The following is a 210,615-nucleotide window of genomic DNA, read 5'->3' on the forward strand; positions in this document are numbered from 1 at the left end:
TCTTTTAAAGACCAGCAGTGTCACCTGTGGTAGTCGGGTTTCAGAGAGCTTCTAGACTAAGACAGGCTAGGAAGAAAGGCTTGATAATCTATTTCTGAAAATCAGCAATGGATCACAACAGAATATCGTCAGATAAAGTGCTGGAAGATGAGTACCCTAGGTTGGAAAAAAAATACACAGTGACTTCAACAATGGACTCACGCACATCAACCATCCTGAAGATGGACAGGTCTGCAAGGTTTACACAGGGTCACCATGAGTCAGAATTTACTCAAGGACTGCAACTCACAACATGCTAGCTTAGGCATCTTGGACAGGGATGGACCAGGAATCACGTTGGAGTTGGTGAAGAGGTCAGGCAGTCACATAAACTGAACACTTCTCGGGGTGAAGACATTAAGAGGCAAAGAGAGATTGCCAAACAGGTTTGGGAGGCACAGTCCTTGCCCTCAGCTTTAGTGTTTTAATTACAAGAAACCCAGACCACACACCTAAAGGTGCCATATAAATACAAAGCAACCACTGAATCAGTGCATATTAGATGGCTAAATAAGCACAAAAGGGGAACTGGAAAAGAGGCCAGATGGAAGATTGTGGGACCTTCTTCGGCCATGAGAGGCACTCGGTTTTCTACAAGCGACAGAGGGTCTAGGCAAGGGCGCTGCACCCAGCGTGGCTGCCTGAGCTGCAACATCTAAGAACCTAGCTTCAGGCCCCGGTTTCTCCACTCCTTCGGAGCAGTGGAGCCAGTGACTCAGGGGAGGTCCCTCCCAGCACGCGGTGTTCTGGGCTGTGAGTGACTCACTGCCTCGCTCCCTCCCTCATGGGTGACCCCGGGCCAATCCCTTAATGAGTCTACAACTCACCCTTCTCTTCTGGTCCGGACAATTGCCTGGTGGAGGTTTTAGCTCCCCGGGGGCAGGGCTCCTTCTGCAACCCTCTAGGTTCCTCGAGAGAAGCTTTCCTAGGGTCTGGAGGCGCAAAACACCCTTGGGCAGACCCAGGATCCCAGGCCCTACCCGTGCAAGGAGGTGGAGGGTTTATCGCCCCTGCCGGCACATTCTTTTAATTTCAAAGCCATCCAACAGCATTTCATCTCGACTACAGTTTCGCAAGCATTGATGTCTTGGAGGATGTTTTTTTCTTTTTGGATAACTCCTTGTAAAAACTTGCTTGTTAAAAAAAAAAAAAAGGCAACCAGAGTTGTCCCCAAAGTCTACATACAAAGCAGAGAACAGAGGCACTGGGAAGAGACCGAGCGGGGGCTGAGGAACTGGCCTTCGGTTCTTGGGGGATCTGGGCGGCTGGATGCACCGGCTCCGCGGGGCAGGAGGAAAGCGCGAGAGCTTGTGGGGCTAGAGCTCCGTTCGCGGGACCATCCGACAGCGGGCGGGAGGAGCAGGGAGAGACCTTGGCTCCCCTGCAGAGCCCGCCGGCCTGATGCTCGGGGGCGCGAGGGCATTGAGGGATGAGGGGTCACTCGCCTGGGTCACGGGTCCCCCGCCCAGCGTGTCGGCGCCCCCTACCTCTTGGAGCACCCCGTCGCACCAGGCGAGTCCGCGTGTCCCACCAGGGGCAGGAGGCGGCGCCCGCGGTCCTCCCCACACTCGGCCACCAGGGTTCCCGGCCCCAACGCGGCCAGGCAGGTGAACCCAGGCGGGCGCATCCTCCTTCTCGCCGGGGACCCTACCCCAGCCTGGAGCGCCACCACGGCCCCCTCGCAGCCTGCGCCGCCGCGCTACCAGCCCCGGGAAGTCACTGTGCGCAGCCCTGACTCCAGAAGGGTGGATCCGGCTGAGCCCAAAGCCACATTCCTAGGGGAGGGGTCCCCCCAGGGTCGCGGATCACGTTACTGGCCAAGGGCCGCAGTCAGCGGGAGAGAGAACTAACGGCGGTGGGGAGTTGTATTTAGCGTTATTACTTTTTTTTTTTTTTTAACGCGCTTGGAAGCTGGTTGACTCGGGGACACGGCGTCCGCGCAGGTCCCGGAGTCTGGCGGCCCCCGAGCGATTTGCCAGGACAGAGGCACCTTTCTGCCTGCGAATGCGGGCGGCCACGAGCCGGCTGGGCTGCAGGGGCTAGCGGGTTCCCGATGTGTCCCTCCCCCCCGGGAGCCCTGGAGCCTCGAGTGCCCGGGAGCGGAGACGCTTCGCCGCAGGAGCGCGCGCCGGGCACCAAGTACAAGGAGCACTAACAGACACACAAATGCGCATAAATAAATCAATGAGCAGCTCTCGGCTGCCAGTGGCAGGGAAACCTCGGGCTGATTAAATGCAGACTTGGGGCGTTTGCCAAGGCAGGAGGGCGGCGCGGCAAAAGGCACCATCGTGGAGGCGAGGGGTGGGGGGAAGGGAGGCCAGGGACAGAAAAAAAAGAAAAAGGAAAATCCAAAGCCACCTTTTAGCAAAGGGGGCAAGTTTTAAATGCAAACCTCCCGGACGGGGGGGAGGGGCCGGGCTGCTGGCGGAGGGTCCAGCCCGACACCGGGGGCAACTTTCCGGCGCGGGAGGTGCGGCCGGAGGGGGCGGCGCCGGCGGCGGGAGGCGGGAGTCGGGGGCTGGGGTGGGGAGTCACTTTAAAGGCTCTTTCTTACCCATAATGCTTTGTGGGGACGTTGACAAGTGGATCCAAGATGGCGTAGAAAGTAATGACAGGTAAGTCCTGACTTCCCCCTTCTCTGCTGCCGGGACCGCTCCGCCAGCTGCCGGGGCCCTCCAGGGGGAGCCTGACCCTCCTCCTACCCCCCCAGGCCCCTAGAGGGGCGTCCCGGGGGCGGGCTGGGGGCTGGGGCGGCCCGCGGCGGGGCCTGGGGAGTGGGGCTCTTCGAGGCGAGGCCCGGACGCAGGGGCTGTTTACAGCTCCTTCCCCTCCTCTGTCCCCTTTCCCTCCGCGGGGGGCCGTGGCGTCCTCGGCCCGGCCCCGAGAGGGGGCCTTGCAAACCCGGCCCGGGAGCCTGCGGGAGGTTTTCCCAGCCCGGGGCACTCCGGGAGGGGGAGTCGAGCCTTCTTGCACGCTCTCCTCCTCCGGGTCCCGGCTGGGGGTGGGGAGCGTGCGGGCCTCCCAAGCCCCGCTCGATTCCCCCTTCAGGGCTTGGAGTTCCAGGGGCGTGGGGTGGGGCGTGGCGGGGGCTGGGGCGGGGTGGGTGTCCGGAAAAGTGGGTCAGGGGCGCGCCCCTTCCCTCCCCCGCTGAGGGTTGTTTGCCCGAGATTGACTTTCTTACCCCTTTCCCCCGCCCCTTCCTCGGAAATTCTCATTGGCCCACAAGCGCATCCACGAAAATAAAAAGACTATTCCTTTCTGAAAATTTCTTTTAAGAGTCGCCTTTTCAAGGCCTGAGAGACTGCAGTCCTGTCTAGGGAATTTTGATTCCTCTCCCCCCAAATCATTTGCTCCTTCTGCACCGTCCCTGTGGCTGAGTATGCTTAAGGCAGGCCTGGAAGCCAGGATCTTCTGATTCTTCTTGGATTGGGAGCCTCAGGTTTCGTTTGGAACTCAAAAATTGTCCTTCCTTCCCCTTCATAACTTACACTTTTCAAGCAAATCATTAATGTAATAAAAAGTACAACTCTTCCTGGATCGGGGACGGGAGGAGGGGTAATTGTCCTGGCCAATTTGTTCCTAACGTTGCCCTCTCTTGAGCTCATATTCACGAGGTTTCTCCTGTATTTTTTTAAAGTAAGGTCCATCAGTGCCGAGATGACTTTTCTGGTAATGTTTCTGATTTTAACAACATTTTATGATCTATCTCACTGAAAGGAAAATGTTTTTTTATTTTTAAGTAGAAGAAACAACCTCGTTTGCAAAGCTGCATACTGTATCATTTTGGTAACTTTTCCATTTGAAATTTAGATGCCCTTTCACTTCAGGCTGATAATATGGTACGGATAATGTCTTTAACTGGTGGTGTATAGACAAATTTTACTTTTTTATTTGCCTCAGGAATTGGATGAAGTAATTGATCACTAATGAACTACAGTGCTGGTGAGATGTGTAAGGTGAGGCTGCAGTTAAAACATTATCTATTTTCCGTCTTTATGTTAATCATCTCAAAAGGGTAAAGCTGAAACTTTAAATTCAATTTGATGGACCATCTTTATTTTCCAAAAATATCACTTAGTCAAGTGGGTGTATAGAGAGGGCCAGGTTTAGAAGGGAAAAATGTGTCCAGTGTGTACCAAACTTTTCAGGGGCTCCAACAAATTCAAACCTAGTGGAACTTATCCAGAGCCAACTGTTGTGTGCAGCTATCCTTGATCAGTATCTTCAACAGGGGTAATTATAGCTTGCCTATTTAAATTTCCTTGTGTAACTGTAATGGGGTGTCTTAAGTTTATCTGTGTTTTGGTTTCCATAGCTTACTTCAAATTGAGTATTAGTAATTGTGGTTGTGGGTTTTGTGCATCCATAGCTTGTGGGACTCTTGTAAAGTACACTCTATTGGAAAGAATTAGTTTATGCAAATCAGTCACTCCTACTTTTATTTATTGAAAAGTGGAATAGTACCTGTCTCTCTTACACTTTATTTTGACATAAAAACAATAGTGTGGAGTTCTGTTTAGCTTCTTAGGGAGAAGGCTGATTTGCCATTATTTTCTGGCCACACTTTGCGTTTGAATATTTGGAGAAACTGAAGGTGATGCTTTTATTTAAAATAACTTGTAATGCTTTGGATTAAAGGACATTATTAATCTAGTGCTAGTGAACAGCGTTCTGTGCTGGGTGGGAAAAGAGAGAGAGAGGGAGAAGTTTGCTAATTTTATATTTTTCCAAACAGCCTTTTCTTTACTTCAAAAAATATTTTTATTATGGCTTATTTAGAAAAATGTAAGTAATCATGGTAGACTGATAACTGCAGGTCTTTTTTTTTCCTCTTTAACACATCTGGGCGGCCCCTGGATTTTGAAATCACGTCACAAACTTTTCCTATCTATTAAAACACCTGTTTAGGAAGAATAAACTGTGTTTATTATTATTTTTTAGATTTAGGCATATAATTGACATTTTGTCTTAAAAAAAGCTTGGGAGAGGAAGATGAACATAAACCAAGATACTTTTTAAAGTGCACACGCCACATTTGCTCATGTTGGACACTCAGCATTGCCTGTGTGTATTATATATAATTTTTATTTGTATTTTTGACAGGGAAAACATCGATTTTTTTTTATCTGTATTTTTTTTTTTCCATTTTGCAGATAGAGGCATATTCATGCCTTATGCCACCCAATTTCAACCTTTTATTTTAGTTTTAGAAACTTACAGATCACTTTGTGATAAGCAGCCAATGATCTGCTGTTTGGTTGTGGAGGTGTTCATTTGCAGCCTAAAACCTAACATTTCTAAGTCGCTAATCTTGTGCGTTTGGCCTGAAACGTGCCAATGCATTTTCCATAATTTTCACACAAGTAAACCATGTGAAGTGTTAGTATCCACTTTAAAGTGAAGTTAGTAGTTGGCCACCAAACAACTTGGTACACAAAGTATTCTGTAATAGGAAATAGCATAGTACTGAAGGTTGTGGTGAAGTTGATGTCTGAGTCTTTGAGCTGAATAAAGACATAGCTTTTTTAGTCTGTCCTTTTGGCTGGGAAGCTAGGACACTATTTTTAGGTAAGGCCTTGGTTTTTGGGAGTCAGTAAGGACATGTCTATGGGCTGGTAAACTTAATTTTTGCAATTGTGTAACAAGAAGTTTCATTTTCTAATGCCGTAAATATTCAACCTGTGTTGTTTGGAAGTCTGTCAACATTTATGGACAGTCCACTGTTTCACTGGAGAGGGGAAGAATTCCAGAAAAACAGGAGAAATCATCCATATTTGCAAAGGGCTTTGTTTGTAAAAATATATAGCACATTCATGAAAGGCTAAGTATTTCAGAGGGACCTACAAGTAAGTAGACCAGATCTTATAAATGCATTTTGTTCTCTGATTAAGAAGTAGACTTGGCATTAATATTAAATGCAGATTAGTCTGTAATTGTCAGACTACTTAAAAGATCCAAATATGGGCCCAGCACAAGAAATAAGGTCCTTTGCCTATTGTTTCTAGAAGGTTTTAGGCAAAGTTTATCAGCAGTAGTTATCCAAAAGAGGGAGAGAAACTACTTAAAAAAATTATAAGTGTATCCCTATGATGGTTTGCTTTATAAACTTAGATAAATGTGCATGCAAATGTAATTTGATTTCTAAGTAATATTTTGAAGTATTTTCTAGAAGAGGAGTATGGTATTTGTGGAGAGTGTAACCACACCAGCTTACAGTTCATTTAAAGTGATGGGTGTAGTCAGGATTACTTCTGTAGTCTTGGCTGGAAGAAGCATAAAACATGATGGTCTATCACTTCTAGGATGGCTAGGGTGATGCTTCTGAGAATAATTTAATAGAGTTAGTATTCCTTTTTAAAAAAGAATATTATAGCTGTAACATGAAGAATATGTGTATATATACACATATGTATATATATTCCTGTCAGTTGTCTAATATGTATATATGTATATATACACACGTACGTATATATACTCCTATCAGTTGTCTAATATATATGTATGTGTGTATATATACACACACACGTATATATACTCCTGTCAGTTGTCTAATATATATATGTATGTATGTGTATACACATACATACGTATGTATACTCCTATCAGTTGTCTAAAACTGATTGAAAGATTTTCAGGATAATACCAGACAGTCCTATTGACTTGTTTATTCTTGTAAATTGTATTGGATCAGTTTCTCCAAAAAAGAATAGGAAGTTGTCTGGTAAAGGCAGAGTTTATACATTCATCTTGCCTTAGAACAAAAAAAGAACCCAATTTATCATCAGGTTCATCAAAGAATACACGGCGTATTTTTTGATGGGACCATTTTGAAGTGTGAGTGTTTACAGTTTTTTTAATGTCCCTGTCATGTTTTAGGTGTCCTTGGGACCTCTGAATTTGCTGTTTTACCATGGAAATTCCCCTTGTGGTGTAAATATTCCTAAAGGCGAGCTTTCTGTCACTAGGCAATATGTGTAATACAGTTTTTTTTTTAAAAACTTACTTATTTTTATTCAAAACTGATGTGTGCTTATGATAACCAATTTGAGCAGTACCTGAGTGTGTAAATTTAAAAACAAAAAAAAGCCTCCATTCTCTTTCTTTTATCTCTAGTCCTGCTTCCTGAGCTGACCACACTTAAGAGTTGGGTACTCTTTAGTGTTGGAAGCTCTCTCTTCCCAGGATATAGTGAGAATAGTGAAAGATAAGAGTGGGAGGTCAGGGAAGACATGGTAATTGAGGCAGAGTGTAGATGTTGTGCAGGGGCCTATTCTGCTTTTATTTCCTGTGATGTTAACAATGTTGCTAATCTCAAACTACCCTCGGTTTAAGATAACTGTAATTGAACTGTTAGTGAAATCCTTACACAGTTCCATCATCAGGTTGGCAAAGTTTTGATTTGTTAAGAAACTGTTCGTGAACTAAATTCATATAATCTTAGGGCTAGGAGATAATGATGGTAATGAGTTACCGTCTGTTGAATTTTGTAATAAGCTGCATAGTATATTTATTGAAAACTTTTTTTTTGTAAGTTACTATCTCCTTTTATTCTCGTAAGAAGTCACAGGGTAATTGTTGTTATTTCTACTTTTCAGAGGAGGAAAATTAGGCTTAAATGTGAATCAACTCCAGAATTAGTTTGCATCAACTCCAGAATTAGATGGCAGTGCATGTGGAATTTAGTATGTGATAAAATTGGCAGTATTAAGTGAAAAAAGCGAAGTGCAAAAAAAAAAAAAAAAAAAGTATCAGCACATATCCATTTGTGTGTGTATTATTATATGGAGAGGATAACATTTTGAATATTAAAAAACAAAAACATGAAACAACTAATCTAGCATCATAAGGCCAAGAAGTAGTGGAGCTAGCATTCTATCTGAAAAGCCTGTGCTCTTTCCATTGTAATGTCTCTGCTGTTTCTATCTAGTCTGTTTTATTTTCCAGATGAGGAAACAGACCTGGTGAAGTTAAATGACTTGCCCAAGGTCACACAGCTAAGTAGTAGCAATATTAAGCCAAATTCTTATCTCTGGGCTCTTAGTCCAGTGTTGGTTATGCTACACTTTATTGAAATACTGTGGCCCACGGGACCACATGCTGTGAAAATTGGATACAAATGCTTCAGAGCTGATACATCAGCACATTTTCTACTATGTATTTTAAAACTTCCTTCTCTCTCTTTCAGAAATTATAAAGAGCTCTGATGGGCTATTTGGGTGATACCCAGTGCAGTGAACTGCAGGTGAGTAAGGTTTAGGAGAGAAAATCAGAACTTTGCAATACCTGAGAAAAAGCAATCTAATCCAGACAAGAGTGTCTGGCCAGAGGAGGATGATGTGGGGCAGGGTGGGGTGAGGTAGGATGGTATTGAAACAGTGCTTAACCTGAAGGTACGGGTCCTAACTGAACTGACTACTTCCGGGACAGACTGGATAATGAACAGACCCTGATGAGACTGCCTGCTGCTTTGTCAGACGAGTTGTTTGAAGAGAATTGAGGGTCCGGTTAATCTTCCACTTCTGTTCAGGATGAGCACAGGGGCTCAAGCAGTCTGCATCTCTTAGGAACCTGAGAGGTCCTTCAGTTTTTTGGTCGACATTCTTGAGTAGTAATCACCCCATGCTCTGATGAATTTGGTTAAGTATTGAATTGTTTGTTTTCGCTGTTACCTGCTGTGGACGTATTGTCATTCATTTTATGTATCTGCACTTTTAAGGATCTAAATACTGAGAACATTTCAACAGAAACAAAAGGTTGAATTTTTTATCTAATGGTTATACTACCTCCATCATATACTTTCGTAATTATCTTTTGCTGAAACAGCCTGCTAACTAAAGAAAACTAAAGTTTGGACTTGGGCTTTTGTTCACAGTAATAAATCTTGGACCATTATAGTATTTTGGTCTTTCGTTATTAAACTTAGAAAATGGTAATAATACAGAAAAATAAGAATTGGAAAACTGTGACATTTAAGATTGTCCTTTTGGGGTGTTAGTACTCCGTTGGTTTTTGGTTTGTTTTCCATGCTAGTGTTTTGTTAGACACCTCCAGGTCCAGAAAGCTTCAGCTCTTGATAAAATGATTTGCCATCCTGCATTTGGACTCTGGCTTTATAAGATTTGCGAGAACAATGCTAACTACTTTTTACTCATCTGCTTTCAGCTAGAGTTTTTAGTTTTCTGTTCTTGGATTAAAAAAAATAAATAAATAAAACTATAATTTTTTTCCCCTATAATTTAAAGAAAGAAATTCCCTTTTTTTTGCTTTTAACTATACCCAGGTCTCTTGGCCCCTATTCCGTTGATTTGCCCAGGTGTCCATATTGCCTTTTAACTGTGATACAGCCCATTCTAGAGTCAGCAAGTTGGCTTTGAGATCCCCAGAGACATTTAATGTGGCAATACTATATATATTTTCAGGGTTTTCAGTTAAACTTGAACTCGGCTACTTGCTGATTGTTAAAAGTAATTTATGGTTGTAGGAGGTTCTTTGTTTCTTAAGTGTATGTATGTTTTGCATGATTCCTCTCCCACAGGTTCTTGGGGATGATCTGAAGACCAATTGAGGTGGTTTGTTGGTCCCTGGCAAGGTGGGGTTTGGGGTAGTCATAGGTCGTTGTTGGAGAGCATGAGAGCTCTCAGTCAAGGACAAAGTGAACAGTAGAAGGGACAGGTAGCCCTCTTCTTGAAAATGTATTGAGTTTGTGCCCTGGGACCCCTGTTTACTAAGTATGGCAGAACTTTCCTTCTTTAAATTATAAAGTCATTTAAGGATTAATATTAAGTAAATTGTTAAATGTTAGGGTTACTACCCTAAAACAGTTGATTTTCTTTTTGCCATTTCATTTAAAAAAAAAAAAAGCGTATATCTATTTTAAGTATGGTTCATTATAATTTGATTATTTTTCTGTTTATTATATCATGGAAGAGTTCCATGTTATAGCTTTCACAGTGTTAATTTGTATGTTTACATTTTGAAAGATTATAAAATATTTCATGAAGTCATGCTCCTATAATTTGCCTGAATCTTTTTGCGTTAGGTGTTTATGTTGTTGCTGGTTTTCATTTAACACTTTAATCCACATCATTGTAGGTATTATTATTTATACCTGTACGTGTGTGTGTATACATATATATATATATATATATATATATATATATATATAGTGCTTTAGGTGGAAAGTTTTCAGAGCAAATTAGTTTCTCATTGAACAGTTAATGCACAAATTGTTTTGTGACATTGGTTGCCAACCCCGCGACTCTCCCCTTTCTACCCCAGGTCCCTCGTTTCCATTTGTCCAGTGTTCCTTCCTGCCTTCTTGTCTTTGCGTTTGGGCTGGCGCGCCCATTTAGTCTCATATACATGATTGAACTATGAAGCATGTTCCTCACCTTTGTTATTGTTTGCCTTATAGACATGTCTGATCTTTCGCTAAAGGGGAACCTTGGGAGTGACTTCAGTACTGAGTTAAAAAGGTATCCAGGAGCCATACTCTCGGGTTTTTCCAGTCTCTGTTAGACCAGTAAGTCTGGTCATTATTTTTGTGAATTTGAATCTTGTTCTGCATTTTTCTCCCACTCTGTCCGGGAGCCTTCATTGTGTTCCCTTTCAGAGCAGTCAGTGGTGGTAGCTGGGCCTCATCTAATTGTTCTGGGCTCAGTCTGTTTTGCGTACCGTAGCTGTATAGCTGGTTCCGAGGTCAGGTTGTGCGAGGCCTCCTGCTTTGTTCTTCTTCAGTAGTACTTTACTTATCGGAGCTGCTTCCCTTTCCATATAAAGTTAATAATTAGTTTTTCCTTCTCGTTAAAGGGTGCCATTGGTATTTGGATCAGAATTGTGTTGTATTTGTAGATTGCTTTGGGTAGAACTGACATTTTCACAACGGATAGGTAAATATCCATAAGTGTGGTACGTTTTTCCGTTTATGTAGGTCTCTTTTGGTTTCTTGCAGTAGTGCTTTGTAGGTATTTTTGTATAGACTGTTTACATCCTTGGTTAGATTTATTCCAAGAATTTAATTTTTTTTTAGGGGCTATTATAAATGACATTGCTTTCCTGATTTCCTTTTCGTAGTTCTCTTTATTGGTGTATAGGAATCCAGCTGGTTTTTGTATGTTTATCTTGTATTCTGCTACTTTGCTGAATCTTTCTGTTAGTTCTAGTAGTTTTCTTGTGGAGTCTTTTGGGTTCTCTGTATATGTTATCATCTGTGAATAGGGATAGTTTTACTTCTTCCTTAATGATTCGGGTGCCCCTTATTTCTCTTTCTTGCCTTATTACTCTAGCTAGAACTTCCAGCACAATGTTAAATAGGGGTGGTGATAAAGGGCACCCTTTTTTTGTTCCTGTTCTTAGGGGGAAATGTTTTCAGCCTTTCTCTGTTGCGAATGATGTTGGCTGTTGGTTTTGTTTAGGTGCCCTTTATTATGTCGAGGAATTTTCCTTCTATTCCTGTTTTATTGAGAGTTTTAATTAGGGATGGTATTGGATTTTATTAAATCCCTTTTCCACTTTGACTAAGATGATCATGTGATTCTTTTCTTTTGTTTTATCTATGTGGTATATTATGTTGATTGATTTTTTAATGTTGAACCATCCTTGCATACCTGGTAAGAATCCCACTTGGTCGAGGTTTATTATTTTTTGGTGTTATGCTGAATTCTGTTGGCTAGAATTTTTTTGAGAATTTTTGCATCTATATTCATGTAATTTTCTTTTTTTTGTAGTGTCTTTGGCTGATTTTGCTGTCAGGGTTATGCTGGACTTACAGAGTACCCCTTCCTTTTCTATGTTCTGAAAAAGTTTGAGTAGTTCTGGTGTAGTTCTTCTCTGAATGTTTGGTAGACTTCTCCGGTGAAGCCACCTGGGCCAGGATATTTTTTTTTGTTGGGAGTTTTTTTTATTACCTTTTCAGTCTCGTCTTTTGTTATGGGTCTGTTTAGATTTTCTACATCAGTTTGTGTTAGTTTAAGGTAGGTGGTGTGTTTTTAGAAATTTGTCCGTTTTTTCTAGGTTTTCAAATTTGTTGGGAGTACAGTTTTTCATAGTACTCTGCTATGATCCTTTTGTTTCAGTTGGGTCTGTTGTAATGTCCCGCACTTCATTTCATATTTGGATTATTTGCTTCATCTGTTTTTCTTTTGTCAGTTTGGCCAATGGTGTTATATTTTTTCTGAGTAATTACATCTCTACAGGTTTATGACTGGCATTATTATGTTAAAGGGTATGAATATTTTGATGACTCTTGGTGCATGTATTGTCATATTGTTTTTCAAGGATGTTGTACCAGTTTGTACTACTAACAGAGATGTATGGATGTACCTACTTCACCATAAGCTGGGCAGAAGTGCATTGTTTTTCTTAAAAGTTTTTGCTAATTTAAGAGTGTACTTAGTGCACTTGCATTTCTTTGTTTATAATGTTGAATTTTGCCAGTTGAGTTTCTTCATGGTGAATTGTTTACTCATAATTCTTTATTGTCTTATGCAATAAAATGGTGGATGTGGGCTTTGGATGATAAGGCACGTATAACCAGATAGTAAACATGTGATAATTCAAAGGAAAACTAGAACATATTCAGTGAATATGTTCATAGAGAGTCTGGTCTAGATGGTAAGTGATCTTAGGGGGTGGTGGTGGTTGTTAGGTACCATTGAGTTGATGGCAACTCTAAGATTCAATTGAACAAATATTTATTGGGTATCCACTGTGTGCCCTATCTATGTTGGTTACTCTTGAGTTCTTAGTTTATTGTCATGGTGTGCACTGGGTTGAAAGGGGAGGCTGCTTAAGACTATCTGAAACTTGACTAGTTGGAGGTTCTGGCCACCACAGGCTCTTTGTGGTTGCGTGGAGACGTGTGGTCATCACCTTCTAGAGCATCTTTAACTCATTCATGGCAAACCAGTGTGCTGTGGTACACTCTTTGGGAAGCTCTGTTACGAACAGGGCTTTGAACCGGTTTGAACTGATCCAGTCATGGCCGACAAAGCGAAACCAGAAGAGACACGAATTTTTTAAATTTGGGTGATCCAGACCGATAACCAGAATGGGAAAAATTGCAGGTTGAAGCCCTTGGAAAACGCATAGTGAGCCCTTTCAGGAGCCTGATGCATAAGATTGGATTATGGGCAGAACTGTGGAGAGCGACACATATTCAGAGCGGTATGGTCAGCTATCATCTTTGAGCTAGGTACTGTTGTTTCCGCCTCTGCACAAAATCCGGAGGGCAGGACATTCAGTTGCTATGCAGTGTGTTTGCTGCCCTTGTTTTCTAATAGAGAGATTAAGTTTTTAGCCGGGCTTCAACCTGTAATTTTTCCCATTCCAGTTCACCCAAATTTTGAAAAATAGAGTCTGCTCCGTTTTCGCTTCCTTGGCCATGACTGAACTGGGAGGATCCGGTTTGAAGCCCTGATAGTGAGGAATACAAAGATGAATAAAACATTGTTCCTTTTGCAAGGAACGAATGTAGTAGGGAGAATACCAAAAAACCAAATCTACTGCCTTCGAGTCGATCTCGATTCTTAGCGACCGTATAGGACAGAGTAGAAGTGCCCCATAGGGTTTCCAAGGCTATAAATCTTTATGGAAGCAGACTGCCACGTCTTTCTCCCGTGGAGTAGCTGGTGGTTTTGCACTGCCGACCTTTTGGTTAGCAGCCAAGTGCTTAACCACTGTGCCAGTAAGGAGAATAGGGGCACCCAAAAATGAAAGGACTGATAGGAACTTGATAGGTGCTATAAAGGCGTTCATACACAGTGTTTGGGGGTTAAATGGAGGGTGTGATACTGTCCCCTTGGGGATGCCAGGGACTGTTTCAACCAAAGAGGTGGCATTCAAGTTGCACTATGAGGATGAGAAGGGATGGAAAGAAAAAGATGTTTTAGAGGGAGGGATAGCTTGAGCAAAGTTTTTTTTTTTTTTCTTTGTGGCGGGAAGAATGGGACATCAGGTAGGGAAATGAGGGGAAAGAACAGGTCTTAGGGATTTAGGATAGAGAAAAGATGAATTTGGTTTTGACTGAGTAGAGTTTAAGAAACTCGTAGAAAGTTTAAATTAAAATTTTAATCCTGGAAGGAACTTTAGAATTTTATTTGGGCCAACAGATGAGGAAGTTCAAGACCCAGAGGAGTTAGAGGAATCAATGAGGTCCCCCAGTCAGTTAAAGCAGAGCTAAGACTGAAGCTTCGCTTTAGTCTATTCCAAAGAAAGATGACTCGTTCCTAAGAAAGGTGGCCCACCAGAATGCGGAAATTATTGAACAATATCATTAATATCACACACAAGTAAAATTTTGTGAAGATCATTCAAAAACAGTTGCAGCAGTACATCGACAGGGAACTGCTGGAAATCCGAGCTGGATTCAGAAGAGGACGTGGAACCAGGGATATCATTGCTGATGTCAGATGAATCCTGGCTGGAAGCAGAGAATACCAGGAAGATGTTTCCCTGTGTTTTATTGACTATGCAAAGGCATTGGATTGTGTGGATCATGACAGATTATGGATAACATTGTGAAGAATGGGAATTCCAGGACACTTAATTGTGCTCCTGCGGAAGCTGTACATAGACCAAGGGAGAGTTGTTCATACAGAACAAGGGGATACTGTATGGCTTAAAATCAGAAAGGTGTTTGTCAGGGGTGTATTCTTTCACCATACTTAGTCTGTATGCTGAGCAAATAATCTGAGAAGCTAAACTGTATGAAGGAGAACATGACATCAGGATTGGTGGAAGATTCATTGGCTACATGCAGATGATACAACCTTGCTTGCTGAAAGCGAAGAAGACTTGAAGCACTTCCTGATGAAGATCAAAGACTACAACCTTCAGTATGGATTACGCCTCAACATAAAGAAAACAGAAATCCATACAACTGGACCGATAAGCTACGTCACGATAAACAGAGAAAAGATTGAAGTTGTCAGGGACTTCATTTTATTTGGATCCACAATCAGCACCCATGGAAACAGCCATCAAGAAACCAAACAATGTATTGCATTGGGCAAATCTGCTGCAAAAGACTTCTTTAAAGTGTTTAAAAAACAAAGATGTCACTTTGAGGACTAAGGTGTGTCTAACCCAAGCCATGGTATTTTTCATTTGTCTTATATGCATGCAAAAGCTGGAAGGAAGGTGAGGAAGAATTGATGCATTTGAATTACGGTGTTGGCGAAGAATACTGAATATACCATGGACTGCCAGAAGAACAAACAAATCTGTTTTGGAAGAAGTACAGCCAGAGTGCTCCTTGAAAGGGAGGATTGCGAAACTTTATCTCACATACTTTGGACATGTTATCAAAAGGGACCGTTGTCTGAAGAGGGACATCATCCTTGGTAAGGTAGAGGGTCAGCAGAGAAGAGGAAGACCTTTGACGAAGTGGATTGACACAGTGACTGCATCAATGGGCTCAAATTTAGCAGTGATTGTGAGGATGGCACAGGTCTGGGCAGTGTTTCATTCTGTTGTACATAGGGTGGCACTGAGTTGTGATCGACTTGACAGCACGTAACAACGACAGCAAGATTGAAGCTTCCTGATTTTCTGTCTAGCGCCCCCTTCCCTGCCTCACACTGAGAAGTGGCAAAGGTTCTCAGCTGTGGTACTTCTCTCACACCCAGTTAGCTGTGCTCAGCAAGAGATGGAAGTGGCATAGTTTGTGTTGGGGAGCAAGAGATTTTATTTTTTAAATGAGAACGATCTTTTTTTTCTTTTAATAATTTTTATTGTGCTGTAAGTGAAAGTTTACAAATCAAGTCAGTCTCTCACACAAAAACCCATATACATCTTGCTACACACTCCCAGTTACTCTCCCCCAATGAGACAGCCCACTCTCTCCCTTCACTCTCTCTTTTCGTGTCCATTTCGCCAGCTTCTAACCCCCTCCACCCTCTCATCTCCCCTCCAGGCAGGAGATGCCAACATAGTTTCAAGTGTCCACCTGATCCAAGAAGCTCACTCCTCACCAGCATCCCATGTCTGAAGAGTTGGCTTCGGGAATGGTTCCTGTCCTGGGCCAACAGAAGGTCTGGGGGCCATGAGCACCGGGGTCTTTCTAGTCTCAGTCAGACCATTAAGTCTGGTCCTATGAGAATTTGGGGTCTGCATCCCACTGCTCTCCTGCCTCCTCAGGGGTTATCTGTTGTGTTCCCTGTCAAGGGTGTCATCAGTTGTAGCTGGGCACTATCTAGTTCTTCTGGTCTCAGGATGATGTAGTCGCTGGTTCATGTGGCCCTTTCTGTCTCTTGGGCTCGTAATCGCCTTGTGTCCTTTGTGTTCTTCATTCTCCTTTGATCCAGGTGGGTTGAGACCAATTGATGCATCTTAGATGACTGCTTGCTAGCGAAATGAGAACGATTTTTTGTGGAAACTTGCAAACATACAGATGTGAAAAGAAGAGTATAATCAATCCCCATGTTCCCATTATCCAACTTCAGCAGTTATCAACTATTACCCAATGTTGTTTTGTCTACCCTCCTCCCCCCCAGTTATTTTGAAGCAAATGGGATAATGTCTTTTGGTAACCTTAAACACTAATGAAGATTAAAGACCACGGCCTTCAGTATGGATTACACCTCAACATAAAGAAAACAAAAATCCTCACAGCTGAACCAATAAGCAAGATCATGATAAACGGAGAAAAGATTGAAGTTGTCAAGAATTTCATTTTACTTGGATCCACAATCAACAGCCATGGAAGCAGCAGTCAAGAAATCAAAAGACGCATTGCATTGGGCAAATCTGCTGCAAAGGACCTCTTTAAAGTGTTCTAAAGCAAAGATGTCACTTTGAAGACTAAAGTTCACCTGACCCAAGCCATGGTATTTTCAGTCGCATCATATGCACGTGAAAGCTGGACAATGGATAAGGAAGACCGAAGAAGAATTGATGTCTTTGAATTGTGGTGTTGGTGAAGAATGTTGAATATACCATGGACTGCGAAAAGAACAAACAAATCTGTCTTGGAAGAAGTACAGCCAAAGTGCTCCTTAGAAGCAAAGATGGCAAGACTGCTTCTTACATACCTCGGACACGTTGTCAGGAGGGATCTGTCCTTGGAGAGGGACATCATGCTTGGTAAAGTAGAAGGTCAGTGAAAAAGAGGAAGACCCTTGACGAAATGGATTGACACAGTGGCTGCAGCAGTGGGCTCAAGCATAACATCTGTTGTGAGGACCGGGCTGTGTTTTGTTCTGCTGTGCATAGAGTTACTAGGAGTGGGAACTGACTCCACAGCACCTAACAGCAACAACAAACTTCGTGTATTTGTAGGTAAGGAGAGTTGAGTTGGTTAGTGTGTCCGTTCCTAGCTTTCCAGGTGGGGTCTAGAGTAAAGAGAAGTAACATTAACTTCCAGAATTCTTGTGCTACCTCAGACTTTGTGTATTTGGACAAATCACTTTAGTCTTCTGAGACTTAGTTTGTCTGTAAGATGGAGTTAATACTATCAGCTTCTCTGAATCACATGAGATAGAGTATGTAAAAACCTATGAACTCTAAACTTTACAGCCTAAACTTATACAAATTTTAGCTATAGCATAAAGGTAGTGTTACCCTTTGAACTTACGTGTTGCTGGCTTGAAGTTTATATTACTCAACGAAATTTGTCATACAGCAAGTACTTGTTATGCCAGGCAGCTGGGGTTTCAGCAAAAACAAAACCAGCAAACCCCCAGCTTACATGGAGTGTCTAGATGCTGGTCTAGATCTAAAGGTTAACAGTAGTTAATACTTCTGTAGCGATTACTGTGGGCCAGGCACTGTTCTAGTGCTTTCCGTGTTTACTTACCTACCAGTTGCCATAGAGTGGGCCCGGACCCATGGCATTTACATGTATGTCAGAGTAGAACTGTGCTATATAGGGTTTTCAGTGGCTGAATTTTTGGAAGTAGATGACCAGGCCTTTCTTTTCAGGTGCCTCTGGGTAAACTGGAATCTCCAACCTTTCTGTTAGCAGCTGAGCGCTTTAACTGTTTGTACTACATAGGGACTTCTTTATGTATTTAAACTCACTTAATCCTTGCATCAATCTTTTGTGATTGGTACTGTCGTTATCCCCATTTTATTGATAAGGAGATGGAAGCACAGGGAGTTTACCTAAATGCCTCAGGTCGCACTGTCAGGATTCAAACTCAGGCAGATCTGGCTTCAAGCCTATACTCTTAACTACTAATTTAGAATATTTAAATTGATGCAAATTAAAAAATTTAGGCCCAAATTGAAATTATTCCTGAAAAAAGTAAGGCTTCTCTTGAAAAAACAAATCAGAACAAAAACAAATGAAAAAAATGCCTATAGCCCTTGTGTGGTTGGAGGCATATTAGTACTCTTTAATGGAAAAATATTTTCCCTCCTAACTTTTTATAGGCTTTACCAACTTTCATGGCTTCCTTAGAGACAAATGGCCCCTTGAAGGACGGAAGTCATCTTTCTGCTGGCACCTGAACAGAAATTCTTGAATGCATCCCTCTTGTTTATAGTTTGCTCCCCCCTACTTTCCTTATTAGTTCCACCCTGAGAGCCCGAAGTCCTCCTTTGTGGGCAGGGCATGTTGGGAAATGGGTAATGAGCATGTCTTTAAGATTGTGTCTGGATCAGGACATGGGTCTTCCTATTTATAAGGGGGTTATTATCACTTGTATACCTGTTTAAAATTTTTTTTAACAGAATAATAGAATTCTAGACTAGAAATGATTTTCAAGATTCTAATTCAATTAGCAGTAAGCAGTAAAGAGTACTCTTCTATGCCTCAGCATTTCCACTTCTTTCTCCACTAGAGAAAGGCAGTTTGGGCAGATGTGTCTATACTGGATTCTGCATTTGTTGTTGTTAGGTGCTGTTGAGTTGCTTCTGACTCGTAGTGACCCCATGTATAACAGAATGAAACACTGCCCGGTCCTGCACCATCCTCACAATCGTTGTTATCATTGTCAGTCCATCTCGTTGAGGGTCTTCCTCTTTTTTTTCCCTGATCGTCTACTTTACCCAGCATGATGTCCCTCTCCAGGCATTGGTCCCTCCTGATAACATGTACGAAGTACTTGAGACGGTCTCACCATCCTTGCTTCTGAGGAGCATTCTGGCTATACTTCTACCCAGACAGATTTGTTTATTCTTCACCAGCACCATAATTCACGTGCATCAGTTCTTCTTCGGTAGCTTTCACATGCATATGTGGTGATTTTAAATACCGTGGCCTGGGTCAGGCCTACCTGAGTCCTGAAAGTGACATCTTTGCTTTTTAACACTTGAAAGAGGTCTTTTGCAGCAGATTTGCCCAAAGCAATATGTCATTTGATTTCTTGACTGTTCCTTCCGTGCGTTTTGATTATGGATCCAAGTGAAATGAAAATGGGTTTAGGCTTAGCTAAATCTGCTCTAGTGTATGCGGAGTGCGACTTTATAAGGAATCTGCTTTTCCATTCTGCCGGTGGCCCTATTTCTTACACTTCTTTATAGTCTCCAACTGTGTCTTCCCCTAGGTTATTTAATCCTCTTTCCAGATGTTTTTAAGGGATAAGGTAATTTTGAGAAAACTAGATAAATTAGAAATTAATGAGCCCAAGGTCTGTATAGGCTGCCCAATTGATTAAAAAGACTACATATGATAAAGGCTGTATCAGTTTGAAGGAAATTAAAATATTACTCCTGAATATTAGCTGCAATTTCTTATCATGTGAAATAAACTACCTTGTTTCTGTCACTTTTTTTTTAATTTGTAAAAAGTAAATCAAGCAGTACATAAAACTAGAATATATTTTATACTTAAGAGAAAATTGTAGCTTTTGTGTATTAGTTTGACATTTGAACTAATTTTTAAGTTAAAGAAAACCATTAATTTAACTTATGTGAATTTTCAAGCCTGTAGCAAAGTTTAAAGAATAGTATAATCAATATTGAGGTGTTGACATCTTGCCACAGTTTGTGTTCGCTTTCTCTCTTTTTTTCTGTCTATATTGAAAGTTAAGTGACAGACATCTTGAATGGCACTTCATCCCTTCTTCAACATGTATTTCCTAAGAATGAAGACATTTTCTTCTATAAACATAATCCAGTTTTCACACCTAAAAAAAGTTAAGTCAATAATATCATCAACTACCAAGTCTGTATACAAATTTTCCCAGTTGTCCCCCCAATTTTTTTTTATTCCTTTGAATTATTATGTCTTTTTTGCATCTTTTTAGTCTAGACTAGTCCCCCCTCCCCTTTTTGTTTTTCCTGTCAGTGAAACAGGTTGCCTGCTGAAAAATTAGAAAATATAGATGAATTAACAAAAATCATTATAATCCCACTACCCTGAGATATACACTTTTCATTTTAATAAACTTTTTTTGGGGGGAATAATTTGCAATTTTACAGAAAAGTTGCAAATGTAGGTCAGAGTTCTCATATACTCCTCACCCAGTTGCCCCTGTCATTAACATCTTACTTTGCCATGGTATCCTGCTAAATCTTAGAAACTAACATTGGTCCATTGTAATTAAGCTCCAGACTTTTTTAGAATTCTCCAGTTTTTTCACTAATGTCCTTTTTCTGTTCTAGGATAGAACAGAAAAAGGGACGTTAGAACCAGGATCTCTTCAAGATCCCACATTGAATTTAGTTTTGATGCCCCTTAGCATCCTTCGGTCTGTGACAGTTACTCAGGCTTTCTTTGCTTTTCGTGACCTAGACAGTTTTGAGGTGAGCTGGTCAGTGTCCCTAAGTTTGGGTTTTTTTGATGCTTTCTTCATGATTTGACTGGCATTAAAGGCTTTTTTTTTCCCTTTGGGGGAAGGAGATATCTACTTTTAATATCTTATTTCATATCCTTCCTGATTTGGTATGCAAAATATTTAATACATATAGATGTATATTTTACAAAAACCGGATTATAAACTATTATTTTATAGTCTCCTTTTTGATTAAAAATGGCATTATATTCTATTATTTTGTAACTAGCTTTTGTCACTTTATATCTTTCCAGTAACTCACCTTCTTAATACTACGTAGGGAAGTGTTCCATGTTCTGAACATCTGACTTGAAAATGTAGTTTTAGAACATAATCTGTTGGTAAATTGAAGACAGCCTTTTTTTTTTTTTAAGTGTGGTGGTGGTACCCTTTTTTTAGACTTAGGTAGTTCTTTTATATTGATCTATTTAAAAAGCTCAACTGTTTGGATTATGATGTGATTATATGTGTACACAGATAATCTGGGAGGGAAAATGAAGAAATACAAAGAAGAGAAAATACTTTATAACAATAAAACTTCCTTGGCAAGCATCTTTTAGTCTAAGCTGCTGGCTTCTTAAGTATGAGTTTTTCGTTTTTTAGTATCTTTATTGATTAGTAAACATGTTAAATGAGACTCAGACTCTTCAAAAAATAATTTGGAGTTATTGAGGCTAAGAAGGCTATCTCCAGAATTGCTGGGAATTCAAACAATGATTCAGGAAAAGAGGAAGCAATAGATGGAAAAAAAATCTTAATTTGAGCTGGTGATAAAAAAATTTTAAAATTTAGTTTTTTTTTTTTTAATAATAATTTGTCACTAAATAGATGGTAGAAGGTCCATCAGGAGGTTTCTTTTATGCATTTAAAACATTTTACTTTGCTATATTGAATTTTTTTTATATTGAATTTAAGAGAATTTACCTCTATATGAAAGAGAGTATTAAATAGAGTATACTTATTAGTTTCTAGTTTCCTTCTCAATATGGGCTTAGTCTCTCTTTTAATCTTAGTTTCTAGTTTCCTTCTCAATATGGGCTTATTCTCTCTTTTAATATAATGCTTCTTGTATACTCAGTGATTTTATAAAACGTTTTTGCTTTGCAGCCTGTGTACCCCATAGAACCATCATAGACTCCAGCTTTGGATAAAAGCAGATACATTTAAAGATAATACAAAATTTCTGTTTATGAATTGGCCTTTTAATGGGGGGTGAATTTAATATGGAATGCTTGGCATTTAGATTATTTTAGAATATCTCTTTAGGAAATTCAATTATTTATTGACTGGTTTTAATGAATTGAGTGGCTATCATGGAGATATAAATGTTGTAAAACATGACTTCTGTTTTTTTGGATAGTTGTGTTGAGAAGATAAGGCATTTTACATGATATACATAATCCACAATAATCGATTATGAAGAAGTCAAATGATTCTGTAGGAAGTAAAGTTGGTTTTGGGGGAAGAGAGCATTTTAGAGAAAGAAGTAGGCCTTGAAGCGTTCATTAAAAGCTGGGTAGGGTTTAGGTCCAGAGAGAAGAGAGGGCAGAGGGAATGGCAGTTTCAGAGACTCAGAGGCCTGACTGCATGCTTGGGGCTTATATGGGGGAGTGGTGAGGAAGTTAGGTTGTAGCTGCATTGTGGGTGGCCTGAATATCTGGCTAATGAGCGTGGTCATTATCTTATAGGCATTCAGGAACCATTGCCCTGTCTCTAGGGTAATGGTTCTTAACTTTTTTCCTACCTGAGGAAGCATGACACGTTTTCATTAGTCATATTGTTTTTAGAATCATAATTGAGTTTCTACAGGGAAGATAATAATGTATTAGGCAGATTAAAGGTAAATTACTGACTTTTGAAAAAGTTTCTATCTCCATTTTTTCTAGTAGTTCTCTTGTTTAAATTTTTGTTTTGCTAGTTATGTAAAGAAATTTATGTATTTTATTATATCTGACTCTAAGTTTTCCTGTGGTTTTATTGTTTATATAATCTAGTAATTGAAGATACCTTAGGGTTGAATCAAGAACCAATTATGGATTTTAGTAAATAATAAAGAGGCAAGTTGTCAAAGTAGATAGTGGTGATGCTTAGTACAATTCACCAGTCTTGTAAAACCTTTACAGATGCAGTCTGGTTCATTCTACCTAACTCAATTATGAGGTAAATAATTTTTTTTATTCTAATAAAGACAAGTATATATGACACTGATGCAGAAATAATCTTGACTTTAGATTGAAGAAATTTTCCTTACTAATATTGTGATCCTGCTATTTGATCACAGTTTATTTCTGTTCTACCTAGCCTGTCTCCAGTCAAACGATTTAGGTTTTTTCAAATAAGAGAGGATCATGACTACTTTAACAAGAGAAGTTAACATGACTGATTTTTAAATAAAGGTACATTTCATGACTTGATTTCAAGGTGGTCTGGTGGTTATTCTCATACTGTCACAGAAGGAGGTTCACAGTGGGAAGAGAATGATGCTTATAAACCACCCCTTCTTATCTCTGTTACTGAAACTATCTTAGCCCAGACAAGTCTGCCTACCGCCTCTGTGGTACACTATTGATTTCATTTTTCTGCCGGTATTTGCTTTTGGTCCTGGACCAACTATATAGCCATGAAGGAATTCTTCAAAAGTATCCTTGATTCTGTGCCAAGTAAACTTGATTGTTCTGTTTGTAGATGTTCTTTTTGGCCCTCTGTTCTTTCCTCTAAAACCTACATATGCAGGAGGGGATATGAGTGAGTTTTTCATTTACTATCAATTTATTCTTTCGTATCTGTTTCTTTTCAGTTTTAAAAAACCATGTCCATTGTGATACTGAGACTTGTATTTTAAAAAATCTAGAAATGTTTATATTTAAATGATCATTTAGTAAAATGGACTCTTTTTTGGTATACAGTTCAGTTAATTTAACATATGTACAGGATAATCAGGATACAGAACGCTTCCGTCACCCCAAAAACTCCCTTGTGCTATCTTTCTGTAGTCCCCCATACCCCACCGTAACCCCTGGCAAGCACCGATCTGTTCGTCGTTCCTATCGTTTTGTCTTTCGAAAATGTTATATAAATGGAATTGTACAGTATATAAACCTTTGAGACTGGGTTCTTTCATTGTAGTTAATGATCTTAGTTTCTAGTTTTCTTCTCCATAGGGTTAGTCTTCAGTTTTTTTGGTAAAGTCCAATTTCTTGATTTTTTTTCTTTTTTTGGATTGTGCTAAGATGGATATATTTTAAAACAGGTTCTTATTCTGTAAAAATGGTGAAAAGTTACTTAGTGACGGGAACAGTCTCACAAAGTTCCCTTCCGTGGAAGAGTGCAAGTATTTTCGTTTTATGGGACACATAGGACTTTTGCTTACCCAAAGGGGATGATTGATTTAGGTTTGTGTGATTTTTCAGGTATACTTTTATAATGTAGAACTATATAGGAGATTAGTCTTTAAGCCTGTTTCAGAGTTAAAATGCTGATATTTTACAGTCATATTCGCTGCTTTTCTGAGTGCCTGAATAGGAGTTTCTGCTCCACTAGAACAGCATTAGAACCTTGATTGCTTGTGGGTTCAGAATCGGTGTAGTGGAAAAAGCACGAGCTGTATCAGACGGGCTGGATTTGAATCTTGCCTCTGACGTTTATTTACCGTGAAACTGGGTAACTCGGTAACTTGTCTGTGCCTCGGTTTCCTTGTCTGTAAACCGGGAATGATGATAATTATTGTGAGGGTTATTGTGAGGGTTAGATTAGATTACATGTAGTTTTTGACAGCATCTGGCACGTAGTAAGCATTCAGTAAATGGTTCTTGTTTTGGTGGTGGTTATTATTATTACTGTTCTTACTGAAGTAGCTTTATGATCAAATTCTTTAGCTAATTGTCTTGAGATTATCTTTTCAAGAGGCAGAATAACCAGATAATCCCATGAAGCCATTTCTTTCCCACGACTACTACTTTTTTTCTCTTTATATGTACTAGTAATTGGTAACTATATGACCATTATTATTATTAAGTGTGTACACATTGTTTTATGAGACACTTTACCTGTGTCAGCTCATTTGGCTTTTCACATCCTGTGAGGAACTAATAAGACATACTATCAGTTAGGACTCTCTTGGCTCCATGTGCCTGAAATATCAACCTAAACTGGCTTAAGCTAGGAATAAATTCCTTGTTTCACCTAACTGCAATGTCTAGGTACAGCTAGCTGAATTCAGGGTTCAAGTAAGTCATCAGGACTCAGTTTCTCCTCTTGGAGCAGCTCTGCCTTTTGTTATTGAGACTTCAGTTGTAGGCACTGTGCGTGTTAGAAAAATGACCGCAGCAGCATTTTCAACCCCTGTAGCCTCAAAGATTTTAGATTTGGCAGGAAAGAGCTGTGTGTATCTTTCCCAGAACTTCAGCATTCTCCCAATATCTCATTGGTTCTTATGGTAGTCACATGCCCTACCCTGAGCCAATCCCTGTGTTGGTGGTTCTGAGGCTCTGATTGGCCAGTTTTAGTCACATGACGCCTAGGGAGCTCCAGTGGCCTCAGCTCCTGAGGAACCACATGGGTTGGGAATGGGGAAAGGTGAATTCTCAACGGAAAGGAATGAACACTGAGCAGCAAAAGATCTAATGTTAGTCCCTGTTTATATAAAGTCAGCAACAGGTCAGAGTTGTTAATGGATTTGGATTAGAATATTGGTTTCTGATTCCAGCTTGCTTGCCTAGAAAATCATACCTTCCAAGTAGATGTTCCTCACAGGGGTAGAAATTTGTAGAAACTTACAGTGCGTTATGTTCTTTTGGTGAGAGTTTGGGTAGTTTTTTTACAGGAAGAGAAAGAATCCAGGCAGATGGGGTGGACCCCTCAGCAGTGGGTGAATGTGGTGCCCTTTCTTCCACTGCTGTGATTAAAGTGACTCAGCTCTGTGACTTCCATTCCCTGGGCCTCTGTTCCGGGGAGAGACTCTCAGAGACCCGGCTTGGTCAGTGTCTGCCCTTGGATCAGGCAGTCATGGCCAGGGGCAGGGTCATATACTGTAGCACTGTAGCTATCCTAGAGAGCCACCTCTGAATGTGTCTGTGTGTCCTAGAGAGCCACCCATTGAGGTGCGTCTGGGAGCGGTCTTCATACAGGAGCAGTAGAGTCAGGTCTCTCACTCTATGTCTTCTATAGTCTTCCTTTGTAGACTGACCTGAGACGTTTCTCATTTTGACTTTGACCAGAGTTGTCACGTTATCCCTGAGAACGCACTGTAGCTTCTTCGGAAGGAGTGAGTGTATCAGGTCATACCGTTTTCTGACAAAGCAGAGAGAACAGCTGAGCAGAGCCCTGCCTTCTACCGAGATTAATTCTGCAGGTTCAGGTCATCCTCAGAAAGAAACTAAACCGTGGTGGAAACGTTACTGTTCACTTCTGAGGTAGGCACCTGAGAGTAATATATAAGGGACATTAACTCTGTAAGTTACGTCATGTTCCCCAAAGCTCCTGAAATGAGTAGTTCTTCCCCCATTTCTACTTATATATTAATGTTGTTCAGCTCTCCCTGGCTCATATGTTTGGTGACAAATGTTGACATTAGTCTTTGTGGTCTTCCCTTGTAGCCACTCTTGGGGCTTAGCTAGTTTTTATGGATTACATACAAATGTACTTATTTCTGCAACGGCTATTCTTGCATTATGATTACCAGTTTATCAAAATGGTGAAAATAATTTTTGTGTCAATCGGATAAAACTGTCGTTACGTACACTGATATTTTACGTAAGTACCATATCTTCCTTTTATACAAATTTACATAAAGTAACAATACTTACCACTTATTGAGCACTTACTATTTTCTAGGTATTCTTTTAAGCACTTTAAACCAAAACCAAACCCACTGCCGTGGATTGATTCCAACTCATAGCGACCCTATAGGACCGAGTAGAATTGCCTCATGGGGTTTCCAAGGAGCAGCTGGTGGATTCGAACTGCCAACCTTTTTTTTTGTTGTTGTTGTTAGCAGCTGAACTCTTAACCACTGTGCCACTGTACTGTAAGGATTACTGTAATTCTTACAGTAATCATAGGAAGTAGGTATTAGTTGTCTTCTTACTGTTTTAGAGGTGAGCAAGTTGAACCACTTGAGCTTATGTCACTTGCCCCAGGCCATGCAGCTGGTGAGTGTGGGGGCTGGGGAGTTTTGAACACAGGTCTTCTGGCTCTAGAACCCATGCTCTTGGTCACTGTTGCATTCTCTCACAAGGAACGATTTTAGCTTGTGCATTATTACTTTTGCTTTTCTTTCTACTTCTTTTTGTAATATTTTATTTTTCTGTGTGCAGACTGGGAATTGTGTAGGGAAGATTCACCATTTCTAAGGCCTTTGGTATCCATGGATTCATCCATCTACTGGGGCTGCTATCCAGAGGCTTATTTATATAAGTAGCTTTGAACTAGGAGTGATTTTGCCCCCTAGGGAACATTTGGCAATGTCTGGAGACATTTTTGGTTGTCATAGTCATGGTCAGGGTTGTTGCTAAACAGCTTACAATGCACAAGACAGCCTCCTGGATTACCTTGCCCAAAACATCCGTAGTGCCCAGGTTGAGAAACTGGACTGTTAAATAAATCAGTAATTGTCTTGTAACACCATTCGTGTGTCTAATGGGCAAAGCCACTGTGGCAATACAGAAGTCATGAGCTTCGATTTTTGTTTTATAACTGATTTCACTCGTATTAATACATGTGCATATAAGGAGCTTAAGTGTCATTCATAATTTAAATATTTAAATTCCCTTAAACCAAAACTCAGAATTATGGCCTATTGAAGGAAAACTGAGGAAGTTTAAAAGGAGGTCATGTAAATATTGAGGATGAAAAAAACCCATTGCTGTTGAGTTGATTCTGACTCGTAGCAATCCAATTGGACAGAGTAGAACTGCCCCATAGCGTTTCGAAGGCTGTAATCCTTATAGAAGCAGACTGCCACATCTTTTCCCTGTGGAGCAGCTGGTAGGTTTGAACTGCTGACCTTTCCGTTAGCAACTGAGCGCTTAAGCACTGCACCACCAGGGCTCCTTAACTTTCATGACCTGTGGTGTATATAGGTATCACATACTTTTTTGACCTTTATTGGGAAGCTCCTCTCCAATAGACAGTACATGCTGCATGCAGGTGGAGACCTGCACAACAGTTTGAAATGGAAAAAAATGGGCATGTGCCGCAAATTACTGTTTTCTTTACAGGGTATTGTATGAGGTGGTGCTGAATCTGTATTTTTTGGTATGAAAAGTATAGATATTGATAAAAAAAATTTGGGGGGATGCATATCGTACTGGTCTCTGAGGAGAGTAGAATTAGTGGGACACATATATCCCTCTGGACTCTGAGGATAGAATTGGTGGGATGAGGCAAGAAAAAATCCACAGTACCTACCAAAAACTCAAACATACTCAGTGATTCAGTGTGCATTCCATTAGTGAAAACACATAGTATTAACAAAAAATTCAAAGCAGAAAATAATTGGGTCTTGAAAGGTTTAAAGTATCTGTTGGGTTATCTTGTGAATAACAGAATTACATTTCATTTTGAATGTTAAAAGTGTTAATTTGTCAAATGTGAACATTTAAAGTATACTGTAATTTTTAAGACCCTGTTTTGTTTTTAATTAAAAATTTCAAACAGAAGAAGTACACAGAATAACTATATTGTACCCAATGTATATTCCCCCTGTATTTTAAGAAATGCTCACAGATACTGTTAAAGTCCTTTTTGAACTTCACCTTTTCTCATTCCTTAGATAGTTCTACATTTTTTGATGTACCAAGAATCCAAAAATTGAAGGGGCTTAGACTTCTAGGATCCCTGGTGGTACAATGGTTAAGTGCTTGGCTGCTAACTGAAAGCTTGGCGGTTCAAATCCACCAGTGGCTCTGCAGGAGAAAAGACCTGACAGCCTGCTCCTGTAAAGATTACAGCTTAGGAAACCCAATGGCACAGCTCTACTGTGTCATATTAGGGTTGCTATGAGTCAAAAATCTACTCGATAGCACACAACACAGACCTCTTTTTTTTTTTTTAATTGTGTTTTAAGTGAAATTTTACAAATCAAGTCAGTCTCTCATACAAAAATTTCTATACACCTTGCTATATACTCCTAGTTGCTCTCCCCCTAATGAGACAGCATACTTGACAGCATACTTCTCCTCTCCACCCTGCATTCCCTGAGTTCATTCAGCCAGCTCCTGTCCCCCTTTGCCTTCTCATCCCGCCTCCAGACAGGAGCTGCCCACGTAGTCTCATGTGTCTATTTGAGCCAAGAAACTCACTCCTCACCAGTAATATTTTCTGTCTTGTAGTCCAGTCCAATCCCTGTCTGAGGAGTTTGCTTTGGAAATGGTTTCAGTTTGGGGCCAACAGAAGGTCCGGGGACCATGACCTCTGGGGTCCTTCTAGTTTCAGTCAGACCATTAACTCTGGTCTTTTTATAAGAATTTGAGGTCTGCATCCCACTGCTCTCCTGCTCCCTCAGGGGTTCTCTGTTGTGTTCCCTGTCAGGGCGGTCATCGGTTATAGCCAGGCACCATCTAGTTCTTCTGGTCTCAGGCTGATGTGGTCTCTGGTTTATGTGGCCCTTTCTGTCTTTTGGGTTCATAATTACATTGTGTCTTTGGTGTTCTTCATTTTACTTTGCTCCAGGTGGGTTGAGACCAATAGATGCGTCTTAGATGGCCGCTTGCTAGCATTTAAGACCCCAGATACCACTCACCAAAGTGGGATGCAGAATGTTTTCTTAATATGTTTTGTTATGCCAGTTGACCTAGATGTCCCCTGAAACGATGACCCCCAGACCCCTACCCCTGCTACTCTGGCCTTCAAAGCGTTCAGTTGTATCCAGGGAACATTTTGCTTTTGCTTTAGTCCAATTGTGCTGATCTCTCCTGTATTGTGTGTTGCCTTTCTCTTCACCTAACATAGTTCTTGTCTACTATCTAATTAGTGAATACCCCTTTCCTTCTCTCCGTCCCCACCCTCATAACCATCAAAGAATATTTTCTTCTGTGTTTAAACTATTTCTTGGGTTCTTACAATAGTGCCACAGACCTCTTCTTAATGTCTGTCACCTTTCCTCACTCAGTACTGCTATTTTTTTTTTTTTTTTTTTGCCTACCAATAACTTTTCCCCCTCATGTTTTACTGGAGCATATACACCGTATTTTTATGCAGATAATGTGTACCTTCTGTGTTTGTTTGCCAGCCGTGCCCTCCCCCCACAAGGCATCCTTGCAAGTGTGCTGTGCTAATTTTTCCTCACAGCAACATAAAAAAGAATGGTATAGTGTCACCTATGAAAAGACCTTGCAGTAATCTACAAGCATGTAAGAAACGCATCCTACAAGCTTGACAGAGGTGGAGGCAGTCAGCAGGAGTGGTCCTCTGAAGCACTGTTGTCACGGCCAAGTCAAAGGCTTTTAGGTCTTCTCTGCCGAGGTTTTCTGGCCCTGCTATATGGGTGCTTATGACTAGAGAGAAGGTGTGCTTGAATTCTCACTGTCTCTTATTTGGACTATTTTAGTGTCTCTTATTAATGGTTCTACTTCTAGTTTCTTTCCCTTCTAATACCTCACAGGATTTGTGTTTGATAAGGGCCTTCTTTATTTAAAAACTTTCCATTGTGCTTCATTGCCATAGAATAAAGCCCTTGCTTCTTGTTGCAGCATTTGAGGTCATTCATAGCTCTTCTTACTCCTCTGACAGCTCCAAGCTTAAGGCATGTATTCCTCTAATTTTGCTTGAGCTCTTCTCTCTGAAAAGCTCATATTCACCCTCTCTCTCATCTCTGCATAGTGAACTCCTGTTCACCTTTCAAGGCGAGCTTGTGCGTTGAGGCAGATGGAATAAGTCTTTCTTGTAAGCGTTCACTTGCAGTTTGCCTCTTTTGCCAGAATCTGAGTTTCTTGAAAACAGTGTTGACATGCTCCATCTTTGAATTCAGAGCCTGGCCCTCAGGAAATGTTTGCTGAATTGAATTGATAGGCAGTTCAAATGATCATTTTGGCCAGTTCTTTAGTGGGTAGGGGAAAATCATACATAGTATAGATTTTGGTTCTCTGTACTCACAGTCACAGAATTGCAAGATACTAGGGAAACTGAAATTTGGAGGTTTGGATATGAAATATCTGCATCTTCTGGTTAAAAAAATCAACATTCACAATTTGTTCTCTTTGCAGTATCCAAAGTCATGTCTCATTTATAAATTTGTCTCATTTAGAAATCTGATGTATTATTGGTATGATCCTGGCTTATAGTTGGCACTTTGCTTGAATCTTAGTAAATTCTTCATAATATATAAAAATAGAGATTTCGTAGCATCAATACATGTGGTTTAGCTGTGACCTTGATCAAAAGGCTACTTGAGGGAACTACTTAAATAGATAATTAAGCCAGCTGAGATAGGAATGGGGCTAGAGTTTCTAATTAATAAGTTTTTGCAATCTTCTCTTTTTCATTCTCCCTGTCTTTAGGATTTTTGTCCCTGAGTCATGGAAGACAGAAGAGCCGAGAAGTCATGTGAACAAGCGTGTGAATCACTTAAAAGGCAGGACTATGAGATGGCCCTCAAGCACTGCACAGAGGCCCTCATTTCTCTAGGCCAGTACTCCATGGCAGACTTCGCAGGACCGTGTCCAATGGAGATAGAACGCATCAAAATTGAGAGCCTTCTGTATAGAATTGCCTCATTTTTGCAACTGGTGAGTAAACACTGTGGATTAGCCAGTGATGATCCATGTACAATGGCCTTTTTCATTGAGTGGGGACTATTGCTGGCACTCTGTATATAGATCAGCTAATTCTGGGCTGAGGAGATGAGTGAAGTGGCTGGTGGTAGCTAAGTGTCTTTGATGGCAAGCAACTGTGTTTTTACAGTTTGAAAATTGTTCTAGCAATTTAGCATTTTGGGTTCACTCATTCAGCAAATATTTATTGAGTTTATATTATGTGTTCGGTATTTGGTGTATATTGCTGAAAAAGAAATATCCCTTCACGATGCTTTTTCTTTCAGGGGGACAGGCAATAAACAGTAGACTACAAATAAGTAAATAATATAGATTGTTAGAACGTAGTAACTGCATAAAAAGGTAGAACAGAGTAAAGGAGAGTGGAAGTACCAAGGTTAGGGACAGGGTTGCAGTTTTAAATAGGGTGGTCAAGGTAGGTTGCATTGAGGAGGTGATGTGAAGGAGGTGAGGGAGTGAGAGCCCTGTGGAAATCTGGAGGAAGAGCATTACTGGCAGAGGGAAGAGGGAAGAGTTAGTGCAAAGACCCTGAAACAAGAGCACATTTGTCATTGTTAAGGAATGGTGAGGAGACTGTTGTGGCTAGAGTAGAGTACGTGAAGGGGAGAGTCGTAGGGGATGAAGTTGGAGAGGTAACAGGGCTAGATCTTGTGGGACCTTGAGGTCATTGTAAAGGCTTTGGCTTTTACTCTGTATAAGATGGGGAATTATTGTGGGGCTTTGAGCAGAGGAGTGATGTGACCTGATTTAATGGGAATATTTTGGTTTTTGTGTGGAGAATATACTCTAAAGGGATGCAAGGAGACTAGTTTGGAAGCTATTGGAATAATCCAGGCCAGAGATGACAGTGGTACAGACCAAAACGGTAGCAGTGGAGTAGTGAGAAGTGGCTACGTTCTAGTTACAATCTGAAGGAAGAGCCAGTGAAATTTCAGGATGGATTGAATGTAAGGAGTGAGAGATAGAGAAGAGTCACAGATGACTCACTTTAAGGTGTTTTGTTTGAGCAGTTGAAAGAACGGATGTTTCTTTGAGTGAGATGAGAAGGCAGTGGATGGTGAGCACATTTTGTGGGGAAAGATAGGCGTTCAGCTTTTGACACACTGAGTTTGAGATGTTGTTTAGATATCCAAGTGGAGATGTTGAGTAAGCAGTTGGATGTACAAGTCTGGAGTTTGGGAGAGAGAACTGGGCTAAAGATACTAATTTTAGAGTCTTTGGCATATAGAGGATATATAAAGTCTTGAGTCTGGTTAAAATCACTTAAGGGAAACAGTGTAGAAATGAGAAGAGGCAGGGACCAAGGACTTAGTGGCACTGTAGTGTTAAGAGGTTGGGGAGAAGAAGAAGAGCCAGCAAGGCAGCCTTATGAGCAATCTGTGAGGTAGAAGGAAAACTAAGAGTGAGGTATCCTAGAAGCCAAGTATTGATACGAGGGAATGTTCGACAGTGTCAAATGCTGCGAATAGATAAGAATTGAGAATTGACTGAGACACAATTATGTCTCTAAGTGGGTACATGTAGATAGAGACTGTGTATCCATCTGGACACAGTGGCAGTCGTTGGTGACCCCAATGAGAGCAGTGAAATGGTAGGTGAGTCTGATTACAGAGGGTTAAGAGAGAATCAGAGGGAATGAACTGAAGACATGAGCATAGACAGCTTGAGGAATATATACTTTTAAGGAATTTTGCCACAAAGAGGTGCAAAGAAATGGAATGGTAGCTGGTGGGAGGCAGAAAGTCAAGAGAAGGATTTTTTTTTTTGGAGATAGGAGAAATAACAGCATATTATGTTCATATAGGAATGATCTAATAGGAAGAAAAAAAATTAATGATGCAAAATGGAAGAGACTTGCTGGAGAAATGTTCTTGAGTAGGTGGCAGAGCAGGGTCTGCTCAAGGGATAGGATTGGTTTTAAAGAGGTAGGTAGTTTGGTAATGGGGAAAGCAGAGAATGTATGCGTGGATGCTGGGGCATCTCAGCTGGTGGTGAGAATATGGAAGTTCTCTTCTGATAACTTCAGTTTTCTCAATAAAATCATCAACTGAGAGTGAGAATGGGAGAGGAGGTCTTGGTGGTTTGAAGTTGGAGAAATAGGAGTGTGAGTGAATGGACTAGGGAAGTACTAAACTACGATTGCAGTTGTGTGCTCTTGAGTAGTGGAGTACTGTGGAATCCTCAGAGAGCACCTTGAGTCAGTTTTGCTGTCAGTATTCAGTTTGCAACATTAATGATTAAACTTTGAAACAAAGCTGAGCTTCTTTTTGATAAAATCTGTGTTAAAAGTAGCCCTTGAACTACTTAATTTTATCTTGTATCTCTTATTTTGCAGAAAAACTATGGGCAAGCTGATGAAGATTGTAGGCATGGTATGTTTAAAATCGGGACTCTTTTCTGAATGGAAGATTTCGAATTGTTTAATTGAGCAGCGTTTGAGATTTGATTTTTTTTTTTTTTCATTTGCTAACTTCAAAAATAACTATAATACTAAAAAAACAAAAACAAAAACAAAAACCTCACCTTATTGTGGTGACTAGTGACTTATTTGGATGATAACTTTTCTGCTGTGATTGCTGTACTTGTGGATATTGTTTCTTTAAGAGGGTTGTCATTGTGTCGCTTTCCTGAGAGCACTGATAGTGTCCTTTTTTAAGTTTGTGAGTCTTTTCAGTCAATTAGAGTCGAATTTTAAATGCATATTGATTAAAATGTTAAGCTTGGATAAATTGAAAGGATGAGCCTATCCCTCCTAAAATTTTTTTTTTCCCTCTTTGTTGGAAGATTTTCCTTAGAGTAAAGAGACTGGCTGGAATGCTCTTTAGTGCTTTTTTCCTCTTTTCTTTCGGGGGTGGGGAGGGGGGGCAGGTCGTAGGGGGCAAGAAATTGAGATTAATAAGATTCTTGCTCTTTAAGTACTCACAGAATAGGAATCCTTTTCTTCACGATTGCCGCTGGTCACTAGAATGAATCTAGCAGAGAGTGGGAGAAGCGTTCACTGTACATTCTCACATACTCTTGGTGGAATTTTTTGTACAGCTCAGTGATTTGGATAATGTTTCATTTATCCAGAATTTTTGGGAGATGAGGTATTTAACATAATTTTTTTTTCCTACTAAGGCATACCCCTAATTCAGAACTTTTAAATGTATTAACTGTTTTTGCTCTAAATCTTCCAAAAAAATATTACACACTCCTGTGGCATATTGGCCATAATTTAACCATTCATTAAAGATTCAATGGCCTCTTTGTGAACCTTGCTTCATAGAATTGTATGCTCTGGGAGTTACTTAGAATTTGAGAGATATCTAGTAAAACCTCTTACTTAAAAAATAAATCCCTGCTATCTATGGACATTTAAAAATCACCAATAAGCCAAATAGTACAGAGAAATACAAAGGAAATAGTTTCCCCTTCTTCTCCTATCTGAAGTAATCATCATTATTAGTCTGCTGTATCTTCCACCTTTCTGTATAGTGATAAATGCAAACACTTATAAAGAGTTTTTTCTTTAAAAAAAACTACTAAAGGCTTGCTTTCTCACCTACCAGTGTATCATGGATATATTTTTAAGTCCCTACACTAGCTCCACTTGCTGCTTAATATTCCATTTCTCATTTATTCAAACACTCCCATATGAATAAGCATTCAGGTGGTTCTGGTTTTCTAGTTTCTCATTATAAATCATCTTGCAATAAACATATATTCTGTCTCGCTGCTGCCTTTTTTTATGTAGGATAATCTTAAAAATTGGATTTCTGGGTTAAGGAATATGTGTACTTATAATTTTAATAGACACTGTCATATTAGTTTCCAAATGCATACACCCCCTGTGATATATGAGAATTTCCATTCCCTGTAATTTCACTGACACTGGAACCTGTCAGTCTTGATATTTTGCCAGTCTCATGTGTGAGAAGTGATCTCTTTTAATTTTCACTTTCCTGAATACTAGCAAGGTTGATCTATTCTTCTCATTTTTGAGACAGAGAAGCAAAAGTCCTGGAAGGTTAATTAAATGACTTATGAAACGTCACAGAAAAGCCAGTGTGGTTGGTGAAGGAACATATGGAAATAGGTTCCATTTTTCTGTTAATTGTTCTGCTTAGCATTTTAAAATTAGGCCCTATTTTACACTATTGAATTACCAAAATAAAAGTTTAATCAATGCCAATAAAGTTGTAAAGAAATGAGTACAGGCTTGTGTTGTTCGTGGAGTATAAACTGGAATGCAGCTTGGTAATATGTTTATACCTTTTGACCCACTAATCTCACTTCTGGGACATTATCCCAAGTAAATAACCCCCAAAAAGGAAATCTTATATGGCATGCAGAATGGTGTTCATTGCAGTGCTCTCTGTAAAAGCGAAAAATTAGTTAGCTTGTAATAAGGGAGGACTTCGTTAATTACATTCTGTGCCTGCTTTTTTCCCATTTAAGTGATAAGTAGGAACACAGAGAATGCTTATTTTTAAATAAATACAAAAGCAGTGTATACAAAATTGTTCATTTGAAATAGACACTTGGAAATATTGGCCAAGTTTATATGAGTATGCTGGTGGTTGTAGCATTAGAGTTCTGTTATGTAATTAAAAAAGTTTTCTTTGGTAATGTTATCTTTGTGGTAAGATAAAACACAATGGCTAGGCAGTCCATTAGTAATAAAAGCACGATGAGAATTATTATACTGTTAATTGTTGTACTGCTTTGTAACGCCAAAATGCTTCCAGGAATGGCCATGGATAGCCCGTCTGAATGGCCAGACCTCTGAGTTCTCATATTTGCATTTCCTGTGCAGCATAGTCTTGATGTCTGTTCCCTTACTAGCAGCTCACATTCCTTGCAGCACATAACATGCCTCATTGCAGCTACTGCTCTTCTCCCCCTGCTGCTTCTGACCTGCTGTGGGTTAGGAAATCACATAGACAATCTTAGTCATGGAATTAAAAAAAAAAAAAAAAATTATTATGGAAAATGTAAAACAGAGAAAAGTTAGAGGGAGTAGTATAATAAACATTAATATACTCAAACCTTAGATTGCATAATTGTTAACATTTTGCTGTATTTACTTCATCTATTTTTTTTTGAAATCCCTAAAAATAATTACAAACATCATGACATTTACCCCTGACTACTTCAGTACACATCTCTGAAAATAAGTATATTACTGCATAACCACAATATTCTTATTAACCTAATAAAATTGAAAGTAATTCCCTAACATCATCTAAAACCCAGTCAATAATACGATTTGCCTGGTTGTCCCCCAGAATGTTTTTTATGAGTGATTTCTGGCTGATTTCTTCAAACCAGGAACTAATCAAGGAATTATAAAATTTTAAAGTTGGAATTCTGCTGCAATATGAGTAAATAGACTCTGGGTGAGGACTCAGGGGCATCTTGAAAATAAAGTACATAGGCTTTTTAGTTCCTGGATTTTCATTCCCAGTTTAGGGCTGTGGTTTGGATAGTGAGGGTTACCAGGCCAGTGACCACCAGATAAGTGAGGTGTTCAAGTTGGTTTTCATTATCTGAATATAGTCGTATTTGCATAACGGAAACCTTTCATGAAATAATGAGTCTTTTTCTGCCTTTGAAATATTTCTTGGATAAGAAACTTACATTTTTTTTTATATTAACTTAAATATTGCAAAATGGAATGAGATAAATGGAGAAAAATGAAATCAAAAGAAAAGAAGCTTATCAACTCAGAGTGTTGTGCTGCATGTAATATGTAGGTCAGTAGGTCAAATGGGATCATTAAACATGACTGAAAAATTTTCTTAAGGCTACAAGAATTTTAAACCCTAATATGGTTTGCTTAAGAAGTCATTGTTACAAACAAAGACCTTTAAAAGGCCATCTGTTGACATTTATTGTAATGATACTTAACCTGTGAAGTAAATGATTCAGTAATCAAATAGGCTGATTGTGTTAAAGGCAAATTGGTAGGAGATGGATTTAACCTTCTACATTCTCTCACAGGGGATAAGTGATATCTTTGGCTACCTTCCTTCTCAAAAGAGTGTTGACTAACATTAAAAACCTTTTTTTTAAAAAATATTTTGGTTAACGGGTAACTATTTGGAATTATCTTTGGGTCAGGCTATTTGAAAGATGTTTTATTTTATCACGTCGTAGTATTATTCCAGTTTCACAGATGAGGAAACAGGCTTTGTGAGATTAAATAATTTGTTTAAGGGCGCAGAGCCAGTCTGGGGTAGAACTGGGGTTTTGAAGTGAGATCTTTTCTGATCTGAAAGGCCACGCTTCTTCTCATTAAACTATTGCCTGGATGTTCTTTAGGTTTTTGTAGGCATTATTCCATTTGGCAAAAAAAAAAGAAAAGCAATATTTTGTAATTCTAGAAATGGGGAAACGGGGGCTCAGGATCACTTAGATAATATTAGTGGAGTGGGGACAAGAATGTGGGTCTTTAACAGTCTTTTTAAATGGGAATATATTCCAATATCATTAAAAAAATTCGTTATTCTTTATATTTAGTTACCTTAACTTTTAAATGAAGGTCTTAGATTTAAGTTGATAGGAATAAAAAGTTAAATTATTTCAGGACAGACTATAAATCAGAGAAGTGAATGTTGATACAATATTCCAGTTAAGTTTGAAGACTGTTATTCTCTAAATATGTACACTATCTTTTTTGCATGAATAGATGCTTAAATAAGCAGTAGTCTTTGAACTTGTGTGAACTCAGTTGCAAGAGTCTCATCATGGTTTTATGACTGATCATCTGCTCTAGGCATTTGCTGATTTATGCAGGGTTTCAACTGCTGTCAGGAGCGATGGAGTTCACCAGTTACATGTTGTTTTTGACTCATGGAATAAGTATTTCGTAGCTTTAATTTCATATTAACTGAAATTATATTTACACATAAAAGATTTAAAATGAGTAGTAGCTTGCCTTGTAAAATTCCAGGAAATAACTATGCCAAAGAGGGAACTGAAATTAAGGATTATTGTGGACACCTGGAAACAGAACACTACCCTTAGAGGAAGGAAAATAGAAAAGTAGCAAAGAGAGTAAGCAAATTAACATTGTACTTTAGATGAAGGTTTACAGAACAAACTAGCTTAGTATACATATTGTCTTGTGACATTGGTTACCAACCCCACGACATGTCAGCACTCTCCTTTCTCAACCTTGGATTCCGTATGACCAGCTTTCCTGTCCCTTTCTGCCTTCCAGTGCTTGCCCCTGGGCTGGTATGCCCGTTTAAGTCTTGTTTTGTTTTATGGGCCTGTCTAATCTTTGGCTAAAGGGTGAACCTCAGGAGTGACTTCATTACTGAGCTAAAAGGGTGTCCAGGGGCCATAGTTTGGGGGTTTTTCCAGTCTATGTCAGGCCAGTAAGTCCGGTCTTTTTTTGTGAGTTAGAATTTTGTTCTGTGTTTTTATCCAGCTCTGTTTGGGACCTTCTATTGTGATCCCTATTAGAAGAGTCAGTAGTGGTAGCCAGACACCATCTAGTTGTACTGGACTCAGTCTGGTGGAGGCCATGGTAGTTGTGGTCCATTAGTCCTTTGGGTAACCTTTCTCTTGTGTCTTTAGTTTTCTTCATTCTCCCATGCTTCCGAAGGGGCAAGACCAGTGGAGTATCTTAAACGGCCGCTCACAAGCTTTTAAGACCCCAGACACCACTCACCAAAGTAGAATGTAGAACATTTTCTTTATAAACTATGTTATGCCAGTTGAGCTAGATGTTGCCCCAAACCATGGTCCCCACAGCTCTCAGCCCAGTAATTCGGCCCTCTGGGAGTTTGTATGTGTCTATGGAGCTTACATGACCTTGCCTTGTATAAACTGTATGGCTTCCCCAGTATTCTGTACTATCTTACCCTTCACCAGAGTTGTGAAGTGCTATCCAGTGGGTTCTGACTGAAACACTGTCCTGTCCTGTGCCATCCTCACAATTGTTGCTGTCCTTGAGCCTGTTGTTGTAGCCACTGTGTCAGTACATCTCGTTGAGGGTGTTCCTCTTTTTCCCTGACCCTCTTCTTTACCAAGCATGGTGTCCTCCAGGGACTGATCCCTCCTGATAACATGTCCAAAGTATGTGAGATGTAGCCTTGCCTTCCTTTTTAAGGAACATTCTGGTTGTACTTCTTTCAAGACAGATTTGTTTGTTCTTTTGTCAGTCCATGGTATATTCAATATTCTTCGCCAACACCACAATTCAAAGGGGTCAATTCTTCTTCGGTCATTCGGCTTTCACATGCATATGAAGGGACTGAAAATACCATGGCTTGGGTCAGGCGAACCTTAGTTCTCAAGGTGACGTCTTTGCTTTTCAACACTTTAAAGAGGTCTTTTGCGGTAGATTTTTCCAATGCAATGAGACTTTTGATTTCTTGACTGCTGCTTCCGTAGGTGTTGATTGTGGATCCAAGTAAAATGAAATCCTTGACAATTTCAATCTTTTCTCTCTTTATCTTGATGTTGCTTATTGGTCCAGTTGTGAGGATCTTTGTTTTCTTTATGTTGAAGTGTAATCTGTACTGAAGGCTGTGGTCTTTGATCTTCATCTGTAAGTGCTTCAAGCCCTAATCACTTGCAGCAAGCAAGGTTGTGTCATCTGCATAATGCAGGTTGTTTATGAGTCTTCCTCCAATCCTGATGCCTGTTCTTCTTCATATAGTCCAACTTCTCAGTATTTGCTCAGCATACGGATTGAATAGGTATGGTGAAAGGATACAACCCTGACGCACACCTTTCCTGACTTTAAACCATGCAGTATCCCCTTGTTCTGTTTGAATGACTGACTCATTGGTCCATGTAAAGGTTCTTCATGAGAACAATTAAGTGTTCTGGAATTCCCATTCCTCTCAATGTTATCCATAATTTATTATGATCCACACAGTCAAATGCCTTAGCATAGTCCATAAAACACAGGTAAACATCTTTGTGGCATTCTCTACTTTCATCTAGGATCCATCTCACATCAGCAGTGGTATCCCTGGTTCCATGTCCTCTTCTGAATCTGGCTTGAATTTCTGGAAGTTTCTTGTCGATACACTGCTGCAGCCGCTTTTGAATGATCGTCAGCAAAATTTGTTTGCATGTGATATTAATGGTATTGTTCGATAATTTCCTCATTCTGTTGGATCATTTTTCTTGGGAATAGGCATACATATGGATCTCTCCCAGTTGGTTGGCTAGGTAGCTGTCTTCCAAATCTGTTGGCATAGATGAATGAGCACATCCAGCACTGTGTCCATTTGTTGAAACTTCATTGGTATTCCGTCAGTTCTTGGAGCCATGTTTTTCGCCAGTGCCTTCAGTGCAGCTTGGACTTCGTCCTTCACTACATTTGGCTCCTGATCATATGCTATTTCCTGAAATGATTGAACATTGACCAGCTCTTTTTGGTATAGTGACTCTGTGTATTTCTTCCATCTTCTTTTGATGCTTCCTGCATAATTTAATATTTTCTCTGTAGAATCCTTCAGTATTGCAACTCAAGGCTTGAATTTTTTCTTCAGTTCTTGGCTTAAGAAATGCTAAGAATGTTCTTCCCTTTTGGTTTTCTATCTCCAAATCTTTGCACATGTCATCGTACTTTGTCTCCTCAAGCTACCCTTTGAAATCTTCTGTTCAGCTCTTTTACTTCATTATTTTTCCTTTTGTTTTAACTACTTGACGTTCAAGAGCAAGTTTCAGAATCTCTTCTGCCATCTACTTAGGTCTTTTCTTTCTTCATGTATGATGTACTTGATGTCACCAGTTACCATTTATCTATTGTGTACTTAGTGTTTTTCCATCCCCACCCACCCCTCCCTCATAACCATCAAAGGACAACAAAACAAGTAAGGATGTACCTTAGCAGAGAATTTGAAAAAAAATCTTGCTTTTTTCCACAATCAGGATTTCCCTTGAGTGTTTACAACAGAGATGGTGAGGTGATGACTTTTGAAATTGATTAAAAAAACACAGTTATAAGATAAAAAATTTGAACAGATATAACTTAAAAACAGTTAAATGGCCCTTCTAGAGAAAAAGCTTCTTAACCTTTTTATTGAACCAGTTAACAGAGGTTAACTCTGCTATGGCTATACAGCAAATACATCTTTGAAATTAGGATTCTTTCTAAAGGGGAAGTTAAAGGTACCACAAGCAGTAGACTTTCTCTCTTACACAGCCCCTGTCTCTCTCACACAAATATTACATTTTACTTTTACAAGTATTTTAACAGCACCTTAAGTAAAAAGTTTCTTCAGCCATGTAAATGAAATAAAAATCTTTTGTGATGTTATGATGTAGGGAATTGGGTTTCAGGTTTGTTTTCATGCTTGTGTTGTCAGCTTTTTACTGTGTATAATTATGTTTGCATAATAATGAAGTTGAGAGACTAAAAAAGTTAGTGTTAACATTTCAACTAGGACACTGAAAATAAACTATGAAAAATGACGTATGTTTCTGCAGTGTGAGAATATATAGAAGGAAGAATCCAGGAATCTTTTATAGTGAACCGGAGTTGAAGGAAAGGCTACATCCAGAAGTAAACAATAGAATTTTAACTTTAAAGCTCTTTGCAAACCCAAGGAGATTGTAAAAGAGATCAGGAAGATTCTTGTGACCAGATTAAGGACCGGATATTGAAAGGAGCAAGGTATCAGAGATTAAAAAAAAATAAGTATATTATAATTCTTAAAGCTAGAGTTGAAATACTCAAGAGGCCTAGGAGCATTGAATCCTGTTAGGGCTTTTCATTTCCCTATGCATTTCATAAAGGAAACATTTTATCTGCAAAAGACTTTGGTAGGAAAGGTGTAAAATGCCAAAAAGTTGCAGCCCACATGTCCAAAAGCATTTATTACTTACAATTGGAAGAAAAGAGGAAAATAGGAAAAAAAACAAAATTAAAAAAAAAAAATCGTTTTGGCAAAAGGGACACTGGTGAGTGATTTGCTACTGTGTTCTTACTCTTGTTTATGTTATATACTCTTTGATACTTATAACAAATAGACATTTAACCTTTTGACAAAAACTTGATTTAGGCCTTCCACGTATATATGTGTGTGTGTTATGTGTATGTTGTTGTTAGGTGCCGTCGAGTCGGTTCCGACTCATAGCGACCCTATGCACAACAGAACGAAACACGGCCGGGTCCTGCGCCATCCCTACAGTCATTGTTATGCTTGAGCCCATTGTTGCAGCCACTGTGTCAGTCCACCTTGTTGAGGGTCTCCCTCTTTTCCGCTGATGCTGTACTTTGCCAAGCATGATATCCTTCTCCAGAGACTGATCCCCCCTGACAACATGTCCAAAGTATATAAGATGCAGTCTCGCCATCTTTGCTTCTAAGGAGCATTCTGGTTGTACTTCTTCCAAGACAGATTTGTTCATTCTTCTGGCGGTCCATGGTATATTCAATATTCTTTGCGAACACCACAATTCAAAGGCATCAATTCTCCGGTCTTCCTTATTCATTGTCCAGCTTTCACATGCATATGATGCGATTGAAAATACCATGGCTTGGGTCAGGTGTACCTTAGTCTTCAAGGTGACGTCTTTGCTCTTCAACACTTTGAAGAGGTCCTTTGCAGCAGATTTGCCCAATGCAATGCATCTCTTGATTTCTTGACTGCTGATTCTGTGGCTGTTGATTGTGGATCCAAGTAAAATGAAACCCTTGACAACTTCAATCTTTTCTCCGTTTATCATGATGTTGCCTGTTGGTCCAGTTGTGAGGATTTTTGTTTTCTTTATGTTGAGGTGCATATGTATCTATATTTCTATATATCTGTATTACAGGCGGGGTTTTTTTTCCCAAAAATTAAATGGCACATTTGGGAAGGGAATTTATTTTCATTTTTGATTCAGTTATTTGGTGTGTTATGCATTGCAAAGGCTTTAAAGGTTTTTATTTTTTAAGTCTTTTTATTGTGCTTTAGGTGAAAGTTTACAGCCCAAATTCATTTCTCATTAAAAAATTTATACACAAATTGTTTTGTGACATTGGTTGCAAGTTTTTAAAGGTTTTGGCATAGAAGATCTTTTATATGCTTCTAATATTTGGAAAAGAGATAGTCAAGGAATTCACATAGTTTAAATATTGAGAAATTAATATCCAAGTAATGTACTTGTTTGATAATAAGCTGGAAAAGGTGGGTAGGGGTAGAAATTGTAACATACAAATGAGTAGAGAACTCTACATTCATTTTCAGCTCTTAGCATAAATCTTTAAATCTTAACGCATTGTTACTTTTATTAGTATAAAGAAGTATTACTGTTTTAGCAAGTGGCCATCTAATATGCATCAATTGGTCCGAAACCACCTGGAAGAAAGGAGAATGAAGAACAGCAAAGACATGGGAAATATGAGCCCAAGAGACAGAAAGGGCTACATAAACCAAAGACTCTATCAGCCTGAGACTGGAAGAATTAGATGGTGCCTGGCTACCACCAATGACTGCCCTGACAGGGAATAATACAACAGAGAGTTCCTGATGGAGCGAGAGAAAAGTGGGGTGCAGAACTGAAATTCTAGTAAAAAAACCAGATATAATGGTCTGGCTGAGACTGGAGGGACCTGAGAAGATATGGTCCCCAGACTCTGTTAGCCCAGAACTAAAACCATTCCTGAAGCCAACTCTGGACAGACAAAGATTAGACTGGACTATAAAATGATACTGGTGAAGAGTGTGCTTCTTGGCTGAAGTCGATACAGGAGACCGAATGGGCAGCTCCTGCCCAGAGGTGAGATGAGGAGGCAGAAGGGGACAGGAGCTGGTTGAATGGACATGGGAAATACAGAGTGGAGAGGAGGTATGTGCTGTCACATTGTAGGGAGAGCAACTAGGGTCACATAACAGTGGGTGTATAAATTTTTGTATGAGAAACTGACTTGAATTGTAAACTTTCACTTAAAGCACAGTTAAAAAGAAAAAAGTATTACTGTTTATGAAGCTGCCGTTAGCTTAAAAAATAACCCAATCATTTAAGTATTTTCTGTATGCTGTACCAGCAGGTTATAACATTAACTTAATCCATTTAGAAAGTTAATTATCTTTTATTGGCGTAAATTTTTTTTTCTGTGAAATTATTTATAAACATCTTTCTCTGTTGCCCCTTTCAGCCCTTATGCTCATATGGAATCAACCAAAATATTTGCCAAATCTGAATCAAATTAATGATAAAAAATTAAATTTTGTTTGCACATTGCACCTTAGAAATATTTGTATTACTTTGTAATATAATTCTTAAATACGATTTGGCAGATGAGTTTATAATCTAATGTTTTAATCGTAATACTCTAATAAAAAGCTAGTAAAATCAGTATGAATTATAACACGAAGGAATTTTCATCTCGTTAGTTTTTTTGCTATGTGAAGAATAATTGTTACATCAGATTTTGGGGATAGTAACGTGGGGTCACTGTGTGTCTGAATCATCTCGATGGCACCCAGAAACAAGAGCCTTTTTGCACTATGTAAATGCTAGTGGGGATTCTTCTGTCACTAATAAAATGGTTATTGAAATGTAAGAAAAAATTAATATAATCACACACTCAGTGTCCTTAGAGTACGATTACATCCAAGTGATGAATGCTCTCCCTTTATTGGTGACTAAAGGATTTAATTTTTATAATAATTAAAAAAATCTTTTGTAGTATTTTTGGAAAAATATTTTGATTTGCCCTAGGCTAAACTTCCATAAGAGACTTTAGGAATAGCTATTATTATTTTTATAAGGATCTGGTAAAAGAAATACCTGATACAGTCGTGTTATTGAAGAACTACTGAACAGTACTAAACATTTAGTGTTCTTTAAGCTTGTTTCAAGGAAACCCTGGTGGCATAGTGGTTAAATGCTATGGCTGCAAACCAAAGGGTCGGCAGTTCAAATCCGCCAGGCGCTTCTTGGAAAGTCTGTGGGGCAGATCTAGTCTGTCCTATAGGGTCACTATGAGTCGGAATCAACTTGATGGCACTGGGTTTGGTTTTGTTGGTTTTCAAGCTTGTTTCAAGATTACCTTTCTTGTTGCAAGGAGAATAAGTAAGGAGAATTATATTTTAATTATTAATCTTCTCTTCTTTTGATAGCTCCAGGCCATCAAACCCTATACCATATATCCTAACAAAGTCTATTTTTGTTGAAAGAGTTGAATGAATACTCCTTTAATAACACTCAGTTTCTGATTCAAAATGCTCCAAGTAAGACATTTAAGTTTTGAGTGTTAGAAAGTATTACACAAATTAAAGAATGAATGAGGATAGAGACTTGATTGAATGCAACAACACAGCTAAAGTTTGTAGACTTTCACCTTTGTAACTCCTAGTGGACAGAAAGCAGCAATTCAGTTGGAAAAAGTTGTATGCTCACAGTAGAATTTCACAGATACTTAGTGGGAAGAGAATTTATCTGCAAGGAACTGTAACTCTTTTTTATAATTGCTCAAGATTAGATTATATTTTTAATGTCATCTTTTTTGGCAAGTTTAATTATTACACCTGAGACAAGTTTAATAATACCCTAGACCATGCTTTGTTTTCTTTTGTGCTTTTTCTAAAGACTAAAGAGAATAAGGGACCAGATTGGCAGCATTGCAATTTAATTTTGTTATATGGGACAATAGCAGGAGAGCTTTTCATCTATAAATGTTGACTGTTTTTTTTTTTTTGCCATAGTTCTTCATGTGGGATCCTCCAAGACATAAACTGAATTGCATTTAAAGGCAACATTTGGAAGAAAGTACATCAGTACTCCTTCTTGTCTAAAAGAGAGAAAGAAAAGGGAAACATAATTTTGACAAATATTGAGACATTCAAACACCAGTGAAATGGAAAAACCTGCAAAATAAAATTCAGCAAATACCTTATACAAAAACAAAGATCTGTGAAAGGTGTTTGTAAAATATTTTGTGATTTAATACTCTTTAAGCCTGCCATAATCATCTGAGGTTGATTTATTCTTAAGAGTTTTTTCATTCCCCTGAACATTTTCAGCTTGTGACAGCTAGTTTCTTAATATCCCAGTTACTGAAAAGGAACTAGGATAGATAGTTCCTTAGCAGTTCTCAGTACTTCTTTATAATTTTTAGAGGAGGAAGGTGACATCTAGGGAACGCTTATTTATGCAGAAAACTGTGCAAGATACTTTATATAATTAACACAATTAATCTTTACCACAACCTGATGAGGTAGCTACTGTCACCTCCATTTTCCAGGAAAGGAAACAGGCTTAGCAAATGTAAGTGATCTAGACCTTAGTAAGAACTGTCATTTTTCTTCAAAACATTTCACTTGTGTTACCTTGTTTGAACCTTACAGCAAATTTATACATGTTTCTATTTTACAGATGACCAAACTGAGGGCCAGAGAGATAAATAACTTACCAAGGGCATACTTGAATAGTTTTAGGAATCATAAAATCTGAGGGAGATGTGGGCTTACTGTGGAATTATATAAGATGCTCAAGATATTCTTAATGATACTTTATTGGAATTATTCACTTATTAGAACTATCCAATGACAATTGAATAGATGAGTGATCTGTAACATTAATGGAATGAGACAAGAGGTTGGCCCCAACTAAAAGTAATGGAATAAAACCTTCTTAAATACAGAGAGTCCACAACTTTCAATTTAGTAATCTGATTCAATAAAGGATATATAAATGAAGAAGAAGAATTGATACCTTTGAATTATGGTGTTGGTGAAGAATATTGAATATACCATGGACTGCCAGAAGAACGAACAAATCTGTCTCGGAAGAACTATAGCCAGAGTGCTCTTTGGAAGCAAGGATGGTGAGACTTTGTCTCATGTACTTTGCACATGTTATCAGGAGGGGCCAGTCCCTGGAGAAGGACATCATGCTTGGTAAGGTAGTGGGTCAGCAAAAAAAAGGAAGACACTTGACGAGATGGATTGACAAGGTGGCTGCAACAGTGGACGCAAACACAGCAATGATTGTGAGGATGGTGCAGGGCTGGGCAGTGTTTTCTGTTGTGCATAGGGTTGCTGACTTGACGGCAGTTAACAACAATGAAGATGTTTATTGCAATGTTATTTTTAATAGTTAAAAATCAGAATTAGTCTGGAACAAGGAATGGTTAAATAAAGTAGATGTATCCACTTGATGAGATATTATATAGCCAATAACATGACAGATACAAACACTCTAATAACATGGAAAATATGGTATGTGCGGAGCAAAGGAAAGCAGAATACAAACTGTTACGTTTATATCAGTTACAATCATGTAAAAATTAAGTGTCATGGATTGAATTGTGTTCCCCAAAAATGTGTGTATCAGTTTGGCTGGGCCATGATTCCTGGTATTTTGTGATTGTCCACCATTTTGTCATCTGATGTTATTTTCCTATGTGTTGTAAATCCAGCCTCTATGATGTTATGATGTCCTATAGGGTCGAAGGCACTGGGTTATGATGTTAATGAAGGGGGATGGGTGGCAGTTGTGTTGATGAGGCAGCACTCAGTCCACAGGATTGGATTGTGCCTTGAGCCCATTTCTTTTGGGATATAAAAGAGAGAAGCGAGCAGAGAGATATGGAGACCTCATACCACCAACAGCAGTGCCGGGAGCAGACTGCGTCCTTTGGACCTGGGGTTCCTGTGCAGTGAAGCTCCCAGATGAGGGGAAGATTGAGGACAAGGACTTTCCTCCAGAGCTCACAGGGAGAAAGCCTTCCCCTGGAGCTGATGCCTTGAATTTGGACTTCTAGCCTACTTTACTGTGAGGAAATAAATTTCTCTTTTTTAAAGTTATCTACTTGTGGTATTTCTGTTATAGCAATGCTAAATAACTAAGACATTAAGTATTGATAAAAATTGGAAGAGAACATGAATAAGTGAAAAGTTTAGTTGAATGGTGAGCTTATGGTGAACTTTTATGTAGGATTTTATTAATGTTGCTATAATATTTGTGTGATTAAAAAAAATTGAACAACATAATGAGAGAGTATATTCATTACAACAAGATGATATAAACAGACCCAGTGGACTTTAAATATGCAAAATGTTATAATGATGCTTAAAAGAAACGTCTCCTTGGAAATAATTAGGAAAAAAATGCAATTTCCAAAATGTTTTCTTTCAGCAATTTGTTTTCTTGCAAAGGAAGTTAAAGTGTGTATAAACTAATAACAGAATCTTGGACTTACTAGTAACGAGAAGGATACAGATTGCTGTCCTAGTTGAACCATTAGCAGTAGCTGTGAGAAATTGTCTCAAATGATATGACATAAACATTAGTATATTCTGTATCGGTAGAAACGTGCTCCCTGTGGTTGTATTAAATTAAATCTGCAAATACTTGCAAACAATTTGATTAGCAATTTTCTGTGGTCATTGAACAATTGGATTCTTAATCTTACAGGTTTTGGTAAAGGCCAGTTCTTAATCGTTTAGGAATATCTAATGATGAGATTTGCAGTTTATTCTTATACATCTTAATGGCACAGGGCCTCACGTGTCACTGTCAGAAATGTAGGAACTTCATTCAGCTGGTGTCTCTGCAGTTTAAAAGCACTCATTTACCCAGAAATCGTAGCTTAAAGAGAGCTTTAAGATGAACTCTTTTCCCTGTGATTGTGGTGTGATCCTCCCAGGCTGTAGTGGCTTAGCTATGGTGATTGCCCCATGTTATTTCTTGGCCGGTGCCTGTCTTGAGCAGAACTGAAACACCATTGCTTTCCTCTAGGACTTGTGTTCTTTTAGCGTATAAGAAGCCTACTTGTGATAATGTGCTAATATTATAATTAAAAAAAACATGTATTGAAGATCATGTGGTTAATGGTGGCTGTTCTTTCCCGACAGTGTTGGGAGAAGGATTGGTGAAGGGAGACGGTGCCTTTCGGGCAGTGCTTTGCTGCATGCAGCTGAAAGGAAAGCTCCAGCCTGTGTCCAGCATTCTTGCCAAGTCACTGACAGGAGAGTCCCTGGTACATTGATGAGTTCTATTTTGCATGCCTGAAAATGGATTCATAATGGACTCCTTAGACATACTGTGGGAAAAGATAGTGTGCGTTTTTCCTCTTAGCTCCTCCTGTTAGAAATCAAAGTACTTGAGTGTCTTGAGATACTCATTTCTCATTAACAAACAGATATTTAACCACTGGATTCTTGTAGTTTGTGGGAATTACAGGGACTTTAAAAAAATCTGAAGGTATTTCACATAATTCAATGATCTTTAAAGATATAATTTAATAGAGCTTGAAAATATTTTCAGCTTTACTCATATGGATATGATCTTACAGGATTCTGAAATTCAGCCATTTATTTCATATAATGTTTTAAATATATTTAAACTAAGAATTACTTTTGTTTCTGAAGATGATATTCCCATAAGTTAACATTCATGACCAGTCTGATGGAATTACTTATCTACATAGTTCTATCCAAATTTGGGATAATTTTTTAAGTACAGCATTTAATTTTCTAGAGGTTTTTTTTTTTTTTGAGATAATTGAAAGAATACTTTTTGGAATTTTAGAGTTGGTAATTTACAGAAGCTGGTAGAAAATAGATATTACAACCTTTTTCACCAGTTGGTAACTGTCATTAAGTTTGCCGATATTTTTTGGGAATCATCATGAAAAACAGTGAAGGCAAGGAAGTAATGTGTCTATAGACTTTGCTATACAGCATTAACTGCCTGTTATTCTGAATTGATCTAAATTGTGAAAATGTAGATCTAACTTGTGTTTTTACTGCAGATAAACATTTGGTCAAAAATGTGGAAATTAGTAAAATACCTGTTATATTTGCTGAGTATAATATGTTGATTCATCTCAAAGGGTAATTTAGTCATCTTCTAAGGGATTATTGTGTAGAGAATTGTTTGATTGGTTTAGTAATGTCTTGATTTCACTAACTTACAAACGAATTTAAAAGCTAAAATGTATTATTAATACAGTATAGTAAAATTAGATACTTAGTTCTAGATAGATGGTAAAGACTATATCTTTTCTTTGTTAAGATAATTCTATCCTTAAGGACTTTTCTATAACTAGTAAGCATATTACAATTTTATCTGTTGGGTTTTTAAATTTAAAACTAATAAGAATTGCTTTTAAATCTCAAGTGAAATATGAATTTCAAAAAAATAAATATTTTGTATATTTTCCTTCAAAACTTTATTAATGAACATCTTTAAAGTGCTATACTCCTTTTTTGTGAGTCTCTCTGCGTCATGGTTAACTATTTGAATTCATCATTTTGCAAATATAAACCCATCAGTCTTAGGGAAAAAAGGTTACAAAAAGTTTTAGGTTTTTTTTTTCTCTTCACTTATCCTGTCTTGTTCTACAGTGATATCAGTTGTGATTATTTGTTGAATTAATTTTCAACTCTTATGTAAGGTGAATGAGTGTTTTTACTTATCAGAAAAGGTACACTGTATAGTTTGTCCTGTTAATCTTTAACTTTTTTTTATACATGAGTAGATTTATTATCACTGTTAATGATAGTAGGGGTGGTAGTAGAGATAGCATTGTTTTTTACAAACTTCAGAAACAGCTGAGGAATTGAGGTAAGTCTCCAGTAGTAAACTAATATACTGATGGGTTTTTCTCTTTTTTTATTCATCCATTCAGAATGGGATGGTAACAAAAGATTTAACAAGACTAAAAACACTTCTCACAGAAACAGAGGTAAGACTATTTCAGTGCATCTGTTTGGAAAGAGTTTACCTCAATCTGCCTAGTAAGCGTTCTCTATTAAAATTTGGAAAATCATTGTGGCACCAACCAAGAAGGCATGGCTATGGCGGGGGAGGGTAGTGAGAACTTCCTGACCTTTTCCTGAACGCAGGTTGGTCCCATCCTGGGAACTTTGCTCTTCTCATGTCTCCTCTACATCTCAGGTTTTCTGCCCCTAATTTTTTTTTTTTTTTAAATAATATTTCATTGTGTTTAAGGTAAACAGCAAAGTTCCACAGCAAATTAGGTTCCCATTTAACAGTTTCTACACAAATTATTCAGTGATATTGGTTACGTTTTTTCACAGTGAGTCATCATTCTCATTCACTCCATTCTGGTTGTACCATTTCTAGTACTGTAGTTTCCCTGCCCCCTTACCTTTTCGTCTCTTTGCTTTAGAGTAATTTTTGACCATTTGGTCTCATGCAGATGATTTTTTAAAGGAGCTTGCTACTCACACTGTTCCTAATTCTTGTTAGTTATCTCTGGCCAACAAATGGATGGTTGGGAAACTTTGGTTATTAACTACTTGTGGCTATTAGAAAATTGCTGTCATTAGATATGAGCTACTCCACAAGCCTTCTATATTTTTTAAATTAACTAAAGAAAGTTTGATTGAGGGCAGTTTTTAGGAGTTGGAAATCATGTGCTCCAGTGCCGCACTTGGGCACATGGAAGGCAGGGACAACAGAAGCCTATAAAGGCCCATAGATTTGTAAGTCTGAAGTTTCTATACCTCATACAGGCTTATACACATATTTTTGTTTAGATGTCCTATTTTGAAAATACCCTTTTGTCGGCTTTTATTACAAATGGGTGCCCGTGTAAAGTAGTTGATTGATTAATTGGTTTATTTATTTAAGAATTGAGCACGTACTATGTGCTCAATTCTGAGCTACAGCACTGAATGAGACACCCTTGGTCCTTGTCCTCTGGGAACTTAGAATCTTGAGGAGGAGTCAGACAACAAATAAACAACTAAAGGCATAATTCAAATTGAGGTAAGCGTTAGGAAGGTCAAAAGCTTTCTGCGATAGAAAAATAACTTTGAATTGGGTGGTCAGGACCGGGACAGCTAAGCCAAGAGCTGAGAGTTGAGAAGGTGTGTCCTTCGGAGAGGGAGGAGAGAGAGCACTGCAGGCGGCGAGGGGCAGGCGGTGAGGCTGTAAACGGGGGCGCAGACCTGACCTCCCGTCAAGTGCATTCTCATTCCAAATCTAATACCTCACAGCCCGCACCAGCAGACAAGTGAGCGAAGGAGACGGCCGCTGTGGATTACTACACAAGCTGGACAAAGCCACTTTGTTTTGCTACTATGAGTTTTTTTTTTTTTTTTAAAGTATGGGTATTGTGATTTACTGAGGACCAGTAAGCTCTATTTAACTTCAAAGCTATTTCCTTTCTTACATATACGTAGTCTTTAATTTCAAAGGAGTGAAGGAAGATAATTATGAATGTTTTTAGACAATTTTTTATGGAATATAAAATAAAATGACCTTTCATTTTATTGAGATTTTGGCTTTGTTCTTCTCTTTTATTGCATTAGTTGAATTATTACCTTTACATCTGATCGTCACAAACATTTCAAAAATCTTGTTTTTTATATTTCTAGCGTTGCAGTGGTTGCAACAATGGGCTCAATCATAGCAACGATTGTGAGGATGGTGCAGGACCGGGCATTGTTTCATTCTGTTGTGTGTAGAGTCGCTATGAGTCAGAACCCACATAACATCACCTAACAACAACAAGGGCAGAAATATCACTTGATTCTTATTTTGTGACTATGCTTTTGGAAGAAGTGACTTAAGTTTTGTTAGTGATTTCCTTTTTCTGTAACCAGAATAGGTTTCTTTTTTGTTAGTGAACTAGTATTATTAAAAAAAAAAAATCCATCTAGAAAAAGCTAACAAACAATACCACTTCTGTTTATTATTGTATGTGACACATTTAAAAATAGTAACAATTTGTTAAAGATTGAGCTGAGCTAGCATTTAACTTGTGAACTTTACTGGATTAGGATAAAGACATGGAAGAAAAGGCTGATTAATAAAATCATTATCATTTGGTAAAATATAAAGTATCTTAATAAATAGATTTGACTGTGAATTTATGAGAATTCTAACAGTGTGATGTTTGGCCACTTTCCCTGATGGCGTCAGTAAAATGGAAGAACATAAGCTAATTGATACTGCCTTCAGTTCAGAACTAAACAGAAAAAACTCAAACATGCAAACAAAAAAAATCACCTTGCAACCTAAAAACCACAGTAGCCAAATAGTCAGCCTAGACACAGATTTCCCTTCTGAGGAGGGTGTGCTGTAGCCAGATGCCCACCAGCCTGAGAACTGCAGTGTCAGCACGGACACTCAGCACATTTGCTGATGGGCTCGCATGCTGCCCTTGCAAAACATAAATGTGTTTTTCTCTTCCAGCAATTACAAATGTTTGAGGCTTTATTTTCTGAACCAAACGTTTTATTCCCATTTTTTTCCCTTGAAGACTGGTTAAATTTATTTCCCGAAGTTTTTAAGAAGAGATACTTTAAGCTTTTCATACTTGAAGTGAATTTTTAGCTTTCGTATTTATGTAAATGTAATCATATTTTAAGGGCTAGTGTGGGACTATGACACTTAGACTTTGCTTTAGAATTTAAAGAGATATTTTAACGAATCTCTTTAGCGAGGTATAGAATCCTTGTAACATGAACAGTTACTCCTGATATGTTAGCTTATATATTCTTATATTCAGTACCTCATTTTACGAAAAGAATGGGTTATGTTTTAGCAATTTACTGGTAGGTAGTTTGAGGGAGAATCAGAAGGTTTTCCTGTAGAAACAATGTTACAGAGATTTAGTTCGAGCTGAACGATGTATAGTTCGTTTCAGTTATACCCCAATAGCATTTATATTATATTTGGTTCAACATTTCCTGAGCTCCTGTGCTATGCAAGGTTCTGTGGGTTTTGGAAAGATGAGACTGATGTCAGTGAAAAGCAGTCTGGTGGGACAGTCAGACATGCATGTAGCTAATGCTGACCGTAGCGCAGCCTGTAGCCAGTAAGTGCTGTAATGGAAGTACAAGTAGGGGAAGGAAGGATTAACACTCTGGGGGTGGGACAGGGAACCAGGGAAGCAGGAGTGTGGGAACTGAGTTTTAAAGGATGGGGCCAGCTAATCAAACACCCGGAGGTGACTTGGTACCAAGCCGGCTGGTTCAGGGTTAGATAAGACACATGGTAATAAGGACCAAACCAGAACTGTGGCAGTGGGAGTAGAGAGTAGGAGACAGACAGGAGAGAAGAGGGAAGAGTTAAAGATGACTTAGAAAATTTTAGCCTGGCTATCTTTGGGGAAGATAAATCCATTAATTTGAGATAAAGATCAGTGGAGGAGAACCAGGTCTGGGGTAAAGTTGATCCCTTCTGTTTTAGGCATACTGTGTTTGAAGTAAAAAAAAACTTGGGGGATATTCATGCATTCAGTAAACATTTTCTGAGCACCTTTTACGTGCTAGATACTCTGCTTTGTGGGAGAATGCATAAAGGAAGTTACAGGCTGTTGTTAACAATAGCCCTGCATCCTAAGAATAACCCAGCATTTAAAGTGCTATAGCCAGCACTCAGCTGAAATGGGGGGCTGGGTATGGAGCTTAGGGCAAAGTTAAAGCTGAAGGGGCAGACCAAGGATTCGTCTGTAATGAGGGAGTTGAGAAAACCAGGAAGTTAGACTGAGTGGATCCCCAGCAGTGGGCCCCATTGTGGGCAAAGCATTAATTCCAGAGTGAGGGGGACTTGGTAGGAAGTGCTCCCAGGCCCTGAAACGCTGGTGCCCCATTCTCTGCATGAGAAAAGGCACCTCTCTAGTCAGTCATTCTCTAGGTGTTCTGAAGAGGAAAGAGAAATGAATAAATGGGTGGAAGGTGCTACCTTTATAGGGTTCAGGACTGGGGACTATAGATGCCTTTTCTCTTACCAGGTGATTTTTATGTAGGGGATCTCTTTCAGTTTTTTATCGAGGGGTACACAAGTTTCTGTTTTCCATATTTAACTATAGTATAACATAAACCCAAGAGCAAAAAAAAAAAAAAATCATTTGCAACAAATTTATGTTCATTAAAATTTTCTAAGTATGCATACGCCACAGTTTTTTTTTTTTTATGTTGAAAATGTCCAAGTTAAATTCAGCATCAGCAACAGTAGTTCTGATTTTAAAAATGTGTTTCATTTGAAAAATTGCAGACAGCAACGAGTAACGTCCTCTCTGGATATCACGTGGAAGACTTAGAAGAGGGTACGTACAAACTCTGTGTAACTTTTTGTAGCTGTGATTTCAGGCTCTGCTTTTTAACTGGTTACTACTGGGAGGAAATGTACAGAGTTAGAGAAGATATAAATGGAGATAGGAGAGAATATTAAAAAAATAGTTTTAAGAAATAAGGTGTAGATGAAAACAATTTTCGTATTGGCCCTTTTTCAGAGAATAAAGGAGTAATGGAGGTAGTAGGCACTTAGACGTCATCTACTTCATCTTGCCTCCATGTAAGACTACATTTAAACTCTGTCCTCAGCAATCTGTAGAGGAAGAATACTTTCTCATCTCTTTTATCCCGGGCTAGTACAACTTTTTGAAGTTCCGGTCTGTAAGCTGAGTTGTTCCTGTTACAGTTAAAGTTCATAATCTTCCCTTCTCTTGCTGGGGGAAAGGAAGAGAGACCAACATTCATTGAATGCTTGCTAAATGCCGTAGTGGCTTTCACGTAAATGTGCCTGGTTTCTTAGACCTGTTCTCCATCTTATTATAAGTGATGAAGCTGACACTTGCTAAGGTCCAGTAATTTGCCCAGAGTCACACAGCAAATAAAAGATGAAGAGTAAAGCTGAATATTTTTTTTCTTTTTCCACAGTGACTTGTGAGAAAATAGGAAATGACTGTGAGGTTTCTGAAAACTTGTCCTTGCTCAGCCTTTATAGCACTAGGCTTTTTTCTCTCTTAGCCCATATTTATTTTCCCGGGCTTATTTGGAAACTCTTATACAAACAAATCAAAGCCTATAGTATTCAGAAGTAAACAAACATCATTTTTTAGCTCTAGTCTCAGATTTCAACTTTTTGAAGTTTATTTAACAGTTATCAAAAAGGAGTACTTTTTACAATAAACTTGTGTCAGACAAATCATAAGGAACATGGATGATAACGTGGGATTTCTTCTTATTTGGTATTGGAATTCATTATACAAGGTTTTCTTCCAGGATACAATAATTTTTTTATTCCTTAAGGGGTTCCTAGTAGAGACACATACAATGCTTAAGAAATGACAGGCATGCTGACATTACCCCTTCAGTTGTCAGGGAAGAGACTGCTGTGGAAGTATGTCCACCAGTTGCTGGGATAGAGTCAGGGTTATGACCTTCATTTAACTGCTGGGTAACTGCTTCTTCAGTGATTTCTAAGTTTCAAATATTTAATTGATTTAACTTGATTGTTAGATGACTTTTTTTGGTAGGGGCAAGTATGTCATGTCCTTTTTTTATATCATCTGGAATGATGTGTGTGGAGGCATTATACTATTTCTTACACATTAAAATATCCAAATCACTAGCAAGCCTCAAATGATAAGACTATATCCTGATTACTCTCTAGGATCTTGTAATGGTTGGCATTTCCGCCCACCACCTAGGGGAATCACAAGCAGCGAGGAATATACTTTGTGTAAAAGGTAACGTGAATTTTTTTCTTAAACCAATGACATGTCTTTGTTCAAAGGATAGATAATTTTCCTTTACTTTCTGAAAAGTAGTTAATTCAAATTCACTATGGAACCTTGGTGGTACAGTGGTAAAAGTGATTGACTGCTAGCCAAAAGGTCAGTGGTTCAAAACTACCAGCGGCATCTAGGGAGAAAGATGTGGCAGTCTGTTTCTGTAGAGATTTATAGCCTTGGAAACCTTGTGGGGTCACTATGATTGGAATCGACTCGATGGCGGTGGATTTGGTTTTTTTAATATGTGAAGGAAGGAAAAATAAACTGTAAGATGAGTAAAATAGTTTATTTTCAGTTTAAAACAGAAGCCATCTGGTCATTATCATTAAATAATAAAAGTCAAAAGTCAAAACCGTATTAATGAGCTTTCTTATAATTAACAAACAACAGTGGCCTAGATGGAGGTTATTAAGACTTTGTTTAGAAGTCTTTTATAATACCAATTTTTTTATTATGGCTGAACTTAATTGCTGGTCTCTAGTTTATGTGAAATTTACCTAGGTTATGGTGATCAAAATTGAAATTACCTTATACATAAAACGTTGTTGTTGTTGTTGTCAGGTGCTGTCAAGTCACTTCCAACTCATAGCGACCCTATAGGACAGAGTAGAACTGCCTCATAGAGTTTTCAAGGAGCGCCTGGTGTATTTGAGCTGCCGACCTTTTGGGTAGCAGCTGTGCTCATGACCACCACGCTGCCAGGCTTCGTACATAAAATAATGTTAAATTATTTTAGTATGTTTTCTGAAAAAAAGAAAATAATATTATCTTCATGTGATCCTGATGGAAAATTCATGAATAATTTATGTCTGAATGGCTAACTTTTAAAATGTAATAATTATGTATTAATGTGGAAAGAATTAGCAAGGTCACATTGAAAAAGATGAGCTTTTCAGTTCTTTTTATAAGAAACAGTAACTAGTGGGGTTTCTGATATATGTTGTTATTACTCTAGTTACATTTGATAGTTAAGGAAACTTGATATGTAGTTTTGATGACTGAAAAGTCAAGATGTTCAATTTGATTTTGTAGGAGAAACGAGGAAACTGGTAAAATTTGAAAATCCTGGTAAAAAAAAATTATTTTCTTTTTTCCTATCTTGTTGGAGAGGTAGAACACAATCCTGTGATAAGGAAATACGAGAAAATTTACTGTCCATGTTAGAATATAAAACCTTTAATTTTTTGGGAAGTAATTTAAAGCAATGCAATAGAAGGACAAATATTTGGCTTGTTAAGATGTACATAAGAGAAACGTAAAAACTTGACTTTGAATGTTTTCTGAAGTACAAGAGAACTTAATAAAGAGTGTAATTTAACTTCAAGACTTTGTGAATCATCAGGAAAAGCTTTAAAAACACTCATGTTTTCAAGTATGGTGACTCATTTGATAATTTATGTTGTGCTGTGGTTCATTTTGTATTTCTTGCTATCCATATTTTTTCCAATTGAAAAGTTGTCTTTAATATAACATCTCTCATTTTAGTTTTGCAATTTAGAGTTTAATTTTATCTTTCGGGATCTTTCACAATTTATTGTTTTCATTGATTTTAAAAACTTTTGTCCCCTAGTTATAAGGGTATTAAATTTTTTAAATTATTGATTAAAATCCTTTATTTTTATCTGTTTTTGACCACCAAGTTGAACACATTTCCTGAGCTTTGAGAAATAATTAGCTCTGTATCCTATAAAATGAAAATTTATGAATTTATTCATCAAACAGTTGACTAATAAACCATGGCTTTGTAATATAAAACTTTTACTCTAAATTTATTTAAAATTTAAAACATTTAATATAGTCCAGTATTTTCAATGAAATATAGGTAATAGTAATATAGAAAGGGATGAAAGCATTAAGTTTGAAGATTTAAAGTAGAAATGTTAAAAAAATGACAATTGAATGATATAGTAAATTTTTTTTTCAGAATAAAATTTCCAGTATATAGAAAATTTTCTGTAGGTTATATCATTTTGGGAAGTAGAGTATACCTGTGTTTGAGCAGCTAAGCCACTTGATGTCAGTGTTGCTTTAGAAAAATTCTGTTCTAAGAGGAATAGTCTAATAACCCAAACCAAACCCAACCCACTGCTGTTGAGTTGATTCTGACTCATAGCGATCCTATAGGACAGAGTAGAACTGCCCACATAGAGTTTCCAAGGAGTACCTGGTGGATTTGAACTGCTGACCTTTTGGTTAGCAGCCGTAGCTCTTAACCACTATGACACCAGGGTTTCCAGTTGTCTAATAGATTGGTTATATCACAAAGGAAGATGAGTAGTTTTTCAACGCCAGTTTTGGGGGAGGGTCATGAATATGTTATGCTTTAGGATCCTGTTATTCCAGTGAAAGAAATCAGTGGGTATGGGGGAGTGTTGTTCTTGACTAACTATTGTAAATGTTCTCTAAACCACTTCTCCCTCCTTTGTACATTAAAAAAAAAAAAAAAAAATTTTTTTTTTTTTGGGTACATTACAGTGTAATAAATAGGACTTTTCAGGAGATGATGTTTTGCTTTTGTTATGGAAGAATCAGAGGGAAAATGCTGGAAGTTTATCTTTTAAATGGTTCAGCAAAGCCCATGATAAAACAGTCTTTCCTATTCTACTTAGATTTTTAGAGCAAGGAATCTGTAGGTATGGTGCCCAGTGTACTTCAGCACATTCCCAGGAAGAACTAGCAGAATGGCAGAAAAGATATGCTTCACGGTTGATAAAATTGAAACAACAAAATGAGAATAAACAGCTCTCAGGCAGTTACATGGAAACCTTGATAGAAAAGTGGATGAATTCATTATCTCCAGAGAAAGTGGTGAGGAAAATAAACTATATTTTGTTTGTTTTGAACAATGAACTTGCTTGAATCTTGACTTTATTATGTGCTCTGTTTTGGTTGCTTTTCTTATCCTGTGTAGGAAGAACTTGATTCTTGGTAAAATGGTGTTTTTAATAGCTAATGTAGACCCATTTGTTAAAATAAAGAGCAGAACTAAACCATTTGCTTGGAGGTTTGCAGTTATTGAATTAACTTCTCTTCATTCAGAGTGTTTTGACTCATTTGGGGAGGGGGTTACTTATTTTTTAATGTTTCTTGTTTTAGATTTATTTTTTTCTTATAAAAATAGCTGAAAATGAGTGTATAAAATACATTGTCAAACATGTCCATCACATCTTTAGTGTTGACATCTGTTTATCATGCTGATAGTTTTTGTTTGCGCTTTTCGCAGTAAAAACTTCACACTGATCACTCTCTGTTTTCAGCTCAGTGAGTGTATAGAAGGAGTAAAGGTAGAACATAATCCGGATCTGTCGGTCACTGTCAACACCAAAAAGTCGCATCAGACGTGGACCTTTGCTCTCACTTGTAAGGTACGAATTTGGTGCCAATTAAATTATGGTAAATGTTGTTCAATTTTCTGTAAACTTTTTTGGACCTTTAAAGCTCTGTGTTAAAAGAGCATTGGTAATGTTTTAATCTAAGTACATTTTATGTACTTATTCTGCTAAAGTGCATTTCTGCTTTCGGATCATTAAAAGGACAGTTTTTTTTTAGACTTTGACATAAGATCTTTGTAGCTGTTTAGGATACTTATTTATTTATTAATGAGTTTTTTGTCACATTGTTTTCCAGACTTGGAGCATAGGATGGGGTTCATGGCCTATAACTAAAAATTGAATTGTTTAATCTGGCAGTTCTAAGATGCTTACATAATGACATCTTGTTTTTATATTTGATGAAATCATAAATTCTATAATAATGGATTTTTAGTACAAGAGACATTTTCTGCAGTGTTTGCCATCTTAAATTATAATGTTCCAATTTAAGAAGGAAACTAAGTCAAAAATTTCTGTGAACACGTGCACTGGATGTTTTGTGTACCTTTTAACGGCATTTCTTCCACTGTACCGTTGTATCTCGGGATGAAAATCTGGGAACTGTTAGCTTCAGCCTTGAACCCAACCCAGTGCCTTCTGAGGTAACTGCCCTATGAAGACTTCCTGAGGCTAGATAAAACTTTTTTAGGCTAAGGCATGGAAAGTTAGAGGTCTGTAGTCATTCAGGATGATAGTTTTTGCCACAAGAAAAGATGACCATGTCCCAGAAAGCAAGGAGGCTAGTAATGTGTTATAAATATATCACTATAACAACTGGTTTTTCTTAACCATTCTGATTTTTTAAAAAATGATTTATGCATACAACTTGTATTTTTAACATTATTTTAGAGGCATGGGTAAAATAAAAGTCCCTCATGGAAATATTTTCGTTAAAGAGCCCAATTACAATTGGATTTTCACCCCCTTTGTACTCAATGAGTTATTTTAACTTCCTTGTAGCCTGCAAGAATGCTGTATCGTGTAGCATTGCTTTATGATGCTCATCGTCCTCATTTTAGTATCATTGCAATATCTGCCGGAGATAGTACTACCCAGGTATCACAAGAAGTCCCAGAAAACTGTCAAGAATGGATAGGAGGAAAGATGACCCAAAATGGATTAGATCATTACGTGTATAAAGTCGGGATAGCATTTAACACAGAAATATTTGGAACTTTTCGCCAAACCATAGTTTTCGACTTTGGATTGGAACCAGTACTCATGCAAAGAGTAATGATTGATGCAGCTTCTACAGAAGGTAAGATTTAGAATTTTTTCCCCTGATACGATGTATTAAGAGGCACTTTAATAGCAACCTAATGTTAAAAGATATGTATCGGCCCCTAAGCAGTCCAAGAATAGGGAGGGAATGAAAAAAAGGAAAAAATCCCAAGTTAATTGACTCATTTACTATGTAATAACCTTAGAATGGTTCACATCATCATACAGTCATTAGGCAGAGCTTGCTTTGAGGTTTCCCAGACGTGCATGAGTAGATGATCGGGTCTGCTGTGATCTACCAACTTCATTTTCAAAGTATGATGATTTTAACACAGTAACACCTTTCATTGTTAGTTTGGGTAGAATATCATTTTAATGGTAATTATAACTACAACGACAATGTCTGTTTCCAGGTCCTGTTACTTTTCATATTAACTTTGCTGATATAAGAACATTAGCTCTGAATGAAAAGTCCTGTATAAAAGCCTTTATAAGTCAGTTTTGTACATTCGCCAGTGTAAAGGAAACCAGGGTGCCTTATTAGGACCTGCTCTGTGCTCTTGGAAAGAGGTATCTCAGTGCGACATGTAAGCATCTGTAAAAGTTGATGAATTACTTTGTACATTGTCATATTGACTACACCCAAAATTTATGCCAAGACCCAACAGGATGAGGAAATGGCTTGTTAGCCTGCATTTCTTTGGCTCTTAGTTAGATTTATAGGCGTTTTATTTTATTTAACACTTATATATTTAACAAACACTTTGTGTAGCAGAGCTGTATGAACTAGCTGTTGTATTGACTATAAGTAACCATAGTGTGGAAGTCATTTTCATTATGCACCAGTACCCCGTTAAAAGAACCCAGGAGTTGTTTTTTTCCTGAGCAAATGCTATTATTATTGTACATAGCGAGTAGGTGGAACTGCTTCTCTCTGTCTCTTTACTTAAGCTGCTAGTAAGGTTAAAACAACATTTGTGCTCAAATTTAACAGTTAAGTAATGCCTTCTTGTATGTGTGTTGATATCTATCACCCAGACTACATTTTATCCTTATTTTCTACTTCCTTCAATTGCTTTTATCTGTTCTTTTTCTGTCGTATGTATTTGTCACCATCTCAGTACTATTTGGAATGAGAATAAATTAATTTCCATAGCCAAAAAGGATAGTTGCAAAATAAAAATAAAATATTTGGCTTGGGTCTACTAGTGTAGGAGCTGGCAGATATTTTCTGCAGAGGGCCCTAAAGTAAATATTTTAGGCTTTACAGTGCAGATAGCCTCTTTTGCATCAGCCCAGCTCTGTATTGTAATGTGAAAGCAGCCATAGTAATATGTAAACAAGTGGGTGTTACTGTGTTCCAATAAAACTTTATTTACGGAAACAGGCAATGGACTGGATTTGGCTGTCTAGTTTGGCTGTCCCTATACTAGTCAGTTGTTTTTAGGGACTAGAACTTAAGAACTAATAGGAATCACTTTTTTGAAAAAATACGGTGGTTTAAAACATAGAGACCACGATGCATCCCCTGCTTTCAAATATAAAGTGTGAAAGGATGTTCTTGGCTTATATGTGGGTTGTGTTTTCAAAGGCTGCTTTTGAATTGGTGGTTTGTAACCCATGACTCATTTTTGCATAGAAATAAGTTTGCAGATGTTGTTAAGAATCCAGACTAATTAATAAAAGCCTATTAATATAAAATGTAAATGTTTTATGAAATAAAAAGGAAAAAATAGTACTATTAAAATACAGATTATATGAAGGAATGTAGGGATGAAAAGGTCTTTAGGGCAGTTCCATGGGTTTGAGAAGATTGAGGGTACTTTGACAACTTTTGCCTGAGATATGTATGTGTGAGATATGTATTGGAGAAGTAGAGCGGTGGAATCCTGATTTTTTGATTATTACCTTTGTGACCTTGGGCAAAGTACTTCACATCTGTGAGCTTCATGTGGGAGCATCTGCAAAATGGGGATGGTAATGTCTGTCTTAGAGAATTATTGTGAGAACTAGAAATAAGCCTCTGCACAGCACCAGGCGCACTATAGGCATCTAATAGATGGTAGCTATTATTTTTAAAATTAGCTATGGTTAGGAAAATTTCTGGCTTACAAACAGAATGAAAAGTAGGAAAAGAGAGGGAGGGTTTTTTTGGTTTGGTTTCCTTTCCCACAATTAGTGGGCAAGGATTGGAAAGCAGATTAAAGTGATTTTTACAAGTGAATGAGGTTAAAGTGAATATATAAGAATGAGGAAGATTTCCCCAAAATCAATGAATTTAATTGATTTTGGGAAAGGGAGGATGGTGGTGTACGCCTGATCTTGAGAAGGAAGGGAAGAGGTAAGGAGGTTAAGAGATATCAGCTACTTCCTTGAACAGACTAGGAACGTTCTTCGATAGTTTTCAATCATCATTTTCCTAAGGAAAAGGGAAGTGGGGTACTGGTAGGAAAGTTCCACGATCTGTATATATGTACCAGACACAATTCAATTAATACTTGTTTAGTACTTAACTGTGTTGATCCTACGTTAGGTCCATAGAGGAGTCAAGTGTGAGAAATACATAGTTACTGTATTCAAGCCAAGTACACATATGACTTACAGCAGAGTATAAGGTAAGCCTTATGAACAGTACAAAGGAAACGATCTGGCCATACAAGGGAGGGAGATACTAAGTTCAGTTATGTTGTTATTGTTAGGTGCTGTCAAGTCAATTTGACTCATAACGACCGCATGTGACTGATAGAGTAGAGCTGCTCCACTGGGTTTTTTAGGCTGTAATCTTTACAGGAGCAGATCGCCAGGTCTTTGTCACGTAGTGCAGCTGGGTGGGTTTGAACTGCCACCTTTTCAGTTAGCAGCTGAGTGCTTAACTTCTGTACCAGTAAAAATTCAGTTATAAAAAAAGAAAAAAAATTTTAGTTCAGTTATGAAAAAAAAAAAAGAAAAAAAAATTTTTTTTTTAATCATTAAATAGTAAAGATAACATTCCAGTTAAGTTTAACAGAGGAAAAAGATTTCAACATAATGGACCAGTGGGATGGTAGTGGTGGGAGGAAGAGAGATTGGAGTTTGCTCTGTGTATTTCTATAATGGACAAATTGTTGACTAGGACAACTGGGGCATGTAAGAGGAGCAGTAATTATTGTTGGAGCAACATAGAAGGTGACTGGTAGAGGGCACAGTGGGGGTGAATGTTGAGACTCTTTGGAGGAAGGGCAGAAAGCCAGAGTGAAGCTTTTGTACCCATTTTGGTATTGTGGAGTTGATGGTTTGGAGCAACCCTGAAAGTTTTTGAACTGCTTACAGAGCTGGCTCAAAATGTTTTAGGAAGATTAGCCTGGCTGTAATGAATGGGATGAACTGAGGTGGGAAAAGAGTTAGTTGTGTGTTGAAATAGCTCAGGCTGCAGATAATGAGGATTGTAACTCGGGTGCTCGCAGGTGGGTTAAAAAATGGAGATGTATACTTGAGATTAAGGTTATGGCAACAATAGATCTCGGCAACAGAACACAATGTTGAGGCTGAAAGAGCAGGTGTCCAAGATGACTGATGTTTTAAGAGTTTCATTTCTGGTATTTCTTCTAATATATCAGTTTGAAAATATAATAAATTTTATATCTCATTCAGATATGGTAGAGGGGATTAATGAAGACAAGGATATCCTCTCATGTGGAACCAATACTGTATCCCTTTTTTAGTGACCTCTTTGCAGTTCGATATCCTTGCCTATTTGCCGTAAGATAAAGTTTATCTTTAAGTAGTTATGGAAAAAAAATAGAAAGAAGTACACATTTTCTTGAATTAATTTGGAAACATTAAAATAATTTCACACAGTGAAATTTGTTTTTCAATTAGAAGAAGAAAAATAAATATTACAGGAGAACAATATATAATGTACAAAATATATTTTCTGATATGAGATTTTGAACAGTATAAAAAGAAGAACTTAAGTCTTGGTTTAGGCAACCTAGGTGACATTTGGCTGATTTTTTTGGTTATTGCTGAAATTAACTGACCTGTTGTGCTAATTTTTAATTCTATCTTTGGTATTTTCCCTACCCCATTGCTGTTGAGTCAATTCTGACTCATAGCGAGCCTATAGGACAAAGTAGAACTGCCCCATAGGGTTTCTAAGGAGTGACTGGTGGATTCGAACCGTCTACCTTTTGGTTAGCAGCCGTAGCTCTTAACTACTGTGCCACCAGGGCTCCTGATAGTTTCCCTACTCTTTCAAAATTGATGTTGTTGAATGTCTTACTGTTTGTTGTCTTAAAATTTTTATTGTATGACTACACTTGTTTCAGTATTATAAAGTGTGTCTAGAATCTAAACAGAATTCTGGAGAAGTAAAGGCAAGATATAAACAGTCCTGCTTCTATTACTTCTATCTTTGTGTTAGTGTTTTTTATTACTACAGTAAGCTTCTTGTCAGCAAGAAAATTTGAGGACAAAAGATTTGTTTATGTGAAATCACACTTTTATGAAACATTCTGCAACAATAAAAACGTAAAAAATCAGTGTCCTTTTTTTTTGTTTTAATCTTTTTATGGAATACTTGTGTGGACAACATTCAGAGACACTGAGCAAAATAACTACTTTGTTTAACTGGTGACAATGTAACAGCCTGGTTAATTTGACCTCCAACCTCAGCCAACCCATTATTTGGTCTTCCTTGGCCAGAAATCAGGAGAAAAATGTTGTTCCAGGTACAAGTTGGCCAAATGCAGTTGGAAATTGAATTAGGTCTGGGCTCTATCACATTTCTATGCAATTTTGATACTATTATAAATTATATCAGAATATAATTTGGTTTCTGCACTCAAAGAAGTTTAGTGATGCTGTAAAACTGAATTTGAATGGGAAATACCCTTATCAGTTCTTCCAAGCAAAGTTTCTAAGCAAGTTTTTGTCCTTAAATTAATGCTGGTAACATACTTCTACAGTTGCAAGGTTGGACCATGCTGGACCATCTATTGGCTCAGTGTTTCCTAACCTGTGTTCTACAATAATAAATAGATGTTCCATATACAAATAATTTTGGAAATACTGCATGCTGTATTTCCCTCCCGGAGATTCATAGTGAATCTTAGTAATTAAAGGCTCTTGGTGTATGCCAAACTGTCATGTTCATGGAACCTTAGTTAGTTACGTAGTGTGTTACTTACCTTGAAACTTAAAATCAACTTACAGAGCAGATGATTATCTTACTCAAATTCATTTTTAAGTATTAAACTTTAAAAAGTCTATTTACTTTAATTAATTCAAATTTGAAGTGAGGAAAAAAAAAACTGAGTTTTTTTTCCTCACGATGTCGAAAGCATCCAGACCTTTTCTAATTGTAGGCCATGAATGAATTAATTTTTTTCTAGTTGTCCTATGGCGTTTCTGCAAACTGTTTGGGAAATATGCATAACCTTAACTTTGCTTTTTTCAGTCTTTTTCACTTGTTGGTGAGATTTAGGTTAAAAAAAAGACACTATATGTACTAAACATTTTTTTGGATTGACGATGTGCCTTTCAAAAATATGTGCCATCTACAAAGCAAAGCAGCTAGTGAGTTTTTCCACTTGCTTAGAAAACAAACTGCATTGTACAGCTTATAGCACAACTTGGATTAATGGAAAAGTTTTGCTTGGCAAAGGTTGGACAATTGATTTGGAATTCTGCTTTGAATATTAGGAAGCTGGGTGTTGAAAATTAATTTTTTAAATCTGAAAACTTGATTTTATACATTTTTCCAGTTTGAGTCTAGCAGAGTGTTAATATTAACCTTAAAGCTTTCTATGATTTAAAAATGATTCGAAACTCCAACTGTTGTTGGTAAACTAAGAACAGATTAGATATCTATTTTTACTATATTGGTTATTCCGTGATCATAAAGTAATAGAAGGATAGATTTTAGAAACAGTGTTTTCTGTAAACAGTAAATGTAACTGAGTAGAAGCATGTAAAAACTTTGAGGTCCTCATTCTGCTGTTACTCTGCTGTTTTAACCTTTTTTAGCCTATTTGAAGAACTGCTAAATTGGGACAGAAAACACAAGTAAATGAAGAGATGTTTATCTTGCTTCTGTTAGCAGTTCTGATGAAAGAAAGGATATTGAAGGTGATAGCTAAAGTGGTAGTTTGGGATTACTTTTGGATTTCATTTATTGTTAGTATAGGCAATCAAGACTTGTAAAGGTTTAGACCAAAATATTTTTCAAGGAAAAGTATAGCATCAGATTTTGAAATTAGAAGGCATTTCATCTTATTCCCTTTAAGTCCTAGATAAATATAGATGTTTTTTAAGAAATTCATATGTCACACACATTTATTGCATGCCTCTTATGTGCCATCTTTTGTGCTAGGCATGTAAATTTACGATTTTTTTCCCCCTTACTGTCTTTGTATCAACTATTCCTGTTAAAGATATTTTCCAAGTCCGCTGCACTACATACTTCAGGACAAAACAAACTGACCCTTTGGATTCTTTATTAGAATAGTAACTGTGTGTCTGAAATGAGAGCACTGCTCTTCTCAGAAATCAGAAGGACAAGAAAAGCTGGGAAATGTATCTTGTATCAGACTCGTCATTCCAACCTTGAATATTGTTTTTGACAATGGTAGCCCTTCCCTTGTGTTACCTTCAAAAGATTAACTACATTGTGGTTATCTTGAACTTTTTCTTATGAATCTCTTAAAATCTATTTATAATTCCTGCATCTCAGGGTAACAAGTTCCATAGGTTTAAAATTTCTGTCGAGTTTGCTTGGAGTTTGAGTATTAAAGGAGCTGGTAAATAAGTCAGTGTTAAACTCTCCCTAAACGGTTTTATGAATCCCTAAACTATTTTACGGTTATGGATCCCAACTTGCTTGTTTTTCATCTTTCCAGAGTGTTTTCATTTTAGCCTAATCTAGGTTGAAGAAAAGTACGTACCAAGGATGAGATGGCTCAGGCTGCCCTGAGCAGTGCACATGTCTAGTTTAGATGTTAGCAGGTGTGCAGATTCCACAGGTGCAGGTGAAGTGAGTCCTGGCAGTAGTCATGTCCATTGTTCCTTGGGGGTTCTACCTTCACCTTCTCCTTCCTCTTATTTAAAAGGGAACTCTCAAGACCTAACTACCTTTAAGCATTGTAAGTTACCCAAATCCAAACGAAACGCACTGCCATCGAGCTGATTCCGACTCCTAGTGACCCTACAGGACACAGCAGAACTGCCCCATAAGGTTTCCGAGGAGTAGCTGATGGACTCAAACTGCTGACCCTTTGGTTAGCAGCTGAATTCTTCACCACTGTGCCACCAGGGCTCCACTATAAGTTGGATGGGTAATTAAACAGATTTACTAAATTTCTTCTAACAGGTGAGAGGATTGGAGGCAGAAGTTTGACTAATTCTGATGAAGTAGGGAAAGAGAATGGTTTTTGCAAAAGTTATCCTCAGTTGTCGCTGGCCACAGTTTATTTTTGACACCTGATTTAATGACTTAGATCAGTGTGTAGACTTTGATCCTGGTGCAGCTGTACTTTTTTTCCCAAGATTCTTCTTTCTGCTCCTCCAGCTCTCCCCTCCCTTGCCTTGGGCTTATAGGTATTAAAAAAAAAAAAAAAAAAAGAATAAAATTTAACGTTGCTTGATAATTGCTTTGAAATTGTTGTGCTACCCTTTGAGATCATAGAAGACACTTTTAAGAGTTCCATAAAATCAGGGTTGAAATCACACATCTGTATAGATAAATTGCAAAAAACAATTGCTATTGTTCATGCCACTTTTCCCAAAAAGCCCGAATACTTGTTGCCCAGAACAGAAAGATTTTCTGTATAATTCTGTCTAGATATTAAATAGGTAGTACAAAAAGCTTTTTCAAAGGAAAGGTGTACAATTTTAGGTTTGTTGGAGCCCTGGTGGCTTTATGGTTAAGAACTCGGCTGCTAACCAAAAGGTTGACAGTTTTGAATCCACCAGGTGCTCCTTGGAAAGCTTGTGGGGCAGTTCTACTCTGTCTTATGGGGTCACTATGAGTCAGAATAGACTCAACAGCAATGGATTTGTTTTTTTTTAATTGTCCCAGCTACTTAAACGTCAGTTAGGAGTAGGTGTAATCTGAATTAATCTTATTTAAAATAAAATGATGAAATATAATTTCCCTATTTTTTTTTATGCCTGACTGCCCCCCAAATAGTAGTTAGAAGTCCTTTTGTTACATATTAGATACATTGTACAATATTACGTAGAGTTTAATTTTTATTTATTCCTTAAGGGCTGTGTTAATTGGTTCCAAAGCTGGTAGCCATTGTTTCTCTTTTTGACTTTTGAATTAAGGAAGAAAACTATATACATCCTTGCTATTTTGATAATAATTAGCATCTAATCTTTATTGGTGGTATAATCTGTTTTAGAAGGGTTGACATTTGTATAATTTAAATATTTTTATAACTGTGAGCTAATGAATGAGCAGGCAGGACCCAATTTTAGAGTGACTTAGGGAGAAAATGTGGTTAGTTTACTTTAGAAACTTCTTCTTGTGAAGCTATTACAAAAATAGACCATCTTCACCACAATTAGAGTACTTGAAAAGTGCAGGTCATCTTTACATCTTGATGATTATAGTTGTATTTGTGTTGTTATTTGAAGAATAAGAAAACTGACTTTTCAAGGAGCAAAGGCTAGAAATTAGGGTCTTTACATTTTTTATTATTTTTATTAAGATGTTCTGATAGGCTGTTTGCTAATACCAAGAGATTTCTTTGAGTGGATAACTATATTTATGTACTTTTAATGGAAATATAACATTTTAAATGTAGAAATCTCTCACTAAGCAAGACGTAATTATGCATCATGTTCTCATTTCATATTAGTACAAAGTAACTTGTCTTTGTACTTTGGAGACTAATTGATCTTTGGCTAAACCTTTAAAAAATTTCTTCCTAAAATTTTAACTTGAGTTGTCAAACCATCTTCCCGTTTGATATTATATTAAACCAGGATCTTGGTTAATGAATCAAACAACTTTTTTTTCCTGGAGTCCAGTTCTGTTTTTATAGGTGGATCTGTGTTCCACCCAAAGGAAAAGTAATATGCACTGTAGACAGAGGGAACCTGTCCAGTGCTCATAATTTATGGTGCAGTGGGTTTAACATTTTTTTCAGAGATGTCAGAACTTGAACTGTCATTCATTTTGACATTGTGCCCTAATTTCACTGAGGCCACACTGGATTTTTCTGAAGTTGCATTTGAGTGGTACATTGCATCACATTCCCATGTGGAATTTGCAGTGACTTACATGAATATTTTCTGAAAGATTCTTGTTTGTAGGAAGTTGACTTTCACATAGTTTCACTGTGCTTTTACCACACACACACATGCACGCACGCACGCACACACATACATAAAGATTTAGCCTTCCATATTTTTTAATCATCATCAGTTTTTATAGTGGGGCAAGTTAAGTATTAGTAATAGGAGGAGAAAAGTGATTAATGTTGTCGTTGTTGTGAGGTGCCATTGAGTTGGTTCCAACTCAGTAATTCTCTGTACAGCAGAATGAAACACTGCGTGGTTCTGTGCCATCCTCACAATTGTTGCTGTGTTTGAGTCCATTGTTGCAGTCACTTTGTCAATCCATCTTATTGAGGGTCTTCTCTTTTGCTGACCCTCTGCTTTACCAAATATGATGTCCTTCTCCAGGGTCTGGCTCCTCCTGATAACATGTCCAAAGTACTTGAGATGAAGGCCCACTACCCTGACTTCAAAGGAGTATTCTTCCAAGACAGATTTGTTTGTTCTTCTAGCAGCCCATGGTGTATTCAGTATTCTTCACCAACACCATAATTCAAAGACATCAGCTCTTCTTCAATCTTCCTTACTCATTGTCCAGCTTTCACATGCATTTGAAGTGATGGAAAATACCGTGGCTTGGATCAGGTGCACCTTAGTCCTCAAGGTGACATCTTTGCTTTTTAACACTTTAAAGTGGTCCTTTGCAGCAGACTTGCTCATCGTTTGATTTTTTTTTTTTTATTATACTTTAGATAAAGGTTTAGAGAACAAACTAGTTTCTCTAAACAGTTAGTATACATATTGTTTTATGACATTGGTTAACAGCCTCACAGCATGTCAGCACTCTCCCTTCTCAACCTTGGGTTCCCTATTACCAGCTTTTCTGTCCCCTCCTACCTTCTAGTCCTTGCCTCTGGGCTGGTGTGCCCCTTTAGACTTGTTTTGTTTTATGGGCCTCGACCAAGTCTTTGGCTGAAGGGTGAACCTCAGGAGTGACTTCATTACTGAGCTGAAAGGGTGTCCAGGATCCATACTTTCAGGGTTTCTGCAGTCTCTGTCAGGACAGCAAGTCTGGTCTTTTTTTTTGAGTTTGAATTTTATGCTAAATTTTTCTCCAGCTCTGTCCGGGACCCTCTGTCGTGATCCCTATCAGAGCAGTCTGGTAGTAGCCGGGCACGATCCTGTTGTACTGGACTTGGTCTCGTGGAGGCTATGGTAGATGTGGTCCATTAGTCCCTTTGAACTAATCTTACCTTTGTATCTTTAGTTTTCTTCATTGTCCATTGCTGCTGAAGGGGTGAAACCAGCAAAGTATCCTAGATGGCCACTCATAGGCTTTTAAGACCCCAGATGCTACTCACCAAAGTAGAATGTGGAACATTTTCTTTATAAACTATGTTATGGCAATTGAGCTGGATGTTCCCCAAGACCATGGTCCCCACAGCCCTCAGCCCAGCAATTCGGTCCCTCAGGGAGCTTGGATGTGCCGTTGGAGCTTCCATGACCCATTGATTTCTTGACTGCTGCTTCCATGGGCGTGGATTGTGGATCTAAGTAAAATGAAATCCTTGACAACTTCAATCTTTTCTCCATTTATCATGATGTTGCTTATTGGTTCAGAGGATTTTTGTTTTCTTTATGTTGAGGTGTGATCCATACTGAAGGCTGTAGACTTTGATCTTCATTATTAAGTATTTCAGATCTTCTTCACTTTTAGCAAGCAAGGTTGTGTCAATTGCATACCACTGGTTCTTAATGAGTCTTCCTCCAATCCTGATGCTGCGTTCTTCTTCGTATAGTCTGGCTTCTCAGATTGTTTGCTCAGCATACTGATTTAATAAGCATGGTGAAAGGGTACAGCTCCGACTCACACCTTTTCTGATTTTAAACTACTCAGTATCCGCTTGTTCTGTTTGAAAGACTGCCTCTTGGTCTGTGTACAGGTTCCTCATGAACACAATTAAGTGTTCTGGAATTCTCATTCTTCGCAATTTGTTATGATCCACATAGTCAGATGTCTTTGCTTAGTCAATAAAACACAGGCAAACATCTTTCTGGTATTCTCAGCTTTCAGCAAAGATCCATCTGACATCAGCAGTGATATCCCTCATTCTTTGTCCTCCCTATTTATAGTGGTCAAGTTAAGTATTAGTAATAGGAAGAGAAAAGTGGTTAATACCTGATAGAATTTGTTTAATGAGGAATTTATTCTGTTTTGTTTCTGCAGATCAGATTTCTCTTGACTGAAGTGTTAACTTCAAAAAAATGTTAATCTGTATTTTTAAAATGTAACTATTTCTGGTATGTCCTAGCCTAATGTAAAAAAAAGATCGCTATTATGTTATTTTGTTGAAACTAGATTAAAAAAATATTTCTGATATAAGAGAAAATAGTTTGTTGAATGAGTTTTTGTGTTGTTTGGTTTTTAACTCTAGCATATACAATTCTCTTGCTAAAATGTGTAATGTATTATTTGAGAATTTTAATGTTGTGCTCCTTTATAAGTATGTTTTTGTTTCCATTTAGATCTTGAATACCTGATGCATGCAAGACAACAGCTAGTAACCACAGCTAAGCGTTGGGATTCTTCTTCTAAGACTATTATAGATTTTGAGCCTAATGAAACTACTGATTTGGAGAAGAGCCTTCTTATCAGATACCAAATTCCTCTCTCTGCTGACCAGCTATTTACCCAGTCTGTTTTAGACAAATCATTGACCAAGAGCAACTATCAGTCACGGTTGCATGACCTTCTTTATATTGAGGAGATAGCCCAGTATAAAGAAGTCAGCAAGTAAGTTACTTTAGACACATTTCTTAGTTTTTATTATTTTAATCTCTCTTTTGGATGGTATTTTTAATTTTTGAAATGGAGGTATGCCTAAGTGAAGACAGAGAGCGAAATGGTTGTTATTCAATAGCTGTATTCTATCTTTAAATAAAACCAGAGCTTCTCAAGGGAAGAATGGTGTGCTGCTTATGTTGGTACCCCTAGTGTTTCATACACAGTTTTTTCCACAAGCCCTTGCTAAGCATCTACTAGTGACAAGCTCTTTGCCATGTGGTGGGATTTTAAATATGTGGTCTGTGCTTTTAAGGAGCCTTCAGTCAGTGGTATTCATAGCAAGCACTCAATAAATAGTTGTTGAATAAATGTGTAAAAATTGATAGAGACCACATATTTTGACCAGTAATTTTAAGACTGAAACAACGTAGATCTTTGGGAAAATTGTTTGATAACAATGAAATAATTTTATAGTAGTTTATAAATGATTTAACGTATTTTACATTCTATCCATATGCCATAGGTTAAGACCAAGTGCTTGAATCAGAAGCTTATTTGAATCATTATAGGGAAAATAATCTTAGAAATGAAAGCTTGAGTGTGGCACACTGTTAGTGAAATAGTTGTTATATTTGGTAATAGCATTCTACTTTTTAGATAAAACAGGAATGAACCTTAAAAATTGAACTACGGTTATGAAACAGGAACACATTTTTATAAATTTTTTTTTTTTTTCAGTACAGCATAAGCAACATATTTTTCTTTAAGCTGCCTCATGAGTACCTTATCTTTCATAGATTTTTACTGAAGAACTCCTGATGGGATATATTCAGGAAAGGAAAAATTAGTGAAAACTTAAAGATAACCTTGTGTTACTCTGTTTATAGATTAAATGTGATCTAACTTTTGGAAAGTATCTAATTTTAAAGCAAATAGTTAAAAATTTACAAAGTCAAATAGATTGTACTTTTCATTTGTAAGACTTTAAATCATGGCCCATTGATGATCTCTTAAAAAGCTTTTCCGATTGTGTCTGTAGAGAGTTCTACTGAAATCATCAGATACTAAATCAGCACAGTGCCTTGTATCATGTCCACTGTTCGCATTAGTAACGTACATACGTGTACGTCATTTACATTATAGACTTCCCTTTTCCTTGGTGAAATCACAAATGTTGGAATGAAAATAGCATTTCAAAGCTTAGCAGAATCTTGGTAACTATTTTTGAGTACCATATTAGAAATTTAGAAAAAAAACATAATTTTAATATTTTATTAAAGTTTAAAAATCATTCCATACATATCACCTTAAAACTGTATATTATAACTAAAGACCAAAAAAGCTTATAGATTAATTAATTAAAAAAAGAATCTTTTTTAAAAACGGTAATTGGAGTGAAAGAAAGAAGAGACCCTACAACATTTTGGAGGTCAGATTTTGATCAAGAAACTCAGTGGGTCAAAGTTGACTCTAAGAATATCTTATAAGGGGTGCAAAAGCCAATGTAAGAGGGGCTTGAAAATGTCAACATTATAAAATGAACATCGGTGGCAAACTAAGCTTGCGTAATATTTCTGGAGGGCTGTTTGGTGGTTTATATTACGTGAGGGCCTTTAGAAAGTTTGAGCCTTTTAGTGTAATAATTCTGCTTATGGGGATTTATCCTGAAGAAGTAATCACAGATGAAGATAAAGATGTCCGTGAACAAATGTCTTTCACAGAGTAGTAAAAAATAAGTCACAATTGTAGCCATATGATCAAATATTATATACCTATTAAAATTATGTCCTTGAAGAATTTTTAATAAAGTGAAAATACTTGTGATACAATATTAAGGGGAAAATAGGCTGATTATAAAACCTCACCACTGCCATTCTATTTTTGTATGTATGTTATGTACGTGCATATGCTTACATACTTATGTATATATTTGCATATAAATATTGGAAGGAATTAAAGTATTCTGGTTGGTGGAATTACAGGTGATTTTTATGTTCTAATATATAGTTTTCTCTACTTTTGAAATGTTCTACAATGACCACGCATTACTAGTATAATAAGAAAAAGCAAACAAAGAACTATAAAGGAAACTGGTACATCATCAGTGGCAGCACTTGATAACCGTGATGTAAAAGTGCCCTTAGCTATGAAAAGAAGAGATTGTGGTAAGACAGAATGTAGACAGTGTGGTAAGACAGTGATAAGATAGTGTGTAGTCTTTTTATAGGCACATCTGAGCTTTCTCTGTGGTTTTAATCTTTTGAAAATTAGATTATAGTTTTGACTCAAGTTAGGGATATTTACAAATTGAATATAAATAAGTAGGATCACTTTTGATATTATATATGCTCAATACACTAGAGTTTTGAAGGATTTGAAAAGATAGAAATGAGAATTTAATGCTACATGTCTAATGTGTGACAAAAAGATACGTATTACGCTGGAAGAAGCCTGGAAGATTTCCAGCGATACTCTCTCCCAGAGGTAACCCTGGATATGAAGGCTGGTAAATTACACTTCTGAATTTGGCAGGCTTGTAGAATTTAGTGATGTATACTAAAGAACTGATACGCATACAAAGAAGCAAAATTCTGCTAATAATTAGTATCGAGTTCTCAGGACATCTGTAAGCATGTCTATGTAGCAGACACAATTTGTAAAGATTTTCAGAAATTTTTGACGTTTCATACATCATTGAAAAATGGTTATTCTGTTTTTTCTCCTTCACCCTTTAACTTTAACATTTATATGTTTTTTAATGTTACCTTCAATTTAATTTGCATTTGATTGTTAATGTTTCAAGCACAAACCGTGTAATTAAGATATAGTTTAAAAAAAGGATTTTGGAGAAGTCTGTGTGCAGCTACTAAACTGTGCTCTAGTGCTGAGAGCAGCAAACTTGCTCTGTAAAGGGCCAGATAACAAATATTTCAGGCTTTGTGGTCCACACACAATCTCTGTCTCATCATATCTTCTTTGCTTTCGTTTGTTTGTTTTAAACCATTTCTAGTCAAGGACTGTATGAAAACAGGCTGAAGGCTGGAAGTGGCGCCCAGGCTATGCTCTAGTTTGTCTGATTGGGTCATTTTGGTTGTCTTTTGAATCAATACTAGTCATCAAAGCAAACCTCTGTCACCATTAGCATTGTGAAGGATATTTTGTTGTAGATTGAGACCCAATTTAAAGACAGAAAACGATGATAAGACTCAATGGACTTTAAGTGATTTGGATGTGTATTGGCAGTAATAAGTGTTATTTATGCACTAAAATATGCCTGTTTGTGACATAATAGTCAGGCCTAATACATGATTGACAGGATGTTTCCCAAGGTCAGGAGACTATATCAGTCATTTGTGAACTTCTTAAATTGAAGCAGAATGTTACTCATCATGAAAATAGCATGAAGGGAATTCATACTGGTTTCTTACATTTTGATTAAGATGGATTGGACTGTACCTTTTATACAGTCATCTTTGCAATCCTTCCTTGAAAATAGATTATGTGAAGGCTCTCAAGGTTAGACAAAATATATTTTGGTTTGAGGCTAGATTTACTAATCAAGTGTATGTGTGTATTTATTTTTTAAAGGAGGAGATGATTTTTCAGAACACTCCAGAAATTAAAATTTCTCTTATGTTAAATTTTAGTGTGAGATGTCTGCAGATGGTAAAGACAATATTGCATTTCACTCAAACTTCAGAATATGCTTCCAGGAAAATGCTTCTTTCTGGGCTTTCTTTTACTTCTCTTCAGGCACATTTTGATGTGCATTCAATAACAGTTCTCCCTTGAAGCGAAATCTGTTTGATTCTAAGATACGCATTTTCCAAAGAAATTGACTTTGGCTGCAGCTATTTTGTTCATTAAACAGTGCAGGGGCATACCTAATCCTTGAGCTTGGCCTCTCAGTAGCCAGCCTCGGGCGTGGCAGGTTTAGTGTGGAGACGCGCATTTCATCTTCAGGACCGGAAGGTGCTGATGGGCTGTACTTTGTTTGGGTTGTTCTGCCTCAGTAAACCCAGGGATTGTCTTATTACCTTGGTTGGTTTCATGTTGCTTGAATAGTCAGAAATCACATTGGCATTCACTATCTATCTTTGAGAATTTTTTTTAAAGTTACGCTCAAGATAGGTAGACATACAAAACTATCGTTAAGGTCGTTGGAGCCGTATTTCTCATTAGTTAGAAGATGATTTTCAGTGGTTGAACATTGGGTTTACCCTTTTGCCATTCCCCAAAAGATTAGAAATTATGTAAGCTATGAGATTGACTTCAAAATATGGCATGTAAAAACGGAAAGATGATTTTTCTTTTGAATAAGAAATATTATAGGATACACTTTGTATTTTAGGTATTTCTGAATTATTATATTTGAAAAATGTAGATTATTTTAAATGTCTAAGAGAGCTTATTAAGGTAATTTCAGATTTAGTCTGTTAATCTTCTAGAAAAATTGAATATTAGTAGCCACACTTCTACTGGAAAGCCTGTAGTGTCAGCATTTTGAACATGCAGTGAAGTACTAAAGCTGTATGTCTCAGTGCTTTCATTTTCTAGTGTCTTTACAGCAAGAGGTTTGGTTGCAAGCTACAACTAAATGTCATAAGAGGGTTCTCCTGTTGCTCTAAAACTGTGAGATTAATTTTTCATGCCTGCTAAATTGTAATCAAGTGTTTTGGAATGGTAGATTCAAAAATAGCTTCAACAGTGCAACTGTAATATATTGCCTAAGTTAGTTGAGAAATATATTACAGGATTTTTAAGAATTTGTTAGAGAATAATATAAAGTGGTTGAAATGGGATTACGGTGCTTGGGAAAAATGAGAGTATTACAAAAATGTAAAATTAATTCAGTGAACAAAATTTATTGAGTACCCAAAGTACTGTCAGTGTTGATTCTAAGGCAAACGAGGTATGTTTCTTTGTTCCCCCCCAGTTTATAAGTAGGGGAGGCAGACATTTAAATGTCAGGCTATAATACAGTGTGATTAGCACTGTAATAGAGGTATGCACAAGGATCCCAGAGGAGGGATGCCTACCCCAGATTAGTGGGGAGAAGGAGGGTAGTCAATGGATTTTGGAGAAGTTGGTATTTAAGCTGTATTTTGAAAAGAACTGACAAGAGCTGCCAGGTTCAGAAGTAGGACAACGATCTTTAGTTAAAGGAAGCAAGGTATGAGAGTGAGAGTATAGGGTTTTAGGGGAAGCTGCAGTTTGGCCATTGTAGTTGTAATGGAGGCCCTTGTGTGGTGGGGAGATAGTTGAGAGATAAAGAGCTGTTTAAACTTTATCTTCAGAGCTATAGGAAGCTTAGCTGCTCATCGTCAGACTTAAAACTTTACATTTTACAGAGATCCTCTGGTGGTAGTGTGGAGAATGGATTTGAGGCAAGAAGTCAAGTCTGGAGTTTGTTATGGTACTCCGAGTTAAATATATTAAAGGTGATGTGGTGGCCTTGGAAACTCTATGGGGCAGTTCTACTCTGTCCTATAGGGTCGCTATGAGTCGGATTCGACTCGACAGCAGTGGGTTTTGGGTAGTGGCCTTGCAGATGAATTAGGAGGAAGAAGTAACAGGGCTTGGTGATTATCTGAAAGGGAGGAAAGGTTGGTGAGAAAGGCAAGGTCGAGGATGACTTGGTTTCCAGTTTGGACTCTAGGTAAATGATGGTGCCATTCTCTAAATTGTGTAATACGCAGGAGGATTGGTTTGGGGATGACATGTGGAGAGGTCAGATGGTGATTGTTTCACACAGACTGAATTTGATGGGCATATAAGTGAGTGAAGATGCCTGTCTGGCAGTTGGGTTTACAGCTCTGAGCTAAGGTGAGAGAGCTGGGAGAGGGTGAAGAGGGCAGGGTGAAACTTTAGAAAGTGGATAGAGGTGGAGGAGAGCTAGAGAGGTAGGAAGGAAACTAGGAGAGTACGACTTCACAGAATCCAGTGCAAGAGGAAATGTAAAAAAAGAGGAGAGTGGTTCCAAAGGGAAAACTAAACAAAATCTGAAAACTGTATGTTGACTTTTGCAACAGAGAGGTCATTTGTGAATCATGAGTGTACCCTAAGTCATCTTTTCCCTCTGAGAAGGTTTTTGATGACCCCCACACCTCACTTATATGGATAGTGAAAGGGAAGTAAAATTTTAACTTCATGTGAGAAAGTGTGAATAATGTAAGCTTTTTTTTTTTTTAAGTCTTATTGTGTTTTAGGTGAAAGTTTACAGTGCAAATTAGTTTTTTATTCAAAAATTTTATACACAATTTTGTGACATTGGTTGCAATCCCTGTAATGTGTGAGCACTCTCCCCTTTTCCTCTTCCACTCTGGGTTCTCAAAGTCCATTTGTCCAGTTTTCCTGTCCCTTCCTGCCTTCTCATCTTTGCTTTTGGACAGGTGCTACCCATTTGGCCTCATATATTTGATTGATCTAAGAAGCATTCCCCCATGTGTATTATTGTTTGTTTTATAGGCCTGTCTAATCTTTGACTGAAAGGTGGACTTCGGGAATGACCTCAGTTCTGAGTTAGCAGGGTGTCCAGGGGCCATAGCCTTGGGGGTTCTTTCAGTCTCTGCCAGACCAATAAGTCTGGCCTTTTTTGTGTGTGGATTTGAATTTTGTTCTGCATTTTTCTCCTGCTGTGTCTGGGACCCTCTGTTGTGATCTCTGTGAGAGCGGTTGGTGGTGGTAGCTGGGCACCATCACTATCTAATTCTTCTTGCTCAGGCTGGTAGAGGCTGTGGTTCATGTGGTCCCTTAGTCCTTTTGGCTAATATTTTCCTTTTGTCTTTGGTTTTCTTCATTTCCCTTTGCTCTGAAAGTCATGGGACTAATAGATGTATCTTAGGTAGCCGCTTGTAAGTTGTAAAGACCCCAGATGCTACTCGCCAAAGTAGGATGTAGAACATTTTCCTTATGAACTATCTTATGCCAATTGACCTAAATGTCCCCTGAAACCATGGTTCCCAGCCCTCACCCCCAGTAAATCAGTCCCTCAAGGTGGTTGGGTATGTCTAGGAAGCTTCTGTGACTTTGCCTTTGTCAGTTTGTGCTGACTTCCCCTATATCATGTGTTGTTGTCTTCACCAAAGTTAACATTTGCCTACTATCTAGTTAGTGATTTCCCCTCCCTACTCCTCTTCTTTCTCGTAACCATCAAGGATTGTTTTTTTTTCTGCGTGTATCTGTTCTTTTTTTTTTTTTAAAGCGTATGTTTTGTAAAGAAGCAGATGAACATAGATTATATGTAACCTAGGAAGTATATTATACTTTGGAGCCCTGGTGGTATAGTGGTTAAGAATTTGGCTGCTAACCTAAAGGTCGGCAGTTTGAATCCACCAGCTGCTCCTTGGAAACCTTATGGGGCAGTTCTACTCTGTCTTATGGGGTCACTATGAGTCGAAATCGACTTCAGAGCAATGAGTTTGGTTTGCTTTTTTGGTGTCATATACTTTATTTCACTTTTATTTTAAGACTACTTAATGCACATTCTGTCTTTAAAAGAGTTAAACATAACTAGATAACGTACAATCTGTATTAAAAAGAATTTCCATCCTGCTTCTCTTACTTGGATCTAGTGAAATAGGTATAGAATGAGAGAAATGCAATGTAATTTAAAAAGATTGCACTTAGTATATTAGGCAAATACTACTAGAATTCATTTGATTTTTTCTAACAAAATCACATTATTAAATATTAACTTTAGTATATGTATTTTTTTAGATCTTTTTGGAACCCTAAGTCTTCTGTTTTAAGTGTATTTTTAAATTACAACTGGGACTTATAAGCTGTTAAGACTTATTGCATGCACAAATTGCTATTCAGATGTGTTGTTTTCCTTATTTCTATAAAAATATTTCTCTGTGCTTGCATAAATAGCCTTATAGTTTTGGATTTTAAAGTATATAAATGGATATTTAAAATTTTAATATAGTATTTTAATTAGAGTATTTACTTTCCTAATATTGCAAGAAATTCATTAAAGAGATGTATGTGTTAAAAAATTCTTTTTTCTTTAAGGATTTATAAGACATTCTCTATATCATGTATATAAAAGAAGATCTGAAAACAATTGAGTAGTACCATTAAAAAGTAATCTTTTCCACAAACGGATATATAGATTTTAAAATGATTTTTTGTTCATTCAAATTTTTAAACTTTTAAAGAGAAAGGAGAAAATGTACTCATTGCTTGTCATCACCTTGTCTTGCCTTTTATAACACTGTTTCAAAATGGCAAAGAGAAGAGCTGTCAGTGTTTAAAGCTTTCTTTCACTTCCTGTTTCTCGACCACGTGGATTCACCCTTTGATGTGCGTGTTCTGTCTGATACTCTGAGTGAATGCTGCACCCACCGCTGTCTGATGAGATAGCCTTCAGGTCTCTTTCTGTAGTTCCTGCATGCGGTCTGCCTCAGTGTAGCCATGAACAAGCATTTATTCTGAATGTTATTCATTAACATTATTGAAAGTGAAATTTCATGGTTAAACTACTTGGAAAGCAGATTAACATAAGTCAAATATCCGATGCAGTGCATTTCCTGCTGGTTCCAGGAGATATTAAACTCTTAGTTGTCTCAGTGGTGTGATAAAACATTTTCAAATTAATAATATTTTATTAAAAAATTCACATTTAATTTCAAGTACTCAGAATTTTTTGAATGTGTGCATTCTTCAGCCTGACTAAGTATGCATCCTTAAGTAAATTTGTGGGAGTTCATTTTCTTAAAAAAAAAGGTATTGTCTCCAGCTTGGATTAAATACAAAAATCTAGTGCATAATTTGTAACTCGGTGGAGTGGAACTGATAGGAACTTTTAATTTTGTTGTGTTTATATTTTGTTTATTCTTCTAGTTTTTACATTTTCAATGTAAACTATTCAAAGTGTTTTTTTTTTATTTCTGATTTAGGTTCAACCTTAAAGTGCAATTGCAGATTCTAGCAAGCTTCATGCTCACTGGAGTTTCTGGAGGTGCAAAGTATGCTCAAAATGGACAACTTTTTGGCCGCTTTAAGCTTACTAAAACACTTTCTGAAGATACTTTGGCTGGACGACTGGTGATGACCAAAGTCAATGCTGTTTATTTATTACCAGTCCCTAAAGAGAAGTTAGTACAGACCCAGGGAACCAAAGAGAAGGTTTATGAAGCTACTATTGAAGAAAAAACAAAAGAATATATATTTTTAAGGCTATCCAGGGAATGCTGTGAAGAACTTAATCTCCGACCTGATTGTGACACACAGGTGCGTCTGGAAGGGCGGCAGTTCAAGTGTGGTTATCTGTGATCTCATTGTCAGCTGATGTTCTTCTGGTTTGGCTTGCCTTCTCCTGCCATAATAAGCATGTTTGACTTTGAAGTGTTACGCTGGTGGGTTGAGAATTGGACCTCTAGTAACTCGCAGAGAGGGTAGATTCTTTTTAATCTAAGTAACATCTAAAATGTTTCAGTTTTATATAAGATTTAGCTTTCTGATCAGAGTTTTAAGCAGAAGAACAGATGAAAAGAAGCTAAGCAGTCATCCTGTGATATCTCTCAGCTGCAGTCGTATTGCTCCTGTTCTCTTTGTCTTTATGGGTTTATAGATGAACTGTGTATTTAGTCTGCCACGTTGAACTGGAAGGCTAATCATTTTTCTTTTTTAAACGTAAAACATGGTGAATATTAATTCACGATAGATAGGTCATAGGGCTGGAAAGATTTTTTTATCATTGGAGAGATGATATTTCACAGGTGTTCTGTTGATATTCTCAAATCCGTTCTTCACAGGAATTGTGGGATTTGATAACCTCCATCTGGTAATTCAGAGCCCTGGTGGCACAGTAGTTAGCAGTTCAAATCCACCAGCTGCTCCTTGGAAACCCTATGGGGCAGTTCTACTCTGTCCTATAGGGTTGCTGTGAGTTGGAATCAACTCAACGACAACGGGTTTGATTTTGGTTTGTCTAGTAATTCACCTCTGCCTTGAGTATTTGAAAGTGCTTCTGCTTGTTTTTAACAGATTTATCGCATTCTTATAAATCTATTGAGTGAACTATTGAGTAACGCTGACTTTTGTTCTGCCACATTATACACTGTGAGTTTAGAGTCAGTTTATTTTAGTTAAAAATAAGTTGTAGAGCAGTATAATGACTAAATAATTTGTTGTATGTTCATACAATGAAATTCTACATAGCAATGAAAAAGAACAAACTACTGCTACGTGGAGCATCATGGATGAATCTCACAGATGTAATATTGAAGGAAAGAAACCAGACACAAAAAAGTACATATGACATGATTCCACTTATATGAAGTTCAAAAATAGAAAAAACTGATCTGTAATGAGAGGTCAGAGTAATGCTTCCCCTTGAGGATAGGTTTTGCCTGGGAGGGGGCATGAGGGAGCCTGCTGGGCTGGTGGAAATATTCTGTAACTTCTTGGTATAGGGCTGCCAGACTTACTAGCCAATAAAAGTACAGTTAAATTTGAATTTCAGATAAACAATGAATACTTTCTTTTTGAATAAGCATATTTAATACAAGTATGCATATACAGAAGTTGTTCATTGTTTATCTGAAATTAAAATTTATTGGAAATCATGTATTTTATCTGGCAACCCTACCTGTGTGGTGGTTACAGGTATGTCTACATGTATTACAGTTATATCCATATGTGAAGTATATCAAGCTATACACTTAAGATTGTACACTTTGCTGTATGAATGTTATACCTCAGTTAAACATAAAGCTACCTAAAAACAAAGCCAACAGAAAAGAAAAAAAAAAATCTTGTAACCACAGTAATAACAATAAAGTGATTACCATAGAATTTCTGCTATATTTTAACGTATCGTAGACAAGACGTCATGTTTCATTAAGAGGAATTTGATCTCTTAGAAAGCAAGAGAAAGTTTTTCACTCCTCTGACTTTTTACTTTGGAAAGCAGCTATGCTCACCACTGTACCATCAATGCTAACTTTTTACGTTAATAGAAACAATAGTCAACAGAAATAGTATCAGCAACTCTTAACAGATGTACATCCGGTGATATATTGCATAGGTCCAGTGAATTTGTGCTTTAAATTATTATCATTCACTTCCTTTTTTCAGCTCAGTATTGGCATCATATCTATTTATTAAATCCAGGTGTTGTAAGAGAGACATTTAATTTGCCCAGGAATAAAATATTTTGTAAAAATTATAAAGGGAATGTATATAAATGAATACCAAGTTTATATAAATACCAACTTATTTATTTAAGTGCTACGGCTGCTAACCAAAGGATCGGCAGTTAAATATTACTTGGAGTTCCAAGACTTTTTTAGCATATTACTTATTTCTTTTAAGATCCCACAGAGAACTTCATTTTGTTTGATGAATTGTTCTTTAGTAATTGAGGTTTCAGCCATAACCTTAACACTGTTTTCCAATGTTCTGTTAACTATGAAAAGTTATTTCAGTTTTAATATCAGAGATTAATTAATATACAAGTGCCTCAGTTTCTTTACTTGTAAAATGAGGATACTAACACACAAACACACACGTGCATCATTGGTAATATTAAATGAGTTAATCCATGTAAAGGGCTTATTACAGTACCTGGCACTAAATAAATAAAGCCAATATTAGCAATAATTACTATTGGAATATGATTACACTTTAAAAGAATCTCTAAACTCGTCCACCCTAAAAGGTTGTCTCCATAAAATAATTCTAGTGAACCGCATGTGTTAATGTTTTCTTCAATTCTTTATATTTTTTGTGTATGTGTGTATTTCAGGTTGAACTTCAGTTTCAATTAAATCGCTTACCCCTCTGTGAAATGCATTATGCACTAGACAGGATCAAGGACAATGGGGTTTTGTTTCCAGACATCACTATGAATCCCACTATACCTTGGAGTCCCAACAGGTATGAAAAGGAGATATCTCATTAAAGGAAATTGTGTCCGTGTTAGTTGAATACCTGCATCAAGTAACTCAAACATACTTTAAAAAATTATTTTTTTTGTTACTGTTATTGGGAATATATACAGCGAAATATATACCAAGTCAGCAGTTTCTACAATTCAGTGACATGGATTACATTCTTTGAGTTGTGGAACAATTCTCACCCTCCTCATCTGAGTTGTTCCTCCCCTATTAAAATAAACTCACTGCCCTCTCTGGTTCCTATCTAACAACTCAAGGATACTTTTATAAGAAAGTTTGCCTGTGTCTTCAAGAGGCATTTTATTAGTTAAGAAAGGAGAATATTAGAATAAAAGCATTTGAGGGTTCATCAACATCTGCTTTCTTTACTGTACCTCCGAGTGTAGACAAATGCTGTTGTTTTCTCAGTAGCCTTAATTGGACAGGATACCAAAAAATTGAGGAATATTTCTGAGTAGAAGTTGAATGGAAAAATTAGGGCCTTTCTAAAGTGATTCAAATAGTTAAAATATTTTTTGTAATTTAGCGAAATGGAGAAAGTATCATTGAAGGTATTGCCATACCTTTCAAGTTAATGAATACACTTTGAAGTTAATGGTTGTGTAAATATCGTTCTGCTTAAATTTTTCTTGGAACATCTTTGCACATAATTAAATGATAAGGAATTTCTGTTTTGTTTCAAGAAAGAAACAGTAGTAATAGCTCTATGACTACATCTTTATTTTCTTCTTTTTCACTGGGGTTTATCCCCTTGCCTTCTGTCCATCAACAACTCACTTCATTTTTTTCTTTTTTAAATCTCAGCGACTGTACACAGAAGTTTATTTACGCCTTTTGTCAATCCAGTCATAGTGGGTGACCCTATTCCATGACTAAAGGAGGCTCTGGTACCTTCAGTAGGTGGTTACCAGGGTAGCCCTGGTATTGACATCCAGCTATAGGACAAGGGAAGAATAAGCACAGAGAATCATTTGGGAAATGTAATGAGCCGGGCCTAGAAGTAATGAATATCACTTCCCTTCACATTCTACTTCTCCTGGTCCTAAAAATAGGACAAAACAAAATATGGCCTGTAACACAAAACCAGGTCATCTCTTGTTTTTAACTACCTAATCCCCTTTCTTCCTTTTACTGTTAAAATTGTCAGAAGGAATAGTCTGTATGTATTCCAGTATTTGTACTTACTCACTCTGCAATCTATTTTTCACTTTACCACTTTCTTGCAAGTCATCAGTGATCTAAGAATTGTAAAAATCCAGTAACATTGTCTCACTTCTTGCTTGAGTCAGCTTCTCTGCATCTTTTCCTTTCTTTGTATTCTTCCACCCAGTGCTTAATGCAGCTATTCCACAAGGTTGCAGCTGGTCTTCCATCTTCCTGTGTCGCTCTTCTCTGATCCAAACCACGTGTTCTTCTTGAGTTACTTTTATAAAATAATCATGTCATTTCCCTGTTGACAGATCTCTGAGGGCTTCTCCTGGATATGTGGATCAAGTCTGGACAGCCTAATAAAAAGCTCTGATACATGACCACATTGATACTGCTTTCTAACAATGTCTTTTCAGATTTCCTTCATTGTTTTCTATTTGGTGCCCCCTTTCTTCCTCTTAAATCCACATGCTCTAGTCATATTAAATTATCTTGAAATTTGTTTAATTTGCTCTATGCATTTTTTTTTTGTCTCCATATCTTAAAGTGGTTTTCTCTCTCTGAAGTAACCTTCGCTCAATATTAATTTATTAAAGATCCACCTGTCCTTTAAGATTTAGTTCACCTCAAGCGTTCTCACCTTCAAGTAGATGAACCTCACCCTTCCTTGAGCCTACCATGCGCTAGTTACGAACTTTTAAGCATAGTTTCTCTAAGATTTTTGTCAGTTGCGTACATTTCTGCTATACTCACTGAACTCTGAGCTTTTTAAAGGAAGAGACCATGTCTTACATATTTTTGAATCTCCAGCAGGACCTGGTGCATATTAATATTTGACAGATTTATTAATAAGAATTTCAAGTTTAAAGAAGAAAATTCGGGTTTCACATGTGAGGCCATACCAGTAAAATTTTAGGAGTTTACTTGATAAGTGCACTTCTGAGAATTATATTGTATATAATTAGTATGGAGCCCTGGTGGTGTAGTAGTTAAGATCTTGGCTGCTAATTGATTTGACAGCAATTTTTTCTTTTTCTTAGTAATTAATGTAGTGAACTACTGCTGACTGCAAGTATTAACTGTGAAAGTCACTGTAAAAAATGTCAAGTAGCTGAAAGCTTTCAACCCAGTAAAAAAAAACCCTGTGGTACTGTAATTTAAATAATTATTAAAAGATATCTGGGTTTCGGAGCATTCTGAGAAGCCATTAGCCATTTTAAATCTTTTCTGGAACAAGGTGGAATGCAGATAAATAAATGAAATTGAGAAATTGTTCTTGAGCATGCAATCTACAAATTAATTGTAGCAAAGAATTAGGCCGGGCAGCAGGGGGAAAGACTTTCAGTTAACTTGGTTCAGGAGAGAAAATTATTTTATTCAGAATGAACTTAAAGAGACTTAATTTTATATTGTTTTAAAGTGTGGAAATCAGAGATGACTCTTACCAGCATGTATACTATAAATCTCCTTTCCTTCATTAAGCAGGTGGTATAATAAGTGAATACAATATGTTTTACTCATTGACTTTCTGTAAATGTTTTTATTCATGGCTAGAAACTGCAGAGACAACTGACATCAATAAAGTTTCTGATCTGCTCTGGAGCAGTTATTTACACTGACAATAATTGATAAGCAAAATGAACTATATAAATAAAATAAACATTGACATATTTTAGCACTGTACCTGTGAATCTGCCATTAATCTCTTAGATTTATGCTTGTGTATATATTTTTTTTTATATAATCTAATATCCATCTCATTGCTTGCCTCTTTGAGACCCCAAATTTTGAAGATGAGGTTTTTTTTTAAATAAACTTTTAACTTTTTACTAGCCAAGTACACAAGTTTCAATTTTCTGCAACATCAGAAAATATTGTAGTAATAGAAGCCAATATTAATCGAGCACTTATTGCTCAAATGCTTTCCTGAAGAGTTTTACGTGTATTTTCTCATTTGATCTTTAAAATAATCATCTGATGGAAGGAACATTATGTCCATGTATAGAACCTTTATGATTAGATATCATAGTATCCTAGTGGTCAGATATGCATGGAAGGAACAGTTTACTCAGCGAATTGTGGCTTAAACAAGTAGAGATTTAAGGCTGGTGCAGGGCTCAGTAGTGCCATCAAGGCCCAAAAGATCTCCCTTACCTCTCTGCCATCTAGAACATGTCAGCTTTCTTCTTGATGTCTGTTTGCCTCATGGTTGATAAGATGGCTGCTGCAGGATTGTTTACCACAAGCTCATTCTAGTCAGGTGAAGGAGGAAGGTGAAGGAGCAAGAAGTGCTTTTTCTTTTGGTGAGGCTTTGTTTCTGTTTTATTGGGTAGGAAAGCCTATTTCATTGACCAAAATTGAGTCTCCAGCTGAGGAGGCTGGGAAATTGAGTATTTTAGCATCCTTAGTCTCTATAGTCATTAACTCAGTGGCAGACCACCACCACCACCACCACAACAGCCTCTGTAGTAGAAGAAGACAAAGGAAAAGGGTGCTGTGGGTGATTTTGGGGTAACCATTCCACAGTCTGTGCCACATTATTACATCTGGACTTAGGTGTGTACTTGGAGATCATGTAAAGCAATTTCCTCATTTACAGAAGAGAATATTGCCAGTTAGTGGCAGAGTTATGAGTAAATAAGCCTATAAGAGCTGAGGGATTGTGTGGCGTAAAATGTTTGAGCTTTAGTGAACACGTCCAGGAAATCTTTTATCACTGCTCAGGGTCTTTTTTTTTTTTTTAAACTGACTTTAAAATTTTTAGATTTCAGAAAAATTAGTGGAGTGTTTATATAGTCAACATTTGTTGTCTAAGGTTTTATATTTTTAGGAGAATTTTGTTTGACATCTATCGTAATATCCCTAGTTATATGTATTTTTTTTAATTGAAAATGTTAAGTAGATTTTCTCTAAGTAACTGGCTTCTAATTTAAGTGGGGTATAGTCTCCCAGAGAGGGAATTTTCCTGTCTAAGCTGCATCCATCTATTTCAGGTTTATTTTGCAGGGAATTTGATCACAAATTTTCAAGGAGTCTCTTCATACATCCTTCTTATTTTGGTTCACATCCCTATCATTTTTACCATAGTTATTGTGATATTCTTTATTTTAACTGTAGTTGTGAGAAAGATGCTGTTGATTCTCCACTTGGTTTGATCCCTTTCAGCATCTGCTGTCCATTTAAGTCTTCGAAACTTAGCCAAGTCATAGTAGGAACACAAGTAACATAGATCTTGTTACAGCAGCCATTTGTGCAACTATGACAGGTGTTCTCTACCCTGACCAAAAAAAAGTGTTATTTGTGTATACATATGTGTGTGTGAAAATACTAAGAAATAACTCATATTCTATGGCTTTTTTGGTACCTTCTTTAAAAACTATATTCTAAATTAAGTTCTTGGTAAAAAAAAGTTTGATATCTCTTAGACTAGGGACAGAGATTTTTTTATTTTCTCCTTTTTTTAAATTTGACTAAGATCTTTCAGTGGATTAGATTTTGAAATTCATTTATCTTCTCTTTTGCATTTTATTTGATATGCAAAGAAACTACTACTTCATTATTACCAACAAAAAAGTTTTCTAAATTCTTGAGACATTGCCATTACTATTTATAGACTTGTAAGCAGCCAAGCTAGAAGTGATTTTTTTACTTAACAAAGACTTTGTGCATTTGGAATAGGACAAGATATAACTTTAGTTTTGATCTACATAGTAAGATACCCTACACATTCTCTGTTGGTTAATTTTCTAAAAAAATTTTAAATAAGTATCAGTCCTTACAGAGGGCTGTGTTATTTCAGTAGTTCTAATTATTCAGTGAAATTCAGGATACCTGTATGTCATGTACTGTTTAACCTAATTTTTAAAATTTTTCTACAGACAGTGGGATGAGCAGTTGGATCCTCGACTAAATGCAAAACAAAAAGAGGCTGTTCTGGCTATTACAACTCCGCTTTCTATACAGCTGCCACCTGTTCTTATCATCGGACCCTATGGGACAGGCAAAACGTTCACTCTAGCTCAGGCTGTGAAGCACATACTCCAGCAACAGGAGACTAGGTGAGATGGTGGTAATGTGTTCATGTTTAATTAGCAGGGCACTACCTCTGTTCTTGTTTTAGGTACAAAACTAGGGCTTGCAAGACAGTTTTCATCCAGCTCTTAAAAATTAAAGCAAAAAAAAGAACCAAAACCAGAAAACCCAAAGCACTAAAATTTGAATTCTTTTAAAACATAGTTTTAAAAAATTGTCAGTTGTAAAGAAAGACAGTATTTAAATAGCCATTAAAACTCCAAGTTGGCTAAGGAATTGGGATATATGTTAGAGCTAACAGAGTTGGGTGTTTTTTTAAAGAAAAATTTTGTATAGTAGAATTAAAAGTAATTTTGGGGAATTTACTTCCTTTATAGTTTAAAGAGTTAGTAGTTTTTTAAACGTATCATATGTTAGAGACTGTTGAGTTGGCTGAGGGAAATGTATAGTATTAAGATGGCCGCTGCTTTTTTTTTGGTATTATACTGCTTGAATAGTTTTGTGTTTTATCATTCTTTTTATTTGCACCATTTATTTCAGCAGGATTCTCATTTGCACCCATTCTAATAGTGCTGCTGACCTCTACATAAAGGATTATTTACATCCATATGTAGAAGCAGGCAATCCCCAGGCAAGACCTCTCAGGTATTTTTTAAGGCTTATTATGTATTTATATCATACTTTATTATTCTTAAGAAAAGGTGTCTGTAAAGATTTTAGTAACTTTGGGAATACCAAATTCTTAAATTTTACATTGACATATGAAGGTTATGCCTATTGAAGAAACCATTTAAATTAAGGAAAAAAAAAAAAACCTTTGACCAACCATTTTTTAAACATTAAAGAGAAAGACATCCTTTTTTAAGTTTTGTATGTAAAAAATGTTGTTACAATCTGATCGGATTTTGATATGTATTTCTAAAAGGTACTGTGGTAAATAATATAAATATTAAAATCAAATTTAATATAATTAAAAATATAGCACATTTAGTGTGGCAGAGTGATCATGCAGTGACAGTTATTTATGGAAGTAAAATTTTGTGAGCATGCATTTAATTTCATAGAAGCTATACATTAGAGAAGCATAAAATGTTGAAGTGTTTTCTGCAACAAATGGTAGTGACTAATAGTTAGCTTTTTGCTACCATTTAGGAGACAAAGTGTCAAAGAAAATTTTAGGTTGATATAGAAAGGTTTTCTGAGTGAAACGTACTTAAATACAGGGTTTTGGAGGAATAAAAGTCCTTTTCTTCAGAAAACAATAAAGAATCATTAAACGGTTATTATACCATTTGCTTTCATTGTTATAAGAATTAATGTTTGGTTTTGCCATTTTACAAACTAATAATGTCATGCCCTATGTTGTTTGAATACAATTATTTACAAATTAACTTCTAACCACACCTTTGAATCATAGTTCACTAACTTTTTATTTCTAGTTTAGCCCAGGTATAGGAAAATAAGATATACTATTTAGTTCTTTAATAAACCATAGTCAAAGCCATTTGAATGATTTTAGAGTCACATAAAAAGAATAAAAGAGAAAAAAAGTGTTATGGCCTGTTAACACAGGTTTTTCTGATATACTTTGGTTTCATTCTAGAAGGTAAATAAAAGCAGAAATAATTAGATAGACCAGTTGTATTTGTAAGAAAAGAACACATAGGGCACAATCACTATCAATGAGAATGTAGTATTTATCAGTGGATAAATTTATTAATAGCTAACTAGTTTACATTAGATTCTAATCTTTTTTAGCTCATAAGTGAAAACTGGGTAGGTAACATTTTTGCTATGAGTGTTACTTTAATGGAGATAAATTGTTTTGTTTTTCTTGTTGGGAGAGAGGGAGAAAGTTATGCGTGTGTGTGACATAGAAAACCTGAAAATCTCAATTATCATGGTGCATTTGGTGTGGAAACAATGGATTGGAAGCCCCTCAGTCTTGATTGTCTTAGCCTAGGTCATTTGACATTTGGGGCAACAGAGCTGTTGCTGATAAACCTTAAAATCCATCATTTGGCTCAGTTATTTTAGCTTTTCCCATGTAAAATTTGGAGGTTCTAATCCCAGTGTATAGTACATGTAAGCATGTAGAATAAGAAGTCATGTCCCACTATGGTATATGTGTAGTTGTAGTGACCCAAATACAGAAACTTGCCCTTTAGCAGAAAATCTCAGCTCTCTGCAAGCCTCAAGAATGACTCAGTCCAAAATGGAAAAATATTTAAATATATTCAAATACAAGTTTCATGCTGTTTCATTTAGTAAAACCTGTAAAACCCATTGCCGTCAAGTTGATTCCAACTCTGTAATAAAAGGAGTAAAATAATAAAAGCCTGACTTCCCCAAATACATTCTTTATGCTGCCTTACATTTTCATCTTATCGATGAAGATCAAAGACTTCAGTATTGACTACACTTCAACATAAAACAAAAATTCTCACAACTGGACCAATAAGCAACATCATGATAAATGGAGAAAAGATTGAAGTTGTCAAAGATTTCATTTTACTTGGATCCACAATCAACGCCCATAGAAGCAGAAGTCAAGAAATCAAACATTGTTTTGCAGTGGACAGATATGCTGCAGGAGACCTCTTTGAAGTGTTAAAAAGCAAAAATGTCACTTTGAGGACTAAGGTGACCCAAGCCATGGTGTTTTCAGTGGGCTCGTATGCACACAAAAGCTGGACAATGAATAAGGAAGACCAGAGAAGAATTGATGCCTTTAAGTTATGGTGTTGGTGAAGAATAGTGAATATGCCATGGATTACCCAAAGAACAAACAAATCTGTTTTGGAAGAAGTACAGCCAGAGTGTTCATCAGAAGTGAGGATGGCAAGACCTCATCTCACTACTTTGGACATGTTATCAGGAGGGACCAGTCCCTGGAGAAAGACATCATGCTTGGTAAAGCAGAGGATCAGCGGAAAAGAGGAAGACCCCCAAGGAAATGGATTGACACAGTGGTTGTACCAGTGGGCTTAAACATAGCAATGATCGTGAAGATGGGGCAAAACCGGGCAGCATTTTATTCTGTTTTACATAAGGTCACTATGAGTTGGAAGCCGCTCAGCGGCACCTAACAACAATAGCAACAACATTTTCATGATAGTGTTAACTTGCAAATCTATTTCCTAGAGGATTAATGTACTGGATTTTTAGGATTTATTAGCATCATCTTTTATTGTTACATTGCTGTTGTTTAACTCAATTACGTACAACGTGATTACAAAAGCCAATGGACAACAAACGTGAGAGGTATGGGAGATGGAAGAGAGAAAATTAGAATCACTGCATGCTCTGGGGAGATCAGCTTTATCTGAATTGTCCCCGAATGCAGGGGAAAGAACACAAGAGGCCACTAAGTGTCCAGATGTGACATGAGCAATTAAGTGAAGGTTCTTTTAAAATTAGAGAACCCAAAGCATTGTAATTTTAAGCAGCCATCTAAAACTGAGAGGTTAAATTCAGAGAGGAGGATGTCTCTCAGACAGAGATATGGTGTCTCTAGGGAGTAAGGCTGATGAAGAGTTTGCTTTCTTCATAGTTGTGAATGTAGTTGTTGTTGTTAGGTGCCGTCGAGTCGACTCCGACTCATAGTGACCCTGTGCACAACGGAATGAAAAGCTGCCCGGTCCTGTGCCATCCTTATAATCGTTGTTATGCTTGAGCCCATTGTTGCAGCCACTATGTCAGTCCACCTTGTTGAGGGTCTTCCTTTTTTCTGCTGACCCTGTGTTTTGGCAAGCATGATGTCCTTCACCAGAGACTGACCCCTCCTGTAGTTGTAGACAGTAAATAGTAAAGATATATGCTTAAATTTACACACTTACGGTTAATATTTATAAAATTATATTAGTTGCCAGGAGTGGAACTTAAAATATCTGGAGATGGAGGTTTTAGAAACTGTTGTAGTTTGCACTTTTTTTGTTAGAATTACATTTCTAAAAGAAATAGAGGGGAAACACTCTTTGTATCTGTGTGAGGTCCTGAAGCGCAACATCTGGTTCTGGCAAAGTTATCACTTAGTAGATAGAGTTCATCTATGGAGAAAAGCTTGCATGTACTTCATGTGAGTGTTTGGTGCACTTTGGAGATGTTTCTGGGAAAATTGAAGGCATTTATTGTTTCATACAGATTTTTGAAACAGATTTTTCTTCTGGGTTCAGATCTTTCTGATTCTGTAGCATCTTAAGTAATAGCATTTGAGGGGATTATTTATTGCATGTGAATTTAATACATGAATAAAATTTCAGTGACTTAAAACTCCATATTACCAGACTACCTCTCGTTTTAAGGATCATTATAATTCATGTTAGATACATGAGTTGGTTTATTTCTAGAAAATATGTAAATCACTTAATTGGTGTCGTGTTTTATGCTATGAGCTTGAAAGTATCACTTGTCACTATCGATTCTCCGATTTTGAAAAATGTTTTTGGAAGTGTTATAAATAACCCTCTTATAGATAGTGTCTACCTTAAATGTTGCAAAAATTGAAAGTACAGAGAAAATATTTAAACGTTATACTTAAATGTTTTTTTAGTCAGCACTAGAATATTATACCTTTAAGAAAATGGGCCCAGTGATCAAACTTTGTATTTTTATTAGGTTCAACCTGAGGTGACTTTCCAAGATAATTATGAAAAAGTCAATAGTTAGAAACCAATTATTATTCTTTTCCTATCAGAAAGAAGGGTTGCTTGGAGTTAAATTTGATGAACAATTTGTAAAAATACAAAGTTTTACAATGAAATGTTCTTTGCAGGAAATATGGAAACCTCAGAAAAGCACAAAGAAGAAAATAAAATTCAGCTATAATTTCACCAGCCGTACACTAACATCTTGTCATTTAATTTCTAGTCATTCATATCCTTAAGTACCCATACTTAGAGTTGATATGAAATGGAATCATGGCATATAATTTTTTAAATGTGGTCTTTCATGTATTTAAAAGTAAATTCAGTTTGATGATCAGATTAAACATTTTAAAATTAAAAACAAACATTTCGTTTAAAATTTTTCCATCTTTTGAAAGTGTTTCTGGCTATTTTTACCAAGTTTACAGTCTTTTCTAGATCATGGTAATGTTTTTTAAATACAATACTTTCCCCTACTAGTATATATCTTTAGAGAGTCTTATTAAACAATGCCTTATTTAGTTTTTTGCTGTGTTTAAAAAAGAAACTAAAAACCTGTTTTAAGTGTTTCATGGAGGGTTAGAACAGATTTTTTAAGATTATGAGATTAGTTTTTGTACATGTTACATTTGAGCTGCCTTTGAAACATCCTAGAGGAGACAGATGTCAAGTAAATAGTTGGGTATGCATCCTGCAGCTCCAAGGACAGAAAAATGTGTGAATCGTTGGGGTGCGTTGATCGCATAGATAAGATTGCCAGGGGAGAGCATAGAGCTTGATGCGAGGAAAGAGATGAAGACTGAGCTCTGACCCTAGCGGTTAAAGTGCTTGGCTGCTAACCGAAAAGTCTGTGGTTTGAACCTGCTGGCGGCTCCATGAGAGAAAGATGTGGCAGTTTGCTTCTGTAAAGATTACAGCCTTAGAAACCCTATGGGGCAGTTCTACTCTGTCCTGTAGCGTTGCTTTGAGTTAGAATCAACTTGATAGCAATGGGTTTGGTTTTTGGTTTGAAACCTAGAGAGGCAGCAGGAAGGCAGGAAGGATTGAGTCATGGAAGCTGAAGGAAGAGAGAATGCCAGGGAGGGAGCAACCACAGAGCTGGATCCTGCTAATAAGTAATTTGACTGGAAATTGGCCACATGATTTAGTGGTATGGAAGTTATTGATAGGGTGGAGACCCTTGATTAGGTGGAGTGTAAGCCATGTTCAGTGATTAGAGGAGTGAGTAGGAGAGTAAGAAACAGAAATGGCAGTATGGGTAACACTTCTGAGAGGTTGGTTGTGAAGAAAAACCAAACCCGTTGCTGTTGAGTTGATTCTAACTCATAAGGGAGGGGAGATATTGAGCAGTAATTAGAAGAATATGAGCAATTAAGTGAAGGTTCTTTTAAAATTAGAGAACCCAAAGCATTGTAATTTTAAGCAGCCATCTAAAAGTGAGAGGTTAAATTCAGAGAGGAGGAAAAGGATTATACTAGGTTCGTGAGAAGGCAGGAAGCCCAGGGAAGGAATCAGCCTTAGGTACGAGGCAACAGTTTCTCAATTCTAACAGGCTCAGGAGGAGGGTCAGATAAGGGCACATGTGGGATTGTACAGTTGCTATTGGAGAGGTGATGAAGTTTTTATTTAAAGTTTTTTCATTTATTAATTAGGAAGAACAGGGACTTGCCAGCACTGTGGGAAATTATTTCCCTATACCCCAAGACTTCCTGAAACCAAGTAATAGACCTAAGACTAGGAAGGGCCAGAGAGCAGATGGGACAGGGATGATACTGTTAGAGGCCTAAAGAACTAGAGAGACAAGAGGAATATTTATTTTAAAAAAAGCTTACACAGTGAAGTAGATCTCCTCCCTATAAAAAACCTTTTGTTTAAAAAAAAAAAATGACTTTTAGCTTTCTGTATTGTTCTGTGTTGCCCTGTGTAACCTGGTGAAATAGAAAATGCCGTTTTTAATGTTATTTGATGCAGCTGCCATACTACCTAAGAGTATAGTGAAGCAGCATGAGATCCACTTTTGTCCAACTGTCTTACTCTTATGTAATTCCAATTAATAGGTTTTAAACGAATGACTGAGTTTGGATTTTAATATATATGTAAAGGAATTCAATATTGTCAGATAGCTGGAGCCGTTCAGTCATTGCATGTGAGTTTTAAAATATAGCAATGTTAAATTTTATGGTAATAGTTAAGCCTTTTCTTGGATTTTAGGAAAGGAGAGCATCTTTGTTAGAAAATGGTTTTGAGAATCAGACAGAATATTTTGAACTCAATTTTAGAAATAATCTAAAAATAGATTGTACAGTTTGTGTCCAATACTAGAAATGTAATTAAAGTAATAATAGTGAGAACTCATTAAGTGTTATTTTATGCCCAACACTTATTTTTCTACATGTGAGGATGAATATAAAGGAAATATAAGACACAGTAGGCATTGAACGAATGTTGAGTGATAGACTTGGTTATTCTATTCAGAAAGTTTATGGTAAGGTAACTGCAAAGCTTGTGACAATGACTATGAGTGTACTAGACGTTCAGTGACAGGAAGAGAATGCCAATGCCTGTAGACCTGGAGTAAGCTTTGCAGAAGAGCTTGAGCCTCAACTGGGTTGTGAAGAATGATAAACCAATGGGAAGAAGGAAGAGCTTTCCAGGCAGGGGAGTAGCTTAAACTAGGTTTGAGTTGTAGTTAAAAAATAAAGAATTCTACTCTATTAGAAACATTTGTATATCTAAGTTTACTGACAGGCTTAAAAAGTACAAATATTGGCCTTTTTTTAATTCATAATGATTCAGTTAGCATTCTTTTTAATTAGTATTTATATTGATTTAAAAATCACACACACACAGTTTTGTAAAAGGTCACATTGTCCTTTAAGGTGGATAGCAAAAAAAATCTGTGTCGTCTCACATCCTCACTCCTCTCCAACCATGATTGCCAAAAGCAAACGCTTCCAACTCTCTTAGCAGTTTCTTGTGATGTTTACTTCCATTTTTCTAAATAATGCGTATAAAGTGCTGTCTCATCATTTTTTGGATATCTGTGAACTTTCTATTATAAATTATTTTCTATTGACAAATAATACGGCTATTTCATGTACATTTTTTTTTCCTTTTGGTATTAATAATACTAGGCTTTTTTTTTTTCTTTTTTCTCGTTTCATTTTCTTTGTTCTTTCTTGTCCTGAGACTTCTCTTTGCCATCATCTTGGGAATTTCTTTGTCTTTTCTCCAGTGTTAGATCCTGTCTCCTGATCTTAGTTCTTCATCTTTCTTGATTTTCTACCTTGTTTTGACGGTGCACATCTTCCATTTAGTGTTTCCAAACTTCCTGAGAAAGGGTGCATCTGAGGTAATATTTTTGAGCTCTTGAGTGTCTGAAAATCTGTTTATTCTCACATCAGATTTGATGGGCAGTTTAGCTGGGGGTGGGGTAGAGCTGGAATTCTAGTTTGAAAATGCTGGCTCATAAATGTGTAGTTTTTCTCAATATTTGCTTACCAGTAAATTGGGTACTTAGGCAGGTAGGTTTTCATTGGCTAATGCTCTTCAGAAGTAGACTGTCAGGTCCTACTTCCTTCATTATACCAAAAGAATTAGTCGATGTTCAACCATTTCAAGAGGTAGCATATGATCAGGAACCAATGGTACTGAAAGAAGAAGTCCAAGCTGCTCTGAAGGCATTGGCAAAAAACAAGGCTCCAGGAATTGATGGAATATCAATTGAGATGTTTCAGCAAACGGATGCAGCACTGGAGGTGCTAACTTGTCTATGCCAAGAAATATGGAAGACAGCTTCTTGGCCAACTGACTGGAAGAGATCCATATTTATGCCTATTCCCAAGAAAGGTGATCCAACGGAATGTGGAAATTATAGAACAATATCATTAATATCATACGCAAGCAAAATTTTGCTGAAGATTATTCAAAAATGGCTGCAGCAGTATATCGACAGGGAACTGCCAGAAATTCAGGCTGGTTTCAGAAGAGGACATGGAACCAGGGATATCATTACTGATGTCAGATGGATCCTGGCTGAAAGCAGAGAATACCAGAAGGATGTTTACCTGTGTTTTATTGACTATGCAAAGGCATTTGACTGTGTGGATCATAACAAATTATGGATAATGTCGAGAAGAATGGGAATTCCAGAACACTTAATTGTGCTCATGAGGAACCTTTACGTAGATCAAGAGGCAGTTGTTCGGACAGAACAAGGGGGTACTGATTGGCTTAAAGTCAGGAAAGGTGCATGTCAGGGTTGTATCCTTTCATCATATCTATTCAATCTGTATGCCGAACAAATAATCCGAGAAGCTGGACTATATGAAGAAGAAGAGGGCATCAGGATTGGAGGAAGACTCATTAACACCCTGCGTTATGCAGATGACACGACCTTGCTTGCTTAAAGTGAAAAAGACTTGAAGCACTTACTAATGAAGATCAAAGACCACAACCTTCAGTAGGGACTACACGTCAACATAAAACAAAAATCCTCACAACTAGACCAATGAGCAACATCATGATAAACAGAGAAAAGATTGAAGTTGTCAAGGATTTCATTTTACCTGGATCCACAGTCAACAACCATGGAAGCAGCAGTCCAGAAATCAAGTGACACATTGCATTGGGTAAAGCTGCTGCAAAGGACCTCTTTAAAGTGTTGAAAAGCAAAGATGCCACCTTGAAGACTAAGGTATGCCTGACCCAATCCATGGTATTTTCAGTCACATCATACACATGTGAAAGCTGGACAATGAATAAGGAAGACTGAAGAATTGATGCCTTTGAATTGTGGTGTTGGCGAAGAATATTGAATATACTGTGGACTGACAAAAGAACAAACATGTCTGTCTTGAGAGAAGTACAACCAGAATGCTCCTTAGAAGCAAGGATGGCGAGACTGCGTCTTACATACTTTGGACATGTTGTCAGAAGGGATCAGTCCCTGGAGAAGGACATCATGCTTGGCAAAGCACAGGGTCAGCAGAAAAGAGGAAGACCCTCAATGAGGTGGATTGACACAGTGGCTGCAACAATGAGCTCAAGCATAACAATGATTGTAATGATGGCGCAGGACCGGGCAGTGTTCCGTTCTGTTGTGCATAGGGTCATTATGAGTTGGAACTGACTAGATGGCACCTAACGACAACAGGCAGATAGGCCATAATCAGTAGTCAGTAGGATCTATTTCATGATTAATTTCTGTGCATCTTTATGAGCCAGTACTTACTTTTTGAAGAAATTTTTTGTACATGGTATTGTACATAGTATTCTGCCAAGTTTAGGTTATCTACATTGTGTAAATTTTCCTCCACATCAAATATCACTTTTAAGCATGGTCTTGAATTGGATGGAAAAATGAACTCAGTTTTAGTTTGGTTTGAAAACTTTTTTTTTTTTAATATCATTTTCAGTAAAAAGCTATTACCAAAATCAAACTTTTTTTTTCTTATTTAAGTAATAAGCATTTAAAGTTAACTACTGTTACAAATCTGTAAGATATAATTTTACTGTTATGATGGAATTCGCATGTCTAAGAAAACAGAAATGAACATTAAATTAATAATTGTATCAGAGAGTCAAAACAATTACTTCTTTAAGAGCATTTCTACTTTGCTTCCAAAAATAATTTAAGGTAGCTCTAGTAAAGGGTACAGAGGCAGGAAGATTGAGAATCACTAATACAAGAGTAAGAAGATAAGACCTAGTAACAAATAGTGGCTCATTGAGAAAAGACAATTGTTAAAGAAACTGTAGGCTGACTTAAAAAAAAAAAAAAAAACCCATTGCCATCGAGTCGATTCCAACTCATAGTGACCCTATAGGACAGAGTAGAACTGCCTCCTAGGGTTTCCAAGGAGCGCCTGGTGGAATTGAACTGCCGACCTTTTTGTTAGCAGCCATTGCTTTTAACCGCTGTGCCACCAGGGTTTCCTTAGGCCGACTGAAGGTACTGTCATTGAGTGCCAGATTTTGTTGTAACCTTTTTTGGAAGCTAAATAAAAAAATATCCTCTTGTTCCATGTGAAGGCTTATTAAAAAAACGCTTCCCACAATATATGGTTTTGGATAGGGTAGACAACAGGTTTTTTTTTTTTTTTTTTTTAATTTTACCTAATTGTTTTGATTCCTTGTGTTCATGTCATGATTACCTTTCTATGTTTGTGTAATGTATTTTGAATGTTCACTCATGTTAGGAGATACTGGTTTTAGGTTCAGGTTTGCTATGGGTGAAAGGAATTGGGGAACTTAAATTTTTTGGGTGCCAGGCCTTGTGGTGCATGCTGGTTGTATATTATCTCATTTGGTATTCCCAAACCCCTGAGAGATGTAATTATTATACTCATTTTGAAGATAAGACAAATGACCGTTAGAGAGGGTAAGAACACAGGTTTGAATGCTGGCCATAAATAAGCCCTTTGGACTTCAGTATTTTCATACAAAAAAAGGGAACGATAGTGATGTCAATAACAGCAAGCTGGTAACTTGTGAATTTCACCCAAGGAGTAGAAGCAACAAGAAGAGAATATCCACAGTTTCCCTTTAATAAGATATTTCAGCTGACATACATATGCCCAAATGACTACTTTTCCTCCCATTTTAGAAAGATAACCTGTTCATACTCTTTTCCAAGACTCACCTCTTCACTTCTGAAGGATCTCACATCCCTTTCTTTCTACACAGCCCTCCTCTCCTACTCAGCATACAGATATTCTGTGTCTGCTATTTTTTAAAAAAGACAAAAACTTGACCCCATTTCCCCATTTATCTGCATTCCTTTAAGCAAAACTTAGAGTTGTCTGTACTCATTGACTCTACCTCTCTTCCCCTTTTCTCTTGAGCTCACAGGCTTCTCTCTCTCCATTACTCTGAAACCATCATATTAGGGTCGTCATTGACTTCCTTGTTGCTAAAACCCGTGGTCTGTCCTCAGTCCTCATTTTAGTCCGCCTTTTAGCAGTATTTGACACAGTTACCCCTCATTTTTCTTGGAACACTTTCTTCATTTTACTTCCAAGATCCCACTTTCTCCTGAATTCTTTCCTGTTTTGTTGACTGCTCCTTCTCAGTCTCCTTTACTCTGACCTCCTCTTCCCAGCCTCTAAATGTTGGAGTGATCAGTTGGTCAGTTCTCTAACTGGTTTCTTTTTTTTAAGCTACACTTATTCTCCATATGATTTTACCTGGTCTCAAAATTTAAATATCATTCCTATTGTATATTTCTTGCCCCAGGCATTCTCCTGGACTCCAAACTTAAATATTCTACTGCTCACCTGGGTACTTTCACTTGGATGCCTACTACTAAATATGTCAAGACTGAACTCTCAGTTTCCATCCTAAATATGTTCCTCTCCTTTCACCCCCTTTATAAACACTACTACTATTCACCCAGTTCCAAAGGCATGGAATCATCTTGTCCCTTACGTTTCACATCTAGTTTATCAGTAAATTCTATCAGCATTACTCTCAAAACGTATAGTGAATCTGACCATTTTCACATCTCCACTGTTACCACTTTTTTTTTTTTTACTGTTATCACTGTAGTCCAAACCGCCATTTTCTCTTGTCCAGACCCTTAGAATAACCTCCTATCTGGTATCCCAGCTTCCACTCCCATCATCATCCCATTTAGTGGTGTGTTAGAGTCAGCTCGTACTGGCTTATGAGAGCCGATGGTGTGCATCTCTTCCTGAGTTCATATTTAGTGACATCATGTTGGTAGGTTGAAATTAGCCATGGTAGTAGTTTTTACACCGTAGACATCAGCAAACACTACAAATTAGGGCTACCCTTATCCTTTACGAGCATACCACTGTCCCTTCCCCCTCTCCCCGCCGCCTCCATATATCTGCCCAGAGAAGCCAGAGTGGTCCTTTAACAACATAAGTCATGTCATTTAACTATCTTGTCAAAACTCTCTTATGGCTTTCCATTAATCTCATAGTAAATCCAAAGTCTTTATGGTAACCTGAGAGTCCTTTGTAATCTGCCTCTGTGCTGGCATATAGTAGGCACCCAGTAAGTCTTTGTCATATGGGTGGGTGGATGGATGGATGGCTCGTTTCTGTACTGTCTTGGTAGTGTACTATGTGAGGTCTACTAATGAATTTTATTTTGCAAATAATGGAAAAGATATCCTTTCTTATTTAAATTCATTTTTAAATTTCCAGAACCTCAGACAGAATTCTATTTAAATATAGGTATAAGAATATATTCTAAAGTAAAATGCCAGTAAGTTCTTGAATTTCTGTTGCAAGTATGCAGTTCACTATTTTTTCATTGTCATAAGTAACTAAATATGAATTTAGTATATTTTAAAAGAATATTCTGGAAAACGTAATTCCAGCATTTGAATGTTTTTAATGTAAAAAAATGTAATGCTTATGAAACTTAATGTTTGTGTGTTGTTTTGTTGCCAAATTAATCTGAACACTTATAAATAGTTAGATACTTATTAGTGGTAGTGCCTGTTTTCTGTTTGGATTTTTCTGGGGGAAGTGGTCACAGTAAACATAGTGACAGTTGTATGTTAAACCCTAATCTAGTAAAGTGGTGGTGGTTATCAGATTTATTTATTAATTTCCAGATGTTGTAGTTGTAAAATAACAATGTCAATAGCCTGATAGTCAGATACTGTTAAGATGTTAATAAATGTAAATAGGAAATATCTTCTTTTGCTTTATAGGGTATATTTCAGAAATCGCTGGGTGAAGACTGTCCACCCAGTTGTGCATCAGTACTGTTTGATCTCAAGCGCACATTCCACCTTTCAGATGCCACAGAAGGAAGATATTCTTAAACATCGAGTGGTTGTTGTTACATTGAATACTTCCCAGTACCTCTGTCAGTTGGACCTTGAACCTGGTATGCGGACTCAGAACACAGTTATGGTGGCTCACAGGCTTAACGGGTGATACATTCAGTTCAGACCAGGGGTTGGTAAATCTATAGTCCATGGCCCAAATCTGGCTCACTGTGTATTTTTGTAAGTAAAGTTTTATTGGAACACAGCCAGCCTTGCCCATTTATTTACTGATATATCATCTCTGACTATGGCTTTTGTGCAGCAAAGTTGAGTAGTTGCAGCAGAGATTGTGGGTTTCACAAAGCCTAAAAATATACACTATTTGGCCCTGTACAGAAAAAGTTTGCTAACCCCTATTTTAGACATTTTAGTGACTGCTATTGCATTTGTTCTCTAATGGGTCAGGTAGTATTTACTGTTGATCACGTGAAACCCTAAAATTTGGACAGCACTGATGTTTTCTATAATTTTCTCAAGCTTTTGGATTATGTATTACGGAGACAACAATCATGATGGGTTTTTTATGACAGGTTATTAGATTTAAGTACAGACACTATGTAAAATCAAACTAATATTGTAAGAAGTGCAGATAAGATGACAAGAAGGTGTTCTGATAAATATGGCAGAACTTAACCATCAGAAAGTGGCATAACTTTAAAGTAGTTGCTTTGGAAGAATATTCATTTATTGCTGCCATATTATAATAATTGTTGATGTGGCTCAACACTTTTTTGCTCTCTCCTTTTAGAATTGCTTTCAGAGCCAGTGACAAATTCTTTTGAATATCTGAGTCCCTGGAAGGTAGAGACTGTTCTCTTCACCTTGTTTTTCTGGCACCTGGCCCAGGGTACAGACACCTGGAGTCCCTTGATAAACTTCTGTTTATCTCAAGTGAATGAATGGTGGTCAAACTTTCTTTTTTGAGAGTAGATTTAATTTTAGAAAAGCTTCAAAATTGAGTGGTGGTCAAACTTTCTTTTTTGAGGGTAGATTTAATTTTAGAAAAGCTTCAAAATTTTCCTGAGCCATGTTTGGTGAATACGGTAGGTGATCAACCAATGTAATACCATTAAAAAAAAAAATTAGGTGCGAAAAAAAATGAGATGTGCCGCTCATGTAGGGAGACATACTTTCTTGAGCATGTGGCTCATAGTTGGCTCGTGAGGGGAGTTACAAAAGCAGAGTTTCAAAACTATTTTTAAACAGAGGCATCATCATTGGAATGAGTTATATTTCCTCTCAAGTGACTTACTTGAATGGAACAACACTTTTTTGAAATGTAAATTTTGGTATGTCTATTTAAAAATCAGTCTCATTACTTCATGATTATACTCTGCATTTTTGCCACATAGGTTAAAAACCCATACCTCCTAAGCAGTGTAGTTATGTGACAAAGAGTAAAAAGTGGCTTTGAATGGAAAGAGTATAAAATAATAATACTTGTTGGAAGTTGATGATGTGCTTTGTTCTCGATGTTTTTAATACTTATTTCATTCTGTTACCAACCCTATTGAGAATTATTTTACAAATAAGAAAGTCAAGACTTAGGCTAACTCAGTTTGATTAATTTCAAATTACTTTTACTGGCTTAAGCAGTAGCCATAACAATTTCATGATTTATGCAGTTTCTGATGCAAACCCAGCTCTATTTAATTAAAATGTTATCTAATGTAATTCTTACCTTGATTTCACTGGTTTCAGTTTTTTTTTCCCCCCTGTTTGATCCTATGCTTATATAGTTAGTTGTCTTCCTTAATTAGTCTTGTGGAACAAAAGTGCAAAGGCACCTCAACAAAGAGAAAAGTGCATGTGTTTATATCGTGCTTGGGCCACTGTTGGTAAATAGCCAACAGCTATTTATTAACTAGTTTATTAATACTTGCACCGTCAACCATAGCCATTTATTCAAACGGATGATGATGAAGGTGGTTATTTTGTGAGTAAGATTTAGAAAGTTCCCAACCTAAAAACAAGTTGTATTAGAAAATTTTATAAATAGATTGTTTGGAACTTGTTGATATTAATAGCAATAGAGGTTAGGGTCAAGGTCAACTCACAGAAGGCTGATAAGTTAGTAATAAATACCACTGGACTCTAGGGAGCTAGCTCTTTTATAACTTTACGCTCTGTTGGGAAGCTATTTTGTGTCCTTTGTTGTGCTAGTGAGAGGAGAGTCCTCCCTCTCTCCCTCAGCAAATTGGCAGTAGAGGGGCCCTTCTCCTCCACACTGAGACAGCAAGGATCGTGCCTCTTTCCTGCCTCTTTCCTCCCTCTTACGGGCCGAGGGGCTTTCTTCTCCTTCTTGCACAGCCTACCCACAACACAGCAGAGCCCTGTGCCCCAGTTGTGAGTGGCAGCAGCAACCAAGCCATGGGATGCCACCATTGTAGGTGGTTGCATCAGAGGACATTTGACAAGGCACAGTTTTGACATTTGTTATCAGCCACTGTTTTTGTAGAAGCAGCAATTTTTCAGCCAGGGTAGGGCGTTACACAAAAAATGATAAAATATAAGCAATCGAATTAGTGAATTTGTTAATACACTTTGTTTTTAGTCCAAGTTGGATTTTTTTTTTAATTAGGAACTTACCTGAAGTAACATTTTTTCTATTCATTATAACTTTCTCCTCTACATTAGATTTTGGGTACAATTTTCTTTATTTTAAAGTCTAATATGCATGTTTGGGGTAAAGTCATTTATAAACTATCATTGTTTTATTTTTAGCATTTCACCAAATAAGTATTGAAAGGATTTGGGGGCTCTCAGTGTTTAGTTGCCAGCCTCTCTTTTTGGTCAAAACTGCATCTTGTGGTTTTCATCTTTTCTGTCTATACTGATTCAGCTGTTAGTCTGTGGACCCTTAGCATCAGATGCCATTCGTGATCTGTTATCAAGGGAAGTAATTTTTTTTTTTAGTGTCTTTTTTAAATAATGATTTAAATCGACAGTTGTCTAAATTTAGTGTTGGTATTAAAAGTATTCGAAACTCTTAAATTCCTTAGCAGAAAAGAAACGACTACTCCTATCCTAATTGCTGCTGTAATATGCTTTATTGTGTTTACACTGTACTTTCTAGGGTTTTTTACACACATTCTGTTAGATGAAGCTGCACAGGCCATGGAGTGTGAAACCATTATGCCCCTAGCATTAGCAACTGCGAGCACTCGGATCGTCCTGGCTGGAGACCACATGCAGGTGTGTGTTCCCCAAATCATCATGTTAAAAGTAACTTTTAAATGTATCTTGGTGTTTAATATTCTATTTCTTAGTACGTTCTGTGAGACTGTACCATATATTGCAGTTTAAGTATTTTAAATGCCTGTAAGTACCAGTAGTGAAAAATACTCGTATTTCTGAAGGAAAATTAACTGTTCTGCCACTCGTTTTCTTCTTTTTTTTGTCAGTTTGGAATGAATTAAAGTTTATTATTGTTATAAGTTTCAAGTTTATAAAATAAAATTAAAATTACTCATCCTACAATTTGCCCACTCCTGTCTCTAATATTTATTTTCCTGAAGGGTTAGTTTTTCAGTGTCATCAGAAACAAAGTACTTAATTAAATATTAATAGTCAAAATCCCAGAGAACACATCTGATATGTTTGAATACCTACATATAAGAAAGAGAAAGTTCATTTTTCTATTAAAATATGTATTTTACAAAGTTGCAATTGGGGGTCCTTTTTCTCCACCACAGTTGACTAAGATTGCACCTTACCGTAAGCTCTTAAGGCATCCAGGAAAGAGCTGAATATAGAGAAATTCTGCTTTTATTTCTTTGCCTAAAGCAGTTTAATCTTGTTCTTTTGTAGTAAAAGGCATAACTAAGAACGGCTTCCTATACTTTATGAGATAAAGAGGGTTATTTTGCTTTAAAAAAAAAAAAAAAAGTTTTTTAGTAGTAGGTTGTGTGTCCTGCCATCTTGTCCTTTTAAATGGTTGACCATTTCTGGTGAAATAATTGATTTGCCTTCCCCTCGTCCCCACCAATAATGCAGTACGTTACATCCCTAAAATTACAGCAGTAGTAGCTATTATTATTTTAGAGGAACTCTTTATTAATCTGTATATAGAAATTCTTGGTCAGCGTTAGTATACTGTAATGAAAAAGTTAGAAATTTTAGCCTAGTTCTGTATAGCAGTAAAATTGTCCACAGAAAATATTTTTGATTCTGCTTATGCCAACATTCAGCATATTGAGGTTTAGTTCATTAGAGGTTTCAGCTTGCTGAATTTTTCATAAGTAAAAACTGTTTGTATATATAAATTTTCTCTGTATGTTTGTCTGTTACAGCTCAGTCCTTTTGTTTACAGCGAGTTTGCCAGGGAGAGAAACCTTCACGTCTCATTACTTGATCGACTTTATGAGCACTACCCTGCTGAGTTTCCCTGTAGGATCCTCCTGTGTGAGAACTACCGCTCCCATGAAGCTATCATCAAGTAGGTGTGAGCTGCCCCTTCTGCGTCATACTTCCTGTGGTCTGGTGGGAGGGAACCCAAAACGGCACTGTTACTGAGGACAGGGTGTTCCCAGCAGAGTTACATGGGTATCCCTAGTGTTTGCAAATTATGTTTCATATTGCTTCTAAAAGAGTACTTTGAGAGTCAGAGCTGTAAATTTTCACAAAATAGGGCAATTCTGGAAATAAAACTTTAAGTTTCATTAGTTATGACACGTATTTTTCTGTAACTCATATTATCTGTATGAAAAACCAAATGCTATAAATAAATATATTGACAAACCACATAATGGCTTGCTTATAGTCTCTGTGTTACACAAAGAATCTGTTTTAAAAGGAAGGAAGGAAGGAAAACTATGAAACTTAGTAATAAAGTTATTAAAGGTTTCTGTTAAATATAGTATACACCTGTAAAAGTGAACGTATTATAAGTGAACAGCTCAGCGAAGAGTCACAAACTGAATGCACCCATGGAACCAAAGAAACAACATTACCAGCACTTTAGAAAGCCCCCTTGTGTTGCTGACCAGTCACAACCCCCCACCCGGAAGCTTAGGAGTTTTTAAAGTTTAGTATAATTTAACAGTATTGATTACGTCACGCATGTGAAAACCGTTTTTAGATTTTTCTGAAAGCACTTGGATATAGAAATAAATTTAGTTTCAACTATGGTTTTTATCAGTATCTCAAAATGTGATTCCTATTTTATTGTTGCCAAATATTTGCTACAGTAAAGTACTACATGGTATCTTAATCAGCAAAGTCTATTAATCATTTACTAGCACTGCCAAACAGTTGAAGACTTGAATCTCCTTCATTTGTGTGCATTGCTTCAGTGTTTGTTTATCTATGGTTTATATGTGTAAGTATATGATATACATAAATAAAAATACGTATTAGCCAGGAAAATATACTAATTAGCAAATTTCCTTATATAGCAAGGTTTTCATCTGGTATTGAACTATATTAGGGTTTCTTTTCTTTATCTGGCTTCATACCTTACCAAAATCAATCCATTTAGCAATGGTATATCAAGTGTCTACTCTGTTGTTATCGCTGTGGCTATTTTTGGAGAAGATCCTGGTATCATGAATATTAGATATTTGGATTAAAATTAATCATGGGCATGAAGCAGCATTATTGGAATTGACTTTGATAATTTTTTTTGGTGGATGAAACTAATTTTGATGATAGACTTTTTTTTTTTTTTCTGTCTTTTTCTACAGTTACACTTCTGAGCTTTTTTATGAAGGCAAACTGATGGCCAGTGGAAAGCAGCCAGCACACAAAGATTTCTACCCACTAACTTTCTTCACAGCGCGAGGAGAAGATGTGCAAGAAAAAAATAGCACAGCTTTTTATAATAATGCAGAGGTACCTTAGTTCCTTTTGCAAATTGTTAACATTTTCACATTGGACAGCCTCATCTTACTGAGCATTTATTTAAAATTTTGGGTTGACATTTTATTTTGTATTGGCTTCATTTACTTGAAGATAGTATGTAAAGTTTATTTTTTTTCTTGTATAACATTGATCTTTTAAGATGAATCTCCTACAGGAAACAAAAACTTTGATCTAAGTTCAGAGAGAATGTGGGTCATACGAGGGGTCAGATTAGGCAGCAAGCGAAAACATGATGAAATCTTTAGAGGGTCAGAAAAACCCAAAACCTGAGCCGTTTTTGTTTAGTCAATTCCAGCTCATAGCGACACTGTGGGACAAGGTAGAACTGCCCCATAGGGTTTCCAAGGAGTGGCTGTTAGATTTGAACTGCTGGCCTTTTGGTTAGCAGCCAAGCTCTTAACCACTGCGCTGCCAGGGCTCCCTTTAGAGGGTGGCAGGCCTTCTGAAACCTGGGATTACAGTTCTAGTGGTCCCAAGGGAGTGGAGTTGTAGAATCAGGAAACCTGGAGTGCTGGGGCATGGTTGATCATTAGGGAAATGATTCTTTCTCTCGGATTTCCACTTCCCTGTATTCCCTTGCGTACCATGCTTTCTTTACAGATTTTATTTACAGAGAAATGGCTTTTATTATGGGATAGTAATTATCTTTTCTTTTAAAAATTGATCAGAGATCTGTAATTAGAAGTCAGCATGAGAGAATCAGCAGCATCCAATCTTGATAAAATTCTAGCCAAAAGCAAAGAAACTTGACATTTTAGTTAGTCTGTGCCATTGAATTTTTGGAAAAAGTAAGATTTTCTTTAAATATTTGAAGTATTGAAACTACCTCTAGGGTCTCCTTTATTGCTTTTGTACTCAGGTTAGAAACCACTAACCTGGGAATGAGGAGTCCAGCCATGGTGGGAGGTACCGGTGGAGGCCTGAAGTCTTGGTGGTCCTGCTGGGACACCAGGGATCAGAGGTGAGCCCTGGGCTTGATCCCCAGGCAGGATTGATGTTTGTCAGAGGCTTTCCCAGGAAACCGCAAAGCTATAGGGTAAATAAGATGCACCTTCCTGGGCTGTCAATTTTACGCAAATGTCTTTGTGGGAAATATTTTTTTCATACTAAAACAAACATGAAAATAAAATGCATAACTTCAAAGAAATTTCAAGCCACCTTGAGCTTCACCAACAGAGCCTGGTTGTTCATTCCCTTTGGCTGTGTGAGCTATTGTGGTCAAAAAGTTAGAGATTCCCTGCCTCGGGGGTTCTTTCTCCAGGATCTGGTGAGCCTTCTTTACTGCAGCTGACAGAGAAGCTGTAGGTCTTCTTTGGCTGAGAGGAGAAACACTTGGGTTTATAGGCAGGATTTTCCAGAGTTTTGAATAGCAGCATAGGCTAGCTATATTTTGACGAAAAAAATGTTTTTCGAAACTCTGAGCTTTTCTTGGGTTTACAGAAAAGGTTGGAAACTCAGATCTATTTTATGTTCTAGAGCAAGCAGAGCAAGTGGCACTAGTTATATGTTTTAGGAAAATGAGAACTCTCATAAAGCTTCTGATTAAAATTTAGGAGGGCATACTGAGGTTTGAAAACAGTTTGGAATCCATTATTGTGAAAAATAAGATAGTCTTACACAGAGTTACAACCAAAATGAATTTAAAACAGAGGAAGGAATTAAAGGTAAAATGAAAGAACCTGGAGCTGAAGGAATGCAGCATTTTTGCTGTTTATAATTCTTTGTTTAGAGAACATGGTTTTTATTTTATATCATTTGTTTGTTCATCACCTGAGCTTGTGTCTTTTCTGACATGCTTAAAATGGTATAATGAAGGCTGAAAGATCATCCATTTTTCCTTGATTCTGAATTCACATCCCGTAGTAATGAACTGTTCTTAATATAATGCTCGTTGAAGAACAGCAAAATATTAAATAATAAGCAACAAGACAGGATTTTTAACCTTGAGTAATTCAGTCTAAAGGGAGGAGCTATGGAACCAAATAATTGTATGATAATGTGATAAATGGGAAGTAGACAGGATTATATACCGTCACCAAAAATGAATCTGTCAGATTTGGTGGAGTCTGTGGCACAGAGTACTAGGTCACTGTGAGTCAGAATCGACTCGATGGCAATAGGTTTTAATGGGTGGCATAGGGCAAAACAGTTTTGGCCTCATGTATTTTAGGACTCTTGTTCAGTTGTGTATATGTTTATAATTATTGTATTTTCCTCATAGATTGACCTTTTTATCATCATAAAATGTCCCTCCTTATCTCTAATAACATCTTTGTTGTTTTAAAGTTTGTTTTGTCTGTAGTATAGCCACTGTGGAGCCCTAGTGGCGCTGTAGTTAAGCGTTTGGCTGTAATCAAAAGGTCAGCAGTTTGAATCCACCAGCCTCTCTTTGGAAACCCTATGGGTCAGTTCTAGGGTCGCTATGAGTCGGAATCGCCTCCATGGCAAAGAGTTTTATAGCCACTCCAGCTCACTTTTGATTGCTGTTTGCGTGGTATTTCTTCTTCCATCCTTTTACTTTTTTCTTGTTTAAATCTTTGAATCTAAATTGTGTCGTCTGTAGTCATTATAGGAGCCCTGGTGGCGTAGTGGTTAAGAGCTTGGCTGCTAACCAAAAGTTCGGCAGTTCAAATCCAGCAGCTGCTCTTTGCAGACCCTATGGGGCAGTTCTACTCTGTCTTATAGGATCGTTATCAGTTGGAATCTACTCGACGTCAGTGGGTACGGGTAGTTAGTATATATTGTTGGCTCTTGTTTTTGTTTTTCTTTCAATCTAGTCTGACAATCTCTGCCTTTAGAACCAGCTTTTTATTATTCTTCACTGCAGTAGACTCAGTCCTACCTTTCTTGTTCCTTATGTTGAGAGCACCATGTCTTTAGTCCAGTTTGCTCTTCTGAATCCTTAGACTGTCTCTATATTTGATGCGTTTGCTGTCCTGTCATTATAACAATAGGGCAACTGGTGTCTTTATCGTTGATCAAATATGTATCTGTAAGTGGCAACTGCATCCTAGTGAAGAATCCGCAAGTTTTTGAAAGGACTAAAGACTGTCAAATTTTATTAAGCGTATTTAATGTTATATATTCAAATAGACATTATTAATAAATAGAAATAACGTATTTTTAAAAATGTCTTTTTAAATTTCTCCATCCTCTGTATGCTCCTAGACACTTGCCTGACCCTCTGTTAAGCTTGCCTTATTTATTTATTTTTAATTAGGCATTTGTTTTCTAAATAGTAGTCTCTTAGCAGGCAAGGAATATGTTTTATTAATCTTTGTATTCCAGAACATTGAAACTGCTTGATCAATTTATTGGGTTAAAATGGATTGAACTATACTAAAAAACCTTACCATAATCAAAAAAGTGGGTCCAAAAAATTCAGTTGTATAAAATGTAGTGTTACTTTTTTGCAATGTTAATGTATGACTGGGACAAGCTTGCACAGCTAGAAAGAAGGCTGGGAGTTCTGGAAATCTGTTTTTCTGATCCAGATTTGTCCTTGTCGCATTTGTGGTTTGGTGTCAACCGGTGGCTATTGGCAGCTCTGCTTAGTTATATCAGTAAGGCTGGGGGAGGGGGCAGTGCTAGATTTTGTGCTAATGGGGCTTCGTGGTGGTACTGATTCTAGAAATCTCCTAGTTAGTTGGTTAGTTTTATTGGCCTGATCTGGAGAGAACGGACTGAGAATACTGGGCATGTGGTGACTTGCTTCGCTGTTTCCCTAGGTGGGGTTGCCAGTTTCACGGCCCTGTCCTTGCCTTCCTGCCTGCACGGGAACTTGAGCCTTTCCCTGTTTAAGAACGGGAACATTAAAGATGGAGGCCAGTTGGCAATTACATTGTGTCTGACTTTCATGTCTTCACTGGGTGTATTATCATAGGATTTCACTGTTCAGAATGTGGATGAAATGTTTTATTTTAAACACAAAACAGTAAATGTTGGAGAGGCTGTGGAGAGACCAGAACACTTACACACTGCTGGTGGGAATGTAAAATGGTACAACCACTTTGGAAATCGATTTGGTGCTCCCTTAAAAAGCTAGAAACAGAACTACCGTACGAGCCAGCAATCCCACTCCTTGGAATATATCCTAGAGAAATAAGAGCCTTTACACAAACAGATATATGCACACCCATGTTCATTGCAGCAGTGTTTACAATAGCAAAAAGGTGGAAGCAACCAAGGTGCCCATCAACAGATGAATGGATAAATAATGGTATATTCACACAGTGGAATACTACACATCGATAAAGAACAGTGATGAATCTGTGAAACATTTCATAACGTGGAGGAATCTGGAAGGCATTATGCTGAGTGAAATTAGTCAGCTGCAAAAGGACAAATATCATCTAAGATCACTATTACAAGAGCTCAAGAAATAGTTTAAACAGAGAAGAAAATATTCTTTGATGGTTATGAGAGCGGGGAGGGAGGAAGGGTGGGAGAGGGGTACTCACTAATTAGATAGTAGATAAGAACTACTTTAGGTGACGCGAAAGATAACACATAATACAGGTGAGGTCAGCACAACTGGACTGAACCAAAAGCAAAGAAGTTTCTGGAATAAACTGAATGCTTTGAAGGCCGGCATAGCAGGGGCAGGGACCATGGTTTCAGGGGACATATAAGTCAACTGGCATAATAAAATCTATTAAGAAAACATTCTGCATCCCACCTTGGGGAGAGGCGTCTGGGGTCTTAAACGCTAGCAAGTGGCCATCTAAGATGCATCAATTGGTCTCAACCCATCTGGATCAAAGGAAAATGAAGAACACTAAGCACACAAGGTAATTACGAGCCTGAGAGACAAAAAGGGCCATGTAAACCAGAGACTACATCAGCCTGAGACCAGAAGAGCTAGATGGTGCCCGGCTACAACCAATGACTATCCTGACAGGGAACACAACAGAGAACCCCTGAGAGAGCAGGACAGCAGTGGGATGCAGACTCCAAATTCTCATAAAAAGACCAGACGTAATGGTCGGACTGAGACTAGAAGGACCCCAGTGGTCATGGCCCCCAGACCTTCTGTCGGCCCAAGACAGGAACCATTCCCAAAGCCAACTCTTCAGACAGGGATTGGACTGGACAATGGGTTGGAGAGGGATTCTGGCGAGGAGTGAGCTTCTTGGATCAGGTGGACACTTGAGACTACGTTGGCATCTCCTGCCTGGGGGGAGATGAGAGGGTAGAGGCGGTTAGAAGCTGGTGAAATGGACACGAAAAGAGAGAGTGGAGGGAGAGAGCGGGGTGTCTCATTAGGGGGAGAGCAATTGGGAGTATGTAGCAAGGTGTATTTAAGTTTTTGTGTGAGAGACTGACTTGATGTGTAAACTTTCACTTAAAGCACAATAAAAACTAAAAAAAAAAAAAGTTTTATTCTGTATTCACGTCAGCAAAGCATTATTCCTGTTTAGAGGTAGTTTTTAAAATGACATTTGCTAACATGGGATCCTTTGTACGTCCATCTCAGTTACCGTATTTTTTCATTCAAACACTGGCATTAACTTTAATACATGTGTATGTTTGTTTCAAGGTATTTGAAGTGGTGGAACGTGTAGAAGAGTTGAGAAGGAAGTGGCCAGTAGCGTGGGGGAAGTTAGATGATGGCAGTATTGGCGTGGTGACTCCGTATGCCGATCAAGTGTTTAGGATACGTGCTGAACTTCGAAAAAAGAGATTGTCTGATGTTAACGTGGAAAGGGTGCTCAACGTTCAAGGTAAGTATTACTTGACATGAATTAAGTAATTTAAATGCTTAAATCTTATGGTGTGTTTAAATTTGGCTTTTAATTCTCAAGATCTTTTTTCTGGACAAGCAAAAATTCTGTATTTCCTTTCATATCAAGTGCTTTAATATCAAATTTTGCAATTAAAGTCAAGCTTGTTTACATTCTTACTAAATTTTTGTATTCAAGTAAAAAAATGTAAACAAATGGACTTTTCAATGACTGTAATTATATAAATGCCACACAATATCTGTATGCTGTAGTTACAGGCATAGTAGCATGCAACATATACTGTTGCTGTTACATCTGAGGACTAAGTTGGTCATAAAGATGTTTTTAAACTTTCACTGCCATACAAATTCTGTTCAAACGCATTTTTAAAGGCACAGTTTGTGATTTTTATCTATCCTGTTGCTGTCAAGTTGCTTCCGACTCATAGACTTCACTAAATAGTTACCAGCAACTCTTTTAAATTGCCTTCATGTAATTAGTTAATCACCCTAAAATTTTTGCTTTAAATATATGAAACAGTACTATGTTGTGAGAGCTAAAAAAGCCCAATACAGTCTTAGGTTTCATGGTCATATGCAGTAGTAAGAGTAAAATATCCTCAGATCATGGGGAAAAGGACAGCTCCACTATACCTTGTGTTGTTCAGATCACACAGAACTTGGGTGGTGGATTTTAGAAGGAACATTGGTAACTAGAAAGCTCCCAAAGAAGATCTAGGATAGTTAATGGTTAGAAACTGCTGTATGGGAGTCAAGAATGTTTGGCCTAGAAAACAGAAGGCTAAGGACTGGCATTAAAACTATTTTCAAATATTTGGAACCTTGTCATAGAATAAGGGAATAGATGTGCTGTTATGAGAAAGAACGTAAGAAAAAATATTGTACAAACTAGACTTTTCATAAGGTTTTCTTATGGAATCAGCTTTGTCTGCCCTGAATGGTCAGAGGCTAGATGACTACTTCGAGAAAGAGAACTTTGTATTGGATGTGACCTTGGACTAGATAATCTCTAAGGTTGGTTCTGGTAGTAAAATTTTTTTAAAATGCAGTGCTTTTATTGTATCAGTGGTCCAAAATGACTGTCTTAAGTCTTTCCTTTTTTCTGTTTTTTTTTTTAAATAGGAAAGCAATTCAGAGTTCTGTTTCTTAGCACCGTGCGTACAAGGCATACTTGTAAACACAAACAGACACCAATTAAAAAGAAAGAGCAACTGCTGGAAGATTCCACGGAGGATTTAGACTATGGTTTTTTATCTAACTACAAGCTTCTCAACACTGCCATCACCAGAGCACAGTCCCTGGTTGCTGTAGTGGGTGATCCCATTGCTTTGTGCTCTATTGGAAGATGCAGGTAATTATGTGTTACTGACTGAGACATTGAAGGGGGAAATTAAACTAATTTACATTCCTATATGTACATTTATCTATGTGACTTCTTGGTTAATTAAATCAGGTTTAGTCTTATATCCAATGGGAACACAAAAGTATATGGCCTTGGGTCTATTCATTATATGCATAATTGTGTATTCATTCATTCATCTATCCATCCATTTATTCATCATTCACCAAATATTCCCTGAGTGCCTATTGTGCACTAAGCACCCTGCGGATATGTCAGTGACAAAGATAGACAAAAATCTCTGCTTTTGTGGGGCGTATATTTTAGTGATATTTATATTTTAGTGATGAGGGAGTTTGTAAGGTAAAGAGAGAGACTGACAATAAACAAATTAAATTATGTAGTATTTTAGGAGGTAACTTCAGTGGAAAAGAACTAGAACATTGTAAGGGAGGGGATTAGGGGCGGTGAGGGTATGATGGGCTGGTTTGTAGTTTTCAATAGTGCTGTCAGGATAGGCCTCACTGAGAAGTTGGCATTGGAGGTGAGGGGGCGAGCTGGGCTGATAGATGAAGTGTCCCAGGGAGAGGAGAACAGCTCGTGTGAGGGCCCTGAGCTGGTTTTGTGTGTGTGTATCTTTGTGGGAGACTGGATTTTGTATAGATTTTTTTTTTTTTAATTCAGTTGTTATTTTGGCTTCGATTTTTGATGAATTTCCTTCTCTAAAACATTTTCTCTCAAGCTTTCTCTCTGTAAATAGGTCTGTGTATTTGGTTAATCCAAAGAATCTTAAAATCCTGGGGGGTTAGGAGTGGCTGTTACTTGTCTTTCAATAGCATTGTTAGTATTCATCAGATTTTAATCAGAAGGAACTATTTTTACTGAAATGTGGTTAAAATACCAACATAAATAAAAAATTTCTCCTACACTTGTGACAGTAATAAGAATTTTAACCTTATGAAGTTGGTATAAGACATGGCCTTTGGAGTATTGAAAAACTACGCTAGCATTAAAAATATACACGCATACAATAGAACAGAAATTTATAATCATGATACCTTAATGAAAAAGAAAGGAATATGCTAGGGATTACTTAAAATTTTATAAGTATTCTAGTCCCTGAAACCCTGGTGGCATAGTGGTTAAGTGCTATGGCTGCTAACCAAAGGGTCGGCAGTTTGAATCCACCAGGGACTCCTTGGAAACTCTATGGGGCAGTTCTACTCTGTCCTGTGGGGTTGCTATGAGTTGGAATCGACTCGACGGCATGGGGTTTGGTTTGGTTTTAGTACCTGTTAGATGAGTTCAGAGTTAATAGAAGGAGTTGTTGACAGTCCCAAATATGCCCTGGGTAATTATTTCTTTTCGATACGTTAGAATTAAAGTAGGCAAGGCTGATAGGAAGTGGCTCTCTTTAAACTAAGTTCTCTGTTGCAAAATACACGTGCCAGCATTTTATTGCCTGATTTCATGTGTCAGCAGGAAAAATTATTCTACTGGAAGGGGGACTGTTTGAGACCTTTAAGCTGCATGTGTTAGAGCTTAAGATCTCTAAATGAAGTTGATGTATTCTATAGGGGAAGGCCGTTAACAAACGAATCAAGTAGAGTTTTAATTTATGATTGCATTATGAAAAATAACCTTTTCTTTTTTTTTTTAAAAAAAAGAAACTTGAAAGGCCCGTCTTGCTTTAATATAGCTAAACAATTCTGTTGTAAAATGCCATTAGCTTCATATATTTAAAATAGATTGCCATTCATTTTTAGCCAATAATGACAAAAAATTAGGGAGGAGAATATATTAATTCCAAATCACAACAGCATAGAACTAAGTATATTAACGAGCCTACTAATTGGCTTTCCTCCTGAGAATTTTACTTTAGTTGTTTTACTATTTTTGGAAAATGTATTTGGTTAGAATATTGCTGTTATTATACCATTTTTGTTTATATTTATTATTTGGTAAATGAGAGAACACATACAGTTTGGTTAGCGTTTAATGTATTAACACATGTATGAGATAGGCCGACATGCATTAAAAACAACCAGAAACTGCTGGAGGGATAAATAGGTATTAAAAAGAGTTTTGAGCCACATCTGTTTTAGGCTCCTTAATAAATAACTCCAAACATTTACCAACCTGAATATATTTTTTTAAAACCATTACCCATTTCTATGGAGTCATATTGTACTGTGAAATGAATAAGATCAGCATTTTTTACTCCTCCTCTGACATAAATTGTTACTTTCTCAGAGCAAATAGATGAATATTCTCTCTGAGGCCACGCTGTCAGAATCATCCAAGGCTAATTTTTAACCTCAAACCAGCTTTACTGGTGATTTTTTCTTAATACTCAGGTGGGGTGTGTCAAGGACTGCAAATTAAGTTAAAAGCTAAGCCAAATATTTTCAGCGAGGGAAATATACTGCACAGGGAAAAATATCATTCATCCTGTAGTTAAATGGGAATTTTAATTATCCGTGTCAGTTGAACAGTTGAATCATGGTTCCAAATCATGAGCTGATAATTGGAGCATATGGATATTTAAGCTTTAATCTTGCTAGTTTCATTAGAAATTAATCTTATAAGTAAACCCAGAGGACTTAATATGATTTTTAGGTACTATAATGGAGGAATGAATTCTTTATAGTTTAATTCATGGAGACATTTTCCCCTCTCATATGATAGTTTACAAAAAACTGATACGGTGTTCCCAACCATCAATCAAGTTTTCAGGGAATAATTCCTGTGCATATTATACAAGATTAGAAATCAGTCAGTTATATATTTTTTTGTTTTAAAATATTTTTAAATAGAAATTTTCAGTTAACCTGAAATGAGTATAGTGAACACTCTCCCCCCCAGATCAACAAGTATTAATATAGTATTTACAGCTTCATCAGTGCCTGGTGCTGGCTTAAGTGTTTGGTACACATTGCCTCATACAGTCAATCTCAGCAACTCTGCAATGTGGGTGTTTTATTTGTATTGTAAATGGGCAGCCCAGCACAGAGAGGTTACATTACTTTCTGGAGTCTCATAGCTAGTAAGTGGTTCATTCAGACAGAGGTCAGATTGACCTCAAAACCCCTGCTCTTCTCTCTTCTAGTCTGCCTTTCTTAGGAGGTGATGACTATGCATGGTTAAGTCTGCATAGAATGGGTTGGGGAGAGGCAGAGAGGGGAGATGTTTCTCCAAACCAACATGTGTGGAGAAGCCGGACCTTTTCTTTAACTCAGTGAAATATGAACATATTTCATATATGTGTAGAGATGTGCATGTATGTATATTACAGACACACACATACACCCTGTGGCCTGAGGACACCAACTGACTTTTCATAGTCAATGTTTTATCAGTGATTCTAAAAGCAAGATTAACATAAAAACAAAACCAAACTTGGTGTTCATGCAGTGATTAAGGTCATCTCCTTTGAAATACCTAAAATTATCTTACAATGTAGAGACACACATGGGTCCTCTGACCAACATAACTTGAGAAAATTGTTAACAATATATTAACATTTTGAGGAGGGGACTGAAAATTAGTGAATCCTTTAAATAACTATAGCAGTGAATTCTTATCTTCGTTCTGGATATAGTTGAAACTCAGGTGATTTTCCAATTATATGTGTTCAGAAATGCCTCATAGTGCCACACATAGTACTTCAGTAAGATATCAGGGAGTTCAAGGCTTTGAAAGAGCCTTCACAAAAGACAAAAAGAAAATTTTTTAGCTTCAAAAATAAGAGTTTTTGAGGAAAAAATACTTTCAAAGTTTGGAAGTGAGAAATCAAAGTCACTTCAGTAATAAAGTGTAATAGTAATAATAATACTTGTTGGTATCCCATGTCGGAGGTACAAAGATCCAGTAATATGTGTGAAGTCACACAGCTACTGAATGCCAGAGGAAGGGCTGCAACCCAAGCAGTCTGGTTCTAGAGTCTGTGCTCTTGGCCATTTTACTATAGCAATCGAGCAATGAAAAGACAAGTCAGATTTAAAGGGTAAATTTCAGATGTGTTTTAGAACTTGTTTAATTTGATTAACTTACGGTGTTTAGTGTTAGGTGGTGACCTTCAGCTCGAAGGCTATTCCTTTGAGATTTCTGGGTTCTTGTAGATCAAGACTGTCATTGAGCTACCAGCTTCTTGTGAAGTGTGAGGTTGTTTGGAGGTACTGCTTAACTGAGTATTACTTCAAGTCCTGGTCAGCGCAGTCCAGGTCAGTGAGGGAGGCAGAGGAGCAGGGTATGGAGTTTAAAAAGAAAATAGAGCATATTCTAGCATTTTGTCTATGTAAGCTGGAAATGAAAATATGTTATCAGGAATTGATATTATAAATTGAGATAGATAGGGTAAAAACCAATCCATTCTCTCCTTGTTGCTTTCCTTTGTCTTAAAGTTCAACCCAAATAAAAAATGTTACTCAAACTAATGCTTAATCTACTAGACTAAAAAAAAATTCATTTGAATTCGTCATATAGTAGAATTGTGTCCATAAGTATTTATACAATTGAATACTATGGCTATTTTTATCAAAAGGATGGGAAAGGGTATGGATTTTAGATTCTAAGAGCTATATTAAAGATAACCCTTCCTCGGGTATTAGACTATGAGAAGAAACTTGATTCCCTCAGGAGGGTTCTTAACCATAAAAATAAGGGACAGCTTTTCAGTGCATTTGTTAGCAATACACACTTCCTGTGACTGAACACCTTTAAGTCTTATGGTCAGAAAATACATATTTAATATTTTGTAGCATTTTTACTTTTCCTGTGTTTATGTATAGGATTAAAAACTTTTCTGGGCCATTTCTTAAACTCATCTTTAAAAATTTAGAAAAGATGATAGAAGACATGTAAGAGAAACATAGTTGGGAATTAAAATCTGCAAAGTTTTATGAATATATTAGTAATCCAATTCCCATTCATATACTAACTTTTATAATATAAACCTTTTCATTTATGCTTCTTGAAGCCATCTTGATTACCTGCTGTCCACCTGGACACAAGGATACCAACTTGGGAAGAAACCATATCACATATCTTTTATAGCATAATAAAACATTATTTGAACCTCATATTAAACATAGGTATGCATATTTATAATAGTCATTTAAAACTGAAAAACTTTTTATATGTTGTCTTTTATAATACGTATTTAATATTTGAAGATCAATTTTCAAACTTTTAGGAATAGTATACAATTCCAACAAGTTTCGAATGTATTTTTTCTCCTTTAGTGTTTATTGATTTTATTACAAAATGAGTAATCAACATTAAAATTAGCCTCCCAATTTCCTATATTTTTTATGATTCATTTAACGCTTTTAACTCAGTCAATTAATATTGTGGGTTGTGATTGTGGCAAGATCTGTTAAGTAAGAGAAAATCTAGGGAATAGCTAGTTATTTTTTAATGATCTTCATGAGGATTATCTACTTTTTGGCTCAAATTTATGTCAAGTTGGCTTTTCTAAGTCATCCAGCACCCTTCCAGTATGACCCAGGCTACTTTGGCTCCATAATTTAGTTAATTAAAAAAAAAAAAAAGGATGTATATACAATTCGCCTAGAGTATTCTTCGAAATATAAATCTTTGATAAAATGAGTTATCAGTTATATCCTTGCTTATTATATGGATAACAAAAAACATTATTCTGGATTAGCATGAGTAGTTGAGCACTGACCGAGTTAACTTGCATTGATAGCCACAATTAACTGCGAGCTTTATTTGCATGTACCACCATGCTAGGCTTGACTGTAGTTCAGAATCAAACTTCTGAAATCTTGTGATCTGGTAGAAAGATTATACCTAAATCATAGTGAGATAAGCAGAGGGGAGGAGATTCAAAATTATTTTTAGTTGCTGATGTTCATTTCTGTATTCTTATCTACTGAAATTATAAACTGATCTTTTAAATCTTTTCTGTAGGAAATTTTGGGAGCGGTTTATTGCCCTGTGTCATGAAAATAATAGCCTTCATGGAATCACTTTTGAACAGATTAAGGCTCAGTTAGAGGCTTTAGAACTAAAGAAGACGTATGTGTTGAATCCACTGGCACCTGAATTTATTCCCCGTGCTCTAAGATTGCAGCATACAGGAAATACCAGCAAACAACAGCAGTCGCCACCCAAGGTAAAGCCTCTGCTCATGAAATTGAAGAGGTTAAAGGGAGAGAAAGTGCAGAAGTGTCAAAGGTTAACTGGGCTGCAAGTTACTTTAAGTATTGGAATTGAAGGTTACATTTGGTCTCAAGCACAATTTCCGCGAGGAACTCGTTTAAATTTGGACATGTATGTGAAAATGCAGTGTTTAAACCCAAAACCAAACCCTTTGTTGTGAAGTCAATTCCAACTTAATAGCAACCCTATAGGACAGGGTACAACTGTCCCATAGGGTTTCCAAGGAGCAGCTGGTAGATTCAAACTGCTGACGTTCTGGCTAGCAACCAAACACTTAACGAGTGCGCGACCAGGGCTCCTAAATAGTGTTTAGCCATGTTTAATGTAATAATCATCCTCAAAATGTTTTTAAATACCTGAATTCTTCTGGTGTATTTCATATAGCTTCCCAGTCCTCTCTACTAATAGAATGATTTTGGCAAGATGTGAATAAAACAAAACAGTTTTGAAGATTATCACACTTATTAAAAGCATGCTGTTAAAGCATATTGTTTATAAGGAATAATGTTATAATAATAATATTTGTATAAAGAAAAGAATTCTAGTTATTTATAATGGGTCTACAATGACCCGTTCATTTTTAAGTAGTATTTGATGCAGTGAGAAAATTTGGCTGACTTCTCGAAGACTATTTTAAGTGGTTTTGACCTATATTTGTTGTAAGAGAAGTAGTCCAGTCAGAAGGGGCTAAGGAGGGGGAACCAAGGCCATTTCTGCTTTTAAACCATAGTTATTTTCTACAGAAACAGCTGGTTTATTTGCCAGAGTGCTTGAAAAAAGGCACTTGCACTTACGATCTAGAAAAGGAAGTTATGAGAATGGCATGTTTAGTATTCTAGTTCTTTTGTATATTTATAGCCATCGGCATGGTATTATTGAGGGCTTCATTTTTAAAATGTAAAATCTAATGTATGAAATAACAAATGGTTTAATATTTTGAAAAATTTTTAGCTAGATAGGTATTTTGCTGAGAAGAGAACTACTTTCTGTGTGAATATACTGTTTTGTATTTTTTGTTTAATAAAAATTTACCTAATGTGCAATAATGCTTTAGTGATCTGGCATTATTAGGGGATTAGACATTCTGCATAAAAGGAGGTACAAAACGTTAGGGAACCCAGGAGCAGGTCGTCCTTGCTGACCCTTTATGGCCTTGCTCTCTAGCTGTCATTTATAGCAAAGGACATGTTTCATAGGGGCCTGCAGAATTGACGTGTAGATAACAAGTTGCCTGTCCTCATTCTGCTTAATTTTTGTGCACTTGCTGGGGGCCCTGTTCGGAAGTTTTGCTAAGAGGGAGCAGTTTCATTTGCATACACTATGAGAATTGTTCAGAGGATCAATACCATTCAGAGGTGAATTCTCTGGAAAGATTGTAGTATTTTAGGTTTTATTTTGTTAGTTATTTGTTACCACTTATATCTAGCTGCTAATGTTGTGTCTCACTTTTCACTAAAACCCGTTGCCGTTGATTTGGACTCACTGTGACCCTCTAGGACAGAGTAGAACTGCCCCATGGGGTTTCCAGGGAGTGACTGGTGGATTTGAACTGCCGATCTTTTGGTCAGCAGCTGAGCTTTTAACCACTGCACCACTAGGGTTCCTGTTACTTTCTAGTCATAAGAAAACATTGTTGGTCTTGTTCACCTTGGTAGTTTCAGTGCCTGACCAGGGTGGACATATGGAGGGCCCTCAGAAAAACATTTGTTGAATGAGTGAAAAATATTTGAGTGAATAAATGGTTGAATAAAAAGATAATCATAAAAAAATAGATATTCTGAAATACGTTTGTATATAATAATCTTTGCATTAGTTAGCATTCTACCAAAGATAGACATACTTCTGATATTTACTAGTAAAAGTTTAGAGGTATTTTATGGGATTACTTTTATATATAGTTAGCGGTAGCTTACTGTTACTATTATTTATAAGCTACCAAACATGTATCTTTTGTATAGACCAAGTATACTTACTGTTCTACATGCTAAGTCCAAAAACACTAGAGGATAGTATCCTATATTGAACTGTACGCAGTGCTGAATTACTCTTGCAGGCATGCCACTTCCCTTTGAAGTGATAGACACCAATTTGCTTTTTCATTTAGCATACCACATAGCACCCAGACTGCTAACGGATATTGTTTGGCATGTTCCAACATTATAGTACAGGGTTACCCTAGACTGGCTTACTTTCTGTATTAGTTTCCTATTGCTGCTGTAACAAATTAGCACAAACCTAGGGGCTTGGAACAATGCATATTATATCACAGTTCCATAGGTCAGAAATCCTATTGGCTTGGCTGGTTTCTCTCCGCTGGGTTTCACAAAGCCCAAATCAAGGTGTTGGCCGGTTGGGCTCTTATCTGGAGGCTCTGGGAAGAATCTCCTTACAGCTCGTGCAGGTTTTTGGCAGAATCCAGCTCCTGGTGATGATAGGAATGAAGTTCCCCTTTTTCTTGCCAGTTGTCAGCTGAGGGACATCCTTAGCGCCTAGAGGGCTCTCTCCAGTCCTCACACATGGCCCCTACATCTCAGAATCAGCAACAGCACACCGAATCCTTCTCTTGCTTAGAATCTGTCAGTCTTCCCCTCCTACCACATCTCTTCATTCTTCCCCCACATATGTCTGACTCCAGCCAGAGAGATTTCTCTGCTTTTAAAGCTCCTGTGATTATATTGGGCCTAGCCAGATTATCCAGGATAATCTTCCCTGTTAAGGTCCATAACCTGACTTTCATCAGCAGAGTCCCTTTTGCCACGTGATAGAGCATATTCACGGGTTCTAGAGATTAGGGCGGGGACATTTTTGGCATGCCATTCTGCCTACCACACTCTTTGTCTAAATCGATCTGTTTTCTCCACATGCTGCACAATTGCCCCTGGTTGATGGGTTGTTAGCAAGTTACTGTGATACATTTGGAGGCTGAGAAATCTAAACAGCTTGTTATCCTCTGGGACCTGTCGGTGTAACTGGCTCTCCTTTCTTCTGTCAGCGCATCTGCCGCTGGCAGCTCTTGTTGTCACTTCTAATTGCTCATGCTTCTGATCTTTCCACCTACTTCTGCCGTCTCTGATGTTTGCCATTTTTTCCTTTTCACTTTTTCCCCTTTCTTCTGCCAGCTTTTCTTATCCCTTTTCTGTTTCTCAGTTTTTTTAAATAACCAATGCCAATCACTGTGAGTGTTCTCTTCTCATTAATAGACCAGTAATGATTCTTTTTGTCTGTTATCTTTCTGACTTTTTTCGAGTTAGATCTTAACTGCCCTTGCTCACTCTTAACTAACCAGTTGACCTCAGACCTTCAGTGTTCAGTGCTGATCTGAATACTTAAAAGTTGCTAACAGGTAAGTAGAAGAATGAGTCCTCACCATATTTTTCACTGGTCAAGATGAATTTTTTTTCCTGCTTGAGACATTATCCCCTCTTTGGTTTTCAGCTGTAATTACAAATAATAAATCTGTGCGTCTAAGGGTAAGTTGCATAATGTGCAGGTTTTCTCTGTTGGTTTAGTGCGTGTTACATTTGCCAATGGAAAGAGAAAGACTTTTTTTTGAAGTCCAAAAATTCAGAAGTCTTGGAGGGAGAAGAACACTGGCTGTTTGAGGGAGAAAGAGAAGAAAGTTGAGAGCGTGTATGCAATACAGTTTTTACAATTTGCTTTCACAATTCTGAAGTTACTTTTTAAGACTAGGAATGCAGAATCAGATTTCCTCATAAAAGTATCATGTTCTCACTACATATAAGAATGTTTACATTTTAAATTCCTAAATAAGTTCTGATGAGATATGCAGCCTAAAAATGTGAAAAAAGGGAACACTCCTGATTATTAAATGTTATTTTTATTTTTTGATCAGTCTTTTAAAAAAAATTTTGTCACTTTACCCATTGCACCAGGCAATAGTTTCTTCCTTTCAGCTGTGTGCATCAACATCTATACCTTACTGTGGTCATACACAGCTGCCACCATCCTCTCAAGCCTCCTTTATCTCTTATTTTTATGATGTGTTCTGGTTTAATAAGTAGTTCTTATGTGTATTCTGTGAGTAGGCCCACCAGTATATATCAGTTTTAAACTTTTACTAAAATTAATAAGTATTACCTTTGTTTAGTGCTTACTAAGTGCCTGACTTTTGTACTAGGCACTTGACATTTGACATACCTTATCTCAGTCTGTACAGCAGCCCCACCAGATAGGTGCAATGATTTGTGCACAATGTAAAAGTGAGGAAGCTGAGTCTCAAGGAGATGAGGTGACTTGCCCAAGGTTAATAGCCAGTAAATGGTGAAGTTGGGATTCAGACTCAGATCTTCTCATCTCCAGAGTCATTCCTTCTCCACTATATTTCTTCCCCCAGGGAGATATTTTTTCCCTTCTTACTGGTAAATCTGGCTCATAATAATTTATAATACCTGAGAAATCCTATTGCATTAAGGTGGATGTTATTTGTAAGGTAAACCGTCAGCCATACACTTTTTACTTTCCATTACTGGTATCATTAATTTGTATTCCAGTGTACATTTTAAAATGAAAGAATATAATGTATCATTGTTATCTCTCTTTTTTTAAAATTTTGGGTGACAGCAAGACATGTTCTTCTTATACTTCCTCTAGTTAGCAATTGAGAAAATTAAAACAAGTCTATGAGAGCCTAAATTTAGAGACCACCTCAAGAATAGATTTGATGCATTGAACAGTAATGACTGAAGACCAGATGAGTTGTGGAATGACATCAAGAACATCATACATAAAGAAAGCAAGAGATCATTAAAGAGACAGGAAAGAAAGAGAAGACCAAAATGAATGTCAGAAGAGACTCTGAACCTTGCTTTTGAACATATAGTAGCTAAAGCAAATGGAAGAAATGATGAAGTAAAAGAGCTGAACAGAAGATTTTAAACGGCAGCTCAAGAAGACAAAGTATCATAATGACATCTGCAAAGACCTGGAGTTAGAAAACCAAAAGGGAAGAAGACACTTGGCATTTCTCAAGCTGAAAGAAATGAAGAAAAGAATTCAAGCTTGAAGTTACAGTATCAAAGGATTCTACGAGGAAGATATTAAATGACACAGGAAGCATTAAAAGAAGATGGGAGGAATACACAGAGTCACTATACCAAAAAGAATTGATTGATGTTTGAGCATTTCAGGAGGTAGCGTATGATCAAGAACTGATGGTACTGAAGGAAGAAGTCCAAGCTGTGCTGAAGGAATTCGTGAAAAACAATCCTCCGGGAATTGACAGAATACCACTTAAAATGTTTCAACAAACAGATACAGCGCTGGAAGTGCTCACTCAGCTATGACAAAAAATTTGGAAGACAGCTGCCTGGCCAGTTGACTGGAAGAGATCCATATTTGTGCCCATTCCAAAGAAAAGTGATCCAACAGAATGTGGATATTATCGAACAATATCATTGATATCACACGCACATAAAATTTTGCTGAAGATCATTCAAAAGTGGTTGCAGCAGTACGTTGACAAGGAGCTGCCAGAAGTTCAAGCCAGATTCAGAAGAGGACATGGAATGAGGGATATCATTGCTGATGTCAGATAGATCCAGGCTGAAAGCAGAAAGTACCAGAAAAATGTTTACATGTGTTTTATTGACTATGCAAAGGCATTCAGCTGTGTGGATCTTAACAAATTATGATTAACATTTCAAAGAATGGGAATTCCAGAACACTTAATTGTGCTCATGTGGAACCTGTGCATAGACCAAGAGGGATGCTGCGTGGTTTAAAAGCAGGAAAGGCATGCCTCAGGGTTGTATCCTTTTACCATACTTCTTTAATCTGTATGCTGAGCAAATGATCCGAGAAGCTGGTCTATATGAAGAAAAACACAGCACCAGGATTGGAAGGAAGAGTCATTGACAACCTGCGATATGCAGATGACACAGCCTTGCTTGCTGAAAGTGAAGAGGACTTGAAGCACTTACTGATGAAAATGGAAGACCACAGCCTTCAGTACGGATTACACCTCAATGTAAAGGAAGCAGAACTCCTCACAACTGGACCAGTAAGCAACATCATGATAAATGGAGAAAAGATTGAAGTTGTCAAGGATTTCATTTCACTTGGATCCACAATCAACACCCATGGAAGCAGCAGTCAAGAAAATCAAACTATGCCTTGCATTGGGCATATCCAGTTGCAAAAGAACGACAACAGACTTTAGAGTGTTCAAAAGCAAAGATGTCACTTTAAGGACTAAGGTGTGCCTGACCCAAGCCATGGTATCTGCAATGGCTTCATGTGCATGCAAAAGCTAGACAGTGAATAAAGAAGACCAAAGAAGAATTGATGCCTTTGAAATGTGGTGTTGGTGAAGAATATTGAATACACCATGGACTGCCAGAAGAACAAACAAATCTGTCTGGGAAGAAGTATAGCCAGAATGCTTCTGAGAAGCAAGGATGGTGAGACTTTGTCTCACATACTTTGGACATGTTATCAGGAGGGACTAGCTCCTGAAGAGGGACATCATGTTTGGTAAAATAGACAGTCAGCGAAAAAGAAGATGACCCCCAATGGGATAGTTGACACAGTGGCTGCAACAATGGGCTCAAGCATAACAATGATTGTGAGGATGATGCAGGACTGGGCAGTGTTTCGTCTGTTGTACATAGGGTTGCTATGAGTCAGAACTGACTCAGTGACATCTAACAACAAAAAAGTATGTGTTCTTTTGTGCCTGGCTTCTTTTACTGAACGTTATGTTTGTGATATTTATCCATGTTGTTTATGTAACGGTGGATTATTCATTCACATTTTGTGTATCATTTCATTATATGAATATATGACTGTATCATGATTAAATTTAGGTCATGAATTTTGGTAGGAATACTGTGGAAGTGAAGCTGTACTTTTCTACATGCATCAGCAGGAGGCACTGATGTTGATTTATCCGTTTACTGGAATGTTGCATTCTATCACTTGGCTAAGATTGTATTTGTTAAGTTTCTCTACTCTAAAGCCAATAATAAATAATAAGTATTCTCAGGAGAGCAACTTTGAGACTGTGTAAATATCCTGTTTTTTAAATATTTATTTACTGATTTTGGCCTCCATTAGTGATTCCATACTGAGCTGATTATTACTGCGATAGTTGCCAACTACTCATTATTCAATCATTTCTTTTACATTTATTAGTTGAAATTCTATGATAAGGTAGAGCTTTCCCTTCTCTGTTTATTTATTTGTTTCAGTATGGCATCATGTATTCCTATTATTCTCAATTGGTTCTAATCCACTGTTTCATTATTTATTTTGATGTCCAGATTGTCCCAGATTTGGCCACTGGGTACCCTGTTGGCTCCTGTTTCCTTTTGACATGCCTCCATCATTCTTTGATCAATCCTTAAATTTTAGCACAACAAAATATTCCAAATCCCTCTTAAACTTTTCCTGCCCCAGTCTTAGCATCAATGATTTCATCAAGGAGCCTTGGTTCATTTTGGTGGAAAAATCATATTTAGAAACCAAGATCTAGGTACTAGGCATGCTCATTGCTAGTGGGGCATCAAGCTTCTATGCCGTTTCAGAAGTCTGACCTAGGAAATAATGTATTTATATACCTATACAGGAAACCTTGGTGGCATAGTGGTTAAGTGCTACAGCTCCTAACCAAAAGGTCAGCAGTTCGAGTCCACCAGGTGCTCCTTGGAAACTCTTATGGGGCAGTCCTACTCCGTCCTATAGGGTTGCTTTGAGTCAGAATTGACTTGATGGCAATGGGTTTGGTTTTTGTTTTTGTTTTTTTTTTTTTGATACCTATACATACGTCTTTATCTGTTGCCATATTTATCTACCTAATCTAAAACTGTTAGGTCACACTGATATCTCTATTTCTGATCTAATACTATAGGACTGATTCTGGCCTTTCTACTTTCCATATTGATAATTCCCTTCACTGATAGTGAGAAAGAAAAATATATTGAGAGTTTATCTTAATGCATTTACCTATTTATTCAATATCCCTTAGTCCCTGTGTGATAAATCTTTTGACCATGGGGTCATCTCCTTGGCCTGGGCCTTGATGGCTCCTACCACATGACTACCTTATTGGTCCTGGTCTTGCCAGATATGCTGATTGAGTCTCCAGCCCTGGTGAATATACTTGGTAGAAGGCCAGCCTCAATCCAAGTTGAGCCCCTGGCCTTAGCCCTGGTGACATGCTGATTAGTCCCTGGCTGGGTTCTCAGCCCTGGTCTTAGAGAACATACCCTCTGCCCTGGACCAGAAAGGGAAGGAAGTTCACTATCACTTTTGAAGGATATTTTTCTGGTTATAGAATTTTTTTTTTCTGGGTATAGCTGGCAGTTGTAGCATTTTGAATGTCACTTCATTGCCTCTGCCTTCCATCATTTTTATTGAGAAGTCATTGTTCATCTTACTGCTACTTCTTTGAAACGGGTGAATCCTTCCCCTCCCCTCTGCAGCTGTATACATATATATATATAGTGTTTAATTTTTACCAAACAAAAAAAGCCGTACCAGGTGCTGTTGAGTGAACCCCCTCTCCTGGCAACCCCGTGTGGTAAACTGTGTTTCACTGGGTTCTCAACGCTGATTTTTCAGAAATAGATGAGCCGGCCTGTCTTCTGACGTGCCTCTGGACGGACATGAACTTGCAGCCTTTTGGTTGGCAGCCTAGCATGTTAGCCATTTGTGCCACCCAGGAACTAATTTTTATCACTTTTCCCAAAATGTGCCTAAACATAATTGTTTTTCTATTATCCTGCCTTGGTTACATAGAGCTTGGTTTCATCAGTTGTGGAAAATGATCAGCCACTGTTTCTTCAAATAATTATTTCCGCCTCAGTTTGTTGTTTTTTAAAAAATTTTATTGTGGTAAAATGTACATTTTTGCCATTTTAACCATTTATAAGTGTACAATTCAGTGACATTAATTACATTCTCCATGTTCTGCAACCATCATCACTGTTTCCAAATGTTTCCCATCACCCTAAACAGAAGCTCAGTGCCTCTTAAGCAATAACTCCCTATTCCCCCCGCCCCCTGCCCCCCGCCCCCCGCCCCCAGGAGCCCGGGTAGTGTAGTGTTGAAGAAGTGGTTGATTGCTAACCGAAGGGTTGATGCTTAGAACCTACCAGCTGCTTTGTGGGAGAGAGATGTGGCAGTCCATATCCACAGGGAGTACAGCTTTGGAAACCCTATGGGGGCACTTCTACCCTGTCCTATAGGGCCGTTATGAGCCAGAATTGACTCAGTGGCAAGGGGTTTGATGGTTTCGGGGTCTCCCTCTCCTCAGCACCTTGAAACCACTAATGAATTTTGTCTCTAGCATTTCCTTATTCTAGATAATTTCATATAGGCGAGGTCATACAATATTTGTCCTTCTGTGTCTGACTTACTTCACTCAGCGTTAACATTTTCAGGGCTCATCCATGTCGTAGCATGTATGAGAACATCATTTCTCTTTAAGGCTGAATAAAACTCCATTGTATAGGTATGCTGCATTTTGAGTCATTTCTACTTTTTGGGTTGTGTAAATAAATATAAGTATCTATTTAGGACCTTGCTTTCAAGTCTTCCGGGTATATACCTAGGAGTGAAATTGCTGGATCATGTGGTAATTATTTAATTTTTTGAGGAACTGCCAAACCGTTTTATACAGTGGCTGTGCACCATTTTACGTTTCCACCAACAGTGATGAGGATTCTATTTTCTTCACTTGTTATTTTCTATTTTTCTTGTAGTAACCATCCTTGTGGGTATGAAGTGGTATTTCATTGTAGTTTTGATAGGCGTTTCTATAATGACTAATGATGTTGAGCAATGTCATCAGTTTTCATGGTGCACTAGTATACCATTATATAAATCTACTATTGTTTATATACTAACTTCTCCATTGGTGGACATTTAGATTGTTAACATTTATGACATGTATAAACATTGCTGTGATGAACATCTGTGCCCAAATCTGATTATTTCATTAAATCCATGATTATTTCATTAAGGTGTACGTACATTTTTGATGTTTTTAATATGTATTACCAAATTTCTTTCTAGAAAATTTCTACATTTTCTCAAGCAGATTATGACAGTGTCTCTCTTTGTTCCTTCACTTAATTTATACTTTTAAGATAAAATGAATCATAATCAAATTATTGTAAACCCCAAACCAAGTTTATATTTGTGTTATTGTTGTAAAGGTTCTTATCCTCAAGAATCGAAGACCTGATTTTTTTCCCTTGAAAAACCAACTTTTTTGTTTTGTCATTCTATACAGAATTTAGGTTTCATATTAATTGTATATTTCCTTTTATCAAGAAAATTCATTAAAAAAATTTTTTTTGTGTAGCCTCAATGTGATGCTGAAAAAACTTGAGGCCCAGCAATGTGATTTGAGTTGACCAATATCTAATGTTTAAAAAGAAAGTTGACTCAAAGTAGTCACCAAAAAACCAAACCCATTGCCATCGAGTCAATTCCAACTCGTAGCAAACCCTACTACAGAACAATGTAGAACTGCCCCATATGGTTTCCAAGGCTGTAAATCTTTATGGAAGCAGACTGCCACATCTTTCTCCCGAGGAGCGGCTGGTGGATACGAACCGCCAACCTTTGGGTTAACAGCTGAGTGCTTTAACCACAGCACCACAAGCACTTCTCAGAGGAGTCTGGTGGTTGTTAATTATAGACTCACAGTCTCAAAATTTTAATTGTTGCTATGTACATTAAATTTGCATATGATTGAGAAAACAGTTATTGTTCTCTAGTTAAACATGCTTAAGTCAATATGTATTTGCTTTTTTTCTTCAAAGGCGAAAGTCCTTCATCATACCCAGAATGATCATTTTCAGAATGATGGAATTGGTAAGTGGAAAAATTAGCCCTATGAAATTTTGCTTACATGATATGAGAAAAACTAAAAAAACTAGTGCCATAGAGAAGTGTGCCCCAAAATCACCAAAGAGGAGGAGGTTGGGGAGAGAGTCACACACACACACACACACACACACACAGAGACAGACACCTTGGAACCTCACTTAATTAACTCTTTTATTCAACACGTCTGGTCGTGTGAATGCTTTGATATGTCATTTCTGGAAAGGGTAATTTTATAGGTCTTGCTGCATATCCAGATGTTTTGAGAAAAATCACTTAAGCCTTTTATGCAACATAAGTTTCTAGAAAATATTTATAGCCTACAAATGTTGTCGTGCAAATTTCAAGATACAGTTTATTTTAAAGATTTCAAATGTTGCAGAATTATGCTTTTAAAATAAATACTTAACCTTCATTTTGTATTTAGCTGTAGTATAGTTGCAAGTCAAAACTTCATTCTGAGGAATTGTATATGCTTTCCTAGTTTGAGAAAAATATTTACTGAGTGTATATGTGTGTTCATGGTTTTCTCTCCTAAAGAACAAATCTGTAGCTCCTGAGAGGACATTTTAAATTATACTAGTTTATAAAAAGTATACTTTGTATATCTCAAGCTAATTTTAGGGAACATTGTAAAATGATTGTTTTTAATATACATTGCTTTTCCACACTGGTAATTCTTTGGGTATGAGATGTTATCACACACCTGGGAAATATATTTTGCTATTGGATAATTTAAATTATTTTTGTATAGATGTATATGTACAGCTATTGAGTGCATCTATTTTCTATTTATTTTTCAGTTCAGCCCAATCCTTCTGTACTTATTGGCAATCCTATTAGAGCATATACTCCTCCACCCCCTCTTGGACCTCACCCAAATTTGGGAAAATCTCCAAGCCCCGTTCAAAGAATAGACCCTCACACTGGGACAAGTATTCTTTATGTACCTGCTGTCTATGGAGGGAACGTAGTTATGTCGGTGCCTTTACCTGTAAGTGGTTATTTGAGATACTTTCTGTTGAATAAAGTAAAATTGGCTTCATAGTGTTCTTCCAACCTCTCCTTTTTTTTTTTTTTTTTTAAACTTTTCAGTGCCCATAGACTTATTGTAAAGCAACTCTTATTTTTAACCTTCATGTTTTGGCATGATCAAAAATATGAATTGTTGCTTACAATTTATTACTGGAATATCAGTGACTGTGAAGAAATCTGTAAATTGGGTGGTTTGATTTAGAAGCCTTCTTATTCTTTTTAAAAGTTTTTATTGGGGAAACGTGGGCTAAAAGTTAACACTGCTGGAAAATTGGCCCCTTGTTTTATAAAGTGACGTTTTTATTTTTGCTTTTGCCTTTTATACTTGTATAAGTCAATAATCTTTCCTAAGAAATACAGGTCATTGGAGGAGACAGAGAGGCTTGCAGAGTCGAGTTCTCTTGGATCTAAATTTATCTGAGAAATTCCATGCCTTAGGAAATCTTACTACTGCGTAAAAACACAATTGAATCCTTTCTAAGAGTATGGATTTTAGGGGCTGTCCATCTAGTAAATATGAGCCCATTTTTATTTCCTTTAAGATTTTAAAATATTTTGATAATTTTCTTAACTTGCTGATTTACTAAAATAATTCCAAATTCAGAAATTTTAACCTAGAAAATGTTTCTTTCATTTAAGGCAGCTACTCTAATTTCATGGAAACCCTGGTGGCGTAGTGGTTTAAGTGGTTAAGTTCTAATTTCAGGAGTGATGACCACTGCCAAGGATCTGTGGCACTCCTGTTTACACCCCAAAACGGACAATGCCTAGCTGTAAACACTTCTTAGTGTGTTGGTCATGACAGTTCACAGTCACTGCAGCCAATGAGAATAACTGTCAGGATGAAATATGTAATTTATGCCCACTCCCCATAGACTTCAGATTTTAGCTGAGTTATTTCTTCCCAGACAGCCTGGCAGCATTATACATCATCTGCTTTAAATAGGAAGTCCCCTAGGACTTACATTTCATTTTTCTGGGTCAAAGATGCTTTCATTATATAAAATTTCCCAGAGTCTGCCTTTTAAACAGTTGTATTATAATAAAATTATAGGAACAGTAGCTCAGATGTCATGATATTTATTCACTTTTCTGTTAATATGCAGAGATTATCTAGACATACATAAATAAGTTTTCTGTTTCTATGCCATAAGGTAGAGTTCAATTAATAAAAAACATGAAGTGATGTGATTACCTGCCTGAATTTTGCCCTCTGTAAATGAACATTAAGTGATTCAGTTGTTCCTATAAATTTGGAGTGCCTGTTCTTTAAGTTAAGACTCCTTAGACTAAATTCCTTTTTTGTTCTCTTATTTGGTCTATTAAACTATGCAGCTATGCAGTTATGACTTAGAAGTATATTTCATGGTAATCCGTGACATATATACATTCCTATTGAGGGGAAGTGGTTCAAAACTACAAAATGATTTAATGCCTCAAGGAATAATTACCAATCTTAAATCTTCATTTTCATTCTAACCTCACAAATTGTCCATTTTCATTTACACACTAAAGTAAAGACATAGTAGTAATCCTACCAATTATAATTGTTACGATCAACTTTGTAGTTATATGTTTTGTTAAAATGAACATCTGTGTGGATGTTTGCTTTTTCCTGATCAACTGTACTAGAGCAGTTTGTCTCTAAAATGTACTTAATGTAATTATATTTTTTTTGTAATAACCTAGGTACCATGGACAGGATACCAGGGTAGGTTTGCAGTTGATCCTCGAATCATTACACACCAGGCAGCGATGGCCTATAATATGAACCTATTACAGACACATGGACGAGGGTCTCCTATACCTTATGGCCTTGGACATCACCCACCTGTCAGCATAGGGCAGCCACAAAATCAGCATCAGGAGAAGGATCAACATGAGCAAAATCGGAATGGTGAGTTGCTTTGCTGTTCACATCTTCCTAAGTGAATGACGTGCCAAGTCTTAACGAAATCTAAAGTTCTTTTAACAGTACGGTTGTTAACTTTTTCTTGGATAATTAACTCCTATGAGAGGAATCCGATATACAAACTAGGGATTGTCTGTCCAGAAGATGCAAATATGTGTATAGACACAAAATTTGCATGTAATTTCAAAGGGTCCCCTAAGGTAAACCCTACCACTTATGGTTGGTATCACTAATTTCTTTTAAAAATATTAAATTTTAATATTCAGAATGTTTTAAATAGCAGTCATTTAAAATTAAGACAGAAAATTCTCCCCTGTTAAACATTTTTGCTGACCCAAAATATGTATATACTGTATTAAGCATTAATGCTGCTGTGAAGATACTTGGTCTAAAGTAGTTATTTCATATACAAATCATAGTCTCTTATTTGCTAGTATTAGAAATAAGAAAAAATTGCTCACTGCATTTTTTGTTATGTTAGGTGCCATTGAGTCAGTTCTAACTCATAGTGACCCTGTGTACAACAGAGTAAAACACTGCCCAGTTCTGTGCCATCTTCACAGTCATCGTTATGCTTGAGTCCGTTGTTGCAGCCACTGTGTCAATCCATATCTTTGAGGTCTTCTTTTTCGCTGATCCTCTACTTTACCAAGCATGATGTCCTTCTCCAGGGACTGGTCCCTCCTGATTACATGTCCAAAGTGTGTGAGATAAAGTCTCGCCATCCTTGCTTCAAAGGAGCATTCTTGCTATACTTCTTCCAAGACAGATTTGTTAGTTCTTCTGGCAGTCTGTGATATATTCATTATTCTTTGCCAACACCGTAATTCAAAGGCTTCAATTCTTTGGTCTTCCTCATTCATTGTCCAGCTTTCACATGCATGTATATGAGGCAATTGAAAATACTATGGCTTGGGTTAGGGGCACCTTAGTCCTCTAAGTGACACCTTTGCTTTTTAACCCTTGAAAGAGGCCTTTTGCAGCAGATTTGCCCAATGCAATGTGTTGTTTGATTTGTTGACTGCTGCTTCCATGAGCGTTGATTGTGGATCCAAGTAAAATGAAACCCTTGACAACTTTAATTGAGGTATAATTTATATACAGTAAAAATTTACTCATTAAATGTATATTTGATAAATTTTGACAAATATATAGAATGTTAAGGTATATCATCTCATAAAATTTCCCTCAAGCCCCTTTGCAGTCAGTCCCCTCTTGTAACAAACACCGCAGCCCTGGGCAACCACTAATCTGATTTCTGTCCCTATACTTTTGCATTTAGTCTAGGATGTCATATAAATGGATTTAATATAATGTATTTTTTTTTATAGCCTTTTGTGTCTAGCTTTTTTCACTTACCTTAATACTTTTTAGATTCATCCATGTTGTTGCATGTGACAGTTCATTTTTACTACTGAATGGTATTCCATTGTGTGGATTTACCATAATGTGTTTATCCATTCATCAGTTAATAGAATTATTAGTTGTTTCTAAATTTTGGCTCTTAAGATCTTGAAAAAGGGGTACTGAGGTCTCCAAATTATAACTAGTATTTGTCTTAGATGCATAACTATTTAGGATTGTTACGTCCTCTTGATTAATCAATGCATTTATAGTTATGAAATGACCTTATTTTTCCCCGATAATATTCTTTACTCTGAGATCTACTTTGCTTGATATCAGTGTAGCCATTTCAGCTTTATTTTGACTAGTGTTAGCATGATATATTTGTTTCTGTCCTTTTGTTTTTAACCTATTTGTGTCTTTATATTTAAAATGCATTTCTTTTAGGCAGTATATAGTTGGCTGTTGATTTCTTTTATCATATGTGACAATCTATGCCTTTTAATTGGGGTGTTTAAGCCATTTCCATGTAATGTGATTATTGATGTAGTTAGGTTTGAGTCTGTTCTTTTGCTATTTGTACTTGTACAATTTGTTTTCTGTCTTCCTTTCCCTTTTATTCTGCTCTCTTTTGGATTAATTGAGTATTTTTTATGATTCCATTTTATCTTCTTTGTTGGCTTATTAACTAAACTGTTCTATTATTTTAATGGTTTACTTAAGGTTATAGTATATATCTTTAACTTCTCACATTCTACTTTCTAATTGATATTTTACCACTTAATGTGTAGTAAAAGAACCTTACACTATTTCAGTTTTTTCTATCCTGACCTTTACACTACTGTCATACATTTAACTTTTATATATGCTTTAAACCTTGAATGCATTGTTATAATTTTTGTTTAAACAGTCACTTATTTTATTTTTGGTGAAAATATACTCAACAAAACATACACCCATTCAATAGTTTCTACATTTACCGTTCAATGACATTGGTTATGTTCTTCATATCGTGTTGTCAGTATTACCATCTCTATCCGTGTTGTTTCACCACCATTAACTTAGACTCACTGCTCCCTAAACATATTATCTATGCTTTAGAGTTACGGTTAACCATTTGGTCTCATATAGATAATTCTTTAAAAGGGCTCAGTGTTCAAGGCAAACATTCTTTACTAATTGAGTGAAACTCTTGTTTGGTTTAATGATGGCTTCAAGGGGTAGTTGTGGTTCAGGGTTTAACTGTTATCTCAGGGTCATAGATTCGAGGGTTCCCCTAATCTCAATGGGTCCAGTAAGTCTGGTTTTCATAAGAATTTGAAGCTCTGTTCTACAATTTTGCTCCTTTTGATCAGGATCCATCATTTGTGTCCTTGATCAAAATGTTCAGTAATGGTAGCTGGGCACCATCTATTTCAGGTCTCATGACAAAGGAGGTGGTAATTCATGGAGGCAGTTAGGCCTAAGGTCTGTTTCCCTTTCCAGTTCTTAGATCTCCTTTTCTCTTCTGCTCCAGGAGAATAGAGACCAATTTTTATTTCAGATGGCTGCTCCCAAGCTTTTCAGACTCTAGTCACTATTCAGCAAACTAGGATGTAGAGCAGAAACTCTAAAAATAGTATTAGGCCAATTGTAAAAAGTCACATCTTTTTAAAGAATTTTAAATACCAAAACAAAAAAATCTTATGTACCCATAAATGGGTAGTTACCATTTTTGGTAATCTTTATTTTTTTTTTACTGTATTTTTACGTAAATAACATGTGTTATACATTTTTTTTGACAGCCTCTCCCTCCCCCCGCAGGTATTTTTGTAAGCACACTATGCTAACTTTTTAAATTAACATACTTGCAAAAATAGCTCCCCGGGAGAGGGCATGGTTGGCCAAGAAAAAGTATAACGTGCATGCTATTTATACCTAAAAATATGGTATTTGTATTTCCATCTGATATTTTCCTTCTGCCTGATGGACTTGCTTTAACATTCCTTGTAGTGAGAGTCTGTTGGTGGTGAATTCTTTCAGCTTTTGAATGTTTTTATTTCACTTTCATCTTCGAAAGGTATTTTTTCTGGGTTTACAATTCTTGGTTGACAGTTTCTATCTTTCCATACTTTAATGATATCACTTCACTGTTCTCTCACTTGTACTGTTTCTAGTGAGAAATCTGATGTCATCCTTATCTTTGTTTTTCTGTATGTAATCTGTCTTTTTTCCCCTGGCTGCTTTTAAGATTCCCTTTTTGTCACTGGGTTTGAGCAGTTTGGTTATGATATGCCGTGGTATTTTTTTCTTCATATTTCTTGTGTTTGGGGTTTGAGCTTCTTGGATTTGTGAGTTTTTAGTTTTTTTTCAAGTTTGGAAATTATTGGCCTTTATTTTTTCAGATTTTTTTTTGTCTCATCCCTCCTCCTGTTCTTTGGGGATCCCAGTTACATGTATATTAGGTCACTTAAAGTTGTCTCATAGTTCATGGATATTCTTTTCATTCTTTAAATTCCTTCATCTCTTTTGTGTTTCATTTTGAGTAGTTCCTATTACTATGCCTTCACGTTCACTGTGTTTTTCTTCTGCAACATCTAACCTACAACTAAGCCCATCCAGTGTATTTTTAATCTCAGACATTATAATTTTCATCTCTTGAAGTTTAGTAGTAAAGCTTGATAATTCACATTACAAAGTTCTGCTGACATTCTGATAAAAATGTTTTTAAACTAGAAGAACCCAAATCAAGGATTTATTCAAGGAACTTTAAAATATCTAGCAGTTAGCTTTTATAGATTATAGGCCTTTCACATTCATGAAATAGCATTATTTAAGTCTAGTATGATTGTGATTTTTTTTTTAACCTTGACTTTGTTCATTCTACCATTATCACTCACTTATACTTAGTTTGATATTTATTACTTTTTAAAGTATATTTTTTTAAAGTATATAACTACATCCCTTCAGAATGTATTTATTCAGTTTAGAATAAATTGGATTGAGACATTATTTGGATTTTTGCTTAATTACATGTGTAAACAATCAAAGTATTGAGCCTGTATAAGTAGACAAAAATGCCAAAGCCTTTTATATGTCTGGCCTAAGAAAATGAGGCCATCAGTTCTTGGAGATAGGGTTAATTTCCTGTGGTATGATTTGATGTTTTAAGGTTATTCCCTTATTAAATGTTTGCCTTGTCTGTGGAGTTTGTGTCATTTATAAACTTTCCTTCTTTCAGAGAAACTGCAATTCTGAAAATTTAAGAACAAAACCCAAGCAGTAATATAAATTCCTAATAATGGGTGAAAAATGTTTGAAATGTTCTGTGTTTTTGTTTAATATTGGATTGTTATTGGAAATGTCACACCCACTAAAGAAATTTATAAGAATTTTAAAATATTTTCTTAGGTAAAACTGACACAAATAATCCTGGACCTGAAATTAATAAGATTCGAACACCAGAGAAAAAGCCTACAGAACCAAAACAGGTAACGCTGCTTGCATTTAGTGAATACGTTTTTCTAATGAATTTAGTCTCGTTGATCATCTTGGAATCCTGAGCTTTTAAAGAAAATAATCTACTTTTTTACATATATTTTGTGTTTATTGTTCTCCAAGGATCTGGTGGGTCATGTTGCCCATTTTCCCTCCACCTTTTCTTTGGCTACATTATTTCATTTAGCTAAGTGTATTTTTCTCAAATTCTGTTATTGATTCATAGAGTTGAATTTAGAGACTTTCTATGATGAAGTAGTAAATGAAGACTCAGCTGCAGGTTGGGAAGAATCTGTACCTCGGAATGAGAAGAGCTAGTATGGTGGAGAGGAAGGGAGACTTAACTTCCTCAAGTTCCTCACCCTTGTTCTTCATCACACTCGCTGTATAAGTCTTTGCCTCTTTATGAGTCCATTCATCTACTTTCTCAGCTTGAGTGCTTGTGAACCCAGGTAGAGAAAATCAAATCATTGGTTGAATAAGTACCACTGGAAAATCTTGTTTTCTAATTTAGGTTGAGCCTGCAGGGCTCCCCCACATTCCTTTTACAGATTCTTAGCTCCCTTTGCCCAGTTTTCTCAGTGGTTTTCCTCAAGCCTCATTACCTTCCACCTTCTACTACCCTTATTATTAGGAGATGCCCTTGCCTTAGGCTTGGTTCATCAGGATCTTACCCCATTAATTTATCACCTGAGATGTTACTTTTTCTATATCCTCAACCAGCCTTCCTTCTTTATCCCCAGTCACTGAGGAAGAGTTCCCGTTAAGACTAATACTTCCTCTTCCTGTCGCCTCATAGACCTTGTCCCTTTTCCTCATTTATCTTCAGATTCTTTCCTGCTATTGGTTCTTACTAATCAACCTATAAGGTGTTTTATGTCTCTTCTACCCTAAAGTTGATCAATAAACTGTTTCATAAAAAGACAGTTTCCTTGACCATTATCTCCTTTATAGCTACGATCTAATTTCTCCTATTCACCTCATCTGTTATTTGCTCCTTAACCCATGCAGTCTTGTATTAGGATTCAACATTTCACTGAAACGAGTTCCAAGTCACCAAATCTTAGGAAAACCCTTCAGTTTTCTGATGTCTGTAGTCTTACTTGACTTCTTTGTAGTATTTGGCACTTTTTTCTACTTCTGTCTTCTTTTCTGAAGTCTGTAGTCTCACTTTTTTTTTTTTTTTGGGGGCACTATTTTCTGCTTCTGTCTTCTTGACCATCTTGTTTTTTAGGATTTCTTTAACACTTCTACTTTTTACACACCTTCTCCAACATGATCTATCTCTTTTATGAGTTCCTGTCCACCAACTTCCTATCTCTTCCTAGTCCTTAAGTTGAGGTTTCCCTAGGTTCTGTCATTGTCTGATCTCCTTTTTCTTTCTATGCTTTCTTTTCATACACTAGTCCAGTCCCATGATTTTAAGGACTTGCTCCCTCATAATGACTTCCAAATCTGTATCTGTGATGCTACTGTTCCTAACTGCCCTACCAAAGGGGCAAGATGGGCAGACCCCACCTTTATCACTAACTGCATGATCAGCATAATACCTGTCGCTACCTGGAAGTGGACCCGGGCTTCACCATTCCTCATTGCTAGCCTCTTCTTCTGCGGCACTTCCTCTTTCACCCTAACTACCTGAAGTTAGATCAGAATACCCCTAGCCACCCAGAACCAGGTCATCAGGTACCAGCCATAGGCTCAGGAGTCTGCACAACTCTCTGCACTTCAGACGAACTAGCCCCTTTTTTTCTCTCTAGCCCCCTGAGGCTAGGTCACAAGGTAGAAGAACTCTGTCCTTCACCGGCTGCCCGTGCAGCCTTTCTCTGCCACCCAGCCACCCAAAGCTGGTTCCTCATGAGTTAGAACTCTGTCCTTACGACTGCCTGCGCACCCTGAGCCAAATCAGACTCCTATTACCCCTTGTGGGTTTGTTAGTTCTCTGTAACAGCTCACAAAATTGTTGGAGACTATTACCTATACTTACAGTTATGCATTTATTATAACCAGAAAGGATACAAGTGAAGAGACCCATTAGGCAAGCCCTGGGAGAGTTCCTGGCACAGGACCGCCATTGTTCCCTGGGATGTACCACCCTCTCCAGTATGGATGTTCTCACCAATTCTGGAGGCCCCCAAAAGAGAGAGCTGTTCTGTATATCCACTTGCTTATGTTCTATAAGGGTTTACAACTTGGAAGGATTCAGTACCCACTGGTGGCACTGGTGAAAATGTGCAGCCAGAGGAATTTCCTGTTAGGGTATGAAGGGAGCTGCAGTAAAAGTAGAAGTAGTGTGTATTTGGGGAGGGGCACAGAGGGAGAACAAGTGGTATATTAGGATAGTGCAGCAGTAACAGCAGCAGTGATAGTCAGAAACCGCTTGGGACAGAGTCAACCTCAAGAGCCTTAGGTGCTATCAGAGCAATGGAAACCAAGATAATTAAGTGTCACTCGTGTTCTTGTTTGTTCATTTCTGTTATGAACCCTTCCTGCTAGGAAACTAGGTAACCTGACAGACACTTTTCATTCTCTTCCCCACCCTGCTTCTTTGTCCTGAGGCCCAGGAACAGCAACAACAAGAAAAAAGAATTTCTAACGCTCCTTGACTCAGTGCCTCAGTATTAGGAGAAAAATGGTAGAGGGTAGTCTAATTCTGATCTAATTATGATAAAAGTAGATGCAGGCTCTTTCAGGCCTTACAGTCCTCTAGCCTACCTGTTGTGTTGTTAAGTGCTATCGAGTCAATTTCAACTCATAGCCTACTGGGCAAGCCCATTGTAGTATTGCAGAGTATTACAGTCTTGGTCTAAATTTTCATGAGACAGACCTAGCTTCCTGTTAGTGTCAAAGTCAGAAGTGAAGGAGGCAATTAAAACAGCAGCTTTGCCACAAGCAACCTTGACATGTAATCATGGACTCCCTCATATAATTAAATACTGGCAGCCTCTTTTGGAGAAAAGTATATCCCAGATGGACGTGGTTTCAATCATTTAAAAGATGGGAATTTAAGGGGGAAATGTTTAATTTATAAAGAATCTCAGTCAGGTTGTGAGACATTTGAAGAGTAGACATTGAAGCCACTTGAGACGACTGGGAGAGAGTTATCATCCTTCTCACTTTTTAAACAATTTATATGTACCATGGTGATCTCAAGGACTTGATTGACCAGTCCCAATTTAATGGCAGTCTTTTTGGGCCAGTGGATTAGATATGAGAATGCACTTGGGGCACAATTGGCACATTCCAACCATTCGTTGCAGTAGCTTGGTTGCTAGGTAGAAATTAGTGTACCCCATCTTCAGTGTGGAGACAGGCTGCTTCTTCTGTTTCCTTGGGAACAGTCAGCACCATGCTTAACTTGAGAGCCACTGGTGAGGCAGGTTCTTTGGAGTCCTCAGCGACTATTTCAACATTGAACCTTGTAAGGAGCTCGATATGCCAAAGCAGTTCGTAGAGTGTTTTAATGGAGCTGGAAAAGAAATCTTGCCTCTTTCCACCTTGTATTTCATTTTTCACATTGCCACCACTTATGATCAAGCTGTGTTTTAAAAGGATGACGACACACTCTGGCATAAAAACCTTTGGTACTTTACTGCTGCTTACAAGATTTTAAAAAAGTGTTTATACTCAAATTTGAATCATTCAGATTCTTGTGTAATTGAGCCCTTAGTTTCATCTAATGTCAAGTACGGGCAACTGAATATAAACAAGCGAAGTTATAGTTCTGTGTATGCAAAATTTCTTATGCTCCTCAAATCTACCATGCTTTTTCTCCACTCTCAATCTTGTATAAGCTGTTACCTTTGTCTAGAATTCCTTCCCTCCCTGGCAAATTCCAGCTTTTTCTGCAAGATTCAACTCAAATGCCATAGCCTCTTTGAATCCTTCTTTAATTGTCTCAGGCCCTACAATCTCATAGCACATTTTCTTACAGTACCTCTAACTCCCGAGTTTTCTGAACTCTAAGCCAAGTTAGCAGGCTTCTTCTGTGAAGGGTCCAACAGTAAATCTTCAGACTTTATGGGCTGTATGATCTCTGATGGAATACTCACCTCTGCCATCGTAGTGTGAAAGCAGCCATAGACAATGTGTAAATGAATGAGTATGGCTGTGTTCCAGTAAAACTTAATTTAAAAAATTCAGTGGGCCAGATTTGGCCTGGGGGCTGTAGTTTGCCAACCTCTGCCCTGAGCTCTTTAGGGTATAAAAAACCAAAACCAAACCCATTGTCCTCGAGTCAATTCCGACTCATAGTGACCCCATAGGACAGAGTAGTACTGCCCCATAGGGTTTCCAAGGAGTGCCTGGTGGATTCCAACTGCCAACCTTTTGGTTAGCAGCTGTAACTCTTAACCACTGTGCCACCATAGGCTCAGTCTTATTATTGGTGTGCAAATCCCTAGCACGAGGCACAGTGTCCTTGGTGTACCTCGATAAGTTTCTCAATAAATATTTCTTGAAAATGTCAGTTTGTAATGGTAAAAATTGACAAACTGTTTATACAAAGGTGATCTATGACTCGTTTTTATTAATATGGATGTATTTGGAGAAATACATTAAATGTATAAAACCAATAAAATCAGAAGGGAAGAACACATTTTAATGATTTATATCAGAAGGAAATAAAGGGTTATCTTTCCAAGGAAGAGAGTGTGAAATTAAAAGTAATGTTTTTAAAGAATTTAAAATGACATGCTAATACAATGGCAGTATCTTTTGTTACAATTCAAACTTAATGTTTTTTTTCTTTTTCATCTTTTTTTTATTTTGATTGTGCTTTAAGTGAAAGTTTACAAATAAAGTCAATCTCTCATATAAAAATTTATATAAACCTTGCTGTATACTCCTAGTTGCTCTCCCCCCTAATGAAACGGCATACTCCTTTTCCACTCTGTATTTTCATGTCCATTCAGCCAGCTTCTGACGCCCTCTGTCCTCTCATCTCCCATCCAGACAGGAGCTGCCCACATAGTCTCTATCATGTGTCTACTTTATCCAAGAAGCTTACTTCTCACCAGTATCACTTCCTATCCCATAGTCCAGTCCAATCCCTGTCTGAAGACTTGGCTTTGAGAATGGTTCCTATCTTGGGCTAACAGAAGACCTGGGGACCATGACCTCTGGGGTCCTTCTAGTCTCAGTCAGACCATTAAGTCTGGTCTTTTTACAAGAATTTGAGGTCTGCATCCCACGGCTCTTCTGCTCCCTCAGGGTCTGTCTGTTGTGTTCCCTGTCAGGGCAGTCATCAGTTGTAGCTGGGCACCATCTAGTTCTTCTGGTCTCAGGCTGATGTGGTCTCTGGTTTATGTGGCCCTTTCTGTCTCTTGGGCTCATAATTACCTTGTATCTTTGGTATTCTTCATTTTCCTTTGTTCCAGGTGGGTTGAGACCAAGTGTGTTTCATCTTTCTTAATTTAAAAAATATTTATCCTCTTATTTAATTGCCAGTAGGTGATTGGGCCCCTGGTGCTCCTGCTGTTACTGATAAGAATGTATCTATTCTTTAGAAGTGTGATGGGTGGAAAAAAGGTAGAGCACCACTGGACTTGGATCTTCTGTGGTTAAAAAAGACTTCTTTTGTTTTTCTAGGTTGATTTGGAATCAAATCCACTTAACAGAAGTCCTGAATCACGTCCTGGCGGTGTTTATCCCAGTACCAAATTTCATCGCAAAGATAATCTCAACCCCAGACATATAAATCTTCCTCTTCCTGCTCCCCACGCACAGTATGCAATCCCTAATCGCCATTTTCATTCCCTTCCCCAGCTACCAAGACCGCCATTTCCAATTCCGCAGCAGCACAGTTTGTTAAATCAGCAGCAGAATAATTTGCCTGAGCAGCCCAATCAAATGCCACCCCAACCAAATCAGGTAGTCCAGCAGCAGAGTCCATTGAATCAGCAGACTCAGCAGCCACCTCCTCAACTCTCTCCTGCATACCAGGCAGGACCCAACAATGCTTTTTTTAATAATGCAGTTTCTCATCGACCACAGTCTCCTCCTGTGGAGGCTGTGATTCCTGAACAGCAGCCCCCACCCATGCTGCAAGAAGCCCACAGTCCTTTGAGAACCGTTGCACAGCCCAGCCCCATCCTTCCTTCACATCTGAATAATTTCATTGAAGAGAACTCCTCAGGATTGCCAATAGCGGAGGCGTTAGGTGAGTTTTCCCTTCATTCTCCACAAAAGTCACTGCTAAGTCTAAAAATTTCAGAGGTGGTTCAATGCAGATAATACGTGCTGTGCAATATTAATTTTGGTCAGGATTGGCTCATTTATTAAAGTAATGCCAACAAAAATCAGCCATTTAGTTCAATAATGAGAATCTAGTTCCAAATGGTATATATACTATTAAGTATCCAACTGATGACAGGTTACATCATTATCTGGGTAAGGAAAACTCATCATCATTACCTTAACTCTAGTTTCTGACAAATTTAGAAAACATTTACGTTCTCCCAAAACCAAATTGTAGCCATTTCTTTGTTTTTACAGAGAAAATTCTGGCCATACAAACTAACCTGAAATGCCTAAAATTTTAAATTTTTCACATATGTTTTTGTAGATCGTATGCATGGGAGTGTAGCTCTGGAAACATTAAGGCAGCAGCAAGCGAGGTTACAGCAGTGGAACGAGCATAATGCTTATCTCAGTCAAGGCAGTATTCCATACCCACACCATCACCATCCTCACCTCCAACATCTCCCTCAGCCGCCCATTGGATTACATCCGCCGCCAGTGAGAGCCGACTGGAAGCTCACCAACAGTGCCGAAGAGGAAGCAGAAACAACGTACTCAAGGTATTTAAGCAGTCACAAAATAGCTTCTGAAACATGAACCCCTACAGTTGGTCGAATGTAGTTACTTTAGCATCAAATTGGAATATTGTCCCAAAGAAACTGGATGCTGGCCTTTTAGGCATATGCTACAAAGCTCCTTTGACTGACTCTAAAATAGAGAGAATTCATTTGAAAGCAACTCTTATACAAATCTAGGCATGGACCATCTACGGAATGCAAATTAACTTGGTCCCTTGCTTTTTGGTCTCTTCTGCAAAAGAATCATGTCATCGCTTTAGTAGTATGGAAAGTACTGTGTGTGTTTTTTTCCTATTTAGTAGTAAAGTAGTACTTTCACTGAAAGAATTAGTACTTCGAAAGAATGAATAAGGACACAAGTAAATAGTAGTTAAGAATTAGAAACTTATCATTAAAAAATTTTTTTCACCCAAGTAGCTTAGAATTCTACCTTATTATAACCACGGGTACTTACGAGTATTTGGTCGTGACACTGAATGGTCAGTGTCATGTGAATGCTATGAGTGTTTCCTAATCTCGTTTGAATAAGGTGCACCATTATTGTGACCCTTTATAACTTCCAGTTATCAAAGGCATGTAAAGACAAGGGCAGTTGTTGTTCTTAATGCCAAGGCTAAAGAAAGAAATCATAATTTTTTTTTAAAAATCAGGTACTTGGGCTTCTTTAGTGTCTGCAGTTTAGCATCTCTTGAGTGTAATACTCAACGTTTGAGATTAACTCATGTTAGTTAAGTATGATGATTTTGCTTACAGAAATCACCTGTGTAGCCATCAAAGCTCTCTTTAATATGATGGAGTCATTCTTTTGTTTTCTCATCATATTTCATCGTCTTTATGTAGGTTTCAAGACTTAATCAGAGAACTGTCTAATCGTGATCAAAGTGAAACACGAGAACTAGCTGAAATGCCACCACCTCAGTCAAGACTTTTGCAATATAGACAAGTTCAGACTAGGAGCCCTCCAGCAGTCCCATCTCCCCCGTCCAATTCAGACCACAGTAGCCACTTTTGTAACTTTAATGACAACAGCAGAGATGTTGAAGTAGCCAGCAACGCAGCAGCGTTTCCGCAGCGCCTACCGCCCCAGATGTTCAACTCGCCTTTCTCTTTGCCATCGGAACACATTGCGCCTCCCCCCTTGAAGTATCTGGCGCCTGATGGAGCATGGACTTTTGCTAACTTACAACAGAATCATCTAATGGGGCCGGGCTTTCCCTATGGCCTACCTCCATTGGCTCACAGGCCACCACAGAACCCTTTTGTGCAAATACAGAATCATCAACATGCTATTGGTCAAGAGCCATTTCACCCATTATCATCTCGAACAGTATCTTCTTCTTCGCTCCCTAGCTTAGAAGAGGTAAATGTCTTTCTTCTTATTTTCCTTTTTTTATTTTGGGATTGGTTGATTGTGGGGGGAAAATCGATATGTATTGATTTGATAATCCTAGTGGACAGAGCTTATTGATTTTAAGTCTTTAAAGATAGTTCTTTCCTGGAAATCATTTTAATTTCCACTCTCTTATTGTGGAAACTTCAGACTTTGTAGTATGGTCACTATCGTGGAAACATGCAGCCTCTTAGAGCCTTTTATTGCTGTTTTGGAACGTTTAATATCTGACTGACTTAACAAGGCTATTCATTCAAGCAGTGCTGTCATTTCTAATCAAGGGAAATGATTTTGAGTGATTAATCTTTTTACTTTATGTTACATTTGCTTATTACATATTAATTTTAGCTTCTCAAAGATGTTGACTTTCCTCAGTGAGTGGCCAGTTCCAAGTGCTACACCCTTTCTCCTATCATGTGTTCTGGGGCTCTGATAGATTTGAGGCAATGGATACACAATGATATTCTGATTCCCAAATGTCAGAATGTGCAGGTGTTCAATGTAGAATTTTAAAAATCTTAATGATTTAAAATCAGGACAGGTGTGTGTCAGGGCTGTATCCTGTATGCTGAGGAAATAATCTGAGAAGCTGGATTATATGACGAAAACTCAGCATCAGGATTGGAGGAAGAGTCATTAACAACCTCTGATACGCAGATGACACAACCTTGCTTGCTGAAGGTGAAGAGGACTCAAAGTACTTACTGATAAAGATCAAAGACCACAGCCTTCAGTATGGATTGCACCTCAACAGAAAGAAAACAAAAATCCTCAAAACTGGACCAATAAGGAACATCAAAATAAAGAAAGAAAATATTGAAGTTGCCAAAGCTTTCATTTTACTTGGATCCACAATCAGTGTCCATGGAAGCAGCACTGGGCAAATCTGCTGCAAAAGACCTCTTTAAAGTGTTAAAAAGCAAGGATGTCACTTTGAGAACCCAAGTCATGATATTTTCAGTTGCCTCATAAGCATGTGAACGCTGGACAATGATAAAGAAGACTGAAGAAGAATGGATGCCTTTGAATCATGGTGTTGGCGAAGAATATTGAATATACCATGGACTGCCAGAAGAACATACAGCCAGAATGCTTATTAGAGACACGTATGGTGAGACTTCATCTCACATACTTTGGACATGTTACTGGGAGAGACCAGTCCCTGGAGAAGGACATCATGCTTGGTAAAGTAGAGGGTCAGTGAGAAAGAGGAAGACATTCAAAGAGATGGATTAACACAGTGGCTGCAACAATGGGCTCAAACATACCAGTGATTGGTGATAGGACCAGGCAATGTTTAGTTCTGTTGTACGTAGGATCACTTTGTTGGAATTGACTGGACGATGCCTAATAATAAATGTTTTATGTATGTATGTATCTATCTCTAGCTAGGTGGCTAGCTATTTGAGATAAAATTAATTAATCGTTTTAACCATTTTGAAGTGTAGAATTCAATGTATTTTAGTATATTCACAATGTTGTGCAACCATCACTACTTTTCATCACTCTAAACAGAAACCCTGTGTGCATTAAGTCATTTCCCCAGTATCCTCTACCCCAAGTCCTTAGCAACAACTAATCTATTTTCTGTCACTTTGCAGACATTTTACATAACGTTTTATGTAAATGAAATCATACACTTTGGGGCCTTTTGTGGTTGGTTTCTTTCACTTAGCGTGTTGTTTTTAATGTTCATCTATATTGTAACATTCCTTTTTATGACTGAATTATATTCCACTTTTTGGCTATTATGAATAATACTGCTATGAACATTCGTGCACAAGCTTTTATGTAAACATGTATTTTCAGTTCTCATGAGTATATACTTAGGAGCTGAATTCCTGGATCATATGGTAACTCTATGTTTCACTTTTTGAGGACCTGCCAAGCTGTGTTCCATAGTGCCTGTACCATTTTACATTCCCACCCCCAAAATATGGAGCTTCCGGTTTCTCTACATACTTGGCATTTAAAAAAAAATAGCCATCCTAGTCAGTGTGAAGTGGAATCGCGTTGTGATTTTGCTTTGCATTTCCCTTATAACTAGTGATATCTAGCATCATTTCGTGCTTATTGGCCGTTTGTATATCTTCTCTGGAGAAATGTCTGTTCAACTCTTCTGCCCATTTTTAAGTTGAGATGTGTTTTTGTTTCTGAGTCTTAAGAATTCCTATTTTGGATACTAGGCCCCTACCAGGTACATGATTTTCAGATTTTTTTTTTGCCTGTTGTGTGTGTCATTTTTTCACTTTCTTGATAGTGTCCTTTCCTGCATAAATTTTAAAATTTTGATGAAATCCAACTTATATATTTTTCTTTTTTTTACTTGTGGTTTTTGTGTTATATTTAAGAAAGGATTGCCAAATATGAGGTCATGATTTACCCCTATGTTTTCTTCTAAGAGCGTTATGGTTTTAGGTCTTATATAAGCATCGTTGATCATTTTGAATTAATTTTTGTATATGGTATGAGGTATGAGTCCAGCTTCATTCTTTTGCATGTGGAAATTCAGTTGTTTTAGTACCATTTGTTGAGCAGACTATTCTTTTCCCATTGAATGGCCTTGGCATTTTTGTTGAAAATCAATTGGCCATAGATGTATAGGTTTATTTCCATATTCTTGTTTCTATTCCGTTGGTCTGTATGTCTGTCCTTATGCCAGTACTGTACTGTCTTGGAGCCCTGGTGGCGCAGTGGTTAACAGCTTTGCTGCTAACCAAAAAGGTCTGTAGTTTGAATTCACCAGCTGCTCCTTGGAAGCCCTGTGGGGCAGTTCTATTACTGTAGCTTTGTTGTAGTAAGATTCAGAATTGGAAGTGTGAGTCCTCCTACTTAGTCCTTCTTTTTCAAGATTGTTTTGCCTATTCTGGGTCCCTTGAATTTCCATATGAATTTTAGAATCAGTCAGTCAGTTTGTGCAAAAAAAAATGCAAGCTGGAATTTTTATAGCGATTGCTTAAAATCTCTATCAATTTGGAAAATATTGCCATCTTAACAATATTATGTCTTAAATATTTTATTCTTTTTAATGTTATTAAAAGTGGAATTGTTTTCTTAATTTCCTTTTCTGATCACTTATTGCTCATGTATAGAAATAAAATTGATTGTATATTGATTGTGTTTCAGCAACCTTGCTGAACTCCTTCTTCGCTCTAATAGTTGTTTTATTCCCTAGGAATGCGTGTTTAGAAGAGTATGTCATCTGCAAATACATGTAATTTTACCTTTTCCTTTCCATCTGGATGCCTTTTACTTCTTTTTCTTACCTGATTGTCCTGGCTAGAACCCTTAGTACATTATTTAGGGTACGTATTTGGCAAAATTCAAGAAAAGCAGGCATATATAGGGTGAGTTTTTCAAAATTACTTCTGTTACAATTTCTAATTTCATTCCATTGTTGTCATAGAACATGCCTTGTATGATTTCAGTCTTTTTAAATTTACTGAGATTTGTTTTGTGGCTTAACATATAATCTGTTGTGGAGAATGTTCCAGGGCCCTTGAGAAGAGTGTTCTATAGATATCTGTTATGTCTAATAAGTTTATACAACCAAACCCATTGCCGTCAAGTCTATTTTGACTCATAGCGACCCTGTAAGTTCATAGTGTTGTTCAAATCTTCTATTTCCTTTTCTGTTGTACTATTTTAACTTCCTTGCCATTTATTTTAATACATATTTTTTAGTTATTTTGTTAGTGATTGCCCTGAGGGTTACAATTACTGCTTTAATTTATAACAGTCTAGTTCAGATGAATACCAGCTTAATTTCAACAGTATGCAAAAATTTTGCTCCTATATGGTTCCAGCCCACCTTTATGCTGTTAGTGTCACGAATTATATGTTTATACATTGTATGACTATCAACATAGATTTATAATTACTGTTTTCATACAGTTGTCTTTTAAATCATATAAGACACAAAAAGAGGAGTTACAAACCAAAAATAATTAAGATTCTTTTATTTTTATTTTTTGCTTTGTATATAATTTTTTTCTTTTAAAGAGCATCCTTGTGTGGTTCCCATTTTCAAGGGGAATGCTTTCAGTCTCTGTTGGGAATGATGTTGGCTGTTGGTTTTGTATAAATACCTTTTATTATGTCATCATTTCCCTTCTGTTTCTATTTTGCTGAGAGTGTTGATCAGGAATGGATCTTGGACTTTGTCACATCCCTTTTCTGCATCATTGAGATGATCATATGATTCTTTTGTTTTATTTATGTGGTAGGTTACATCGATTGATTTTCTAATGTTGAACCATCCTTGCATACCAGGTATGAATTCCACTGGATCATGATGTACTTTTTTTAGTATGCTGTTGAATTCTATTGGCTAGAGTTTTGTTGAGAGTTTTTTTGTCTGTGTTCATGAGGGATATTGATTTGTAGTTTTCTTTTTTGGTGATGTCTTTGCCTGGCTTTGATACCAGAGCTTCATAGAATGAATTCATAGGCATTCCTTCCTTTTCTATGTTCTGAAATAGTTTGAGTAGTACTGGTGTGAGCTCTTCTGAAAGTTTGGTAGAATTCTTCAGTGAAGCCATCCAGGTCAGGGCTTTTGTTTGTTGGCAGACTTTTTATTACCTCTTCAATCTCTTCTCTTATTATGGATCTGTTTAATTTTTGTACATCAGTTTGTGTTAGTTTACATAGGTAGTGTGTTTCTAGAAATTTGTCCATTTCCTCTAGGTTTTCCAATTTGTTGCAATAAAATTTTTCATAGTATTCTGTTAAGATCCTTTTTATTTTCGTTGATTCTGTTGTGATGTCACCCATCTCATTTCTTATTCAGGTTATTTGCTTCCTCTCCTGTTTTTCTTTTGCTAATTTGGCCAATGGCTTGTCGATTTTGTTGATCCTTTCAAAGAACCAACTTCTGGTCTTAATGATTCTTTCTATTGTTTTTCTGTTCTCTATTTCATTTATTTCTGCTCTAATCTGTATTATTTCCTTTCTTCTGTGACTTTAGCCGCCTTTTGCTGCTCTTTTTCTATTTGTTCGAGTTGTAGGGTTAGTGTTTTGATTTGGGGCCTTTCTTTTTCTTTTATGTGTGTATTTATTGCTTTAAATTGACCTCTAAGCACTGCTTTTGCTGTGTCACAGAGGCTTTAGTAAGATGTGTTTTCATTCTCATTTGTGTCTATGATTTTTTTTATTTCATCCTTGATTTCTTCTATTACCCAGTTTTTCAAAACAAGGTATTGTTCAATTTCCATGCATTTGATTTTTCTCCTTGCTATTCCTGTTATTGATTTCTACTTTTATGGCGTTGTGATCAGAGAAGATGCTTTGTATTATTTCGATGTTTTGGGTTTTGTTGAGGGTTGCCTTGTGGCCTAAAATGTGGTCTATTCTGGAGAATGTTCCACATGCATTAGAAAAGAATGTACACTTTGCTGCTGTTGGGCAGAGTGTTCTTTATATGTGTATGAGGTCAAGTTGGTTGATTGTGGCATTTAGATCTTCTGTACCTTTATTGAGTTTCTTTCTAGATATTGTGTCCTTCACCAAAAGTGGTATGTTGAAGTCTCCTATTATTATTGTGGAACTGTCTGTTTCTCTCTTCAATGCTGTTAGAGTTTGTTTTATGTATTTTGGAGCCCTGTCATTGGGTATGTATGTTATTTATTATGGTTATGTTCTCCTGTTGTTGACCCTGTAATCATTATATACTATCCTTGTCCTTTATGGTGGATTTTGATTTAACGTCTATTTATCAGAGATTAATGTTGCCACTCCTGCTCTTTTTTGGTTATTTTTTGCTTGGTATATATTTTTTCCATCCCTTAAGTTTTAATTTATGTCCTTGTGTCTAAGTTGTGTCTCTTACAGACAGCATATAGATGGATCATGTTTTTTAACCATTCTGCCACTCTCTGTCTCTCTATTGATGCATTTAAACCATTTGCATTCAGTGTAAATATCAATAGGTATGAGTTTACTGCTGTGATTTTGTCATCGTTTTTTAATAGTGTTGACCATTTCTTTGTTCTGCTTAATTTTCTGTGCTGAATTCTTTTTGTTTATGGATTTTCTTTTCATTTCTTTTGTTATTGTTGATTTTGTGTTGAAGTGAGTCTTTATTTTTTTCTTCTTTTTTGTTTTTTGTTAGCTTCCTTTGCAGTTACCTTGAATTTTACCTTTATTTTCCTAAGTTTAAACCAGTCTTGAATTTCTTGATATTGCCTTGACTTCCTCTTCTATGGAAGTTCTATAACTACACCGCTTATTATCTCTTTTTTTGGAGATTGTCGTCATTTATATATTGATGTCTCTGGTTCCCTATTTTCAGTCTTTTAGGTTTGTTTTATTTTTGAGAATTCTGTATCTGGATTGGCATCCTAATCTTGGATTGTTGTTGGTTCTCTAACCGAATGATTCCCTTTAATATTTCTTGTAATTTTTGGTCTGGTGAAAACAAATTCCCTTAATTTTTGTTTATCTGGAAATGTCCTAATTTCACCATCATATTAAGAGAGAATTTTGCTGGATATATAATTCTTGGCTGGCAGTTTTTTTCCTTCAAGCCTTTTGTATATGTCGTCCCATTGCTTTCTTGCCTGTGAGGTTTCTGCTGAGTAATCAGCGCTTAGTCTTATTGGTTCTCTTTTGTATGTGACTTTTTGTTTTTCCCTAGCTGCTCTCAGGATTCTTTCTTTGTCTTTGGTTTTGGCAAATTTGATTATGATGTATCTTGATACTTTCTTTTGGGGTCTATTCTGTGTGGGGTTCATTGAGCTTCTTAGATGGATATCTTCTCGTCTTTTCATGATATTAGGGAATTTTTTTGCCAGCAAATCTTCAGCAGTTCTCTCTGTATTTTCCATTGTCCTCCCCTAGCCCTACCCCTTACCCCCCGTTCTGGAACTCCAGTCACACAAGTCCTGAATTCTTGTTTTGTTTTGATATATCTGAGTAGGCCAGGTGTGTGTGCTACTCTGGTCAGTAATCTGGTTGTGTTGAAGCTGTCACCTCCTGTCACCAGGTGGGTGGAGCATTGACTTGAAGTGTGAGCATGGGTCCATGTTCGCTGTTCTTGCAGGGCTGCTGAGGATGTAGGTGGCGTTTTTGGTGAGATGATGTATCTGACCTGCTGTTCACTTGGCCGTGGGTGTAGGGGGTATTCCTCCTGGTCATTGAGTTGGATGTTGTGTGTGTGCTCTGTTGCTTGCCAGTTGGTCAGGATGAAGGTGCCCAGGTTGTCTGTCACTGGGTATGTGGTGTGGAGACTCTCACTGTTAATCTAGGCCAGCAGGGCTGCATGGGGGTGTTCAGGATAGCCACAAACCAGTTGCAGGGGGTGGTGATGCGGGGGGGGTGGGGCAAGATAGGGGAATACTGTCTGCCTATTGGTGATTGGTTTGACTGCATACCCCATCCACTAGAGCACATTGTGAGGGAGGTTGTGCAGCAGTTCCTCAGTTGCCTGGTGCTGTTTGCTGGAGGAACTGGGTAGTGCCACTGGTCCTCAGGCCCCCAGCGTGGACAGCTGGATAGAGCAGGTGGTACTATCAGCCCTCACCACACCCCCGCATATGGGTAGTTTAGCTTCCATCTTAAGGGGCAGGGTGAGGGTGAATGCCACAGCTCTGCAGCTGTGAGGAGCAGGGAGAGGGTATGGGCGAGTAGATTGGGAGTTTTCAGGCCTGTGGACCTCTGGAATGGGGGGCTGGTTTGTGTGCAGTGAGTGGGGTGGGTACAGTTAACTTTTGCAGGGCATGAACCACTCCTGTCTGACTGTGGCTTTGAGTGCAGAGTCTCTTCTGCTTGTCTGCATTAGATGGAGTGAGTTTTGGCTGGGAATGGTACTTGCTTTGCTCAATATGGCTGCATTGTGCAGGCTCAGCCAGCAAGGCACTGGCGCAGGTAACCAGAGGGGAGAGAGAGTGCTGCAAGTCTGTGGGCACCTTGCACCAGTGGCTAGGCAAAGGACCAAGTGCCTTGGACTGGGCCGAGAGCTACCAGCTTAGGGGGTGGGACAGCGTCAAATACCACAAGTCTGCAGCTCCTGCTTAGCTGCTGCAGGTTAAGCGCACATCAGTTGGGAATGCTGCCCATCTTGTCCCAATATGTCTGTGCTGTGCTGGCTCAGCCAGTGAGGCTCTGCCACAGGTGATCGAAGGGGGTGAAGGGCACTGCAAATCTGTGAAACTGCAGCTCCAGTGGCTGAGCAAAGGGCAAAGGGCCCACCTCCTCTGGATTGGAGCTGTGAGTTCCTGGCTTAGAGGGCATGGTGGTGTTGAATGCTGCTGGACTAGTGTCACAAGCAGGGAGAGAGAATGGGTGATGGAGTGAGAGTGTACCTTGGGCCTATGGAGCTCTGGCAGGGAGTGGGCCGGGGGATATGTGGTGGGTTGGATGCATGCACTTAACTTTCACAGGGCTGGAAGCACTCCTGGCTGATTCTGGATGTACGTGCAAAGTCACTCCTGCTTAGCTTCACCAGCTGGGGTGGGTTTCAGCTGGGAATTCTACTTGCTTGTCTCAGTATGTCCATGTTGTGCAGGTTCAGCTATCAGGACACGGGTGATCTGTAATTTTCTGTTTTCACTATTTTTTTAATTGTCTCTCCTTCTACCTGTTGCTCAGTGCAATTTTCAGCCTCGTCTTGATGCTTAGTTGACAGTTTTTTCTTTTAGTGTTTTGAATATATCATCCCACTGCCTTTTGGCCCCCATGGTTTCTTTAAGAAACCAGCTGTTAACATTACTGATGGTCCTTTTTATGCAAAGAGTTTCTTCTTTCTTGACAGTGCTTTTGAGATCCTTTTTGTTTGGCTTTTAATAGTTAAATGATTATTATTTGCCTTGGTGTGGATCTCTTTGAATTTATCCTATTTGGAATTTGTTTTGCGTCTTAGATGTGTAGATTGATTAATGTTTTTCATCACATTTGAGAAGTTTTTGACTATTATGTCTTCAAATACTGCTTCTGGACATTTTTCTTTTCCTCTCCTTCTGTGTATGTTTGTATGCTTGATGGTGCTGTAAAGAACTCTGAGGCTCTATTCCTTTTTCTTCTTCTTTTTTTTTTTTTTTTTTTTTTGTGCGTTCCTCAGACTGGCTAATCTTAATTAACTTACCTCCAGGTTTGCTGATTTTTACTTCTGCCTGCTTAAATCTACTGTGGAAAGCCTCTAGTGAATTTTCATTTCAGTCATTGTCCTTTCCAACTTCAGAATTTCTATTTGGTGCCATATTGTAATTTCTGTCCCTTTACTGATAATTTTCACTCTGTTGAGACATCATTCCTATAGTTTAATTTTATAGACATGGTTTCTTTAGTTCTTTGAACATATTTAAAATAGCTGATTTAAAGTCATTTGTCTAGTAAGTCCAATGTCTGGGCTTCCTCAAGTATAGTTTCTGTTGATGGTTCTCCCCCCACCCCCTGTGTATGGGCCATACTTTTGTTTCTTTGCATGCCTTGTAGTTTTTTGTTGATAAATTGGACATTTTGGGTATTGAATCTATACAAGTTTTTGAGAAATGCCTGTCACCACCCCTTCCCCTGATTTCTCCCCACACCTTGTGCAGCGGCCACATTAGCACTCTACAACTTCTAACTTAGGTGAGATAAGGCAGGTCTTTTGAGCTGGACTTCTAGGGAGCCACCAGACACAACAAAACAGACAATAACAATTCATTGAGAATGAGGTCCATTCTGCTTCTGAGAATGAGAGCTGTTCTACTTACTCTAGCACTAGTACCAGGAATGGGGGCTCCTATTTTCAGGGCTCCCACTGAGCTGGGGAGCAAGGGTTGGAATCAGGTGAAAACACCACAAAGCTTGCTGTTCTTACTGAGAGTCACCTGTTTTTTCTCGCATAAGAGTTCCCAGTTGCTTCAAAGTTTTGGTTAGTTTCCAGAATTCCAAAAAAGTTGATTTTGTCAGTTTCTGCTGTTTTTTTTTCTTTTAATTAATTTTATGGAGAGATGGACTTTGGAGTTCCTTACTCTGCCATTTTTGCTGATGTCACTTGTGACATTTTTATTTACCCAGTAAGATGAGTTTATAGTATGTGGAGAAAACTTCTGTGCCAAAGTTTTTATAAGGTTTTATGAAGGTTTGTACTTTACTAAATAATAATTAATACTGAATAATGTACTTTAATCATTGATCCATTTATATGGTTCTTGGTTTTGGAATTTAAGTTGTTTGTACCCTGGTGCTCTTAATATTTGGTATTACTCTTTAGCAATGAATGTATGAATAAGTACCTTTAATCTGACAGTGAGTTCTTACAGTGAAATTACTTTTACAAAAACACTTGGTTACCTTTATACTGATGCATGAGATTCACAAATGATGACTAACTTGCAACACTGAAAAATACTTTGACAAGGAAAATATTATTTTTACCACATTGCAGGTTTTGAAGTTTTCAGTGCATTAGGATAACTTTTGTCAGTAACATTGTACAAAATGATTTTGTATGAATCATTTCACAGAATAAATCATTTATGTGCTTGCTGTTTATTTACAGCCTTTTAAAATAATCTCTTTAATATAAATGATACCGAAAAATGTCTTATTTCCTTCCCCGCTGTGTATTCTTTTATTGCCAGAAACCTAGGCAAATTAATCTCATGTGGGACAAAAACACCGAGATGTTAGCTTAACAGTTAACTTGAATAGAGATGGTTTTTCATATTACATTTCACTAGGTTTTCCATTTTTATAATAACTTTGATATTTCTCTTGACAAATGAAATACATGGTCAAAATGGCAAATGTAGATGTTAAAGAGAAATTATCTATAACTTCACTGTACAAAGATAGCTGTTGTAACATTTAGCCTTTTACTCTTTTGTGCATAGATATGAGCATGTGACTGATTTATGGAGGGACATTAACTTGTTGGAGAAGACTTGAAACAATTTTTTTCCCAATTGCTGTGCTGAACACCACTCTGTCAAACTTTTCATTTTACTAGGCAAGACACTCTTAATAGATTATTGGTCCTATTCCATTAAAATTTTTGCTACTTTCAACTTTTAGATTATTTTCGTTTAGATGATTAAGACTTAACTCCATAGCAACAAAGATAAATTATATATAAAAAAAGGGCTAACTCCCTGAGTTTTCCTCCCTCACCTTTGATGCATCTAAAGCTGTGGCCCTCAGCATTCTCAAGCATTACTTTAAAAAAAAAAAAAAGCTGGGAAATGTATTTAATTGTGATAATTTTTATTCTTCAGAGAAAACTCAAAGTTATGAATTGAAGATAAACTTCTACTGTGAACTACTTTATTTCCTACCCAAACTGATGTTTTCTCATTGTAAGAGGTGTTGTGTTTTATAACTGATAACTTGACTGTTTCATATTCAAGAAGAGTAAATGGGAGCCAGATAGATTCAAGGTGGCTCAGAGTGTCATGGCAGTGAGTCTGGCATTTCCCTCTTAGATGTAATATGTGCATTCATTCTGGTATGTCCTGTATTACCTTGTGTTTATGTGTCAGAAAATAATATTCCTTGGTGGAAAATACTCTGCAAATTGTAAGTACCCTTGCCTGTCAGATGCTTCAAACGGTATTTTTCTTTATCTATACCTAAATTGGTTTTAATCTACTTTCCTACAAAGTTACGTTCATTTCAGTATACCTCTCTTTCAGGAAAAATGGTAACAAAACCGAGATATAAATGTGTCATAATTTTACAAATTAAGAGAAATCTTTGCTTCTTTATAATTGAATCATATGAACTTAATTTGAAATGTTGAAGTTCTTAAAATTCTGTTAAAGTAATGCATTTTGCTTTTTAAATAATGTAAAATATAGTGGGAAATATTGTAGTTATCTGGGCAAGAAGATGATGGTAGCTTGCTTGGCCTATAGTGTAGCAATGTAAATAGTGAGAAGTAAATAAATTCAGGATTTACTTTGTAGGTAAATCCAAGAACCTACAATAATTCCTGATGGGTTAGATGTGATTTGTGAGGGAAGGATAGGAAGTAAGAACAGGACCTAGTCTTTAGGCCTGAGCAACTGCCTAAGTGGTGGTGCCATTTCCTGAGATGAGGATGGCTTGGGTGAAGGAGCTCATTTTCAGAGTATGGGGAATCAGTTTTTTATTTTGCACATGCTAAGTTTGAGGTACCTATTTGACGTCCAGCTGGAGGTATCAGCTGAACAGGGAACTCAGGGGAGATGTCTGGACTGGAAATACAAATTCGTCCATAGTTGGTATTTCAAGTCATGTCACTGAATGCAGTTGTTTAGGGAGAGATCATATATAAAGACGAGAAGTCAGCCTTCGCAAAATCTTGAGGCATTCTCATAGAGGAGAAGAGCCAGCAAAGGGGATGGAGAAGTAGTATGCAGTAAGAAAAATGGGAAGACAAAGTGAGATGTTGCAGATGCCTAGAGAAGAAATTATTCGGGAAGAGAAAGTGGTCAGTTATATCAGATCCAGATGAGAGCTCAGATAATTCAGGAGTTGGCAATAATCAGTGGTTATTGGTCACCATGTTAAGAGCGATTGGGGCAGATTAAGGAGAAATTCAGAGGATAGCAAGTGAGGATAGTGACTAAGATGATTCTTTGGAGTTTCGCTGTGAAAGAGAGCAGAGAAAAAAGATGGGGAGTCAGGGGAGGTTTGACATTTTGTTTATTTGATGTTATTTGATGATGTTAAAATCATTTTTGTGTGTCAGTGGAATAATCCACTTGAGAGGGAGATTGATGATGTAGGGGAGAAAGGAAATAATTGCGAGAGTAAAACCCTTGAGAAGGTGGCAGAATTTGAAATGAAGGAAACAAGTAGCTTTGTAAGAAATAGTTTGAGGAGATAAAACTTGCACATTTGAGAATATCTTTATTCTATCCTCACCTGTGATTGACAATGGTTATCTGGGTCAGTGGTTATCTGGGTAGAGAATTTAAATTGAAAATAATTATCTGTCCCCCCAAAAAGAAGAAAGTCTTCTGGTATTGAGTATTTTGGATGAGAGATCTGGGGTCATTTTGATTCATTCTTTTGGAGATGACTCGCTCCTCCCCCTGCCCCTTCCCACCCCCCCCCCATGCTTTAGGGTTTTTTTCTTTGTTTTTTTTATTTTTGCAAGTTTACAGTAATATGTCCATATGTAGGTTTTTCTTCATTTATTGACTTGGTACTTGGTACAGCCTTTCAATCTAGATTCTAGATCTGCTCCTTCCAGTAAAGTAACCAGTAGGCATGGGCAGCTATTTTAACTTATATAAACTGAAATTAAATAAAATTTAAATTCAGTTCCTCAGCCAACTAGTCACATTTCAGATGCCCACTAGCTACCTTATTGAGCAGCACAGAGACAGACCATCTCCGTCATCACAAATGGGTCTTTTGGATAGCACTGCTCTAGAGAGAGACGCTCATCTTCCAGCTCTGTGAAATTCTCTTACATTATTATTTATTTGTATGTAATTTCCTACCATCTCTGTTCTCTCCTCTCACTTTCCAAAACTTCTTTTGATAAGATGTTAGACCTCTTGGATTCGCCATATCTCATTATTCCTCTCACATTTTTATATCTTTATATTTTTATCCTACTTTGAAAAAGATTTCCTTGATTTTATCTTCATACTATTCTATTGTATTTTGTATTTGAACTCTCATATTTTTAATGTTCAAGAGCTCTTTATTTTCACATTTTTCCTTTTTCATATCTTGTTTTTATCTTACAAATACAATGCCTTTTCTGAGAGAATACCAATTAGAAGGTTTGTCGTTTGTTTTTATTTTAGATTTTTAGTAAGAACTAAAACAATATTTTTTTAAACGTTTTAAAAAAACATTTTTATTTCTTTGGGCCTCTCTTTTTTCCTGTTTATGTATCTATGACTATCTTTTATCCTGGAGACTTACCTTTAATGTGTGGTGGCCCTTGGTATCTGTGTCACTAAAAAGTTTCACTGAAAAGTAATTTGGGAGTTGTGTATATGTGGCAGGACTTATTGACTAGCAGGTTTCACTTTTGTTTCATTGAGCGGAGAACCAATCTTTTCCCTGGGAGCCACATAAAGCTTGAATCTCTCTGGAGCCTTTCCATTTTCTCAGGTTTTCGTCTGTCTGTTTCTTTTTTGCCTGTGTTTCAGGTACCCGGATGGCTGTATTCCACGGTGGTCGTGGAGGAGGAGTGGAGAGTAAGGCCAGATGTTCCTTATACAGACTTTGAATTCATCCTTCTAATTTTATCCCTTCATTCTCCTTTCGCCTCCCGTTGTAGCTAATGTTTCCGAGGCCCAAGGCTCTGGAATTCTGCAGGGTGGTTTGATTCTCATCTTGAATGTGTAGCTATAACTCCATCCTTAATTCTACAGACATGGTTCCTCTATCTAGCCTCCATATATTCCCAAATGTGCTGTCTTCTGATGGCCAGTCGTCTGGTTTTGATTTGTTGCATATCTTTTTTATTGATCTGTTATTGTTTTAGTGAAGTTTAGAGTCACTCTCCACCATTAATGGGAATCATGTGTTTTAGAAAAATATTGTTTTATAATTTATCTTATGAACCCCATGACATTACTGTTCAAACTACACTTTATCCATCACACATTGTCTGGCTTGTTAGTAATGGTTGTTTTTAATTCTACAGTGATATTCCTTTCTTCCTTCCTTCCTAGTTTCTTTATTTCTAGGTAACTGTACCTCTCTACCAAGCTCTAGCTCATTGTTTTAAACATAAGATGATAACCTTATGGGTAGTTCGTTTGAAAGAAGTTAGTAGAGCCCAAGTCTGTTCTATAGACAGAACTTTCTTTTTCAAGTCTTGGAAAAGTTAAATTAAAAAAAATATATATGGCATTTATTCAACATTTTAGTTCTTTTGTCAAATATTTATTGAGGGCTTTTATGTGTTGTGTACTGTATTAAGTTCTTGGAATACAAAAGTAAGATCTAGTTTTGACCCTCAGAATCCTTGCATATCCTTGACATTTCTTTTTTTTAAGTCAATGTCAGTGTCTCTCCTTGGATCATACAAATTCAGGCCTACGCATACTTTTTGGATTAAGAGAAAAATGATAGCTTCTCTAAAAAATCGATTTTGCTAATGAACCACCAACCTTCGCATCTTATGAGAGCTTATATAGTTGAAAGAGATGTAAAGCGGTGAGATTTAGTGATCTTTTAGACCATTAAACTTGCATAGTTGTGAAAAGTTCTAACAACCTTAATGGCTCAGGAGTAAGTATTGTTTAACTCAAAGGATTCAAACTAATGGTTGAGTTTTGTTTTGTCTGGCTCATTCAGTGGTGTTTAGAAAATTGAATATGACTAGTTCAAGTGCCAGGCATGTATTCTGTAGTTCATCACAGCACAGCTCCCTCTTGTCTAATGCCTGATCTCCTTTTACACCTTTAGGTTATAGACCTGGGTCTGCAGGTGTTGGAATTTGCTACTCCTAGTTTGAATAACTAGGAACTAGGCAGTTCAAATCCGCCAGGTGCTTCTTGGAAACTCTATGGGGCAGTTCTACTCTGCCCTGTAGGATCGCTATACAGCACTGGGTTTGAATAAATGATGGAGATGCAGCTATTAACTCTTTCACTACTGTTGGTACATGTAGGCACCACTCTACATTTTCCACCTCTGGGGTTTCTTGGGAGGCTTTTTTGACAGGGACTTACATAACTGCCTAAAACAGAAGGAAGTTTATCATTACCATATTGCTGGGTTGAGAGGTTTTTGTATGTGATGCTTTATCCTGCAGGTGTGCTTATGTGGAACTTTTGTTTCTTTGGGCTTCTGTACAGCGAGATTAGGCTTGTAAGTATATTTACTGTTTTCTGTGTCTTGCTGGGAAGGTGCAGGTTTCAGGGTTAGGTAATATTCAAGTGAAATAAGTTATTTTCAGGCACAATATAGCGTAAGCACATGTCCTTGACATACTGTATCACCACTGGTAGATGTAAGTACTGCTTACATTTTTCACGTCTCAGGCTTCTGAACAGCGAAATAAGCCTTGTAAATATATTTATGGTTTCTTGTGTGTTATTGGGAAGGTGCAGCTTGGGGATTAGGTAATATTCAAGTGAATAACTTATTTTCAGGCACAAGAGGCTATAAGCATGCATTGTAGCATCCTTGGTGTACTACATGTATGCATACAGCTCGTTCAGTCATCAGGGAGTTGCCTTCTGGTACATGAGCTGTGTAAGTAATTGTTTTGCAATAAGAAATAATGTATTGCAGTAGTAACGTTCCCATGACAGCACTTCCTTTGAGGATGTTTTATTTTTGCAGGAGCCTGGAATTATACAGTGTCTCGCCTTATATATTCTCATATTGTTTTGGCAACTAACAATTGTTTTGCTAACTGTGATAGTTATGTGTCAGCTTGGCTAGGCCATGATTCCTAGTATTGTGTAACGGTCCTCCATTTTGTAATATTATGTAATAATCCTCCGTGGTATGATCTTCCATAAGCATTCACCTGTCAAGGGAACCAGAAGACAATGCAGAGAATACAGAACTTAAAAGAAGCAGGCTCAAACAACAGTTATGTACAGCCAGTGCAGGGTGCCTTTATTTGTTGCCCCATGTTTTCAAAAGTTTCCCTCAATAAAATAAAATGGCTAAGATAAAATGATTATTTTCCCTGCCTCATTCCATCCGTCCTACCTCCAGAGCCCCCTGCTACATATGTGTAAGAAGAAGAAGAAAAGTTCTACATATGTGTACCACATAATATTTATAAAGATCCATCTTACGTAACAAAATTACCACCACTCAGCGATTCAGCATGCATTCCATTAGTGAAGAAATATTACATCAGTGAAAAAATCACAAACATAAGATAACTCAGTAGTGGAAGGATTTTACATAGGATGCAGTAGAAGAGTTTTAATGACATGAAAAGATATCCATGATATTTTAATGAAAAAAATTACCAAACCATATAATGCGATCTCATTTTTAATAAATATGTAAGTTTATATGTATATGAAGCCCTGGCGGCATAGTGGTTAAGAGCTTGGCTGCCAGCCAAAAGTTTGGCAGTTCAAATCCACCAGCCGCTCCTTGGAAACCCTGTGGAGCAGTTCTACTCTGTCCTGTAGGGTTGCTATGAGTCGGAATTGGCTCGACGGCAACAGGTTTATACATAGAAAAATTTCCTCATCAAATTTTGTCTTTAATATATTATCTTTTCCTCTTTTTCATTGTCATTGCTTTTGTATTTGCTGAGTCTATGTTTTTCTTGTTTTTTATCTTGGTGTGTAGGATTGTTAGCTTCCTTTGTGGTTACCTTAATATTTACCCCTATTCTTCTGAGTTTAAACCAATCTTCTATTTCTTTATATCCCCTTGACTTCTTCTCCATATGAAAGATCTATGAGTACATTTTTTAGTCCCTCTTTTTTGTTTTAATTTGTCATCTCTTACATAATAACGTCTCTGTTTCCCTGTTTTGAGTGTTTTAGCTTTGATTTATTTTTGCGATTTCCCTATCTGGGTTTATATCTGGTTGCTCTGTCCTGTGTTCTAGTTTTGGGTTGTTATCTGAAGTTATTGATTTTCTAACCACAGGACTCCCTTTAGTATTTCTTGTAATTTTGGTTTGGTTTTTGCAAATTCCCTAACCTTCTTTTTATCTGGAAATGTCCTAATTTCACTTTGATATTCGAGAGACAGGTTTGCTGGATATGTAATTCTTGGCTGCAAATTTTTTTCCTCCAGGGCTTTATGTATGTCATCCCATTGCCTTCTTGCCTGCATGGTTTCTTCTGAGTAGTTCCAACTTAGTCTTATTGACTCTTTTGTAGGTGACTTTTTGTTTATCCCTAGCCGCTTGTGTGTGTGTGTGTGTGTGTGCGCTTTAAGTGACAGTTTACACATCAAGTCAGTCTCTAACACAAAAACTTACATATACCTTGCTACATACTCCCCGTTGCTCTCCCCCTAATGTGACAGTCCGCTCCCTCCCACCACTCCCTCTTTTCATGTCCATTTCGCCAGCTTCTAACCCCCTCTACCCTCTCATCTCCCCCCAGGCAGGAGATGCCAACGTAGTCTCAAGTGTCCACCTGGTCCAAGGAGCTCACTCCTCACCAGCATCCCTCTCCAACCCATTGTCCAGCCCAATCCCTGTCTGAAGAGTTGGCTTTGGGAATGGTTCCTGTCCTGGGCCAACAGAAGGTCTGGGGGCCATGACTACCGGGGTCCTTCTACTCCCAGTCAGACCATTAAGTCTGGTCTTTTTATGAGAATGTGGGGTCTACATCCCACTGCTCTCCTGCTCCCTCGGGTTCTCTGTTGTGTTCCCTGTCAGGGGTGTCATCAGTTGTAACCGGGCACCATCTAGCTCTTCTGGTCTCAGGCTGATGTAGTCTCTGGTTTATGTGGCCCTTTCTGTCTCTTGGGCTCAGAATTACTTTGTGTCCATGGTGTTTTTCGTTCTCCTTTGATCCAGGTGGGTTGAGACCAAGTGATGCATCTTAGATGGCTGCTTGCCAGCATTTAAGACCCCATACACCTCTCTCCAAGGTGGGATGCAGAATGTTTTCTTAATAGATTTTATTATGCCAATTGACTTAGATGTCCCCTGAAACCACGGTCCCCAAACCCCTGCCCCTGCTGTGCTGGCCTTCAAAACATTGTTTTTCCCGGAAACTTCTTTGCTTTTGATTTAGTCCAGTTGTGCTGACCTTGCCTGTATTGTGTGTTGTCTTTCCTGTCACCTAAAGTAGTTCTTATCTACTATTTAATTAGTGAATACCCCTCTCCCTCCCTCTCCCCTCTCGTAACCATCAAAGAATATTTTCTTCTCCGTTGAAACTATTTCTTGAGTTCTTATAATAGTGGTCTTATACGATATTTGTCCTTTTGCAACTGACTAATTTCATTCAGCATAATGCCTTCCAAATTCCTCCATGTTATGTTTCACAGATTCCTCACTGTTCTTTATCGATGCGTAGTATTCCATTGTGTGAATATACCATAATTTATTTATCCATTCATCCATTGATGGGCACCTTGGCTGCTTCCATGTTTTTGCTGTTGTAAACAGTGCTGCAATGAACATGGGTGTGCATGTATCTGTTTGTGTAAAGCTCTTATTTCTCTAGGATATATTCCAAGGAGTGGGATTGTTGGATCGTATGATAGTTCTATTTCTAGCTTTTTAAGGAAGCACCAAATCGATTTCCAAAGTGGTTGTACCATTTTACATTCCCACCAGCAGTGTATAAGTGTTCCACCCTCTCCACAGCCTCTCCAGCATTTATTGTTTTATGTTTTTTGGATTAATGCCAGCCTTCTTGGAGTGAAATGAAATCTCATTATAGTTTTGATTTGCATTTCTCTAGTGGCTAATGATCATGAGCATTTCCTCATGTATCTGTTAGCTACCTGAATGTCTTCTTTAGTGAAGTGTCTATTCATACCTTTTGCCGTTTTTTAATTGGGTTTTTTGTCTTTTTGCAGTTGAGTTTTTGCAGTATCATGTAGATTTTAGAGATCAGGTGCTGATCAGAAATGTCATAGCTAAAAACATTTTCCCAGTCTGTAGGTAATATTTTTACTCTTTTGGTGAAGTTTTTGGATGAGCATAGGTGTTTGATCTTTAGGAGCTCCCAGTTATCTAGTTTTTCTTCTGCATTGTTAGTAATGTTTTGTATACTGTTTATGCCAGGTATTAGGGCTCCTAATGTTGTCCCTATTTTTTCTTCCATGATCTTTATCATTTTATATTTAGGTCTTTGATCCATTTTGAGTTAGTTTTTGTGCATGGAGTGAGGTATGTGTCTTGTTTCATTTTTTTTGCAGATGGATATCCAGTTATGCCAGCACCATTTGTTAAAAAGACTGTCTTTTCCCCCATTTAACTGTTTTGGGGCCTTTGTCAAATATCAACTGCTCACATGTGGATGGATTTATGTCTGGATTCTCAATTCTGTTCCACTGGTCTATGTGTCTTTTGTTGTACCAGTACCAGGTTGTTTTGACTACCATGGCGGTATAATAGGTTCTAAAATCAGGTAGAGTGAGGCCTCCCACTTTGTTCTTCTTTTTCAGTAATGCTTTACTTATCTGGGGCCTCTTTCTTTTCCATATGAAGTTGGTGATTTGTTCCTCCATCTCATTAAAAAATATTGTTAGAATTTGGATCGGAATTGCGTTGTATCTATAGATGGCTTTTGGTAGAATAGACATTTTTACAATGTTAAGTCTTCCTATCCATGAGCAAGGTGTATGTTTTTCCACTTATGTAGGTCTCTTTTGGTTTCTTGCAGTAGTGTCTTATAATTTTCTTTGTATAGCTCTTTTACATCTGTGGTAAGATTTAATCCTAAGTATTTTATCTTCTTGGGGGCTACTGTAAATGGTATTGATTTGGTGATTTCCTCCTTGATGTTCTTTTTGTTGGTGTAGAGAAATCCAACTGATTTTTTATGTTTATCTTGTGTCCCGATACTCTGCTGAACTCTTCTATTGGTTTCAGTAGTTTTCTTGAGGATTCCTTAGGGTTTTCTGTGTATAAGATCCTGTCATCTGCAAATAGAGATACTTTTACTTCTTTGCCAATCTGGATGCCCTTTATTTCTTTATCTAGCCTAATTGCTCTGGCTAGGACCTCCAGCACAATGTTGAATAAGAGTGGTGATAAATTTTTATTGTCTGTTTCCCGATCTCAAGGGGAATGCTTTCAGGCTCTCTCCATTTAGGATGATGTTGGCTGTTGGCTTTGTATAAGCGCCCATTATTATGTTGAGGAATTTTCCTTCTATTCCTATTTTGCTGAGAGTTTTTATCATGAATAGATGTTGAACTTTGTCAAATGCCTTTTCTGCATCAATTGATAGAATTGTGTCATTCTTGTCTTTTGTTTTATTTATGTGATGGATTACATTAATTGTTTTTCTAATGTTGAACCATCCTTGCATACCTTGTATGAATCCCACTTGGTCATGGTGAATTATTTTTGATATGTTGTTGGATTCTGTTGGCTAGAATTTTGTTGAGGATTTTTGCATCTAAGTTCATGAGGAATATGGGACTGTAATTTTCTTTTCTTGCATTGTCTTTACCTGGTTTTGTTATCAGGGATATAGTGGCATCATAGAATGAGTTTGGTAGTATTCTGTCCTTTGCTCTGCTCTGAAATACCTTTAGTAATAGTGGTGTTAACTCTCCTCTGAAAGTTTGGTAGAACTCTGCAGTGAAGCCCTCCAGGCCAGGTTTTTTTTTGTTGTTGTCGGGAGTGTTTTGATTAACTTTTCAATCTCTTCTTTTGTTATGGGTCTATTTAGTTGTTCTACCTCTGTATTAGTTTAGGTAGGTAGTGTGTTTCTAGGAATTCATCCATTTCTTCTAGATTTTCAAATTCGTTAGAGTACAATTTTTCATAGTAATCTGATATGATTCTTTTAATTTCAGTTGGGTCTGTTGTAATATCGCCCATCTCATTTCTTATTAGGGTTGCTTCCTCTCATGTTTTTCCTTTGTCAGTTTGGCCAGTGGTTTATCAGTTTTGTTGATTTTTTTCAAAGAACCAGCTTTTGGTCTTGTTATTTCTTTCAGTTGTTTTTCTGTTCTCTATTTCATTTAGTTCTGCTCTAATTTTTATTATTTGTTTTCTTCTGGTGCCTGTGGGTTTCTTTTGTTGCTGTCTTTGTATTTGTTCAAATTGTAGGGATAATTCTTTGATTTTGGCCCTTTCTTCTTTTTGGATGTGTGCATTTATTCATATAAATTGACCTCTGAGCACTGCTTTCGCTGTGTCCCAAAGGTTCTGATAGGAAGTGTTTTCATTCTCATTGGATTCTCTGAATTTCTTTATTCCACCCTTAATGTCTTCTATAATGGAGTCTTACTTGAGGAGGGTATTGTTCAGTTTCCAATTGTTTGATTTCTTTTCCCTGTTTTTCTGTTACTGATTTCCACTTTTATGACCTTATGGTCAGAGAAGATGCTTTGTAATATTTCAGTGTTCTGGCTTACTTTATGACCTAATATGTGGTCTATTCTAGAGAATGTTCCACATGCACTAGAAAAGAAAGTATCCTTGGTTGCTGTTGGGTGGAGTGTTCCGTATATGTCTATGAAGTCAATTTGATTGTGGCATTTAGATCTTCCCTGTCTTTATTGACATTCTTTCTGGATTTCCTGTTCTTCACTGAAAGTGGTGTGTTGAAGTCTCCTACTATAATTGTGGAGCTGTCTATCTCATTTTTCAATGCTGACAGAGTTTGTTTTATGTGTATCTTGCAGCCTTGTCATTGGGTGCAATATGGTTATATCTTCTGCTGTATTGTCCCTTTAATCATTATATAGTGTCCTTCCTTATCCTTTATGATGGATTTAACTTTAAAGTCTATTTTGTCAGAAATTAATATTGCCACTCCTGCACTTTTTTGATTGTTGTTTGCTTGATGTATTTTTTTCCATCCTTTGAGTTTTTGTTTGTTTGTTTCTCTAAGTCTAAGGTGTGTCTCTTCTAGGCAGTACATAGACGGATTGTGTTTTTTTAATCCATTCTGCCACTCTCTATCTCTTTATTGGTACGTTTAGTCCATTTACATTCAGCGTAATTATGGATAGGTATGGATTTCGTGCTATCATTTTGATGTCTTTTTTTGTGTGTTGTTGACAGCTTTTTTCCCACTTAATTTAATGTGCTGAGTAGATTATCTTTATATATTGTCTTTTCCTCATGTTTGTTGTTGTTGATTTTGTTTCTGTTGAGTCTCTGTTTTTTTCTTGTATTTTATTTTGATGAGTAGGATAGTTTTTCTCCTTTGTGGTTACCTTATTATTTACCCCTATTTTTCTAAATTTAAACCTAACTTTTATTTCTTTGTATTGCCATATCTTCCTCTTTGTATGGAAGATCTCCGATTACATTTCTTAGTCCCTCTTTATTGTTTTAATGTTATCTTCTTTTATATAATAACATCACTGTTACCCTGTTTTGAGTTTTTGTTGTTTTTTTGTTTGTTTTTTTTAATCTTTGTTTTTTTTTATTTCCCTGTCTGGGTTGCCTTGTTATTGCTCTGCCCAGTGTTCTAGTCTTGGGTTGATACCTGATATTATTGATTTTCTAACCAAAGAACTGCCTTTAGTATTTCTTGTGGTTTTGGTTTAGTTTTTACGAATTCCCCGAACTTGTGTTTACCTGGAAATGTCCTAATTTCATCTTCATATTTAAGAGGTAGTTCAGCTGGATATATGATTCTTGGCTGGCAATTTTTTTCCTTCCATTTTTTAAATAAGTCATCCCATTGCCTTCTGGCCTGCATGGTTTCTGCCGAGTATTCTTATTGGCTCTCCTTTGCAGGTGGCTTTCTGTTTATCCCTAGCTGCTCTTAAAATTCTCTATCTTTGGTTTTGGCGAGTTTGATTATAATGTTTTGGTGACTTTCTTTTAATATCTACCTTAAGATATCTATCCAAGATGCTCATCAAACTTTGGCGAGTTTGATGAGCATCTTGGATAGATATCTTCTCATCTTTCACTGTATCAGGGAAGTTTTCTGCCAACAAATCTTCAACAATTCTCTCTGTACTTCCTGTTATCCTTCCCTGTTCTGGTACTCCAATCACTCATAGGTTATTTCTCTTGATAGAGTCCCACATGATTCTTAAGATTTCTTCATTTTTTAAAAATTCTTTTATCAGATTTTTCTTCAAATATATTAGTGCCAAGTGATTTATCTTCAAGTTCAGAAATTCTGGCTTCTACTTGCTCATTTCTGCTCTTCTGACTTTCTGTTGAGTTGTCTACTTCTGTAATTTTGTTAATCTTCTGAATTTCTGATTGCTGTCTGTCTATGGATTTTTCCAGCTTATTGAATTTTTCATTATGTTCCTGAATAATCTTTCTAATTTCTTCAATTGCTTTATCTGTGTGTTCCTTGGCTTGTTTTGCGTATTGCCTCATTTCCTTCCTGATGTCTTGAAAGATTCTGTATATTAATCTTTTGTATTCTGCCTCTGGTAATTCCAGGAAGAGACTTTCATCTAGAAGATCCCTGGATTCCTTGTTTTGAGAGCTTATTGAGATGATCATGGTCTGTTTCTTTATGTGACTTGATACTGACTCTTGTCTCCGAGCTATCTATAAGTTATTGTATTAGTTTATGCTTGCTGACTGTGTCATAGCTTCTTGCTTTGTTTTGTTTTGATGTGCCCAGACAGGTTGCTTGAATGAGCTAGCTGGATTATTTTCGCCTTTGGAGCTCTGACATCCTGTCCCCTGATGGCTAGAGGTGTCATCAGGTATACCAGTCTAGAAGTCCATTCACTTTTCTTGTATGAATTCAGCTCAGGTGTCCAGGTAGCTGATCATCAAGTGTGTGATATAGGCTCTGTCCTATAGTCTTAGAGGGGCAGGGGTGATTGGTGTATGCACCAGTATCTGATTGCAGTAGTGGGTCACGCTCTGAACAAGGCAGGGGGCTGAGAACTGACCCCCAAGTGTCTCTGAGGAAAGCGCGTCCCTGTTCTCTAGAGCATGCAGGTGGGTGGGTTCTGCACACGGACCATGGGCACCCACTCTTTTTGTTTTTAAGGACTGGGAGGTACCAATTTTCCTTGGACCCCTGTTGCAGGTGGCTGGGTGACCTGAGTGGAGCTACCAGTCCTTAGGCTCCTGCTGTGGGTAGGTGAAAAAAAAAAAAGAGGACCCTGTTTAATAGGCAGAGCAACGTCAGACATCAAACACCCACCTCTCCACCGCACAGCTGAAATGATTGGAGCCTGCCAACAAGGGTCTGTTCTCCTTTATTAGGCCCTCACATGTCCATGCAGAGGGGCAAGTTGCTCAAAGTCTGTGGATTGTTTATAACCTGGACAGGAGCCGCTTCTGACCTGAGCTACCCCGGTTAGTAGAGGTGGCATATTATCTTTTCCCCCCAAATTTTTTCCGTCTCCAAGGCCGGGAGGATGGCTCTAGGCGCTCAACAGTGCCTATCCCAGGCCGAGGGAAGTCAGCAGCTGAAGCTGGCGGGGTGGGGGTGGTAAAATATACGCAAGTACTTAGTTTTTGCCCTGAGCGGCATTGTTCTCTGGTTCCAGAGGTGTGAGCAGGCTGTGTGGCTGGCTGCTTCTCTTTGAGCAAACTGCGGCTGAATGCTAGTATCAGCCCGCCGCGGCCGCTCCAGGAATGGTGCCTGAGGGCTCCCTGCAATTCAGGACTGGTAACTCCTCTCTGCTTCTAAACCATCTCTTCTTCCCCCTACCCCTCAGTTCGTTTTCTATACTTGCATTTGATGCTCAGGGCTCCTAGCTTGTCATAAATATACTCATTTCACTTGTTTTTTTGGGTCTTTGTTGTACAGAGGGCTTACCAGAAGTGTTTGTCTAGTCCGCCATCTTGGCTCCGCCTCCCTAGTCGCTCTTAAAATTCTTTATCTTTGGTTTTGGTAAGTTTGATTATAATATGTCTTGGTGACTTTCTTTTAGGATGTACCTTATGTGGGGTGCAATGAGCATCTCAGATAGATATCATCTCATCTTTCACAATATCAGGGAAGTTTTCTGCCATCAAATCTTCAACAATTCTTTATGTATTTTCTGTTATCCGCCCCCTTCCCCCGTTCTGTTACTTCAGTCACTCATAGGTTATTTCTCTTGATAGAGTTCCACATAATTCTTAGGGTTTTTTCTTTTTTTTTAATTCTTTTAACTGATTTTTCCTCAGGTATGTTCGTGTCAAGTGCTTTATAATCAATCTCACTAATTCTGACTTCCATTTCCTCAGTTCTGCTTCTGTGACTTTCTATTGAGTTGTCTAATTCTGAGATTTTATTGTCAGTCTTCTGGATTTCTTTTTGCTGTCTCCCTATGGATTGTTGCAGCCTATTGAATTTGTCGTTGTGCCCTTCTCTAATCTCCTTAAGTTCCTCTCATGCTTCGTCAGTGTGCTGCTTGGCTTGTTCTGTGTATTGCCTGATCTCTTGAAGAGTTCTTTTGTGTTCCACCTCTGGTAATTTCAGGAAATTATCTTCATCTGGAAGATTTCTTGATTCTTTGATTTGGGAGTTTGCTGAAGCCATCATGGTCTCTTTGTGGGATATGACGTTGACTGTTGTCCCTGAGCCATCAATAAGTTATTGTATTGATTTCTGTTTGCTTACTATGTCCTAGCTTCTTTGTTTTGTTTTGATATGCCCAAATAGGCTGCTTGAGTGAGCTAGTTTGATTATTGCCACCTTTGAAGCTCTAGCATCCTGTCACCAGGTTGTTAGACCTGTTACTAGGTATTTGGGCCCAGGAGTCCATTTACTTTTCTTGTATGGATTCAGCTCAGGTGTCCAGGTAGTCGGTCACCCACTGTGTGGCGTAGGCACAGGTATCTGGCTGCAGTAGGGGGTCACGCACTGAGCAAGGCAGGGGGCTGACAACCACCCCTGAGTGTCTTTGAGGAAAGCACTTCCCTGTTCCCTAGAGCGTGTAGTTGGGTAGGTTTTGCAGTCGGACTATGGGCACCCAGTGCTGTTGGCTGTAAGGACTTGGAGGCACCACTTATCCTTGGACCCCTGTCAACAGGTGGTTAGGTGGCGTGCGTTGAACCACCAGTCCTCTGGCCCCTGATGTGGGTAGGTGAGGACCCTGCTTAATAGGCAGAGTGGTGTCAAACATTACAAACCTATCTCTCCACCATATAGCTGAAACAGTTGAAGTTAGACTTCATGTATATACCCTGTTCTGTGCTGATGAGGGCCTACGCTGTTGAAATGGGCCCATATAGGTCTGTGCCAGGGTGAAAGGCATTCAAAGTTCATGGACCCCTTATGCCTGTGCCTAGGCAAAGGAGGTGTTTCTGCCCTCAATTCTTGGCTTGGGGGAGCTGGCAGATTTTTTTTTTTTTTTCTGTTTGTTAATTTGTTCCTTTTCCAAGGCCAGGAGAATGGCTCAGCACGTGCCACAGGTCCTACTTCTGGCCCAGGGAAAGCGGCTGTCACTAAAGCTGGCTTGGGACTTGGTGCAGAGCTGGAAGCGGTCAGGTAAATGGGAGAGAGTTTTTCCCATAGGGGTGTTTTTTGATCCGCAGGGTATATTAGATGCATGTACTTACCTTTTGCCGAGAGTGCCGTTTTTTGCTGATTCTGGAGGTGTGAGTGGAGTCTCCTCGCTTGGTCTCTCGTGATGTGGAAAATGCATCCTGAACTCCACTGCTTGCCTGACCACGGTTGCTCCAGCAGATCCAGCCTGCAAGTTGCTGGTTCCTGATGGGTCAGATCCGGCAGCTTCTCACTGCTTCTGAACCATCTCTCCCTCCCCCTGCCACTCAGTCCCATTCCTCAACTTGGCCTTTGATGATCAGGGCTCCTAGATTGTTATATATAATCGATTCACTTGTTTTTTCAGGTCTTTGTTGTAAGAGGGCTCACAGGAAGCATCTGACTCTTCCACCATCTCGGCCCCGCCTTTCTCATCAACTATTTGATTACCTAAAATATAATCTATGAAGAAAAGGCAGAATAAATGCTTAATTCTTGCCCTTTCTTAGTCTTCAGAGTAATGAGTCGGTGCCTTAGCCAGCCCCAAAGGTGACCGTTGAGGATTTTTACCCCTCTTTTCTTTTTGAATATCATTATAAATTAGGTATTATTATATATTTGAGTGTTCAATTCATTATAGTCATACTTTTTAATACATTGTTTTATCTTTAGCCAGTGGGGAGTCTCTTCGTGTTGGTGTTTGTGTTCTTTTGACATTACCACAGTAATCTTTGGTAGCTTCCTTGCGCGTAGGCGTGACAAAATATACCTGGTTCTGCCCCAGACTAGGAATCAGTATTTCTGAGAGATCCTTGGTAGAGACCACCATCTGGTACAAGGATGGTCGTTGCCACTGGCTGTCTCTACCTTTTCACTAAGCAGACCTGGGAATACTTTTTTATTTTAAGAGAAAAATAAATCATGAGTTCATACTGATATTTCCAGGTCAAATGAGTGATTTACAGGGTTTTTATAGTATTTATATCTTTTACAATAAAAGCGATGGTTTCTAATGAGCATCTTTAACAGAATCACTTGGTTTATCTAGATGTGTATACATATATACAGGTGTGTGTCTATGATAGTTTTATAATAAAAATACCAATATTAAATTAACAATAATACTATGAAGTGCACTTTAAGATATATTTGTGGCTTGTTACCGCCAAAGGCTATATCCCTTAGATACATGTAGTTGAAATACTGGATTTTAAAGGCATTTGAAGTAATTTTTCTATGTACGGGTATAGCACCCATTTGATAAGCATTTGGGGTCATTCATTTCTATTTGTTTTTAATTTTTGTGGATTGTCTTGTTAAATTATAGTGCTGTTTTTTTAGAAACATTTATTAATACATGGTCCCAAAGTCCAAATTATAAAACAAGCAATATTCAGAGAAGTTTCCAAATTCTTGTTCCCTACCCCTAGTTCACCCCTTCTCCATATATATAGCCATTATTATTATTTTTCGTTTAACTTTCCATTGTTTCTTTCTGAAAATATAATAATTACATATATATGTACATTTCTACATAGTCCTCCCTTTCTTAGATAAAAGACAGCATATTAAACATACTGTTAACACTCCATAGCAGTATATAGAAATCTTCCTTTTTCCTTTTACCACTACATCTTTCATTATAGAGTTATATCATAGTTTATCTATCATAATCTACCTATTGATGGACATTTGGATTGCTTCCAGTCCTTTGCTGTTACCCAATAATGCTAGAGTGAATTAGCCTGATGCATATTTCGTTGAAAATCTCAGAGATTTTTAAAACTGTCAGCAATTTTTATGCAAGCTATCAATATGTAAAGCTGATAATTAAAAAATAATTCTTTTTTAAAATTACAGTAATAAACCCATTACTTGTAAATAACATTTTTTATGAAAATAACTATTTTCCAAAGCAAAAATGTCAAGTGAGAAGAGTGCCATGTTTTTACAGTTTTGCAAATCTGTTACAACATATTATTTTGTTTGAAGTGTATAAAGAAAATTCAGTCATACATATGCGCAATTGGAAAGGAAATACTATTTTAATAGCCTTTTCATATAATTGTAGATATTCTTATTTGGTACCACACCAAACTAGGCAACTGGTAGATCTGTTGCAGTGTGGATTCTGAAACCATGTCAATGACTTTTTGGTTACATTACAGTCCATTAGTTTGTCCTGCTCTTTGAATGAATCTTTACTAGTGCATAATTTTGTAATATACATGGACTTTTAGAAAATATTAGTTCACTGAGATTTGCAGCTCTTCAAAATACTGATAAATTTCAGTGTATAATATTTTAAAAATCACATTTATTAATGTTACCACCAGTCTCGTGATGAACATTTTTAAATACTGGGAAGCTGTCAAGCTCACTGTATAGATACAAGTTTTCCAGTATTTTAATTTTTGCCCAACAGTTTGGAATTTTATTACTGACAGTAAATACTGTCAGTTGCTGTCCTCGATGTGACACGTTCACTTTCTGCGTTTCTAAGAAAATATCCGCCAGATACCCAAATCTGAATAACCATAGTTTGTCAGTTGTTCTTTCAAGTAAAAATGGTGTTCTGTGAAGAAAAAAAAAGACAGTTTAGGTCGCAATTCAAATAATCATGCAAGTGCTTTTTCTCAGGAAAACCGTCATATTTCAGTATGGGGCAGAAGTGCTTTAAGCATACTTGCCATGTCATCACCTGGGACATTTAGATGTGTACTTAAGGGTTGAGATTTAATAAAAATTAACTAAGTTTGCAGTTTTATCCAGAACATTCCTACATGAAACTGCGCCCACCCCCCCGCCCCAGCAAGTGCATGGCGGTAAAGAATCCATGCCTACTGGTATAGTTTGGTACACTACCTTGATCTGTACTAAAGGGTCAGCAGTTTTTCCTGTCAGTACCCTCGTACTGTCAGCGCAAACGTTAACACGGTGGAAAAGTCCTTAGCATTACTATGAAAATAGCTTTGACCTTATGGGCCCCCTGAAAAGATGTTGGGGGTCCCCCTGGGGTGTGCACACTATACCTTGAGAACAGCTGATTTAAAGAGGTCCCTACAAATCAGTGAGAAAAAAAGTATGATGCAATATAAAAATAGGCGAAGAACAAGTATGAGCAGGTATGAACAAGCAAGTCACAGAAGAGGAAACCCAAATGCCTCTTAGAACAAAATCCCAATAACAAAAAATGCTCAACTTTCCTAGCAGTCAGGGAAATGTAATTTAAAACAAGACACTGTTCCACACCTATCAGGCTGGCAAAAATATACAAGTCTGACGAAGCCAAGAGTTGTGAGGAGGAATGATAGGAATTTTCATACACTTGCTGGTTAAAGTGTAAATTTCTACAACCACCTCGGAAAGCAGAATCTTTCAGAAATTGGAGCTGTATACCACCCAGAAATTCCTCTTCTAGGTTCTCTAAGGAGCCCTGGTGGCACAATGGTTAAGCACTCAGCTGCTAACCAAAAGGTTAGCAGTTCAAAACCCAGTGGCTCTGCAGGAGAAAGACATGGCAGTCTGCTCCCGTAAGATTACAGCCAAGAAAACTCTATGGGGCAGTTCTCCTGTGTCGTGTGGGGTCACTATGAGTCAGAATTGACTTGACGGCATGCAACAATGGATATACGCCCTAGAGAAATTCTTGCACCTGTGTACAAAACATATGCAGGAATACTCGTTGCAACATTGTTTACATTACAGAAACATAAAAAACTAAGTGTTTATCAAGAAGTGAATGGATACACTGATATATTCGTTGAGTGAAATGCAGTCCAAATTAATGAGCTAGAGCTTCAGTTATCAACATAAATAAATCTCAGAAACACAATGTTGAGTGGAAGAAAGAAAAAAAAAGCCAAGTTGCAGAACGATACATAAATTGTGACACCATTTCTATGATTTTTGAAAACGTGCCAAAGCAGTGCCGTTTATTGCTTATGTCTATATACATTGTAGTGAAAGTGTATGAACATGCATGGATTTATATATTCCAACCTTGAGACAGTAGTTTCCTTTGAGGAAGTGTGCACAGAGCATTAACTATAGTGCTTCAGTTAAACAGATAAACAAAAACTTGGGCAACTATGGAAAAGTATTAGAATTTGCTACAACTGAAGCTGGTACTTAGCTGTATATTATGCCTTCCTGTTTGTTTTTGTGTGCATGTAGTAAACATTTCTTTTTTAAAAAAGGCATGCATCATCTCTGAATGGTAAGACCAGGGTAATTTTTTTTTTTTTTTGACAGAGAACATTTTTTTAATTAAAAATTAAAACATTATTTTTAAAAGATAATTGTCGAGGCGGAGCCAAGATGGCGGACTAGGCAGACGCTACCTCGGATCCCTCTTACAACAAAGACACGGAAAAACAAGTGAATCGATCACATACATAACAATCTACGAACCCTGAACAACAAACACAGATTTAGAGACGGAGAACGAACTAATACGGGGAAGCAGCGATTGTTTCCAGAGCCTGGAGCCAGCATACCAGTCAGGTACGGCACAAGCACAGAGACCTGCTCCACCCCCCTGAACTAACCCCGGGAGGGGGACTACCCGGTTCCATGGGCGGCGTGGGACGCAGCCGTTAGGAGAAGTCCCCGGGAGGCAGTGACTGATCTTGGAGCAGAAAGAGCAGCAACCGAGCCGGGGAACCGTCCCACAGGGATTTGGACTGCACGCAGCGGATTTTCTGGAAAAACTAGTTTCCCAGTGATGGCTCGGAGACAACAATCCATATCAAACCACTTAAAGAAGCAGACCGTGACAGCTTCTCCAACTCCCCAAACAAAAGAATCAAAATCTTTCCCAAATGAAGATACAATTTTGGAATTATCAGATACAGAATATAAAAAACTAATTTACAGAATGCTTAATGATATCACAAATGAAATTAGGATATCTGCAGAAAAAGCCAAGGAACACACTGATAAAACTGTTGAAGAACTCAAAAAGATTATTCAAGAACATACTGGAAAATTAATAAGTTGCAAGAATCCATAGAGAGACAACATGTAGAAATCCAAAAGATTAACAATAAAATTACAGAATTAGACAACACACTAGGAAGTCAGAGGAGCAGACTCGAGCAATTAGAATGCAGACTGGGACATCTGGAGGACCAGGGAATCAACACCAACATAGCTGAAAAAAAATCAGATAAAAGAATTAAAAAAAATGAAGAAACCCTAAGAATTATGTGGGACTCTATCAAGAAGGATAACCTGCGGGTGATTGGAGTCCCAGAACAGGGAGGGGGGACAGAAAACACAGAGAAAATAGTTGAAGAACTTCTGACAGAAAACTTCCCTGACATCATGAAAGACGAAAGGATATCTATCCAAGATGCTCATCGAACCCCATTTAAGATTGATCCAAAAAGAAAAACACCAAGACATATTATCATCAAACTCACCAAAACCAAAGATAAACAGAAAATTTTAAAAGCAGCCAGGGAGAAAAGAAAGGTTTCCTTCAAGGGAGAATCAATAAGAATATGTTCTGACTACTCAGCAGAAACCATGCAGGCAAGAAGGGAATGGGACGACATATACAGAACACTGAAGGAGAAGAACTGCCAACCAAGGATCATATATCCAGCAAAACTCTCTCTGAAATATGAAGGCGAAATTAAGATATTTACAGACAAACACAAGTTTAGAGAATTTGCAAAAACCAAACCAAAGCTACAAGAAATACTAAAGGATATTGTTTGGTCAGGGAACCAATAATATCAGATATCAGCACAACACAAGGTCACAAAACAGAACGTCCTGATATCAACTCAAATAGGGAAATCACAAAAACAAACAAATTAAGATTAATTAAAAAAAAATACACATAACAGGGAATCATGGAAGTCAATAGGTAAAAGATCACAGTAATCAAAAAGAGGGACTAAATACAGGAGGCATTGAACTGCCATATGGAGAGTGATACAAGGCGATATAGAACAATACAAGTTAGGTTTTTACTTAGAAAAATAGGGGTATATAATGAGGTAACCACAAAAAGGTATAACAACTCTATAACTCAAGACAAAAACCAAGAAAAACGTAACGACTCAACTAACATAAAGTCAAACACTATGAAAGTGAGGATCTCACAATTTACTAAGAAAAACGCCTCAGCACAAAAAAGTATGTGGAAAAATGAAATTGTCAACAACACACATAAAAAGGCATCAAAATGACAGCACTAAAAACTTATTTATCTATAATTACCCTGAATGTAAATGGACTAAATGCACCAATAAAGAGACAGAGAGTCACAGACTGGATAAAGAAACACGATCCATCTATATGCTGCCTACAAGAGACACACCTTAGACTTAGAGACACAAACAAACTAAAACTCAAAGGATGGAAAAAAGTATATCAAGCAAACAATAAGCAAAAAAGAAGAGGAGTAGCAATATTAATTTCTGACAAAATAGACTTTAGACTTAAATCCACCACAAAGGATAAAGAAGGACACTATATAATGATAAAAGGGACAATTGATCAGGAAGACATAACCATATTAAATATTTACGCACCCAATGACAGGGCTGCAAGATATATAAATCAAATTTTAACAGAACTGAAAAGCGAGATAGATACCTCCACAATTATAGTAGGAGACTTCAACACACCCCTTTCGGAGAAGGACAGGACATCCAGTAAGAAGCTCAACAGAGACACGGAAGATCTAATTACAACAATCAACCAACTTGACCTCATTGACTTATACAGAACTCTCCACCCAACTGCTGCAAAATATACTTTTTTTTCTAGCGCACATGGAACATTCTCTAGAATAGACCACATATTAGGTCATAAAACAAACCTTTGCAGAGTCCAAAACATCGAAATATTACAAAGCATCTTCTCAGACCACAAGGCAATAAAACTAGAGATCAATAACAGAAGAACGAGGGAAAAGAAATCAAATACTTGGAAAATGAACAATACCCTCCTGAAAAAAGACTGGGTTATAGAAGACATCAAGGAGGGAATAAGGAAATTCATAGACAGCAACGAGAATGAAAATACTTCCTATCAAAACCTCTGGGACACAGCAAAAGCAGTGCTCAGAGGTCAATTTATATCAATAAATGCACACATACAAAAAGAAGAAAGAGCCAAAATCAGAGAACTGTCCCTACAACTTGAACAAATAGAAAGTGAGCAACAAAAGAATCCATCAGGCACCAGAAGAAAACAAATAATAAAAATTAGAGCTGAACTAAATGAATTAGAGAACAGAAAAACAATTGAAAGAATTAACAAAGCCAAAAGCTGGTTCTTTGAAAAAATTAACAAAATTGATAAACCATTGGCTAGACTGACTAAAGAAATACAGGAAAGGAAACAAATAACCCGAATAAGAAATGAGAAGGACCACATCACAACAGAACCAAATGAAATTAAAAGAATCATTTCAGATTATTATGAAAAATTGTACTCTAACAAATTTGAAAACCTAGAAGAAATGGATGAATTCCTTGAAAAACACTACCTACCTAAACTAACACATTCAGAAGCAGAACAACTAAATAGACCCATAACAAAAAAAGAGATTGAAACGGTAATCAAAAAACTCCCAACAAAAAAAAGTCCTGGCCCGGACGGCTTCACTGCAGAGTTCTACCAAATTTTCAGAGAAGAGTTAACACCACTACTACTAAAGGTATTCCAAAGCATAGAAAATGACGGAATACTACCCAACTCATTCTATGAAGCCACCATCTCCCTGATACCAAAACCAGGTAAAGACATTACAAAAAAAGAAAATTATAGACCTATATCCCTCATGAACATTGATGCAAAAATCCTCAACAAAATTCTAGCCAATAGAATCCAACAACACATCAAAAAAATAATTCACCCTGATCAAGTGGGATTTATACCAGGTATGCAAGGCTGGTTTAATATCAGAAAAACCATTAATGTAATCCATCACATAAATAAAACAAAAGACAAAAACCACATGATCTTATCAATTGATGCAGAAAAGGCATTTGACAAAGTCCAACACCCATTTATGATAAAAACTCTTACCAAAATAGGAATTGAAGGAAAATTCCTCAACATAATAAAGGGCATCTATGCAAAGCCAACAGCCAATATCACTCTAAATGGAGAGAACCTGAAAGCATTTCCCTTGAGAACGGGAACCAGACAAGGATGCCCTTTATCACCGCTCTTATTCAACATCGTGTTGGAAGTCTTAGCCAGGGCAATCAGGCTAGACAAAGAAATAAAAGGTATCCGGATTGGCAAGGAAGAAGTAAAGTTATCACTATTTGCAGATGACATGATTATATACACAGAAAACCCTAAGGAATCCTCCAGAAAACTACTGAAACTAATAGAAGAGTTTGGCAGAGTCTCAGGTTATAAAATAAACATACAAAAATCACTTGGATTCCTCTACATCAACAAAAAGAACACCGAAGAGGAAATAACCAAATCAATACCATTCACGGTAGCCCCCAAGAAGATAAGATACTTAGGAATAAATCTTACCAAGGATGTAAAAGACCTATACAAAGAAAACTACAAAGCTCTACTACAAGAAATTCAAAAGGACATACTTAAGTGGAAAAACATACCTTGCTCATGGATAGGAAGACTTAACATAGTAAAAATGTCTATACTACCAAAAGCCATCTATACATTTAACGCACTTCCGATCCAAATTCCAATGTCATATTTTAAGGGGATAGAGAAACAAATCACCAATTTCATATGGAAGGGAAAAAAGCCCCGGATAAGCAAAGCACTACTGAAAAAGAAGAAGAAAGTGGGAGGCCTCACCTTACCTGACTTCAGAACCTATTATACAGCCACAGTAGTCAAAACAGCCTGGTATTGGTACAACAACAGACACATAGACCAATGGAACAGAATTGAGAACCCAGACATAGATCCATCCACGTATGAGCAGCTGATATTTGACAAAGGACCAGTGTCAATTAACTGGGGAAAAGACAGCCTTTTTAACAAATGGTGCTGGCATAACTGGATATCCATTTGCAAAAAAATGAAACAGGACCCATACCTCACACCATGCACAAAAACTAACTCCAAGTGGATCAAAGACCTAAACATAAAGACTAAAACGATAAAGATCATGGAAGAAAAAATTGGGACAACCCTAGGAGCCCTAATACAAGGTATAAACAGAATACAAAACATTACCAAAAATGATGAAGAGAAACCCGATAACTGGGAGCTCCTAAAAATCAAACACCTATGCTCATCTAAAGACTTCACCAAAAGAGTAAAAAGACCACCTACAGATTGGGAAAGAATTTTCAGCTATGACATCTCCGACCAGCGCCTGATCTCTAAAATCTACATGATTCTGTCAAAACTCAACCACAAAAAGACAAACAACCCAATCAAGAAGTGGGCAAAGGATATGAACACACATTTCTCTAAAGAAGATATTCAGGCAGCCAACAGATACATGAGAAAATGCTCTCGATCATTAGCCATTAGAGAAATGCAAATTAAAACTACGATGAGATTCCATCTCACACCAGCAAGGCTGGCATTAATCCAAAAAACACAAAATAATAAATGTTGGAGAGGCTGCGGAGAGATTGGAACTCTCATACACTGCTGGTGGGAATGTAAAATGGTACAACCACTTTGGAAATCTATCTGGCGTTATCTTAAACAGTTAGAAATAGAACTACCATACAACCCAGAAATCCCACTCCTCGGAATATACCCTAGAGATACAAGAGCCTTCATACAAACAGATATATGCACACCCATGTTTATTGCAGCTCTGTTTACAATAGCAAAAAGTTGGAAGCAACCAAGGTGTCCATCAACGGATGAATGGGTAAATAAATTGTGGTATATTCACACAATGGAATACTACGCATCGATAAAGAACAGTGACGAATCTCTGAAACATTTCATAACATGGAGGAATCTGGAAGGCATTATGCTGAGCGAAATGAGTCAGAGGCAAAAGGACAAATACTGTATAAGACCACTATTATAAGATCTTGAGAAATAGTAAACCTGAGAAGAACACATACTTTTGTGGTTACGAGGGGGGGAGGGAGGGAGGGTGGGAGAAAAAAAAAAAAAAAAAAAAGATAATTGTCCTGTGGTAGAGATGGAGGTAGGGTGGCCAATGTAAAAGCATAGAGAGCTTAGAGGAATTTTTAGTAGTAGTCCAAGAGAGAGGTGAGCAGCAGAGGTCATGAGAGGTGGTGAAATTCAAGATAAAGCCTAAGATCTACTTCCAGTTAGGATGTAGAGAGCTTCCAGATACCATCACTCTTACTGTAATAATCGATGCAAGCTAGTTCAGCTACAAAGTCACAGTTTTTCTGAACATATCAGAAAGTTGTGGATGTAAAGAAGCCTAAGTGAACTAAACTTCAGAAAATTATGAACTCTTCAGAGGAGAGAAGAAATCCGTAGTCACTTCATCCACGGCAGAGCAGTAAAAGGGGAGACTTTGCCCTTTTAGTGACTCTGTGGGCTAACATGACAGATTAGAATTCTGAGGTGCCCCAGCTATAATTCAAGTCTGAACCCTCCTGCATGTGCTCGCTCAAAGGTCTTCACAGGTGCTCAAGGACAGTACACCAACGCTGAGAGGCAGGGCAGGAGAGCTGAGAGAGAGCTCTCTCCCAAAGCATGTGGTCTCCCCCCAAGTCCAAGTCCCTCTGAAGGTTGGGAAAAGAGCTGTGGATGTAGAGCAGGATTGCTGAGAGAAATCAACCTGAAACACTCTAGACTTTGAGCTGCCAAGACCTGGGGGTGGAACAGGAGAACCGAGAATTATGGTTACACATAAAGACTTTAGGATGGGATTCCCTACAGAGCTGTGACTGGGCTAAACACTCAAGGGATGGCAATAAAAAGAAACACTTCATTTTGATTTTCAGGTCTAATGGCCTTTATAACAAACCTTGACAAAGACGCTGCACAAACCGTGGCGATCAATCATTCAGGGATTGTCTGGCCATAGACAACATAAAGCGTTTAGAAAGTTGATTGTTCTACTCAGTACTTTAGTTTAATGGCCTAGACAAGGTAATTTAAAATGTACGGATTAAATTTGCAGTTGACACAAAATTAGTTAGAATGGTTAATATTCTGGAAAACCAGAATCAAATTAAAAAATGACCCTGACCACTAAAAAATTCCTTTTAAAGTAGAGTAAAATGAAAGACGAATTTAGGTATTATGCTGAGAGACAAAAGAACAATAAAAATATATGAGAAAAGGAATTAAGTAGGTTGAAATATTACCTCTGGCCTTTCTCACTCAGTAGCTAAAACCTTGGAAACGCAGAAATGACTTGGACAGTCATAGTTTAATTGGAAAGGAATTGCTCTCCTCGCACCCTATCCCGACCCTGGTTTATATCCTAGGGGTTCCATCTGTGGTGACCTTATACCCACAGTGCTTACACATACAATTTACCCGTTTAATTGGCAGGACAGTATCTGCTTGTGCTGTCTTATCTTCCCCCAAAATGGCCTTTTATTACTGTAGCATGTGGAGCCCTGGTGGTGCAGTGGTTAAAGCACTCAGCTGCCAACCAAAAGGTCGGTGTTTGAACCGACCAGCCACTCTGCAGGAGAAAGATGTGGCAGTCTGCTTCCGTAAAGGTTTACAGCTTTGGAAACGGTATAGGGCAATTGTACTCTTTCCTGCAGGGTCTTTATGAGTTGGAATCAACTGAATGGAAGTGGGTTTGATTTAGTTTATTACTGCACCAATTCTCTCTCTTTTAATCCAACCTCCAGCTCCTGATTTCCAATTATTGCTAACAACAGTGGTAAAAGAAAGATTCTGCAGGATCATAATTGAACACAAGCTGAATTATTGTTAGTAGGTACCACTGAGTGGGTTCCAACTCATAGCGACCCTATGTACAACAGAACAAAACACTGCCTGGTCCTGTGCCATCCTCACAATTGTTATGTTTGAGCCCAGTGTTGCAAGACAAACTGAATAAGAACTATCAAATATATTGTTATAGGGGAAAAAGAATGGGCCAATAAAAAGCCAATTCCATTCTGTTAAGAGGAATTATCATTTAAGATCTAACATGGAATCTTATCTTTATATGCTACATTAAAATGATCATATAACACTGAGCACTTCCTTTGTGCTAGGAATTATTCTAAATGCTACACATCCTACATGCATTTTATCCCCACAGCAATACTAAGAGGTAAGGCACTGTGGGTGATTCATTTTACAGGTGAAGCAACTGAGTTCCCAAGATGTTAATCAGAAATCAGATGTATATTGTTCTTGGTCGTAGGACAGCCTAGCAAGGTCCAGAACTGAGTTTTGAACCCAGGTCTCTTGACACCATGTCTGCAGCTCAGATTGCTTTTTGGGCGGTTTTCACAATCATGTAAGATAATATTCTTTTTAAAATTTGTACTCAATATATTGAAATTGCTATGGACTGAAAAGGGAGGAGGATGGAATAAGGTGCACTGATTTATGAAGTGTCCTTTTTGCTTGTGCAGTATGAACCCAGAGGACCTGGTCGGCCCTTGTACCAAAGAAGGATCTCATCCAGCTCAGTGCAGCCTTGTTCTGAAGAAGTAAGCTCTCCTCAAGATAGTCTTGCTCAGTGTAAAGAGCTTCAGGACCATAATCACCAATCTTCTTTCAACTTTTCATCCCCGGAGTCCTGGGTAAACACCACCTCATCTGCCCCCTACCAGAACATTCCGTGCAATGGACCCAGCAGGACAGCCCAGCCCAGAGAGTTGATAGGTAAGACAGGGTTGGTGGGTTGCCAAAACCCTGCAATCTCAAATACCCTGCTCCTAAATATTTACATAGTGTTTCTTCTACCACCCTGCACCTTCTCTGAATTTGTATTATTAGTTTTGAACAATTTTTAATGTGCATAGCTCATAGCTGTGCCTCAGGCAAACGTTTAATTTAGGACTATATTGGTTCTGGAGCCTTGGTGGTGCAGTGGTTAAACGTATGGCTGCTAACCAAAAGGTCATCAGTTCAAATCCACCTCGCTCCTTGGAAACCCTATGGGGCAGTTCTGCTCTGTCCTGTAGGGTTGCTATGAATCAGAATTGACTCGATGACAATGGGTTTGGTTTGGTTTTATATCGGTTCCGTGTTTATGATCCAAAAGGTACATAGGTTCATCCTTATTTGATCATTTTGAATTGTGACTAAATGGAAAAAGTAATGAAACTCAAAGCATTCAGCTAATTGGATAGAATCACCTTTGTTTTGGGAAAGCTTTTTTCCTGTTGATTTGTTTCTCCAGCATAGGGGTGGGAGTTGATTAAGTTAATACAAATCAGTTTACAAGGATTTGTTGTCAATAAAGTTGTTGGCAATTTGCTGCATAATACTAGAGTTTGGCCATGAGAGACCAGCCAAGTCTAACGTTTTGAAATTTATAAGCCTTCTGTTTTATTCCGTATTCTAACAAACTGAGAAGTCCTGAAGTCCATGGCTAAAAGGTATAGAAAAGGGTAGGAATGGATAGGCGCTCTAAACTTGTCTGTATGGTGGAAAGTCTTTCTCTTTAGCCTTAACTATGAATGCACTTTTATCTTTCCTTTGTTCCTTCTTTTTTTCGTGTTGAATTAAAGAAACTCATTATATTATTTGAGCTCTTTAATGTCCTACTCTTTGTAGGCTGCAGACATTGACCTTTGTAACCAGGTCTGTGACCTTTGTGTGGTGAATTTCTGCCCTGGTCGCATCAACCTTTATATTTGCAATTAATTTTGTTCATCTTTAGAATGTGAATTTATTGTTTCTGCAACTGCCCCTTTTTGAGTATATTCCTTATAGCATATTTTTAGAACAATAGACATGGTAGGACAAAAAAAATGTTAAAGTTGTTTAATTTTGTTTCCTGGCAAAAGATGTTGTCATTTTAATCTTTAAACATTAATTAGTACCTACGATGTGTAAGCTGCTGTATTTTGCTTGGGATTACTTTGTCATTTTAAAGGTCTGACATAAACACACTCATACTGTTTGAATTTCCTGAGAAGCATCTAAATTAGAAGCCGTTTTCCCTGTGATTCCCTCTGCCGCGCTCTGAGAACTCCTTAACTACCCGCTGGCATTCATTTGGCACTTGACACGTGCCACTTCCATTGCTGTTTGACCATGTAACGGACAAATCAGGAGTTCATGAAGGGCCACTCTTCGCAACCTTGTGCCTAGCACAGCACTGAATATATGTGCAGTAAGTGCTCGATGAACATTTGTTGAGTTGGACTGAGATGGTAATTTCAGGTTTTAGAAAGATAAATGGGCAGCTTCCAGTGAAGAAGAGCACCCTGTGAGAAAGCAGAAAAACAGGGGTGAGCGTGCTTCACCAAGACCTGTCTAGTTATGTAGATGGTCTAGTGAGAACATCCAGAATTTCTTTCTCTCAGGAGCCAGGGAGGAAAGTAATGAAGGAGAATTTAGAGTGGCAGACAATATAATGCATTATAGGGCCACCGTAACTAAAACAGCACTAGTGCAGAAATAGACACAGCTGATTGGAAAACCCAGAGGCAGATTCAGACATACAGAAGAATTTAGTATATAAGAAAAGAAGAATCAGCATGGAAAAGATGAATTTAGTCAATAAATGATATTGGCTCAATTCTCTAACCATTCAGGGGAAAAATAAATGAACAAAGTTATGTCTTTACCTTATGCTATATACTAAACAAATTGCAGATAGAGCAAAGATCTTCACTGAAAGCATGAAATTATAAAAGATCTAGAAAAACATAGAGTAAATTTTTATCTGAGTCCTTAGAGGAAATAGCTCATAGATTTATTTACATAAAATCTAAAACATTTGCTGGCAAAGAAGTATCATAAGTACAATTAAAAGGAAAATTGCCAAGTAGGCAAAAATATTTGCAACATATGAAAAAGGATTAGTATTTTTCATATGTAAAAAGCTCTTACAAAATAATGTGAAAAAACCAGCAATAGAATAGAATGGCTAATAGAATAATGGACAGAGGCCTCCAGGCAGTCCACAAATGGGTAATAAACATAGGGGAAAATGTCTGTAAACACCAGTAATCAAAGAAGTGCAAATTAAAAGTACAAGATAATTATTCACTTTAAAAATAGGCTAAGTTTAAAAAAAACCACCAGCGTTCAGGGAAACAGGCACCCTCAGACATTGGTGGTGTGAGTATAAATGGACAGCGTCTCTCTGGAGGGCAGTTTGGCCGTGGTTATCAAAAGCTTTAATTGTATTTATATGCAACCATTCTGCTTCTAGTAACTATCCTAAGGAAATAGTTGTGAATATTTAGAGACATTTATTTATAATAACATCACAATCTGTAAAAGTGAAAAAAATTGGCTATAATTCAGTTTTCTAAAAATGAGAGATTATTTAAATAAATTATGAAACACTCTGCATTAAATGATGTGCATTGGGAAAAAAAAATACAAAAACACCAAGAGGCTGAGTCTTGTGTTTGGTATTTGGGGAGATATATTTTCCTCTCTGGACTTCTCTGTAATTTCCAAATTATCCCCAGTAAATATGTATTATGCTTATTAGCCAATAAAATGTTATTGAAATTTTTAAGAGATTGAAAACAAGAGCAGTATTTGACAACTAAGCTATAATAGTGAGATTTAGTGGGCAATAAAATCGGTTTGGGGGCGTGGAGTCAAATTTTAAAGACCTTTAAAATGAAGCCAATTAGAAGAAATGATGTTAAAACCATTGCCTTCGGGTCAATTTTGACTCATAGTGACCCTGTAGGACAGAGTAGAACTGCCCCATAGGGTTTCCAAGACTGTAAATCTTTCTAGAACAGACTGTCGCATCTTTCTCCCATTGAGCAGCTGGTGGGTTCGAACCGCTGACATTTCAGTCAGCAGCTGAGCACTTAGCCACCGCACCACCAGTGCTCCTTATTCCGTAGTTACTTAATATATATTACAAGAAAGGGCAGCATTTTTAACAAATAGAATCCAATGCTACTATTACTGCGATTAATAATAAGAGCTATTTTGACCAGAAGTCTGCATATATAGCTAATTTTTATTTAAGAAAATTCCCATTTTTGAACTATGAACAGTTAATATAATGTGTTAACATAATATGTAAATTAATATAATGAACCCCATTGTTGTCTAGTCGATTCCGACTCATAGAGACCCTATAGGATAGAGTAGAACTGCCCCATGGGGTTTCCAAGGGGCAGCTGGTAGATTTGAACTGCCAACCTTTTGGTTAGCAGCCGTGCTCTTAACCACTGCGTCACCAGGGCTCCCCATTAATAATGTAATAGGTAATATCAGATGGTATAATCATACAAGTTATTTTACTTTTTAGCAAGCCTTCAAATAAAACCTTAGCTGTTCTAGTTCATATTGTTAATTCTTTTGTGAGTATGTTTATCAGGTAGAGAAGTTTGTTTAGGTGTATTGTGATGTCAACATTATGTGGTAGAAGTTGTCTGTCCTTGCGGCTGTACTGTCACGGAGTGTGCCAATGTGTGAGAACCGGTTATGGCACCCTGAGTTAATAAGATTCACAGATATCACTGCCCACCTCCGCTTAAACCAGTGTCTGTGTTCTCTACTTTTAGCTCCTCCCAAGACTGTCAAACCCCCTGAAGATCAACTGAAGTCGGAAAACCTGGAGTTGTCCAGTTCCTTCAACTACAACGTGCTGCAGCATCTTGGCCAGTTCCCACCCCTCATGCCCAACAAGCAGATTGCGGAGTCAGCCAACAGCAGTAGCCAGCAGAGCTCTGTGGGGAGCAAGCCTGCCATGTCCTATGCCAGTGCTCTGCGCGCCCCTCCCAAGCCCAGACCCCCACCTGAGCAGACTAAGAAGAGTAGCGACCCTCTGTCTCTGTTCCAGGAACTTAGCCTGGGGAGCGCCTCGGGCAGCAATGGCTTTTACTCGTATTTTAAATAATCACTTTTTTCCTCAAGGGAGAGTTTTAATTTCTGTTTGTATCGATAGAATTAAGATAGTTGGACTTCACCCATAGATGCACAGTTCCCTTTGTTTTTAATATGAAATATGTTCTCACTTAATTGCTTTGCTGCTAGACTTGCAACTAATTTTTTAAAAGTATATTCCATTATTTTGCATTTTCGATGTGTCAGAATTTTGACAGCTTTTATGTAGAATAAAAAATATTTTTAAATTTGTGTATTGTTACATACGTTTGCATCAGGCTAGCAGCTAAGAAGTTAATTGTGCAACTATAAAAAAAAAAAAGAAAAGTTTGTCTAAAATGTATTTAAAAAGAAAAAAAAAATTGTAAGTAGCATTTACATTTATTCAATAATATTACCATATGCTGGGTTTCTGTACCAGAAATGACCAGTTGATGTACAAATGTATGTTATTTTTGCTTAAATTCATTTAAAATTTTTTAAAATAAAGGGGCAGCATCTTCTAAATACTTTAAGTTTTATCAGCTTTTTTTTTTGTGTGTGACAGGATGCTGCATTCTAAAACTTTCATAGTTTTAGATTACATAAGATGTGCTGTTGTATCTCCATCCTCCACAGGATAGAGTGAGAGGCATCTTTGCAGGTGTATTTAGTGTGCCACTGGTTTTTAAAAAGTGAAAAAACATTGGCATACTTATTTTGTTTTTTGGACAAGCTACACTTCAAGCTTGTTTTTAACATTAATTTGATAGTGTTTTTTTGTTGTTGTTTTGTTTTTTTAAAACAAATCATGAAACTGAAAAATTTTTAGGATTGTTGGTGCTTAGTAGACTTGATAACTATTTTAAAAATGCGTGAATTTAGTAAAATCCTTTTTTCCTTCCTCCCCCTTACTACGCATGTGTAAATGTTTGTAACCTGGCTTCCCCTCCTTCTCTAGTGGTATAAAGACTTGTGCCGCTTTAAGATTTTTTTTTTTTTTCCCCTCAGTAAAAGTTTTGGTACCTTATTTGATGTTTACATTAAAATGTGACATTATACATGGAAATTCAAATATTTTGCTAACTGTTTTGTTTGAGGAACATCATTAAAGAAGAAATACAATGTTTGTCAAAGATGTATCAAAATTCATCTAAATCTGAAGTAGAAAGCCACCCTTGTTTTTCATCTCTTTCAGTTCTTCTAAAGTAACCCCACTGAACTTGTATAAAAATATACAATTTAAATAGCTATCTTAAATATTCTACGGTCTACAAATTGTTTTGAATGAACTTTGGTAAAATCCAAAGGAAAACATTTACCCTCTTAAAACTTGTGGTCTTGTAATATTTTTGAAGCAATGCATGTCCTTATCTTTCCTGATCTAGCAGTACTGCTTTTATACTTCCAAGAGATCTTGAAACTATAACTTTTTTTAAAAAAATAAGATGAGTCTGCAAATGAACCTAACCTTCCTGATGATCCATTCAAAATTCTTTTTTATTTTTTTGGAGGACAACTTTTAATAGGCCATGATTATTAGAAGAACATTTTTAAAATGGGGTTGAAAAGTGGCAGGGGGAAAGAAAAACTACCGTCTCTTACCTGGAGTTTAGTTTACGTTGGCCACCTATAATCCCCTGTAGCCCTCAGACCATTTAGGATGAGATAGTGCCTTTCCTGAAAGGTCCGTAAGCTACAGGACAAGCGAGGCATGCCTCTTTCCTTCAGCTCTGTCATCTTACTCAGAGTGCAATTCATTTGTATGTGGCTTCACATGACAGGCTGCGGGTCTCTGTGTGAGTGGACAGATGTCAACCTGTAGACTGCAGACATGCTAATGGTTAGTGTAATTCAGTCAGAAAACTGAGCTGGCAGGTTCCACCACCGCATTTTCTTTGTATGAAGTTAGATCACCACGTTTAGCTATGTCCAGTTGTGCTCAACGTGCTTTAGTCAGAAGAAAAGAAGAAAAAGATTTGCCTTGTAGTTCTGACCTGCCAACTCTTTGATGAAACACAAGACATAGCTCACGTGGAAATTAGGTGTCCCTCATGTGGGGGTGCGTATGAAAACTGATTTCCTGGGTGTTAATGATTTCCCCTCCGGAGTGTACAGGACTGCAGCACAGGCTGGGTACACGTTCCAGAGGCATCTCGGTAACATGGAGACAGAACTGTAATGTCAGGACTTTCGGTGGAACCGTCATCATGAAATCATTGCCTCGTTTTCTGTTTCCCATACTTGAACCTTAAAAAAACAATCAGTTTTTAAATTATTTACTTAAGGGCGTCATGTGCAAACCTTTCTGTAAATAGATCGATCATGGAAGCTTTGGAGAAAGAAGCTGTTAAGTTGTGACATCCCTGTTCTAAGCAGTTATTTCCAAAAAATTAAAAATAATGGCTGCTTATTAGTCAGCGGCTCTGCTGTTAGTGTCCAGGTGTTTCTCGGGTCTTTATTATTTCGAATGCTGTTTCCATCTGATACTCTTTGGGTTCTGCCCTGAATGCTTATTTTAACCTCTAACAAGCTTACTTTTCCTCATCGTTTTTCTATGCCGTCTTTCCAACCACGCTTTAAAGAACCTGTTATTTACTTGTAGTAGCTTATAATGGTTTTGAGCAAGTCTTACTGTAAGAATCATTGCAAGTTTCCTTGAAATGAGGCATGGCTTCTGAAGACAGTTGATGGTTTTGGATATTATTTGGGTAGTAATTAGCGAACACCCACAAATTAGACTTATAAAACCTAACTTTATATACTAAATTCAACCTTAGCACTCAGATGGAACTCATATATGTATTTATATATTTTTTAGAAAACTTGATGATAGCCCCCTGGTAATACCAAGTTCATTTTCCTCCAGAAGAGTCCTAAGTGAGGTTACTTATTGACATGCTGTCTTTTGTTCTTTGTATCACTTTGTATCCGTCTGAAGTTTCCTTTTTCTTGCCAGAAACATTTTTTATTCATTTTACTCTTTCAGTGCTACTTGAGATTTCCCTTTTTTACCTTAAAGAAATTATTTTTGGTGATAGAGTTTGTAAAGTAGAATATTCATGCTTTTTTTTTTTTTTTTTTTCCTGATCTGAAAATGAACTTCGGTTAAAATTTGAAGAGCTTCATTCAGTTTAACATGGGTACTTTCTGGTGTGTTTTTTAAAAGAGGCTTTGGTTGCCATTTTGGCATATGCTTTGCCAGATTGTTAGAGCAGAGCTTTGTTTTGATTAATCAGTAGTTAATTATTGACCATTTAAACTAACATGGCCTTAATTTTCCTTTTCTCACACAGATACGCTTCCTATCCAGGTCATTTTGTATATGTGAAATAACTTTGTGTGCCTCGTGTGATTTTTCTCATCAGAGTTTCTAGAATAAGTTCAGATTCCATGTAAACAGCAACTGGTCTTTTCAGTTCAAAGAATTGCAGAGTAAGTGAAATAAGCAGAATTCCCACTGTGTAAGCATCACCTAATTAAACCGAGCAATCTCAAAGACTGATTTATGAAAGTCGTTTCCTTGTTTATGGAAGCATTGAAGTGGCTGACAAAGCTAACTGTATTTCCTAACTTTGGGTAATTAATATATCTTCGAAACCCTGGTGGTGCAGTGGTTAAGAGGTATGGCTGCTAACCAAAAGGTCATCAGTTCGAATCCACCAGGCGCTCCTTGGAAACCCTATGGGACAGTTCTACTCTATCCTCTAGGGTCGCTATGAGTCGGAATCGACTCGATGGCAACAGGTTTGGTTTTTTGCTTTTGGTATTTTTTTTTGCTGTAGTGTAGTTGATTTTATGTGTTTACTAGTTTTCATGTCCTTGCATCTCAAGAGCAAAGCTATAAACGTAAGAGAATGTATCTGTAGCTGCCTTGGCACAAGGAGAGTCAGGGAGTGGAAAACAATTTCAAGATAAATTTTCTTCACGTTTTAACTATTAAGAAAAGGAGATTCACCAATTTTAGACGTTTAAAAAATAAACACCTGTTATCCTTGGCATTGTTTCATATTGGAGTTGTTTTTAAAAAAGTAATCCCAGTAAAGGTTTAAAATACAAGGTAAAAACTTTAAATATATTGAAAGTCACAAATCACTGTCTTAAAACGTTATTTAGGCTAGCCAAGTGATTTTTTTCTTCCAGTTCCTAAAAGGTAGTAATTTGCCTTCCCTGATTTACCAGACATTATTGCTTGCTAACCATCCCCTTGGGCTCAAACATAGAAATGACTGTGAGGGTGGTGCAGGATCGGACAGTATTTGATTCTGTTGCTCGTAGGGTCGCTCTGAGCCAGAACTGACTCAATGGCACCTAACGACGAGGACCAGCCCCTTAACATATGAAAGCCCTCAATTTCTTAAAAAAAAAAAAAAAAATTTTTTTTTTTCAATTTCTACTACCGCTTTATATGTCTTCCTGCACCTCGAAGTAAATGTCTTAGTGCATCTGATTTTTCTTGCCCCTCTTTGCCATCTGAAATTAGAAAAATGGATCCTGTTGTAACTATGATTTCTTGTTCAAAATAGCACTTAGTGGTACCGTCGCATGTTATAAAGCTATCATCATGAAAGAGTAGGTGGCTGCTAGTCTTCAAAGTGTGCATTATGATGGACTTCTCACGTTTCCTGTCTACTGGAGGGTGGATATTTATTTGCTGAGATTTACTGTAAAGCTTCTAAATTCACACTTACTCCTTTCGTACCTGTTCAATTAGCAATTTTGAGACCGTTGTTACAAGGAGTGACTCTGATGTTTAACATTCTTATTAAAACACATTCAGGAAATGGTGTTATGTTATTACTTTAAACTAGAATATCAGATTAAAAATTAAAAAATAGTTCTAATTAACCTCGAAATTTTTTGAGCTGATTGAAAAGATTTGCTTTGGAGTGAACTTTAAGGCAAAAGAGTCACCGGTGTGAGTTTCTGCAGCTTTTTTGAAGTGAGGTACCTAACAGAAAAATCTAGACTTAGAAGTGTGAACTGCACTTAGATCCTAAACCCCACTTAAACAGTGGGGCCTGAAGCTTCTGAGACTGGGTGTTATGAAAATCCAGAGACATTCATATGCTTAGAGTTTCAGTAATTGGAGAGTTAGACCAGGTTTTATTTGCAGCTTGTTCAACAGAAATTTTATTTTGATACAAATATTAAGCATAAAACATAATGAGTTTTATATAATTCTGACTTCATTAAACAATATTAGGAAATTTTCATTATGTCCTTGGGGATTCTTTTTAGATATTTTTTGCACCTGATGTATGAGGTCTCCTCTGTATTTTATTTTAGATGCTAGCATGTGATTGCCTGCCTTAGAACTATGTATAGGAGGAGAAATCAATATTACCTTTTAAAAGATGTTTGGTTTTATAATAAATTTTTTCATGATGACTTTTCTAATATTTGAGAAGTAATGGCAAAGGGGTGGCAGATTATATAGGTTTCAAATAGTGTAGCCAGCCACACACAAGTAGGAATGAAGATCAAGTATCTATTTACAAATCTGTCCTATTTTAAGGTTTTAGAATTGTGACCAGTATAGAGCAGTGGTTCTCAAACTTGAGCAAGCATTAGAATTACCAGGAAGTCTTGTTAAAATAGAGCCTACCGCCTCCTACCCCCAGAGTTCCTGATTCTAGAGCCTGAGAATTTGCATATCGAACTAGATCTCAGGCGACTCTGATGCTGCTGGTCCAGGAACTACAGTTTAAGAGCCACTGGTGGAGAGAAAATCTCAAGGTCTTTTCAACCACCCATATTTTCAGAGTTGTGATACCATGAGTGGAACATTCTGGGGAAAGGGCTCTATTGGATTGGTTGCTACCCTCCACCTTCCCCTGTTTAGGGCCGCTGCCGCTCCTCCACATGAGGGTGCAGGAGCGCTTTCATTTCTAGGGTGCGTGTGGTTTTGCAAGCACTGCTGCCTGGACTTTGGAAGTGTGTGTATTCGTATGACGTCCATAGAGTCAGCCTTGATCCGCATACAGGGAGGCACTGTGGAAGGCATCATCAGGATGTCAGGAGAATGTGCTTAGCATTTACAGAGGCACTAAGTGCAGGGGGCGCTGTACTAGGATGGCAGTGACAAGATCATGGAAAACAGTAGGTAACCCCCAAATTATGTATTCCTAGTTTTTATGTTTTTTTTTTTTTTGCGGCGAGGTGATTCCAAATGCTTTGCTTTTCAAATGATATGTTTCTCAGGTTAAAACAATGTTATTTTTAATCCTTTGCTGTGCCAGCAGATGTGGGAGGACCCTTAAAGTGTTGTATATGGCAGAAAATTGATAATTGTCTCTGATTACTTTGCTCCCTTAAAAACAGATAATGTTTCCAAAACAGTCTAGGGGAATCCACCAGCTACACAGTGTGAGTTATTCATAAGCCATAGGTACACATGTATGAGCAAGTTAGTTTTTTGAGAAAGGAACTGCCTATAATGTAATCACTCTGACTGGTCTTTGGCTGTTTTAAAATTTGTGTGTTGTCTTTGATGTTAATATCCACCCTGGACTGCAGCCTGGGGGATATTAGGCTCTGCCTCTGGTTTTTAGTTTGGCTTTGAACTTACTGAGATACTAGAGAAAAAAATTTTTTTAAGAATATATTTTTAAGGTGATAGGATATAGAATGACCTAGACATGCAAGTAAACATGGCAACCGTTCTAGAACACCCCGTTGTGGGATTCTTAAAGCTCAGTACTTCCTACTTGAAAGGCTCGATGACCTTTGGTGGAATTACTGAAATATTGAGCAGAAGTTCCTTTACCCAGTTCCAGTTTCCAAGGAGCTTCAGTTTCTTTACTTTTTGCTTTGCATGATTCCTTGTGTGAGACCTCTTTATATCTTTCAATAGGTCAGAGGGCCCTTCTGTCCAGGATATGGTCCCAGTGAGTCAGTTACACCTGAGAATGTTCTCGGCCCCTCCCATAGAGAGGATTTTCATACATCCAGACCATGCCTGCTTTCTGTAAATCCATGTATACAACATTGTACTGTATCCGCTTTCTGTGCCAGTCATCCAACTTGATTCTTTGAAACCCATGAAGGTACTGGTTATACCTTAGTAGTGGTAGTATCCTAGGTAAATCTGGTGATTGAAATACCTCTCTTTAAATTATAAACGTAATGGGTTTTGCATTTCATTAAAGGGTCCTGTTATTAGTGATGCAGGGTTTGTTGTTGTTTTTGTTTTTGTAATGCTTCAAAAATGTAGTTCTTTCCTAAACTTGTCCAGCTAACTTTGTATGATTAGTTAGTTAGCAGATTCCTATTGGGTCTTACTTTGAAAAGTCTTTCTAAGGGAGGCCATATAAAATGGAGGTGGTCAGTTTCCATCTCTGATGTGAAAAGTACCAGTTGTGCAGCCATCTAATTAAGCTTAATTTATGGCAAAATGATCACAAAATTATTTTTTTCTTTGTGGTTAATGATACCTCATCTGCGAGGTCCTAATAGCTAAAAGAATTTATTCTTAAAAATGAAAGTGACTTTGTACCATAAAATGACCCCAAAGCCACTCCCTAGGGTTTTGGGGGTTTTTTTCTTTTTTTTTTTTTTCTAAACTTAGTTCTTCAGTTCTTTTAGCCACTTTGGCTTCAGTTTGGGGTCTACAGTTCATACGGTGTGATCATTGTCTCAGTGAAGTTCTTTTGTTTGAAAAGATTCATGGTAACACAAAATGTATTTTACTGCGACAACTAAAATGTATTTATAATAAAATGCCTTTTTAATAATATGGAGATTTGTTTATTATGTGTGAACCCAGCTCTCTGCTTCCTTTTAAGATGAAAGGTTGTGACAGCACAGCACTTTGATTTTGGTCATAACACTAATAGGTACCTAGGTGGCCCAGTGGTTAAGAGCTTGGCTGCTAACCAAAAGGTTGGCAGTTTGAATCCACCAGCAGAAACCCAATGGGGCAGTTTTACTCTGTGCTATAGTGTCGCTATGAGGCAGAATGGACTTGATGGCAATGGCTTAGGTAAAAACTAGCTAATGTAACTGAGAACTCAACATTAAAATTAATGAAGTTGTAACTCTGGTTTCCAGAAATGGATGATTTATTTTAAATCTCCAAACTTTAGCAGTAGCAAAGGCCTAAAGGCTTAAAGTGTTACCTGACAGTTTCAAGATCATCATCGGTCAGTGAGAAAGTGAGCCCTTTTCAAATTGTCATCCAACATGGATCTTAGGAATTAAAAAAAAAAAAAAAAAAGATTACCATGATTGCTCTTAACAAGTTATTTACTTAATGCTGGGCTTACATGGCCCAGAGTTTATTTCAGAACTCGTACACCCTAATGCACTTCACAGTGGTAGTGACAAGCGTTAATTCAACTACCAAAAAAAAAAAAGTGCTGGCTGTGCACAAAACTGCCCCGAGCCACGGTCTTGTTTTTGTTGGGAAAATAATGCCTTGCATCTGCCATGAAGTGATTTTGAAAAGCAGTAACAGGTCACAGAACGCTTTGTGTGCCCTAACTTTTTATTTTTAACAACCCATTAATGTGGCACCATAAATCTCGCTTGAATACACGCCATGCTTCAACTTTGGAAATGTGAGTAGATAGGACAGTCGGCCTTTCGCAAGGACCGTTTATAATTCTTACTCAGCGCAGTGCAGCAGTTTCTGAACTAGATAGCTTGCTTTCTTTGAGTTGAATTGATAGGACACAAATCTCTGAATTTTGGAAAGAGAAACACTTGTTTACATATAAATCAAAGGGACTTGGAGGGCTCCTTGAACTGCTACCTGCACTAGATGAAGGAGTCCAAGGCTCCATCATCAGTAGAAAAATACAAATATGATTCCCCAAGGTGTTAACTCCTAGTATATTGGTATCCTCTGAAGCATTTTTCCGAGAATGGCGTTAGTGAAATGTTATTTGATAAAACAGTCACTGCCTTTCATCAAAACAGCGAGGTGGAAAATTAGGTATGGAGTGCAGGCAAGCCTGAAGAGGGAAAGCTTGTTCAGTGGAGGGCTCCCTGGATGGAGGCTTGCTTGCCTTTAACCTGGTTAAATTGGAGCATCCAAACACCCCTGTGGTTGGTTGTAAGCTGTCAGGGAGCCTTTGGTTTGAATTGACTTTGCAGCTTCACTACATATTGTGTTTTCCTAACGAGTCAATTGTCTAATGGATGGGAATCTTTTTCTTAGATTTGAAGAACCCTGTGTTGATTACATTCCCCGTCTTCCAGTTCATCCTACCTGCTGTACCCCGAGGGACCTTTCTGAAACAGATCTGATCAGGCCACTCTTTTTCTGAAAAGCCACCAGTGGTTCCCTGTCACATCCTACATGTCTTAGCTGACTTTCAAGGTACCCCCAAGTATTGTCCCTGAGCACCTCGCACACCAGGCTACTTCAAACCTCTAACCATTCATTCCCTGAACACCTCTCGACTTCACTTGGACCGTGTCCTTCAGCCCTCACACCCCTAGTCTCCAGGTCTTCTTTGGGGAGCTCTGCTTAGTGTTTAGGAGTCTCCGGGTAGTGCAAATGGTTAAGTGCTCAACTACTAACCGAAAGGTTGTATGATTGGAACCCACCCAGAGACGCCTAGGTGGAAAGGTCTAGTGATCTACCTCTGAAAGATGCAGTTCTATTCTGAAACACATGGGGTCTCCATGAGTCAGGACGAGTTGGGATGGACTTGACGGCAACTTTTTGTTTGTTTTTTACTTCATATTTAAGATCCTATGTAAATTCTACCTCTTATATTCCCCAGTTGGAATTAGCCCCCTTTTCTCTGAGCCTGCAATTAAACCTTGTATATCCATTTATTATGGAGCCCTGGCGGCTTGGTGGTTAAGAACTTGCCTGCTAGTCAAAAGGTTGGCAGTTTGAATCCACCAGCCTCTCCTTGGAAACCCTATGGGACAGTTCTCTGCCCCATAGTGTGGCTACAAGTCAGAATCAACGGCAATGGGTTTGGTTTTGGTTTTGGTTTTTGGTGTTTGAGTGGTGCAGTGGCTAAGCACTCAGCTGCTCCACGGGAGAAAGATGTGGCAGTCTGCTTCTGTAAAGATTACAGCTGGAAACCCTTCGGGGCAGTTCTACTCTACAGGGTTGCTATGAGTCAGAATTGACTCAAGGGCAATGGATTTTGATTTTTGTTTTACCTCCACTATTACAGTTTTTATGGTGCAGTTACGAGTTTGTGAGCTTCCGGAGGCAGAGATCTGTGCTGTTTTCTAACCTGACAGCACCACACAAAGTCTTTTGCATAGCCGGCCCTTGACGAATGAATGCTGCAATTGTAAGGGGGAGGGAGAGAGCTTGCACTCGGGAGGAAGAAGAGACAGGGGGCGGTGACATTCCTCAATAAGGTGGTCCCTACATAGTTAAACGTTAAGCCAAGGAAATGGTCCCTATAAGAAAGATGTAAGGGGGAAGGGGAGCTTGCACTTGGGAGGAGGAAGAGACAGGGAGTGGTGACATTTCATTCCTCAAAGTAAGATGGTCCCTATGTAGTTAAACGTTAAGCCCAAGAAATTGTCCCTATAGGGGTCCCTAACTTCGTAAGGTCCCTAACTTGATAGGGTCCCTGACTTGTAAACATTAACCAGGAGAGATAAGGGAAAAAGGGTATAAAACCCTAAGAAAACGACCAGGGCTCTCAGACTCTCCCTCTGAGCAGCCCCCTTGACACTCTCTCCTCAAGTGTACTTTCACTGTTAACCCTCTGCTAACTAATAAAATCCCTTGCTTGCTTGACACTGCTTGTCTCAGTGTTTGAATTCTTTCCTACACCAAAGACAAGAATCAAGGCTATTCTCCAGTAACAGAATGAATTATAGGATTTGATTGAAAGAAGAATTTACAGGATGGCCCTACCTACATCCTTTGCCAATGTAGTATGGCCCGATGACACTTGGCTGGAGTGCTGGCCAGGGGTGAAGGAGTGAGACAGATAGGGTTAACTGTGCTAGCAGAAACAAAAGAGCTGTTAAAAGATTACCATCTAGAAGCTGGGTAAACAGGAACCACACCCTGTCAACAAGAGATAAGGCTGAAATTACTATCTCCTTTTTAGTGTTTTTCTAGTCCCCCTTTACAGGCTCCCGCAAGTGCAGCAGAACAAAGTGTGACCACTGTTTAACCGTCCTTAGCCCTCCAAAGATGGTGATGTAGTGCCAAAGATCAGGGCACTTGCGCTATATCCCATAGTAAGTGATGCTAAGGGCTGCCAAGAGGACTCCATCTTGAATATCAGCGGGTTCCATCTTGGATTCCAGATGCACGCGCAACGTAATTAGCACGCACCTCTGTTCTGAGAAGTACCCGCCCCTTGAAAGAAGCGCACTCTATTGTCTCCACCGAACCCATATAAGCCCTAGCCTTGCTTCCCTTTTCAAGTCAGTCTTTTGGAGAGGCTTAGATCCTCGCTGACTCCTTTTGCTTGAGTCAAGCAAAATAAAGCTTGCTGAAAATAAAGTTTGTCCTTTGCGTGTGTTCTTACTCGTGAAAAGACAAGGACCCTTTGTGTCAGATTGGCAGTTGGTAACAGGAGGAGTAAGCTGTCCTGTGCAGTGACGTCCCTGCCCACTCTTCAGGGCTGTCCAAGCAGTTGCAAAGATGCGACTTGAGAGGATTTTTTATGTTACCAGTTATCACTGTTAGAAGCCTTGGCTTGGCAGCCTCACCATGGTTACGTCAACTTTGATTGATGCTGCCTATTTTCACATATCCTGGTCTGTAGGCATATGCCTACCACGCAGAGGCTGGGGAGTGGTGAAATTCCCCTTTGTCTGAAGCTCTGGTTGATTTTTAAATCTGCAGAGGGAGGTAATTAAATTGAATAGAAGCTGCAGCTTGCAAAATCTATGGTATTATCCCACTCTTAGCTCCTTAAAACCAATGCTCTGCAAATTGATTTGAACCATTGTTTCAGGAAACTGCGCTGCTAATAGTCTCTGAGAACAAAGTGGCTGTGGTTAGTGGTGGGCCCTGGAAGGTGGCTTTGGATGGCTGCCCTCAGGGCTTCTCAGCGCCTCCCTGCCCCCACCGCTTGAGTCCTGCCCTGGGCTACCCCCAAAGGGAACCAGAGGAGAATGGAGTTTGGATGCTGTTTGCTGCTAATATGAAGGGAAATGTGATCTAAGACATCTAATGACAGCCCTCTTGTGCATGTGGAATGCCTGGAAGTGTCAGGGAGCTTCCAGAGGAAACTGGGAAATGTTCTAATCAGTCTTTTGAGTTTTGCTTCTTTTATTTACAAAAGACGCCAACCAACCAACCAGTTGCCGTCAAGTTAATTCCAAGTCATGGCGACCCCGTGTGTGCAGAGTGGAACTGCTCCATAGAGTTTTCAAAGCTGTGACCTTTCAGAAATAGATCACCACCCCTTTCTTCTGAGGTACCTCTGGGTGGGTTCAAACTGCCAACCTTTTGGTTAGTAGCACGATGCTTAACCGTTTGCACCATGCAGCAACTCCACTAAAGACACAGGGGCCTAACTGGAAGGGCCTGAAGTCACCAGAGTAGGTGGCCTTGTCTTTGCACCTGGTCCTCAAACCTGGTCGTTAGGACTTTCGTCTGTCTGGAATTAAGGCAAGAACACGCTTTTACAGAGCTAACCAGAAGTGGCTTCTGTTCTATGAGAAAATCCGGCAGATTCAACTTTTGGAGCTTTGGGACCAGGTTTAAGGCAAGTAGCATAACCAGCCCCAAAAGGTCACAAGAAGTTACAGGAAAGTGGGTAAGCAAATAGGCTTTGTCTTGATGAATTAAATCTACTCCTCAGGGTGACCCTGTAGGTCTACTAGGACCAAAATAATTCCTATTCCCTGAACAGGAGGGAAGACAAACTGTTTTTAAAAGTTTTTGATCTGTTGTAATTAAAGTTGGTTTTGAACCTCCCGGCAATGCACTTCTAGAAATCTCTCTGTTTTAAAGGCTGTCAGCTGATGTGCTCCAGCTCAGAAAATCATCTCATCTGGGACCCACGCAGTTGTGTGCTCGGCTTTGGAGAAGACAGCTGGCTCGGCCTGATTGTCTGACTCAGGCCCAGCACAAGGATGCACTATGCTGCCTGCAGACACCTGGGGCCAGGGAGCTGGCTTGTCAACGAGCCCTTCCTCACTCCTTTCTTGCTGCTAGAGGCAGTCGCTTGTGTCTTTCTTAGGCTTCTTGGTAGAGTTGTGGCATCCCTCCCTGCCTGCCCATTCTCCTTCAGACACAACTTTCTAGCCATGCACTATTCAAGATAATAGCATGGCCTCAGGGTTTCGCACCCTGTCCACCTTTCAGTTGTTGTTGTTAGGTGCTGTTGAGTCGGTTCCAACTCAAAGTGACCCTATGTATAACAGAACGAAACACTGCCTGTTCCTGTGCCACCCTCACAATTGTTGCTATGTTTGAGCCCATTGTTGCAGCCACTGTGTCAATCCATCTCATTGAGGGTCTTCCTCTTTTTTCCTGACCCTCTACCAAGCATGATGTTCTTCTCCAGGGACTGATCCCTCCTGTTTGGCGGATTTGGTAAGAGGATTGGAGGCACAGAAGGTCCTAGCTAACGGCATAATTATGGCGAAAATACAAGTCTACCCGCTGTCTTGGTTATCTAGTGCTGCTATAATAGGAATATCACAAGTGGATGGCTTTAGCAAAGAGAAATTAATTCTCACACAGTCTAGGAGGCTTAAAAAAAACCCGTTGCCATCGAGTCGATTCCGACTCATAGCGACCCTATAGGTCAGAGTAGAATTGCCCCTTAGGGTTTCCAAGGAGTGCCTGGTGGATTCGAACTGCTGACCTTTTAGTTAGCAGCTGTAGTACTTAACCACTAAGCAACCAGGGTTTCCTCTAGGAGGCTAGAGGTCCAAATTCAGGGTGCTAGCTCCAGGGGAAAGCTTCCTCTGTCTCTGTTGGCTCTAGGGAAAGGTCCTTGTCATCAATCTTCCCCTAGTTTAGGAGCTTCTCAGCACAGGGACCTCAAGTCCAAAAAACATGCTTGCTCCTGGCTCTTCTTGCTTGGTGGTAATGAGGTCCCTCTGTCTCTCTGCTCACTTCTCTCTTTTATATCTCAAAAGAGATTGACTCAAACAATCTCATCTTGTAGATTGAGTCCTGCCTCATTAACATAACTACCTCTAATCTTGCCTCATTAACATGATAGGAGTAGGATTTACAACACAGGAAAATCACATCAGAGGACAAAATGGTGGACAATCACTCAATACTGGGAATCATGGCCTAGCTAAGTTGACACACATTTTGGGGGGCATGATTCAATCTATAACACCTGCAAAGAGTTTATAACCCAGCAAGGCATACAGGCACAATTCACTATAACAGAAGCAGGTAAGTACGAGGAATATGAGCAGAGCGTCATGGGGATAAAAAGAAGGCAAGCATGACTTTTGCACTGAGGAGCTGTCACCATGTGATGTCTGAGCGGGACCCTGCAGAATAAGTAAGGTTTCAGCAGCTTCAGAAAGGGACAGGCCACGGGCCCTTTCTGTACCCCCAAGAAACCTTCCCAAATGTCATAGCACTTGCACTTTATTTTAAAATTATCTGCCATTAAGCTCCAAGTCCCTGAAGGACAGGGCCATAATTATTCTGATTCTTCATCAGCCACTTAATAGCTGGGTGACCTTGAGCAAGATACTCAATCTTTCTGAGCATCAGTTTATCTGAAAAATGGGAATAATAATAGTAGCTACCACCCAGGGTTGTTGTGAGGCTGAAGAGAGAAAACATAGGTCAAGCATTTAGCCCACTGCTGGGACAGGTTAAATGCCATTATTATTACTATTAAGGAGCCCTGGTGGTGCAACGGCTAGGCCCTTGCTGCTAACCAGAAGTTGGTAGTTCGAACCCACCTGCGACTCCAAGGGGGAAAAGACCTGGTAGGGATTTGCTTTTCTAAGATCACAGCCTTGGAAGCCCTATGGGACAGTTCTACTCTGTCCTATAGAGTCATTGTGAGTAGGATCAAGTCAATGGCATACAACAACAACAATTTATTACTATAGTCATGCAACACATAAAGTCTGTTCCGGCAACGCCCGACTGCATATATATCACATGGTCCCGTAAATTCAGAAATCCTGATAGGAGAATGGGACATAGTGGGTGTAACTGGATATAGCCAGGAAGGAGCCACCACCTTTGTGCCTGGGACCAGCTCTTGCTTGGGGACATGCCCTGGGCTTTCCTCACAAGCCTAGACCTCATCCTCAGCAAACTGGGCCTGCAGGGCTGTCTGGGCCTCCAAAGGGCCTAACGCCTTCCTGAGTGCCCCAGGACCTCACCTAAAGGCCCAGTCCCCAGGCTCCACCAGCTCAGCCTGTGCCCTCACCATGCCCGGGACCCAGCCGTGACCTGGCCAGACAGCAGCAAGCAGAACTCTGAGCTACCTCGGAGTTGCCATAAATAAATAAAATGGTGTTCGCACAATGTCCAAATCACATAATGTCGTATTTCACAGAACATATCGTGGACGTTAAGGGACGCGTGACTGTGTTACAATTAGACTTTGTAGTGATTTTTAAAATGCGTAAATCCTGTTTCCTGAGATATGAGCCCATTTTTTACATTTCCTTGTATTGTAGATGCAGGGTAGAGCTGGAGGTGAGGAAACAGGCCCAGGGGAGTTTCACTGATGACTCATCTAGCTTTTTCTGCTGTACCGCCAGGCCTCTCCCCTACAGCCTAGCACATAGGAGGAGCTCAAAGATGTGAGTAACTGAGGGGTGCTCTGTGGGTCAGTGCCCTCATCAATGTAAATGGCAACCCCATTCATTCATTACCCTACTCGCAAACCTACATTGTTTCCCTCAGACCAATTTATTTTTTCTCCTTCCTTGCCCTCCCTTCCCTCCTTTCCCCACCCTTCCCTTCCCCTTATATCCCCTCCCTTCCTTCCCCTCCCCTCTTTCCTTTCTTTCTTCCATTCTCCCTTCCTTATTTCCTCTTTCCCCTCCTTCCTTCCATCCTTCTTTCTTCCCTTCCTTCCCAAGTGAAAATTGGGAAGGAGCCTGGCCTGAGAGGTGGGAAACCAACAGCCTTGTTCCAATTCTTTCTTGGGTGCCGGTTAACCAGGTGGCTTTAAGCAAGTCCTTCCCTGGTCTTCAGTTTTTCTCATCTGTATAATGAGAATAATCACGGCTACTTTCCAGTGCCATGTCCTCCCTCCTTTTCTTCCTTCCTTCCTTCCTCCCTCTCTCCTTCCTTTCCTTTCTTCATTTCTACCTTCTTCTAGCCACCTACTGTGCACCAGGCCTGACACAAGGCAGTGCATAAACCAGGCAGCCTCTGCTTTCCTGGAGCTGACCCTCAACTGACATATGTTGCAGGCTGCCATTTCTGGTGTTTCTTGAGATGTCCTCTGACGGTTAGAAGAGGGTTACGAGGAGGATTAGAAGTATTTCTCAACCACATTGCCGCGAGCACCCTCAGAGGTAAATTCCGCTTCTGCAAAACCTGCAGACTGTGGTTCTCTGGTCTTCCTAGAATCCGTACCTCAGCTAAGAGTCCAGTACCTGGACTCTGCAGCTGGCATGTGAGCATCTCGGCTTCAGTCATACCCGTCACTTCTTCCTAATAGCTGCTGGCGGCCGTCTCGCCCGTCAGCTTTCTTATTTATCACAGGCTGGCTGCTGCCTCTCCCCAATGTGGAGCACGTCTGGGTGGTTTCATTTCCCTTCTCTCCTTTT

At 37.9% G+C, this 210,615-nt stretch overlaps 1 protein-coding gene across 7 annotated transcripts; it reads left to right on the top strand.

Moving 5' to 3' along the window:
* The first annotated feature begins 2,590 nt into the window (after positions 1 to 2,590).
* On the top strand, positions 2,591 to 194,157 carry HELZ (helicase with zinc finger). 7 transcript variants are annotated; one of them, XM_049861267.1, is made up of 33 exons: positions 2,594 to 2,654; positions 3,940 to 3,995; positions 8,225 to 8,281; positions 31,253 to 31,480; positions 33,861 to 33,897; positions 49,327 to 49,451; positions 51,105 to 51,161; positions 55,448 to 55,499; positions 56,849 to 56,924; positions 59,579 to 59,777; positions 60,227 to 60,334; positions 61,301 to 61,598; positions 73,352 to 73,619; positions 82,514 to 82,847; positions 85,366 to 85,496; positions 90,544 to 90,723; positions 91,238 to 91,342; positions 104,033 to 104,211; positions 107,229 to 107,347; positions 108,445 to 108,590; positions 109,837 to 109,984; positions 115,554 to 115,737; positions 116,880 to 117,108; positions 123,031 to 123,235; positions 134,073 to 134,124; positions 134,940 to 135,130; positions 136,861 to 137,068; positions 141,818 to 141,897; positions 147,494 to 148,064; positions 148,470 to 148,704; positions 149,563 to 150,082; positions 189,558 to 189,810; positions 193,644 to 194,155. In XM_049861267.1, the coding sequence occupies exons 4-33, from the start codon at positions 31,271 to 31,273 to the stop codon at positions 193,976 to 193,978; spliced, it is 5,835 nt and encodes a 1,944-aa protein (XP_049717224.1). In that variant the 5' UTR covers positions 2,594 to 2,654; positions 3,940 to 3,995; positions 8,225 to 8,281; positions 31,253 to 31,270; the 3' UTR covers positions 193,979 to 194,155. The 7 variants fall into 7 exon arrangements, with proteins under 7 accessions (XP_049717227.1, XP_049717224.1, XP_049717230.1 ...); XM_049861273.1 differs by having other exon boundaries at positions 91,241 to 91,342; positions 193,644 to 194,154; XM_049861271.1 differs by lacking the exon at positions 8,225 to 8,281.
* Positions 194,158 to 210,615: the final 16,458 nt, after the last annotated feature.

Source organism: Elephas maximus, chromosome 19 (assembly GCF_024166365.1).
Source record: "Elephas maximus indicus isolate mEleMax1 chromosome 19, mEleMax1 primary haplotype, whole genome shotgun sequence".
Lineage (NCBI taxonomy): Eukaryota > Metazoa > Chordata > Mammalia > Proboscidea > Elephantidae > Elephas > Elephas maximus.

Coding starts and splice junctions, on each gene's coding strand:
- HELZ (XM_049861270.1), top strand. CDS start 31,271: ATGGAAGACAGAAGAGCCGAGAAGTCATGTGAACAAGCGTGTGAATCA. Junction 61,599..73,351: donor TGATGCAGCTTCTACAGAAG/GTAAGATTTAGA, acceptor GTTTCCATTTAG/ATCTTGAATACCTGATGCAT. Junction 91,343..104,032: donor CCCCAGGCAAGACCTCTCAG/GTATTTTTTAAG, acceptor TTTGCTTTATAG/GGTATATTTCAGAAATCGCT.